This window comes from Vanessa cardui, chromosome 16 (assembly GCF_905220365.1).
Source record: "Vanessa cardui chromosome 16, ilVanCard2.1, whole genome shotgun sequence".
In the NCBI taxonomy this organism is placed as follows: domain Eukaryota; kingdom Metazoa; phylum Arthropoda; class Insecta; order Lepidoptera; family Nymphalidae; genus Vanessa; species Vanessa cardui.
The window spans coordinates 5,095,066-5,383,423 of NC_061138.1; the positions used below are offsets into that span (position 1 = coordinate 5,095,066).

At 31.5% G+C, this 288,358-nt stretch overlaps 15 protein-coding genes, 1 long non-coding RNA gene and 1 other non-coding gene across 23 annotated transcripts; 8 read left to right on the forward strand and 9 right to left on the reverse strand.

Moving 5' to 3' along the window:
* Positions 1 to 2,763: 2,763 nt before the first annotated feature.
* On the forward strand, positions 2,764 to 35,387 carry LOC124536053 (collagen alpha-1(XVIII) chain-like). 4 transcript variants are annotated; one of them, XM_047112468.1, is made up of 25 exons: positions 2,764 to 3,031; positions 3,180 to 3,230; positions 10,547 to 10,631; positions 12,433 to 12,479; positions 13,944 to 14,051; positions 19,585 to 19,599; positions 19,731 to 19,886; positions 20,034 to 20,231; positions 21,171 to 21,338; positions 21,548 to 21,665; positions 21,842 to 21,928; positions 22,103 to 22,140; positions 22,216 to 22,428; positions 22,625 to 22,768; positions 22,956 to 23,054; positions 23,242 to 23,497; positions 23,583 to 23,660; positions 24,028 to 24,128; positions 24,462 to 24,554; positions 25,093 to 25,239; positions 25,623 to 25,753; positions 26,018 to 26,197; positions 26,351 to 26,494; positions 33,862 to 33,945; positions 34,273 to 35,387. In XM_047112468.1, exons 1-25 carry the CDS (start codon positions 2,906 to 2,908, stop codon positions 34,376 to 34,378), a joined length of 2,973 nt encoding a protein of 990 aa, XP_046968424.1. In that variant the 5' UTR covers positions 2,764 to 2,905; the 3' UTR covers positions 34,379 to 35,387. The 4 variants fall into 4 exon arrangements, with proteins under 4 accessions (XP_046968424.1, XP_046968425.1, XP_046968426.1 ...); XM_047112469.1 differs by lacking the exon at positions 19,585 to 19,599 and having other exon boundaries at positions 2,766 to 3,031; XM_047112470.1 differs by lacking the exon at positions 23,583 to 23,660 and having other exon boundaries at positions 2,768 to 3,031.
* Positions 35,388 to 36,587: 1,200 nt separating this feature from the next.
* On the reverse strand, positions 36,588 to 39,414 carry LOC124536054 (cytochrome P450 6B7-like). Its single transcript, XM_047112472.1, has 2 exons — positions 37,780 to 39,414; positions 36,588 to 37,119 (listed from the first exon to the last, which is right to left on the reverse strand). Exons 1-2 carry the CDS (start codon positions 39,134 to 39,136, stop codon positions 36,941 to 36,943), a joined length of 1,536 nt encoding a protein of 511 aa, XP_046968428.1. The 5' UTR covers positions 39,137 to 39,414; the 3' UTR covers positions 36,588 to 36,940.
* Positions 39,415 to 56,380: 16,966 nt separating this feature from the next.
* Positions 56,381 to 64,257, forward strand: LOC124536422 (multiple C2 and transmembrane domain-containing protein-like). 2 transcript variants are annotated; one of them, XM_047112961.1, is made up of 14 exons: positions 56,382 to 56,887; positions 56,977 to 57,139; positions 57,244 to 57,389; positions 57,466 to 57,609; positions 57,694 to 57,883; positions 58,011 to 58,189; positions 58,311 to 58,512; positions 58,942 to 59,087; positions 59,530 to 59,663; positions 59,761 to 59,804; positions 60,198 to 60,307; positions 60,380 to 60,489; positions 60,727 to 60,824; positions 63,953 to 64,257. In XM_047112961.1, the coding sequence occupies exons 1-14, from the start codon at positions 56,451 to 56,453 to the stop codon at positions 64,001 to 64,003; spliced, it is 2,154 nt and encodes a 717-aa protein (XP_046968917.1). In that variant the 5' UTR covers positions 56,382 to 56,450; the 3' UTR covers positions 64,004 to 64,257. The 2 variants fall into 2 exon arrangements, with proteins under 2 accessions (XP_046968919.1, XP_046968917.1); XM_047112963.1 differs by lacking the exons at positions 56,977 to 57,139; positions 57,244 to 57,389 and having other exon boundaries at positions 56,381 to 56,887.
* A 2,137-nt stretch (positions 64,258 to 66,394) lies between these two features.
* LOC124536454 (cysteine sulfinic acid decarboxylase) lies at positions 66,395 to 70,682 on the reverse strand. Its single transcript, XM_047113000.1, has 4 exons — positions 70,288 to 70,682; positions 69,346 to 69,639; positions 67,441 to 67,808; positions 66,395 to 67,238 (listed from the first exon to the last, which is right to left on the reverse strand). The coding sequence occupies exons 1-4, from the start codon at positions 70,549 to 70,551 to the stop codon at positions 66,635 to 66,637; spliced, it is 1,530 nt and encodes a 509-aa protein (XP_046968956.1). The 5' UTR covers positions 70,552 to 70,682; the 3' UTR covers positions 66,395 to 66,634.
* A 9,797-nt stretch (positions 70,683 to 80,479) lies between these two features.
* LOC124536036 (serine/threonine-protein kinase RIO1) lies at positions 80,480 to 85,281 on the forward strand. The gene is made up of 4 exons (XM_047112435.1): positions 80,480 to 80,720; positions 80,963 to 82,114; positions 82,600 to 82,798; positions 83,342 to 85,281. Exons 1-4 carry the CDS (start codon positions 80,655 to 80,657, stop codon positions 83,497 to 83,499), a joined length of 1,575 nt encoding a protein of 524 aa, XP_046968391.1. The 5' UTR covers positions 80,480 to 80,654; the 3' UTR covers positions 83,500 to 85,281.
* A 1,582-nt stretch (positions 85,282 to 86,863) lies between these two features.
* On the reverse strand, positions 86,864 to 150,065 carry LOC124536035 (ATP-binding cassette sub-family G member 1). 2 transcript variants are annotated; one of them, XM_047112433.1, is made up of 10 exons: positions 149,716 to 150,065; positions 127,682 to 127,746; positions 102,948 to 103,068; positions 102,439 to 102,696; positions 100,342 to 100,528; positions 93,185 to 93,299; positions 92,486 to 92,866; positions 89,173 to 89,337; positions 88,523 to 88,779; positions 86,865 to 88,171 (listed from the first exon to the last, which is right to left on the reverse strand). In XM_047112433.1, the coding sequence occupies exons 2-10, from the start codon at positions 127,734 to 127,736 to the stop codon at positions 87,830 to 87,832; spliced, it is 1,881 nt and encodes a 626-aa protein (XP_046968389.1). In that variant the 5' UTR covers positions 127,737 to 127,746; positions 149,716 to 150,065; the 3' UTR covers positions 86,865 to 87,829. The 2 variants fall into 2 exon arrangements, with proteins under 2 accessions (XP_046968390.1, XP_046968389.1); XM_047112434.1 differs by lacking the exon at positions 149,716 to 150,065 and having other exon boundaries at positions 86,864 to 88,171; positions 127,682 to 127,743.
* A 16,558-nt stretch (positions 150,066 to 166,623) lies between these two features.
* On the reverse strand, positions 166,624 to 172,857 carry LOC124536399 (WW domain-binding protein 11). The gene is made up of 11 exons (XM_047112931.1): positions 172,669 to 172,857; positions 172,467 to 172,592; positions 172,291 to 172,388; positions 171,867 to 172,013; positions 171,175 to 171,288; positions 170,038 to 170,196; positions 168,867 to 169,093; positions 168,007 to 168,158; positions 167,469 to 167,603; positions 167,186 to 167,380; positions 166,624 to 166,886 (listed from the first exon to the last, which is right to left on the reverse strand). The coding sequence occupies exons 1-11, from the start codon at positions 172,730 to 172,732 to the stop codon at positions 166,678 to 166,680; spliced, it is 1,626 nt and encodes a 541-aa protein (XP_046968887.1). The 5' UTR covers positions 172,733 to 172,857; the 3' UTR covers positions 166,624 to 166,677.
* Positions 172,858 to 178,853: 5,996 nt separating this feature from the next.
* LOC124536131 (arf-GAP with dual PH domain-containing protein 1-like) lies at positions 178,854 to 197,144 on the forward strand. Of its 2 annotated transcripts, XM_047112588.1 has the most exons (8): positions 178,854 to 179,055; positions 187,191 to 187,416; positions 188,942 to 189,115; positions 190,870 to 190,962; positions 191,840 to 192,016; positions 192,439 to 192,674; positions 195,447 to 195,641; positions 196,904 to 197,144. In XM_047112588.1, the coding sequence occupies exons 1-8, from the start codon at positions 178,974 to 178,976 to the stop codon at positions 196,966 to 196,968; spliced, it is 1,248 nt and encodes a 415-aa protein (XP_046968544.1). In that variant the 5' UTR covers positions 178,854 to 178,973; the 3' UTR covers positions 196,969 to 197,144. The 2 variants fall into 2 exon arrangements, with proteins under 2 accessions (XP_046968544.1, XP_046968545.1); XM_047112589.1 differs by lacking the exon at positions 190,870 to 190,962 and having other exon boundaries at positions 178,856 to 179,055.
* Positions 197,145 to 202,390: 5,246 nt separating this feature from the next.
* LOC124536372 lies at positions 202,391 to 202,873 on the forward strand. The gene has a single exon (XM_047112903.1). The coding sequence runs from the start codon at positions 202,391 to 202,393 to the stop codon at positions 202,871 to 202,873; it is 483 nt and encodes a 160-aa protein (XP_046968859.1).
* Positions 202,874 to 204,622: 1,749 nt separating this feature from the next.
* On the reverse strand, positions 204,623 to 211,254 carry LOC124536314 (transcription factor 23). Its single transcript, XM_047112835.1, has 4 exons — positions 210,969 to 211,254; positions 209,841 to 209,928; positions 209,486 to 209,633; positions 204,623 to 205,240 (listed from the first exon to the last, which is right to left on the reverse strand). The coding sequence occupies exons 1-4, from the start codon at positions 211,063 to 211,065 to the stop codon at positions 204,929 to 204,931; spliced, it is 645 nt and encodes a 214-aa protein (XP_046968791.1). The 5' UTR covers positions 211,066 to 211,254; the 3' UTR covers positions 204,623 to 204,928.
* A 4,043-nt stretch (positions 211,255 to 215,297) lies between these two features.
* LOC124536209 (glucose-fructose oxidoreductase domain-containing protein 1) lies at positions 215,298 to 216,987 on the forward strand. The gene has a single exon (XM_047112697.1). The coding sequence runs from the start codon at positions 215,405 to 215,407 to the stop codon at positions 216,608 to 216,610; it is 1,206 nt and encodes a 401-aa protein (XP_046968653.1). The 5' UTR covers positions 215,298 to 215,404; the 3' UTR covers positions 216,611 to 216,987.
* A 216-nt stretch (positions 216,988 to 217,203) lies between these two features.
* LOC124536210 (10 kDa heat shock protein, mitochondrial-like) lies at positions 217,204 to 217,807 on the reverse strand. The gene has a single exon (XM_047112698.1). The coding sequence runs from the start codon at positions 217,663 to 217,665 to the stop codon at positions 217,354 to 217,356; it is 312 nt and encodes a 103-aa protein (XP_046968654.1). The 5' UTR covers positions 217,666 to 217,807; the 3' UTR covers positions 217,204 to 217,353.
* A 5,154-nt stretch (positions 217,808 to 222,961) lies between these two features.
* Positions 222,962 to 225,731, forward strand: LOC124536109 (juvenile hormone esterase-like). Its single transcript, XM_047112557.1, has 3 exons — positions 222,962 to 223,385; positions 223,595 to 224,886; positions 225,423 to 225,731. The coding sequence occupies exons 1-3, from the start codon at positions 223,251 to 223,253 to the stop codon at positions 225,586 to 225,588; spliced, it is 1,593 nt and encodes a 530-aa protein (XP_046968513.1). The 5' UTR covers positions 222,962 to 223,250; the 3' UTR covers positions 225,589 to 225,731.
* On the reverse strand, positions 225,503 to 229,214 carry LOC124536110 (esterase FE4-like). Its single transcript, XM_047112558.1, has 3 exons — positions 228,843 to 229,214; positions 227,079 to 228,379; positions 225,503 to 225,876 (listed from the first exon to the last, which is right to left on the reverse strand). Exons 1-3 carry the CDS (start codon positions 228,969 to 228,971, stop codon positions 225,714 to 225,716), a joined length of 1,593 nt encoding a protein of 530 aa, XP_046968514.1. The 5' UTR covers positions 228,972 to 229,214; the 3' UTR covers positions 225,503 to 225,713.
* An 8,452-nt stretch (positions 229,215 to 237,666) lies between these two features.
* LOC124536423 (cysteine synthase-like) lies at positions 237,667 to 239,368 on the forward strand. The gene has a single exon (XM_047112964.1). The coding sequence runs from the start codon at positions 237,812 to 237,814 to the stop codon at positions 238,784 to 238,786; it is 975 nt and encodes a 324-aa protein (XP_046968920.1). The 5' UTR covers positions 237,667 to 237,811; the 3' UTR covers positions 238,787 to 239,368.
* Positions 239,369 to 259,084: 19,716 nt separating this feature from the next.
* LOC124536246 lies at positions 259,085 to 270,374 on the reverse strand. The gene is made up of 3 exons (XR_006966867.1): positions 270,261 to 270,374; positions 260,591 to 260,680; positions 259,085 to 259,389 (listed from the first exon to the last, which is right to left on the reverse strand). It is a non-coding gene; the product is annotated as an uncharacterized LOC124536246 (long non-coding RNA).
* On the reverse strand, positions 261,968 to 262,040 carry Trnat-ugu. The gene has a single exon. It is a non-coding gene; the product is annotated as a tRNA-Thr (tRNA).
* Positions 270,375 to 288,358: the final 17,984 nt, after the last annotated feature.

Sequence of the window (288,358 nt, forward strand, 5' to 3'; positions counted from 1 at the left end):
TGTAAGAGTACACATTTTCTAAGAAGTTTTTTAATCATTTGTACGGATAAAATAATTTTCAAAACCATTCATCAATCTTCATCACATACGCGAAGCAATTCAATAATGACATACAGTTCATTATTTATAATTATAATTCAATATTGTATAATTTAAATATTACAGCCGAACATTACTTTGTTTTATATTCAATTACATTTAAAGTACTAGATCAGATCTTACTCGGAGAAATCCGAACCAAATATTGTAGAATACAGCACTTGAATTCCTAGTACAATGCTCGGAAGTCGGGCTAGATTTAGTCGTAATTAGTCTGTGCTCTCAGATTCAACTAAGCCGTGTCAAAGAGACCCAGAGGGGAGTTCGGCTGTAATGAGTTTTAACACCTCAAACATCCGCGAGTATTTATATTACATTCCTGTTTCAGATAATTTAAACCAATTTTTAAAGTACGTACGTCACTTTAGTCCTGAGTTATTAAGAATTTATTTAATAAGAATCGTTCGATCGATGTTTATTCATAACCTTTATATAAGGTGAGCGAATCCTGTATATCAATTTATTTTATGTATTATTAAAAACGGCTAGTAGAGTATTACCCAATAAATAACAGCAATTCAGTATTTTTGGGTTCGAATGGTTATGCCCCAATAGCTTTTTATAATAATAAAAATTATCAAATAGACAATAATCTTCAAAGCAAAACACAAGAATACTGAGCACTGCAGTTTCGCGGTAGAGTACCTGATGAGTGCATAGCACTTACCTAGGCTGCTTGACACAAAGCCCTACCACCAAATACAACTAGCTACTAGCTTACGGATATAATCCCTACATTGACGGCGGATTGATAATGGTTAGTATTTCTTGCGATTCCAATGTCTATGATCAGTGGTGACATCCTACCATCAAATGGTATTTGCCAGTCTAACTATCAATATGCCATTATAAAAATCTTCGAATTAAAAGTCGTACGCCCGATTTCTTGAATCTCAGTCGAAGTGCCGTCCCGTCCATTCGCGCACACACTTGTGTACTATCTAGTTGATTAATCTTTGATAATCGATACAGTAATACATCAATATTATACATCGGTGTGTGGCAGATAGATAAAGGACTATTTAGCTTCATCCAGACTGCACTGTTTATTGGGACTATAAATATAAAATCCATGCGGCGCAGAATTCTGAAAATGGAACACTTATTTAACGTTACGCCTGTTATTATGAGTTACTATTTACATTTTCTTTTTAAATTGGAGTCAAGTTTGTTCTATAAGAGGACGACAATAGACCAAGGGCATTGAACCTTTGACTTTTACACACGATTCATAATCCGTTAAACATAAAATGGATTAATCGTAATTTGCTACAGGTGTAAAGGCATTCACGAAATGATTTTAGTAGTTTTAAATAATAAAGCATATTGGGAATTGTATTTTATTTATATTGTTTTTCTCTTAAAAATCGAAAATGTTTATTGAAATCATGAATATATAAAATATTTTTAACCATTTGAGGTAATAGGTTCCAGGTATAAAATTAAATTTCAAACAATTTAAAACAAATTCATTACTAGGTGCGCAAAATGAAATTCTTCTTATTGCAATACTACTACTTTTTAGATTTTCAACTATCATTCTGTACTTAATGCATAGTATAGAACAAATTAGTTCACTGTTGTCTGTCCCTATGAATGCTTAGATTATTAAAATTACTATACGGATTTTGATGCATTTGTTTTAATAGATAGAGTGATTCTAGTGGAAGCTTTTTTATATTATACATGGACGATATGGTAAAGAAACACTAATAATTTTAGATGTTTCTAATGTGATGTAGCAAATAAATAAATTCTGTAGAACGTTTAGTATCAGCATTGCATGCGTGAGAAGCTGAGTTGGATCGTTAGTACAAAATAATTTGAGTTTACTGAATTAATTAGTTAATAAAAACAGAACACAGCGAATCGTTTAACTTGAGCGATTTCTATTCATAAGGAGACAGAGATTCAAGATATTTATGAATCATTATTGTTTATAATTAGTAATGTTATTATAGTTTGACATAATGAATAGATTAATAAGTTCGAAGCCGTCGTGGATATTTGTAACGCGTATACAAGATATTTTACTTAAACTTGAAACTGAGCAATTTTTCATTTTCTTCTTAAGTAATCTTCAAAGTTTAGCGTCGTGACCTTAACAAAGGTGAGCCATTATTATGCTTTTATGAAACAAACTCACAAAAGACACAAAGGCGGCTAACCACAAACTAAGTAATTTGTACAAATATTTCGTTAACAAAATACGAGTACATTTCAGCAATCTATATAACAGTTCGTTATTTGTATGATTTTATTTTATATACAGAAAACGATTAAAACAAAACATCGTTTATTAAAAAAAAAAAACTACAAATGAAAAAGGTTTTATTTCAACGGAATGGAATGTTATCCATCTTCTCTTATGACAGCGATACTAAGAGCATTAAAACCAGAAATACGTGAACTACCATCTTGGTTTAGTATTTAAGTGCTTGAATGTTATCCAGGTGCCGATTTGCACTGGTCTCGACCACGATCCTGCGATTTAGTTCAGTTTAAATTTAGTGCGTCGCCGCGCACGCGTTGATTGACACGCGCTCTCGTGCGCATGCGTGAAATACGTACCTATGTTTAAATGAAACAAGAAATAATAATAAAAACAAAAACGATATGTGAACAAACTTTATACAAGATGTTTAATTATTATATATGAGAAATGTTGTTTTAAAAAAAAAACGCAACTTCAAGTAAATTCTGTTTAACAAAATCATATTTGGGAGACGTGTATAAAAAAGCGTTTAAAAGATTTGTAATAAATTGTCATACTATATTCTTTTTTTTTTAATTTACGATCGATAAAATGGCTCTGAATACGAGGCATTGGACCGGAGTGTTAACAGTGCTTATTATACAGGGTGCGTTTCAAGAGCTGAAGCTTTATGGATCTCCGTCTCAAGCTGAGGTGCAATGCGTTAATACCTTTGAGGTAAGTTACATTTCATACTATTTATTCAAATATATTTTAAAATTTAGTAACTCTATTCTTTAATTTTCAGTTCATTTAAATTTATATTTTGTGAAAGTAATTATAAAGTCTAATTTACTTTAACGGCGTTTTAATAAAATTTCGACAGGAAATAGACAGAAGCAGTGAGGGCGACGAGATAGATATTGACAATTTCTTGGTGATTACTCGATTTTATTTTTGTGTTTATGTTCGCTTCATTTCACCCAACGCTAAGCTATTCTATAACACATACAGTGTAAACTCCATGTAACGTCACTCGATTTAACGGCAAACTCTCTAAAGCGTCGAAATCAATTGGTTTTAGTTGGTTTAGCTTGTATTCCATACAATGATACATTCTACATAGCATCACACCCACTCTCAATAACGACAACAATTGAGAAATAAAAAGTACCTTTTAAGTTGCTAAAATCAGAAAAAACTGCGCATCTGTGTACGTTCTTTTGTCACTTTATTATTCTAGCCCTCAATAAACTCGAATGTCGGCACCACGCATTAGAAACTTTCTATAAAATTCGTTCATTTGTTTACAAATTCGGATTGCTTGCACGTGTAGACTGTGACCAAGCCTAATGAGTAGGAGTCATAGATTACAACGTTATCATATTATTCAACCATAGATGAGGTGGAAACAGAACTTGAGTTTGATAGCGACGACGACCTTCCATTAACTGAGTGGATTCAGCAGGTCAACATGGCAGGAAATACGGTAAATTTTCAAATCTACATCGAAGTAGACAACTGCCTGCTTACAATGGCTTCACTCACAGACATAGAAATTTTGGATTCAATGAGAAAAACTGAGGTTCAAGAACAAAGAGATGAAGAAGATGAGACGGATGAGCTTGAGCCTCCACCGAGCGTTAAAGAAGTTTTGAAAGCATCTAATTTATTGGAAAATTACTTCCTATATATCAGATAGAAATAAAATAATTAAAAATATACAACAAAATTACTGGTGCAGCAAAAGGCGTCAGATAAAAATAACAGTGTATACGCAATAGCGTTCAAATAAGATACATATATATTTTTTGTGCATAACTACTAACAATAGGCTAAAATGAACTTTTTTTTCGAATTCTGATTTTTCTTCTCTTCATTTAACGACCACTCTCTATAACGCCATAAAATGCACAGTCCGTTCAGTGTCGTTATATAGAGTTTACACTGTATATGTATATAATCAATTACTCGTATTCTTACATATTACAAAACTGTAAATTGTCTGTTTGTTCGAACATCACGTACCTACACATTACTGAGCCAGTTTTGATGAAACTTCTTGTTTAATTACAAGTATAATTTCGGTTGTTCCTTAGAAAGGTGTTATTAAGTAATTTATGTATAATATGAGTACGAAATAAAGTCTCTATAAAGTAAAGTAAAGTAACAGCCTGTAAATTTCCCATTGCTGGGATAAGGCTCTTCTATTAAGGAGAGGGTTTGGAACATATTCCACCACGCTTTCCAATGCGGGCATCAGATGAATTATAAACACAAATTAAGCACATATATATAATGGTGCTTGCCTGGGTTTGAACCCGCAATCATCGGTTAATACGCACGCGTTTAACCACTGGGCCATCTCAGCTCAAAGTCTCTATAATATATCAATACACACATCAATTGGTACTTATTTAGAAAAATTTAATTTCATATAAAGAATAATTTCTTAATTGTTACATTATATTATTAACATTTTTTCATTGAATTATTTATTAATAATACAAGAAATATATCATCCCATAAATTAATTAATTAATTTAATTGACCAGCTGTTCCCCGCAACTACAAACGCGTCAAATGCTCCCATATATCTCGTTATTTATATACTTTGTTCAGTAACAAACAGACACAGGTTTACAAATTTCTATTCAAGTAAAAATATAATAATTTTAAATTTAGAACTTAAATTATTAATAGATTGTAAGTACAACATGTGTTACAGAATAGCTACTAACTAATAACGTGACGTCTACTAACACAATGCATTGTGGGTGTCTAATATTGACCACGCTTTGTTTAACAGTTGTACGGAGTTGTTTTCATTTCCGTTTCAACGTTAACATAAATTCTAAGATTTAACTAACATTACCACTAATACTATACAAGTTTAAATAATATTCCATTTCTAATTTCAAGATAATGTTAACAAAAAAGCAGCTATAAATATCCCACTGCTGGGCTAAGGCTTCCTCTCCCTTTGAGGAGAAGGTACGGTACAAATCAAATCAAATTAATTTATTCAAGTAAACTTCACAAAGAAGCGTTTTTGAATCGTCAACAATTAATACCACCGTTGTAACGTTAGTACCGACGTGAGGCCTGAGAGGCCGCGTATATAATATCAGTTTTTTATAACAAAAGTATGAGTTGAATATTTTTCCTTAAATTATGTTGAAAACTAAAAGGTTTTACGAAAAAATAAGCATAGAAATAAATTCTACTTAACGAAACATGTAATTATAACACAATAATATTATTTGGCTTAAATTTAGGGAAAAATTTAGACCATTCTATATAAAAAATCAAAACTCAAAAAATACTCCTTTCAGAATAGCAAAACATAGCATTTCACACTTGTGACTAATATAACTCTTAGATAAAAAATAGTATATTGACATAAACCTTCTGAATAAAAAAACATCCATAGTCCAAATAATCCTTAAATTTTAATCACTATCAGGTCACACTTGTTTAGCGCACTACAAACAAACGCATTGATTACACAAATAGTATGTATAGATAGGTTTTCTTTTGAATTTAGGTTGGTGTGAAAGAAAATATGAAGCTAAGGAGATACAATTCTTGACTTCCACAGCTTCAAGCACTCTCGCCAAACTCATTCTACGTTCACGTGCAACCTTAGGCTATAAAGTCTTTGCTTTATATGCTCTAATACTAACTGTTGACTTTTTTTACAAATTTATCTCTTTCACAATGTTTTCCCATATTAATATTATTTAAAAGATAAAAATTGACGCAACTAATATCTAAAATTTCGGTGAAAATTGACCACCACCGTCACCGTTCAGTTCAGTGCATGTGTATACTGTATCAAATAATTTATCTATACCGCCTTTCATTGAATTATAAAAACTTATAATTTCTGGCTTTACTGTTTATTTTGTCGTTATCAGGCATTAAGTAAGTTAAAATGACTGCTTTTCCCTTCTTCGGAAGATAAGACCAGATCGTTGAATCCTTTGTAAAAACCTAATAAAGTTTATTCTTATGTTAGTAGGCAAAAATCCTGGGGGTATTTTTCTTTTTATTTAATTTGTTGTAAATCTATTTCATTAATAGACGGCAGTCTCTGTTGTATCTTTAGTTCATAATATCTTTAAAAATAACATACTATTTAGAAAATAAATTAATAGAAAAACTTACCTACTACCTACCTAATACTTAAACTTAGTACCGACGTGAGGCCTGTGAGGCCGCGTCGGAATTTCAAAAGGTGATTACTTACAAAATATGCCCGCTACAAAAACATTCCCTGTTCCAATATCAATGAAGGCGCTAACCATGCAGCTACTGAAAAGCTGGATTCGATATTGTGCAGGGAAAGGAGTAAACTAGCAATTCGTATACCTGTCGGGGCCTGTGAGACCGCATGTCGGTACTTAAAGGTTAAATGTGCAATTTCCAGTAATTAGTGTTCCTTCCTTCCGAAGTTCCTTTCGAAAAAGTACTCTTTTAATGAATAATATGATTTATTTATTAATTTAGTCATAATAATGTTTTTAAATTTTGAGAATGGCAAATTTATTATATTTTAATCTAACACTCTGTTAATAAATAAGTCTAAAAATAAAAAATAAAAGTAATGTCAAGTTCGTCCAATCATCTAATTAAAAAAAAACAATAAAAAGTATTATAATTAAAATATAGATAGCGTTGACAAAGACTGTTGTACTAATTGTTAATGGGGGTCTATAATGACCATGGAACGCGGTGAGTTCTGAACAATCAAATAGTCATAAAGACAAATATTTATCATTTAAAGAAGGTCCTATCTTCAAAGATAACGCATGTCAACGCACGCTTTACGGTACTGGCATTGTTCGCGTCTTTAATTCAAAATGATATGACAATCAAAACGATCTAAACGACAAACATATACATAATTTTTACTTTAAAAAATATGGTTTAAGTAACTCAAATAATTTATCCAAAAAAGTTATTTTTATATATGTAAATACCTATATTGTTTCGAGACGTTTTTTCGAAGGTTTTTTTACTTTATTTTACAACAGCGCTTACGAGTTGATTTTATTCAATTAACTCTCAAAAACAAATGCCGTTTGTATCGTCTAAATAGTTGATCAAATCAATTATAGCAATTAAAATAGACTAAAATAAATTACCACTTTTTATGAATTACAAAGTAATTTTTTTTCATTTGTTTTTAATTTTGTTTGACTTAAGCGTTCTGAAGTAAAAGATCTGCAACTTAATAAACTACATCGATCTAAAATGAGTTGATTGTTATATACATATGGTGAAATTATATACGATGCGACTGGCATGCCTCACCGTTTCCGTCAAGAAAATCACCGTCGAGAAAATAATGAAAATAACATTCAGATTTAAAACTTCGATAATTATTATCTATATTTATATATTCTCTAGTTTATATATTTTATATCATATGTTTATTCCGTTATTATTTTGTGCGTTTACAACCGAAAGTATGGATTTGCTATGTAACTCAATAGAACCGTACAACTGTAAAAATGTACTTGCAAAAGTCTTCTATGTATGCTTAATATTGTTAAAGTGAAATGCAAGTAAAGCAACAGCCTGTAAATTTCCCACTGCTGGACCAAGCCTTCCTCTCCCATTGAGGAGAGGGTTCGGAACATATTCCAACACGCTGTTCCAATGCGGGTTGGAAACATTTTAACATTGTATATATATAAAATTATTAAATTACTTATATACCAAATGACCTAGAGGTCCCAGGTTCAATGTACAAAAAGCCGCAAAATAATATCGATAGCCATCGTATTTGCTCTGGTACGGTTTGTGTAAACAGACAAGGTCTCAACGCAAACAAATATCACAGGGACATGGGGCTGCAATCATAGGCTCCGTTTACACTAACGATTACAGAACATGTATCGTCATCGTCATCGTTGTTTATAAGTTCCTAATACCTCCTATTTCTCAATCAACAATTAAAATTAAAATAAGAACACGTGTATTCAGGACAAACATATATTTCAAACGGAAAAATCAAAATTAAATTAACCAATAACTAATCTTTAAGAAAAAAAACAACAAACAAATTTCGATAAATACACAAACCAATTAATGATATGGTCATTTTTTAATTTTATATTTTTTAATCATTCGGTATTACATAATGTATTGCTATACATCATTAGAATTATCTATAAAATAGTTGAGAGTTAGTCAAAATAATTAACCAAGCTCTCTACCATGTAAATAATTAATAAATAAGTACAGATACTTATCTGAGATTCTCAAAGTTAAGACTACTATTTTGACATGGTTGTTTATTAAAGTTGTGTCACAGCTCTGTCAATATAATTTTCCGTAATAGGTATTCGAAGAATTGTGATGAATTAATATACCGCTCTTTAGCTTTAAATGTCAGCAAAAATCTAACAATTCGAAAGAGTTAAATTATAACGCAAATCCCTAGAAATAAATGTAATTGTGCAAAAGTGTATTCGTAGCCTTAAATTTTATAATCTTGTGAAGTGTGTCTATATAAACATCCTGTACAAAATACAAATATCTATTTACTCCTAGAGTTTATAGCATTTATCTTATCGGTCTTAACAATCCATATTTTCCATAGGTACCGTACGTATCGATATGCTGAAAAAAATGCAAGGATACAGAGTTTATAGCACAAAAAATGGAATATCTATAGAAAACAAACTGATATCAAAATTCAACGTGGAATTCAAATTTTTCCATCGAGATGAACACAATTGCAACTCGTTTTTACTTGGAAAAGACAATAGTTCTACAGATCTTGAAATAAAATATTGACATTTATTTAAAATGATTAAACAGTTTTCGTTACAAATAAAGTCATGTAATGAATGAATATTTTCCCCGCAAACAGTTCATTATATAGGCGTGCAAAGACAGAATTGAAGGTTTACATAATTCGTATTCATACATCGTACTGAAATATTCAAGAGAGTAAAGACCGTATCTCATTTCCGTTTGCGTAATCAACATCTCCGAAATGTTATATTGAAGTACTCTTGAAAATAATTGTTTAGTTTATTTGGATAATTTGTAAGATATTTTATTTTTTCACAAAACAAATTAAATGTTTACTTCTAAGAAAAAGTAATAAAGACGCGTAATTGGAAAAAGTTTTTTTAATGGATAAATTAAAATTTTTGATTAGTCATAAATATGATTAGAAGAAACGAAAGACTTTAAAAAAAGAATACATTAATTTCCATTTGAATGGGCTTAAAATATTGAATCTTATAAAGAAGGTATAGTACGACATAACTTAGATGTCGCATCGGCAAAATTCGTAAAACCGATCACATCCGAATTGAGTACGCTATCCCAAATTATCAAAATTTATTTCTCATGCGAATATGATCTTTATACAAACGTAATAACCTGTAATATCGTATGACTTAATATATTCATCAATTTGACACGTCGATTTACATGCACTTGCTTTCTCTGACGCAAGAATCTATAGCAACGAATAGCGTCGAATGACGCGATAGAGAGCTATTTCTATTGGTTGTGTAAATCGGCAGTAATCGTTTTTATATTCATTCCATTGCATTTCCCGATGCTACATCTAATTTGTGTCGTACTATACCTATTCCATTCAATTTCATTTTTTAAGTCGGCTAAAATGAAGAACTGTAATAAATTGTAAAATAACATAATTAGAAAATAACATATACATATGCTACAAAAACATTTTTTTTTTATTAAACTTAACATTTTTTGTTGATTTATTTTTATTGCGAGTTGACATTACCAAGTAGTCGTTGTATGGTTCTCGATCACTCTCCTTGTTAGATATCAATATATATCTATATCAAAACAAATATTTTTTACTAATACCTAACAGTAAGCTCTTCCTACATGTAACAAATACTCTACGCTTTGTTTGAAGTAAACACTCAAACCATCGCTAACGACTCACTAACGACTCTTTTCGAGTTTCGATCCCCATTGTAACCACATACAGCCCTTTCTGGAATACTAAATGATTTTTCGATTTTAAAATAAATGTATTTCCGAGTTATTTTGTATGTATTATAACATACTTTAATACACACTTTTATATTATAAAAGTGTGTATTAAATTATATTATATATAAATAGAATAAAGCTCGAGACTATTAATTACGCCTAATTCATTGTTCAATTAATAACCTACTAACCAAATATAAACAAATAACGTTAATTATAAAATATATTTCTATAATATATCGTCGAACGCAGGTGGACCAAGAAGAAGGCGATGCGGAAGGCTCTGGTCGTTATGGCACCATCCCACCATTTCCGCCACCACCACCCGGCTTAGATGGTAACCATTCATTCATTGTTATATTACCTTAAGCCTCCTTAAAACGAGACATTTTACCTGAATATGTCGCTTTAAACTATTTTATTTAATTGACTACAAACTATTAAAGAAACAACACAATATTGAGTGGACTCATTTCTATGGGATTCCTTCCTGTGACCAAAACAATTTTACAATGCACATTTAACCGTCAATTATTCCAATCAACTGAGAGTGCATTTAAAATCACTACATATTATAAAACAAAGTCCCATGGCCGAGTCTGTCAGTCTGTTCGCAAAAAACTCCTAAAGTACTGAACAGATTTTTATTCGGTTTTCACCCATAGATAGAGTGATTCATAAAGTTAAGGTATATCATTTATTAATTTGTTTTTGTGTAAGTCAGTTGAAATAGAAAGACAATTTTTAAAATGGACAAAACAATATTTTTTTTTTAAATAAAGTCTAAAATATAAAAAAGTAAAACTAATGTCCACCCGTGTGTAGACTGGACGGGCCGCTAGTTATAAAATAAAATTCAATTGATTGAAATAAATCCATAAGTAATATAAAATAGTTAATTATTGATATGAGTTTTTGAGTTGACATAAATGTATAATACAGAATTGTGTATCGTATTTTATATCAAAAACCTATTAGGAGGGACTACCCTACAGAGAGGAGACCGTGCGGTTCCACTGTTTGCAAGGATTAACGGCTGTTTGTTTTAAGCGATACGTAATTACAGAGGGTGACTTATGAACCCGCGCTACTAACAACTTTCTGTATATATCTTAGGATTTCGGAGCTTCGTATGCTATAAGTATAGTTCTTGTAATGCAAATTGCTGTAAACGTCGAACATAAGTCTTATAGCAGCAGTGGCGGATTTACAAATCTGCCGCTAGTAGGCTAGTAGGCTATTCAATTTTTGCCGCCCTTATTTATTTATTTTTGCAACATTTATGATTTGTGTTCTATCGTCCCCATACCATCGGTTTTTTCCCGTTATAGTATGATTATAAACTAAGTAATATTTCTGTCAGTTACCAGATTATTTTTCCAACCCGCTATGTAGTGACGAGTATACGGATTACGGACGTAATGTGTATACATATAATTATAAGTTATTTTTTTCCTGTAAGATAATATAACAAATTGGGGCTATATTTGCCGCCCCTCTAAATCTGCCGCCCTAGGCTTCAGGCTACTTAGCCTATTGGTAAATCCACCAATGTATAGCAGTTATTTAATACGGTGTATTTACTATTTCGGATAGCTCGATATTTCGACATTATCTACGAATGTCTTGTTCACGAATGTATAAGTCTTATAGGTTATAAGTAGAATTTTATGAGCTTTCTTCAATGTTATTAATGGTTATGTAATTTTTACGAGATCAATGTAGCAAAAATTTGCATATAAATTTAGAAAAGTACATACTTTTGGATTAATAATTTATTAAACATTATATGCCACTTTATCTCTTGAAGTGAAAATAATAAATACAAATGCATTGCTTAATATAAAATGATCGTGGTAATCAAATTAATACTATACAATGTAAATAAATCTGTCAAGTATTGAATACAAAAAATACGTTAAAATACTATGATCCTAATTAAAATCAACCATGACCGGACTTGTATAGTTATTCTAAAAGTTTCACAGAAATCGATTGAGAAGAAATAGTATTGAGACTAGATGAATAAACAAAAACCCTTAATATAGTTAGCTAAGATTTTCATATGCAGTTAAGTGTTGATTAGTATTGTTAAAATTGTAAAATATTTAAAATAATTCTAAAATATTTATTTTCAGGATATCCTCTACGTCTTCGTGGAGAGAAGGGAGACAGAGGACCAAGGGCAAGATGCACCTTTAATTATATCCTTATAACCTTTTAATTGTCAATCATACTAATATACAGTGTACTTATATTACTGGAAATACAGCAAAAAACGCTTACTAATGGATGAAAAAACGTGTAGGTTCACCAGTTACCAAACATGTGGGTTCGGAACGCAAAATTCGCAGTTTTCACACAAAGGCCACCCTCCATTGTTTTGCCGCGGGATTTATTGTCTGAGCACCACCTACTGTACGTTTCTTTACATGCTACGACACGGATAAGAAAAGATTTAAAAAAATATCGTTGGAAATGGCAGATCTCTTGATTTGGAAACATATATAATGTTTACGCATGTGTAAATAAGTTAATACTATTATTAATACTATTAGTAAGTTCTTTTTTTTATGGTATAGGTTGGCGGATGAGCATATGGGCCACCTGATGGTAAGTGGTCACCATCGCCCATAGACATTGACGCTGTAAGAATTATTAAATATTCCTTACATCGTCAATGTGCCATCAACCTTGGGAACTAAGATGTTATGTCCCTTGTGCCTGTAGTTACACTGGCTCACTCACCCTTCAGACCGGAACACAACAATACTGAGTACTGTTGTTTGGCGGTAGAATAACTGATGAGTGGGTGGTACCTACCCAGACGGGCTTGCACAAAGCCCTACCACCGAGTAAAGTTCAGAGGAATCCTTAACTCCTTCTCCTTGAGTCATTTCCACTTATTTGGGGCCAATACCAAAACATTGGTTCCAATGCGGGTTGGAAATGGCAAAATATTCGTTTGATCCATGCAGTTCCTCGAAATGTTTTCATTGCACGATAATTGCTTATGATTAAAGTCTTCATCTTCATCTAAGAGGACTCCTTAACTCCTTCTTTGATTCCTTTGCACTTATCGAGAAAATTTTCGGCCAAAACCAACATGTTGGTTCTAATGTGCTTTGTACATGAAACAATTTTTTGTCTGACCCGTGCAGTTCCTAAAAATGATTGATAATGTTTTTGTTTTAAAAATGGTTCATCTTTTATAATTCGTAATCAATCTGAGCTAAATTTTCTTATATGTAATCAATTAATTTACCATTGAATTAAAAGTGCAGTTATATATTATTATTTCTCCTACTAATTTCCTTCTTCCTCATATTACTTTTAAAAAATATATACTAATATCGTAGGATTGTAAAGAAGATCTTCACGCCCGTATCATGATATAGAGTCATTATGGAACACTTACTGTGCTGATCATTAATGTTTGATGGTACTTGCGCCTGAAGCCGATTATATTGCGTGATTGAATAAAACCTCGCTAATAAAAAACGTACAGGCGTTTCTATTATTTTTGTGTAAAATATAGTGGTAGAATTTCGCTCAGTATTATCATGTAACCTACTATGTATACTAAAGCTAAAATTTAAAGAAATCTTGCTAATTTATTTCATTAATTATTTGCTATGTTTATCTCCAGGGACCCCCAGGGGAGTCAATACGTGGACCACCTGGGCCTCCAGGGCCACCAGGTCCTCCAGGACAACCGGAAACTGCAGCAACGGAAATGTCAGGCTCTGGTGATGACGTAAGTAGCTTTGATATCGTCAAGAATTTATTTACAATCATGAAGTACATTGTAAATACAACTAGAACTAACAATGAAACTAAAATAATAGACAACGTATTGTTATTATTTTTATTCCATAATATTTATTTCATTGTTGTAATGGAAGTTATTATTAAATAAAAAACAATTCAGATAGACTATAATAACAAACACACCAATACAGATGCATGCACAAATATAACACACATACACGTACACTTTCGTACACACAAACATAACGTATTACGTTATTTGCACAGATGAGTGGTTACGATGTTACTCAGCGGGAGGCTGGTCAGAATAATATGCCTTTAACACATTCCAATTGCAATAGCCATGTTACATGTACATGCATGTCTATCTGAGTCTTAAAAATACTTACAATATCGTAGTTAAATTTTCACAAGTGAAAAATCTTTTATATGTTTCTTTGTCATGATCGTTTCACTTTAAATGTATTCCAATGATTTTAAATCTTTATAGTAGATTTTATAAAAAAATATTCTTAAAACATATCTAATGTAAACATCATTAGATATTCACACGGGTAATAAGATTAATATAGAATTATTGTTACATGTTGAAATTATATTTGGTAATATAAGTAGATCTTTATTACATAAACAGATGAAAACAAATGAGTTCAATACCTTTTTCTCCTTTTTTATAACTTTAATATTATCAGAGTATCAATCATAAAAAAAATTAAATAAAAATACAAAAAAAACTCCTAAACATGAAAAAACCTTTAAATGTTTTTCTCGAGTGATTCAATAAGAATTATCGGATTTCTGGTGAGCCTCTGACTGAGCACTAACTGTAATAAAAAGCTAACATTATTATCAAAATATCTTTTATTGAAGGCTCTTATTTATTTTTGAATCGTTATGTTATAGTCGAAAAGTCAAAACCAAGAATCCAGAATAGAAGCGTTACGTTACGCTTATTCATTGTCAAAATATCTAACATTATTTTAGAATTATTAAAATAGAAATAAAAACATCGAACTTTAGAAGAACCGGCTAAAGAAACTCAACAGATTTTTTTTTAAATTATCATTTTTGACAATTATCGTTTTCATATAATAACAAAAAATATAATGTAAAGTAAAAGTAAAGTAACAGCCTGTACATTTCCCACTGCTGGGATAAGGCCTCCTCTTCCATTAAGGAGAGGGTTCGGAACATATTCCACCACGCTGTTCCAACGCGGGTTCGGAATGCACATGTGGCAGAATTTCCATGAAATTAGACACATGCATGTTTTCCTTCACCGCCGAGCGCGAGATTAATTATAAACACAAATTAAGCACATATATATAGAGTTGCTTTTCTGGGTTTGAACCCGCAATCATCAAACAACAAAAAAACCAATAAAAAATATATTTACGTTATTTGATTGGTTTCGATTGAACGTAATGAAACTCAATAGTTACTCTTTTTCTTTAAGAAAGTACGTAATGGGTTAGTAACTACAACTCATATTAAAAAGTGTTAAATACATTACTATTAAAGCTGTACGCTGGGAAAGATAACACTGTGAAAACGTTTCAAGTCCCCGTGCAGTCTAGACCACAATGTTCCATTAACCTGCGGGCATCGCTTACCCGTCTATGTAAATATTAGTGTGGCCCAAGCAATAAAAGATAGGTATATGATTATAGTATTATAATCCGAATGAATGAATTATAATACCGAATGAAGTAAACACTGAGTTTGTATCTGGTTCTTCTCGGTAGAATATACTTTCCAAAACGGCTGCTTTATAGTATTTACTTCAACACTAAAATGAATGAAATGTGCTTTTATGAACCTATTTGTTTAAATAATATTTTAATGTAAGTCGCTCGCGGCTTCGTTCGAATTTTAGGGTCTTTTTCATGTGTTAGGCAAAAAAGTAGCCTATGTGTTTTCTTGGAGCTCTAGTTTGCTTCGTACCCAATTTCATCAAATTAGGTTCAGTGGTTAGGAAATAAAAGGGCGACAGACATAATGAGTTTCTAATTTACAATATTACTATAGATAGTTGTATATTTCGTTTTAACTTGCTAGATAAAACTGCAGCAGATCATCTTATATACCGTTCGGCAGATTGCCATGACAATTGGTATTTATAGGCAGGGCAACATCCTAAAATGCTAGTAAATTAAATAGGTATACCATTAAGAAACTTATAACATACATTTTGTAATATTTAATCGCTTCTCGCTCGTTTCTATGCAACTTGGAACTATTATCAACTGCATCGGTCGCGTTGCACGTAGTCGTATCAACCGAACCTGAATAGCCCATTGAAATAACTTTCATACAAACCGTTGCTTGAGGCGAACAGTGCAATACATTTGTTTCGAGATACATTAAACATTCGTACTAAATTATGTCATTGATTATTTTAATATAAATAAAATAATGTAATGTTTATTTATATTGATAAATTTTAATTAGGTATATTTTGAACTCGCTCCCCGCCCCAGCTTCGCACGGGTGCAATGATGACATCACACAACTTATAAAATTATCAGTGTTTCTTTAAAAAAACCGCATCAAAATCGTATTAGTTTTAAAGATTTAAGCATACATAGGGATATAGGGACAGAGAAAGCGACTTTGTTTTAAACTACGTAGAGATATAATTTTGGAAGAACTTTTATTTATTGCATGTACATTTATTAAATGATAACATTGACTTGTAATCAGCTGTGAAGTTATCGAAAACCATACAATTAAAATGAGAATGTGGTAACAATCCAGCTCAATAAATATTAATAAAAGACATTTTGGTTATACAAACGACCTCAATTAAAAAAATCATTATTGTATCGTCAGTACCAAAAATGTGTGCACAAAATATTAGCTTAATTGGATTGGTGAAACAAGCAACCTCCAATTTTCAAGCTTCAGTAATGAGATTCCACACACGTACTATATGTTAACTCAAATAAGAGAATGTGAAATTAATTATTGAGGCTCGCTGTAGTATTTATTTGTATAAAGAATTTCTGACTATGAAAAGTCAGTAAAATCATCCATAAAGTTACCAATCATGCTTTCGTTGTTTATAAAGAAAGAAAGAAATGTTTATAAAAACACGACACAATTATGAAAAAAATGAAAAGTATAAAAAATTTAAAAAGAAAACATGTCAATTAATTATAACTGCTGACTAACTTAAGCTACAAAAAATATAAATATTTTATATAATTAACATACTCATATCGCTTTAATTAAAAAAAGACTAATAATGAAGAAAATGAAGGGCTTCATGTGCACCCGATTGGAACGAACTTGCTTTCAAAGATACAATGAAATAAATTAACTTCATTTGAGAATAATTAAATTCCATGAAATAATATTAATATTAAAGATAATTTAGTACTGTTGCACGAAACGTTATATTATTATACATATTTCTTTCTCAAAAGAAAGAGAAATAAATATCAACTGTTTGGAGGAAAATGCGTTGTGCCCACAACGCATTTTCCTTACTTGACGAATTATTATACTAGTTTACACTAATGTACGTCATTTTAAATTTTACATTAACAGCCTGTAAATCTTCCACTGCTGGACTAAAGCCTCCTCTCCCTTTGAAGGTTTGATCATATTCCACCAAGCTGTTCCAATGCAGAATTTCGATGAAATTAGACACATACAGGTTACCTCGCGATGTTTTCCTTCACCGCCGAGCACGAGATGAATTATAAACACAAATTCAGCACATGAATATTCAGTGGTTCAATCAATACTTGCCTGGGTTTGAACCTACATCATCGGTTAAGTTGCACGCTATATAAAAACTGGGGCACCTCGGCCATCTTTGACTGTAAGTTGCGTAAAGATATTTCGTTTCAAAAATCTGAGTAAATATATTTAACTTCACTGTATCAGAGTTTAGATAGATAAATAAGTGATAACTTGAACTGTCTTAAATACGACTTGCACTGTGGATTAGAGTGAGAAGAATAGAAGCCTAACCCTACTGGATAAACTCAAACTCAAACTCAAACTCAAATTCCTTTATTCAATATAAAAGCATTACACTTACTTATTGATTGTCAAATAAACACTACCACCGGTTCGGAAAAAGGAACACCCTGACCTGAGAAGAACCGGCGAAAGAAACTCAGCGGGTCTTTTTTTCTGTTATTTTTTTTTTGTCAAATTTATAAGGTACATAGTAGTATATGATTAGAAATAGCCAGGAGGCGACCGTTTCATTCCCAAGGTGTGCTATCAAACATAAACTCGCTAATTGTATAGTACCTTTTGCACACAAGCGTTCCTTAACAATTTTTTTAAATTTGGCAACAGAAGCATTTTGAACGCTTTCTGGGATCCTGTTGTAGAAGCGTATACATTGCCCCACAAAAGAGTTACTGACTCTATGCAGTCGAGTAACAGGAGTAACAAGATTGTGTTTGTTCCTTGTACCAATGTTATGAGAATCACATCTTCTTATAAAAACATTAATATTTTTCCGTACATACAAAACATTACAAAATATGTATTGAGAAGCAACAGTCAATATCTTAATTTCTTTAAATCTATACCTTAATGATTCCTTGGCTCCTAGGTTATAGATTGCGCGAATAGCCCTCTTCTGCAGCACAAATATAGTTTGGATAGCGGCTGCGTTACCCCAAAGCATAATACCGTAGGACATTATACTATGAAAGTAACTAAAATATACTAGTCGAGCCGTATCAACATCAGTAAGTAATCTAATTTTTTTGATCGCAAATGCCGCAGAACTCAGTCTACCCGCCAATCCGTTTATGTGGGGGAGCCACTGTAACTTGGCATCAAGAGTAAGGCCAAGAAATTCAGTTGTTTCAACTGGATCCATCGATTCCCCATTGATAAGTACATCGGGTCGAGATAAGAAAGGGATGCAAGACAAACTGGCGCCGTAACACGCTACGTAACGAAGCGTTTTAACCTCCCATAAAAAGCAATCGCTAAAAAACATGTCACTTAACTTTTTACATGTAAACACATCAGTAATAACATTCTTTCTCACAAAATAAATCTTTAATAAGGTTTTTGTCTGTATAAAAAATCCTTCATGATTTTTTTCCCAATTTGCCGTCTCTAAAAACACTTATTGAGTAACATAAATCAGCCCTTATTGAAATTCACATCGGCTACGTTCTGATGCCTCCCTTCATTGTCTTCGATTTCGTGACCAAAAATAAAGTTATATTTTCTATATTACAATTTTATTATTTTCTGAAGAAATATTTCGGTACTTTTATTACCAAATATAATGCGCTACAGGAAGGTATTTTAGACATTTAGCTCAATAATAAACTCGTGTTTGCATTTTTGGAAATTATTTACTGAATTTTATTTATAAATTCTCTTTATCAGACGTCATCATCAGCTGACTGAGTAAACTCGTAACCACGACAATCGTACTTCACAAAATGATATACTTAATGATATATTATGCATTGCTTATATGTTTAATTAATTTATGCCTATTTTTTCCTGCTCTACATGGATTTTAACAGAAGAACAAAGTCGTGGTATGTATAACCTTTTAATTGATTTCAAGTACCCTTATGATTTCTAATCCTTATAATATAATGTAATACTTCAATTTTTTTTTGTTTTTAAGAGTATTCTATAATCACTAAAGTTTTCGTTACTTTTTTAGCAAATATTTGGTGAAAACTACGCGTCGTTGGGTCAATGTGGTTGCAATTCGAGCGTTTTGTTAGCACTACTTGAAATTGCTCCAGAACTGCAGGGTCCTCCTGGACCGCCTGGCATGGTTGGAGCTGATGGGCGAACTGGTGCACCAGGAATCGCTGTAAGGATTATATCATAATTACAATAATTTTATAGAAATAATATGTATAAATATATAATATATGATTGTGACCTCAAAAATAGATATCACAGATTTTCAAAAATAGAATCTTTTATTTAAGAAACTTTAATTTTTATCCAAAAACAGGGCCAACCAGGTATGCCTGGTGAGAGAGGACCTATGGGATTACGCGGGGAAAAAGGTGATCGAGGTGACGATGGACAACGAGGTCCTGAAGGGCAACCAGGTTCAAAAGGTGAGCCTGGTGTAGATGGAAGACCAGGTATCCCTGGCCCGGCTGGTCCCCCAGGTCCACCTAGATCATCTGACTATAGTAATTTCGATGTGAGTATTAATCACAGTACCTAAAACACTAAACAGCTTTGGATATATTACTTTTCATTAATTGTATCTTCAAAATAATGTAGCAATAACAAGCTTACATGTTTTATAGTTAAAGCTTCTAATCCATTTATCATTAGACTAACATAAGTACAGAAATGCGCTTTGTGGAAAAACAGAAATTTTATTTATTTCTAATAGTACTAATGATGTATTTACTAGCATATTTATCATTGTTATTAATATTTTCATGCTACTTCTGCTTTTGTAGTCAAATTGGAAGCCTAGACAAATATATAAGGTAAGTTTACCTAAATGTGTAAATAAAACTAAGTAATAACGACTCCCCAAAAATAAATAAGACGGATCCTTTTTCTTAATGGAGTAAATATAGATTGTTTAACAGTCAATTTCGTTTACATTAAACGTCACTTCAACATTAACTGAAACGAATGTCTTTTGGAAAGGAGGATTGTCTACTTCAGTAAACAAACCACTTGAACAAACTTTGGAAAACGACTTTTCATTCTTGATAGATACACATCGAGGACGCGGAGATAAGAAAATTTATTTCAGCCGTCGTCGCTAAAAGTTTGAGTAAATTTGAAAATAATTTCTGTTTCGTCGAATAAATCGTTTCAATTTGAGATTGAAGATTCTTTGTTTAATGAACTTTGATATGATATAAATTGTTTAATTTTTACTTTATATAAAATTATTAACGCTCACATATACTATAGCTTCGAGTAAATACTAAGAAATTAAGGTTTGTTTTGGAAAATGTGTGGTATACACATATAACGTATGAGATGATTTGATTACTGTGGCGATGTGTATTTCTAACTTATCCGAATATTTATGGGACATTTACCGGATTACTACTATCACGCTTTGCTTTTTTTCTTTAAAGTAATTATATTATGTAGTTAATATATTTTTCAGGAGTCGCTGTTTGGATCTCATGATAGTGCTATTGGTAGACCTGGAGCTCCAGGGCCAAAAGGAGATTCTGGTCAGCCAGGCCCAATTGGTCTTCAGGGTGAACGAGGATTCCCTGGTCAAAAAGGTGAAAGAGGTCAAATAGGGCAAACGGGATCCAAAGGAGATCGAGTAAGTGTTTTCAGTGAATATAAAAATTAGAAATTCAAGTTTTACAAAAAATGTAAAGTACTCTTAGTAAAGATATTGGTAAAAGTAAATTTAAAAAAAAATATGATAAACATAGAAAAATATTGTATCTAAAATTATGTTTTATTTGATTTCACTTTTACTAAATTTATTACATTGAAGTTAAAAAAATGTCTAATATTATTTTTTAGGGTCATCCTGGATCGAAAGGTGATCGTGGGTTGAAAGGTGATCGAGGTGGCCCCGGATTTGACGGACGCCCTGGCCTTCCAGGTGCCAATGGTAGAGGAGGAGAAAAGGGAGAAAAAGGTAAACGAGATATTTAATAGTACCCAATATTTATCCTAAATTTGGAAACTCCTAATTCCAGCCTAAAATTAAAATATTTACTGATACACACATATATAAAATGAGAAACTGCTGTTCATTTTGCGCTAGCATTTTTAATGGTTAGTAACTTGAAACAATTTCTACTTGTTCTGCAGGAGAGCGTGGATCTCCGGGACCACCTGGCCCACCAACGTTGCCAACTGGACTAATTACCTCAGAAGAATCAGAATTTCTTACATCTGGTACGCATTACATCGCATATTATTATTATTTATCTTATTTAGTCATATCTCAAGACCATATTATATAACTTGCACTGACGTTTCATGTTTTAAGACGTGGTACTTACTGAAAATTTTAGAATACAATTTAAGTATGTGTGTGAAATACTTTTTTTAAACTCTTATATGTTTTAGGGCAACGACAAATAGCTAGGGGTGACAAGGGCGAAAAGGTAAGAGTTTAATTTAAGCCATAAAATGGTGATGAATATTTTTTTTATTCACAAAAACTCTATTTTTACTATCAGGGGGAAAAAGGAAGCCGAGGCAATGATGGAACTCCAGGATTTCCAGGCAAAGATGGAAAACCCGGTGAACGAGGTGATATTGGACCATCAGGAATGCCTGGAATTGCTGGACCACCTGGATCACCTGGGCTTAAAGGTGAAAGAGGTGAACGAGGACCACCGGGGCCAGTTAGCATTACATCTGCTACAGGTTCAGAAATCTTTACTCTCAAGGTAAATAAAAATAAAATACATCGTGAAAATAGTTGTTTATTTTACTGCCGTCTTCAAAAATTCTATTTCATGTGTTATTTATATTATATAGATTACAAATAATTAAATATACAAGGAATCCAATTTATCTAATTTGGTTCTAAATATTATCTTACATCAGGAGAGTAATAAATATTGTCGGGATATGTTACTTTAGGGTGATAAAGGAGATGCTGGCTTACGAGGTAGAAGAGGAAGACCCGGTCCAGCCGGTCCAAGAGGTCCCCAAGGATTCCAAGGCCCACCCGGGCCACCAGGCAAAACGGGAGAGAAGGGAGAAATTGGCTTACCGGGATGGATGGTTAGTTTAGATTTAATTATATTGAATGCACAATCATTTATAGTTATATTATTATAATTAATACATATTTTTCATTATCTTGCATGCTACTCAGAATATGAAGGTAAGTAAAATGATACAATCGTAAAAAAATACTTATAAATAGACGAATGTTTTCTGTTTAATGAAGATAAATTTTATATTGTAGGGGCGCCCAGGTACCTTGGGACCTCCTGGAGTGCCTGGACCTGTGGGACCTAAGGGAGAGAAGGGTGATCCAGGTGTCAATATTTTAGATGTTTCAATGGTAAGTTCAAATAAAGCTCAACTTATTTATCCCTTTTACATTGTTTTAGTAGTAGAAGTATAATATCACTTTCATCAAGAGAAAAGGTATTTTTCAACTAATATTCTGATAAACTTTGTTTATCAAATTTTGTAGTAAATAAAATACTCTTGAGATGCCGCATAAGAAAAGTTTATTTTATTCACAGTTCAAAGGAGAAAAGGGAGATCGTGGACTTGATGGTGCTCCAGGTTTAAAAGGGGCTCAGGGTCCTGCTGGACCTCCTGGCCTTCCAGCGACTAGATCTGAACCCATTCAGTACGTACCTGGGCCCCCTGGACCACCAGGTCCTCCTGGATCTCCGGGAATCCCTGGCATATCAATAGTTGGCCCGAAAGGCGAACCCGGCGTTAATTACATTGAGGAACCCGTTCATGGAAGTACAAAGTTTTATGGTAGACCAGGTAAGGACAATGCCTTAAATTGAAACTTGATATTCCTATTACAAATCTAATAATTGTTTCTAATATACACGCTGCCGGATAACAGTGCCGAAAAGTCCACTTGACGAATTAAAAGCTTTGAAAGAATTGAAAGATCTCAAAGATAGAAACAGAGATCGTACACGTAAGTATTGATAGGATGAAACACACTTGAAATTTTTTTTCAAATGACGTTTTCACATGACGTATATCTTGAATATGATGCAGTAATTTAGATATTTTTTGTTTTTATTTTATTTTTAAGAATATTAGCAAACATTCTATTTTAGGGCTCCTATTTAATTAGGGAATTAATGATACTCCTATTTACCCCTCCTTTTAAGTTCATCATTAGTGTTAGGAGTGGGGTTAACCATAACCCAAGGTGTCGGGATCGATCCTACGACTTTTTATATCGCTAGGCGGCCCGTAAACCATTACATTGATATACTGACGCTTCTATATGGTATAAAATTGAAATATTAATTTTAATCATTGCAATCAATTTTAAGCTTATCCCGGAACTGAATCAAGATCGCATTATGAGGAGCCGAGCACAAACAGGAACGTGCCTGGCGCAGCTGTGTTTTCAACAACGGAAGAGATGATGAGAGTATGTTTATTTCTTAAATCTTATAAGTATATTTAATGTGAATTAAAAAAAGAGGTTATGCGCAGTGAAGTTTCGGTCAATGACCCCGTTGACACTCATCGTGTTTAAACGATCATGACATATAACTTATTCTACAATGATGTTGTGCAGTGCTCTGCATAGGTTAAGATTTCGTCTGATTCGTGCAAGTTTTCTTGTGATGTAACCCTTCATGAATTATAAACGCAAATTGAATATGAAAAAGTCTAAAGTGTTGACATAAATTTATGATACGTTTTGGGTATATAACAAACACCGAAAAATGTTTTTTTATTTTACTGTTTTTTTCATTAGCTGGCATCATCAAGTCCCGTGGGTGCATTGGCTTATGTCATCGAAGAACAAGCCCTTTTCGTAAAAGTTAACTCTGGCTGGCAGTACGTATTGGTAAGCATGTCAAACTAATGTATATATTTAATTACTATATTTACGTAAATATTACTTTATTAACACAAATAATAATTATAATAAACAGAAAGAGAATTAAAGTAATATATAAACCCTCGAATTGATATTAATCTTCGTCATATAGACACGCGGTAGCGTGTTAAGCCAAGTTTATGTAATAAAACTGGCTAGCAGCACCGCTAAAGTGGAGACCGCGTCTCGGCAAACGTAGTGTAGGACGTCCTCAGGCACGGTGGAGTGATGATTTATGCAAGGCGGCAGGCAGGAGCTGGATGCGAGTAGCCGGAGAAAGACCTCTGTCCAGCAGTGGACAATAATGAGCTGATGATGTGATGTGATTTGAGCAGCACCGAGTGTTAAATATCACTCCTGTGAATCAGTTGAATTTTTTGTTTTAGTTGTTCAAGTTTTACTATATCGTCATTATTATATAATTTTGATACTAAAAGTAACGTCTATAAATAGATAATGTAAAGTTCTTGGTCACTTAGTATATAAAGGATTATTTGTATTAAAGTTAGGGTCGCTCGTCACTCGATCCGCGCCCGTGACCACAACCGTGGCCCCTCAAACGCCACCCATGCTTGCTGCGAGCTTAGTCCACATGCCGCAGATATCAAACTTAGTTGAAAACTCGCCACCGTTAACACCCGTGGGACCTACTGTAAGTTTTCATTAATATTATTTATCATAAGCATAATGAAATACGCAGTTCCTATTTTTAAAATGTAATTAAACTTTAACATCATTTATTTATTGAAACAAATTCGACGACCTCCGTGGTCGAGTAGTGTGTACACCAGTTTTCATTGGTACGCCACTCTGAGGTCCCGGTTTCGATTCCCGGTCGTGTCTATATTGAAAAAACTTCATTAGTTTTCTATGTTGTCTTGGATCTGGGTGTTTGTGTTACCGTTGTTACTTTTGATTTCCCATAACACAAGTGCTTCAGCTACTTACATTGGGATCAGAGTAATGTATGTGATGTTGTCCAATACTTATTTATATATTTTATAAAAGGAAAACCTGTCACTCATATATTTTCAGCTCCGCTTAGCAGCTTTAAATGAACCACTATCTGGGAATATGCATGGAGTCCGACGAGCTGATTATGCTTGCTACAGACAAGCGAGGCGAGCTGGTTTGAAAGGCACATTTAGAGCTTTCCTTACTAGCAGGTAAGGATTGTTAATTTCAAACGGTGAATAGCAAATACGACTTTTTCAATTTACATTGCGGAGATTGCAAGATCATATCAGTAGTTTCCAATCCAACTTTTAAATTATCAAAGGTAATATTTAAGTTAACGTATTCTTGAAATATATGCCTTCTTTTAGCATTTCGTGTTATCGTGTTCATATACTTTAATTTACTGTTTTCCTTTGTTTACATAGATCGTTTTTGAATTATAAGCGTAACTTATGGTTGATATTTTTTTACAGAATTCAGAACCTCGACTCAACGGTTCGATATTCGGACAGGCATTTACCCGTTGTGAATATTCAAGGAGACATACTCTTTAAATCTTTCTCGGACATCTTTGATGGTAACGGCGGTGTTATGGTTGGCCCGCCCAAGATATATAGCTTCAGTGGCAAAAATATCATGATGGACGCTCATTGGTAAGATTTAATACTAGAAAATTGGTATTTTTATTCGTAATAATCGTGGCTTTTTTTATTACTTAATTAACAGATTTATGCCAAAGCATTTCACGATATACCTTTAATCTATATCTTGGTTGAAAAATATCAAAGTCGATATTAATGTCACAGGTCACAGAAGCTGATATGGCACGGTTCACATGCGAGCGGCGAGCGCGCTCTCGATAACTTTTGCGAGGAATGGCAGAATGGCGAACCCACTAGCAGAGGAATGGCTGCCTCCCTGTATTCCCACAAACTGCTATCACAGGAGAGGTAAATGATTCTTACAATGTATTAAGAAAAGATAACCGCTGCAAAGAAATTTTCGTTTCGTATGATCAAATTTTGATCTAAGCTTTCTTCTTTTCTTGAAGTGTACAATAAAGTATTTATTTAACTATAAGAAAATAATTTATATTTATAAATCATTTAATACCTAGTAATTGTTTCAATGTTTGCTCAGATATTTTTATTAAATTTTTATCTGTATTTCTGACGCGACATTGTTGTACGTTGCCACGTCCGTTGACCATCACGTCAACGCAATCAGACGTGTCAACGCAACTGTAACTGTAACAACGCAAGTTTCATTACTTCACAAAAAGCGAGACATTTGTTTATATCATGTGGGCTTTTTCAAGCACTTTTGAACCGTCATATAACAATTAAGTGAAGCTACCACCGGTTCGGAAAGTAGATTCTACCTAGAAGAACCGGCAAGAAACTCAGTAGTTACTCTTTTTCAACATTTAAAAAAAAATACAGTCATGTTAGTTAATACAATTATTAAAATTAATATATCCTGCCTGGAAGTCAACAGGTATTAATTCCACGCTTTTTATCGTCTACAAAATCTTGTATCGAATAATACGCCTTTTTACCAATGTATTTTTTATAAACGATTTTGTTGTAAATTAAAGACATCACGTCATTGACAACTAACTTTATTCTTTTATGACAAGCCAGATATCAAAACATAACTACAACATCTTCCCCTTTTAATAAGTATTAAAATTAAACTTGAACAAACATGTTATTCACACAAAATAACAACTAATAAACAAAACACAAAATAAGTACTAAAGTAACTAACATAACCAAACACTTCCCCTTTAAAAAAAATGAAAAATGAAAAAGACAAATATCACACAACATATTTCTTAATATAAAGAAACTATTTAAATATATTCTGAGCTATACGTTGCTTTGCTACTTCTTTGGCTCTACGAAAAGGCCTCGGGGATGTAGGTTTTGCAATGCTTACATTATCTTTTGAAATATCTACATCTTTAAGTAAAGGCAAATCTTCTGATGAACTTACATCCTCGTTAGCGTAACTAAACACTTCAAAGCTGTTGTCATTATCAGAGTTTTCATTAGACTTACATTTTATCAAATGACGACGATTTCGTCTAAACTTACGGCCTGTATCATTTTGTACAATGTATAATCTAGGAGCATTGGTAGGACCGACTACCTTAGCCCTACTCCTATATTTTCCATCAATACAAATTACAGGGTCACCTTCTTTTAAAATCGGTAGAGTTTTGCAATGTCTATCATAATACATCTTAGCTTTGTTTTGTTTCTTAATCATAGTATTATATTCAGCTGGATCAATAGGCTTTGGTTTTAATACATTAGGATGTACAGGTAATTTACATCGTAATGTTCGACCCATTAGTAACTGGAGCTGGAGAACTCAGGCCATCTCTAGGAGTATTTCTGTAATTAAGAAGGGCTAACGAAAAATCTTCTTTACTCGAGATAGATTTTTTTAAGATATTTTTAATAGTTTGTACCGCGCGTTCACTTTTACCATTCGATTGTGCATAATTCGGAGAAGATGTAACGTGATCAAATCCCCATTCAACAGCAAACTTTTTAAATTCTCGACTAGCATACTGCGTGCCATTGTCAGTTATCAAAACCGTAGGAATACCGTGTCTCGAAAATATGTCCTTCATATTTTCTATAATTAAACCAGATGTGATATTATTCAATTTACAAACTTCTACAAAGTTAGAATAATAATCTGTTACAATAAGATAATATTTTTTACGAAATTCAAAAATGTCTGACCCTACTTTAGCCCAAGGCAGTGCAGGTATTTCTATTGGTAGCATTGGTTCTTTTGAAGGTGCGTTTGTATGTTCTTGACACGTACGACATCGCCTTACATACTCCTCAATATCACGGGACATACTGGGCCAAAAAATCACTTGCCTTGCTCTCTTATTACAACGATCAATGCCTAAATGTCCCTCGTGAACAATCTTTAACATATCATTCCTCAATGCTTTCGGAACAAGTACAACGTTATCCCTAAACAAAACTCCATCTACGGCATATAATTCATCTTTTATTGACCAATATGATTTTACCTCATTAGAAACATTATATTTATGACTTGGCCAACCCGAATTTATGTAATTTAATAATATTTGCGACTCGTTATCTTTTTTAGTTTCCCTTTTTACTAAGCTTAACTTGTCATTAGACATCGGTATATTTCCAATTATCATTTGTAATTGATATACAATATTACTATGCACTTCATCACTATACCGATCAGGCAGTGCTGCTCGGGACAACATGTCAGCAATATACATATACTTTCCTGGAACGTACGTAACAACTAAATCATAACTTTGAATTCTTAACAGCATACGTTGTAATCTCGCTGGGACAGACATTAAAGGTTTTTTAAAAATACTTTCTAATGGTTTATGATCAGATTCTACAACTACGTCTTTTTGACCATAAACATATTGATGAAATCGCTCACATGCGAAAACGATCGCCAACATTTCTTTTTCGATTTGTGCATACCTTATTTGTGCGTCAGTAAGGGTTCGAGACGCATACTCCACAGGGCGACCACCCTGCAGTAGTACAGCTCCTAACGCATTACATGACGCGTCTACTGACATTACAACGGGCTGACATGGGTCATAAAGCGCCAAAACACCTGCGCTCGTGACTGCCTCTTTTAATCGATCAAATGCTATACGTTCGCTTTCTTCCCAGCGCCACTGATTATCTTTTTTTAAAAGATTTGTCAGAGGAATAGCTATCTCTGAATGATTAGGAATAAATTTAGATAAATAATTAACTGCACCTAAGAATCTTTCTAAATCTTTTCTATCTTTCGGTGTTTGCATTTCTTTAATTGCTTTGATTTTATTTTATATAAATATTTAACTTCTTCCACACAAAATTTACATTTATCCTTATTAAACTTTAAATTAATTTCTCTAGCTCTCTCTAATAGTGCTTTTAAACGCTTATCGTGAATCTCTTTTGTTTCACCCCAAACAATTACATCGTCAATATAACTTTCTACACCATCTAGATCTTCTAAAAATTGTCTTAACTTACCATGAAAAACTTCTGAGGCACAGTTGATACCAAATGGAAGACGAAGAAATTGGTACCTACCAAAAGGGGTGCTAAATGTGCACAAGTCTGCACTCTCGTCATCCAACGCCACAGTCCAAAAACCAGCGGTAGCATCTAACACAGAATAAAACCGCGCACCGTGCAGCTTGGATGCTAATTCGGATACAGTCGGAAGTTGGAAATGAGAACGTTGTACTGCTTTGTTCAGCTCACGTGGATCTAAGCAAACACGAATGCCATTATTTTTCTTTGCTACAAGTACCAATGGATGAACCCATTGTGTAGGATATGCAACTTTCCTAATAACACCTAACTGTATCATTTTTTCTAACTCCTCTTTTAATCGATTCTGTAAGCCATGAGGAATTTTTCTGGATGCCGATATGACCGGTGAAACGGATTGATCAACGACTATATGATATTTCCCCGGTAAACATCCCAATCCTTCAAAAACATCATTATAATTTGATATTTCAATAGCTCGTATACGTTTAACTAAGCCTAGAACCACACATGATTTTTGACCTAGCACACTATTACATTCCATGTCAGCTATCGCAAACTTTAATTTATAAGTCACATTTTTATAAGACCAAGGCAGAAAACAAATTCCTTTTATCGGTATCGTGTTACGTGTATATGACACTAAAGGTATTTGTTTTTTAATTATAATATTATCATTAAAACCTAACTCTTTAAATCTACGATAAGACATTACGTTATAATCAGCACCTGTATCCAACTTAAAATTTTCCTTTCCGTTTACAGAGATAAGTTCCTGACTCCAGTCCTCTGAAGTATTTTTTATATTTTCAACTACAGAAATTAAAAAATTATTATCAACAGAATTACTATTACTAACATTATTGTCATCTTCAATTTCATATACTTGATTGACCTTATTCTGAGCAGATCTATTTGAAAAACGATACGACTTACACATTCGCGCAACATGTCCTTGATTACCACATGAAAAACACCGAAGATGTAGAGCCGGACAATCGCCGTTTATACCACATTGTGTAAAACCACACCTTGAACAGCGACTTTTACCAGCATTAATATTTTTACGTCCTTGAATTGAAGTGCCTGTAGCCTTACTAATCCGCGCTTGAGCTCTCCATTCTGGTACTACATCTTGGCCACGACCTCTCACTTTCACGCCATCGACGTATGCAGTACTCCCGACACCATTCTTGCTACTCATTTGAAGTTCACTTTCTTTTGATATTTCTTCTGCCTCACAAATCTTTATTGCTTTATCTAAATTTAACTCTTCGCATCTCAGTAAACGATCTCTGACCGTAATTTGATGAATACCGCATACAATTCGATCTTTAATCAAATCTTCTTCTAATGTCAAAAATTCACAATTTTTACTTAAAAGGCGCAGCGCTGTGACATAATCATGAATGGATTCACCTATTTCTTGGTTTCTTGAGAAAAATTTGTATCTCATCAATGTGACATTTGATTTAATACCAAAATGGCTATCAAACTTTTTTAACAATACATTGACATCATCACGGTCTTGTTCTTGAACAAATGTAAAAGTTTGGTATATATCAAATCCGTCTGAACCTATTAGATTAATCAATAAACTAGCTTGAACAGTCATTGACTCAGCATGTACTCCTGAAGCTTTCAAAAATAATAAAAATTGCTGCTTCCATTTTTTCCATACCTCAGCTCGGCCGACAGGTCCGCCGACTCCGACCATATTTAACTCAGATGGCGGTCGCGCGTGTTCCATATTGTATGTATATTGTAAAACAAATAATTATATAATAAATAAATATTTAGCGCATTTCTCGCGTTTTAAATATTATTTATTAATATTTTTTTAAACCGCTGTCACCATGTTGTATATTAAAGACATCACGTCATTGACAACTAACTTTATTCTTTTATGACAAGCCAGATATCAAAACATAACTACAACAGATTTGAATTTACGAGACGGCAAAGTTAAAAATGTCTGCGGAATTTTATTATAGAAATGGATAACTTGCCCCAAGAAAGATTTGACTTTGCGAAGTCGAAAACTTGGCGTTATAAGCTTATCCTTACTTCTAGTGCATATACAATGATTATCACTCATTTTATCAAAGTGATCAATGTTACTGTGAATATACATGATATTGTTGTAAATATATTGCGAAGCAACAGTGAGTATTCCTACTCTGTTAAAACATCCCGCTGAGAGTCTTTAGCTCCAATATTATAAATATACCGAATTGCTCTCTTTTGTAAAACAAAGACAGATTCAATATCTGCAGCGTTACCCCAAAGTAATATGTCATAAGACATAATACTGTGAAAATAACCAAAATAAACTAAACGAGCGGTATCAATATCAGTTAGTTGTCTAACTTTTCTAACCGCGTATGCTGCGGAGCTGATTCTTCCTGTTAGGGACGACAAATGGGGACTCCACTGAAGTCTGGAATCCAATTCTATTTCCAAGAATACCGTAGTATCGGCTACATCAAGCGGGCCACCGCTTAAAGATATATTATAATTTTGCTTTCTTACATTGGGTACGTTAAAAACAACAAATTTTGTTTTTTGAGTATTCAAAACCAAATTATTTACTTTAAACCAATATTGTATCTGTGATAAGGCGCCGTTCACATTGTCATAGTCAGTTTTTATCCTGTCAACCTTAAAAATCAGTGAAGTATCGTCAGCAAACAATACTATATCACAAATACCTTTAACAAAGAAAAAAAGGTCATTTATATATACTAGAAATAGAAAGGGACCCAAAATTGAACCTTAACTTATATGAATAACTAGTAAGACGGCAGCGTTGTTCTGTCTGTGTACATACCAATAATGGCGATCGTTTGAACGGTATAGCAGTATTGTAGTACATCAACGTCACCTGGTGGCAATTGGCTTTGTGCAAGCCCGTCTGGGTAGCTACCACCCACTTATCAGTTATTCTACTGTCAAATAACAATACTCAGTATTGTTATGTTCCGGTTTGAAGGGTGAGCCAGTGTAACTACAGGCACAAGGGACATAGCATCTTAGTTCCCAAGGTTGGTGGCACATTGACGATGTAAGGAATAGAAAAAAGAAAAAAAAAATTCACATGTATCATCACAACATAAGTATTATTCTTATTTTATTTGATATTTACTGTTCAAATCAATAAGGTAAACTTATAAAAGTACATTTATTATTACATAAGGCATATAACTTGTATGGTATTAGCACAAGAAACTAAATTACATTTAGTCAATACAATTATCAAATTCAAGGACATTGCAAAAAACGAGTTCATAAAAACTACGCGACTGACAATTAATAATTCAATATGATATTTAATATCTAAGCGTGTATTCAAAAATACTTCAAGCTATTAATTATGTTTTTTTTTTATTTCATTTAATTATTATTATTCTTGAATTTTCGGCTTTCCGAGTATGTATACAACATAGTAGTACCGGAGTAAAGTACAAATACATAGCTTAGTAGTTGTCGTCCGCAGCTTCGCTCAAGTTGTCAGATATAAAAAGTAGTATACATACTGTCTTGAAGTTCAAGCTTGTTTCATACCATATTTAATCAAATTCCGTTCAGTAGTTAGGCCTTGAAAGACAAGACATCCACTGCTTGACGAAGGCCTCCAGGCCTTTCGAGTACAAGCTTTTAATTAAAGTTTATTAAACCAGTAATAGTTACATACGTGGCAGAATAACATCCAAGACCTAAGATTCCTAACGATATTTAACGTCAATACCCAGCATGACATAAATATCCAAATTATGCATATGCTAGCCGAGATTGCGCAGTGGTTAGAACGCGTGCATCTTAATCGATGTTCGCGGGTTCAAACCCTGGCAAGCAACGCTGAATATTCATGTGCTTAATTTGTGTTTATAATTCATCTCGTGCTCGGCGGTGAGGAAAAACATCGTAAGGCAACCTGCCTGTGTCTAATTTCATAAAAATTCTGCAACATGTATATTCCACCAACCCGCATTGAAACTGCGTGGTGGAATATGTTCACATTTTTACTAGGAAGCTGTATTCAGAATGACAATTTCATTTCGTTTTATCAATATCAAATAAAAAGTAAAGCTATCAATTCTTCACTAAAGCTTCATGTATAAAAGATAAAATCTCTCCCTTTCTAACAGCTCCCTGTGTCTATCTATCTCTCTTTTTTTTAAACAGGCGATAAAGATGCCAAATATTAATTTTTTACTTGTTTTATTTTTTCATAGATACTCCTGCAATAACCACTTTGCGGTGCTCTGTATAGAAGCAACTTCACACATAAACTTGCGGAGAAGAAGAGATACTTCCAGGTAAGCGATCAATTATATACATCTGTCTTACATTGGGATATAAATAACCTCGTGAGAAACATACGTTAGTATGTATCACACAGTTTGAATGTTTAATATAAGAAACGTATTTTTTTACATACATTTATAATTGCTAATTTTATTTTTGTTTAGATAAAATTATTATCTTTAAAAATAAAAAACTAATACTAAAATATATATATTATATAATTTAATAACTTAAGTCGTATAATTGCATATGTTATTATTATTATTTGATGAGGGTATGCAAAAAACATACTTTCAGGTTTTTATAAATGTTAAAGGCGGTATTATTTCTTTTAACAGGTATAACTTGACGTCTCTCTTGGATGATGAAGATTACCTTTATAACGCTGAAGAGTATCAACAACTACTTAATGAGATATTTGCTCAACCTTTTAGAGAAAATTAGTATGATTTATTAAGCTTTATTTAATACGAAGCCAGCCAGTATCGAGAGTGTCGCCCTGACACAAATCAAATACAATATTGCATAATAATAATTATTATTTATTCATCAATCAGATTCGTCTAGGTTTTGCTTCATCGTATCATAAATACCATCACATTGTTATGTGTCTAATAATACAGTATAAATAGAGCATGTCGTCGGTTTATTGTCAAATAAATTAATAGAATGAATATTTAAAAAGTACCGTCTCACTAGCTTATAAACATATGTTATAATATATACAGAAAATGCACAAGATTATAACATTATGTCAGCAAATTATTAGTCTTCAAATATTTGAAGAAAAGTAAGCAATCCAATTGAATTATATACTTGTTTGCAATATGTAGTAACGTAGTAATATATATGACTTTTTTATTTGTCAGTATTTCTTGCTATTAAAACATCTAAAAGCAATTATATATCAAATATATTCCCAAATGTAAATACCGATCTACCAAAATTAATTATCGAAATATAGCTTAAGTATGTATGAATTTAAAAAAAAAGAAACAAATGTAAGCTTAGTGTGGGGTTGCCATTAATATTACGGTTCGTAATACTCAATTTTATATGAGATTTATAATATCAAATTAAGCTTGTGTTCATTAGAGATTCCTATTAAATGTAGCTGCTAAAGTGCTACTTAAAATCGCTTTTTGTCGTATCTATAAAATTAGAGTGAACTTGCAGTGACAAAAAAAAAGTGTAAATGTATGCATTGTTGATAGAAAAAATTAAATAACAATTCGTATAATATTTAATTATTAAAGCAAAGAAAACCTGTATATGATGTCAGTTCTGAGCGTGTTAATTTATGACAAAAAAATGTTTAGTATATCTGTGTTTTAATGACATGACAGTTTTATAAATAATATAAATTGAAATAAAAACAAAACATTTTAGATTTGTAATTTTTTTATGGTGATTTAATAATATACGGCTTTATGGTTATTAATTCTTATCAATCATCCAATATTTAAAAAAAAATCATGGATGGATTCTTTATACATATAAATGAATATTTTAAATCGCGATTTTATTAAAATAAATACTAAATTACTTTTTTCACAGGTCATTCATACAACGCGTGTGAATAATATTCATTTATAAATGTAAAATTACGAGACCACAGACAAAAAAATTAAATTTAAAGACAAAATACTGTATGATAAATTTAATAAGTATCGGATAATATTATTATAAACTTGATAATAATATAATTAATTCAGAATTATAGTTTGTAATGATTTATTTATTTTTCAATAATTAATACGTTGGCAATAAGTCTTGTATGTATGATCAATGGAAGGATGTGAAGAACAATTTTCTTTGTAAGAATCAATGAATGTATTGAATATTTGTGATAATTTTAGCTTGTCCAAGTTTAATTTGAGACTGTAAATATTACTTTTAATATTACAAAAATATTAATAATCATAGCATATTGTGTGTCCATTGAATAAAATTATTTTATAGACTGACATCAGATATATTTAAAATTGTCATCATTAGCATTCGATTTTTAAAATTAAAGTTACATATTTCAAATCATGTGTGTAAGCAAGTATCAAAACTATTTATTAAAATATTATAAATTATATAATCATTTAGATCGTGTTATACCTGCTTGGTTACAAATTAATGCATTACTTATTAGGTATATAAATATTTATTTATTTTCTGTCATTGATAAATAGCAGAAAATACATAACATGTTAACCATTAAAGGAATAAGTTAGTGCTAGTCGTTTTAACCGTAGGTAGTACTATTTTTATACAAACGAAAATAAAACAGATATCATTAGAGATACTTTTTAATCAGCAATTAGCAGATATAATTATTAATCTGTATTGTTTAAGTAATTAAAAAAATATACCAGCTATTCCTGCATGCTCGATTAGTTACTGAAAATAAATTTCAAAGTTATGTAAACACGATTTCAATAATGAAAGCGTATTAAAAACTTTTAAAAAATAAGAATAGGTATATTTTCGTTTGTATAAGAATACTATAAAGTAGGTTATAGATTATAAACGAATATTTGTTAAGACAATGACATACCAACAAGCATTTATATACGTATATAGTTTTAAGCTTTTTCAACATCGAATAAATTGTATATTATATTACAACCGACTGTATTTATAAAACTAAGAGAAATAAATGTTTTCACGACAAAATATCATACTATCATTTAATTTCCTTTATTACATAAATGTTTAATACAATTAGGAATTTTAGTCAAATGTTATCCTTAAATTTAATTAAACATATTCAGCTAAAATTTGCCACTTTTCATGTAATAACACTTTCCACCAAAAGGAAGTTTGTGTAGTACTTATCAAAACGAATAATTGTTTGAATATAGGAACAGTCATTTCTGTAATTTTAAATTACAATACCAAAGAGTTCATATATACAAATAATTATATCGATTTTAAAAGTATACGATAAATAATCACGATGTTTAGAAGAACGTGATAATTTATATATAAATAGCATAGTAGCCATATCTACCTTTAAAGGCTTCTAGTTCTTTCAGTTAGTTTCAGCGGCAGTCCGCCAATGAAACTTTCAGATACAATCGCCATAGGTTGAGGTATGGGATGTTGTCTGCTTATAGCACATGGCTCTACGGTGAACTTCTGCAAAATAGCAGCAATGCCAGCCATAGCTAAGACCTTTCCTAATCTTGAAGCTGAAATAACAGATAAAACATATTATAAACGCAATACCTCTTAAAATTCAAAAGAGAAGACAAAATGTGTATCATATAATAGATTGCTTAATGCGGTAGAAACATAAACATCCAGATCAATAAAAACAACTATAGTTAATGCAAATTGTAATGCGAATGGGTCGCGATTGGCAGACTAGACAATTGTGAAGGACGTGTTATATTTCTCAAGTGTAAACTCAAATACAAGTGCCTCTCTGTCACTCTTATACACCGATGGCATGGCACGATCAGAAAGAGCACAGGTTATGGATTAACGACTTTTCACACTTTTCCAATTCACTGTTAATGTCTCAATAACATAATCTAATAACTATTTATAAATAAATATGAAACAACATCACATACATTACTCTGATCCCAATGTAAGTAACTAAAGCACTTGTGTTATGGAAAATCAGATGTAACGACGGTACCACAAACACCCAGGCCCAAGACAACATAGAAAACTAATGGTAATCTACATCGAATCGGCCGGGAATCGAAGCCAGGACCTCCGAGTTGCATATCCATGAAAACTGGTGTACACACCACTGGATCACGGTGGTGGTCAAAATTAGTATTTATTATCCTTAACCTTGACAAAGGCGATGCTAATTTGATTTATAATTTTGTACCTACCTACACATGCTCGTGGACCATCTCCAAATGGTAAAAATATATTATTTTTGAACTCATTTGCAGTACTGAATCTATCCGGATTGAACTTTTCTGGTTCGTAAAAGTATTTCTCATCATTATGTAAAGCTTGCACAGGTATGATAACTTTGACTCCCTCATGTATAGTTAAATTGATTTCAGGGAATGTGTACGTTGGTGATGTGCACTTTCTTATAAGAAATGCAACTGGAGGAAATAATCTCAATGCTTCATAGAATGCCTTTTCTAAAGTATGCAATTCATTAATAGCATCATAAGTTAACTTATTGTTGTATTTCGGTAGTATTCTATCAATTTCTGCTTGTACTTTTTTCTGATAGTCTATATTAAATGCTAATTGGTGTAAAGTATAACTCGCGCTAATTGACGATGTTTCGAAACCAGCTCCAAAGAATACAAAACATTGCGCAGTCAGTATAATGTCATCTATTTCCAATTCAACTTGTTTGGGTAATCCATTTTCGTCTCGAAATTGCAACGATTCCGTTACAATATTACCTTTTTTCTTCAATTCCAACATCAAATCTATGAAATCATTTTTCCCTGATGGCTCATAATTTCTACTTTTAAGTATTTTCTTTACTAAAGAAATTATTACCGTTTCTACTTCACTTGATAAAAAATGTAAACTTTTAAAGAAATTTGGAAACATATATTTTAAAGCTCCAACAACAGCGTCCCTGAATGACCTGTGAAATATTCTGTTTCCCAATTTCCGAAATACTGAGTTTTCATCGTTCAACGAATCTATATTTATTCCAAAACCACATACACCAATAAAGTCAGTTGTGTACCTTGCTATTAGTTCTCGCATATCATAATATTCTAATTTTGATATTTCAGCTGCTTGTAGCTGAAGTTTCTCAGCCCTGTCAGTGATTATGGAAAACATTGCTTTAATTTTACCAGTACTGAATGATTGACTGAAGCCTTTTCGAATTAATTTCCATAAGTCACCGTCGGCAAAAAATAAATTCTTGAATAATGGTTCGATCGCTGTTTTATGTGTATTAAATCCTCTGTCGTAAAAATGTTGAAAATCAGTAATCAATATCCTTTTAACTAATTCAGGATCCCTTATCACTAATTCTGGTGCAGTACTTCGGAAAAAGCCTACCACTTTTTCGTCTGGATATTTTTTATAGGCTTCCGTAGCCAGCATTGCAATGCTAGATTTTTGAATGAACTGTTTCAAATTGTTTCCAAAATATGGTAGAGGTTCATCGTTTTTAATACCTCTTTTTCTCCAATATCCAAAATTTCGGGTTCCGTACATATACAAAACGATCACTAATGTTATTAATATCATGAGTAACATTTTAATAATATCACTAAAAACACGTCTGACTCTGACTGACTCCCGCTTATCTTACGTAGTGAATATTTTTTAAGCTAAATTTTGGGTGTTCGAGGCGTGAGTGAATTAAGTCATGTTTGGTTCTGTGTAGTTTTTTTATGAATATTTTTATGAACAAACCTTGGAAAATTTGATAGAATGTAGCATAATATTATTTTAAATCTGTAACAAACACCACTTGACGGAACTAAGACTTGTCTTTTTATTCATTATATGTGAAATAGCAAAACAAATATTGAATAAATATATCCTTAGTATTTTTCCGTATTATGTATCAGAATAATGTAAAGGTAATATTTTCATGAAATAAAAAAGTATACCAAGGTATATATTGCTAAAAATAGCATCAAATAAATATTGTTAGTGTTGGGAACAATGGATCCATTCACAAGCCTAACAATGAAATATGAGTTTTTGTTTGGTAAAAAAATACTTCAATAAGTCCATTTTATATTTGTTTGCCATGTTTAAGTCCTAATTTATTATATTATTTCTATATTTACTGATGTTTGTATGATTTTTTCATGAGAAATATATCTCAATGATCTTATAACTTATAAACGATTGCACGTCAAATTGTGATATACTACCCGATGTAGGTGGTCCTACATCGCTACGCTACCAAACTTGGGAACTTGAAAGTTACGTCCAGTATGCCGATAATTACAATGTATCACTAACTTAAAACATCGAAACCTAACAGTACCTCGAGTAACCTCGACGATATACCATAAAGCCTAACCAATATTTGAAACTCAATTTTATTTAAAAATTACTAACTCAATTTAAGACAAAGGACATGTGTATATAAATACACGTAAGGGTTCGCACATTTAGCAACGGACTTCGAAAAACAAGTCCGTATAACGAACTCCTTTTCCGTAACGAAACGCGACGAGTTCATTGTATTATATATATATATATATGTATATAAAGATTATAACACGTGTAATTCACATCAGTTCCGCCATAAAAATCAAACAAACAAACAAAACGGCCGTCAGGGCAACTTTCACTATTATAATATTAGTAAGACGTATAATCCTATAAATAATATTTTGACATTACGAATATATATCATCTATACATATAATAAAATTGAAGTGTCTCTTTGTAATATTAAAATAGCCCTTTTTTGCTCAATGCATATGTATTTATACACGGTACATATACCAAAATAACATTTTTTTTACAATTTTTGTCTGTCTGTCTGTCTGTTTGTTCCGGCTCATCTCTGGAAAGGTTGGATCGATTTTGACGGGACTTTCACTGGCAGATAACTGATAAAATAAGAAGTAACTTAGGCTACAATTTTGTTAAATATAAGCGCGTACAAGGTCGTGCGCACAGCTACTTCTAAATATAGAATCACATATCAAAACACAAGAGCGGATTTTAAAGTATGACAGAAACCTGTTTTGGTATTATCGCATCGAAAAAAATATTCTAATTTTGGGCGTATAATCATCATCAAGCAAGTATGTAATACTTTTGCTTTTGGTATATAATTTGACGTCATAAAAATATCATTAATCAAGTACAAATTATTCATATTTAAGGTGTGTATTATGTATAAAGTAAAATAGATTATTTATGAAAAAATAAATACAATTAATAATTAATATAAATATATTTACAATTTTAAAGTATTCAAATAATGAAAATTCAATATATTAAACAGATGTTCTTATAGGTCTCGTAGGTCTTTACGAAAATAAAAATATTTGGAATATTCAGGTAATCGGTCTAACCGGTTGGGCTCCCTTTGATGAAAGGGTGTCTTCCAACCGGTTGGTTCGATTACCTGGATTAGGGATGATCGATATTTATCGATGTTGAAGAAACATCGATGTTTCGCTGGAAAACATCGATGTTATGACTTCAATATCATCGACACATCGATGTTTTATGAACAAAAATATCGAAGAAAAAAATCAGCTACATCCACAGCTTCAGAAAGGCTTTTTTCTAAAGCTGGCCAACTCCTTTATCAACAGCGGAACCGACTGAAGGGAAAACACCTGTCTATGTTAATTTTCTTACAAAGTGTCGCCAAGAAATATTGGGATCGTTAATATTTTTGTGCAACTTTTGTATAAAATAAATAATTTTCATAAATATAATAGTTTTTTTTATTTTATACCGAAAACATCGATGTTTAACACATATCGATGTTTTCGAATCGATATTTATCGTACATCGATATTTTTGATTCGATGTTAACATCGATGTCAACATCGATGTTTTCCTAATATCGTACATCCCTAACCTGGATGGTGGTGGACCAGACAGGATACGGAAGGCGAAACTGGGAGAGATCTTGGAAGCGACCTATCCAGAAGTGCATTGTAGATGATGAATGATGACTGATTGACAGATGGTCACCAATTCGTATAATGATCCATATCTACCCAAAAAGTAACAACTGGACTCTATTCTACTACTTTATTTTCCTTTATATTAAGAAGAGAAAGAAAATATTTTTTTAAAGATTCAACTGATATGAATATTTTTTAACCAGACACTACACATAAACATTTGAACTAATTTCAATAATAACTCAATTAAAAATAATACTAGAGTTTCTCACTGTTCTTCCATTCCAATTCAATAAAATCACAAATAATACAATAAGTATCCATTTTATTTAAACAAATCATTTAAATGAATAAATAAATATTGGACAACATCACATAAATTGGGAATCAAACCCGGGACGTCGGACATGGTACGCCACCCATGAAAACCGGTGTACACACTACTCGACCCCGGAGGTCGTCATACTTTAACTTAATACTTTATATTAAGTTTAAATTCGTTTACAACGGATTTCACACCGACAGTTCGCGTTCATTTGTCATTCGTCAAAACTAATAAATGTTTAAACAAGATGGCTGTCATTACACACCTTGCAAGTGCTGCAGTTGATTTCCCAATGGTATCACACTCACACACTCGCTCTGTCTACTCGTGAGGCATAACAAAACGCCCCCTTTAATTAGGCTAATGTTATGCGTTTATTATTGAGCCGAGATGGCCCATTGGTTAGAACGCGTAGATCTTAACCGATGATTGCAAATTCAAATCCAGGCAAGCACCACTGAATATTTGTGTGCTTAATTTGGGTTTATATTTCATTTCGAGTTTGTCGGTGTAGGAAAACGTCGTGAGGAAACCTGCATGTGTCTAATTTAGGAAAGTTAGTTATTAGACATAGAAACGTTATGAAACTGTTTATTGATGACAATCTCATTAAAAACCGTTGCGTATTTTAAAAGATCTAAGCGAAAATACGACGGTAAACGATATTGTTTCATACTTTGTGGACTTATGACATATATAACATATGTAAGATAGAAGAGCTAGGTGCTAATAACCATAGAAGGTCATACAAGATACATAAATACAATCGTATGTGATTATTACATTCATGCAAATTGTTATTGAGTGAAAAAAACTGACAATAAAGTTTATTACAGTTCCTTCACCGATGGTAACTTAAATAAAACTAACCTTCTATAATGATCCAAGGGTACTTGGAATAGTCTGTTTGAATGAAGTATATTTTGATTTTCATATATAGTGACGAATAATCTGTGTTCTTGATCTTGACCTATCAGACCTTGACAGTAATACCGATTAAGGGGCCACGTACACAACCGAAGCTAGAGAATAAAATATACTGTACATATATTCACTAAATAATGCAAGTCCTACATTGATATTAATTATAAAATATAATGTATATTTTTTTACCGTCTACACGACTGCGTTTTTTTTTATTCGTCTCACACACACTGAGATATCTTGTAAATGAACATCACTCATACTAATGCACATGGATAATCTATCCATGGAAGGTAATTAGAACGTTGAATATGTGACAATTTATTATTTAAATAAAATAGATTATAATAGCTAAACTTGTTAATCGACATGGAATATTTAAAAGAGGTAATACTTACTTCATTTATTTCTTATAGTAACTTATTGAATAAAGTATAAAAAATATGTGTCCATGTCTTCAAATATATTAAGGATATATTTAAAATTATTTTTAATCTGTACTTTTTCAAAATATACTCTGTTGTAGAATACAGTATTAACTCTTTTTTTAAACTTGTAATTTCGAAGACTATTTTCACTTACATTTGGTAGAAGAATAGTTTCGAAGGAAATCTTGGACTTCCAATTTCGAGGGATTTAAAGTTTCAATTAAGTTGAAAACGCTGGATGTCTTAAGATAGAAGTGGCCAATTTAATTACGTTTGTTATACCGAGTTTGTTGGTTTTATTTACTCGGTTTTAGAAGGAGCTCGAGTGTTTAAGCTTTTTCCGCATATTTAAATAATAATATTCCATTACCATAAAATTTGTGCAGATATTCATAATCAAGACCGGATATAATGTATATCTGATTTTATATGTTTTACTCTTTTTTATTTATATCTATTTAGTTTTAGCAATTATCCGGTTGAAAAGAGAATGGTGATATATTAATTATAATTATATAAAGGACTATGTATGTCTACTGGAATTTGCTAGTGTTATTGGTACTTGATCGGTTTAAATAGAGGTCAAAATCGCCTGAAAACCCAGTACACAAAGTTAAATAATTGTATTTAACTAACATGACTTTGTATTTTTTAAATGTTAAAAAAGAGTAACTACTGAGTAACTCGGTAGAATCTACTTTCCCAACCGGTGGTAGCTTTACTTAATTGTAAAATGACGATTCAAAAGTGCTTGTAAAAGCCTATTTAAATAAAGTTTATTTTGATTTGATTTTATTGAGTGTTGACGTAAGCATAAAAAGTATTATTGACTTACGAAATGTAAATAAAGAAATTAAAATGTATACAAGCAAAACTGGAGGCATAATTGCTTTACTTTATAAAATAGTAGTCAGGAAAATGTTATAAACATTTGCCTTTGAACGCCCAAAAACTTAACATCATAAAAGATTTTGCAAACATTTGCTAATCTTTTAGAGCAGGAGTTTTCTTATTAAAAGCATGCATAAAACATTGTTACTGGCTCTGACCCGCAAATGGCTTAAATCTTTGAAATTGCTAAACGTTTAATTCCCACATGAATACCTCGTGTGCTCCATACCATTATTGTTCTGTTGTTAAGTCTGGCAAAAAACACATAAGTCTTCTTGCTTATGGAATAAAGATCAAATTGCTACAAGCTTTCTTTGTCCTCTCCAGAGTACTTCGAACAAGCGTGTCACGCTGTTTCTTTTATCTTTTATTTTCCACTCTCCGTTGAATTTCACAACTATTTCAAAGTATCATTTAGCTACTCGAATTGTTTTGCATACGGAAAACATTTTCTCGAAACAATAGGTAGCATGAAAACTATTTTAGGTACAAACTCCAGCCTTGTATCCAGCGGATTTGCAAAGAAATGGTTTCTCTGTGCTATTAACTAACACGCTACTTTATAAAGTATCTAGAAGAATAGCATTAGAATTTAATGTATTAATATGCAATTTGAACAAGGAAGCGTCACAATTCAACGCAACAACTTTAAAATCCTCTATGCACGAATATTCTGTGCTGTCTCCGGTTAATAGCTAATTCCTATTAAAGTTAAAAGTAAAGTAGCAGCCTGTAAATTTCCCACTGCTGGGCTAACGCCTCCTCTTCCATTAAGTAGAGGGCTTCAAACGTATTTAACCAGGCTGTTCCAATGCGGGTTGGTGGAATGCACATGTGGCAGAATTTCGATGAAATTAGACACATGCAGGTTTCCTCGCGATGTTTTCCTTCACCGCCGAGCACGAGATAAATTACAAACATAAATTATGCACATACATGTAGTGGTACTTGCCTGGGCTTGAACCCGAAATCATCGGTTAAGATGCATGCGTTCTAACCACTGGGTCATCTCAGTATGAATGCCAAACTATCTACTTGTTGATAGGACTTTGGGCTCGTCCGGTTAGGTTACACTTACTCTCCAGAACAGAAGCAGTACTCAGTATTGTTGTGTTCCGGTTTGTAAGGTGAGTGAGCCAATGTAAATACAGGCACAAGGGACATAACATCTTAGTTCCCAAGGTTGGTGGCATAGTGACGATGTAAAGAATAGTTAATATTTCTTACAGCGTCATTGTCTATGGGTGATGGTGACCACTCACCATCAGGTGGCCCATATGCTCCAGTGTAACTGCAGGCACAAGCAACATAACATCTAAGTTCCTAAGGTTGGTGGCGCATTAACGATAAAATGGGTAATATTTCATACAGCGCCATTGTCCATGGGCGATGGTAACCACCAATTGATGGTACCATCAAGGAGCCGATATGGTCGTCCGCTTAGCTACATCATAAAAAAATATACCTTTGATACGTTCCTCGAAACTGAAATCAACAACATTCCTGATACGAGGCGTTATAGCATATCATTATCTCTACCTGGTAACTAAGTTGAAGGTTTATTTTTGTAGTCTATTTTTAATTTCAATCAATATGTTAAAAACCTTCTCCTCAAAGGGAGAGGAGGCCTTTAGCCCAGCAGTGGGAATTTACAGGCTGTTTTTGTTACTAACTATCATGGGAAGTATCTCTTTTGGTTGTGGATTAGAAAAAATCTTGGTATTATTTAGCAGTAAATTATTAGTAACTACTTCATAAGTTAACTTTGGTTACTACTCATACCCCAGAATGCATGTTCAGTTGATCCACCTGGACTTTCTAAACTTTTCCAGTCTAAAGTGAAGTAAGTCTGTAAAAGATGCACTACCGGCCAAAGCATTCTCTTTAAAACGAGAATTTTATGAGATTTTCTACCACGCTGTTTCACGTGTAGGTTTCCATACAACATTTTCGTTCAGCACGAGCACGATTTTTTAACAGAAATTAAAAACATGAAGTTGAGCTATACTTTCCTGAATTTGATCCCGCAATCATCGGTTAAGGTACCACATATTCTAACCACTAAAACTGGGCTGAACTCTAAATCATCTTATCGAATCGTCATGTGGAATCAAAATTGAAGGTGAGATTATAGAGCGCAGTACACATTCAACCATGCACTTTGATATCTTCTGTGTAATTTGCTAGTCACCGTTAAGAGTAACTACAGTGACAGCTAACTTTTGGTCGACGTAATCTTTTTCTCTATCGTCTTCGCATTTAGAATTTAGACGGCATTCTTTACTGTTTGTTCTATCGATTATATCGGGATACATGAAATCAAAATTTATATTTATTTTTATCTTATCAGAATTATTTCAATAATCTTGCAAAACTTATAATTCGATTTTATCACATTTAGTATTTAGCAAAGACTTTAATAGAACTAAACTAAGTCGCAAGACGTTACTCCACTAACAAAATAATCTACTAATCGGGATAAAACTCTTAGTGAAAACCCAAAGACGGAGTTCGCCGGATCAGAATGAATACAAAACTTTGTGGAAACTTCAGACTAGTTCACAAGTTTGCTACCAGATTTTATATTAAATTTTATTAATGTATAACAATCTAGTTATCTAGATCATGCTGCTTATATGAAAAGACTTAATCAAGTCTTAGGATGGTCACGAGTTTAAACATCGATATTCTTCCAGATTCATTTATTAACACTATTTTCACATTTATTTTACCCACTAATCCGTATTTCACAATACATCCCATATTTTATGTCTAAATTTAGCCTATCATTCTCATTATTTTCAAATTATTAATAATTATCACCAAACATTGCTGCCACATTAGATTTCTGGATATCCTCTTTCTTTTCGCTCAGTATTAGACATTCGGCCAGTATTAAGAGCGCAGTCTGTAAGCGTGGGAATTTATTTTCGAACACACACATAGGTATTTTACAATAATACATTTGCATTTTTCGGTGTATCGTACGCATCCCCTGAAATACTTAGTTGCTTTTCCACCGACTTCAAAAAGGAGGAGGTTATCAATTCGTCTGTTTTTTTTTTTTTTTTTTTTTTATGTTTGTTACCTCATAACTTTTTACTGGGTGAACCGATTTTGATAATTTTTTTTTTGTTTGAAAGGTAGTGCTTCCCGTGGGGTCCCATTTTTTTTTAATTTTTTTCCAATGATGGTATCCGTATGAAAACGACATAAGTCTTAAATTTGCATTATGTATATGCGCGACAAATAGGTGAATAACTGAAAATGACGTTAACCAATTTTGATAATTCTTTTTTTATTATAAAATATATACTTCAAGGGTAATTTGGTGAAAGTTTGGTAAGGTTCTGAGCACAGGATCCATGACAAAGTAGCGGAACGGAAGGGAGCGGAACAATTCTGAGGAGCACGTTAGCGATACTCGGTCGAATCTTTTATTTATAGGTTATTTGGATATTTGAGTCACCTTCCGTAATGTGGTTATGTTTATGTAATTATCATTGTCGAATATTATAATCAACTAGCTACCCACCCCGGCTTCGCATAATTTTTTAGTGCATTTTTATTTGTTTTAAAATAGTGTTTTGTTTGAAGTCGGTTTTACTTTTTGTTAAAATTTGATAGTCGATGCAACGAATAAATTATATTTTCATTGCGCATTCACAACGTAGGATTTATAAAAATACATTTAAATACGAGCAATGTAATTAGCTATGAGGTTGTCACTCGCAAAATCAATTTTAAATTGTTTGTTAGCAAAGGGTGCGGTCCGAGTGCAATAAGATGCCTAATATACCTAATGATTTTTAGATTTTCAACTGCTTTTGTTGCTTCTAAATAAAAAATTATTATTTTGAGAATATTTTAGACACATTAAATAATCACCTACTAATATTTAATAAATAAAAATAACGGAAGCATATATTAATTATATTGTTTTTTTTTTCATTTCACTAAAATCTATTAAAAAAACACAAAAAATATTACAATTTGACAATTATTACGATAACAGCGATATGAAAAAAATATCTAAAACATTTTTTTTTATATAAATTACAATCAGAAGCAGAAAAAACTAATAATACATTTACAAAAAAATAAAACAAATTTTTTGGTGTTATGGGGGATAAAAAATCTTTGTCTTGGTTAAACAAGTCAATAACACAAGAAAATGTTTTTTATGAAATAATTCAATTAAAATTATTTTATATTAGGTATATAAAAATAAAGTTGGGCCGTTGACGGGATCTGCTCATAAAAAGTACTAAGCATCAATACACAGAGGAATGTATATCAACATTTTTGCTTAGCACTATGTACTAAGTAATATATTAATAAAGCAGTTAAATATTTAAGAACCCGCAATCATCGATTAAGATGCACGCGTTCTAATCACTGGGCCATCTCGACTCAACTAAACTTAGGTTTAGGTTTATCGTATTAACAAACGATTAGGTTTGATGAACATCTGGTGCAACTGGAAGAGGAACTGAAATATATAAGATAATACCTTTGAGGTATCTGCGAAGTCCGAAGAGAGGGAGAGGACAAAATCACTTAGATTCGGGTCCTCTTATGAACTTCAGGGAGGGAAACCAACAATCTCAAGGCGGGACCGGGTTTCTGGTGCATAAGGACCTCATTAATAACTTCAATACAAATGGGATATTTACCATATTTTTTATGTTTCTTAGATGCAGCTCCATTTTGGACATTATCTACGAATGTCTTGTGCATGAGTCTCATGATAAAAATAGCCATGTTAATTTTAAATCTCATTAATAACGTTGTCGAAATCTCCAGTGAGTTGACAGGGGTTGCGGTTACTTCTTCAAAGTTGTACAGGTTACGCACCCAACAAGACACCTTCAGATGATGAAGAGGAAAATATGTACCAAGGCATATCAGGCAAAGCCCCGATGCAATGACCAAAAATTAGATAAATTTCATCATAAAGGACAAGCGACGGATACTAGGAGATGTCTCTTTGGTCACCGGGTTTAATACCGGAAGTGATCGCCAACTCGTACGAGGCACTCTGGATATTCGTTTCAAGCTCGAACGTGCCTATTTGATGAAGTCTACGTTTAGACCTAACATGCTTCAAGCCGGAGATAGCAACCGATTCGCTGCCTTGGAAGCCACAAACGACGTTGACCAGAAACTTGCACAAGTGGTAGATTCTGCGAGATGAAGGCAAGAAATTCCTTCAACAGAGACTCTGCAGCTACTACAAAATCACGAGACTTGTGCAACATGATCTCCACAACTCGAATATCCATTCCAGCGAACGGGCGATCGAGCTACGCAATGCATCTTACAAATTTTTCGATATTTATGACCAAAAATAAAAATTAAAACAAAAATTGTTGCTGAGTTTTTGACTTTTTTGATCGACATTTTCATAACGATGACGACGATGATGACGATAACGACGAACGCGAAAATGATTAAGATATCTTTGTAGAGCACAAAAAAAGGTACAAAAAAGGTTCTCGTAAAAATTTTCGAATCTCATCGGATTGCCGAGTTATTGCCGGGAACAAATTTTACCATTTTTTCAAGATGGCGGCCTTAGCGCCCCGGAATTCATGGCCTTTCATTGTCATTTATCTGCCTTTTTTTTCGACGAAATGACTGCACTAATAAGCAATGATAAGTAAAACATTAACCGATTAGCAATCATACTTGTTCAGTTCATCTGATTCCTTGAAAAGTAAAAAAAAAACAATTGCGTCCCACGACACTCGGGCCCCACCTTTATGTTCGCTTGTCTATGTGTGCGTAGACGTTTCGCGTAATTATAATGTTCGGCTCGAAATAAAATTGACGTGCTCTCACCTTGAGCTCTGGGGAGGGACTGAAGATTTATTGACAGCGATGTCGAATAAAAAATCAAAACCGTCAAATGATTTTCTCCATACTAAAATGTATGGACGACGAATGCAAAAAAGTAAGTAATATTTAAATAAAAAATACTAAAATATTGTGTAATATAATAAAAATTTAATGTGGTACACTTATTATTTGCACTTTTGAGACCCTTTTAAAGCAAAAATACATGAATAAACTAGCAGCTAAATAGCTCAGTAAAGCTAAATAAAAAAGGTCGATTTCAGTGTTTGGAGTCATGTTGGCGATGAATATGCTAGGTTATTGATGTAAATTTTAGATATATTAAGATGTAAAACTTGAGACATATCTATTAAGATACTGCATGTAATTTTTTATCCATATTCGATGCTCCAGTTTTCAGATATTTAAAAACTAGTAAGTGCTATTTTAGCGTTCCGTAAGGACGGCCCCCTTAATTATATATATATATATATAGTATTAATCGTGACAAAATAAAATATTACATTACAACATATTCTAAAAATAGTCAATCAACATATTATTAACTAAATTATTCTAATAAATTATAGTTATACAATGTGTAAAAAAATAACTCTAACACAAATAATATATTATTTTTAAAAATAACCGACTCCGACATACCATCTTACGATAATTAAGGTACACATTGGGACCGAAGGCATAAAAACAATAGGCCATTTGACAATGCGAAAAATAAACTATGAATTATTGTAATCAGTGTATATTATGAGTTTAAAAATGGTTTTTTACTTACGAAAGTTGAAAATAATACTTAATTTATTCAAAAATCCATCAACATAAAAATGCATTTTTCAAACGTTTGTCACGTGACACAAAACGCTCCTGATTGGCCGGGCTTATTATAAAGTAACTTTCTTGTTAACCTTGCTTTTCTACTATATGTATTTACCATATATTAAAATACAAGAAAGTGACGTCACCGACCCTATTGCAGCGCCATATTGTCCAAGTAGCATTTTTGCGCGCTATTTAAATATGGATTTTTTAATATGATATTTTTTGCCAAATGTGTACTAGAAATAAAAAAAAAAACTTTTACTGGGTTCCTTAACTTCTACTAAATAGTATAAGATGGATTTTAAAAACCAGTCAAATAGCCTATTGTTCAAATTTGCTACTAAATAATGATAAAAAAATTGTATTCAATACTTTCTTCTTTTTTAATCAGTTAAAAATAAATCAAATTTGATAGAGATAAATAGTCAACACCAGTCATTTTTAAGACGGCTAGTCGATCGCCTTGCCTTATCAACGTACATATATGCAGCAGTCACCGTTTAAATATCGAATCGAAATACAGCAAAACGAAGTATGATTCGTGCAAGTATATAGTAGATATAAGCTATATCTGAATAGATGATTTTCCTTTCAAAAATATATTTTATCATTTAGGTATTTTATTTTCGTTTTCTATCTTAAAGCGAACTTATAATAACTAACGAAAGGTTGATTTTTTAAACAGATGTAGAAGGAAAACATGTTTTCTGGGATTCAGTTATGAAAAATAAAAAAGGGCCCAATTTTACATCATTATTCAGACACTCGAGTAGTAAAAAGTTTATGTTTTGTTACTTGTAACAATATTTCACTTAAAGTATCATATCTTTTAACGAAACATTTTTATATTTTTATAGTTATGTATATTTTATTTTAAAAAATTAAGTATTTAAAAGGAACAGTCAATCTTTTAATTTCTATAATTTTATGTCATAATGACGTAGCGAAATGAATGATTGAGTGAATAACACTTCAAAACACTATTACATGGTGGTAGGGCTTTGTGCAAGCCCGTCTGGGTAGGTACCACCCACTCATCAGTTATTCTACCAAGAAATAAAAGTATTCAGTATTGTTGTGTTCCGGTCTGAAGGGTGAGTGAGCCTGTGTAACTACATGCTACAAGGGACATAACATCTTAGTTCCCAAGGTTGGTGGCACATTGACGATGTAAGGAATAGTTAATATATCTTACAGCGTCATTGTCTATGGGCGATGGTGACCACTTACCGTCAGGTGGCCCTTATGCTCTAAGACATTATTATATCAAAGAGGTAAATAATCAAAGTCATTTGACAAAATCGAAGCGTATATTAACAACAACAACAGCCTGTAAATTTCCAACGCCACGTTGTTCCAATTTCAATTCTAAAATTATAACAATTAGACACTTTAATTCAAAAATGAGACACATGTAGGTTTCCTCAGGATATTTTCCTTTACAGCCCAGCATGAGATGAATTATAAACACAAATATACACATGAATATTCAGGGATACTTGCCTGGGTTTGAACTCGCAAGGTAAGTTAAGGTACACGTATTCTAACCACTGGCCAATTTTGGCTGTTATTAGAAATTCCTAAAAGATATTCAGAATTCACATTAGCAAAATCGTTTTGATATATATAACGTTAACATACTACGTTAACGAACTGAGAGCAAAAAAGCAGCAAACTATAACCGGTCGACGTGGAACAAGTCTCATAATTCGCGGGTGACGTGATAAACTATGGTGCTACTTGCATAGGACGGCCATAAATTCACCTGAACACTGATGCCTTCCTGCATTTGAGACTTTTTCCGCTACCGAAGCGTTTTCTAGATTGCATTCTTGTAAAGTAGCTCGTAAGGGCATGTATGCGCCGGCGAAATAAATTTTGTACTCGACTGCTCTCCGAAAACATCGCAAATATGACTGAAAATTATTACTAGTACATTTTTGGTTATTTTAACTAATTCAAAATTAAGGTTAATTTTTATCAAGGCCTTGCCAAATCATTTAATATGTTTTAAGGTGTACTGTTTGTGTACTTTTTAAATTGACGCTGTTTTGAAATAAAATTTAAATATATATTAACTAACCTAGAACAGAGTAAAAATATATAGTGTTATGTATTTACCTTTTTTAACGGTGATTTTTTTACAAGCGATAGAAAAATTATGAAACGGCAAAGTTAAAAATTTCCGATACTGCCACAGTAGCTGAGTAACTATACAGTAGAACACAGGAGCGTGTAGTTCATTAACACAGACAGATTATAAACATAGGCTCGATCAAATAGCTGCCAATATTCATTTCATTCAATTTATTTTAACACCAGCGAATATTACATGATAAGAAAAATAAGACAGTATGCCTAGTCATAACATAGTCTCAACTTTCACAGAAAAATTGACAAGTACACTGGTGTGTCCGTTGAAATTAAATCTCAGCGGAAAGTGAAAACTATACCATTATCTTCTCATCGACTGGAGCTATTCCTCGCTCACTATTCTCCAGATTACAGGCGCTTGGTATTCAAAAGTAAAAGATAAGGTTCAGCTAGCGTTTGCAATGACAGCGCAAATAATGTGTTTATTTTCGACATCACTTCTGAAACTTCTAAAACTATTAATTTATCTTTACTTTATTGGCTATGTATTATATACAAAAACATCTCTTGAGTGTGTCTATCTATTAAAAAACGCATCAAAATCCGTTGTGTAATTATAATGATCTAAGTATACATATGGACAGATAGCGGTATGCGACTTTGTAAAGACAATTATACTAATAGGTTGGGGAAAAAGTTTCTTCGTATTTTATATGAAAATTCAAAAAGTTTTTTTTTTATAGTTTATTTACATTTGACTAAAGTATGTAGGTGCCATTTTGTTCTATAACTTTTTGCCATCTTGTTGGTAGTGACATGATCCCATTGCTGTAAAAATTTTGGGGCTTCTGATCGAAAAACTGCGACAAGTGGTTTTGGCAGTCCTCTCGTGATGTTAACCTGACTCTGCCTAAGGAATTCTGCAGACACCGAAACAGATGAAAATCTGAAGGTGCAAGGTCAGGACTATACGGCGGATGCATTAATACCTCCCAGCCAAACTCTCGTAATTTTTGTTGAGTGGCTAAAGATGTGTGAGGTCTAGCGTTGTCATGGTGAAAAACCACACCCCTTCTGTTGATCAATTCTGGCCGCTTTCTCTCAATTTCTTGCTTCAATCTCATCAATTGTTCGCAATACAGTTCTGGATCGATGGTCCTGCCGGGCGGTAACAGCTCATAATGAATGATGCCCTTCCAATCCCACCATACACACAGCATTACCTTGTTGCGAGCTAATCCGGGTTTTGTCACAGTCTGTGAAGCTTGACCGGCCTTTGACCACGATCTTTTTCGCACGTTCTTGTCGTATGTGATCCACTTTTCATCACCAGTTATCAGCTTCTTCAAAAATGGTTCGGTTTCATTACGTCGTAATAAAGAATCACAAATGAGTACACGGTTCATTAGGTTTCTTTCAGTGAGTTCATGAGGCACCCATATATCGAGCTTTTTTGTGTACCCAGCTTTATACAAATGAGTCAAAACCGTTTTGTGGTCAATTGCCAGTTCTTCAGCTACATCGTAACTACTAATATGCCGATCTTGCTCCACTTTTTCAAAAATGGCATCAATTTTGTCCGTAACAGGGCGACCAGAGCGAGATGCATCTTTGATATCAAAATTTCCGGCTTGAAAACGCTTAAACCAAACTTGCGCTACTCTCACAGATACTGCATTAGGTCCATAAACATCACAAATTTTTTTCGCGGCTTAAGTTGCATATTTACCTTTTTTATAGTAAAATTTTAAAATGTATCGAATTTCTTCTTTAGATTCACTCATTTTAACAACAACAAAAACAAATGAAAATCACAAAAATTCCTAATTTGAATTTGGAAGTGCCTTCTTTAAAATTAAAACTTTTTTATGATACCAAAACCAGGCAGATACAAATGGTATAGCCAAAGAGATTTTATTACATGTTCATACATACTATATGCGAAAAGACTTTTTCCCCAACCTAATATGTAAAGACAAAGAAGAAGCAGTCATACTCAATACATGTAGAATAATCGGAAATTTTTGTCTAATGATTAGGTCCTAACCGTTTTCGTTTGGAAAAAATCCCGCAAAAACGGAAAATAATACTTCATAGAAAAAGTTATTTCACATATTCACATTTATTTTACAACGCATTTATCAGTATCGATTGCTAGTGCAAATGATTACTCACACTGTAAGAACTTTGTTCCAATTTGATTGTATCATACACGAGTGCCTATGCGTTATTTTTATATTGTGATATCAACATTTAGCAAGACTAAGGCTTCGCGCAAGTCCCTCTGGATTGTTACCACTCATCACAATATCTGCTGATAAACACCAAGACTTAGAAATATTGTTTTAAACCGATTTGAGAGGTCCGACCTTTCAGGTCACCAAAGGTAGAACAAGGGAAATCATATCTTAGATCCCAAGATTGGAGGCGAATTATTGATTTATGGGATGGTTATTACATCTTAACATGCTATATCTATAGGTGGTTTTTTCCTTTTAACATTTTCAATTATACCTACAAATTCTACTTAAACATTAATATTTCTTTACCGAAAAATTGTTTTACCTAGACGATAACAATAATGGTCTAGTTTTTATTTTATTTTACCGCGCTGAAATTATAAAATTGGATGAAGTTAATATTTATATTGCATTTTGAAATACAGTGAATTATGTATCGATCGATCATTCTCAGGCAAAAATATCAATTAAAGGCAGAACAAAATGATAAGGTTGCTAAAGTTGCAAATTATCATGACACTAAGTACCCAAATTAAATTTAGGTATTTTCAGAATTTAAGTACGAGGGGATTCCTCGGCTGCAAACACTTCAACGAATTCATTAACTATTATCAGTAACAAACATTGTAAATATAATACTATAATCCATCAATTGCCGCTCATTTTTGTTTATTACTACATCTGTCATTGCTTCGTCTGCAAACACATACACCTCCAAATAATAGTCCCAAATTAATATAAATTAATTAACAATTACTGTACTTATAACGTAAATATATATTAATACTTTTATAAATATTTCTGTTGAATTCATAACAGATCAAATCTCAGAAAAGTTAAAATAACAGTGACCATACAAAGATATCAATTTTCCAAATCAACGCTAAAACAAAGAAATTATATTATTGACAAATCTTATCAATTTTATCTAAAATCTCTACTATATTACACAAATTTATGACATTCGAAATCGAATACCGACATAAGTACACATAAAATATAATTGTTAGATAAAAATAAGATACAACAAAATGATTATTATATGTACATTATAATAGATTTTACGTAAAAAGTTGGTATAATCAACAAACAATCTATTTTATGTATAAACAATTTTCAAGTGCATAACATTTTATTAATCCAAATGTTTTTTTTTTAATTTATTTACCAAAAAAGGCTGGGCTTAGTGCAGTTTGCAGAAATCTAAATTAACAAAATAATATAAAGGATTACAAATTCAAAATAATCAATAGCGAAAACATGTGATAAGATACGAGTAGAGATAATAAGTAATCGATATTGTGAAGTAAGGTTAGCATTTCCTTCTCGATAACAGCTATGTTCAGTCACACGTATTGTATTAAGACATAACGTAAAATGGAAAATGAAAGAAAAACAGAAAGGCTCACGAAAAAGCACATTGCAAAGTTACATGACAAAATACAGTACAAATACGAAGAAATGCAAAGGAAGCTAGAAAAATCGAAGTCTATAGATTTTTTGACAAATCTCAATGATGATTACAAATTTCAATGTCAAAAGAAATTTGTTAGTGTTAGTGATTTAAGTAATGTTGATCAAGTGCATAAATTTGACAATAGTGTTAGTGTAAATCGTTCAATTGTTTACGTTGAAACGAATGTTTTACAAGATAAACAAAAAGATGCCACCTTTGAGGAAATATTATACAAAGAAGCAACAATTACAGAATCTGATTCAATGACAAATATATGTGATAGAATCGAATGTGAGTCTGAAAACGAAGTTGAAAATGAATTTTTCAATAAAGAACTTTTCAAAACAAGTCTTGAATCGTAAGTTGAATATTTTTTTACGTTCCAACGTTAAAAGATAAATTATTATTTAACAATAATATTAAAATGTGTAAAATCGAATTCTAAAGGTTGAATGAAGTTTCAAGAGAAAGCGATGAATCTTCAGAGCTCACGCCACCTCCTAGGTCTATCCGTGATAGAATAGAAAGTAGGCTGAAAAAGCGACATAATGATGACAAAGAAAAAAAGAGTAAAAATAAAAGAAAGGAATCTCATGAAAAAGTTGACAAAGTGAGTTCCTTCCTATGTATAATCCGCGATTACATTTAATCTTAAACAATAATTCCATACAACTTTAAAAAATAAAATAATGTAGATATTAAGTCTTTTTGCAGTACATATTATCCAACACATCTAAACATCGAATGATAAAATTGCTTAAAAAAAATAAAATAGCTACGGTCAGCATCGCTCTGATTGAAGTTACAGGCTTAGAAGAAGTAGTGGACGAAAAGGCACGCGTTTTATCATTTAAATTCAGGTATATAACACAAAAATAGTACCTGATTCGGTTATTAAACATTTTTATGTTTTTTTTACAAAATAAATTGTTTTAGGCTAGGTGCAGAAAAACGTAAATGCAAATTAGTCAAAAGCGTCGGTACGAAAGTGAAATTTCAAGAGTTATTTAATTTAAGTATGTTTGACGATGACAACATTTTAGAAATATCTTTATGGGATAAAGATACTTTTATGGGCAGGTAAAATTTAAAGTAGATAGTGAAACCATATTTAAAACGTATATCAAAACCGCATACGTTTTAAGTGTTTTTTTTTTCTTTCAGATGTATTTTAGACTTATCGCAATTAGAGAAAGAAAGAACTCACAAAATGTTTTTAAATTTAGAAGGAGATTTTAAAAATATTCAAGTATTTTTTCTTCTAACTATAAGTGGGACTACCTTCGGTAACACACTTTATGATGTAGACGAAAATGAAATAGAAAATGAAAAGAAAATAATGAGAAATAAATACGTAAGTTAAAATTACTATAAAATTAACAAGATTATTTAAAATAGATAAAATGTATTATCTTTTTATTTCTTTTTGTTCCCAATAAGTATTAAACTAAGCTTTATTTACAAATTATTTTCTTTTGCAGATCTGGTATCGTTTTTATGATCAATTTAAAAACATTGGTATCCTAACCGTAGTTGTTTATGGAGCGAAAGGCTTATCAGGGCACGATTGTTATTGTGTCGTTCATTTAAATAATGAAAGAATACAAACGCAAACTGATTATAAAACAAACGACCCAAGTTGGATGAAAATAATGAACATGTATGATCTTCCTTTAATATAAATATTTTTATAATATGAATTATGTAGTTGGGATATTTTAGAAGTCTTTATGGGATAGAGATAATGTTATGATCATAGCTTAAATTGTATATTATTTCAGTATGGTAACTGATATCACTTCAATTCTAGAAGTCTCAGTTTTCGATGAGAAAAAAACTGAAGAAATTGGTAAAATTTCAATACCGTTGCTTAGTATAACGCCAGGAAAGAAATGGTACGCACTGAAGGATAGCACGCTCAAAGAGAAAGCGAAAGGCAATAATGCGAGAATTTTACTTGAAATGAATATAATTTGGAACTTCGTAAGTATATAATTATAGTACCAACTTTCAAATTGATTAATTTAGATACGGTTTCTTAGAAGTAAAGTACTTGTACTAAGTATATGATGCAATTGAATAAATAAATCGATAACATCATACGCAAACACCTATTATTAGGCTCAATCTGATTGATCAACAACTACAAGTATGTTACATGATAAAAATAAAAAAAAATATCTACCAAACATGTTACAGTCAAACTTGTGAGTTTAAAATATTTAAAACGAGTCACTTAAAATCTCTTCAAGATCCATCCACTTGTAAAGTTGATAGCCCAGGAATGCAAAATGAAATATAATCATTCATTGAATTCACAATATTAATTGTTATCGATAACAGACACAATGTTATGTACTCCAATCATTTTCTGCAAATAGGTAATTACTGCCATTTATCATGTTTTTTAAGATAAAAGCTGCAGCTCGTGTTATAAATCCGAAAGAAACAAATTACTTATTGACAGAAGAAAAATTGGATAGGCATCTTTTCGCAAGGAATCTATCGAGAGCTAAAGTTGTTTCTGCGTGGATTGTACATGCATTTAATGTAATGAAGTAAGTTTTTTTCATCTTCACCCTTTTCTACAATAAATAACAAGTTATAAAAATTCTATTTAGATAAAACATTTAAACGCTTAGAAATTTAACAGAATTCTAGAACTTCGCGTACCCATGTGTTTTTTTGGGTTAAAAAAACATGTTTTTTTATTTTAATAACTGCTACTAGGATTTATAGTTGAAATGTTCATTGGTAAATTCTACTTAAATAATAATAATTTGATTTCGATGGACCAATGTACTATACCTAGCGGCATAAATAATACCATTATAGATGTGTATTATAATGTCTTATAAAATAGCATGTAAAACATAAATTCAGGTGTTAGTGTCTTGCAGATTTATAATTAATTAATTAATTACCATCGATCCCTTTAATATTGAACCGTTAAGTAGCAACGTTAATTCGGATCAGACTTCATACCAACATTTATTTCAGAACTTGTTTCGCATGGGAATCACGGAAAGCAAATACAATAGCATTATTAATATGGATACCATTTTGCTTATACGCCAAAATGTGGATGTTACCTCTATTGCTGTTAATTCCGTTTATTTATTATAAGCCCGATGGTAAGCAACAGTTACTTTTTAATTTAAACGTAGTATACGATTTATTATTGATTTATAAACAAGTTTGAAAATCATTCACGAAATCTTTCTTTAACAGGCCAAGAGAAGACTGGATTGCAAGTTTATTCCAAGCATGACAAGGTAATTGATTGACAATAAGTTGCGTAGTGACTATTTTTGTCTACATTTATGAAATATTTTCACTTATTGTAGTCCATTTTTCAAACATATGTCAATAAGGCGGCCCATGTTTTTAATATAGTCCTTATTATTAAAGATTTCCTATTTAAATAACGAGTTTATCGATTTGTTTGTTTATAATAAAACCTTTTTACAATGAACACATAAATCACATTGCTTTTCCACCAAATAATTTTTTTTTGTAAAAATTTTATATTGTTACTAAATTAAGTTTACAGTTTATTAAGGGTTGTGATATTATAAAAGTTTTTATAAATTTAAAAAGCTTAAATTTTTAAATTAATACAAAAAGCACGTGCCGGACACTGTATTAGTTTTATTTTTATTTTTTAGGACGATAAGAACGTATCCCTGAGACAAAAAATAAACAGCCTCCAAGAAATTCTTATTTCAATACAGAATATAATAGGAAAATTCGCGAGTACAGGAGAAAGTATTAAAAAGTAAGCCTTTATTTTCTTCAATGTAACAATATTACTAAAGTTCTTTTTTAATGAAGTTTTTTTTCTTTTCAGTTTGTTCAACTTTACCGTACCCTTTGTTAGCGTTTTGGCAATATTTTTTATCATATTGATAACATTTGTAATGTACTTGATACCGTTTAATTACATCTGCATAATCTGGGGTAAGCAATTTCATTTTAATTCATTTATTAGAAAAAAAACTCTTATAAGAAAATATTTTAACCAATTGAAATCAAAATTTAATTATATTGTCACAAACAAAATAACCACATGAGCCCTATAAGTGGTACCTTATTAGTGGTTCCTTTTCTTCCAAAACATACATACAAGTCCCCAAATACTTCCTCTGAGATTACATTTTAATCAGGCGAGACTTATAATTTCCTTATTAATTTTAGGAATTAATAAATTTACAAAAAAAATATTAATGCCAAATAGAATACCACATAATGAAATGCTTGATTTGCTGTCTAGAGTTCCCGATGATGTGACTTTGGTGAGTTCAATTTAATTTTCTCTTCAATTAATAATAGTCCCAGAAGAAAATGTCAATAACCCTATAGTCTTATCAAAATTAAATATAGCATTTCAAAAGTATATATTATTATTGGTATTTGTATATATTATACTTACGCAATCTACAGTAGAATAGTATAGTCGGGGATTACCTGCGATAATATCTTTTTATTTTGATGATTGACTAATCTGAATCGTCATCATTCTTACAAGCACGGTTTACCTTTTTCCTCTATTGAACTTTTATGAAAATGAAAATATGAAAAGTAAAGGATATTTAACTTTATTTATTTTAACTGAGCGGAGACAGGTTTTCTTCTATATTGAAAAAAAGGTGACGAAGGTCTAGGAAATTGTCTTTTTTTTTTTAATTTTATTAACTTTTTAGTGAACTTTATAAAATAAAAATAATAAGAATGTAAACTGTTGACCGTCAAAAAAGTTAATTGTTAATTATTTTATCAGTTTCCGGTTCCGACGTCATGTAAATTTTGAGAGCATATTTTCTGCATACAGTATAAACTTAGTTTTAGTTGATATGTCATCGATGGCGCTAAATGTTTATAGATCTGGCTAAAAATATATTCAGTTATAAAAATCATTACGATGGTAAACCATTGGTCTTATTTATTAATTTATTATTATATTATGTCTATCTAATCCAAAATACAACACAATATAATAAAACGAAAATATACTACTTTAATCGTTGAAGCAATCCTTACCAGGCACTTAAATTTCTTTATTTATTACGTATTGATCCTAACTATCTAAAAATTAACATATTTTCCCCGTGCTTTGGAAAGCACGCAAAGTACGATTAAATATTTAAAGTCAAATATTTTTCTAAAGAAAACATATTTAATTTTTGCATAGTCTAATTAAAGTTACTTCCGAAGAGCTTTTGATTCAAAACACTATCAAAAGTATAAGAAAAGCCAATATTCTCTCATAAATTATTTATTATTAGATTTGATTGATAAAAATTTGAATGAGACAATTATGTATGCACCGTAATACCTAAATGAATGCTGCCAGTAGAGTGCCAACCCTCAACCTTGGCAGTAACATCAAAATTCTCAGTAATTTTCCAACCACATTGGTACAAACAGCTGCTCTAATGACTAAAGGTCATTCGAGTGTAGTGGTCGACAATCACGTGTATTTCAGTTTTCGACAGGATTACAAAGGCTACCTTATATTCACTAAATACGCGGTTTATTTGATTAGAATATTGTTTAGGTATATACACACATAAACTCGTAACTGCTTTCAATTCAACCCGTATGAGACCGAGGTTTAAATATTGATATCGAAAATAACCTTTACTTTTCTCAAATAAATGTTAGATAACACATAAACAAAAAGTGATTACGTAAAATAAATAATGATAAATTAAAACATACAGAAAGTAGATTCGGTAATATTTTAATAGTAAAAATTAAAGAGATAAAGAGGATATCGTCTTATTAATATCGGAAATAAGAAGAAGCTGAAGTAACTACTTAAATTATAATAAAAAAATTACATAATGCTCAATTAAAAAACTCGACACGGATACATAATAAAATGACCTTAAAAGTAATTATTAAGAAAATTAAATAATATTTTAAATTTGTAAAATCAATTTTATCGTAACCAAAATTGGTCATAATATAATTGCAAGATATGAGTCATCTGTGTAGCGCATACTAACGTATATAAGTTCACAAGTGTGTGATTAAACAAGTGCACTCTTGATTTGCTTCTATTATAATGAGTTCAGGCGCATGAACGACGCCTTTACCTGCTTCTAAAGATACGGTTGGGTACAGACTCCAATCCAACTTTGGCACCGGGCTGTCAATGAGAATTACTCGATAAAAACCCAGTACCCAGTGTAGTAACTGTTTGTAATTTGCCCGAATTGGGTTTTGAAAAGAACCTCTAATTTTATATCAACTAGATAAGAAACAGTCAAAACGTCACTGATAGACGTTAATAATAAGCTGTGAAATATTAACAACATAGTTCTTTTTATTCAGTGTGTTAGACGGACAAATGGTAAGTGATACGTGATAGTAATATTTATCACAATAATGTGATAGATATTAACAGTCACTTTCATTGCCAATGCGCCACCAACCTTGGGAACTAAGATGTTATGCTCCTTATGTCAAATCGGAACTCCCCAACATTAATTTAGTAAATAATTACTAAAAACTTGCTAACTTATGCTTAGGAATATACCTTTTAACCTAACCCTCTCAACAAATACTAATATATTACAATGTATGAGCTGTTATAGCTGAACTTCTCTAAAGCTAGATGACCTAAGGCCTTATAAGTATAACGGAAAAGGGCTTAACAAAACGAAAAAAATAAAAAAATAAAATTTAGTTCATTCACGAACGAGTCCATTGACCCCGCTGGCGTTGACGTGTATAGTTTTTTTGGAAATGTTAAATATTTATTGGATTCCTTCGTTTTTCAAATTCGCAATAAAAAGGCAAAGATATTAAAGAAATATTACTGAATCCATCCTGCAATTCACTAACAAAACATACTGTATTTTTTGTCTGGAATAAGTCATATATTTTCTTTAATATATTTCAAGCTTTGTAATATAATCACAAAAATATATTATGATATTTTCGTTTAAGAAACTACAACCTCCACACAGCTTTCGTTCATTTACGCTAAGCATCCGTGATTGTTTGAGGAAAACTCTAACATTATTTTCTCCGTGATTTTTTTTTTACGGAGAAAATAGAACGTGATAAGCGTTCCGTCTCATCGGATGTGAGTGACTATAAGAAAGATATGATCGCTGGTAAAAACTGAATATGACACAAAAAATGTAAACCGTTATTATTTATTAACGTGAAAATTTTTTTCACTTTTATTTTTCTGTATTTCTATATTAGTATTTGAATTTAATATAAACGTCCACATAGTCATGATTATTATTTATGGAATGTGTATTCGATATATTAAAAAATAATAATGTTTCTTTAAAAACTTGAAGCATCATATCTCATTAAAAAAATTAAGACTAATTTTAAGTATTTGTTATTAACTTTATTTGTTACTTAAAATCCGTACATTTAAAAATGTCTCTGCTTTCAGATGGAATGCGAAGAATTACCTTTAGGTGATATTTCAGAAGACGACTATTAAAATGATCTGAATTATTTATAATTGAAAATATTATGACTAATATTAATTGTAACTCAATTAAGTAATCTAAATTGATCAATGTGTTTGTTATCGTTTAATATAGATTGTTGTTGTTATGACTCATAATATTATATAAAAATACTGTAAGCGTTATCTTGCTTTATTAATGGATAAATGTTTTTTTTAATGATTAAATATGTGATTTGTCTCTGTGTGCGTGTGGGAAATAAAATTCCGATTTATCTTTATTGTAATTCCTGCTTCCTTACTACATAATACTATAAAACAAGCGTGTTTATTTGATTGTCGACATATTAATTCTTAACGACATACTCTCATCTCAGAGCTCCTAAAGTGATTATTCATTTCTAAATCGAATATTAATATCCATCATTGAATTCGTTGACAAAAGGACTATTTTGTTTGTATGTGTCACTTTGAGTAAAAAAAAACAAAATAATCAAAAAATTAAATACAATATTATATATAATACTAGTGTTCGAGATTCGTCCGCGTTTTAGGATCAGTAGTAAGATGTTAGTTATAAAAAGTCATTTCCTTGAAATCCAAGCATGCCTAATTCTTAAATTTAATAATGCAAATTATGAAAGAATAAAATATCCAATCTAAATATCTGACTGCCTAATATTTTAAATTTGGAACATGAAAATTCAGTTTTGTGAAATACCTGGATTTCAACCCACAATCATTGATTAAGATCACGTGATCTAAGTTTTCATGTCAACTGTCTGTCAAATCAGCTTTAATTAGTAGTACTTAGCAATATTATATTTTTGTAACCGGTAAGCCGTTTTAGATAAAATGTATACAAATCCTTGAAGCAATCTGTTTTCGAAGTAAAAGGCAACTTGTCATAGTTTGATTACAGCGAGTTGCATGAGGAAATATGACGAGGATAACGGGAAAACCTAGATTCCTAGATTTTGTTATATCCACAAAAAGACTGAACAAAAAATTAAATTGTCTTCACTAAAACCCCAATTAGCTTTACAGTTTTTGTACATTTTAAGGAAACCGTAAAAAATAAACAATTAACTTCATATACATTTAAGTTTTGGCTAGAAAATGCATCGTATAAATAATAACTAGTCAAAATTATGCTGGCCCGCTTGAATTTAATAACCGTTGATGAAATTACATCAAAATTCATAAATCAACTGAGACTTTGATCAATTGTACGTCATCACTGATAAATGATGACGTCAATACACTCGTGGCTAATTACTGTTCATAAAGGATCTATGTGTTTGCCATTATCGATTTTACATAATAGCTTTTAGATATATTGTATGTACGAGCTTTTAAAATGAGCGTCTGGGTAAGTACTACACGCTCATGACATATTTTACTGCGAATAATATTTAATTTTTATTTTTAGCGGTTAATATAACATACCGTTCATCCGATTGAGATAAAACTTTGTTGAGTTAGGATACTGCGCTGCATAAGATCGCGCAGTATCCTAGCTAGACAAAAGATTTACGTATACCCTTATTTCATAATAATTAATTAATTATACTCCATCAGCAGAACTAAAATGTCATAATGTAATACCTTTTATTATTGAAACGAATACATTAATAAGAACAATACAAAAACATTTAGAAAAGCTAATTTAATAAATTATTAACTCATTCGTAAAAGTCTGTTGACATGCATCTAACTAAATTTAGTCCAAGTTTAAAACTATAAAAATATTCATTTAATGATCGATATTGAATTTAATTCAATAGAAATTATCATATTAGTTATAGTTACATTAATATTATGCTTCTACTTAAACAGCTCGCTTTTAGCCCACTTAGCAAAAGAAGTAAAGAAAATAACTTGTTGGTTTCGCCTCTATCGTGTTTATCGAAGCTTAAATAACGCAGCAACTACCACTGACAGCAGATTTAACTTACCTAATCATATATCAACCATATTTTCTTCTTCTTCTCTTCTCTACTACAAACAACAACAACAACAACAGCCTGTAAATTGCCACTGCTGGGCTAAAGGCTTCTTTTCCCTTTTGAGGAGGAGGTTTGGAACATATTCCACCACGCTGTTCTAATGCGGGTTTGTGGACTACACATGTGGCAGAATTTCTACGAAATTTGGCACGTGCAGTTTTCCTCACGATGTTTTCCTTCACCACTGAGCACGGGATGAATTATAAACACAAATTAAGCACATGAATCAGCGGTGCTTGAGGCCCAGGCAGGGTTTGAACCCGCAATCATCGGTTAAGATGCACGCGTTCTAATCACTGGACTATCTCGACTCCGCTGGGCCATCTCGACTCAAGAATTGTTTATTAAATAGATTTAGAATAAATCTGTCAATTAAAATGTATATAAATATTTCACACATTAAAAATCATATGAATAACGATTATAAAGTTTAATTTTTAATTCAATGTGATCCCACAAATTGTGAGCAGATTAACAGACGTTTTTCGTAATAAATATGTTTTAATATAATATTATAAGCTAATTGATATAATGTACGATATCGTAATTTTATTTTTACAAAAAAAACATTTATAAATAAAAATCACAGGCTAAATGATGAAGTAACATTACACGTTGGATAATGCAAGATTATTCAAACATTGTTTACATCTAATTAGACTACTATATCCGATCCCAGACGCTCGAACTCGTTCGCGAAGTAGACCATATCCTTGTGATCAAGCGCGGAGTTTTGAAAAACTATGCGGAAAAAGTTTACGAGATCACCTTGTGGTTGATACGTGACCATCATGGTCCCTTCTTTTATCATTCGTTCTTTTATTTTCGGTGCGACCTTATGCAACCTTTCGTTGTAAGTTGGTTCGTTTTCACAACCTCGAAGACACTTAGGTACGTACCAGAACATAATGTTAGTACACTCTGGCTTGTCAAGAACGACCCGGAAGCCTTCTCTATGTTTAATATGCTCGAGAAAGAAATTAGCATTATCAAAGAGTTTGTCGATATGCTTCTCGAAACCTTCGGTGCCTTTCGCCTTCCACATAAACCAGAATTTCAAAACGTCAGCCCTCCGACCGCACTGAATATGCTTGTCGCCAGTGTCGTACGAAGTGTCGTAAAATTTATCCTTTTGGAAGAGATACTTTGCATTCGACGAGTGTCCCTCTTCGAGAACGCGTTTGTGTTTCGTCAGGAAGGTAGAGCATTGTTGTGGTGCAGCTAACAGCTTGTGGGGATTCCATGTAACAGAATCCGCCCTTATGTAGAAAAAAATATGTATTAGAATTTTTCTTTTTACAATAAAGTTACATACGAAAAATTAGTGTCTCTAAATAGGCACCTACTGGGTGAAGACACCGAAGAGAAATTAAGGCCTATTTCATAAAAGGGATCAAATACAATTTTTTTTTTTGCAATTAAAGTATAATGAAAATCAATAAAATGATATGAAATACTTACAATTCAATACCATTTAAAAGATGTCTGTGTTTTTTCGACATGAGAGCACCCCCTCCCCAAGCTGCGTCTACGTGTAACCAAAGACTGAACTTCTTGCACAAATTAGCAACAGGCACAATTGGATCAAACGCTCCAAACACAGTCGTACCAGATGTGACGGTGACCATAAAAGGCGTAGAACCGTTTTCAATTGTTTCGTTGATTTTCCTTTCCAAGTCTTCCACGTCCATTTTACCCAATTTGTCGGATTTTATCGCGATGCAGTTGTCGGTACCAATACCCATAAAGGCAGCCATTTTTCTCGTTGAATAATGAGCAAGCTCAGACGTGAAGATCACTAGATTCGGTACTGCATAAACACCTTTGGTCTGAAAACATTTTTATTTATATTGTTAATATTAAAACCATTAATTAAAAGGAAACAATATACACATTATGAGATGTGTATATTGTTTCCTCTCCATCCCATTTGACGTATTTGCTTTATTAACATAAAAATGTTTTTATCTGTAGACGGAAGGCACTTGTTGTAATTCTTGATACAGCTGTATAGTTTTTTTTTTATAGAATAGCAACAAAGGTGTAAACTTGTTGAGGATTTTAATGCATATATTATTATGCAACTATTTCCTCAATCTGTTGAAAGGTAATAATCAATATACGATTAACAGAATGACTACTTATTGATTAACATTTAATTCAAATTAAATGAAAAAATTAAAAACTTTATGAATCTGTAATAATTTACTAAAGAGGCCTTACTCCTTGGTCATTGAGAGGTTTATAACTCATGTCATCATACTACTGATAAACAGTTTGAAGGATACAATTGTGGCAGAATTTCATATGTAAGATATATATTCCAAAATGTTCTCTTCATGTGACAAATTTTAAAAACAATTCGTACATGTTCTCATGCATTTGTTTTGTAGCATTATGGCTTGCCTGGTTTTGAACCCACAATCTACGATTCGCAATAATTACTTGTCCTAGCCACTGAGCCATCTAGACTCTAATAACAATAATTAAATTAATAAATCACAATTATGATTCGGTGTAAATAATGCAATTTATAATTTTTTTTATTAAATTTAATGACATATTCAAACCAAGGTCTGCCTGGCATGCGATAAACGAATAATAACCAGAAATCGAGGTTAAGGTGATCTCCGAATGCTTCCTTCAAAACAATCTAAGATAAAAACCTAGTTTATAGCTAAATAAGTTTATTACATGAATAAAAAACGCAACGGACCATAATCAACTGTTGCGAAGGACGATAGTAATTGCTTGTTGCACATTTTTAAGTAATGATTGTATCTCGATAGAGTAATCGTAATATTAAGGCTATACCGCACAATTCTTATAACATACTGCTTATAATAAAACATTTATTAACTAAATGTAAAGCTAGACTATTAGATGAGGAGACTCTTATCTGTAATGCTTAGACAAACAAAAAACTACTTAAACAAAATTATACCTGTTTCGACTATAATATAAAATATTATTATAAATTAAGACAAGTGGCGTGTGAATTTTGCTCTAGAAATAAAAATCTATATTAAAAATATAAAATGCTGGAATAAATCTTCGCCGCTAATGTATCTACAACACCGGATGCGGTATTATACGATTTATATTGAATATTTAATTGTTTGCATTGCAAATCAATTCCAAGCCACTTCCGGACTTCCGAGTAATTTGTGATTTTGTATACGTATTCATGATAATGCATTATTAATACATAAATTATGTTTTGTTTAGTTTAAAAAAACATTAAAATATAAAATATAAAGTTATTGTTTTTCTTATTAGTTAAAAAAAAAAACATTCCAAAAAAACGCGATTGCATTTTAGCAAGACATAAACAAATGTTACATAATACAATAAAAATGTACTAACCTTGGTTTCTGGATAAGAATAGTATCGTGCACAACTTATAGCATATCCATTAGCTATGGAACCACCAGGACAAAAGATCCCATCGCCTTCACCATTAGGCCATCCAACGATCGCCCTCATCTCTCGTAGAACCTCCTCTTCCATAAGGGTAAAAACTGGAGCAACTTCGAAAGTATACACGCTAGGGTTGAGAGCATCAGTCAACCACTGGCCGATAAGACCGTACGGATCAACGGATGAGAAAAGCTGGTTGACGAAGTAAGGGTGTGCTGTATTAACGGAATACCGGGCGACCTGGAAAATACATTAGTTTTTAACATTTATAATGCTTTATAAATGTACTTGTTTAGTTCCGAAATGGTCATTTGTCGAATGTAAAATTCTCTAAAATGTTCAATTTTGAATAGTAAGAACATGCATATAGAAATTTGTGCATGACTCTCAATGCACACTTGTATATTCATCGAGGTGACCAACGTCTTTACAAGTGGCTTTATTTTTTATTCTATCTTAACTCTTTGATACATATAGGTATGTACCAATAAAAATAATCAGAGGTATTATTTATAAATTACTTACTAACACTGAACTCTATTTTAAATATTAATAATAGCGATATGTTTTAAATAATATGTAGTCATAATTAAGGAATCGGTGGTGTCGCTCTGCATTGAAAAAGTCTAATAGCACAAACATTATCAACAGCCAATAAATTTTTCAAACAATTAACTCAACTATAATTATAAAATATTCGTCGTTTTCCTTTAAAATCCACAAAAAATGTTAACAATAAATTATATATATACATTCTAAGAAAAATCCTACGTTGTTTCTTGTAATGCAATTGTAAAAACAAGCCCGCGGTTTAATTATCGTATATAAACATTAACGATTTACCTCAAACTAGACGTCAATAGATAAAAAAATATTGTAAATACATACATCAGCCATGAATGCCAGGAGTTCGTCATGAGTCGCGGGTCCATCCCTAGGCTTTAAATCTATAGCCTTCTTGATATCTTCAGGAGCTGCCCACTCCACGACCTTCGAACTACGAGACGCTCTGCCGAAAACCACTCGTTCCACCAACAGATCAACCGCCCGTCTTAAAAAGTCTTCATGTTTCGATCTCTCTGGGAGACTTTGGAACAGAATCGTGTTTTCTCTCTCATCTCCCGTTACGATAATGTTAGAATCGGCAGGCATTTTTGTAAATTTATTTATATTACAATCGTAAACTTTACCATTGAATTATAATAAACTTTTGTGATATACTCTGTTTGGCGGTTGCGGGCGGCCGCTGCCATTAGTAGTGCAATTTTGGCCCGTCGCTCACCGCGTAGCCTTCTTAAATACATCACGTCAGCGTCAATTCACTTTGTAAGGTTATGCTTTTATTGTTAGTTCAAATTATAAGCAAATCAAATAATTTATATTGCACATTTAGAATAGGGTGAGATTGAAAGGCAGTTACATAAAATTATTTAATGAACGTTTATAAAGTCCTCACCGCGCCATCGTTATACAATATCTGGTAATATCTGTTCGAAAAACACATCGTATTGATGGACTTTCCACACGTTGTGAATCTACTACTACTAAGGTTGCAAATTTGAAAGATTATGTATTTGGACAATCAATAACTAATTCTGCAAAAACGACTGACTGGATTTGAATGACATTTGGAAGATAGATAGCTATACTCTGTCTTGAAACATACCTCCTACCTAGACCCCTTCGTAGCATGAAAGATAAAACCGAGATATTTAAGAAAAACCAGTAACATAACATCTCGTATCACTCATTATAAAACACATTTCTAGAATACTGATACATATAAATATGTCAATATAAAATATATTTTCTTTTAATTTTATTAGTATTAGACTAAGTGAATTGGTTAGTTAGTCTCGAGACGGCTTATAAATCTGATATCATAGTTCGAACCATTACAAGCTATGAGCTATAATGGTTTCTGCAAAAACATATTAGTAGTAGCCAACTAATTATACTATAATATATGGTATTACACTCAGCATTTAATATGTTAATTCTGCCTGATCTATTCTATAATCGTAATAAATTACGTCCCGTCAGAATACAGAATACAAATATTTGCAAAAAATATACATATATAGATAGAGTATGCAGTGTACCAATATTATAATAGATGGGGTATGCAACACAACAGTTACAGTCGAAATTTATTTTCATAACAACATGCACCTAAAATGACATGTCCACAAAAACATGAAATCTTTCGAACATGTGTACCCGGAAAATTAAATCTTAATAAAGGTAGATTTCTCTTATATAAATCTAAGTATAATTTTTGCCTTGAGAGCAACTTTTTTAATTGTAATTAGTTGCACTCTACAATCTACGCCAAAACTGACCTTTGTACATGATTAATCAACTGAGAACGACCATCACCCGAAATTAGATACAATTTTAAAAAAATAAGACATAATTCTAAATATATATAAAGCACTTAAAAAATGTAATTTGAATATGTAAAACAGAACCATCTCGCAAATTCTAAATAATTATTATTAATATATTCGGTATCAAAAGTTGATTGCTTATATGTAAAATATATTATTTTGATTTCGTCATTAAACTAGCTCAATATTACCAATTACCGTAACTACCAATTTAACATAAAAAGCTTATTTACATTGATAATTAAATGTTTTATAATCGGCTTGACCGAATTTCGACCAATAGCTAACTGCGCAGGAGATACAATAAAATACATATAAATGTTTACAAACACGGGTTATAATATGGCAAACAGAAAAATACATAAGCTTTATTGGGTATTCCTAGGTTTCAAACCTTATCACGTACCACCTTGAGATCGGTAGTTATAAGGTTAATGTAATTAATTTACGTTGATTAACTGAACCAATGAGACATTGTCAAAAATAATAAAGCAATTACACACATTTGCACAGGTAAATCTTCTTTTTCGTATGCTTCCTTCCTGAAGGCCGTGCTTGTCTCTCACCACTCTATCTTCGGCTATTCTCAGGGCAGTCAGAATATTGAGTCCTGCAATATTTTGAATCTAGTCGAACCAGCGAGTACTTAATGGACCAGGTGATCTTATACCTTCGATTTTCCCTACTACAACCAGTTTTTCCAGACGGTCTGGTTGTCTCGTAGCAATATGACCAAATTATCTTAGAACTCGTTGATAGCATATCGTGGATAGTCTGGTAGTAATCAACTCAACTTAATTAATTTATTCAACTCAAGTAAGTAAAGCTAGTAAATATTTAAAGGTGAGACGTAAAATAGTAGAGGTATATCAATTTTTTTTCATCTTTCATTCATATTCGTTGTGCAAGTTGCGTAGGGGAAAATACTTTTTTAAAACAATCAGCTTTAATCATCACAGCTCAGTCCACATTACAAAATGGATCAGGTTATTTCCACAAAGGTTCTTTACAAAAAACCCATTCAATATAAACTAAATGATTCATTGTCATAAATTGTATTTACAGGAAAATGTGGAATAATACGCAATGTAGTATGTAAGCCTCAATGAGTTCCTAAATAGTATAACCGCCTACAAACAGAAAACAAGAATCAACGATAAAAAATGACGACAGTCGGAATATTATTTATAGGCTTTTATTCAAATAAGCTATCATGCGAGGACAAGAAGTTGTTTTGATGCTATTTTTGAGTCATCATCATCATCATCAACAGCCTATTTTTGTCCACTGTTGGACATAGGCCTCTCCCAGTGCACGCCACTGTGGTCTTTCTCCGGCTACTCGCATCCAGCTCCTGCCTGCCGCCTTGCGTATATCGTCACTCCACCGTGCCTGAGGACGTCCTACACTACGTTTGCCGAGACGCGGTCTCCACTCTAGAACACGTTTTCCCCAACGGTTGTCGGTTCTACGATAAATATGACCAGCCCACTGCCACTTCAGCTTACTAATCCGGTGGGCTATGTCGATGACTTTGGTTCTTTGACGGATCACCTCATTTCTGATGCGATCCCTCAAAGAAACGCCGAGCATAGCCCTTTCCATAGCACGCTGAGCGACTTTAAGTTGGTGGACCAGCCTTGTCGTGAGTGTCCACGTTTCGGCTCCGTATGTCATGACGGGTAGGACGCACTGATTGAAGACTTTCGTCTTAAGGCACTGTGGGATCGACGATGTTAGGATTCGACGTAACTTCCCAAACGCTGCCCAACCCAGCTGAATTCTTCTATTCACCTCGTCCTCAAGGTTGTTTCTACCTAATCGCAGAGTCTGCCCGAGGTAGACATATTTTTGAACAACTTCGAGAACGGTACCGTGTATCGTAGTCGGTTCCGGTAGAACATGTTCATTGAACATGACCTTGGTTTTATCCAAGTTCATCCGTAGGCCGATACGCATAGAAGAATCAGCCAGCTCGTTCAGCATTTGTTGTAGGTCCTGCAGCGTTTCTGCCACGATGACGATGTCGTCTGCGAATCTCAAGTGAGAGATGTATTCGCCATTGATGTTAATGCCACGTCCTTTCCAGTTCAGCGTCTTGAACATATCCTCCATTGCATTAGTGAACAATTTGGGGGAAGTAACGTCCCCTTGTCTCACTCCTCGATGCAATGGTATGGGATTTGTTTGCTGATTTTGTACTCGGACGGACATGGTGGCAGCTTCGTAGAGACATCTCATCACTTGGATGTATCGCCAATCAACTTGGCAACGCTGCAGGGACTCCAGAACAGCCCAGATTTCAACCGAGTCAAAGGCCTTCTCATAGTCCACGAATGCAAGACACAGGGGCCGATTATACTCATGGGACTTCTGTATAATCTGCCGCACTGTATGGATGTGGTCTATGGTGCCGTATCCGGTCCGAAACCCGGCCTGCTCCGGGGGTTGGAATTCGTCGAATCTTCGCGCAAGACGGTTCGTGATCACTCTTGAAAACAGCTTATAGACATGGCTCAGTAGGGATATGGGACGATAGTTCTTCAGCAGGGTTTTGTCTCCCTTTTTGAAGAACAGGACGACCACACTCCTACTCCACGCCTCCGGAGTTCTCCCTTCGAAGAGGACAGAGTTAAAAAGCGTCTGAAGTTCCCTAAGTACCGGTTTACCTCCCGCTTTTAATAGCTCTGTGGTAACGCCGTCCTCTCCAGGGGCTTTTCCATTTTTAAGCTGTCCAAGAGCAGTCTCGATTTCGCCAATACTGACTTCAGGCAGGTCTTCGGAGAAATGGCGTGTTAATGTAGCTCTAGGATCCTCATTTTCGGGATCAGGTCGAGATGCATGCGATGCGTATAACCGGCCGTAGAAGTACTCTACTTCCGAAAGTACTGCCGGCTTAGAAGAAACGACTTCTCCACTTGCTGTGGTCAACTTCGTCAGGTGGCTCCTTCCAAGAGATTGTACGAACACCTTAGACCCCCGATTCTGCTCAATAGCTCTTTTTATTGCAAGAGTATTGGAGCACCGGAGGTCGTGTCGTACGCGCCTGCTGATCTCTTGGTTTAATTGCCGTTTCTCTGACGAAGTGACAGGTGGGTTTTCACGTCGTTTCTTCATGAGCCCCAAAGTCTCTTCCGAAAGGTTCGACTTCCTGCCCTTACGCTGCATGCCACAATATCTCGTGCCTTCTTCCCTGAGAATTCGAACTACATTTTCGAGGTTCTGGTTTACGTCCGTTGTGGTTTCCACGGCGGCGAATCGGTTCTCCAGGATTGACTGGAATGTTTCAGATCCCGCAATGGTTTGGAGCAGCTTTGGTCGGAGCGTGGACTTCATCAGACGGGCGCGCTCGGCCTTAAAATTCATATTCAGAGAGCCTCGGAGGAGTCGGTGATCACTACCGGTATTGAACCTGTTAATCACTGAGACGTCTCTGAATATATGCCTCTTGTCCGTCATTATGAAGTCGATCTCGTTTTTCGTCATAGTGTCGGGGCTTTGCCACGTCCACTTCCTTTGCGGCTGCTTCTTGAAGAAGGAGTTCATCAAGAAGAGCCCCTCCCGTTCGAGGAAGTTGACAAGCATTTGCCCCCTATGATTCCTGCTTCCAAGTCCATGGGGTCCTACTACCGATTCGCTGCAGTTCTGTACTCCCACTTTAGCGTTGAAGTCCCCCATGACAACGTTGTAGTGGGTTTTCGTGGTGAAGTGGAGGGCCCTCGATATGTCATCGAATAATTCTTTCACTTCATCGTCCGAGTGTGTCGAGGTCGGTGCGTACGCTTGCACCACCTTGAGGCTGTACCTCTCGGTGAGCTTTATAATGAGGTACGCTACCCTGTTCGACACACTGGAGATTTCCACCACGTTGTCAACTAGGGACTTATTTACCAGAAACCCAACGCCACCTTGGGATTGTTGGTCACCCTCTCGGAAGTACATTAGGTGGCCTGATTCGAGGGTTACGGTGTCCTCTCCCTCTCTACGGACTTCACATAGCCCTAATATGTGCCACCTAATTTTCCCAAGTTCTACCTCAAGTTGCGCTAGATGCGAGTCAAGCCGTAGCGTGCGTCCGTTGTACGTCGCAAGGGTCAGTCGGTTGTGGTGGCCTCCCGTAGCCCGGTGATTCTTAGCACCCCCCGTCCCGCCGTTACCATCGTCGCCACCATGACGAGGAATAGCGGGGCTGCCGGGAACTGGGGGCCGTGGCTTGCGTGTGTGCTGTATGTGGAGGTTGTGCCCATAATCGCCACGCTGGGCAGGCGGGTTGGCGATCGCAGGGCGTAGCTTCTCGCACCGGTGACGCTGCTGCCCGTCACCGGCCTGTGGTATTTAGCTACGCCTATTATGTTGATGGTTATACCGCCATCAGTCGGTCGCCAGAGCCTCGTTTGCTGGTCGGCAGGATGCACCACGGGCAGGTGAGGTTGGCTTGGGGCACTAAGGTGTAGTTTGCGCTAAGGTGTAGTTTGAGTCCGTATTTATAAATTCGATGTATAATATATGTATACAGAGACGAAATTATACTGTCAAATATCTTTCAAATTGAACTCGAAATATTTTAATTAGGTGCAACCCAAACATCAAAAATTCTGCCGCCAAACAGCATTACTTTGTTTGTTGTGTTCCAGTTGTAATGGTAAGTTGGCAAATGTAAAACACAAGCGATATGACAACATAGTTCCCAAGCTTAGCGGGAAATTCGGGATGTAAGATATTTGCTCGTTCGATAACCTATTTCTTAAAAACAAGATGTGACTCTTCGTGCCTACTCCCTAAAGAGAGGCTGCGGATTTAAAACCTAGGGATGTTTGCACAGTCTATTCAACTAATCAAACAATTACTAAGCTACAAGGATGAGATAACTGAGACAAACCTTCACCACGGCACCGTTAAAGTGCATCGCAAGGATGCAACTGGAGGAGGAACTGCAACCAAAACAACAACAACAGTAAAATGACAGATTTCCAAAATAATGTCTCACGAATCTTAGAATGATTTGCGTATCAAAATAACATATTCTATTAATTGATTAGTCACAGTCATAGCTTTTCAACCGACTTCCAAACGGAGGAGGTTATCAATTCGTCTGTATTTTTTTTTTTTTTTTTTTTTTTTATATTTGTTACCTCATAACTTTTCACTGGGTGGACCGATTTTGATAATTTTTTTTTTGTTTGAAAGGTAGTGCTTCCCGTGGGGTCCCATTTTTTTAAATTTTTTTTCCGATGATGGTATCCATGTGAAAACGACATAAGTCTTAAATTTGCATTATGTATATGCGCGACAAATAGGTGAATAACTGAAAATCACGTTAACCAATTTTGATAATTCTTTTTTTATTATAAAATATATACTTCAAGGGTAATTTGGTAAAAGTTTGGTAAGGTTCTGAGCACAGGATCCATGACAAAGTAACGGAACGGAAGGGAACGGAACAATTCTGAGGAGCACGTTAGCGATACTCGGTCGAATCTTTTATTTATAGGTTATTTGGATATTTGAGTCACCTTCCGTAATGTGGTTATGTTTATGTAATTATCATAGTCGAATATTATAATCAACTAGCTACCCACCCCGGCTTCGCACAGGTGCAATACTGATACTAAATATACTACAGAATTTGTTTATATACGACATCACATCGCAAACTTCTAAAATTATCAGTGTTTCTTTACTATATTGTTCATGTATTATATACACAAACCTTCCCCTTGAATCACACTATCTTTTAGAAAAAACCGCATCAAAATCCGTTCCGTAGATTTAAAGATATAGGGACAGAGAAAGCGACTTTGTTTTATACTATGTAGTGATGGAACTCCTATACGGCTCGCAGTTAGGGTGCGATATGGGGCAGAATTTCTTACTATCTTTAATCAAATTTTGTGTATGTGATGTGATGTCATATGATGTACGAAATATAGTTGGTCTTTTTCAAAGTTTTTTTGCTGAGTTCGATTACACCTCTTTCGAGGGATCCTTGTAGTTTACGCCGCGTGACGTATTAAATCCGCATTTTCGAAAGTCTATTTTTGCTTTATTCGCAAGTTTCCTTTGAAATTGTCCTCGAAGTAGTTTCTGACTCATATAAACGGAACGCTTAATCTATCCATATTAAAAAAAATTAGTTAGTCAACATCAGTTTCACTTAAAATCAAAAAATAAATAAAATTTTAACAAAAAGAAAAACCGACTTCAAACAAAACACTATTTTAAAACAAATGAATATGTACGAAAAAGTAATTAAAATAATTGCGTATTCAACATACTTTTTAGAGTCTTCTTGAGTTAAATGAAATGAAAAATATTAGACTACTTAAAAGTCGATTAACGATTATATAATGTAGTTATAATTATTGTTATATTTGGAGTCGGTGTCAGCCAATAAAACCCTACAGTATATCTATCAAAAAACAATACGAGAATACTTTAACAAATATGTTTTTTACAAATTACCTTTTACACAATAATATACTGGATCAATCAAGGGGCTCGTATCGCTTCTTTCTTTTGATTGTTGGGGCAAGGGCACCATGGCTGACACCGGCTCCAAATATACCAATAACTATAACTACATGATATAATCGTTAATCGACTTTTAAGTAGTCTAATATTTTTCATTTCATTTAACTCAGGAAGACTCTAAAAAGTATGTTGAATACGCAATTATTTTTATTACTTTTTCGTATATATTCATTTGTTTTAAAATAGTGTTTTGTTTGAAGTCGGTTTTTCTTTTTGTTAAAATTTTATATTATTATAGCGTCAAAACAAGCTATTTTTGTGCACACAGTACTAATACCACACACTGCACAATGGACTATCAAAAACTAGGAAAAATATAAAAGGAAAACCCTTCTTTACTCTCTTCATCTCAGTCCAATCAATTACCATTTTTTTCTACAATTTGGGTATCCTTTACAAGGGAAATAAGTCAAATTCGATGTGACTCGTCTGATTCGCTTGTATGAAATAAAAAATTCTTAAGTTATAGTTTTTTTACTACATTTTCTATGATTTAAAGGTTAAATGACGTATTGCTATGAACAATTTTTTGGTTGCACATAATTTTTATTCATAATTTTTTCGCATCTAATAATTCAAACTTTTACGCAGGTTTTAATTTACAAGGACGTGCAATATTACCGTTACCAATCTTTTTTTTCTTAAGAAACAGAATATAAAAAACATAATTTTGCAATCTGTAAAATTATCGTAAGCCTTTAATTGATATAAAACTGTTACTGCATAATAATTTTTCATATGTACCATGCATAAAATTTTGTTAAACATTTTTTTCCTTTTGTTTTTTTTTTAATTCATGATCTGTTCCACTTTTTTATAAGTATTGTTTTGTATTTCATATTAAAACAAATCATTGGTCACTTTTCCCATTGACATTGAATTGGTTGATTCCTCAATTATGCTTCCCCTTTTCATTCTGAATATTTATTTTATTAGCCAGCTCTTTCATTAAGCCAATTGAATGTCAAGGTCATTCTATAATCTATATGTTACATATATATTTATCAGATTACTGTCTGTGATACAGAATTATTTAAAAAATTATCAATACGTTTTCTTTATAAACTAGAGTCCAGACTCAGCTTCATGCACGTACAATTTATTAGCAAGGAAATATGACGTAGGTACCTAGTACATTTATATTTATTATAAAATGTATTTATTTATTATCTTAAATAAGTATACTATAAATAAAAGAAAATATATTAATATCATAGAAACTGGTTTTTACTTTAGAACTTAGTTCAAGATTTGTCCACAGTTTTATGTTAGGTAATATTTAACTGCCAAGATCAAAATCCTATTATAATCGGGATTATAATAGGCAATAGGGGATATAATAGGGAGTGGAATCGGTATTGTAATGAACGATTAATTTTGATCTTGGTTGCTACTTTTGATTATTCTAGGTCCGATTATTAAGTAAAAGTTCTATAAAACACATTTACGTAAATTTTTGATAATGTAGAAATTTTAGTTCGAGTACTTAAAACCTGTTTCGCCTGAACTCTTACCATATGCTTCAGATTGCTCATTATCATTATCATCAGCCCAATGCTGTCCACTGCTGAACATAGGCCTCCCCCAGAGCGCGCCACGTTGCTCAGTCCTCTGCGTCCCTCATCCAGCTTCTACCGGCGATCCTGCGAATGTCGTCGGACAAGCGCGCGAGTCACGCACTCTAGGACTCGTCGACGTATAACTTTGTTTATAAATAAATTGATAATTTGTATTATACATGAATAGATAGGATAATATGGGGTAATTTAATAACAAAGCAAAGTATTCATTGATTTTCGAATATGACATACAACATTAATTTTATACACGGTAATATAGTTTAACTAGGATTTTAATTGGGAATAAGCTTAATTACTAACTAACTAAATAATTGACAAACCTGTACCAATGAAAATGTTTATTATTCATTCATTTATTTTAAAGAAATTATTAATAAATGTTAAGCAAATTATGAAATTTAAAAACCGTGTTTTATCTATTTTAGAATCAATTCTATGCAAACTTTCCGATTTAATTTTGTAATATTCAACAACTAAGGTGAAGCTAATTTTTAAATCCATTTGTAATGTAAAGTGCACAATATCATGATCATTTAAATCTTAACTTATAGGAATCCGAACATTGAATTTTACTGTCATTGTCACGTGTCAATTGTCAAGTAACCTCAGCCATGTGGCCATCGAAACTTCGAAAGTTATTGTATTGTTTTGAAATAATTTCATGAACGAAAAAGTTATTTGCTTGAAGGTTTTGTATGATATTAAAATAAATAACTTATAGTTTGATGTTCTGTAATTACATTACTTTACAAAAATGTCTGACGGTCAATTCAGTGACTATGAAGAAGATATTATATCGAAGACTGTGAAAACAGTACGGGTATGTATATTGAAGTAAAATTAAGCGATTAAAATGTAATATATTTGTTTTACTTAATCTATAGTATCATAATTTTTATAAATTTTATATACCTTAAATAATTGTAAGATAATTAAAATTTAAAATAAAAAGGCTTAGACATTTTGTGGTTAAATGTTTAAAGGAAGTTTATTCTGCTCTTAGAAAATGTCTATCCGAAAATAACATGTATATGAAGTTGTTATATAATTTTTTTCTTATAGTTCGCAGAGGAACCAGAAATCAAGCAAATAAGTAGTGACGATGACAAAGATGAACTGGACTCTGATGATTATTTCTATGATTCGGACGAAGATACAAATGACACGAAAAAGAGGGATCATTTTAATCAACAGAATCCAAGTACAAAGGTTATATCATACCAGCCAAGTGAAAAACTTTTCAAAAAGTATGTCAACAAAATAAATGTTGATAAATATGAGCCAATGAATGAACGCACTCAAAAGTTCATGGAACTTAATGATCGGAAATACGACAACGACCGAGTAAGAATAAAAGACAAACATGACAGAGCAACTGCAGAACAGGTCATGGATCCTCGGACAAAAATGATTTTATTTAAACTGCTCAATAGAGATATCATAAATGAAATCAACGGATGCATTTCTACAGGCAAAGAGGCTAATGTCTATCATGCAACTTCAAAAGACGGAAGGGATTTTGCTGTTAAAATTTTTAAAACATCTATATTAGTGTTCAAAGATAGAGATAAGTATGTATCTGGAGAATACCGCTTCAGGAACGGATATTGCAGATCGAATCCTCGTAAAATGGTTAAAACATGGGCAGAAAAAGAAATGAGAAACCTTGTCAGATTGTACAATGCAAAATTAAATGTACCAGAACCAATTATTCTAAGGAGTCATGTATTAGTCATGACATTCATGGGTGAAAATGGCTGGCCATCACCTAAATTGAAAGACGTAGAAATATCACAGTCAACGGCAAGGTTCTTATACAGAGAGTGCATCACAATGATGTGGAAAATGTTTAATATTTGTAAATTGGTTCATGCCGACTTATCAGAATTTAATTTGCTTTACCATAACGGTAATGTTGTTGTTATAGATGTATCACAGTCTGTGGAACACGATCATCCCCATGCCTTTGAATTTTTGAGAATAGATTGCACAAATATTTCCGATTTCTTTAGGAAAAAGGGTGTAGCAACATTGACTGTGAAGGAATTGTTCGATTTTATAACAGATACATCTATTAATGAAAGTAATTTAGAGGAATGCTTAGAAAAACTTTCAGAGAAAGTAGCATCTAGAGATTTCGAAGAAATGACAGCTCAAGAACAAATCGAAGAAGAGGCATTTAAGAATGTCTATATTCCAAAAAGACTAACTGAGGTATGTTATGTTACAATTATCATTTTGTAATATATAAGTAATTTATACATTGTAATTATAATTGTATACTGCAGTGAGGTACCAGTATGCAGTTTAGTAAATAGTTTAACAAATAATATATATATGTATATGGCAAAAGAGTCAAGATAAACAAGAGACAAACCTTAGATGTACATTAAATTTGCTAATAGCGAAATACTATGCATAAAAAAAGTTCTTGATTAATAAAAAGATAAAATAAATACTTTTTTAATACCAAAAAGCCATCTATATCAAATTCATCATGAATACCATGGACTACCTTAGATTTTGACCAATTAAATTACATCAATTTTAGCTTTCAAGTTGTTTCTATCCTTCCTGACATTTCTTTCCTCAATTTCCACTCTGCTCATAAAGATAAACTTGCAATAAACTTACTTATAACTTAGTTAGTTATGTAAAGTTTATGAGCAAATTTTAAATAATAATTATGAATTCATTAGGTAATCAATTATGAAAGGGATATAACGAAAGCGAAGAAAGGAGAAACAGCTGACCTAATATACAAGAAAATAGCAGGTTTCAATGAAGATTTTACTGGAACTGTGAACAAACCAGATATTTTGCAAGATGACGAACTATCTGGTACTGGTTCAGAATACAGTTCAGACGACGATGACAATGATGATGATGATGATGCTAGTAAGTTATATGTTTATTATTTGAAAATTATTTCATGATAAAGTAGATCATAATCCCACATTCCCTTGATAGTTGAAATGCCTATAATATATTGTGTAACTTAATAATTATATACTTGCCATCACACACACAATCGACATTTAATGATATTTGTCAGCTAATTTTTATTTATAATTTTCATTATATGATTAAATAATCTTAGTTATTTATAATAATTATATTTGCCTTTATGTCAGTGTACAGAATTTTTGCATAAAGAAAATGATAAAATGTTGAAAGTTGATTTTAGCAATAACTATTTTAATGCATTGAGTGCTAATATTTGATGTTGCATTTCAATATCAGATTTTTATAATTATGATCTACAGAGACATGTATGTCTTTTTATCTGTTTCTTCCTCAATAATATAAATGTTTGACTGAGTCAAGCTCAATTTTTTAATTAATTATATTAATAATTTATATTATTAGTCGAATTTAGTGTTAGATTTTTGCTCATCAAGCATTTACCTACTTTAAAAATATTTTTTATTATTATTTCAGAATCTAAATTCAAAAACAGTGCTCGACCAAGGGATGAGTCACCGAACAGTAAGAAAGCAAGAAAGAAAGCTGTCAAAGAAGAGAAGGCTGAGAAAAGAAAAACTAAAACCAAGAAACACATTAAAAAGAAAAGGGACAAAGGTGCTTGTAAGAAATAACAGAAATATTTTAAAACTATTGCAATATGTATGAATAAAAATATCTACAAAACAATAATCTTCCTAACTGGTAACATATGTTGTTTCTATATGTTTAGCCGCTGTGAGAATGCATCTCTGACACTCAGTGTAATAGAATGGATTATGTAAAAAGAATATTATTAATAACTGTATAATTATGTCAGCATGCAATAAATATTTTGTGATAAATGGATTTTTAATGAAATAAGAAAACAATGCTGAGCTGAGATGGCCCAGTGGTTAGAACGTGTGCATCTTAACCGATGATTGCGGGTTCAAACCCAGGCAAGCACCGCTGATTCATGTGCTTAATTTGTCTTTATAATTCATCTCGTGCTCAGCGGTGAAGGAAAACATCGTGAGGAAACCTGCATGTGACAAATTTCATAGAAATTCTGCCACATGTGTATTCCACCAACCCGCATTGGAACAGCGTGGTGGAATATGTTCCAAACCTTCTCCTCAAAGGGAGAGGAGGCCTTTAGCCCAGCAGTGGGAATTTACAGGCTATTACTTTACTTTTAAGAAAACAATAATTTGTTACTTATGTGTTATGTGCATAATGATGCACAGTTTTGGGAAAAAAGAGCTTTATATGTTAGAGGTTTGGTCTCTGGTAACAATAATATAGTTGTTATGGTTACTTTTGATCATTTTGATAAAGGTCTAGATTCATACATTTAATTAAACAAAATTTACACAATATCAACTCTGTTGAATAACTAAACATGGTTCTGTTGGTTGTACCCCAAGAGTATTTTTTACGTGACGGATGTGTCTCACCCGCCTGCGGTAAAACTTGCTTCTTTGTTACAAAAGCTGCTTTTCTCCACTCGTTTCGAAATTGTTGATAAACCACTTAATTTTAAAGTTAGAATTATTTACTATATTTATTTTTGCTAATATCTCAGAAACAGACATTTATTTAACCATAGATAAACGTTTTATCTCACGATAGATAGATATAACGAAGAATGGACGGTATTTTAACTTTCGCAGAAGCTAAAACTGCTTAGGTTTTAGCTTCTGCAACGCTAATACATAGGTACTGAATATTTTTAAAGATCAATTGCTACATAATTATATTAGTTATTAATTTTTGTAATCACTCCTGTGAGATACGAAAAAACCCATCATTTTCCATCTCTATATCAGCAATGAACCACATTCAGCCAAATTATTAAATATTTAGTAAATTATTTATATTTGTACGGTTTAAAATAAAGTCGCTTTTCACATTAATCGGATAGTCAAAACTACATCTTGGTTTGAGGCCCCTAACCATTATAGAGTTAAATTTTCTATAATCTATTCTATGAATAGGACTCCTCAAGGAACAAATTAGTTCCATCTCTGTCAATCCTAAGAAATGTCTCGTGGAATGGACTTATGTCGGTATATAGTTACTCCAAAGAATGCCAAGGTGGGAATCAATAACTGTTCCCGTGCGATTCCTTGCCGATAAGATAGTTATCAAATTAAATGGTATTGCATTTCATTTTATTATTTATATTAATGTAAGATGAGGGGGTCAGGTGTGTGAAAAACGTGAAAGTAAAAAAAAAATCGCTTTTACAATATTAGTTAGTATAAGCTTAGTGTAATAATTTTTTTTTCTTTACTTTTAATTGGCTGAATATTGTGGGTTCATTGCTTGTATCGATATATTAATAAAAAATATTTCCTGTGATTACTTGTCAATTAAATGAAACTTACGAATAATCCCGTTTATATCTAGTACATTAAATGGATTCAAAGAAGTGTTTTGTTATATTCCTTTCATTTAGATAGTTTTATATGTTAAGATTTTTTGTCTGTAAATAGGACTAGGTTTAATGTAATAAAAATATTTTATATATTTGAATAATTTGTTTAATTTATAAAAATAGAAAATTATTTACACATTCTGTTTATAAATTACACTGCAAATTTGCAATAATAATAAAAACTTAAAATACTAAAGTAATGTTAAACACTTATTCTCCTATTAAGTAATACTTAATAATAAAATCATTTTATTAACCTTCTGGAATCGTAATAATTCCGTAATTAAAATCTTTTCTCAATGTTTTTATTGACCCCATCTTATATGAGAGTGAAAAGGTAAAGTTGGTTCTATCATCAAAATCATAATATATTCAATGTAATTATTGTAACTTATTAAAATAAATACGTCCACTTTTCATATAAATTTCAATTGCATGTCATATGAGTTGAGAGTTGCAGTTGAGACTTGAGACTCATAAGTGTCACCATAGAAGTTTAACGTTCAAACATATTTTCTAAATTGGTTCTTTAATACATATTTTGACAATCTGATGTAAGTGTTGTCAGTTATTCTTACATTTGGTATCAATATAAATATTAAATTACATCACACCATATTATAAATTAAATATTAATTAAAAACGCCGGCAGTGTGTAAGTACATAAATGTCGTTTGATATAATTGACGAATACGATCATCGTCAATCGAATAACCTTCGTTTTAAAAAAAGCAACGAATTGAGATGAATAGTAATGACCTATAAAGTACTCAGTGTTGGGCATTAATCAAGCAATTGTTAATTATTTTATTAATTAACTAAAAAAGTAATTGCAATTAAATTAATTACAATTAAATTAATCGCAATTACACTTTTAATTGCACCTTGCAATTAAATTAATTTGATTAACGTATGTCAATTGCAACTTACAATTAAAATAATTGCAATTAACTTTTTTAGTTGTTTTATAAAACAATTAAAACTAACAATTAACTTTATACATCAAAATGTAATTAGTAAATTTTTAGGAAAATTAAGCTATAAGTATTAGACTTCAGACGAATAAAAATGTGGTCAAAGACTCTAAGTTTTAAGCTTATTTTTTCTTAATGTCTCTTTCCACAGAAAAAAAGTGTTTATTTTTATATTATATAATATAAAGTTGCATTGATAAATATTTCTTCAGCGTAGGTATAAAACAAAAACATTTCAAGTCGTCGTTTTCGCTCAAGTCTTTATATTTTACAGCAGTATTTTTAATTGTTATTTTTAATTAAAATTAACAAAACAATTAAAAATTAATTAATTGTTAATTGTTACTAATACAGTTAACAATTAAATAATTGTTAGTTGTGATTTTCCACAATTACAATTGATTAATTGTTAACTGTAGTAGTAACAATTAACAATTAATTAATTGTTAATCTTTAATTTTAATTGCAATTAAAATTTGCCCAACACTGAAAGTACTCAACCGATAATGTAAAAAAAATGACATTTTTATATACGAGTAATGATGTTCTAGTAAACAGATATGTATGCCATTAACGCGCAAAAAGTGAAGAATAGAAAACGTCCTAAATGGAACGTTTGCCTTTAGTCGTTTTCATCATAATTATGCCAGTATTACGTTATAATACATCATAATTATGTAGTAATACGTTTTGCGTAATTAAAACATCTATTTATCCATTTTACTTATTGTTTTTTATCAAGCTATCCTTTTTACTTGTAACAAAATGTAAAATAAACGGTCCCCGGCGCAGCATACTTTTTTCTGTTGTTTAGTATGGGTATAACATATCTGTTTATTAGAATATCATTGTATACGAAACTTCGTCTAAATCGTCTCGTCTAACCTGCCCATGTGAATCCGATAATATGGACCATGGATAATATTAAACCTAATAACGCAATCACTTTCCATATAAATCACAGTATACCAAATATCCATTAAGTAACAATAAAAATATCATGTCATTTGATGTTTATACATATTTTTAGCAAGTTTTTATCTCTAAGTACATGTACGTAAAAAAACATCTGAATCAACAAAAAAGAAAATGTGATGATTTTCTTATAATGTATGGTAAATATACCTACATACTTTGAATTTGTACCTTTCGGACTCATGATATGGGAAAAGAAGCAGAACTACCATACTCGTACATAAACACAACACACCCATTTATATCTTCACAAACCCAAATAATATCACACTAAACCTCTTAGAGAAAACTTCCAATTGGGTTTATCATGTCATTTGTGTATTTTTTTTTTTTCTTAAAAAGTTTAAACTGGATAATCTATTCAAACAACTTAATGTTCACTCAGACCAAATCTATTATTATTTCGTTTCAACAATCATAAAAAAATCTTTGGCGAGACATATTCCCTAACAGAATTCATTGACAATTCAACACAATATTTCAAACATTAAATTAATCTATCACATTGAACAGTTTGTACTGACATCCCATCATATTATGACGTAATTAAAAAACGCATCACATTAAACCACGATAATACTAAAAATTTGTGAATCACGTCGCAAAGCGATATCTGAGCCCCATATAACAGAGGAATCTTACAGTCACCATGATGCTTACCATGATAAGAATTTCTAGCCAAACTGAACTGTTTTCTATATCAAGATATTGCTTTAAAACGTCTGGCTTAGCGAAATGGCAGTAGACGTCGGTACATTCCAGTGGTTGTCTACCGAAGCCAAAAACGGTAAGTACCATAGCGACCACGCCGCATCTGATGAAAGAAGTTTTCATGATAATGTTCATGAGGAGAGGGATCCTGTGAGCGAAGTCGAAACCGTAGATGGCAAGACCAAGGAATGGTGCGATGGCAGCTGGGCCGATTGCACAGCCATTCTGAAATTATATATAATACTTATTTTAAATCAGCTGATCGCATGCTTTTGGAAAATAATATATTATACAAATTAAAGCTGTATAAATTCAAAATATATTTTATAAAATTGAGATAATATACATGTATAGGTAAGTATTACTAATTTAACAAAGAAAATTGACTTGGCTATTTTTTTAATAAACATATTTTTCTCGAATTCAAAGGTTTCAATTGAACACGAAAATAAAATAGTTCTGTACTTTGATTATAATTATTAAAAAAATGTGTGTATTTTATCTATAATAAACTCTTAATTTTTTTAATAGATATCTTTAATTTGTGATTGAATTAAAAAATAAAAAATAACTTACCCTCACGCTAAAAACCGATCCAATTGCCATTCCAAGTCCCTCGGACACTAAAGAAACAGTGTTGCCAACGATACAGAAAACTATAAATCTGGCAGCACTGAAGGGAACTCCCACCATGAAAAATACGATCGTACAAAATATCATGTTCAAGGTTACTTGGACTGGCAATTTCGACACAGTCAACGCTGCATAGTACGGTAGGAGGCTGTACCAGCTGTTGAAATGTTCTTTCTTCACTAATTTAACTTCCTCAGGATCTACAAAGAAGTTTACATTATATTACTGACATATTTATTGGTATATGTATAAAGATTGGTATAAATATAAATATAAAACGGGAATAATAACAATATTATTCCCGTCATAGATACGAAGGTGCGAAATTGACATATTATCTGTTTTATACAACACAGCATGGATTACAAATTTGAAAATTATTTAAATGTAAATAGTTATTTTGACCTTGAACATAACTCGATACACGCAATATATTATAATGATAATTTTTTTATAAATAAAATTATTTAAAAAGAATAAGTGAACCAGAATAAATGCTTCCGGTATGTCTATGGGCGATAGTGGTCACTTAAAATAAAGACACACATTTGTACCTTCTATAATAATAAGTAAAATAGAACGTGATTACTCACATACAAGCACTGGTACCATGATTTGCGTGTACGAGAAGAATATCACAAGACCAACACACATTTTCAAGTGGTTAAACATCTGGGTGCCGTCGTTGGCCGTGCCGAAGAAACACAGGCCTATTAACACAGCGCACATCACGTGGTGTATGGTTTGGATCCATAGTGCTAGAATAAAAGTTAAAAGTTGAAACAGTACCTAAACAACAAGAACTTATAATGTCTCTTAAACTTATATACATGATGGTAGGTTTTGTTCAAGCGTGACTGGCTAGGTACCAAAACTCTTTAGATATTTTATTTCCAAACAACAATAAGTACTTAGCATTTTTGTGCTCTAATTTGACGGCTTTGGTTTTGGCATTTGGCTTGGGCGAGTGACCCAAGTGTGCTTGGGTCAGTTATTTTTTTATTGCGTCACAGGGGACATAACACCTTAGCTCTTAGTTGGAGGCGCATTGGCGATGTAATATTTCCTTACTGCACGCTAATGTCTATTGATTATGGATCCGTATCCGTATTGTCTATGGATTATATATCCATTTACCAGACCGCCTACAAGTTAGTTTATACTAGTTTGTTTGATGTTGAGACGTAGTTTTTTAGATAAATAGATAATTATTTAAGAATTAATTAATAAGATACTTTTGAGCGTATGTAAATTTTTTGGCCGATATTCTCTGAACTAATATAACCGTCAGCTATAATCCTTCATCACAACCATTTTTCTATTACATATTTTACAAAAAAAGCATTTCATTCAAATACCTATGCAATTGAATTTGTGTTAAAGTAACTACTAAATTCCCAACCGACTCTTCTCGGTAGAATCAACACAAACAGGCAGTGGCTTTACATTTAATATTTTTTTATAATATGAAAAGTCTGATTATTGTAACTCTTTAGGTAAAAGCTCTATAAAAATATAAATAAAACATAAACTAGGAATCGAACGTATGAACCTACTAGAATAAAGTAATTTTGATTTGTGTCTAAATATACAATATATAAACATACCATAATTAATCTATCCTTAAAGTTTATACCCGTAACTAATTATACCCGTGCAAGTTGTGGGTTGCCTGTCTAAAAAATTTATAGAGCGTACATAAATGTAGAGCGATTAAATACAGCACTAAATTGAGCGTGAAATAAATGTTTTGCTCAAAAACTATACTATTTAATATTTATCTTGATTTGAATATAATATCATAGATATTACAAAATAACATCGTATTTAATAAAATTGGATTCAATTTGGGTACACCAATGCCTGGGCAAGCACCATTTTCACCACAATCTACCACCGATGGAATAGGTTACCATACCATCTCTGAGGAGGCTTTAGTCCAATATTGAGTCTATTGCAGGTTACTTTACTTTATAAATCTATACATACATATAATCAAATTGGTGTGTCTGTTTGTAATATTAAAATAACCCCTTTTTAATAAATGTATATCTATGAGTACGCTGTACACATACACCAAAATAACATTTTTTTGTCAATTTTGTCTGCCTGTGTGTTCCGGCTAATCTCTGGAACGGCTAGAACGATTTTAATGAGACTTTCACTGGCAGATAGCTGATGTAAGAAGGGGTAACGTAGTTTACAGCAATAACTTGGCACAGCAGTTATATAATAAAATAATCAATCTAAGTCAATGTCTGTCAACAAACAGTCATAATGACACATCGTGACAGAAAGATCCAACTATTGCTGTAATTGAGTCACAATGAATCACGGAAATTAATTCAGTGAACACAACGAGCTGCATATGAATTGTTCTATCATTTAAATCGTTATCTTTTATTCGCTCAACTGTTTCCAAGAAATTTAAACCGCAGAATTAATCGTGCCTTATTGGAAAATAGTTGTGATTAATTCAAATCTTACGCTACTCGTTTGAATTTCGATGTTTATATTTTCCTTTTTAATCCGAGATAAAAGAAAGAGATAGCTATATTTTTGGTACCTTATAAATAAGTGATTATCTATTGATTCTGTTAGAAATAATATCAAAATCGAAATTAAAGTTTTCTCCATTGAAAGGAGGCAAGCAATTCACCGTTATTTTCTGTATAAACATATATATGTACAGTATGTTCGATATTTAAGCCAATCCAAAACTTATTTATCGTAGTCTTCACAGAAAACGTTCATTCTGAATGTTCACGCATCACGAACAAATTTGGTGTTGTGAAAGAAAAAAGTTTTGGTGCCTTATTTGTCTAATGTCTAACAAACACGATGAAATAAATTAACAAATGTGTTAAAAATCTTGTATGAATTAAAACAATAATAAATTTTAAATTTAAATATTTCTACGTATATTAGAGCGTATAAATCATAAGGAAGTTATAGAGAAATATGAAAATTTCTATTTAATCTACCGTAAGCAGCTTAAAGATCTTTATTTCAAATATTTTAATTATGAATGAATGAATGAATGAATAAATTATACTTTATTGCACACCACAAACAAAAACAAAAAAAGAAAGTAACACAAAATCAATAACAAAAACGTAAAATAGAATATAAAAAAAAATGTTAATGTTTATATATTACTAATTAATCTTTAAAAAAAGCATCTAATGTACATGTCGACGAACCTTTGATGTGGTTTTGTTTTATTGCAAAACACACAACGGCCTTTAATAAAATCATACGACCTAATTGTTAAAAGATAAAACACAAAGAGACACTCAATTCGTGTTTATCGTAATTTTACTAGTTATTGCACTTTAATCAATTAAAAATGTATAAAATATGTCGGGAAGTTAATTACGCTTAAACATACAATTCAATATATATTTACAACATTTTTTAATGGGCTATAGTTTTTATAACGAGCGAATGAACTTAATAACGCAACAACGATTTTATTATTCTACTATTTGTATCGGTAAGCTATTTGATAAACATGTTACTAAAATTAAATGAGTACCGAAGCTTTTTTTTTAATTTAATACTCGGCTCGGTCAGTCTGAAAGACCTAATTACACATCTAAAAACATCGATATGGACGTTTCTTGATGTTAAAGTTTACAACGGAAATAATTGTTTGTATTTAGTTAGTGTTTCTTATTTTTGGAGTTATACCTTACCATATCATCGTACTAAATTATAATGTATTTAAACGTACGCTACAAATGTAAGTTTACCGTTTATAGAAATTGCAAACGTTTTGACTAGTACTTTTTGAGATATTACAATATAAGAATTGAATAAATACTCTTTTACTAGAATGATCACGAAAAATTTCAGCAAAGTCTAAAAATACATTTGTTTAGGTACAGAGATAACGAAGCTTACCTTGTCTATTTCGTGATATTTGTAACATCATTCGACGTAGAAGTATCGAAAACTGTTGGAAATACGTCGTAGGGTATTGATGTGTTGATTCCTGTATTTTCATCCAAGCCAATGAGGAATCGTCTCTTGATATTTGATCCAATGACGTCGTCGAATTACTTATCTCATTCAACTGTTTCACTTTAAAAGTACATTTGTCATTCGATAAAACGATTTCCGTCTCTCCCGACTCGTCTTCGATTTGATAACAGATTTTCAGCTGCATATTATTGATTGGTTCGGCTATTGTTGTGTCCATTTTAGTTGATTTATAAATACGCCCGTTTAATATTTCGTCGCACAACATCTTCGTGTTATGAGGGTTTTCTGTTACTTCGATAACTGAAAATATAAAAAAGTAAGTAAGTTAAAACTTCTCTTAAGAATGAGAGTGGATATTTGGACAAACTTCTGTTAAAAATGATATGGAGATCGAACCAGCGCATTCCAATATAGCGAAATTTTTTAATTATTTTTAAAATATTTTCAGACACAGTCCAATTCCAACATTTGTTAATATATTTTATTTCAGTAAAGAATTTAGAAATCTACCTAGAGCTTTACTAGAGTACAGGATATACGCGCTTCATACATTCACAAAGTACAATGATGCATTTTTATGACTATTTTTTATAATATACATTGAAATGGAATACGTACTGAAATCTGCTGGGTTGTGATGTCTAGGACAGGTTAAGTCGACGCTGCTTAAATATGGTACCATGGCATCTGTGTCGCCCTGGTAAATGCAACACCCATCAGCTAATACATATACCTAAAAATATGAAATAGGTACAATTATATTATTTATTTAAAAGTTCAAAATATTGGACAACGACTTATCCACTAAAGCGATGGTACCAACAATACAACTGTACCAAACCAACGAAGAATAATTCGCGACCACATTCATACTAATATTATAGTATGAATCGAAAGAAAATCTGTCTGTATGTTTATTGCTCTTTCACAAGCAAACTACGTATGGTAACCACGTGGTATGCAGCAAGTATGAACTCCAAAGAAGGACACAGACACCTGACAGCCAACACATATAAGGCGAGCGAAGCCAATAATACACGGGAGTTATCTTTAATACTACAACAACAACAACAACGACAGCCTGTAAATTCCCACCGCTGGGCTAAAGGCCTGCTCTCCCTTTGAGGAGAAGGTTTTGGAACAGTGTGGTGGAATATCCACCACACTGTTCCAATACTGATTGGTGGAATGCACATGTGGCAGAATTTCTATAAAATTTGTCACATGCAGGTTTCCTCATGATGTTTTCCTTCACCGCTGAGCACGAGATAGCACATACATAATATATATATAGTGGTGCTTGCCTGGGTTTGATCCCGAAATCATCGTTTAAGATGCACGCGTTCTAGTGATTATTTACTGCAGTAAATTAATTAGTGTTTTGGATCAAACAAATATACGATGAAATCCAAAAATATGTATAAATATTTCTTATTTCCTATTCTCCTTAATATATCGGAGCTGCATCGAGTAGTGTTATTTATACAATAAAATATAACACATAATTCATTTGTATTTAATGAAATACAATAATTTATATCAATAATATATACGTTATCGTGACCCTTGTGTTATTACAATTATGTAAATATTATTAACAAAAGGCAACCATTCATTATCTTCGATCTAACACGAACGGCTTATTATGATTTTATTAATATATTCCTTCAGAACTGATTTAACCTATTGATTGAACATGTCCACCAAATAAAATCTAATAATCAGTAATCTTGGAAGCGAATTCCAGCAAAAGTTTTCAAGTGATTCATTTGTATATAATATCTGTGTTAAATGATAAAAGATAAGGAAGAATTGTTGTATAATATATATATATCAGATCATATAATCTATACATATAATAAAATTGGAGAGTCTATTTGTAATATTATTATTAATAGCTCTTTTTTACTCAATGCATATGTATATGTATACAGTACATTTAACAAAATAATTTTTTTTACAATTTTTGGGTGTCTGTCTGTCTGACTGTTTGTTCCGCTAATCACTGGAACGGCTGGACCGATTTTGACGGGATTTCACTGACAGATAACTGATATAATAAGGAGTAACTAAGGCCACTTTTTTTTGATAAATACATACGCGTGCAATGTCGCGGACACACCTAGTGCCATATAAATTTGTTCATCCGCGCTGGTGCAGCGTTACGAGTTAAGCCCAAAACTATCTTTCTTAAAATAAGCTGACCAAAAACGGTTCACTAATTTTATATACCTAACACGGTCCCTGAGTTATTAAAATTCAGTTTTTAGAGTAATACTTTATAAGTTTTGCTGTGGTTGAGGTAATTTCTATATCAGATTTGATAGTGAATGTTTTTGTATGAGGCAGATTTTCATTCAACACATGCATCCTTGTCAATCTTAAAATGATTTTAAAATATACTAACGGAAAATATAAATATGACACAATATAATCATTGGTTAAAAAACCAGCTATTCTTTCCACGTATCATATAATTATCGCTTGACAATTTAGTACATCTCTATGATACACTTATATGTAACAGATGTTTTTAAGGTGAAAATTTTAATTTGTAATTACCATTAATAAAGAAAACTCGATTTACAAGTTATTATTAATAATTATTACTATTTAGTTATGGAAGGACACCGACCATCGAGCTGGTCACTTCACATACACTAATAAACACTTATAATATGATTGACCATTATGAAAACATACTCTGAGTTAACCCTTCGGGTGCCTGGTGGGTAAAACTTACATGGCGTGCCTGGTGGGTCTGTGGGACCCGGTAACAAAATGCTCGTTTTTGCTTATTTTATTAGTCAGAACGCCAAATAATGTGTTTATATTTATTTTAGAGCTGTTTAGCTATATGAATGAAAAATAAAATTAAACTAAAGTTCTTCTACAAAGTTATATTAAAAAAATTAAAAAGTCTCTAATTTTACGTAATAAAAATAAACACTTATGTTTAAATCGACAATATTTTTTTTTAATTGAGGTCAACAATCAAACTTTACATTAATTTAAGGCACTAATTAATCAACTTACAAACTTTTATATTTTGATATAAAAGAAACAAAGGTATTGCTTGTAACTAATCTGTATTTATGTGACATTTTTCACAATCAAAAATTGCGTGTTCCAAGCAAATATGACTTGTGCAAGACACATAGATGTATTTAGTCTTGTGATCTTTTTGGTTAGGACATACATAACAACGCTTTTTCGTACCAGCATTATGTTTTTTGGGTGCTGGCTCTGAGGGTTCCCCTAAATGAGAGCTGATTCTCTTACGTAAAGTAAGATAAGATTTTGCATCTTACAACTATTACGTCGTTCAGTCTGATGTAGAGCAGTCAATACTATGCCCATTTTTTTATAAAGTTCCTTCTAGTATCCGAATTGTTTAACATATGAATAACGTTTGCATTAACATTGCGTTTATGCCAGTAGTTATGAGAATCCAGAAACAATAATCAAGGCCTTTATATATTGATCTGTGACCAAAATTACTTAATGGCTGGGACATATAAATCACTTTTGATGGTTGTATATATATTATTCCTGTTATTTGGTTCGTTATAGACTTTTACTTCTTCCTTGTCAACATCAGAATTATGTATCTGACTCATCTTCACTTTCATCAAAAACTACATCCTGATCTTCATTTTCTTCAAAATTTCTCTCTAAAGTTTGGCGAATTTCATCATTTATTAATCGCCCAGTTATTATAACTGCATCAATATTTTTTTCCATAAATAATTTACCACCCAATATAAATTAAAGAGACAAAACAAAAATAATAGCTTAAAGATTAAAAGTTACGCCGCATGCCTGGTCGGGTCCTTGAGACCCGAGCGCACACAAAATGCGTGTTGTTCGGATGGGTGTACGTTGTGGACAGCGGGAGAGTAGTCAAAATAGCCGTTAGTTTATATCGCGAAGCTACTCGGGAGTGCAGCGGGTTTGCTACAAAAATTTAAAAGTTATCGTTGATTTTTTGAAGTGACGGGTCTGTGAGACCCACCAGGCACCCGAAGGGTTAAGATCAATATTATGCTAACAATAAATCTCTCGTTAAATGTTAAGTAAATTGATTATTTATTTATACAGCGTTGATATTAAACTGAACATATATAACATTATTATTTTAATTAATTTCAAATCACGATTCTTAAATAATATAAATACTAACCGTTTAGCATTGATCATTATAGGAATTAAATTGGCAAAATGTTAATAATTATCGCTACTAATCACTCCTAAATTGCGAACGATTCCTAATTAATAATTAAATTAATTAAATCATTTTCCTTTCTCAGTTCATATGGGAACAATAGTTTATTTCATCGACAAATACAACAATTAAATACAACATTTTAATATATTATTATAATTCTAAAAATTGTAAATACTTTAGGGTTAATCAACTTAAAATTACAACTAAGGTATTAAAGATTTAATGAAGTTACATATAAAAACAAAAGAAATACAAATATTTCAATCCAAACGTTCAAGTGTTCACGCTAAGACTGTAGGCTTTGCGTAAGTTCCAAAGCCTTACAATTCTAATGCGAATCTGTCGAAGTAGGCATCTGATATTCTAACATTTAATAGCAATACTCGGTATTGTTGTATTCCAGATTTTTGGGTGAGTAAGCCAATTGTAACTACAGCTATATAAGACTTAACATCTTAGCTCAAAAAGTTGTTGATGCATTGCTAATAGAATGAGTAGTTAATAGTTCTTACAGTGACCGGAGGTGACTTATCATCTGATGGCTCATTTACAACTCTTTCTACCAATTAAATAAATATTTTATTTCCAACAAATTAGGTTTGTCTACAAAATAGTATTTTACTTTTATTCAAAGCTATACAAGGTTAAATAAGAAGTAAGTCATAAAGTAATGGACACTCATTTAGTTGACTTCCAAATAGTCGTACTTCGTTTGTAATGAAATGTTCTAACTTGTATAAATGAGCCATTGTCAAGATTCCAATGCCATACGCATACAATGAGCAACCTACCAGCTTGTTATTCTTTCTCTTTAATTGATATAACATGATTTCTACCCGGTAGCCAATCAAATCTAGAAACGATTAAAACATTGGACAAAATTGTACAATAAACTTTTACAACCGATCGTTAAACTTTACTAATATTTTTAATTGTTTATTACATTAAAAGTGCAGATAAAAAAAAATAAGCGTAGTAAAACTTAATTATATGCACCAGTTTATGGTGTCTTTGTAAAAAAGAAACGAACACAATTCTTCGATATTCTTTCAAATTTATTGTTTATCCAAGTAGGCTCATAAAAGCACTTTTAAATCGTCATGTTACCATGTTAATTTACTTTTATTTATGTACATTTATTTACCAATGGTTCGAAAAGTTAATTCTACCGAGAAGAGCCGGCAAGAAACACAGTAGTTACTTTGGCAAACCTCAAAGACTAAAGCATTGGCAAGCATATGTTTATCTCTTCGGTACATAGCTACTCATATAGTCTAATGAGACAAAAACCAATACGATCGAAGAGAAATCACCTAATTACAGAAACGAAGACAAAATCCAACACTGAAATTGAATTGACTTGATAGTAGAATTCTGGGGTATAAATTATAATCTATGGCATTCTTCAATTCGTGAAATATGAATTTGTGATGAATTTGTTATCGGAACTTTGGAACTCAAAGTAGTTACGTGAAATAGTATTTTATTAATGAGTATCAGAACTATTAGGAAATCGCGTGAAACATTTAAATCTAAAGGAACAACTGCACATATTTTTACTCTACGTATAACATGCGAATTGGCATTAATATGCGTTGGATTGAACAACAATAAAATCATAACATTGCATGACACATGTGTCATGTTCACACAGATGTTTTGTCTGTGTGATAAAGACGTGTAGGTGTTATGATGTGCTTTATCTAAACATATAATATAATCTGTGGGAATATTGAATCAATTTACGAACTGTTTTAAAAGTGCGCGTTCATGGTATCGCTATAAAACCTCCTTGTTGTCAAACAAAATAACTCTATGAAAAAGAAAAACATTTGGTATATGGCCAAATATACAAAAATGTATTTACAGGGTCAGATTCTATTAGAGACGGTTTTATCGGAGGAGGTATAACCTCCTCCGACGAGGACAAATAGTTTAGGCCTACAAAGATCATATCATTTTAAAAGGATTCGTTTAAACTCTCGGCCAATATAGTTTGAACCAGATTGATTTTTTTATATAAAAAACGAATAATTAGTTATTTTTTACTAAGTTAGTTAGGTACTAGTTTGGTAACGAAATACTGATTTTTTTAGCTTAAAGTATGTTATTTCATAATAATGAGGTATTTTATAGTTACCGTGAGCATACAATTACCTTAATGAATTTTACCTGCAGACAGTATCGAAACACACATCATTAATACAAAAACAAGATATTAATGTTAGTAAAATACTGATGCAATGAATATATTGCAATAATTTGCTCATGAGCAGTATATTATATACTAGTTCAAGATTGTGAAAGTTACAAAATACATTAACAACGTTAAAGAGACGTTTTTCTTCAAAATTAAAGTATTAAAAAGACGCGAATCCCTCTTTGTAAGATTATAACTAATCAAAAAGGCCTACTAGATTAATATCTATGTAGGTAATACTCAGACTAATAGTATCATTAGTATTGGAAGTATCATTTGTATTAATAGTTGAAAAGAAATGAACACAAATCCCTAAACGCTTATATTAGTAACAACGGTAGGCCAAAACCATTTTTTTGTTCTTCGAGAATATTAAACTCCAATTCGAGACGGCAAAATTCATGTTCGATATTTCAAGTTGATAATTATTATAAGGAGAAAATCAATATTGAATAACAATGGCATCAATATTGAAAGACAACACCATTAGGCGACTATTCTTTGTAAACTATGCTAATAAAACCTTCTTTAAAATCGGTCAAATATAAAATGGTCTTTGTAAATAAGTTTATGCAAACTACTGGCATTTTTTTGTACTCGTGATTACTAGATAATTTATGGTGTGGTGATGGGACGTAAGATAAAATAATAAATTTTCTCGAATGGTTACTTCCACGGTTGCCGTTCTCAAGCCAAACATGCAAACAACACTGATCATATCATATCAACTCATAATGCACAAGCGTAAGCCCAAAAACACAGGTGCAATCTCTATTCCCTCACACACATAATTCGACGGTATTCATATAATAAAATATAAAATAAACATTAACGACGAACGGTTGGTAGTGCATAATACAGACGTATTAAGCATATGTAAATCAAAGGTGCGTTTGTCTCTCCTTCTTCAATTGGAATGTTAAGGTTAACGGTTAGGTTAAGGATATGTAAGGGCCAATTAGATCGCAGATGTTTGTACGGCTTCTCTATTCAATTAAAGTGAAAAAAGTTCCATACGAAATAGTCTTTTCTTCATCAGATTTCAATCGATGTGCGTATAATACAAACATATCGTTTCAATTATTAGTAAAGCGTTGTAATAAGGATACGAGTTTATGAAATCTTTAAAAAGAGAGAGGATTTCCATTCCAGCAAACATTACTTCATTTTTATGTGCTTTAAATTTGTTATAATACATCTTATAAGCGGTGGTACCAGAAATCATCGTAATTATCGTTGGATGTGTCGAATCAAGATTGGCACATATATGACCAACAATGTATTCCAACACACAGTGAACCAACCTGTTAGACTAGACTTATCTAGGGTATATCTTTAATTTATTACCTGATCAAATATTTCAAATAGAGAAGCAGCAGGTTGATGAATGGTGCACACGACGGTTCTTCCTTGACGCGCCAACTGCTTTAACAACTTCACACACTGAACTGTTGTGACTGTGTCCAAACCACTCGTCGGCTCGTCAAGGAAAAACACTGGTGGATTGTTCACCAACTCCAATGCTATCGATAATCTGAAATTATTACCAATATTAAAATTATTAAAGCTAGCTCTATTAAATATCACATTCAAAACAGTAACAGATTTTAGTGATATATTTATTATTTCATAAGACTTTTTGGAAATTAGCACCTGTAGCTTAAAATCTTTTCCTCCTAACATTGCCAACGCGCTATCAACCATGGCAATTAAGATTAGTTTTTTGTGCCTGATATTACACGCTCACTATTCAAAGCCATTTTCATGTTTGGGTATTATTATTTTTTACGGTGGAATTATATTCTAACTCGCATGCAGGAGGAATATTGAGGACGAAAAGAGGCTTGCACAGATTAATACCAATCATAATATTATTACCAACTTAATGGTCATAAGAGTGTTGTCAAAAAGGAGAAAATCAAATGACAAGATTAAATGCAGAAATAGTTATTAATTTTATTTTAAGATAAATATAATTGTTTCTGTTTTAGAACTCAGAATTTTTATGACTCATTAATCAGTTTAGCGAAAAATATTGAGTAATATATATTTATTTTACAAATACTGAATATTTTGAAATATTCATATTAATGTATTCATATTAATGTCATTTTATTACTAACATATTAGATGTAGCATCGGAAAATGCAATGGAATGAAATTAAAACCGATTACTGCCGATTTACACAACCAATAGAAATAGCTCCCTATCGCGCCCTTCGACGCTATTCGTCGCTATAGATTCTCGCGTCAGAGAAAGCAAGTGCACGCGTAAAATTGACGAATATATTAGGTATGATATTACAAGTTATTACGTTTGTGCAAAGATCATATTCGCATGAGAAATAGATATTGATAATTTGGGATAGCGTACTCAATTCGGATGTGCTCGGTTTTACGAATTTTGCCGATGCAACATCTAAGTTGTGTCGTACTATACGTTTTTCTCATAATAACTAATACTTTTTAAAGGTTGATTTTTTCAGGAAGGTGAATAGTATTTATTATCCATGATTTATTTTTTAAGTATTATTTATTATTTACCATGAAACATGTTTCATGGACCATCATTCTTGTTTTATCGATCACTCTCTCCAACGAACCCTGACAAGATTTAAGTACCTATAAAACGTCCCGATAAACCCTACCTTCACCAAAATTGAAAATTATGCAGCACATTTAGCCAAAATCCGAAGATTTATATGACAACTCATAAATCTCAACCATATATATGACCTGCCTCTCTATACAAGAGAGGTAGGTCATATAAAACGAACCGCTACGTAAATCTTAGAAAACGTTGTAATATTAATGTTATGACATATTACGAATTGATTGCAAATGCCGCTTTTACATGTAACATTATTGAGTTTTATATCGATGATCGTAATAGATAGCAGTTGCATTTTAGAATCTATGCATATTAATATAATTTCAAAAATTGAAAGGCAATTAAATAGAATTAATTTATAAGTATTATGAAGTTATATGAAATTTTAAAAATGAACTTGTTTCATAAATATATCAGATAAATTAAATATAAAGCTACCACAGGATCGGAATGTAATTTACATATTGAACCGACAAGAAACTTAGTAGTTACTTTTTTCATTTACCCGTGTTTTATCCTTAATTAATTCCTTTTGATACGTTTTCAAGATATAGCTATTAATATTTTGAAATCAGGAAAAAGTAAAAATACCTTTGGAACCTTTGCTTTTATTTTATTAAAAACACAGTATATTAATGTTAGATTTGAAATTTAAACAGAATTCGTAATCCTAAGTACTTTCGTTTTATGTAACTACTTGTTTGAATAATTATTAACTTGTTATTGCTTCTAAAATGTTATCCGGTAGCTTTCATTTATACTTTTATTAATACACAATATACACAATAATCCTTAATGTAATTTGTATTTAAACAAACTGCTAAGATTTTTACCTTTTCTTTTGTCCTCCAGAAAGCTGGTCTGTCCTCGTATGTTGGTGTTCTAATAGACCAAGTTGTTGCAAAATATCCTCTGATGGTATCTTCACGCCCTTTGGAAGTTTGAACTTGGCTGCAACGTCCATAGCTTCGCGAACCGTGAGGAGAGGTTGATGAAGATCCTCTTGTGTTATGTAGCATGACGATCTTTTGAAGAGCTGTTCGTCACGAGGCTGTCCATTCACTAGTAATTCGCCACTTACACCTGCGGACCTAAGACGAGGCTAATTAGTGGATAAATAAGTATATTTAATCATTTTTTTGAAAATATTTTACTATAATATACCTTATACAAATTTAAGCTCATGAAATAATATTCTCAAAATAGAACATCAACATTTTCAGCATTTTCTGCTCGTATGTAGCTAATTACACAGTGGTACGTGTAACTTGGATATTATTAACCAGTTTTAACCAGTTACTCTGTTAGTGTGAATATTAGTACAGTTACTAAGCATACTTACTTGTAACCTGAAATGACATTCAATAGAGAGCTCTTGCCGGCACCGGACGGACCCATAATAGCGATGAGTTGACCGGACATAAATCTGCCACTAACGCCTTTGACAACTTCCTTCCCCACTCCTAGAAAAAAAAGAAGATAAACATATATAAAAATGTATTGATAGTAATAATAATAATAATAATTGACAGAGAATAGTTAACCATATATGAATAAATAGTTAATATAAACCTTTTCGTATTTGTTGACCAATCATACCTATTGCAACTAAATTATGTGGGACGATAAAACGTCAGTCTATTAAAACATACAGAATTATTATTATTTTATTTCATAAGGATTTTTATATCAGAATAATGATGTCACTTTAGTCACTGTAGTTGTTTAGACATTTTAATAATAATAGAACGTGCTGTAGAAATATATCGCGGCAGCTGAAATAGCTTTCTACGGCCATCCTTATCAAACGGCCAATGTATGTTGAAAAATAAACCAACGCATAGTTGGTTTATTACGGTGGTTATAATGTGACCCAGTAATTTGGTCCAACGTTGGCCGAGCACAGTGGGCAAAGTCATATTTATTACTGTACCAATAAGTGATGTGCCATTATCGACATATTCAGTTTCAAAACAACTAATTAACAATAATATAATAAGTATAATTCAATCATGTTGACTCATAATGATTTCCCTGTTGATCATGGTAATACAAGAATACTGCTAAGTTAAGATTATTTTTTAATCCCGTCTTTGTTTCCTTTTAAAGTAAATTCTACATAATTAAACATAAATATTTATTCACACAAAGGTTTCCTGCATCTGCTCATTAATACTTGCTCTCTATAGCTATAATGCTTAAGTTGGTTATTGGAATCCTATGCGACGTTTGTAATATAACAAACAAATTATAAATGCAATTAGATTGGCCATACAATACACATGTAAGTTGTGTGTGTTGAATAACGGGTCTACTCATCTACGAGATTCGAAACGGCCTGACGGACAAAAAAAGAGTACCTTAATGTTACCGGTCGCGGATTCAAGTAACAGTGTCTTTTCTTTGCAACATTTTTTTTTCTATTTTACTGAAGTATCGACACATAATTATATTCAGCCCGATTTTAAACACACCGTTTCATAAAAATGATTTATATTTACAGTAGCGACGATAGTACAGAATTTGTTTATTTATGACAACACATTAGAAACATCTAAAATTAACTGTGTTTCTTTACTATATTGTGAATGTATTATATACAAACCTTACTGGCGAATCAGTATCTATTAAAAAAAAACCGCACCAAAATCAGTTGCGAAATTTTAAAAAGCTAAACATACATAGGGTCAGAAAGTGGTAAGCGACTTTGTTTTATTCTATGTAATGATAATAATGATGATTCTGAATGTCGAGATTAGACCATAAATCGACGAGACACTTGGTTTTTTGTATGCCCTGCTCATAATTTAGACGGAAATATTTTATTAGCAAAACCCGGTGTCCACTGTCTTATGTGTGTAAAAATATGTATGTCACATTTTACATACACGGTTTAATGGCAAATATAGAAGAGGGTATCCTGTACATATTGTTATTACCTTACATATATGTTTGCTTTAATAACTAAAACATTATTAATATCCACAACGATGACATTAATGCTAAGATTATATAAACAAGTATTGAACAAAACTACCTTGTCCTTACCATACAAGAATCAGCCGCGTAGGTTAACGATCTAAGTGCATCGGTCGATGACCTAAAATATCTATACACTAGGACAGTACGATCGACCTAACTGTACTACAAATAGAACGAGCATAGAGAAACTGGATTAGCCACGCGTGTTTTGTATTTCAGAAATTGTTTTATCGAATTGATTTATGTAGTGTACCAATTCTAAATTCGAAAAATAAACACACACGCTAAGTTTGATTAACTAAACAGATAATATACTATTATCATAAACGCGAGGGTATCTCTGTCTGTTTAGCTTTCAAGGCTTAAACACTGACCCAATGTTGATAAACTGATTCATTCATTCATTCCCTGAGGTGAAGCGAATGAAAATAAATCATTCATTCATTATAATCATTTCAATATGAAGGACACCGTAGTCATTGGAAGTGCTGTATATACAACCCTCAGTTAGATACCACCACTCATCATACCTATATTCTATCTCCAATATATAATACTTAGCACTCTTACATTCTGGTTCGAAAGGCGAGTGAGCCAGTTAAACTAGGCATAAGTTTATTACACATTTATATGAAATAGTCATTTAAATTAATATTGTTTTATCATCGTTTGTAATTCAAAACAATCAACGTTCATTCCTATCTATCTTCGTAATAGAAGTATTATTTGGTAATGAAAAAGTTCGTAGTTGATTTAGCGTCCTAAATATAGTTTGAAATGCATTTTTGCTCACCAAGTTTCAAATACATTTTAGTACATGTAGGAATAATAATTCCTATCTACTATAACAGATAGTAAGGTGTAATGGTGATGTTAACAGACGCCAGTGTCACGCCTCGGGGGTAATAAAATGAAAAAAAAGAATTATGGCAGTAATGATTTACGCGTTCTACACGTTGCTTTTTCTTTTATTCGTATAAATTGCGCTTCGGCACTATGTATACGAAGCCTTAAGCTGCATAAATATAAGCAGATGCTTTCTCTCTATTTTCATCACAGGTACGCATAAATATGCAATAAGTATATTGCATTACATCTACATATAACAATATAACGCTGATATAAAAAAACCTAAATATTTTCAATACAAACTTTCATCCTAAGTTTCACTCTAAAACCTTATAATTTTTACCATGGCAGTAAAGATATTTGATTTTTTTTCTGATTTCATCAAATTCATTCATTCATCATTCATGAATTTAAACTGCGTTCTAAAGGATTTCGTATACAAATATTTCATACTATAAGATACGCCGGTTTATACTGTGCTTTCTAATTCAGTAAGTTATTTTAAAATTTTACAAGTAAATAAACATTAAGTACTAGTCCAAATGAACTCATGACGCATTATGTAGCTTCGATGTTAAACAGACCGCAGTAACAGTTCCATTTAACCAATTTCATTCAGCCAAAATTTTCCATAAAATAGTACCAGCCTATCGAAATATATAAAAAACTCACAGCTAGAAAGAATCTTAGAATTATAGCAGTTTTATAGCAACTAGGACTGTAATAATTATTATACATTTAAAAGGTACAAGCTTCGCAATAAGTACCTACAACCATATCGTTATTATATGGACAATTAAGAGTTACTGTAATATGATTAATGACCTCGCTGTCTTGAAAGGGAAAACTTGTAAACAAATGTAATTGATTGATAAAAATCTCTTACGAAATTATTGACCTGCATAATTATTATTGTTATCAAAATAATAATACATTAAGCTAAGGGACCTTATGTGATACCTTTATGAGGTTTCTTAAATGTAATAAAAACTTACTAAAACTAATTCTAATTAACATTCCCAGCTATGGTTGGTCATCGTTTTCTTTGTTTTATACAGCTTATTTGTTTTTGTTGTACACTCTGTTTCAAGAGAGTAATGTAAATATACCTCTCTTTCAGAGCAGATCTCAAAACCTCAAAACAAATCATATAATTATCTATAATACAAATAGCTATTTAGACAGTATATAGGAAATATCTGAAAAAAACGATCAAACAACAGCCTCAAATGATCCACTGTTGGACTTTTTCTCTCTTTAAAGTGAAGGTGGGAGCTTTATCCAACCCATTGCCACTCCAAATGCCGGTGGGTACAAATTTTATTTAAATTAAACACACGCAGTTCACCTCAGGGCACATCTTCATAATTAATAATATTAGTATTATAGATCAATACATATGTACAAACATTTTTTCGATAGTGTTCATTTTAGCGATAGCATGCGATAGCAATAGTCTATATTCCAACCGAAGAATCTCAGTTCTCTTATTGTGTACTACTAACATTTATTACATTATTGTTTGATAAATATTTATTCATAATACAATGCTATTTCACTTGACTACTCATATCTATTTTACTCCCAACAGATTTGCCATTTCTCAAAAATCCTTAATGAATATTATCGATTACTCAGGCTCGACCATTGGTATCTCGTCAATTCGATGTCAAATTTTGTTCATTTTACTTTTGTCCTCTTGCGGTCGGAATAGTCTATTGTAAAGTAAATCTTGATTTATTACATTCATGTTATTATATTAACACATCGCCATATTGCCTCCACCAGTGACAGGATTTCACAGTTGACAGTTTTTCGTTTTTTGTCCAGAGGATTGGAATTGCGTTTGAACGGCGAAATGCTGCTAGCACGCGATCAAGATATATTTAAGCATTTAATTCGTATGTTAATAAGATATTATTTATATTCTTAAAATCGCATTGTGATCATAGTCCTACTCTGTGGTTTTAAGGCGATAACGTTGTGCGGCAACCGCTCTATTGTTTCGTGACACTGAGGTTTAAAATACATTTAAAATGTGATTTCATTTTATTAGTCAACCGCTTTTAAGTACATATTATAATTAATATTTTGTATTTAAACGTCCATTCGCACTTATATATACCAAAGCTAAAGTAGAGTAGCACGATCGTGTAGTTTTTTTTTAATGTTTAACTAACGTTGTGCAATTAGTATAAATATCTTCGTTTCTTGTATAAGCTAGCCACGGGTAATATTTATAAAATGTTGTTAGTATCGATTCTAGTTTGTCTGGCTTTTGACTCGATTGGTTTGAATCAGCTGATTCGAGAATATCGATGTTGTGGTCCATTCGTAAGTATTTATATTTCGCGATATAAATGGTTATTATTTCTTACAGCGCCATTGTCTATGGGTGGTGATGACTACTTTCCTTCAGGCGGCTATTTGACCTATATCATAAAAAATCACCTGTTATATTGTTAAATTACAAGGAAATTCTAGTCAGTCAATAAGGCTTTCTTCTCTTGGTGGTAGGGCTTTGTGCAAGCCCGCCTGGGTAGGTAACACCCACTCATCAGATATTCTACCGCTAAACAACAGTACGCAGTATTGTTAATCGTTCCGGTTTGAAGGGTGAGTAGTAGTTCCCATGGTTGGTGGCGCATTGACGATGTAAGGAATAGTTAATATTTCTTACAGTGTCATTGTCTATAGGTGATGGTGTACACTAATAAAGTAATATGTTGTTTGGTGAGTGTAAAGTGTAGTTGTCACGCACACAAATTTAATTTTTTTTTGTTCTTTTGATATATTATTCCTAATATAGATATATATTAGTAGAATTATATACGAATTGAAACTGTAAGAGATACAAATATTAATAAAATAAAATATTATAAAAAATATTATTCTCGAATATTTTAACGAATCTTACTAAACAATAATCAATTATACATCTCAGTCAGTAAATATACCAGCGTTAAGTTACGCTACGAGTAATTCAAATATGTACCATTTTTTTTATTTGATCAGGTTACCTTCTGGTTATTAAAAAATTAAGTCACGTAGACACGTTTCATTATAGAAACGAAATCTATTTGGTTATCTACGAGATAACGATTAAATCGAATTATACACAAAACGTTAATTACTTATTAAACATACTCAATGCTAATTTATTATAAACTCGTTTATCATTAAAGAATCGTTTATGTCCCTTGACATAAAAGGCAAAACAAATACTTGTCTAATAAATAATTAAAGCGTGAATAATTAACGAAAGTATAAAATATTCATTGAATTAAATTCATATAACATGTTTTAATATGGGAAAATCGATTATTTGTATTCCATATTTATTTAGAATAATATAAAAAGGTAATTATTACCTACGGAACTAATACATTTTTTTTTAATAATTACGTCCATTTTTGTTTCTAATAACATTTTTTCCCAAATAATTACATAATAATAATAACATATTATAATGAATATAAATAGTAAACAACATCACATACATTATTCTGATCCCAATTTAAGTAGCTATAGCACTTGTGTTATGAAAAATTAGAAGTAACGACGGTACCACAAACATCCAGACCCAAAACAACATAGAAAACTAATGAATCTTTCCACATCGACTCGGCCGGGAATCGAAGTTGGGAGTGGCGTATCTATGAAAACCGGTGTTATGTGCTCGACCACGGATGTCATCGATTTGACTAAACGCAAAGTAGAATGTCGATTAAAGAAGACAACGACATGCGCTGATATTACAGGCCACGATCGATAAGATACAGGTGCATTAATCAATTTATTGGAGGCATCTGTCTAACAGTAGTCTTCTGATTTAAAAGTAAGTCGCTGATTAAAAGAACCACATACAATACAACCAACAACCAACCACAGCCCGTAAATTCCCACTGCTGGGCTAAAGGCCTCCTCTCCCTTTTTGAGGAGAAGGTTTGGAACATATTCCACCACGCTGTTCCAATGAGGGTTGGTGGAATACACGTGTGGCAGAATTTCTATGAAATTTATCACATAGGTAGGTAGGTTTACTCACGATGTTTTCCTTCACCGCTGAGCACGAGATGAATTATAAAGACAAATTAAGCACATGAATCAGCGGTGCTTGCCTGGGTTTGAACCCACAATCATCGGTTAAGATGCACGCGTTTTAACCACTGGGCCATCTCGCCTCACATACGGTACATCACTGCTTAAATAAAATAAATGTTGTTCTTATAAGATATTTTGTGTGTCACTGGTGCTATAAAAGGTTTAAATTACGTCTTATTGTCTAATTGTCGCATGTATTTTCAAAATTATGATCCTTTGTGTTTCATTTGTACAAATAGTTGGCGAGATGATATGCATGTTTATGAAACAGCTAGTCATGTCAACACAGTTTATAAATTTGTTTTTCTAGTGTCGTTGTCATCCATAAAGAGACTCTGTAAACTGTCCAAAAAGAAATTGATTTAAACAAATAAAACCGGAACGGTTACAGAGAAACAAAACCTAAGCGGATTCAGGCATGAATTGATGAGAAGACCGTTACCACCAACCGGCTGTGAAACCGTTTTCATCATATCCACGTGTTTTTCGGCCGTTTACCTAGACGAGCTCTTAGAATCTTTTCCATCTCCTCTACAAGAAAAGATACAGAGTAAAGTCAAAGCAGTCGTTCTACCAAATTTTCTTCCACAACAGTGAAAATAAATTCAGCAGCACCATGTGTTAGACTATGCTTTGTTAGCTGGTTAATCCAGTTTGGGTATTATGTATGCTTACCCTTTGTTGTCCTTCATCATAAGGGAAGAAAAGGCGTGATTTGCAGCTAAATAATCGTAATAGTCGCCCTCAATTCAATTAAAAAATAAAGAATTTTATTTGTACTCACTTTAATAATTGTATGATTTTATTATTAATTATATAATTTTAGTATAAAAAATACTTAATTTATATTATCAAAAATATTCTAATGCACGATGAGACTACCTATAAATAGTAGAACTTTTACCTTGATAACTTTGACATGTAGTTTATTTTATGTATGTCACTTTGTATCTACTGTTGGTTGTCCTAATGAAAATAAAATAAAATCACTCAAGTCCCAAGCTCAAGCTGCTTGAATGTCCAACTAGGCTTCATTTAAATGTACCCAGTAGTTTCATCAAATTTGAGTTATATAGTCTGTAGACATCTATTACAGAAATTCTTGAATGCATCGTATTTTATACTATGTTCGATAAAATAACACTAGATTATCTAACATATATCTAAGTAGGTCACGATTTATTTCCCCATCATTTATTTCAATAATAATGATTATTATTACATTCAAGGTTGGTCTAATACTAACGATAAATCTGTTAGACGCTTAGGTCAGATAATCATTTACATGGAATTATGTCATTTGAGATATATGGAGTGATACATGACAGTAATTTATTGGCTTCTGGACTTAAGGCTGATAATACTCGATTAGAGGTATATTTGGGCACGCGTTTATAGTGAGATTGAACTAAGTTGTACAATATTGGCATTATTTATTAGGATATTCAATTTAACTGTAAACCTACACAAGTAAAAGAGACTTTTTATAGTAATGTCTATCTGAAAAATTGCGAGATATGGTGAAGGTTTTGGTAAATAATGTGTCAATATGTTTTATTCTGAGTCGAGATGGCCCAGTGGTTAGAACGCGTGCATCTTAACCGATGATTGCGGGTTCAAACCCAAGGAAGCACCTCTGATTCATGTGCTTAATTTGTCTTTATGCCCTGCCCAATATATGGGCAGCATGGCTTATCTTTTCATTCTCCTCTATTAATCGTCACCTGATCTTTCACATCTACCTCTGATATCCCTTCTCATACAGGCTTCTTAGGTTGTCGAGAGGCATACGAATTTGAACAATTTTACATCTTGTATAGAAAAGGTTCATATTTACTAAAATAAGAGAATATAAGAATACACAGGGCAGACAGTTCAAGGTACCTTGAAGTTACGGTGTTCTGACCCCGTCTGGTACCGAAACCGTGATCTAATATTTATTTTGCATGTTTATCATGTTCTCATATTATATTTACCTACATGGAAATATACTTAACTAATCATAAAATATACGGAAGGAATATTCAGCAATTAGAGCCTTGTAAACAGGACAATTCAACGCATACGCCAGTGCAATTATTGATAAAAACTATTTGTAATAATTGCTCTAATTATGACAATACTAAAGCTGTCAAAATCAGAATACACTCTATTCAAGTAAGCTTTGAATCTTTATTTTAAAACACACCTCGACGATGATGATCAAGGTCAACGCTTAGGCGTCTCAGAAGGTATCTTATGCTCTCTTAAGCATAAGAGTATTTTCCCTACACTGCTAGGGCGCTTGTTGTGCTTTATACATGGTTAAAAGCTGCTATTTTATTCGGAATGTAGATTCTACAGAGAATAACCAAACTCAATTGCTTTATTCAATAGAGAAGTATTACACTTTCTTATTGATGGTCAATTGAAACACTACCACCGGTTCGGAAAAGAAAATACCCTGACCTGAGAAGAACCGGCGAAAGAAACTCAGTGGGTTTTTTTGTTTTTTTATGTCTCACTATTATAACATAAACAATTTAAATATAATGAAATAGCCAAGAGGCGATCGTTTCATTCCCAAGATGTGCAAATAAATCATAAACTCATTAATTGTATAATAACCGGTATGAAACTCACTGTTTACCAATTTTTCTTATCAAATTAAAAATTTAAATTTTAAATAATAAATATTATTTAAAATTTTAAAAATGTTTTCATTTTCGCTCATTAATTAGGTAAGTGATGTCACAGAGATATATGTAATTAAACATATTACTAGAAATAATTTATTTAGGGTCATCAGGTTATATGCTTGAACACAAATGGTGTATCAACTTATTAAAGTTCAATGTTATTTGATGGACCATCAATATCAATATGCATACAGGTATATTTTTAGCGTATAATATTCCAGACGAACTGATATAAAGGAACGATAATTTCCAACATGATCTTGTTTATATCATTAGAACAATTCCCTTTATTGACTGAGGATCGCAATGTTCTGGTTCGAAAAGTTGATGAACTTTTATCAGCGGCTAATAAATTCCCGTGATCTTTCTTTTTACTATATCAAGCGGTTGGACCAATTTCATTAATAATTTGTACAGACTGTCAAGTATAAGTTGGCGTTACTGTGGCAGCACCTGCTACACCCTTTGTGTTACCACTTTTTTTTGTTTATAATAGATTTTGGGTAAGTTTTCTTAATAAAGGTAAATAAAACAAATAAGATATAAATGAACAAAAAAAATTAGTACATGTTTTTGCCACACGCCAACTTACACTCGACGCGCTATAGCATTTGTCAGTGTCGAGAGATAGTTCTAATGAGTAGTAAAAAAACGTAAGATTAAATTTAAGAAATTTGATAACTAAATTGACATTTCTAATTATATGACATGACACTTGATGTAAATGTCAGTTGCTTGACATAACAATTCTTAAACGCATCAGAAAATAAAACTAAAAAAGTTGTGTATCATAAAAGAATTTAATAATGAACAATATGTTTAGGGATATTGTTATATTTTGTTATATATACCAATTCGTAGTTCAGAATACCATAGTTCAGACGGAACATTCCACATAATCATAATTTGTAAAGTAACGATTTATTATTTAGTTCTTATTTGTTAGTTAAGACCTTAACCCTTTCACCGCCAGAGTCGGATTTATCCGACAAAACATTTCGAGCTCATTCCGCCTGAGTCGGATTTATCCAACACTAAACCCTGCCTATTATAAATTCAATTCCTAAAGGTATTATGAAGTTTTAGCCTAAAATACATATTTTTTTCGAAAGTTTATCTTTTCAACCTTATATTTAGTCTTATAATTCACATTTACTGTATCAAGAAACAAAATAAAATACTATTTCATTACGGTAAATTTTCTAATATTATTCAGAAGAAAATGCATTGACTTCCAACGCCTGTGTCGTATTTATCCGACCGTAGTGATGAGACATAATGTTAGAATTTATAAGATATGGAATATTTTTAGACAAAAATATTGTATTAAATACCAAGTTATTTAATAAAAAAAGCACATTAAGTTATTGTTATTTAATAACGTGTGTTTTTTACTCTGTGTAAATATATGTTTTCTAAGAAATTAACGATTTAGTTATTTCTGTATGGACAACTATAAATGCAAATTCCCATCCCTAGACTGTGTCCATTTTTCTAATATAGCCAGCGCCTGTGTCGGATAAACACGACCGTTCATGACGTCACAACCGTATGTAACTTTCAATTAGTGTTGCGCGTGTTTTTGTAATAGTTTTATGTTCCTGTTTTAATTACCATGACAACTGCTGAATAATTAATGCGGATTCTAGAAGTCGATGACGATGATGAATTTGTGTCAGACGAAGATTTTATTATTGATGAACAGTAATTATAATTTTTATTTTATTTTTTTTAGTTTTTTTTTAGTCTTATTTCAACTGAGGTAGGGTTAAAGTAGGACATATCCTCCTCGAAATATGGAGTAGCCCGACGGTGAGTAAGGTAACCAGAGCTCCTGGGGGGTGTTCAGCAATGCGCTTGAGGTGCTTTTCAACCGACTTCCAAAAGGAGGAGGTTATCAATTCGTCTGTATTTTTTTTTTTTTTTTTTTTTTTTTTTTTTTTTTATGTTTGTTACCTCATAACTTTTCACTGGGTGGACCGATTTTGATAATTTTTTTTTTGTTTGAAAGGTAGTGCTTCCCGTGGGGTCCCATTTTTTTTATTTTTTTTTCCGATGATGGTATCCATGTGCAAACGACATAAGTCTTAAATTTGCATTATGTATATGCGCGACAAATAGGTGAATAACTGAAAATTACGTTAACCAATTTTGATAATTCTTTTTTTATTATAAAATATATAATTCAAGGGTAATTTGGTGAAAGTTTGGTAAGGTTCTGAGCACAGGATCCATGACAAAGTAACGGAACGGAAGGGAACGGAACAATTCTGAGGAGCACGTTAGCGATACTCGGTCGAATCTTTTATTTATAGGTTATTTGGATATTTGAGTCACCTTCCGTAATGTGGTTATGTTTATGTAATTATCATAGTCGAATATTATAATCAACTAGCTACCCACCCCGGCTTCGCACGGGTGCAATACTGATACTAAATATACTTACTACAGAATTTGTTTATATACGACATCACATCGCAAACTTCTAAAATTATCAGTGTTTCTTTACTATATTGTTCATGTTTTATATACACAAACCTTCCCCTTGAATCACACTATCTTTTAAAAAAAACCGCATCAAAATCCGTTGCGTAGATTTAAAGATATAGGGACAGAGAAAGCGACTTTGTTTTATACTATGTAGTGATGGAACTCCTATACGGCTCGCAGTTAGGGTGCGATATGGGGCAGAATTTCTTACTATCTTTAATCAAATTTTGTGTATGTGATGTGATGTCATATGATGTACGAAAAATAGTTGGTCTTTTTCAAAGTTATTTTGCTGAGTTCGATTACAGCTCTTTCGAGGGATCCTTGTAGTTTACGCCGCGTGACGTATTAAATCCGCATTTTCGAAAGTCTATTTTTGCTTTATTCGCAAGTTTCCTTTGAAATTGTCCTCGAAGTAGTTTCTGACTCATATAAACGGAACGTTTAATCTACCCATATTAAAAAAAATTAGTTAGTCAACATCAGCTTCACTTAAAATCAAAAAATAAATAAAATTTTAACAAAAAGAAAAACCGACTTCAAGCAAAACACTATTTTAAAACAAATGAATATGCACGAAAAAGTAATAAAAATAATTGCGTATTCAACATATTTTTTAGAGTCTTCCTAAGTTAAATGAAATGAAAAATATTAGACTACTTAAAAGTCGATTAACGATTATATCATGTAGTTATAATTATTGTTATATTTGGAGTCGGTGTCAGCCAATAAAACCCTACAGTATATCTATCAAAAAACAATACGAGAATACTTTGACAAATATGTTTTTTACAAATTACCTTTTACACAATAATATACTGGATCAATCAAGGGGCTCGTATCGCTTCTTTCTTTTGATTGTTGGGGCAAGGGCACCGTGGCTGACACCGGCTCCAAATATACCAACAACTATAACTACATGATATAATCGTTAATCGACTTTTAAGTAGTCTAATATTTTTCATTTCATTTAACTTAGGAAGACTCTAAAAAATATGTTGAATACGCAATTATTTTTATTACTTTTTCGTGCATATTCATTTGTTTTAAAATAGTGTTTTGCTTGAAGTCGGTTTTTCTTTTTGTTAAAATTTTATTTATAGTTTTTAGTGTTACAAGCTACGGTTGTCACTCACCATCAGGTGAGCCCTACGCTTGTTTGTCGACTTAGATGTATAAAAATTATAATAATAATTGTAATGTATCATTTTTTAAATTTTCATTCAGTAGTAGTAGTAGAGTATACTGTAGTAGGTAAGTATGTATGTAGTTGTTGGTTAACCAAGCTCGTAAATACAATATCATTATTATAGTCAAATATCGACATCAACATAAAAAAATGTACCCACAACCCTATTTGTTGTAGGTATTATTTTATTGTTAAATGTGCCGGGCGCTGGGGGCACGCCAATCGGTAAAAAGTCTGGCGGTGAAAGGGTTAATGATAATAGTTTAATGAAAATAAAGAGGTTAACATACTGAGATTTAAAAAAAAATACTGAATAACGTAAACTGGATACCTTCGTATGCCTTTATGTTATGTAATAAAAAAAACTCGTTGTTTTTTTTTAGAGTAACTCATTCCACAGTCAATAACAACTGATGTGATCCTTCATGGTATATTACAAAATTCGCTACAATGAGAACACGTTTTCCAACACTATTTCAAACATGCTTTTCCCCGATGTCGTCAAATCATACCTCAAATTTGGGCTGTAGCCAAAACAACGATTACTGTAAATCGTGTTGATCATGTAATCCAACAATTTTAGACGGAAATATTTAATTAAACCACCAATACACGAACTATTTAATTAATAATAATAATAAATAGCTAAAGAAAACATGATAATACGTATCAACGATAGACTATAATTAATGCAACAAAATCTTACATTTAATATTAATGATAAAATACCTAGTTTCTAGTTATATAATTGTTACACATAAGTATTTGTATAAGACGTAATGAAAAATTAAATCCTTACAGATGTATAATGAATCTACCTTTAAAAAATAATTGTAAAGTTTAGCTGATTTCATGCTGCAATATTAATTTAAATTATTAAATCTCGGCACCTGATCGCAGGTTAATCTACCGAGTTTAAATTAAACCATTGTTTTACCCAAATAACCACAAGACGTTACTGAAAATTGGTCTAATACTTTAGGTAATATTTAACATAGACGCGTATAGAAGATTTATACCTATAAATATATGTTTGTATATCTATCTATTTGAGATCAACATTCTTCAAAACCGCTTAAACAATCACCTTATACAAATTTGATCACCTATGTATTTAGATTTCATCAAGAAACATGTCTTTTTCATTTGTTCATTTCATATTTATTTTCGTCTGAATATATAATCGCATATATTATAATCTTCTTTAAAAATACGCAAAATGTTTTATCTATATTCCATTACGATATTTACAAACATAATTCACATCAAATCGTAAACATCATAATAAAATGAGTAACGAGTCAATAAATCACTATCGAATAAGTTCAAATCAATAAATATGACATCAAAGTCATGACTATAAGGTAATTGCGCTAAACATTGTGACAAATTTCCTAGTTGGTGGTATTTGCACATTGACGGTCTGTAGTGACCTCATAGCATGACAATTAATTTTATTGGATCAAAGTCATATTCAAAAAGAAGAAGCATATAGTTTTAGTAATAAACAAACGTTTAAGGTACTTAAAGTCACAGACTTGGATCCTCTAGCCTCTAGTTCCTGGTACCCCCAGGATATTGCATAAGAGGCTTGCATAGTTTGAGGAGTCATAATGGTAAGCAAACGAGATCCCACGACCTTTTCGCGGGATCTCGATTGCATCCCCAAGATATCGAGAAGGAACCGCTGGTTTTAGCGGTTATTCTGACACCATTGGTGGCGGTGACTTACTGCAAACACTCGCCACCCCCTTTATTTTAGGTAAAAAAGGTAGGTAGGTATGTTATGGTTACAAAAATCATTTCATGTTTTAACTATTATTTTTGTAGTACATATGTATTTGAAAAGTGAGTTTCATCAACTCTAAATTTAAGCAAGAATCCTTTTTTATTTATGAAATATAATAATAACATTAATTCCTTTTTAAATAAATAAGGTATTTAATTATGTTCACAAAAGCGCAATTATCAAAATCACTAATTCCTTTATAAACTAGACGACTTGTAGTCTAATCACCGACTGCTTAAAAGAGTTATTTTTTTATGGTATAGGTTAGCGGACAAGCATATGGGCCACCTGATGGTAAGTTGTAGTTAAGAAATATTAACTATTCCTTACATCGTCGATGTGCCACCAACCGTGGGAACTACTACTCACCCTTCAAACCGGAACACAACAATACTTACTACTGTTATTTGGCGGAAGAAAAACTGATGAGTGGGTGGTACCTACCCAGACGGGCTTGCACAAAGCCCTACCATCAAGTAATATTTATAGTACTTTAGAGTTATTAGTATTTGGGGAAAATACAAATGAAATTATTAAATTATGTGATATTATTATATGCTTAAGTATTTTTATTTTTTGCTTTATTAAGATATATCTCCTTATATTATGTACAGATAAGTATATGTATATTTTATATATGTAGTTTCTGACTTCGAAAAAAAGTTAATAGGTACATCCTACGTGTGGCACAGTTTTCGTTTCTATAATAAGAATCCACAGTTATTTTTAACTTTACTCATTAAAATATTTAAAGCTTGTGTCATAACTTTCATAAATAAAAATAAAAACGCGCGCATATAGTATTTATTGTTTTCTAGGGAGGATATATTAAAATGATATTGTACTTTACTGATATACTTTGTAATTGTAATGGTGAAAAAGAGTAGCTACTGAGTTGCCGGTTCTTCTCGGCCGAATCTACTTACGAACTGGTTGTAACTTATTTAATTCAACAATGACACACGACGATTCTTATATTAAAGTGCTTTTATGATTCTATTGGAATAAATAATATTTTCTTATATATTAAATGTATTTAATTAAAATCAAAATACACTAGTCAATTCTAACCAAATTAAATATAATTCCTTTATTCAATTTAGTGCATTGCACGTTTTTAAACGGTTTTTATCGACTTATTCGTAAATACCCTGACCGGAATGAAACCAAGCAGGTCTGTTTTTTTTATAATTGTTGTGCTTTAAGAACTATGCTAATAAAATTAAATATAAAATACAAAAGAAGTTCCTTTTTTAAAATTGAAATTTAATGTTATCATAATATTAAGTTTTACGAGCAATGACGACCTCCACGGTCAAGTTGTGTGTACACCGGTTTTCATAGGCACGCCACTCCGAAGTCCCGGGTTCGATACCCCGCCGAGTCGATGTAGATTATCATTAGTTTTCAATATTTTCTTGGGTTTGGGTGTTTGTGTACCGTCGTTACTTCTGATTTTCCATAACACAAGTTCTTTAGCTACTTACATTGGGATTTGAGTAATGTATGTGATGTTGTCTCATTTATTTATTTATTATTATATTTATTATTATAGGTATTTCTAAATTAAAACCTCCGTGGTCGAGTGGTGCTTACAACGGTTTTCATGGGTACGCTACTCCGAGGTCCTGGGTTCGATTCCCGGCTGAGTTTGATGTTGTCTCATATTTATATTTAAAAAAATGTCAAATAGGTCAGAATTCTTAATTTTTAATTCAAGGTCTGCTAGTGTTATCTTGCAGACTCTGGTCTAATTAAATTACAAATGCATTTTTCCTAAGACATTATAGATAGTAGGTATGTCGTGATGTATAGAAGAAATATTTCTACTCATTTATGATTTAAAGATTGTATTACAATGTAAGCTTAAATATAAAAAATACAATGTTAAAAGTAATTAAACGTGTACGTTATCACAACTATAAATTTATTTTTAGTGTATTCGACAAGGACGCACGTGGAACGATCCCGGTGATATACACGTGTTCGTTGTATAAAAATTAAATAACTACACACCTCTGCGATATTTATTACTCTAATCATAAATTTATTCATCTATCACAATATAAAAATCACACTGTTACAATATAAATAAAACGGAATAAATTAACATTTCGCTAACAAATCTTCTATACATATATTAAATTGGGGTGTCTGTTGGCAACATTAATATAATCGTTTTTTACTTAATGCATAAAGTATTCTTTAAATTATTGTATGTCAATCTGGAACGGCTGGACCGATTTTGAGTGGACTTTACAGGCAGATAGTTGATGTAAAAAGGAATAACTTAGAAAAGAATAACTTTTTTCTTAAATTCAAACGCGTGCGAAGTCGCAGGCACTGCTTGCTATTATTACAATAACATAAAATCATGTGATTGAATTATAATAACGAAATAAAAAATGCGAAAAATAATAAATAACTTATAGATATTTTTAAGGTAGCACGATTTTAACAAACACAATTTAAACGTACCTACCTACCTCACGGCATAATTCTTCTATCTAAAAGGTAGATTTAAACCTATAAGTACCTATACGTTTATTGCGTTACAAATAAATTTCAAATCAAGCTCTCCAAACATTATTATGTATATTTTTAAATAATGAAATAGAACACTATATCAACCGATAGGTATAATTAAAAAAAATTATCTTCACAATATATTTATAGGGATTATCTAAAAACATAGTCCATTATTTATCTACAAACTTTCTCGAAATCTCTATTCAACCATGAGACATTTGTTCGATAATCTGATAAATATCTAATAATTTGTCAAATATTTCAACTAATACTAATATTTGTGACTTGCCTCTGTTATAAGAGGCGAATATTAATAAAATCTAAAAATACGTAGCACGTCAGCACGGTGCAACGGCCCTTAGCACGTCTATCAGATGTAATGCGTCCAGCTTATTTCGACTTGGCCCAAATTTCATTCGACCTATAAATATCTCGAGTATTGGGAACGATTTTTGAATTCCTCAGTACGCGTGTGGATTATTTACTGTCAGAGTGCAATTTATGTATCAAATGCAATGTTACAGGCACTGTTCCTATAAGTTTTTCTCGGAAAATTCGTTAATTAGATATCTTTTAAAATGATAACTTACTAATTTGAATAACATATGTTTTGATTTTTTTAAGTGTTTTGTTATAAAAGTAAAACATGATAAAAAAATTAAAATGGTGTTGTTGTTCTTGTGTGTTCAGGGAATCTGTCTCGAGCCACGATGTGATGCTGGTGGTTTTGAAGAAATTTTAAAAGATTCTAAAACGGCTTACATATAATAAATTTATAGTCCCGACTTTTTGAGGCACTGTTTACTTAGGTTAGGATGTTATAAATCTATAACCCCTCTTTCAGTCGCTACAGTATCCTTAATAATGCGAAAATCCAAACTTTATTGTTTATACCCTTTTGTAAGTATGATTTTATTCAAAGAATATTTTCTTGTTGCGTGCAAAGATATATAGATATAGATTAAAGTTAAAAGTAATTTAAGTTGTTAAAAAATTTAAACAATTCAAGAATTAGAGTTGGTGCCCCCGATTTTAACTTGAACGAGGAGCAGACAGAAAGACAGACATACGGACAGACAGAGTCACTTTTGCATTTATTAAATTAGATATATCTATGAATAGGGTAGAAAATTTTATAACGAAGCGACCTTAATTTTTTTTACAAACCCATTCATAAACGCGTGAGCTAGTCGGGTCAAGGTTTAAATCGACGTTGAATAATAATTTATGGAATAAATTTAACCCTATGTACTTAAAGAACATTATTGATGGTAGCGATAGCAAAGATTAAACAGCAATAATTTTCTTAAACATAAAAAAAAATCTAAATTCTAAATTATTAGAATGTAGACAAAGTGTGGCAAATAAAGAAAAATACTTTAATTAAAATATTTGAATTTCGAATTGTTTTATAAAAGAGTATGAATATATTTTGATTTTTTTATTTATTTATTGGAAATAAATATAACAACAGTTTTTCATATATATAAAATAAATGAAAGAAAAACAAAAATAAATCAAATTTCCATTTAAAATAAATACAAACAAATATTATTAATTAAGTTTTCAATGATGCTAGAATAAAAATTACTTTTTTACGTATGTCATCAAAGAAAAAATATATGAGCCAACCTCGAAACCTACCTCAAAATAATATTTTATATCATTAAATTCGACCAGTTTGACTAGTAATCGTTAAAAATACGCGTCGAACGTAAAACCATTGCCGTTATTTGGTTTTTTTTTAAGTCCATGCGAATATTGTGAGGCTTGTTTTGTTTTAAAAAACAATTTACCGAACAATTGTATTGTTGTTGTTTTTTCACAATATGTTCGTCGTATTAAGAGCTAGCTGGCTTTAGTCATAACAAATTTTATTGTTCACCACTCATGTCATATGACTATACCTATCTCCGGGACTATAACTATCTCCATTCCAAATTTCATCTAAATCAGTTCAGCAGCTTAAGCCTGAAGGTATCAGACAGAGTTGCTATCGCATTTATAATATTAGTAAACATATAAATTCATATTTTTAATGCATAAGCATCATTGATTTGAAGAAAATTATCTCGTTAGTTTTTATATAAATGTTAATTTTGAATAATTGTATGAAATAGATACAATATGTCTAACGTAAAAACCAAACAAATTTCTATTTATACATCTGTTATATAATAATGAACAGCTTTCTCACAACGAGCCGTGGCTAAAGTAACTTTAAAATACAAGTGTTTTATTTCATTTTCCATCCTATCTCCGAAATATTACATAATTTATTTTATATTAAAGTGTCTTAAGTGTTAACATTAAAGTAAATGCCTGTAAATTTCCCACTGCTGGGCTAAGGCCTCTTCTTTCTTTGAGGAGAAGATTTGGAGCATATTCCACCGACTGCTACTCCAAATGCAAGCACGTGCAAATTTCCTCGCGATATTTTCCTTCACCGCCGAGCCCAATGTGAATTATAAACACAAATTAAGCACCTGATAATCCAGTGATTCCAAGTTTGAATCTGTACACGTTCTACCCAATCCTAATTGTTATTCCAACCACACAAAATGAAATGGTCAAGTATTACCTTTTTATTTTGAGTTGAAATTTCCAATTCTTTTTGGAAAAAAAATCACAAACACAAGTAACGAAAATTGTATGCATCTTAATAGTATTTCAGTTCACGTATCCCCTTACACATAACGACAATTGGCAGGTATTCTATCCTGGCCCTTGGAAAGAATAAAAAAATTCACGATGAACGCTTGAGTAGATAGGGTTTTAAACAACAAAATCGCTTTCACATTTATCAACCATAATCTCCACAACGCCGCTGTTATCGAATAAACTTAATGTGCATAATTAACACGCCATACATTTATAAGAGGAAATGAAAAAGAGGAAGTTACTTTAAGGTTGTTGCCATACAAGAGTAACAAGAGAAAGTGAGTTCGTTGTACGCACTGTTCCCGCAAGGCTGCAAAATTCAATTTGTCTTTCATGGCCATATTGACAAATAAATACAGATGTAAACATCACTACGCTTAAATATAATTGCATAAGCAAAGCGTTTCTTTACGCAAGGAAAATTAACTAAAACACAACCTTGGAACGTTTCTTAATAATGAAATGTAGATGGAAATTCATTTGGAAATATTATTTCCATTGGAACCTAGATATTATAAATGAAATTAAAAACGAATGTTATCTGTTTCACTTTTATGACAACTTCAAAATAAAAATAATCTTATAGTTCTACATATGTTTTTTTTTAATTAGTGATAAAAAAGCTGGCAGTTACAAAATATTGTAAACAAAAATATAGTAATTACTAAGGTAAAATCGCCGTCTACAATCAGCTTAAGATAGAAGGTCAATGATCTCTTGCGTAAGTCATTACGCTTTTTGATATATTTTAATGATTCAATAATATTAGTAATATTAATAGTAGTAGTAGTGTAAACTGTATGTTTATTGTAATAACATAAGTACCTATTACAGATTATAAAATAAGTAATTACATATCATATCGCTTAATTCATATGCATTACCATTAAAAGCGAAGTATCTAAAATTGTTGACAATCCTTTTGTTATTTATATATCTTGGTAGACTATCAAGCCTAAGAACGAGTCAAAAATTAGTGGCCAACAGTTAGTCTTTAATTACATGTACACTAGTAAAATATCATGGCGTTGCAAGTGTCACGTTTGTTTTAGTTATATTATAGTGCAACACTCTTTCTAGATAATAATCTAAGCTTTAATCATAAAAAATAATAATACGTCTATTTTTATAAACCAAAAATCACATTTCGTCATAAGTTAGAACGCGACACGTTCACTAAAGTAAATACTACAATAAAAACTAAAATATGAATTGTTTAAAAGTACCGTTATAGAAAACAAGGCACCGACTTATTTGTGTCATTGTAACAAAAGATAAAGTAAAGTTACTGTTGGAACAAATTCGACGCTACTGTAGAACACGATCGTATCGTTAGAAGGTGATTTGCAACTTACACTAATAATAATAACATTTAAATACACTTAGAGCTGAGATGGCCCAGTGGTTAGAACGCATGCTTCTTAACCGATGATTTCGGGTTCAAACCCAGGCAAGCACCACTATATATATGTGCTTAATTTGTGTTTATAATTCATCTCGTGCTAGGCGGTGATGTTAACAATAAATGTTGAATAATAACTGACTCATTCTACCAACCCGCATTGGAAAAGCATGGTGCAATATGTTCCAAACCCTCTCCTTAATGGTAGAGGAGGCCTTAGCCCAGCAGTGGGAAATTTACAGGCTGTTACTTTACTTTTTTTTAGTTATAAATAGTGTCACCGTTAATCGCCTTTCAACATTTCACGACTAAGATACGAAGTGAGCTCTTACAGAATAGCGCTGTAGGAAACAGTTATTTGAAAGAACAAATTTTTTGTTAGGTTTCTAGAAAGTAATTGCGTTCGAAAATACAGATAAAAAATTACTACGTTGAAAAAGTAGACCTGTTTTTATAGCAAAGCTTGCGTTATTTATAATTTATTGCAGATTAAAAAAACGATACCATTATGTCATTAAGTTCGATTCTATGAATTTAAAAGCAATAATGATCATTTATTTTGAAATACTGCACCAAATTTCATTTCATTTTTGACCTACTTATTTACTACGTAATTTATATTGTATTTGCTAGTATCTACGAAATGAAATGAATGATATAAATATAATTGTGTACCTATGTTCTATTATGAAATTGTTTAATACTAGCTGTGCCCGCGTTTTTAAATGAACAAAAAAGTTATTGTTAATTGCCTAAGTTACTCTTTATTACATTAGCTATTTGCCAGTGAAAGACCACATCAAAATTGGTCCTGCCGTTCCAGAGATTATTCAAAACAAACAAACAGACAGATAAACAGACAAACGTCGAAATAAATGATTTTTTGCTCCATCTACGGTATACATATACTTACATGCATTTAGTAAAAGGTGGTTATTTTATATTACAAACAGACACTCAAATTATATTATATGCATAGATAAGTTTTTGTTTGCTATCTTTACTGACAGAGTTTTTAGAGGAATATCAAGTAAGACCCAAAAGCCTAAAGCATAAATAAAAAAAAATATTTTTATTTACGAAACGTTTTAAAATCTTTACTAATAATATAAATGTAAATGTCTTAAGTCTTCACACTTAAATCGCTGAACCGATTAAAATTTAATTTAGCAAGAAGATACTTAACTCAATTCACCAGTCTCCGACCGGAGACGAGTCTAAAGTTTAATGAATTAATCAGGAAAAGCCGAAGCTACAGCTAGCATTTAACATTCGAAAAACTATTTTATATTATAAAATTATATTCCATATATGTTTCGAAACAAAAAACGTCAATTTCTTTTCCACGTAACGTTGAATTAACATTTTTATGACATGTTTATTGTACGCGCTGCCGATAATGATAACCTTCGGACAAATATCATTCAATAGGAAGTAATTTTCTTTCGGTATATTAAATCCGTAAATGTACAAGATTACTTGTAGTTCATATTCAACATACTTGTATAAAAACCCCATAAATATCGTCTTCTACTTTTGGTATTGAATGAATATTTTAATTGAGGTTTGTAGTTTTGACATTGGCTTTTTTCGCGAATACAGTATACTTAAACCCAAAGGAGATCTATCAATAAACTTCTATAGTGAATGTCAACCCATATTCACTATCATAGGAATTGATCCCCCCGACTTAAACTGTCTTATACCAAATTTCATCTCAATCCGTACAGCAGTTTAAGGGGTTAACAAAAACTTAGAAATACACTGTATGAAAATATTATAGTATGGTTTATTTCGGTGACGAAATATACGCAAAGTCTAGATATTACAGCCTATATATAATTATAAAATATCATTAAAATTCATTAAGTATTTTTGCTTGAAAAGGTAACAAACATCCATATCTCCTTAAAAACCTTCGCATTAATAATATCAGTAGGACGATAATAACGGATTCTTCATTGTACAGCGGAGAAATAAAAAATAAGGCGATTTTATTGCAATATAGTGACTGGAAACGTATTCCAGACCTAAAAGGCTTGAACCAAAGCCATGATAAATTAACAAAACAAAGGCACAAAGAATTTGTGCAATTCTGTTGCAAGCAAGTTGACCTATGAACTTCCGAGTATGATTCAAGTTTAAAAATCAATAATAATCAGTCATAAAAATAATATTAAATTTTATATTCTGATTAATACATAAATCAATCCGAACATCGTTTTTATAAACTTAATTTATGATGTGTTAATAATTCAATTAACTAATAAATTAATTAATTATTACGAAGTACTAATAGAACATTTTAAATATACATATTAGTCTTTATTTGAAGAGAACCGGTTGTCACGGTCATGTACTTAAAATGCGAAAGTGCTTTCGCTTGTGGCAGTAATCATACAATCATACATGCTAGAACGTTCAAGCCATAACCACTCTTAAATTATATATTTAAGGGCCATTGTCGCTTGTTGTTATTTGTTGCGAACAGCGCATGCGTAAAATTTATCTTACAAGAACTTTTGAGGACAATCCTTCCTACTCATAACTTTATATGTATCTTTTGCTCTATCGAAAGAATAATTACTAATTAGCAACGGAATTCAACAGGGAAGTTTTGCTAGCATTCTTGCCACCATTCCGCGCGGTCATTAGTTGCGCATATATTGTTATTTTTTATTTGTAATTAATTAAGACCTTAATATAAATAATGAGCCCATTACTCAGATCGCCTCTGTCATTTATAAAAAGTAAATTAATATGACAGGACTAAAAGCCGGCTCGCCTCTTTAGGTTTGAAGTTTATTAAATACAATTTTGGTATAAACAATAAAGAATTTTTTATTGTATACTTTTTGTAATAACTGGCCCGTACAGGTTACATTTTTTTCTCAATTTTAAAATAATGCTTTTGAAATAGATTCACATTAATTTCTTTAATATTTGGAGTGGAAAGAAAATATTAGTCATATTTAAGGTAAAAAAAGAAAGTGCGATGCTAACCTAACCTAATTTGAAAAAAGTATGACTTTAGAATATACTATATATAAGTATAATTTAGAAAAAATATATATAGAAACATGCTAATGGGTCAATAAAAGTTAAAATCATAATTATACTAAATTATATGAAAAAATAACTGATTATGTAACATGTACTAACATCCCAGTACTTGTTTTCATATAAAAAGTAACAATATACACGTAACCTGGTTTAAAGTTGGCCCAAAGTCTCCTTTCTTATCAAGCTTGGATCAAATCTATTTTGTATTCAAATCTGTACGTGTATGCGTAATTCAATGACTATAACTACAAAGTTTGTACTTGTAAAGTGAAATCTCCTGAAAAATGTTATACGGTAAAATACCATAACATAAAATAAATAAAATAAAATACATAATTACCTCTTACTATTTTATTATACACCGTGTACGACAAGTTTCGAAACTCCAGATCCATTTTGAGAAGGCTGAAACAAACAAAAATTGTATTAAAATATTTTAAAAATAATAAACTACGAATATAACATTATAATCATTACAAATAGATAAAGTCCTAGATCAATAAGAAAGTTATTGATTTTTTTTAACTAGACATTCCTAGTAGTCTAGGCTTGGCTAGAAATAGCCTCCATAATCGTTCAGGAGAACAATATCACCAACATACAATGTACTCTTTATCTTTATAGTAAAAAACAAAATACGGGCTAATGTGGACATATTTTTAAGTCTAATTTATATTTTATTATCGATCGTAAATTTATGTATGTTGAGACTTATGGACTATACAAATAAAAAACTACCGTCAAAAATTTTTAATAACAGATGCTGAGCGCGTATGTTACCGCAAAATGCCTTTTTAATTTTTTTAAAACGTCAATTCAAAATCCATTGTGTGTGTAATATAACACGTCAGAATATTAAATGGAACAAAAAAGGATTTACTAAGAATGCCAAAAAAATACCGAGTGTAAGAATATTAAATTAACATAATCATTTCATCAACAACCTAAAAAAGACTACAAATCTACTTATTTTGTGGATGTAACATACGGAACGATTGATAAAATCATTTGATTATCTGTAAAAAAATAACCTTTGTCGTGTTATTGATTGTAACGAATTAAGATAACATTTTGTTTTATCGATGATATTAGATTAGCATTAGGTTTCAAAATAATTGCCGGAGTGTGTGTATATTAATTAAGAGCTGAGATGGCTCAGTGATTAGAATGCATGCATTTTAACCGATGATTGTGGGTTCAAACCCAGGCAAGTACCACTGTACTTCATTTGTGCTTATAATTCATCTCGTGCTCAGCGGGGAAGGAAAACGTCGTGAGGAAACCCGCTTGTATCTAATTTCATATTGGAATAGCATAGTGGAATATTATGTTACAAACCTTCTCCTCGAAGGATGAGGCCCAGCAGTGGGAAATTTACAGGCTGTTATTGTTGTTTTGTTTATGTATAGTAATTATAATGTATACGTAATTTAACGTACCGTGACAATGACATACATTAGCCATTTGCCCATGATATATTAAAATATGAGCGCAAACAAGGTATACACAATATACTCTTTCAATGTAGGGATCAGAAGTTGCGTCGCTTTGCGTGATTACTGAGGCTCGGAAATTTTAATTACCACCCAACGATCAACGTATTTGTATATTCGAACTTACTCGATTCTACCACGATACTCATATTATGCAGTTTCATTTTGCAAGCTGTCTGGATAGTTCCACCCACCCATCCGGTTTGAAAGGTGAGTGAACCAGTGTGACTAGAGGCACAAAGGATAAAACATCTTAGTGTAAGGAAGGGTTAATATTTTTTAGAGCAACTATTTCTATGAACAATGGTGACTATTTGACATTCACGTGGGCCATTTATCGCTACTACCAATTTTTAAGTTCCAATTTTAAATTAAATAAGGCCTTAAAATATAGCTCATCTCCCTCATTTTCTAGGTTTGATGATGGCGTATACATATTATAAAAAAAGGTAAAATTTAATGATTTCACAATATATGACTAGTATTAAATTGTTACTGTAACGTCATATGTTAGGTCGTTTTACCAATTAGATTAAATAGATTTATTTAAACATCAACTCACTGTGAACACACCGTCTTTACCGCGCGCCCATTTTTTATATATTTTCCCGCGCTTTTGCGATGTCTGTCACTCGAGTTGACAGATGCATAATTTCATAGATAATATATATTTATACAAAATATAAATCTAATATTCATTAATATTTTATTATAGATCTGTATACACTACAGTTACCCTTATAGATAACCTGATATAACTTGATAAATATCAAGAACAACCTTGTCTACATACAGCCTACGATTCGTGAATAAATAAAATAAATTAATTCAACAAAAAAAAATCTCAAGTCGTTAAACTCTATTAAATAGATTTTTTTTTATTTTCATATAAATTACAAATTAAAAATGTTCAAGTGCTTAATATAATTAAAAATGATGTTCTTTCATTATATCGTCTATTGTTAACAAATTTAATTAATTAATTTAACGAACATGTGCCTTTTTCCGCTAAGTTACGTACCGACCATGAGTTAGTTTATTTTTTGTGAATAACGTTTCGTTGAATTTAAGATTTATACACTCGTGCCTCTATAAATAGACAATAAAGACTTTTTTGTTTATACTTTTTGTTACCGATACAATAGCTTATTTAATTTATGATTTATAGTTTTTGTTGTTTTTGTTTTTTATACCAGTCAGATATATTTACGATTTTGAATATAGAAGAGGTTGTAACGGAGTAGTATAAACGTACCTATCGTAAATGATGTGATATTTTTGAAAATAGTACACATTTTTATGACATTACTTTATCAATAAGTTCTATCTTTAGTTCTCTTCTGTTCATAGTATCAGTTTTGTCGTTCCTGTTTTATTTTTTCATTTCAACCAGATACATTTAAGATTTTGAATTTAGAAGAGGCTTCAGTGTAAAACAGAGATATTATATTATTGTTTAAAAAATAGTATACATGTATATAAAATTTTACTTATATTGCAATTGATGTAGGTAAATTATATTGCATTTACATTCATATTTTATGGTTTTTTAGAAAATATATTAATAGGTATTTTTTTACTTATATGAATATCCATTGTTTATTTGCAATTATTTGCAACATTACTGTGATTATGAATATAAATATTAAATAATTATTATATATACGAATACTTACATATTGCTAGTTATTATAAAATAGTATCTTTGGAAGTAAAGACGTAATTTAGAGCTCGGTTTCACCAGACTCGCTTAGCTGCTTTCACTGACACGAACAAATATTTTCCCTTTAGGATTCCGCAAATCTCTTATCAGATATAAACAATAACACAATTTTATACCGGACCCTATAATACCGTTATTTATTCCTTAAAATATAATTAAATGCAATTTTTAATTATTCTTTTTTTTTGTTAGATTTACAGTCATCTTTATTAATTAAATTAAAAACGAAATGTCATTAACGATATTATAATTAGATAATATTTTCAATGGTTTTTGAAAATGTATATACTTTATTAAAGCCCACAATTACAAGTGCTTTTGAATCGATACTGTATAAGAGATGTTTTAAACTACTCGTACCAATTACACTAATTTTAATAGACATATAAGTAACAATAATATTAATTTAATTAAAGATAAAAAAGAAAGCAAATATTATATGCCTCGTATGAAAATCAGCGATTATTGACTTCAAAGTTTTTTCGTCTATAGAATAAATATCTTAAGTATTCTTATTCACTCATGTACCTACATGTAATAGTACATACATAATACTTTTAATTTTCTTAATATGTAAAAAAGTACAGTTTTATGACGTCAAGATTAAATTTAAAAATAGAATCATATTTCGATGAATGATAATGAACTCAATTTAATGTGTCTTTATTTTTCGCTTGAATAACTAGATATCGGAAACATTATATTATCTGTACAACAATCTCCAAGACCGCAGTTTGCTTTCACAAACACTGGTGACTTAAATATCGAAATATCGTCACCTTTTACTTTTCATTTCACTTAGGCCTTACTATCTTTTAAGATTCACTCGTATCTAGAGTGAACGAAACAATCGTCTATTATTTCTAAACGTTTTAATGTTTTGCTCGACTTTAAATATCGAATATCGAGATGGCCCAGTGGTTGGAACGCGTGCATCTTAACCGATGATTGCGGGTTCAAACCCAGACAAGCACCGCTATTTCATGTGCTTAATTTATCTTTATAATTCATCTCGTGCTCAGTGGTGAAGGGAAACATCGTGAGGAAACCTGCATGTGACAAATTTCATAGAAATTCTGCCACATGTACATTCCACCAACCCGCATTGTAACAGCGAGGTGGAATATGTTCCAAAAACCTTCTCCTCAAAGGGAGAGGAGGCCTTTAGTCCAACAGTGGGAATTTACAGGCTGTTGTTGTTGTTGCTGAAGTAATTGTAACTACATATATAAAATTATCTATATTAATATTATAACTGTGAAAGCAACTCTGTATGTATGTCTGTCTGTCACTCGTTCACTACTAAGCCTATAAACCGAAATTGATGAAACTTGGTATGAAGCAAATTTGAACTCTAAAGAAAAAGGCTACTTATTTTGCTTAACACAAGACAACCAAACGAGTAAATCTGCGGGCGACATCTAGTTACCTATATATTACTTCTAACAGTACAAGTACGAACTATATTTCTATAAATAAATGAAAGTGATAAATATATATCTTAATGATAAAAAATAAAATATTTCAATCAGTAAAAGTATACAGGAGTTCATATATTATCATTAAAAGATAGAAGTACAGTTATATCGTTGTTTCGAAACCATTTTTTATACTAGGTGAAGGTATAAGGGCTTCGCATCTGTTATCTAACAGATTTGATAATAATTACGAAACGAAAAATTTCGTACTAAAACCGTAGAGCAAATGTGCAAACAGAATTTTTGGCCTTGGCCGACAACACGGGTTACATCGATGGTTTTCGTACAAATCATAACTTATAACTTTTATTTTTTTACATAAATTAAGCAATGTATATATAAAAGTTTAGTACTTATAAATATTTCCTTTTCTTTTGCCTCTAATATTATCCTAAATCTAGAAGGTTCTTTATTGTGAATATCTATACATATAATAAAATTGGAGTGTAATATCAAAATTGTTTTGTAATATTAAAATAACCGCTTTTTACTATTTGGATAACACGGTACGTATACCAAAATGGTATTAGTTCCGGCTAATCTCTGGAAAGGCAAGGCCGATTTTGATGGGACTTTCACTGGCAGAAAGCTGATGTATAAGGAGTAACATAGACAATACCAATTACTTTTTTTTTAATTAAAATGCGTAAACCAGAGAGGTAGTTGTAAATAAAAACGATGCGTTGTGTTACATAAGTCTAAAAACTTTCTACGGCGGGCAGCTGGTAGAAATAATAGTTTTGATTGCTTCGCCTTGAAATTTTTTTCAACATCGCTGTAACCCTGTTAAGCTACACTGCTAGGCCCCCGCATCACTTGTGTTTGTACCGAACATTGCATATCCAAACATTGCTTAAATTCCCTCAAGTTGAACTACTCGTATATGTGAGCAGATTCTGCTAGCTGTTTCATTTAGTTTAACAAATGCTTAAAGGTCAAAATAAACGAATATTACTAACTTACTCAAACATACAAAAGCGTGGACGACAAATATAATGTTGTTTAAAGCTGGTCATACGTTTAATTTGTGTTACTTATATTTGTGCTGGTAGCCCAAACATACAAACAGTTAACTTATTATTATTTAAAAATAGAACAGACATTTTAGTAACATTTTAAGAAAAAAAAATATTATGTATGATTGTATAATTATTAATTTAAAAAATTATGTAATTTCAGTATTAGGATTTGAGGAAAGTTAAATACAATCGTTTTTATGTTTTTATATCACACTTTGTGCAAAGTTATTATTTGCAATAACCTTACTTTGTTCCAACGATTAGGCTAATGGATATCACCGAAATAGTTTCTTAGTAAACCTAATGACTCCTAGTTTTGTTGAAAGAAAAAAAAGGCACACACACAGTAAAGAAAAAGCTATGAATAGTGAAAAACATTAAGTGGTAGAGCTTTGTGAAAGCCCGTCTGGGTAGGTACTATGCACTCATCAGTTATTATACCGCCAAATAACAGCACTCAGTGTTGTTGTGTTCCCGTTTGAAGGATGAGTGAGCAGTGTAACTACAGGCACGAGGGACATAATATATTAGTTCCCAAGGTTAGTGGCGCATTGACGATTTAAGGAATTGTTAATATTTCTTACAGCGTCTTTGTCTATGGGTAATGGTGACCACTTACCATCAGGTGGCCCATGCTCTTCCGCCAACCTTATCATAAAAAAAGAATGTACTCATTTATACTAAACAGTATTGTCATCATATTTAAAATTTACTAATAATTTTCCCTGTTCCTAAGGCGATATGCTCGTATTTATATAAATTTAATCAAATTATAATGATTTGAATTCATAAGGATTCAGGAAGAATATATGATTATCTGCCTCGTTACTCTAGCGGCTAGCTTATATGGCTGCAGATGTCAGAGACCTAATACCCACATCGGGTTATTAAAATATTTATAATTATTTTTCTGCCTAGAAGTTGACATTGTTTACCATACGTAAAACTTTTCTACACCTAAACTCGTTCTGCTATTCCTATCGGCTTATAAGATTGAGAGAGTGATTCGTGAGGAAGGTTTTTATACATAATATACAATATAGTTAAGAAACACTGATAATTTTCTTAAAAAAAGTTTCTAATGTGATGTCGTAAATAATCAAATTCTGTAGTATATTTAGTATCAATATTGCTCACGTGCGAAGCCGTTGTTGCTAGTCGAAAATATTTCAAAAACGACTCAAAAAAATTATAATATATGTAATACGAAGGTTAATCCCAGAATGAATGTCGTCATCAAAGGTTAACACCATAAGTGTATTATATAATTCATCAATCATCATTTCGACAAAGCTTCAGAATGATCGTACTTTTCCATAAATTATAATCAACATTTAATTTAACTGGAAATACCATGCAAGTCATAATATATTTAAAAAAAAAAAACTACTTAATCAAATGTCTGAGTCACTTATAGATTGTTCCTCAAGGAGAAGATTGTTCGTTACAAAAAATAGTTTACATCATTCAAGATATACCTCGCATTACGTAAGATAATATATCGCTTATTTTTTTTATAATAATATAATTCAAATTGATTGCCTATTAAAAAAAATAAGTTACGTACGTAAAATAATCAACAATAATTAAATAAGTATATCTGTTCGAATCATCTATTTTAATGTAATCTCACTCATTCGAGATGATTTATTTTAGAATTTTAGACACCCAGTTCATAATTATGATATAATATAAATTTACAAAACATCATAACTCAAGAAATAATGTCGTTCTAAAATAAATGGTCTTATCTATAAATTTTCTTTGTATTATTACAATGAATTCGAATATTGGCTGTTTGCTTAAGCATCTTTGACAAGTTATGATTCAACGAAAGCAAGTTTTTTAAAGCATGATTATGTGATTTCGAATTTAGAACTTGCATAAAATTATATTACTAAACCAACAAACCTTTGAAACAGACAAAATACTATTAAACTATTATAAGCCAGTAAACTTGTTACACATTGCCGCATTTTACAGAAGATTTATTATTTGTAACTATTTCGGAAGACTAAAAATAGAAATTTATACCGGCTATAGAAGCGTATCTTACAACATATTTTTATTTATCTGTGGAAACCATGTCAGATTCGCATTATGTAACTTATTATTTCGCTTACACCAATAACCGATACATTATTTGACTGTATCTACGCCCGGCTAACACTTCGAATATACTTAAAATAATTCTACAATTCTTCTAGAATTTGTATTTTATTATTTGTATTAGTTTATGGTGTTATATTTATTACTTAACATTGCTGAAGCTGATGGATTTGATTTTTTTAATATATATTTATCAATGCACTATTGTACTGTAATATTTTGGTGTTTCTCTACTAATTGGAAGTGAGCATGTTTTTTTGGTATATTACGAAAATTAATAAATAAAAATTAAAGAAAAACATTTATAAATTAAATGTAGATTGTAAAAAAGTCTACAAATTTTTCTCTTTTTTTGGGAGTTTTGTACAATCTTGCTAAAAATATTTTATTGCTGCTGACCCGTTTAATAAAGTCTAAGAAAAAAAAAAACAAACAAACCATTGACTCGTATGACATCTATGTACAATCGGGGTAAGAAATGGTTCGTCACCTTAAGATCTATTTTCGTGTGCTCAGTATGAGCGATAATCTGCTTTACCGATCGAGAATATATGACATTTTGACAAATAAGTTGAAGATATCATATTTAATTTAAATTTGTAATGCCTAATGTTGTCTTTTTGACTAATTACGCCATTAAAAAGGTTTCATGTTGATATAAAACTAGACGTAGTTCAAAGGTGTTACACTATTTTGAAACAAGTTACTGTATCTAAGTTTAATTATATGCAGTTGTCAGTTTTGTGCTTTAGTTTCAAAAGGTACTAAGGGTTTACGACTTGATTAACGAATGAATTTGAAAATTGACGAAGGTTTTCTTACTCGGACTGTACATGCACGGATTATCTAAATACAGACAGATTCGATTAACAAACTGGTGTCATTTTCATCAAGTCTTTAGGTAATTTGTTTATTTAAATTTATAATATTTATTTATTATCTTGTCCAAGACAAAAACCATTCGAATTTAAAAAACGTGCATTTTTTATTAATAATAATCGTCTTAAGCATCATTAATATGAATATTTGTTCCAAGGTACTTCCAATGTACTTTTCTTGGCGTTTAATCTTGTAATCTTGTCTTGGCGTTGTAAGTAAATTGTGACATTACTTTTATTTTCATCCAATATGTAATTATTTTAAAATTTATAGGTATTATACGTGTTTCCGGCAGCCACTTCGCCCGGGTGAGCTTGGGATTAAAGATAAAAAGTAAAAGTGGTATTTCAGACTGTAATATATCTGCCAAATTACATTCAGATCCACTCAGCTGTTCTTACGTTACTGAGTAATAAGAATCCCCTAACCAATAAAGCGAATTTCTTATAGTAAGCTGTGTATAGCATAAAGTATAACATCATTATAATTCATAATACATGTTGATGGTTCTAACAAATATAAATAAAATATAATACATTCATGAACAGATAATAATAAAAGGGTAAGCTTTATTATCAACCCTTTTCTTCAATCCTGGTTATTGGAAGGTCAACAACGCATACAGCCCTTATTTTGCAAGTCGTGTATAAATGACGGTGACCAATAAATACATTATGATGATAATGATGGTGACATATAAAACATGGAAATGGCTTCTGTTGCATAATAATTTATTAATGTTAACATTTCACAATCGTTTAATGTAAACGATAGAGTTATAACCGAATTGATTTAAAGTCGATGATTAAATTCCGAAGGCCAGTATTTCACCATAGACAATTGCGCTGAAATGTCTATGGCGCCTCGCCTTGACCGCGAGGGAGGCAATGAACTCGCAGGAAAGCGACAGCTCGGAAAGTCGATATAGCATAAATATCACAAGGTTTATTTATTACTGTATTATGTAATATGATAATGTGTATAACTGTATCCTTTTCGAAGATATTACTTCCTACAGCGTCTCCAACTTCAAAGCGAATGTGAGTTTGAAATTGAATTATTAGTTAATTTTCACGATTAAATTTGTGATGACAACATTAATTTGTAGCATAAGTTTAATTATACTTGTAGTTTGTAACACAGACGTATAGTACACTCAAGTGAGCAGTCTTAACGGCGTACTAAGTACTTTAGATGTGTGACGCTCGAATTCAATATAAGTATTAGTGAGAGAATATGTATATTCGATTATATTTTTACTAACACGATAGTAAATAAATAGGTAAATTTTATATGAATAAGTTTTACTACATGTTGTGACTATATTTTTCGTTAGCTTTTTTTTTATAAATATAGGTCATTAGGATATCGTGCATAACCTAAGAATTGACCTTTTGAGTGTTTATTAACTTAATAACTTTAAATAACCCGGTTATTATAACGCGTATCCAGACTGATAAATACACACCTCTCGAATAGCTGACGAAAATCAAAAAATATACACCTAAGTACTTAATATTAAATCTAATTTACACACAATACCAAATACAGTTAGTCTAGTAAAAATTAATAGGCGCTATATAAGTATTTAAAATTCTTAAAACAAAAATACATTTGTCATTAATTATTTATTCTGTAATTATGCTGCCTTTCTTTCTGACGTCATTGATTTAACATTTGAAAAAGCACAGCTAGTCTGTCTCTACACAATATTTCTTGGTAAAACTTTTTATGTGGTTAGGATTTAAAAACGGTAAAATTCGCTTTATGTATATAAAAAGTAAAAAGTTTTCATTTTCATATACTACGAATTAGGTCCCCCATATATAATATATTTCGTGTAATCCTCTTTCCCCGTATTTGCATAAGTAAAGGATGGTCAAATGTTACAAGAACCTAGATGATGAGCTATGAATACGTTGACGCAGATTTTTAAGGCAGAGTGAAATAGAAAAGAAAGAACAGGAAAGCAGATCCAGTCACAAACAGTCGCCCTATTCATCTCGGAAAAGCAGGAACATTTGAATTTAGACATTAAATGTAGCACAAAATTATAACATACTAAATGTAGTAAATTAACATAACGATACATTTATACACTGATACATATTTAATGATATTATTAGTAAGTAGGGCAAATAAACGATAGTAATATTTTTATCGTAAATTATTCGCCACTTCAGAGCACGTCATCCATTCGTCGGCATAACAAAAACGCATTATTTCAGCGAATGATCTTTAGGGTTTTTTCCCATTAAATAAATGAATATATTGAATTCTAATTAGTATGGGGAGAAGAGATCTAAAAATGTTTAACTACCTACATAATGCCGTCAATCTATCAATCATTAATTTAATCACATGTCATCTTACAATCCTTAAAAAGTAGTTCACATTTTTTTTTTCAAGTAAGTAAGTATGTAAAAATCTTTATTCGAGAATCATATTAAAAGTTAGTAGTCATTTTTTAAAATTTATAACTACAGCAGCGAACTCTGTGAATGATCAATTTTATTTTAAGAAATTCATGTTTTTGATTTGATAAGTACGTATACCACCTGGCGTATACCGTTATCATCTATACTTATTTTTAAAGATATAAATTTAATCACGATGACTTACTTTTTTAAAAAACATGCGCTATCACGGACTTTCCTGACCTTTTTACTTTTTGTTATCAACAATTCTAAACTCATTTTCGGACACCATTGCAAAATGGAAGCGTCAGTTCTAAAAGTCCTTGTTTATTTTAAACATCTCTTAAAAACTCTTAAATAAAAACTACAAGGAAATATAAAAACTGTGGCTCTCTTAAATCAAGAGCCCATACGACGACAACGGTTAAATTAGCATAGTTTCGTCTCTACTAAAAATATGAAATAACCAAACTAACTTGATACCTTGCCTATATCCTGAAAACTACTAGCGACCAGCCTCGGGTGTAATGTTGATACAAAATATACTACAGAATTTCTAACTGAATTTTTGTAAGATCTTTATAATGTGAAATTTGTGCTTTGTTATTTCATGTCAGATGCGTTTTTGTTATACATACCAAGTTTTATTCTGACTTTAGGGTCGAACGGATCCTATATCCGTCTCCTAATCCTATATATCCTCCTCCTCTTCCGTCTAAATCGATTCATCTGTTGAGTTATAAGTGGTGGAACTAACATCACTTTCTTTTATAGCGAAAAATAATACGTTAAATTGCAATCATATTTCACAGTTCACAATATTTCGACAGCTTAAAATCTGTCTCGTCATATTGTAATCTAACGAATTTTGTAATATTACGGTGACATATACATACATAGATAAAGGTAATTTAAAATTTGGTATAACGGGCATAAACTAGGGAAGTTGTCTATCATTTACATAAACTGCTTTTGCGTTAATCCAAAATCCAAACTGGCCAGCAAGAGGAATTTGAACCTAAGTTTAAGATTCAATCACTCGAGCTATATTTTTGTCTATAATTCATCTTGTGCTCGACAAGGAAGGAAATCATCTTGAGGAAAACTCGCTATACGAAGTGCGTTAGAAATTAAGTATAAAAATAATGTATTTTTTTTTAATTTATTTATCTTTTTAATTTAAAATTAGATGACTACTGTTATACGAGCTGAGATGGACCAGTGGTTAGAACGCGTGCAATTCAACCGATGATTGCGGGTTTAAACTCAGGCAAGCACCACACAGCCAGTGAGAAAAGGTGTCTAATTTCATCGAAATTCTGCCACATGTGCTTTTCAACAACCCGTATTGGAACAGCTTGGTGGAATATGTTCCAAACCCTCTCCTTAATGGAAGAGGAGGCCTTATCCCAGCAGTGCAAATTTTACAGGCTGTTACTTTACTTTTTTATGATTACTGTTGTAATTAAATTGATTATAGCTTAAAAGAGGCGTTACATTGGAAAATTTAACTAAATATAGAAATATTGATGATTGATTTTAGTTAGCACCGAGCAATACATTTTAAAGAGTTATTGAACTATAGAAGGTAAAATTTGAATCATTGTAACTATTAGAGTCCGGTTTCATTATCGGTATGATGTAATCACAATTACGAAGTAAGTACAGTATGGAGTGATTCAGTACAATAACAGCGGATAAATAAAACAGTATGTGCTTTGAAAATGATCTGATTAATGCTCCTTATCTCATGAATATTGTATGTCTTATTTACATATATTACACATATGTTATTATTAATCATTCGACAGTGGAAATAGTTATTCTGTATGACAAAAATGTTTCCGTAGGCTTTGAAAGGAAAAGGTTTTGCAATGAAGCGAAAATTTTCACTAAAAAGGGATTTATTATTTTCTCATGTTTAATCATCTTTCGAACTCGGGTGAACTCTTTTCTCATTTATCTCCTCTATTTTGGGGGGTCTTAATTACAAATTAAAAAGGTCTTAATTACATGTATTTAAAAGATAAATTGAAAGGGTTTTCCACAATCAATAAGTTAATGATGGTAATTCTAGTAAAAGAAAAACAAATCACTCAACTATATACTGATTTGTATACAGACATATTATCAGGTTCATTTAAATACGATTCTATACAAAAACAACAAGAGTACACAGATATTGATTGGGGAGAATGACGTAAATAAGTAAAGAAAATAAATCTCCACGATATCGATAAAAATAAAGTCAGTACCAGCAAAATGGCAAAATCTATTATGTTTTTGGTATGCCCGCATACGAGTTTTAATTTTACAAAACAAGCTATTGTTGTAGCCTAAATTACTTCTTATTACATCAGCTTTCTGCCAGTGAAAGTCACGTCAAAATAACGGCCCAGCCGTTCCAGAGATTAGCCGGAGCAAATGCCATTTTGGTATATGTACCTATATACCATGTGTTACATTTATATGCATTTATTAAAAAGCGCTTATTTTAATATTGCAAAACGTCTACTACTCAGTAAACAAAAGTCATTCTTGACGATTCCGGCAGACGAAGGACAGATTTGTAATATTTATTTATTTAGATTTAATGCAAGAGAATATGTCAACAATTACAAAATAAATAGGTCGCTGTATATACAAATGACCTGGAACTCTATTTCACAATTTCCAGGTATTAGCTCTAACTACTAATAATATAAAGTATTTATGTCTGTTGCCTTTTTTTGAACCAAACCACTGAACTGAATTTGACGAAATTATGAAGCAAGTGTGAGCTTCAAGAAAGGACATACTTCGTTCCTAATCTGACGACCACTAAAAAGCGAGCGAAGACGGTAAAAAAACATTTGACGACTATCCCCTAAATCGCGAGCAGGTAAAAAATACAGCCCATACTCATCCACTTTGTTAATACAATCAGGTTATAATTTTCATTATTGTAAACTGACATATTTATTTGTACCAAAGTCAATAAATGCGCATAATAATGCGAATTGAAAAGGTGGAAAGATCAATTGACTTGAAAAAATTGCGTTTAAACGACGTTTCGCTTACGAAATTTTATTTATCGTTACAGTTTGTCTGATGGAAAAATTTAATATTTCTAAAGGAACATATTTCAGACTTCAGATTTAATTCGGTAAATATAGATTCGTGGATTCTATACGAGATATTTTAATTTTTTTTTGACTCAATAGTAATTATTGTCTTCATCATCATCATCATGAATTGAAAAGAAAACAAAAACTGAATGACATTCATCATACTAGTCCTCATCATTACATGTCGCTTAAAACAGTCTGTCGAGATGGCCCAGTGGTTAGAACACGTGCATCTTAACCGATGATTGCGGGTTCAAACCTAGGCAAGCAACGCTGATTCATGTGCTTAATTTGTCTTTATAATTCATCTCGTGCTCATCGGTGAAGGAAAACATCGTGAGGAAGCCTGCATGTGACAAATTTCATAGAAATTCTGCCACATGTCCATTCCAGCAACCCGCATTGGAACAGCGTGGTGTAATATGTTCCAAACCTTCTCCTCAAAGGGAGAGGAGGCCTTTAGCCCAGCAGTGGGAATTTAAAGGCTGTTGTTGTTGTTGAAATCAGTCTGTCCGCATGTTTGCTTAGATCCTTAAAATTAAGCAACGGATTTTGATCCGTTTATTTTTAAAAGATGGAGTGATTCGAGAGAAAGATTTAGGGGTATAATACATGGACATTATAGTAAAGAAACACTGATAATTTTAGAAATTTCGAATGTATTTTGGTAAATAAACAAATTAAGTAGTATATTTAGTATCAGCATTGCACTCGTGCGAAGCCGGGTCGGGTCACTAGTATAAAATATGACTGACTTTGTTAACGATATATACACATATTAGACATAAGAAATTATTAAAAAATAATCACGTATACACATTATAGAAGAGAAACCTTTTTATGTCAAAACATTTTACTCGAATGCTTAAAAAGTAATTTGACAATAATTCACACTCTTCGCGCTTAAAGCACTTTCACTTTAGAATAACTGCATTATCTTGATGAAACTAAAAAAATACTTACAACCTTATAAAGCTACTAATTTGTATACTGTCTATGATTGTTAGGAAATCGGAGTAAATTTTGTGAATGATTCAATACAGTGCAATAAAATAGATAAAGACATAAAATTCGGGGCGGAAACGTGACGACGAACGCAGAGGCATTGAACTTCAAAATTAGGCTACCGGGTTACGTATGATAGGAAACCCATCGAAAAAGGGTTGAATTGTTTTCATTCTTACAAATTACCTGTAGACATATCAATCTTATTTTACCTCTAACTATTATAATAATTAAAAAAAAAAACAAATATAACAAAGATTCGAAAGCGGCATAACAACCTTGAGATAGTTATTTATTTAGAAAGACAGTTCACTTCACACAGCTTTAATGTTCACAGAATAATGCAAATATAACAGAGTATTAAAAAGTAGAGAAACATTTTTGCAAAATAAATCGTGATCTTTTTATTTATGTTTGTCATTTGGACAAATCGATATTTAATCGTCAAATCAACTCGTAGATATTAACACGAGGAGAAAATATTTATTTCCTACATTAAGCAACCTTCAATCATGTGATCTGTCCCCAGTCCCTCGTGCCTTTAACTATCGTATCTAATTCATTCATCACGCAACGACAGCTGGGGGCCTGTTGGATTAACAAATTGTTTCTTTCTCGCAATCGAATCGAAACATAACATTGCATTGTTCTCCCATTCTACGAACAAAACGATCCGGTTTTAGTCGAATATTTAATCGATACAGAATCGGGTACACATCAATCATTATATTCAATTACTTAGCGCTATGTTGTATTTTAATTGTATATAAGTAATAAAAGCTTTAGTAAATAACCAAACTCATTGGCAATAATTCTTTTCAAGAGTAAAACAATATCGGTGGTAAAATTATGTTTAAAGTAGGAATAATTATTTGAACAGTGCTGTCATATTCTTTCGAATGACAAATCAATGTCTGTGTAAGTGAGAAATCATCCTTCGACCAGATAAAAAATATCTTAAAATATCTTTTAACACCTTATTGAAATATTCAAATATTCTATACTAATGAATGACTAGACGGGTTTTTTGTAATGTCACTAGACCAATGTGTATAAAAGTTATTACAGAAAATGCAGAGTTTTTCGAAAAAGGTTTTAGTGTTTAATATTATTTTTTTAAGTGTCGGTGCTGTGACCTGTACATTTAAAATTTATAGATTTTCGCAACACTATCCACAAATTCAAAAATTATTGAACAGTAGGAAACAAGTTCTTCTACAGTGTGATACATCATTACAGGCCTTTACATTACAAATAATTAAAAAAAAAGCTAAACATTTCTACGTCAATATATATATATATTGACGTAGAAATGTTTAGCTTTATATATATATATATATATATTGTTAAAATAAAGACACAAATGTGAACAACAATATGTAGTAACATAAATTACTATTAATTAAAAAATAAAAACAAACAAATAAGTATATGCCTAAGTAGGTACTACTAATTAAGCAGAAGTTAACATTTTATTAAAACTATTGCTATATATATATATATACCGATGTCATCTGGCGATAGGCGAAAACTTTTCTAAAATTGCATGTATTTTGAATTGGGTGACTGTAACTTTGAGGCATGTATTAATTTATACAGAAACATATCATAAATAGACCTACACTTATATATCGAGGCAAGTTCAGTAGAGTATAATTGTCTGCACTATATGGACAGCTTTCATCCATATATGTCAAACTTTATAAAACCTCTTAAAACAGGTTGATCTTAGTAAATAATTAAATAAACGCCTATTGGTTCATTTACGATATCAGTAATGAGGAAGTCGTTGAATCTCACATGGCAGATCTTATCTATAGAAATAATAAAACTCTAAGAATAATTAATGCCAGCGTTTCGCGGTGGTAGCCCTACGTTATCTGTTTCATCACATTTAATAATATACGAATATCGAAACTTAGAGATGTGTTAATTCTATGTATATGAAAAGAAAAGCATGATTTTTAATCTAACAGTTCGGTGAATGTTGCTTAAGCCCTTTTATTGTGAAATAATTTATATTATATAACATCATACTGCGATACACAAATGCAAATGTACTTATCAAGCATCATCAGTACTTTTAATATTAAATGCACACATTATGATATAACCAAAAATACATATAATCTAAGGTATTTTTTTATTTGGTTTGAATTGACAAAATGTTGTTGTTATAGCCTAAGTTACTCCAATGTAATAAACATTAGCTATCTGCTAGAAAAGTCCCGTCAAAATTGGTCCAGTCGTTCCAGATATTAGCCGGACCAAAGCGAATAGACAAAAATAAAAAAAAATGTTATTTTGGTATATGTACCGTTTTATACATACATAGGCATGTAGTAAAATGCGGTTACTTTCATATTAAAAACAGTCACTCCAATTTTATTATTATGTCTAGATAAAAAAGCAATAAGGTATTATATACTCTGTCATATTTATTACGTACTTAATTATATCATGATGAATAACTTGAGATCAATAAAAACGTTTTGACATTAGGTAAAACGAACATACGAATTATATCATTCCTTGGTCGTAATTAGGCAGTTATGTAAGAAATATTTACATAACATTTCTATTACCTAATATGTTGGTTTTATATATAAAAGAAAAAAAAAAACAACATCAACATTTGTTTTGATTAAATAATTGAAGTATATTTCCAATTTTTTTGTACGCCTTTATCTCTTTATCTTATTGTCCTTCAACCTTTATTCATAACAACGTTGTAATCGTGTAATCTACGTTACTTCCTGGAATTCAACGGCAGCAGTATCACAGACGTGTAATCCTGTCGGCTTTACTTTAGTATAATCTACATAACAACGCGGTAAAGGCCGTGTGTCTAATGATATTGACGGCGTTGCGATTCTCTAAGAATTCACCTCATATCTTATAGTGAAATGCGGACAACAGCCTTAAGGTGTTACTCTACTTTGATACGTGTTTACTATAAATTTTATAATTATTACAGTCAATTTTGCATATCAAATACTGACATTTAACACTTATGTTCTAGGTTGAGTATCGAGTTTCTTCATACAGAACAGCTCTCACAGGTCACAATTATATTTAGAGATAAAACTGATGTAGAGATTGACGAATTTTAATAATAAAAATACCTATATTATTATGCGGGGAAGGCTGTTACATAACACGTTATTGAAATTCAACACTACATAGCAATGCATCAAATCAACTACTATACTATACAAGTAGTTCAAACAAATAACAAAAAGGTATACCTACATTATTATAGATTATATTAGAATCAACAGAAAGTTTACAAAGAATATAATTTGATTGAAGTTCTTTTGTTTTTTTATTTATGTTATTTTTTAAATTTTAATTACTTGATTTTTGTTTTGGTGCTTCTTCTTTAAATATTTGTGTTTTTAATGTAATAAAAATTTAATCAAACTTATTTTGGATGTATATGGGAAATTATCAACGCATTCCTGCCAGTAACTTGAAAATAATATAAGAGAATAGAGAAGATTAGTTTCTAATGTAATCATTATTCAATTACTAGCTTTAAACTTGCTACTATTTTTTTATTATTTCATTACGATAGAGAAACTGTAAACAGCCATGACGTCAAAATGATATACGTATAAATGTGTTTTCTAATCTGATTATTTTACGATTGGTATTTTTTTATAAACAATCGAAAGGGAGGTTATCAATTCGATTGTGTTATTGATATTTTTTACCTCAGAAGTCCGTCAAGATTTGACGTTTTCTTGCTAAGGAGAGTTATTCTTTCCACTTACGTCCTTTTAGTTTTGAAGAAAAAATTTAAATTTGGAATTTTTTAGATAAATTGTAATTAATTATGCAGCATTTAACTAATAGCCCCCGGATGTTTATATTATTACATTGACTACAATAAAAAGAGACGAATTTACAGAGAATGCAACTTTTTACGCACATATTTGTCTACTATGTACATCTGCCCATTAGGCTCGTATCCAGTGAGAGTAGTCGCCGTGACCGAAATCGGTAAGTTAGTCATCTTTAGATAGCTGTGTTACCTAAAAATAGAAAGTAAATTGTGTAAAACTTTGTCGCAGTGAGTACAATTAATAGAGATAATTTTGACAAATAAGATTTTTTTTTAATTCTTAAGATACCGTAAATCATGTCAAAGGCAATAAAAGATAAAAATAAATAATCAGTTATCGGTAATAAATAAAAATTAGACGATAACAACCCGATAAATACTCTAAAGAAATATACGTAAATTAAAAATACATACTAGCTGAAACCGCGGTTTTAATCGCGCACAATTTATCTTACTTTATAACACATATAATTTCAACCCCTATTTCACTCCCATTGCTTGATTACTTATAAAAACTTCCAGCCCATTATCAAACCTTTAATGGATGATTTTCGTTATAAAAATTATATTCTTTACATTCAAATTATTTTCGTACCAAATTTCATTTCGTATTTATAAAATTCTAGCAGTTGCCCGCGGCTTCGCTCGCTAGACACACAGACAGATTCTCACGGTTATAATATTAATATAGATTAGTAGGGATTACAACGACGACTTATTTATTAATTTTATTATAAGAATTATATAACTAAACTATCACCAATACCACAGAATTGGGTGAGGGGTTAAAGTGGTATTTACAATAATTTTAAACCCCATATGCATATAATGCAAAAGTGAACCTATATATAATGCAAAAGTTTTAAAGTTGTCACTAATTTTTTGAAGTAACTTAAATTCCATTTTTTCTTCTCGTATATAATTAAGAAATAATAATCGAAATTGGTTTACCCAGTCGAAAGTTCTAATTGAGAAGCTCCTCCTTTTTCGAAGTTGGTTAAAGTTACAAGGACAGGAACAATAATGTATAATATACTTTTATTAATAAATTAATTTGTTATCGTTAAGTATTTTTCCATAATTAAAATCAGCAATTTACGTAATAATGAGTAATATCAAACGATTTAATTTGATATTATATTTAATTTTAACTGTTTCCTGTGTCTCCATCCGGGTCAAAGTTATTATTCCAGTAAATAGGCAATATAGCAAATTTAATTACGATTTAAGATACTTAAGAGATTCATGTTAAGATAAAGATTTTTTAATTATAATAATCATAATAGCCATTATTACTAAAGACAAACATTCAAGCTTTGAAACTATTGCTAACATATAAACAAAAATTATAACAAAAAAATCATACAACAATACAATACTTTAATAGGAAGTAGTGAAAACGTAATAAAAATAATTGTGTTTACAAAATATTTTTAGACTTTTCCTAAGTAGAATGAAATAAAAAATATTAGTTATTTTATGATACAATGTAGTTACAATTAGTTTTATATTTGAAGCCGCTGAAAGAAGGGATACGAATCCCTTGATTGACCCAGTATATCATATAAAAGATAGTTAGTAAAAGATATTTGTGAAGTGTTCTTATATTAACTTTTAATAGATATATGGTACGGTTTTCTTGGCTGATACCAAATAGAATATTCGAATGACTATGATATTACCACACGACATTACAACTAAACCACGTTACGGACTCAAATCTCCAAATAAGTCATAAAAGATTCGGCCGAGTATCGCTAATTTGCTCTTCAGAATTGAAGGGTTCCGTAATTCCATAAACTTAATTTCTTCAAGACACAAGGAGTCTATAAAAACACTTTTGTATAGGTATTAATCGAATTTACTTAAAATTAAGCACGACACGATTACAAGGTGAAATAAAATATTTAAAAAAAAAAAACGAACATTACACGGTGTGTGTTACTGAACTCTAATTATTTTATATCAGACTGCATTTTTGTAACAATAGCTTTTTTTTTTTTTATTTCAGTTACTGATTTTTAAGTCGAACAAAATAAATGAACAGGCACACAGCAAATGCCTTCTACGCCAATCTATTTTTCACTCGTAATATTACACTTCTTTATTGAAAATTTTAATCAAATATAATTAACTGTTTACACAGATTAAATTAAATAGTTCAATCAAAACTTTTAAAACAACGTCACAGAGTATATATATCGGTACCAGTAAAGTTCCAGTTTATTACCGGAACTGCAATTATTTATTCGGAGAATATTATCGTTAAACATTGAAAGCATTTTAATTTGTTGTTCTTTATTTTACTTAGTAAGCAAGTGTTGCATTACTTTATTTAATACATCCGAATTTTAATATACTGTTAAATTTTTGTTTTACAGTTTTTAATTTTTATCTTTAGTACTTCTAGAAAAATAAGGTTTAGTATTCTTTGTTAGTATCTCAAGGCCAATCGTGAAACGATTTTAATGAAACTTTTTGTACCTATTGAAATATAAAGATGACGATGATATTTAAATAAAATTTGATTTTTAAACTAGCGACTTTTTTGTTACAAATTTTAATTAATTTTTTTCGTATATCAGTATAATTTAAAAAGATTTTTTTTATCGTGACAAAAAATTACGATTTACGAGAATTATGAATGAATATAATTTTGTAAAAAGCTTAGAAAGATGCATAAAATTATTGTTATTTCAATGTTTACAATATCTAAATGTAATTATTTACTTTAATATTCGCTGTTTATATATTAATAGATTTGCTTTGCTTTTGTTAACACTGACACTAATTATAACAGATTTGTTATTATAATGTGTAAATAACAGTAATCTCTACATATAATAAAATTGTTTTTAAATATATAATCTTTATAAAGTTAGCTAGCTTTATTAATATTAATAAAAGTATTGTATTGCAAGACCTAATAAAAGCTTAAAACAACACAAATTATAATAATAAAATAATTATCTAGGGTGATATATATAGTAGGAATATTTGTAAATGATTATATCTTTATAAAATTCTAAAATTGCATTAATGAGTTTTCTTTTATTTCTTATCTATTTTTTAATCTGTAGTGCTCTAAATATTTCAGAGCACATTTTAATAAGTAATTTGAAACTGCTATTCTTAAATTACATACGTCAGTACTTTCGACATAAACACAATTTTTCATTACTGTAGTTATTTATAACTAGATTTATTTTTTATTCAAAAATATCTTAGTCATTTCAAATCATATTCTGTAATTTTTTTATGCGAATAGTAAAAAAAATAAATAAAACAAACACTTACCTGTCGGTTATCGATAAGTCACAAAATACACGAACAATTTAATATAATAATTCAAATACAAAAAAGTGACACCAAATCTTTATAGAAAACGATGTTCACTAATGCACTTTTAATTTCCGCACGAATAAAAAACTTTCAAACCGCGCGGCAAAAAAAGCGACGTCATTCGACTATGTTCCAAAATCGAATGTTGCACATAACCAGCGCTATGGCGCGCAGTGGCAAACTGGCACTGAAGTGAAGCTTGAAAGCAAGTACCATCACTCCAGCCACCCCCCGTCACTGCTCAACCAGTAACTTCTCATGCGTGTATCCGAACTATCCGCGGCACAACACGCATGCGCTCCCGGTCGCACGGCGCGCTCTGAATAAACTAATCAAAACAATGACAATGTTAACAAATAGCTATATAGAGACGCATGAAGCGTTAAATTGAATAATGTTACCGTTTTTCGATTAGCTGTTCGAAATTTTGAAAGGTGTGATATAAATATTATGCAATAAAAGATAAGTAGTGGTGAAACTGATAAATGTTTTTGTAATAATTAATCAAAATATTATTGTAATTATAATAAATTTATCAAACGACTCATAAACTGAATAAAACAATATCGTTTTATGTCTTTTTTCTTTTATAAAATTAATTATTTTCTATTATCGGCACATAATTAATTAAAAAGGAAAAAAATTAATAAAAGTAAAATAATGACATAAAATATTTGTAAAGAAAATGTTTCGAATTCTGTGTATCGTATGAATGCTTATAAATAACAATTACAACAAAACGATTAAAACGGATATGCTGATATAATACCACTAACTGCACCGTAACAATGAGTGAATAAATTATGATACATGCTAAAAATACATTTGCATCAGATTAAGATTCACATACTATTGTGATCAATGGTTTTAAAATGAATTTAAATAAAACAACAGTTTTGTTGGGATCCTATTTTACAAGTCCAATCTTCAGTAATACAAATGAGATGCATACATTACTATAGGATGCCGAAAAGCCTGTTATATATTATTTTAATAAACTCACATCTTTTGGAATAAATATAATGAATTCAGATTCAAAATCACTACATTAAACTAAAATAGATATTTTTTGTATAATTTAAGCAAGATAAGTTTTTAGCGAAATAAAAACCATCCGTAAAAAATAAATACTTTAAAAAGTAACTTGTGAATACACACAGAATCACAAACAACAAATATATATTTCAATGGTCATAAAACGGTAGATAAAAGCATAAATGAAAATTAAGTGTTAGAAATTTATTTTACAATCGAAAATAAATATACGCATAAATGATAAGAAACATTCCTACTTATAATCCGTCGCTTCGTGTGTAGGCGAGAGATAGCCACGTGCGAAATCACTAGGGCTGTCGCTGTCGTTAAATTCGATTAACTCGATTTAAGGCAACCTGCCAAATCAACAACCTGGTAAGTCGATAACCGCCCATAATCGTTGCTGTAAGAAATGTTTATCTCTGTAACATTACTAATGAGTCAACAATTTTGAGAGAAAGAACCAATGATATTCGAATAAACAGATATGTTATACCCATACTAAACGACAGAAAAAAGTGTGCCGCGCCGTGGACCGTTTATTTTACATTTCGTTACAAGTAAAAAGGAACGCTTGATAAAAACAATAAGAAAAAGGGATAACAAGATGTTTTAATTACGCAAAACGTATTCTACATAATTATGATGTATTATAACGTATTACTGGCATAATTATGATGAAAACGACTAAAGGAAAACGTCCCAATTAGGACGTTTTCTAGTCTTCACTTTTTGCGCGTTAATGACATATCTGTTTACTAGAACATCATTGCCAAGAACGATATGTCTCTTGTGTCTGTCCTCTAACCCATTTACTGTTTAAACCGAACACAACCATTCTTAGTATAGCTGTTTTGTAAATAGAATAAAAGTCCTTCTATAACTGATGTAAGATTCGCTAAGACATTAAATCCTTTTCAGTAAACTAGTTTTTACTTTTTGGATTGTGTTTTCTATTATTAAATTTTAATAAAAAAAAAAAATGTCTATAAAACCAGTTGTAAATAATACTTTGTTGTACTCTATTTTTCCAATTAGTGTCAACCCTCACATTCGACCACGTAGTGGCGGTTTGACGAACACGTTACTCTAATACGTAGTATCAAAGTGCAATTTAGTTTGAATGCGTGCAATTTATTGACATATTATTAAATTACTTTTTAAAAGTGCAACTTCTTTATATAGTAATCTTATCTTATTTTATGACCATTTATAGACACAAATATTGTTATCATTTTATATTAAGCACTGTTTAAAATTCCCCAGTAGCAAGGCAGTTCGATCTAAAGGAAATCGTATCTTACATATTCATATTTACCTGCCATTTTTTCCCATGTGTAAATTAATTTACAATATAAACAGACTAATATTAAATATCTCTTAATACAAATCATTTAAGTAATTATTATATTTATTAATTAAGGAACATTACTAGCACATAACCCATTAGTTATATTTATAATAATTGGCTTTAGCAATTACACTTTGTTGCAATTATTAACAATCGTCTCAATAGCGACATTGAACATTTAAATGATAATTTTACAAATCAATCGAATTATTTGTAGGTAATTGTCTAAATTAAAAAAGAAGTTAAATTATTAAAATCTGTTTTTTATTCAGTCTATTAATTCATAACTGTCAGCTTCGGATTTCGATTTATTGGATTATTACAAAGAAAGCTCCTGACTAAATTTACATAGCAATGTTACTACTCTGACATCACATTATAGCATTAAAAGCTTTTAAATATTGACAAAACATATTTAATTTTGAAACGTGTTAAGTACACCACATTTTAAGAAAATTAAGCCCTTAAATATATTAATACAAACATGAGTTAAAATTAGTTACTGTATAAATTCTGACCGCGCAGAATGGTAGCAAGAAGCCAAAATTCTCCGTTGGATCACAAATCTGATTCTCTGAAAAAGACGAGTTGATATACTTTTTAATAGATATTTTTGCAAGGTTCAAGTGTTTCAACAGAAAATGGAACATAACATCAGTACTATTTGGTGGTAGTGTTTTGTGCAAGATCGTTTGGTCACCCAATCATCAGATATTCTACCATCTTGCAACAGTAATCAATATTGTTGGATTCCAATTTCAAGAGTGAGCCACTGGTACTACGGCACAAGGGAAAAATGTTACTCCATTTTGATAAGTATTTATAAATATTTTAATTATCAAATGTCGCATATCACTTTCAAATGTTTCAAGAACGCGTTCTGTGGTGAGTTTATAGTTTCTTCTTATTGAATACAAGGCTATCCTGGTAACTAAGATAATCCACGTGACAAACGCCCAGAGAACTACGTTTTCGCGGAACATTGTTGTTAAAACGTAAACAAAATAATCTCTACTTAGTCATTTGTTTATTTCATTCTTGTAACTGCGTCCATTTGATATATCATAGACTACATACTTAGAAGCAGAATATTTAATATCTATTGCTTACATAGTAGCTTGATTACAATTTTTCTCCTATCTAACATTAATTATTTTCATGTATATATATTGATGTATTTATTAACATAAAATAATAATAAATGAAATACAAAATCATAATACAAAGAAGGGATCTATTCCAAGGAATAGATGAATGTAATTATTTGGCTTATTTTGATAAAGTCCGGTTTCAGAATCAAAATCCCTCCAAGAGGAATACACGAGTTAATATCCAGATAGGTACTTAGTAGATTCTGTGACCTTTGAAAATGTAATTGATTGAAATTTAAGGTTTTTCAGGTATGCACTTAATATTAATTAAAAATATATATGTATCACAAAAGTCAGCAGGTACTGCCTTCTCGACTGAATCTTCTTCGTCATTTTTTTAAAGTAATAACATCAGGGTCGGCAGTAGACGTGATGAAAGTTACATAATACCTTCTTTAATCCTCCAAAATATAACTCCTTTACGATTACTGCGGTTAAAAAAGAATTTAAAAAAATCACTTATCAAAAAAATATTAAGTAGTTATATTAATTTTACAACGATTATCTATAAGTGAGAAATACGAGTTGTATAAAAGTTGGTTAAAATTCCTTTATTTATTTTATTATTATATATTTATTTCACGCGTTTATATAGATACAAATTTGGATCATTGTGACTGGCAAGTCAATATTGTATTGATACAGCCAATGTTCCAACCACTCGCGACTTTGTTTTTAAATACTATTTATAGATACACTATGTTTGACATTTTAAAAGGTTTTTTAAAAATAGAACATTTTATCATAAACGCGGAAGATTAAATGATAATATAGAGAGCTCTTCTTGTTTATAAAATGAATAATTGCAAATTGACGGCGTCAGATCAACGTCAAAAATATTCTTTAGCAAAATAGACTCATAAAGACGCTTTTGAATCGTGATGTTTTAGTATTGAATTGGATGTTAAGCCTAAAGGGGATCCTGCTGAGAAGAACCGTGACGAAACTCAGTAGTTAATCTTTACCAGCGTTTTAATTAAAGTCAGTAAAGAACATTTTTTTGTTTCTCCTGCCTAAAAATCAATAAATACTTTGTACGCTTCGCTTTTTTCTTTATTATATAAACTTGTATTGAGTAAAATGCCTTATTTATCAACTTTTTGCCATGCTTTAATCTTTTTAATAGGCATATTTAAAAGTAGCCTGTAATCTCATTATAAAAATAGAATACCGTGACCCAAGAAGGTTGTATTAACTCTTCGAAGTTGGAACTAGGTATTAGGTGAGCTACCTAGCTATAGATATACAAACCACCATTGACGCCACCTAACATAGGAACTCAGATGTTATGTGTTGTTCCTGTAGTTATACTCATGACTCACTCAATCACAAAGTATAGTAACAATAATACTACTTGACGATTAAATATATGATGAGAGGTTGATGTCTATCCAGATGGACTTGTTCTACCCTTAAGTAAAGTAAATAGACAATGTATATAATCATTGTGTAATTTCATGGAATCTCTCAAACGATATTAAGCCCTATTCACCTTAAATCGATATAATACAAAATGTTTAACAAAAGAGTACTTTATTCAGTTTGTTTACAGCTACCGTTGTGTGAACGATTATTCTCTTAAGGATGAGAAAACAGGATCTGGCTCTTAGCTACTAGAGCAAATTGTGACCAAATCTTGCGATCATTCTAATCTATACTTAATATTATAAATGTGAAAGTAACTCTGTCTGTCTGTCTTTCACGACCAAACCGCTGAACCGAATTTGATGAAATTTAGTATTAAGGAAACTTGAACACAAAGAAAGGACATACACTACTTTTGTGCTTGACAAATGACAACCAACACACTAAAATTCAAGCGAAGACGCGGGCGGCTACAAGTGTTGGATATTTTATTATGTTCATAAGGGAAGCTGACACTAAATAAGTACTTAAATTATAAAAAATATCATAATATTATTTTCTTCGGGTTTGTTATTTTAACAAAAAGTAGTTATTTTTTAAATATTATTAACATCGTGCCAACGCGCTATAAACAACACGATCCTATAAAATATAATCTGTATCATGGAATATTATAAAGTGGTAAAATGTGTTTGTTTGTTGGTTTTTCAGACTTAAATAAAATAATAATGTCACTTCACTTTCGAAACGAATGCAAATAATTTTATAAGTATGACAAACTTGTAGGTCCGGAAATCATAATAATAATTTACTGAGAAAAAAGCGTAGATTTATAAATATAAATATAACTACAGATTTTGTATTACTACATAAAAGAAAAACAAATGAAATATTAATAATAAAATAAAAATAAAAGTGAATACACACTCATAATACATAAACTAGATGCATTAATTGTGATAGAAAAATATAGTTAATACTCAATAATTATACATATAGAATTATGAATTAGTATAACCTGTGTTTTAGAAATTTAATTTATTTTTATGGTAACATCATCAGTTAGCAAATATCATATAGGTATCATACAGACAGACAGTACTTCTTAAAGTTCTTCATTGCATAGTATAAAACAAAGTCTGTCTGTCCCTATGTACTTATGCTTAGATCTTTCAAATTACGCAACGGATTATGATGCTTTTTTTCTAATAGATAGAGTGATTTGAATGGCAGGTTTTTCTATGTTATACATGGACAATATTGATAAACAACAAGAAACATTCTGTAGTATGTGTAGTATCAGCATTGCACCCGTACGAAGGCGGGTCGGGTCGCTAGTATAATATATGACCAAAGTCGGTTGCGCTAACTAGTTATGAATACAATAATTCGATCGTTTATACTTTAATTATATTTTTATGATCATAACCCATATCGGAATGAAAATTATGTATTTGTAAATGCTGATGACCTGCCCTCGTAGTATTTTAAGGTATTCATCCTTAATTATAAGACTATTGACTCGATAAGGCTTGTATTGTTAAAATATTTAAAGCAAAAAATATCAAAGTCGGTTCAGTCGTTTAGGAGTTCAGTGACACAAATATATACATAAAATAAAACACACATATAATTGTCAAACAAATGTATTTGTAAAGATATTATTATTATAAAAAGATATTCTGAAATAAAATTGTTTATCAGGAAACGAGGATGGTTCCTAGTGTGATAGTTCCTACATGCATTGACATGCTGGCCTCGTCTCATCTCCGAGAAACAATATTAAGAGCAGACGACAGCGCCTTTGCGGAAAAAGCGATCCAAATTTTGTTTTCTAAATTATTTTAATTATTAAGATTGTCTGGAAGATATATCTGAGTTAGCAATAAGGTGGTGTTTGTTGGTGTGCAATAAAAGGTATTTTGATTTTTGTCGCAATAACTGTTGAAACACCTAGACCTTGGAGGTTTCGTGCAAACAGCTGCATTAAAAGTATAACACCTCGCCTTATTGCCTCCACTGGTCTGAGGACTAGTTTGTTTTTTCCCAGAGGGTTGCGGAATTGCAATTATATTTAATTCATATTTTATTAATTCTTATGTAAATAAAGCTGAATTCTTTATTTACATAAAACAATATTGAGTCTATATAAATTTCTTAATGTATTCAAGGTATTGTTTAGTTTGTTGAGAACGATGAATTAATATTAATAAGTTAATTTTTGTCAACTTAAGCGTGACAAAAATAATATCCTAACCTTGACTGCTCTTCGGCCACTGTGATCATCTCAAAAGTGACAAGTCAACCACGCTGGGCATATTATAGACGTAGGACGTAACACGGACGATTGGACAGGCAATCTGACACGACAGGAAAGAGTTCAGACTCAGGACTAAAAGGCCTTACGTGATTTTCGAAACACGGACTTATACACCCTTCCAGATTCCAGCCTTCTACTGAGGTTTCGACTGAAAAATCTATATACATATCTACATTTTATCGGCCCCGCCGCTGATTCAGAAGTTTGAATCCAAAACTTTTACATCTGTGGTCTTATTCCGAGCTACTTAAACAATTAGGCAATAAATTATCACAAATACACTTGTTTTGACGATGCTATGCATCACTAACACTAAATTTGTTCAGGAAGAATATGCCTTTTAATGCTAATTTGCTGAAACTTATTTGGACAAAAGTAATATCGGTAAGCGACTTTTTTTAATACTGTGTAATAATATAAAGAGTTATTAAATATGAATAGCCTAGGTACTGATTGTAGAAATAAAAGATAGCAACTTTTTGTACGGGATGAATATAGAATTCATAAAAAATGTCTTGACCATATTGAATAACAGAGAAATACAGTTAACACATTTTAAGTTAATGTTTACTTGTTCCAATTGAAATAAATGACCATGAGTGTGTAAAGGCTTATTTTATTTTACAGTTATGATATATTGTATGATATCCATTAATTTCAGTTAAACAAGTGCGAATATGTACTTCTTTATAGGCTTTCTTGCCCTGAATGTTCGGCTTTTGTACCGTATTTCGGCCGAATGTCAAAGTTCGGTTCACGCTGCTGAAATTCGGCTATCAAGTATTACAGGATTTAAAAAAAAGTTCTGTGTATGATTCAATGAATTGTATTTTTGGTTGTGTCAGATTACACCAAGAGCTTCATGGGTGTTTAAATTTTTTATTATGCATCAATTATGAAACAGACATTGTGCCTTTTTGCCGGCTTATCTGATATATGTAGGTAATAAAGTTATAAATCGCATAAATTTACAAAAACTTATACAATAATTTATTTTTAGATCTTTGCTTTTTATTACCAATAAACCCCAAGGTCATATGTATTAATAAATTCTTAAATAATCCTGGGACATAATTATTCTAAAAATAAGACATAATTAACGTATTATATACCGCATAAATAGGTAAGTCTGGTTTTATAGTTTTTACTTTTTTACGATCTCTAATTGTCTTTTTAAGTCTGTGGCCTTTTTTCTAGAAATTAGGTATAATTGCTGTTGACATTGAAAATCATTAATTTTATTTAATACATACCTACATACAGTTGCTTTTCGTTTTACATCGTTTCTTCGCGTAGTTCTTTTAAGCCATCAACGGATTTAGAGGAATGTTTTGTACAAACTATTAACAAAAATACAAATTCATAAATAAACTTTGGCATAATATAATAAAATATATACTTTCTGCATAAGATAAAAATAATAAAATATATCTATATTATTATTCGTGAACATTTTTAAATTGTTATTTTAATACACATTTAAATTGTCTCTCGTGCGAAATGCGAAATGCGAATGAATGATTACTAATAATACAACACTAAAGCTTAGTTCCTGGCTATATACTATTGTTATAAATAAAGGTAGAAACAAATTATACAATTTACATACAGTTGAAGCATTATTGAGTGATAACTGTTTTGGAACACGTATTTTTTTTTAAATATACACAAAAATGGAAAGGGCCGCGATATGCATATGCATCGAGAAGGGCGAATTTTTTGCTTATGTTATCTTAATACCTTAAAATTGTCGACGTCAATTTCATGATACGGAGATTAATATGAAATAATTTTTTGTTGCTTCGTTTATGTTCAACAATTTAGGACCTTTAAATTTTTATCGTCGTCTAGTTACCAAACCATCAAGTTTATTGAGTTATCGTTAAGATTTTTTAACCTCCTACAAAATATCCAAATGCCTATAATAACCGGACTTATATGCATTTATGTATTTCAGTGATTATAAATAAATGATAAAATCTTAAATTCCAATAATAGAACTAAAGCTCAATACTTTTTTATTAGTTAAGAAAAAAGAAATAAGGAAATGGTATCACATACCAATCAAATAAAACATACGTATTAAGTATAAAAAAGTCGGTATTAGACGTAGCAAATTTAACGTTTATTTTGATAAAACACCTAATGTATTATCTCACCTAAAATCACCATAAGATGTTCCTAAGTTAAATTATAATTTCTCATTTTATCGACGACCTTCGTGGTCGAGTAGTGTGTACCGGTATTTAAGATTACGCCACTCAGAGAGAGAAAACTTCATTAGTTTTCCATGTTGTCTTGGGTCTGGGTATTTGCGGTACCGTCGTTACTTCTGATTTTTCATAACACAAGTTCTTTGACTACTTACATTGGGATCATAGTAAAGTATGCGGTGTTGCCCAATATCATTCAGAACAGTATCTGCATAAGAAATGAGAGTACGCAGTAGTAGTACTATATTGTATTAAAAAAGTAACGATTTATTTCTATAATATAATAGTACTAAATTCTTACCAAAATATAATAGCATTTAAATTTTCTACAAATTAAAAGAACTATTTGTCTACAATTTTCAAATTGGACCTGTTTTTTTATGAGATCTTATCACAAACACGTGCCGGACGATTTAATAGCACACTACGGGAAAGATCGCTATTTGAATAATGATTGTTTGTTGTGTGCTGAAATAGTTGAAAATCAGCTAATAAAAAATATATTATGGAACAAGCCCTACTAGTAACTACAAGCGATGCTAGATTATGTAGTAATTAAAGAGATTTAAATAATATGTAAAGAAAACCAAGAATATTTAATTAATGAATAGACTAACATTGTCTCATACGCATACTAGATAAAATAAATTTAAGTTATTTAAAATAATATTCACATTAAAAAACAAGTCTTTAAAAGTCGGTGATATAAAAAAAGTGGTTAATTATACGTAACCACTGACCACTTATTATATGATAATTAATAGGTACTAAACGTTAAATTATGCTATTAAAATATGAAACGAAAAATTTATAACTATATTTTAAAATATTACCATCACGGAACACCCAATAGAATTTTATACTTAAGGTCAATTACTGAAGCCTTTATTCCAATTGCAGTATAACATTGTTTGTTATTTATAGCCTTGTATACCTACACATGTGTATAAAAAGAGTCCAAGAGGTGATTTGGATATTTTCTTTAGCGCGGCATACCAACATAAGGTGGGATTAGTCCGTCATATATTAGTCCTATGAATGTGACGTGCGTATTTGTATCTAGAGTAATCCATTAGAATGAGTCGAGATGGCCCAGTGGTTAGAACGCGTGCATCTTAACTGATGACTGCGGGTTCAAACCTAGGCAAGCACCGCTATATATATGTGCTTAAATTGTGTTTATAATGCTTCCACGGTGAAGGAAAACATCGTGAGGAAACCTGCATGTGTCTAATTTCATCGAAATTCTGCCACATGTGTATTCCACCAACCCGCATTGGAACAGCGTGATGGAATATGTTCCAAACCTTTTCCTCAAAGGGAGAGGAAGCTTTTAGCCCAGCAGTGGGAATTTACAGGCTGTTGTTGTTGTTTGTTGTTAGTCCATTAGAATAATTAACGATTATTATATATTAATAGAGGCGAGATGGCCCAGTGGTTAAAACGCGTGCATCTTAACCGATGATTGCGGGTTCAAACCCAGGCAAGCACCGCTGATTCATGTGCTTAATTTGTCTTTATAATTCATCTCGTGCTCAGCGGTGAAGGAAAACATCGTGAGGAAACCTGCATGTGATAAATTTCATGGAAATTCTGCCACATGTGCATTCCACCAACCCGCATTGGAACAGCGTGGTGGAATATGTTGTTATGAGAGGAGGCTTTTAGCCCAGCAGTGGGAATTTACAAGCTGTTGTTGAATTGTTGTATATATTAATATGTGGGCAAATTACTAACTGAATAGTGCACATTTCAATCATTCGATATGAGTCAACTTTGAATGGAAGGGTCACAAACTTGTAAAACACGTCGTAATGACATGCTCGGTCGCGATTAACTTCTTTTTTAATTTAAATGAAAGAATGCAAGGATAACGGAAATAATATATTCGGCCGATTTCCGCAGGCCTGAGTAGTATAATATTAACTTAATTTAAAATGACGCACTGTCATACCACGCATAGCCTAAATCAGTGGAACTAACAGAATGATTTTTTGAACAGTAATTCCTCGTGGGACGAAGGTAATTTTTTTCAAAATTCATGTCCTAATTATTAAATTTATTAATGAGGGGAAGAGGAGGTTTCGAAGGAGATGCGTCGTAACTGATTTTAAAACTAACGACGACCTCCCTGGTCGAGTGGTGTGTACACCGGTTTTCATGGGTACGCCACTCCGAGGTCCCGGGTTCGATTCCCGGCCGAGTCAATGTAATCTACATTAGTTTTCTATGTTGTCTTGGGTCTGGCTGTTTGTGATACCGTCGTTACTTCTGATTGGTACCGTCGATACTTACATTGGGATCAGAGTAATGTACGTGATGTTGTCTCATATTTATTCGCAATTGTTACCAGTGGAGGCAATACACATCTCGCCATGGTGTTATACCTATATATTACCTTTAAATAAAGGTTTTCGCCCTACTACTCCAAGGTTCAGTGTTCCAACTGTAAATACGACGAGTATGTTAATTATTAAATAAATGTAAACTTAACTTTGTCCATTCGTAATTTAAATCGTTTTCTAAAAAAAAAAACATTAATAATTAAGACTTACTAATCTACACAAAATTATACACATGATAAAAAGCGTGGATCTAATATTTATAAAATTTCAAACAGGATGTATTATTATATTATGTAGCTGAACTTGCGGCTTTGCCAGCCCGAAATTTATAAAATACAAAATTCCGACTCCATTTCACCCCTAGGTTAGGAGTTTCGTCAAATCCGACTTAACGAATGTCTAACACTGTCTAAATGTCCCTTTAAGAAACGTACGTGCCAAGTTTTAAGTTTGTAGGTGTAATTGTTTCTGTGATGCGAGATTAATCTGTGAGTCGAATTTCAATTTAATTATATGAACTGTATGTTAAATACCTAACTTTGTATTTCCAATGTCATAAAACGTTAACTCCTAAGTTTCTTTCCCGGTTCTTCTTGGTAGAATCTACATTCCGAATCACAAAAGATAATCCAAGAGTACTTTTATAAGTTAACTTGAATGAAGTATATGTATTTTGATTTTTGTTCGTAACCTATGAAAATCTATACTAACCAAAATATTCTTTACCAATTTTTTTAATCTGTGAGAAAACGCACAAGTTGTAATTATGTGCAAAAAATCGTTGCGTGTTAAATATTAGAATATAGAATTATTTAAAACGAACTGAAATAAAAACGTAATCTTAGTACCTAAATGAAAAAAGCTAACATTTTTAAAAAACTTAATAGCTATAATTACACATACGATGTCTGATTTTTATGAACATGTTAAACTGGTAACCTATGTATATCTGGACCTAAAAATAGGAAAACATAAAAAAGTACTTTTTGTATCTGTTATTGAACAGATATAAAAATATACATGTTTATACTACTCTTTAAGAATTAATAACATTAAATGCTTAAATATATACAAATATAAACTAAAACTATTTACTGTATAAATTTTGACCGCGTGGAAAGGTGGCAAGAATGCTAGCAGCATTTCCCTGTTGAATCGCAATTTCGATCCTAATAATAGGCTATTTGACTGGTTTTTAAAATCCATTTTATATTATTTAGAAGAAGTTAAGGAACCCAGTAAAAGTTGTGTTTTCTATTTCTAGTACATATTTGCCGAAAAATATCATATTAAAAATTCCATATTTAAATAGCGCGCAAAAACGCTACTTGGACAATATGGCACTGCAATGGGGTCGGTGACGTCACTTTCCTGTATTTTAATGTGTGGTACATATAGTAAAAAAGCAAAGTTTACATGAAAGTGACTTCATCATCAGGCCGGCCAATCAGGACAGTTTTGTATCACGTGACAAACGTTTTTAAATTTGCATTTTTATTTATGGATTTAAAAAAAAAAAATTTAATAAATTAATCTTGAATATAAAAATATGATATATTCAATTTTGCAATCAGCAAAAGCAAGATCTGAAAGATGTCTAACTTTATCGACCTCTGGTTTTAGACGAATACACCTAAACAACCATCAATCCGACCGATGGAAAAGATCAAAAGCTAAAAAGTAAAAAAAGTAAATACCTTTATAAAGAGTACAAATATAAACTAGTACCTAGATAGAGTAAATAAAAATGTATGCCTCGTTGATCTCTTGGGTTACTTAAATATTATTATACTATATGCCTAAACATTTGTACAGTCGGGGTAAGAAAAGGTTCGTCACCTTAAGGTCTAATTTCGTGTTCTCAGTGTGAGCGATAATTTTCTTTACCGGTCGAGAAGGACATATTCGCGTCGCAATGATCCGATGTAAAGATTCAAAATGTACTAAGAGCTTAAGACTTGATAAAGGAATACATTTGAAAACTGACGATGGCTTTCTTACTCTGACTGTACAATCATATTCATAAGTCAAGTTAACTGTATCAGAATCGCTTAAAATAAAAATTTAAATTTATTCTTGAATCAATTATTAAACTCTAAACACGTGTAAATTATTAATTATAATTTCATGTTCATAATTTTTTAAGCACTTCTAGCGATTTTATTTAATCACTACCTATTTTTTATTATTCTTGTCCTTGTTTTAAATTTTAACATTCATTAATCGAATAATTTCTCAATGTGAATAAATATATAGATATGTACATACTTAACTAATGAATATTTTATTCACATAAGTACCATTAAATCCTCAAATACCTATATATACAAATATGATATAATAAATTACTTATTATTATTATTACACAAACTGAGATTAGGATCCCGAAGTTATTATTTTACATTAATCTATTATTCTACCTATTTATTAATTAATGTCGTTGCAGTAGCGAATATGTAATTGAATCGTTTTTTTAATATACATATGTACCTAAATTGTGTTTTAAATAATCCACTTCACTAGAAAATATAGAAACAGATTACCTATATCTATTATTATATAAGAAGTCATGTTATTTTTAAGCTTATTTTCATACTTCTTATTATACTAACCTAATAATCTTACTAATACATATTGTAATGAACATTAGGTACTCAATTAACCTTAATCAGTTGAACAAAATTTGGCACAGAGATAAATTACAGTATTGAATACGATGTTTTTATTCCAGAATAACAAACACCTAACAGATAAATAAGCACATATAATGAATAATAAACACATTATTAAGCCTGTGAAAGTTAATGAGTATTTACCTAATTTTGAACTCACAATCTCACCTCTCAATGAATGATCTTTAAGGAAATGGTTTACTTTTTCGCAGAAAAAATATACATATCTATAGGTACATATGTATATGTACAAAGAGTCATGAGTTAAACTCAAGGAAATTGGTACTTATTTAGTTTAACCTTAAAAGAATACCTTAGTACTTAAATATCACCGAAACTACAGAAAACTCTGAGAAATTCGTAAAACGACAAAATAATTTAACTTTAATTTGACATAGCTATTTAAAAAACTTTGTGATAATGGAAACGGCATTGCATACGAAATATTTCATCCATCTTTGATACTACAAAGGTTAAGTCCGTAAAGGTTGGCAGTTTACCATTTACACTTAAATATAAACAGCTCAATATTGCGATCGTTTTCGTTCATTGACAGTTTAATCGCAAGTTAAAAGGTTGCCTTAACTCAGCAATTTTCCTGTCCTGGAAATTCCATTTTTACGTTGAATCATGCAGTTTCGTAGTTTTTTTGTTTAAGAATAGCAAAGTATATTTAGTATACTAGTGTGTTTCCCGCGAATTTTCGATTTTATTCAAAAGATTTAAAGGAATTTCGAAACCTACAACAGGTTTTCTTTTTAATTGCATTTCATTGTAAACTGCAAGTCACACATCTTCGCGCCAAAACGGTCAAAGTTTTTTTTTTTAAAGTGAATGGAATGATAAATGGTATATAATAGTCATTCAGTTAGAATTGGAATTTATCGATAGCAATTTCCTTGAATTTTGTTTTTCTTATACATAGCGCTACTACGCTCTTTAACCGGCAAGTAACTTTTTTCCGCTCTCTCAACAATTTAGTAAATTGCAATCAAGAATCCTCTTCATCGGCAAATAAATGAAAAAGGCTTCAAAATGAGACTGTAATTGATTTTCTACATGCAGCTATCGTCTCATAATCACTGCTAATACAAGATATAATTTCATATTATTGTTTAACTTAACCCTTTATTTTAAAAACGTTTATTTAAAAGAAATATTACTCCGCGATTTTCGAAAATCGTGTTCTCATATCGATGAGAACGATCTCAACGATTTGACGCAAGGAAGTGGCGTTCTGAACTTTAATGCATGTATCCTATATTAGTTGTTTGGAATTTTGACGATATTGTGTAAATTTAAGTGAAATTATAATAAATATATACAAATCAAAGTTTACAACTTGTCTTACACAGATTTTTACCAATGTCAAAGAATACTAATCTCTATTAAAGATACAATAAAATTATCCGAATAATTGTAAATCTATTAACTAACTTTTCCATATCTTAATAGATAAAAAAAATAACAAAGAATAAAGTACCGGATTCTTCTCTTTTTATTGATGTAAACTAATTTAAAACACCTTAAATGGTTCGATGACGAGTCTACCGTCTTTTATTGGTCGTATGAGACATTACAGCATTGATGAATGCACTTCCACGATTAATAAATTATTCAAAACTGTCATATTGTCTAATGAGTAATATTCCGGATTAAATTTTCCAAGGATCTTTGAAACCATATTAAATACAATCTTAAGCAACAAAGTAACAATCTAGTAATAAATGACTGTTATACAAGATTTGAAGATTATTTCACTCAAGTTGTTATGCTGTTTGATGGATAAAAAATTGGCTGTATTTTATCTGACACATGCAAGTTTTCTCACGTTTTCCTTAACTGCTGAACAATATGAATTAAAAACCCAATTTAAACTCCAACGATAATAGGAATAAAGCCAAATGATCTGAACTGATCAATTCTTAATCTTTTTAATCGACTTAAAAAGAAAGATGCTACCAACTGTATTTTTATTTTTTGTATTTGTTACCTCAAAGCTGTTTTATTTATGAACCGATTTTTATTTTTTTTATACAGGATACGTTGACGTTGATAACATTTCAGTTTAGCAAATAATTTGGATTCGTTTTTGTTCTTTAATTTAATATTATCATATATTTTGATCTGTCAGTTTTTTTACAGATTTAGGTTGTGCCTCAATATAGTAAATTGTCTATATATTTAATATATATTGCCTATGTCTTACAACCAATCAAAAATAATCCACTTGATTTTCATTTTTGACGAACTTTCGTATTTATAATATTAATAGGATAGAATGTTCTTTTATACTAAATTTTAAGTTGGTTACTAGGTAGTGTTTACGGATTGTCTATTACTGTACGGTTAGCAAAAAAATGTGTGAACAAAACTATTAGGCGCAGATAATATTGAAATAAAACAAAACCGACGTATAACTAATTTATTGTTATTTTCAATATAAAGTGACCTATAATTAAATTCTATAACAATCCCTCCATTTCTTTCATGAACTGCATGTAAGCGTCGTCTTTGCTCGGCTGCTTGGGTTGCTCTGAGGGCCTCGGCAGGCTCGACTTGAGGTCGGGTTTCATCCTCTTGTCTTCTCGCTTCACCCGCAGTGCGGACGGGACGAAGCGCGTCACGTCCGCCGATAGATTCCTTATCTGAGGTTTCGCGCTTATCGTTGCTCCTATAAATATACATAAATCCTCTTTACTTAACTTATGTATTTTTTTTACATATGCATATATTTATATCATAGGATATCTTTTATGTTATACTAATAAATAATAATTTTTAAAGTTCCTTTGAAGCTTTACATATTTTTGTTGTTAATACATAATAGTAGAAATTCTAATGTTACCGTGTAATGACACAAAAAGCTTGTGTTAGGAAAGGAGACAGGTAAGAACCTGCGACTTTCCATAAGCCACGTATACCATTGAGCTATTGGTGTTAAATATATAAATAAAATATTATTTATTAGACCTTGAGATGAATCTTTCTTTGATATGAGTTGCGGGGCCGCAGTCAGCACGGAGACATGAGGCGGGGGAGGCGGCACGAGAGGGCGAAGCAGGCGAGGCGGGGCCCCTGGCGGAGGGCCTGGCGGGCGTAGGCCCCCGCGAGACGGGAGTCCTGGCGGAGGACCCGGTGGGGCCCCTGTTGGCATACCGGGCACTCCTAGAAGATATTATTAGAAAATAAAGTCACAATACAATCGTCAATATAACCATTTATGGCTCGGAAATAATTTCAAAAGACTCAATACCTGTAAGTCCATGTGCTCCCACAGGGTGCGGGCCAGGTGGGGGTCCTGGGGGCGCTCCGGGAGGAACTCCGGGAGGTACGCCAGGCGGAGCGCCAGGCGGGGCACCGGGCGGTCGCAACATGGGCGGCCGCATTCCTTACAAGCAAAATAGAATATACAACAACAATAGCCTGTAAATTCCCACTGCTGGGCTAAAGGCCTCCTCTCCCTTTGAGGAGAAGGTTTGGAACATATTCCAACACGCTGTTCCAATGTGGGTTGGTGGAATACAAATGTCGCAGAATTTCTATGAAATTTGTCACATGCAGGTTTCCTCATGATGTTTTCCTTCACCGCTGAGCACGAGATGAATTATAAAGACAAATTAAGCACATGAATCAGCAGTGCTTGCCTGGGTTTGAACCCGCAATCATCGGTTAAGATGCAGGCGTTCTAACCACTGGGCCATCTCGACTCTTATATACCTAAATAGAATATAATTTACACAAACCCATACAATACGTATCGCTTTACTTATTTTAACAAATTGCGTTCTTACCCGGTGGTAACAATGGCGGTGGCATCTGTCTCATCTCAGCTCCAGGCGGCTCGAGTGTGAAGTCGTGGTGGTTATGATGGTGGCCACCGTGACCTTCATTATCGCTGTCCGAGTCGCTGTCCCTTCCAGTTGAACGCTTAAGAGCAGTTAGTCTGAAAAAAAAACCAGAAATTGTTGACTTAACGCTACTTTAAGCTAAAGGTAAATTTGGATTTGATTATAAATGTATGACAAAATATAAATTACCTATGATCAATGATGATTAAACAGCTAACCATAAGCTAAACTACAAACCATAGCTCTTGGATACAGAGGCGAAATATGTGTCTCTAGATTTGTGTTTATAAATCCATAAGCTAAACTACAAACCATAGCTCTTGGATACAGAGGCGAAATATGTGTCTCTAGATTTGTGTTTATAAATCCAAAAGGCAATAGCCTTTTGAAAATAACTACGTAAATATAAAATTCTAAAATAAGATTTATCATGATAATTTCATTTAAATAAAACTTCAAGTTGTAAGACATTTTTGGCGGATTTTACATGAGTACATTATTTATAATTTCATAAAATTATTATTCCCATTTTATTTACTCATTTATAAGATGTCTGTGATTCTTGACATAATTTCTTTCTTTCTGATATTTGAGTCATATTGTGACCTAAATTTATCCAAAGTTTTGAACAAATATATATTTTAAACTCTGAATATTCTTGGAAAGAGTTGTAAGAATCATTCACTCATAAGAGTTTTTAATCTGGCTTCGAAATTTAAATTAATTTCCAGTTTTCAATTGAAACAATATAATTGTATAATAAAAATGTACTTTAAAAGTTTAAAATCATGGTTTGTACAAACCTTGCATTCAAATCAGCTGCTCTGTCTCTTTCCCTCTTCCTATGTACTTCCTCCATCTCTTTCATGAAGTCGTCTATGTTCTGCCCGGAGAGCGCCAACATTCTCTGTTGTAATGACGTTGGCTTCGGCGCTTGAGTCGATTGGGCCAATGGTGGCGATGGGGCACGATCATCCTCCATAGCTTCACCATCAAGATCTTCCAACACATGTGATTTTTGTTGTGGTAACTGTAAATATATTAACATGATTATGGATCATTACATAGTATAAAACAAAGTCGCTTACTACTGTCTGTCCCTGTGTACGCTTAGATATTTAAAATTACGCAACAGATTTTGATGAGGCTTTTTTTTATTGATAGATAGTAATTCGAGATCAAGGTTTTTGTATATAATACATGGAAAATATAGTAAAGAAACAATAATAATTTTAGATATTTCTAATGTAATGTAATAAATAAACAAATACTGTAGAATATTTAGTATCAGTATTGCACCCGTGTGACGCCGGGGCGGGTCACTAGTGTGGAATAATAATATTACTTTATCACGCTGGTGGTAAAGCTTTGTGCAACCACATTAGGGTATGTAACAAGCAGAAAAACATAGTCTTGTTGTACTCCAGTTTGAAGTGTGAGTTTGACAGTGTTACTAAATAAATAAATAAATAAACTACATGCACTGCATCGGCAAAACTCGTAAAACTATACATATTAATTCTTAATATCTGTGGCATATTGACAATGTAAGGAATGATAAACATTTCTTACAGCACCAATATCTATGATTGATAATGCATAATAAAGTATCGTATAAGATTTAAACCAATTTTCAATATAATCTTAATAAATACTTTTTTTATGGTATAGGTTGGCGGACGAGCATATGGGCCACCTGATGGTAAGTGGTCACAATCACCCATAGACAATGACGCTGTAAGAAATATTAACTATTCCTTACATCGTCAATGTGCCACCAACCTTGGGAACTAAGATGTTATGTCCCTTGTGCCTGTAATTACACTGGCTCACTCACCCTTCAAACCGGAACACAACATTACTGAATTTTGTTACCCAGATGGGATTGCACAAAGCCCTACCACCAAGTAAATTATATAATGGTTATACTAATACATATGCTTCAATACCAATTTACTTAACAAGTATACATACACATGTCCCAGGAGGTCCTTCATCGGGGAGATCAGAGAAGCGAAGACTCTTCTTCTCCTTGTGCATTTTGTCCATTTTCGCAGCTTCTAAGAGCAAACCTTCAAAGTCTGGTGGTGGACCACACGGGACACCCGGTGGTTCTATCCCTAAAGGTCTTTCCTTGAATGTAGAAAATATATATTAAATTTTTTAAAATCTTATTTAAACAAAAATTTGAAGAAGGATTGATTTTTTTTTTTGACTATGATTCTTTGTTAGTATTACAGAAATTTGTGGTTGTTAAAAATTAACAGATATTTGATTTTGATTGGATATAGTGGAATACAAGAAAATATGCAAGTCTAAATAATTGCTATTAACAAAATATGAGTCGATTATTATCAATATCGGAAGCTAACAAAATTTGTTTATGAAATCTCAAGCTTTTAGGATAGGAGTATTACAAAACTATAGTAACATATCAAACTTAGAAGCAATTCAGTTGTATACATTTTTCTCAAAATTCCAACATTTAATTAAAGTTTAAATGTTTTTTTTTTTTGTTTTGAAGGTTACAACCTAATTTCATTTAAATAGGCTATTTGACTACTTTCTAAAATCCATTTTATATTATTTGGTAGAGGTTAAGGAACCCAGTAAAAGTTGATTTATTTATTTCTAGTACATATTTGCCGAAAAATATCATATTAAAATATCCATATTTAAATAGCGCGCGAAAACGCTACTTGGACAATATGGCACTGAAATAGGGTCGGTGACATCACTTTCCTGTGGTACATAAAGTAGAAAAGCTGAGTTAACAAGATAGTAACTTATCATAAGCCCAGCCAATTAGGAGTGTTTTGTGTCACATAACAAATGTTTGAAAAAATGCATTTTTATTTATGGATTTTTGAATAAATTAAGTATTATTTTCAATTTTCGTTAATACATAACCATTTTTAAACTCACAATTTACACTGATTACAATATTTGACACTTTATTTATCGCATTTTCACATAGCCTATTGCAGAAAAAATGCAAATAGTTATTTTCTTGTTAAAGCTTGAATTACAATATTGTAATTTCAATCAAGTACAAAGGCTGCAATTCTTTAAGCAAATAGCATTAATTACAAATAAAAAAGGACATCTTACTCTATACACTGAGTCTTTCTTCAGGATTGGTCTAACTGGCAAATTAGGATGAACTGTATCCATTGGCAGAGGTATTTGTGAAGGGACATTACCATAAATGAGATTATCAGGAACCTGAAACATAAAAAAATATTAAGATATCTATCAAAAAAGTGTATACATTTAAAAATACTCCTGTTATTAGTAAACATCTTTGCTTTCATCATTATGTTTAGCTTATTAAGGTAGGGCTACCTGTAATGATTATGTTAAGAAAAAAATATGAGGTTATTTCTATCAAAAAGTACTCTATAGGAGCCTGGATGTAGAAGTCGACACAGTTACAACTCTGCCTCCAATTAAACTCTTTCTGCTAAAGCCATATGCCAATCCATTGGATTATGAGATTGTGGGACTAAATATTAATAAATGGGGGCTGTTAAAAATACTTAAGTATTATTATTTTATCTTTATGTTGTTTACACATATAATGATGTATTACCTTGAATGTTACCGATATCGATTATTAATTTTAAGTGTTTAGTGATAAGTCGATGGTGTAAGTTTTACAACAAATTAAAATAATAAATTTACATACAATAATATATATATGTATATCATAAGATTTTTTGTCATAATTTTAATAAATTATAGATTAAATAATTGAATTATAAATCCTGTTTTATATCTTTTTATAAAATTATAAGTCATACTTGTAATGTGGGTAGAGGAATATCATCTATTTGCACAGATTGAGCATGCTTCACAGATTCATAATATGATATTAAATGAGCTCTTCTTTTATCATACTCCATCTCCTGACGCTTAAGTTCTACCCACTTTTCTGGATCATCTTTATCCTGAAATGAGAAATTAACAAATTCCATTACATATTTTCTATAACCTAATATAGTAATATGCATGAATCTAATTACAAATTGAAAAAGTATTGAACCATGTTGTGCGATAACCAATTAGAACTTTGACGACAAGAATTATTGGATCATATTAAAAATATTATAATTGTATTACACTCAAAATATTCAGATTCAATGCATTCCATCTAAATCTATAAGTTAAAAACAACAATACCAAAATGTATACATTATTGACATTGCCAAAAATATAATTACTTACATACATCTTCAAGACCCTGTCAAAAGTCTCTCGTAATTTTTTTCTCTTTTCCTTCAATACTTTCTCATTGAGAGGTGATGGTTGCAATACATTATACTCTGTAAAATAAATCATGAATGGGAATCATTCTAAAAACGTCAGATGATAAGAAAAATACAATAAATGTTCAAACAAACCCATTTCATCGATTTTTTGTAATTCCTCTAAGATCTGTGTGGGGTCTTTCATTTTAAGAACCGCCGCTCTTACCATCTGTCTTTGCCTTTTATTTTTCTTTAGTTCTTTCTTTCGAGCCTCCTTTCCTATTAAAATTAAACCAAATATTTAATAAATAAAGTAGCTTTGGTTAAATAACTCAACGACATTACATATACTTACTTGCTTGATCCGTGGGGTTCATGTATTTACCACTCTTGGTGGTATTAATGGATCGCCGACCCATGATTGGATTTAGATTTATTTACTTACTACCTATGAACACAACTATTTTATTGAATATTTTTATTAAGAACCTATAATAAACAAAAACCAGCGCCGCTATCAATCCGACATTTAATCAAATGTCATGTCATTTGACATTTCAAAAGCTCATAGACAATATATAGATAATTGTAAAGTTTAGTAACAGATTAAAAATAAAAGTGAAAGGAAGATTTTCAAAGTTTAGGAACATAATGCTCTACCCTATTCGTATATGGATACTTCCAATATATTTGTATTACGAATAGGATTTCAATAATTACGTACAGAATAGAGTAATAATGAACCATGAAATAATAACATTCACAGCTACGCTATCTAAACATAGCGTAGAAAAATTTAAATACCAATTTATTATTTATATAGATATATATAGATTTAAAAAAATGTAGGTCTGACTTCAATCTAATATTTTGCTTATACTTTATAGACATCCTTAGAGGCTGTTTTCTTGTCAATCACAATCACATTTATTACGTTAATTTACGTCAAAGCTTCTTTTAGCTCGCGTGGCAATTCTAAAACAAGTCTTTCTCCAGTCCCACCAGATTTTGACGAGATACTACAGAAATAAATTAACTATTACACGCTTTGGAATACCTACATACAACACACACAGTTTAATTTTATATAGCATTATCATCTTAACTTAATAAATATTGATGTAATTGAAAAAACATTCAAAAGAGACCAGAATAACTTAAGCTACTTCACAATAGATTGGTAGATATTCATATGGCAGAATTATATCACATCACATATATGTAAGATTTTTTATTTTTGGTCAATGCACAGCATGGAACAAAAGGAAAAAGCCCGCATGTTTACTCCCTCTCATTTATTCAACATTTATTTAATAAAAACATGTACTGTGAGTGTGAGCTGCAGTCTTACCGATAAAATATACCAAATTTCTAACAACATTGTAATGATCAAGATAATAAGGCAGGTAGAGTAACTTTACAAAGTTTTATATTTCAATAGATATTTTTAAGGGGAGAGTATAATAAAACAAACAGTATCTAATATTTTTAAATGAAAACGAGGATTTACAATTAAATGAATGCATGGTTACAATAATCTCTTACAAATCTTACAGTCTTTAGCTTCAATTGTTTTTACGGTTTCTTAAACTAGTAATCCGAATAATAGGGAAATATTTTTTTTAAGTTGATCCTTTCAGGGCGGACATAAGCGATACAGTGGGTTTACATAACATAGGTAATGTTTTAAATTTTACCTCATTATTGCATTAACATAAGAATTAACAATATTAAATGCTTAAATATATATATACAAATATGAACTAAAACTAGTTACTGTATAAATCTTGACTTATAAATAATCTTCATTATTGCATTGATATTTCTTCGCCCGTTGTTTAAAAATATAAGCAAAAATAAATATAATTTATTTTTTCAAGTAGTGGAAACCCTTAGAAAGTCTTACATTATGTCAGATTTATACCAGGTTATGTGGAATTCTTAGTTCTTACCCCCTAAATCCTCTGCGATGGTCTTGGCAAGGAACAGAGATGTCAGATGTCATGGATAGCATTACGCTATAATCAGGGCTCTTCCGTGATATGCTCCCTTCGTGGCTCAATAGACCTTTCCTCGGGGGACCTAGGTACTTTTTCTCCACCCGCACTCCCTACTAGGGCTTGCTCGAAGCTATCCCACATTTCAGCCTGCTCTGAGATCCTAAGGTCCTCAGCAGTTTTTCCTTTTTGTTTTAAATTATGTATATAAAAAAATGCTGGCCATGGAATATAAATTAGTAAACAACAAACAAATACCATGTGACAGAAACGGTTCCCATAGACGAACGTCCCAGGCTATTGTATAGAGCATTTTCCTAGTCTTGATCGTGGGAACGTAAAATCGTTGAATGTCTCATTCATCAATGACCTCTGAGTAATTTGTTGTACTATGCACCTAGATATATGTTCCATTGTAATATTATTATACTAACTTTTTATAAAGTTACACAATAGGCTTATACAATTTTGAAATATTTTTTTTACCGAATACGAGTAAAATTTCGAGGCTGAGTTCAATTTATTTCTTTTAATACCTGAGTATCTATGTTGATAAAACAAAAGGGTTCTTTGTTTATTTTTATGGCTTAACAGCATTACATGAAAGATTAGAAGAATAAAGGTAAAATATTATATTGTATTATAAATTAAGTCTAATCAAATAAATTAAAGCATTATCAAGGATTATTTTAATTTCTACCTAGATGAACTTGCATATCAACTTTAAAACAGGATTTAGACTTAGGTTAAAATATCAATTAGCTTTAAAAGGTTAACAAAGCTAATCGGATCAACTTTGATCTAATTTTAGACTTTTATAAATTAATAAATATAATTCGTACATTCTATTTATATAAAACAAATTTACATTAACCTTATATTATTGTATAGTATCTAGAATGTTACCACATTTAAGTAGAATTTATTAGAGTAATATTCTATTTACAGTTTTGAATAGAATTCTCCTATCACTATAGTCATTTTTAAATAGGCTTTTTAATAAGAGGATTCTTTATTTATTAATTATTATTATTTGGATCGACCAATCAAAAAGATTTATAAAAAAATCTAAATTCAAAATATAGTTTATTAAAATAAAATTTTATAAGTGTTCGTGATTTTACAAGACTAGATAAAATTTTAAGTTACTACCGGCCCTACTACCGATCCCAATGTAGATACGACGGAGAAGATTTCGTTACGAATTCCCATTTCGAGAATTGTCATGGCCACGGATAATATCGGTAAGGAGGATTTCATAATCTATATATATACATATTATATTAAATATAACTAGACACTGTATTTATTGAAACTATATTTAAATTTAGAATATCAGTTATGAAGATGAATTGTATTCGATTTTATTGATATAAATCCAATTGTTGGTCACAACAGGCGAATTTCTCGATCAAATAAATCTCACAATACAACTGACAATATCAATTGGCATAATTGCGAGATGATTATATATTCTCAGAACATAGCGGCACATTAAGATTGGCATCGGCGGAAGTCGATATGCCTTAAATAGAACAAATGTAAATCTTCAAATTAATACAATATGTCTTATATTTCTGACGTTTAATTTTCAGTGGAATCTTTTTCATTAATGTTGAATAAATTTTAGATTGTTTGAAGTTAATTAATAACTCAATCAATAGCAAAGAATAAAGTATCACAATGACTTAATAATGTTTTAATGTTATCCACAGCTAGATTTTCTACGTTTTCCAACTTTCGCCGGCGGTTTTTCCGAACCGATACGACATGGGAACCTACAAGAAAAGAGCCCACTCCTTTCTTAAAGGCCGGCAACGCACCTGCAAGCCTCCTATTGTTGCAGATGTCCATGGGCGGTGGTAGTCACTTTCCATCAGGTGACCCTCCTGCTCGTTTGCCACCTATTCCATAAAAAAAAAATATAGTGGTATACATAATGTATATAAAGTATTATACATAAAGTGTTAATTAGTAGATGGGTGCAATGCAATTTTGATGGCTGGTTGCATCTTGGTCCTCCATATGTCCCAACTCCCGGGGCTAAAAAAACATAAAATACTGAGGTGATAGGTTCGAATCTCGAATCAAACCAAACGACGATATTTATATGTATCTGACGATAAATTCTCCCGAGTAAAACCACTGGGGATGCACCTAAACCGTCTCCGATCGTGACTGATTACCGTCTCAGCGAATCATGAAAGTGTGTTATTTGAGCTACTTTGATTGAATACAGAATTTTGTATTAAAATGTCCCTTCCGTAGAAATAATGGTCGCCGTGGGTGTACAGGAGAACACCATGATAGTTGATATCAGCTCTTCCAATACACGAACGTACCACACTCATTTGATTCCTTCTTTGTCTCCTCCTTTGTCTATTGATTAACGTTTGCTGAAACAGACAATGTTAGTTGTGTATGCAAGTGTATATACAGTATACAGTATACGTATGTATCATACACGTGTATATAAGGAACCCAAACTTACAACTTTACTTAATGACAAAAATATGTAGAGCGACATATATCTACATATTTATATACTCTACATATTTCGATCTAAATCTATTACTAATATTTTTGAAATTATATCATTTCATAATATGAGATTATAAATAAGTGTCAATTACTTTAATTTGTCACAAATCTTTGTACGCAAACGTATATGAATTTGTACATTTTTCTTCTGGAAGTTCTTCATTTATTTAAAACAACAAAATACCATACCAACGTTACTTGGTATTGCTAGGATGGAAATATAATCTAATTCCATAGATATTACTCACATTTATTTTATTTTTAAATATTTGTCGGCATACCGTAATTACAGGTCAATATGAAAATGAAAACTTTAGACTAAACTCTAGTCGCTACTATTTATCAATTTGTCTTCTTCTGTTACTTACGTACTTGTACTTTAAATAAAAGTCTGTAAGCCGATTATGTATTGTATTTAGCACACATAAGATGAATCAATGATAAATTACCACGTAGTTATTATTTATTTATTATCGTCATTTGTGAATTTGTGCTCGTTACAGTACTAGTTATCAAATTTTTATAAAAAGCTTAAGAATTTTCGAGTATTTTAAATTATTGACAAATTAAATTAACTGTATGCGACGTTTAACATATGAAGGATTTACGATTAGCAGTTTTTAATAAATTAACAATTATAAATTTAATGAAGATAAAAATCTAGAACATCCTTTGTCGCAGATCCGATCACACACCTGACACAACAAAATTGCCAAAACAATTACCTATATAGATTTGTATTTATTTAATTCAGATAAATGTGGTCAAGGTGTTAATTAATCTAGTAACTACTTAATACTTATTTTAACTTATAAATTAACAGCTGTGCTGCGTAATCGCATTAATTATATAAAATATACTTACAAATATTTATTCAGCATAGGAACGGAACGTTTAGGCATTTTCCGAGTCTCGAGACTCAAATTTATTGACCACTGCGCCGTCAGTCATTAAAATATTTACAGTTTGTTACTTAAATAATTACCAACGTCGACCAAACAATGTCTCATAAATGTTAATTAAAAGTAAATATATGCATACATGCTTATTTAAATAAATACTTACTAGAGCTATTATTAACTACGGAAGTATTTAACAACATAACATTTTGTAATAAAGAGTATAGTTTTATATTATACCAAGGTACATACAAATAATATTCAAAATATACTGAGTCAAAGCAAAATGTATTTAGCAGTAAAGCAATAATGTTAAAAGTAAAAAGCTATATAATGTAGAGCAACAATAGTATTTGAATATTCTCGAGCATAATATAACGGATGGACAGTACAATATTAATTTTGCTACGACACATTTGAATTGAACACACTTAGAATATTCATGTATGTCTTGACTCTTGAAGTTGCCTGGTAGAGAACAGTAGCCTCAATACAATTTATAAAGGATCATTTTATTGCGCTTAAATAAGAATTTAGATTTAATAGTAAATGTGTGATTTATCTTATAATACGAAATATAAACTACTAACATTAATTATTAACATTTCTTAAGCACTTAGCACTGGGACGAAATATTTGTGTGCTTCTATCATTAACAGAACACTTTAATGATACGAAATCGTTCAAATTTTATTAATAAAAGTGACGTGCATTATAATTTAAAAAGATCGATATAGCAACATCCTTTCTCAATCATTATAACGTTTACCTTTAAGTCTACTTGGTAGTAAATAGGTATGCAATTTGTATAATGATGTACATGCTTACATAGAATTTACGCGAGACGGCGACGGCGCTTGTATTACGTCGTATCACGTACTACGCCATACTCACACATTCAAAACTTTACGAGACATCCACTACATTGCCGCGCAGACACCTATATTCGTGTAATCCACTACTCACTGATTTCATTCATATACCGAAACTAGACTTCTCTTTCTATCTCATTCATGCTAATGGTAATTCAATAGGAGCGAGTGAAACAGGGTAAGCTTTACGTACGAAATGGCGTTTGTTGAACCAAATCGCCGCGTCGGTCGGTCGAAGTCTCGCTCGCTCCCTCGCGCAGTAGCGGAGAACGCGTTCGAGGCGTGCGTTCGACTTTCGGGCGGCGACGTACGCTAAGCGTGTGTCTTCATTATTGATGCAAAAGTTCCACGATGGTAGATCATAACCAAAAATTATTACAGGAGTTGTTAAAGAAACCCGGGAATAATGTGTGTGCCGATTGTGGAAGCCAGGGTATGTTACAGTGTTTTATTAGTGATTTACTTACCTTGTAAAGCGTGGTATTTCCATGGGGTGGTGAATAGGCGGGGGGGCGTAAGTGCGTCCATGCTCGGGAGTTCAGTGACCTCGACGTAAAATGCATTCAATGAAAACAAATCATCGACATTGAGAGCAATAACAATGATCGATGATCAAACAAGCGAACATGTTGTAAGTAGGTAATTTAAGCGTATAAGGTTTGATCCAGCTACAGAGCCTGTATGAGTTCGTGTTAATTGAAAATTAATTTTGTGTGACCAAACCCTAGGCCACGGCGTGCTTCTACTTTGTTTATAGTGAGAGGACAAACAATATTGCATCACCGGACTGCACTATTCCTTTTTCCGTAAACACGAAATGTTATTGTGCTGGAAAACCAGAAGGCAGATATATTAAGGAAGGATGCAACGATTTTCATATAAACAATCCAATTATCCTTAAGTTTTTATCAACATTATAACGAACATGAGGTTCTACCATTAATAGAGTCGGTTAAATATTCACCAAGTGTAAATAACTTTCAATATGTATCTCATAATTTGTATCAAAAACGTTCAATATACAAAAAAATCATAAACAGAGAACCTTTAGACTATTCAAAGCTTTTTATTGTTTGTTTGTCATCTTGCTAAGCGTACCTGCTCTCTATCTATAGTTCTCGGGTTATATCCCGTTTAGATTGCAATTAGCAAGTAAAATTATTTAAAATATGCCAAATACGAAGAATAATCATTATTAATAGTATTTAAAATTAGGATCGATTGAGTTGGTAAAAATAAAATTTAAATAAATAGAGTTTTTTTAATTTGTGTAAATGTAATCTAAGAATATTTCGATTTAATATATTATTCCATAAGTTTATACTAATAATGTTTTATATATTATATTGAATAAAATATAATATATAAAAGCGCATCGTTTCAAGATTAAAAAAAAAGATTTACGTAAATATTTTTCTAAATAGACTCTACTAATAATTGCACTCCGACTTTATACCGTTTTAAATCAAAAACCTTGACATTTATGAGTGTTTAAATTACAAGTAATAGCAATAAAATTAAATATATCTTTTAAATAAGGCAGTATACACGGCTAATGGCTATAAATAAACATCCCTAGATTGTCGAGCGTTTGGCAATACGGGGTTTTTGGCAAAACATAACAGAGTTATTAATCTTAATAGTTAATACGATAACAACCCAACATTTTGTTTAAATTATATACATATAAATTAATATTAAGGCATATATTTTATTACTCTGACTAAATATATATAAAAAAAAAAATTCAATATTAACTTCTATTATGATTTAGAACAGGTAAATGTCGAGTAAAGTGACCGTAAATTGTCTATTAGAATAAAAATACAGCAAATAACAGTAACAGAGCGGTTAGTGGTGCCAAAATATTATGGGTTTTCCTCATGCGGGTGACTCATCGCGCTGGAGGAGGGAGGGAGGTTATGCCAGACCCATGCTACTTTCATATGAGTCACGGTAGAAAAAGTTATGTTTGTATTATGGTGCTCTATAACAGTACATTAGGAGTAATGCTTTGTATGAATAAAAAAAAAACTGACAGAAAAATATAAACTTTTAAGTACGTACGTACAGTCACAGATAATATAAATAAGAAATTGGAATGAAGGAAAGTTTGATTCAATAGATATTTACTTTCTACTGAATATGTTTTTTTTTTTCATTACTCATCTAAACTTTGCTATTCATTACAATGACACAGTTTTCTGAATATTTTTTGTTGGCTGCGAAATTGTTTATTATTCAAGTAAAGAAGGACTCTCTAAGAATGCTTCAGCGTTATCATCGTTGATGGTTCTGACCTTGTATACTTTCACTTGTTTAAAATTTAACATGGCATTGTACGTGAATGAATTAGTACTATACAATAGATGTGTTATATAGGTACCTTTAGTTTGTTCTTGTTTAATAAATGTTTGTTTATGTTTTAATAAATGATTAAAACTTTAATTGATGATCTGATATTTTAATATAATTTACTTTGGAAGTTCAGTCATTGTTTATTAAAACTATTATATATAAATGTTATAATAAAAAGTTTGAAAGGATCAATCAGGTTTAATAAAATTTAGCGTAAATTAATTATAATTTTAAACCAAAGCTTAACGTTTAGCATCTTTTTAGTTAAGTATACCTAATAATAAAACCAGTAGATGAATAATATGCAAAACAGAAATACAAGAATTAAATTGCGTAACCATTCAAAATTTTTTGAAAATTTTGTTCTTAATTAGAGTGAAGAAAACAATGATTTATCTGTTATATATGCCTATTTCTAGTATCTACAGTATAATTCACATAAATGTTTAATGCTATACCAATATATGTATTATTATCCGTTTTCAAGCTATTACTTATCTCTTTTCTATATCTTTCTATTTTATTTTAGTATAAGTGCAGAACGATCCGACGTTTGTGGTTTTGTTCAATAGTACTTTGTAAGGAATTAATGTTACAATTATTCTCAATATAATAACATATGTTTTACTTCCTAGCTTGAATCAATAAAATTTAGCACAAATTAAGCACTACAATATTCAACGATACTTGCCTGGGTTTGAAGCCGCAGTCATCAGTTAAGACGCACGCGTTCAAATCATCTAATCACTCACCCCCTCGGCTCTCAATAATGTTCGATTATTATTATTACCAGTAACTTGCTAATGCACTGCAATGCCTGAATAAACTTTTTTGGGTAAATAGGTATTACTTATTAGTGTTATTAGATAATCGTTATTATTCGAAATGGATTGCATTCGTGATTCGGCAAAAACTGTGCAAATAACAATCGGATGAATTGTCTAGTTGCGTATAGTACACAAACAAACATTATTGTAAATAATATATTATAAAATCCGAAATATAATTACAATACAGATTCAATGTAATAATAATCTAATATATAATAAAATAAGATAATGATAACATAGAGCCAAAATGGTCTAGTAGCTAGAGCATCTACGTGGTTTTTGCGATAACTTTTGCCCAAACCCAGACATACCATTTTAAGTTTTCTTGTACATCTAGTAATCTTTTTAAAAAAACGTAATCCAGTGTCAGTTTTGAAATAAAACATAATGAGGCAGATCTGCATGTATCGAATTAAATTCAAAATTTCTCAAAGAAGGATACTTTTGTGTAAAAGTGTTTTTCATTCAAGATTATAAATTTAACTTCTGTGACGAAAGAATTAGGTACATTATTAGATTATTCGCAATTTTATAATAAAGATGATATATTTACGTTTAACATGACAAATTGCTTTATATTTAATTAAAGTTCATTAGCCTTACATAATCACATGTTAAAACAAAAAAAAAACGACGGTCTTTAACCTTATTTAATCATTTACATTTTCGTAATAACTTTTAAAATAATAATTAAAACTTCGTTCAGTTACGGTTCGATGGTAAAATTTAGTTTGATGATATGAATAATGTACATTTAATTCATAATCCACATTTTGTGTGATTGTTCTGGATAGAAATTTCATAAGTCACTTTATATAGTAGCGATTAGTGTATTCTACAATACTCTTTCGTATGCTGCATTACTGAAGGTTGTGCTAGTCCTGAAATGCTTTTACCAATGTGTCGACTAGCTACCTCCATACCACTGTCCGTGACTATTCTCAGGAATATTTATATATTCTACAATAAATAAGTATAATTATTGATCAATATTTATAACATGATAGATGTAGAGTTGTGAATGAAGATTAACCCTTAAAACATAATAAAACTTAATCTAAATGCATCTTTGGTCTAATGGTCTTATAAGATTGCAGACATCAATGATTTTTCTAGACGCTAGCTTTAGGAAGTTATTATAATCCTATGTCTGACTAAGAGTCATATTAAAATTCCAATAGACTATGAAATAGAAAGAGCCCACATTTGTGTACTAGATATATTATCTCTTGCTCTATCGAATTAAATAAGGTTATAAAATAAATAGGTAAAATCTTTATGATAAACTAATTAACAGGGATATTAATTGGCATAACACAAAGCATATGTTTGTCATTCTAGTTCCGAAATTAATGATCAATAATGATACTAGAAATACAGTAAAAAAAACAAAATTATACATATGAATTACTTAGTGCCGACTAAAATCTAAGTAAAAGTGATCTATATATTAATAATGTATATCAATTATTGGAAATTATTATTTGCTTAGTTATTATATATTAATACATTTTTAAATAAAATATAACTCAACTAGTAATTTATTACTAATACCTAAAACATGTCTTACTAGGATATATTTAAGAAAACCCGCAAATTTCCCAATTAGTTCACACGTCAACGGAAAAAATTTAAAGATAATAACACGATTTACGCGAAATGATTTCTCAAGGATCGTTAAAGATAGAACATTGTATGTCATCGAAACAGTTTCTGATGTATTTATAATTTAATTTATTTAACTAGATCTAGGCAATCGTAACATATTATGTTACACATTATCTTTAGATTACACAACAAACGACAGTTGCTCTGTCAATAAGTTTTACTTATTCAAAACATATTCTCTTTGATCTTACTAATGAATATTTATTACTAGTAGTCGTCCGCGGTTTCGCTCGCGTTTTACGTTGTTGGTTGTCATGCGTCAGAGGAAAAAAGTAGCCTATATCATTACTTGGAGTTAAAGTTTGCTTCATACCAAATATCATCAAATCCGGTTCAACGGTTTAGTCGTGAAAGAACGACAGACAAACATACAGATTTACTTTTACATTTATAATATTATAATATAGATTAAAGCCTAGAATCATAAAAACCTAGTAACCAGTAAGCTTTCGTAGTTGCGTCTTCCAAATGAATGACAAATATTAACTTACTATCAAAATAAACAACGAGATCCTTAATTGAGTTTACTAAACGCAACGGAATGTCGCCAATATAAGTATGCTTGATAATGTTGTGGTTTTTTTTTTACAAATTCTATGAATTCACATTAATTATGAGCCTTGTCTGCCAAAGCAATGTCAAAGTTCTTACAATAATAACCGGTTATGGTCATCACATATATTTCCACAGCCCCTTGCATTATAACGATATTTTATACATTGATGATAACATACATTTAAAAATGACGCACTAATGTACATATGTCATTAATAAAAATAATATAAAGAATTAGTCCTATAACTGTACCTTGAAGCACCCCCGATGTTCCGATACTTACAATACAGTTCCATAGGTCAATTTTAATTACCCTTCTTCACATTCTTTTTCTTGTATTCGAGATTTTTTTAGGTCAAATTGTAATTTTCCTTAACAAAATCGAGTGATGATTTTTTTCAAACGCTTTACGGAAATCAGTATTTGTGACATCTTGTTAAGAACGGTTATACAGTTTTAAAAGTATGTTACTGTACCGATCGATAAATTAAAGGTACTACCTATTCTTTTTTAAAAGCCCTTGTTGTACCCTTTTTTTTTAATAAATAGAAAAGTTATGAATTAATTAGTTATCAAGAATGTTAGAAAAACTGTACAGTATTACCAATATGTCTGGTGTCATTTTATAACAAGACTATAGGTTCCACCTTGCTAGTTTGATAAACCTGAATACTTTCCAAATATCAAAGAAACATGAAGTATAAATGAAAGTGACGTTATCAAATATTTTTGGTACTTTTCGTTAAAAGTTGATTTTTTTTAGGATCAGCTTTTTTATCGTCCCGTGACTCAAGATAACATAATTTTTAGTCATTACAACATAACCAGTTTTTGGAATGTATTATTTTTCGTAGAAAATTTACTGGACGAAATTAATTATTTTATGTTTTATTTATTTTATCATCACAAACTCTTTAAATCGACCGTATACGTTCTACAAGTATTTATCGTTAAGTTAAAAACGTTACAGAATTATCATTATGCGTTTATTTTTGTTTAATCGATTTTGTTTTGTGTTTACTCTTTTTGTATAAAACCACATGAATACCGGTTTTCATTATCTTTCGTTCACTTTTTTATTTCCACAATTTTATAAATTCATTCTCTAATTATATTTTTAAATACTTCATTTTTTACCAAAATATTATGGTTAAACTTTTATAATATTAATTTAAAAAGTAATAATTCGTCTTAAACAAAAATGTCATCCCCATAATGAAATCAAATAGCAAAACCGTTTCATATTGTTTTTTTTTCTCATCGAAACCAGTTTAAAATCACACGAGAAGATTCACCTACAACTGTATGATCAAAACATAGCGTGTTATTTACGACTGGAGAGAGGCCACTCTTGTATGTGTGCGTGCGCGTGACGTCGTGTCGGTGTGCCCTAGTAAACATATAATACTGCGGTGGTGTTGCAAAACTCTATTATGTCTAGAACTAAATCAGTCTGAAGACTAACAGGACTCCTAAACGAAACATTGCGGGAGTTGCGTTTCTATTTCGAGTCGACCCTCGCGACGAACATTTTTAATCTCAGTCACACGTCACTAATCACTTCATTCATAGGTAAGGTATGTCTTAACACACACAAACATGCCTCTAGACGGATGTGGTTTGCGTTCATTTTTTTATTGATTTGTTATTTGCGAAGCTATTGCAAGTATTATCGGGGTTTTAGCTTTTATTTCTTATATTGACGTCACGAAATGTGTTATTGTAGATATGACTATCGCGTCGAGAGATAAAGCGAGCCCTTTACTCTCACTAAAGAACATCCCAAACTATATAAAGGCAAGGTAATATACTTGACAAAAACTGTTCAATGATATGAATAATAAAAATGCGTATGTAATCGAATAAGGTATATTGTCTAATCGCACGTGCTAACCGCGTAGGTATGTTTGCTACCAGACGGAATATTTTGTTGGTGTAAATTCGAATGTAGAAATATGTGTAGTATAATGTTGTTTGGAACGATAATTACTTGGTATTTAATTGATTACGATTAGATGTCGACTGTCTGATAATGTTGCAAATCAACGTAAGTGCCGTCGTAAACAAATACACACATGTGCATTCCTTACGGTTTCTTAAGTATAAATACTGTAAATAAAATATTTCTAGTATTAGTGTTAAGTGTAATATTACTAAAAGGCATATATTTGGTACTCAATGTCCTTTTCTGCGTGCCTACACGTGTTTATGACCATCGATGGAGTCGTTAAAACAGGAAAACATAAAAAAAACTGATAAAGAAACATTTTCAGATTTATATTATTAGGATATGAGAAAATATGAGCTTATTTTACGAAGTATTTCAAATTTCGACTAGAATATTTATAGAAATAAAATATGAGTATAAGTTTACTTGAAAATTAAATCTTAAAGTAGAGCTGATTTGAGTCTCGTCAAATATTTATCACACTCATAAAATATTTTTAAACGCTCTAATATTAGGTACTTACCCTGGAGTGACTAAATAAACATGCACTGTTAGTATAAACACTTGATCTTTGTATTTATAATGAGAAAACAACAAGAAAAACTTTATAACTTAATATTCTAAACGTTTTCCTTAAAGATACGCATAAAAAAATTGCCGAAAAGAAATAAATTGTGTGACTTTTGATGAATTTGTTTAATAAGATGAACTAATCGTCGCCCGCAGCTTTACTAGCGTTTTTGGGTGTTGGTTGTCACGTGTTAGGCAAATAAAGTAGCCTGTTCTTTCTTGGAATTCAAGTTTGCCTCATACCAAATTTCATTGAATTCGGTGCAGCGGTTTGGTCGTAAAATAGCGACAGACAGATATACATTCACATTTATATTATTAGTATAGATATCATGGTATAGTGGTTTACCATAAGGTAGTCATCGAGGTCCTGGATTCAAATCTCTATAAAAATTTTCGTTATAGTATAATATAAAATTGTTTATTGGAAATGATGAAATTATTGTGTTAAATGAAAAAGAAGATATGGTTTAAAGATTGTTTACTACTCAAGAGGATATCACAACTCCAAGCGTAATTATTAAGATAGTGACAATCAGATATTATCAAAAACCTTATCTATTGTTAGAACATCCCTGCGATCTTTTGCTTCAAAACGTCGATAAACATTTGAGTAATAGAGAACACATTTATTTCCAGGGCCGGACTGGGCTTCTTATAACCTCGGTATATTTATATGCATGCGATGTGCAAGTATCCACCGCGGCATGGGAGCGCATATCAGCAAAGTGAAACACCTAGATTTAGATCGCTGGGAGGACTCACAAGTGCAGCGAATGAAAGAAGTTGGAAACATCGCAGCGAAGAACAAATACGAAGAACGCGTACCGCCATGTTATCGGCGACCGACGAAAAACGATCCACAGTTAGTATTACTCTTTTCATGACTAAGTCCTTGGCATAACGTATATACGTGTATTCCATGCTAGGATGTTTATATATGTAACATAGGAGTCTCTTGCAGTGTTTCTTTTTTTAAACTTTGTACATTACAAAATCTCGAAGGTTGATTGGAAAGTTGATTGGAATTTATAAATTATAAAGTTTTTAACGGCAACAACACATTATCAAACTTAAAAATCAAGCTTATATCACAAAATTTAAGTTTATATTATGTTGTACTTGTTTTTAGGGCTTTGTGTACATTTAAGCAGTCTCCATTTCAGCAGTCTCATTTAAGCAGTCTCCAGTCTCTACCCACTCATCATAAGTTTTACTGCCAAATACCGATGCTTAGTATTCTTGTGTTACGGTGGCAAGAGTGAGTGAGCCAATGTAATTACTTAATTATACTGTCAAGTAACAATACTTGACATTGGTATTGTTATCTTCCTGTTTGAAGGCACAAGAATTACATCTTAGTTTCCTAAGTTGGTGGCGCAATGGCGATGTTAGGAATGATTCATAATTTATAAAGCGCCAATAACTATGGGCGTTGCTGATCATTTATTATCAACTGCTTGCCCTTGCTTGCTCGACCGCCTACTTATAGTATTAAACATATAAGAAACAAATATATTTCTTCCGAAGGCAATGAAAATAAAAAACTTAAAATGAAGGCTAAAGAAATTTATGTAAATTTGTCTGTCCATACTTCTTGGCCAAACTATTCAAATCAATAGATTAGGAAAACATCATTCAATTTAGAAACAATGCTATCAATCTTACTCATGATATTGGACTAGAAAGAAATATTTACAAACATTCGTACACACTTACAAACACCCAAGCAAACACTTACTAAAACACTGAAATTAATGCTTCGGACATCGAAGAAAACTTAGAGATCTGTCAAAATTTATCATTTTAAAAATAGAATCGAATACACGTGCTTCAAAATGGGAAATACAAGACAAATGGGGCCTCAAAATAAGTATTATAACGTACGTGTAAATTTATATTGTTATATGAAATCGGCAAGGAATAAATAGTATATCAAAACTTGACCTACATGTGTTATCTTCACATTATCAACTATCCCATGCCATAGAATACGATGACTACAACGTACAAGTAACTCATAATTTTGATCTGAAATGTCATCAGACTCGTATGAAAGTTTTCATATATTTTTTTAATAAAAAAAAAAAACTCCGACCAGTTTTTACTTTCGTTAACCACTTTAATTTTTCATGTTAATTTAATTAATACTTTTATTAATTAATTTGCATAAACACTTATTTTTACTTAAATAAATTGATGCTATTGCATATTTTTGAATTACATTATCTTAATGTTACAACATATTTTTGAACTTATTTTATAAATGATTGCGGTTATCGCTTGTTAATGTGAAAACCCTATTCTTTAAATCGAGGTCAATATTCAAACATGTCCATGTCCCCAATGACCTTAAAATTTGCACTAGTTAATATGATAATTTTTTTCAGAGTTCTGATCGAACAATGGATACGCGCCAAGTACGAAAGAGAGGAATTTTGTCACCCAGAACGTCAGAGCTACCTCTCCGGCACCATGGTCGGATTCCTCATGAAGAGAGGCAAGGAGGACAGTCGCTATCAGCTGAGAAAGTTTGTTCTCAACGAAAACGAGGACACATTGAAGTAAGTCGTTCAATTTAGCGTTTGCTGTTGATTCTACAACACATAAATATTTCAGATTGTTTAAATCATTTCGGTGATACGACCAAATGTAGAATCAACGCGCTGTTCATTCTGTTCCATCGATATTAACATGCATGATCTTTATATCATCGTCATTTCGTTTTTATGTTTATTCACTAAACATGAAACAGTAATAGGTGTTCTACATCAGCTATTGCATTATTGTGAAATTTGTCTTAATCCAAACGCTTTTCATTGACATACATTTTGTCTAACACGCGATATAGGTAGTTTAGTTAACGACTTAGCGATATACGATTATTTATATAGCGTAAACCGCGTCTACAATATAATTTCGCAAAGTGATGAAATAGCCAAACAAACTGTGAGCAGTTGTTATTTAATCTGTACTCTTGCCAACAAACGAATGTTGTTTACCAAATTCTCTCAATGATAAGAAAGATTAAGGTGTAAAGTCCGTCTTACACGGTCACACGGCACAATTAAGCTTACATTGTATTTAATTACATTCTCTTAAAAATATTGTAATTTGTATAGTAATGTTAATTTGCATTTCGAATCGTAACGATGAGTAGGTTTAAATGGAAACACGTGGTAAAATGTCGTCTATGACGTATTCTTTGCCAAAACTTCCACACCTCTAGGCCGCTACGTCAAGAGCCTAGTACAAATATTGACTGCCGACGTAATTTTAAACTCTTCGGAATGTTTATGATGACTTTGCATTTCGATTTACACGCATATCTCGATTTTATCAGCTAACATACCCGGTGTACATACTACCTAATACCTACTAGTTCTCGTATTGTGTAATTTCGAAGACTTTCTCGTGAATTACGAATCGTATTAATATTTAATTGCGACAGTTACTGAGGTTAATCACCACGGTGAAAAGTATTGGTCACGTTTGGCGCCGTTATTCGGAATATCACTATTAAATTTTATTGATGTTATGCCGTTTTGTTGACGAATCGTTAAAGGCAATATAAACACAGACGTCACGATACCTACGCATACACGTGAAAACACTTAATATACGTAAATTTTATGACATATTCATAAATTTTTTTGCTATGTTAAATCCCAAATAAGGCATTTGTTATTTTTTAGCAAATCATATTTTATTTCTTTTAAAATGACCTTCATATAACTTACGTAGAAAATTTGATACTACAGTATGTTGTTTTATAACAATGAGTAATTTAAGTAGAGTTTTTTTTTGGTATATATGGATACTTATTTTAGTATTGAATTAGCATAGTAAATAATATTGTTGTTAATAATTTACGTAAGAATATATCGTTTAATGTTATTTTTAAAGCAAGGCCAAGTCGAATCTATATAAAAGATTGGTTTTTATTGTCAACGACGATGTGAAAAAAGTTTGAAACTATATTAACTAAAATTTATGAATCGACAAGAAGAGGACTACATAAAGGACATATAACGTGCCTTTAAAACGAGAAACATTCCCGAAAAGGCATTTTAATGATATTTTTAAAACAATAAACTTTGGTATAATACCAACATAAAATTATTAACAGGATATTATGCTGTCATTATTCGCGGCGTTAATTAGCAAAGTTCATAAAAAACAACGTCAAACGTTAAACAAACAACGTAAATAATGTTGCGAAATCGTCGTGAATGTGTAAGAAAAAATCGTAATAAAAGTTTGATATTGAGATCTGTGTTAAGATTAATAGATTCTCTTAACTCGGAATGGTTCTTAGGTACCAACACGCTTCCGACGGCTGTAGCCGTGCTTCGGGTTGTCTCGGTCGGATTTTCGATCATCTCCGACTCAAAAACTTGGGTCGTTTGAGGTAAGAAGCGAGTACTAAAAATAATAAGCACAATTTTAGGTAGGATATATACATAAGCTTATAGAAAATTCGATCGAAATAAAGGTCGATTATAGCCGCGTTTCTATAGAACACATAACATTCAATTAGAATTATCACTGATTCAATAATCACCTCATCAATGGTTGGTCTTCTAAATAACACGAAAAGAATGCTTCCATAAATAAAGCATGCAAAATTATGTCTTATTGATTGTATGATCATTGTCGACTTTGCCTTGTACGTGCTAATCATTTTATCATCACGCTTCCAATATTGTATGGCTTCAGTCTGTAATGAAATCTTCGTAAAATGTATGAAAGAGTTAACGACATGCTATCTTCATTATGGGATATTATTATGGATTTATAAATCATTTATAAATCAACTGATTCTTTTTTGAATCAGTTATCATACTCATTCGAGACTGACAGTTTTGTCAAATTTGACAGTTGTGTTCAACGTTGGGTTTATTTTTTTTTTTATTTATTTATTTATTTATTTAGTATAAATAAATAAATAAATAAATAAATAAATAAATTATTTTTTTTTTTAATTGTTCTTATCAAATAAAAAGCGTCACGATAAATATATTATTAAAATGTAATGATTTCCTAATAGACTTTACTTTCTATTTCAAAAAGTATAACCTCGTAAAGAAATAACTTGCTAAAGAAAATATATTTGAAATTAGACATCAAATATTATAAACAGATAATGATTTTACCAAACCTTATTGTCATCACTGATAACATATACTTTTATTAGTATCACTTCATCTATTACTAACATTTCTTCAATATAGGCACATGTGTTATATATTATATTTAATAATAACATTAATTATACATCCACATAGGTACCACGTCAAGGAGAACAAGGAACCAAAGGGAGTGTTAAAGTTATCTGAGCTAAACGTATCCTTCGCGCCCTCAAAGATCGGTCACATGAACTCCATGCAGCTGACTTTCATGAAAGATGGATCGACGAGGCATATATACGTGTACCACGAGGACCCCGAAGTTATCAACTGCTGGTAATATATACAGATACTAGTTGTGGCCCCCTGCTTCGCTCGCGTTTTAGATGTTACGCAAAAACAGTAGTATGTCCTTTCTTTGATTTCAAGTTTGTTGCATATCAAATTTCATAAAATTGGGTTTGTTAGTCTAGTAGTAAAAGAGCGACAGACAGACAAACAGAGTTAGTTTCACATTTATAATATAAATATAGATAGTTTTTTCACGCAGTCCTCTATACTAAAGATAGCAAGACTAGTTGCTTTCATTGATACAGATTTAGGTAATTCATGTTAAAATACTATCAATCGATTTGAACATTGAATTTTGATTTTATTCACACATAACATTTTTTCTTTGATGATGCGATGTTAGCGGTTGCAATATTTTTTTTTTTCGTACTTATATATATATGAACGTCTTTCTTTTTATATTTTAGGTATACGGCCATACGTTGCGCAAAATTACACCTATTGCAAGTAGCGTTTCCATCGACCCCTCAATCCGACCTCATTCTCCGCCTGCCCAAAGACTTCGCACGCGAAGGCTGGCTGTGGAAAACGGGGCCACGGCCGTCTGACGTGCACCGGCGGCGCTGGTTCACGCTCGACACCAGGAAGCTCATGTACCACGACGAGCCGCTGGACGCTTATCCTAAGGGAGAAATATTTATTGGTAAGTCTATGAACCACTTTACTTTGAGAATATAACAAGAACAACAGCCTATAAATTTCTTACGTCTGGACTAAGGCCTCCTCTCCCTTTGAGGAGAAGGTTTGGAAAATATTCAACCACGTTTGGAAACATTCCGTTCCAATGTTAGTTGGTGGAATATACATGTGGAAGAATGTTATGAAATTAGAAACATGCAGGTTTTCTCACGATGTTTTCGTTCACCGCCGAACACGAGATTGAATTATAAAGAGAAATTATGCACATGAATATACAGTGGTGCCTGCTGGGGTTTGAACCCGTAATCACCGGTTAAGATGCACGCGTTCTGCCCACTGGCTTATTAATAAAAAAAGTCAAATTACAGGCATATATTGTTGTCATAGCCTGATCGTTGAATAGTTGTGACATTTCAAATGTTGGGTTTAACCCAACTCGCGATTGCGGTTTTAGAAACGGATTTTTCTCTATTTCTGGTTATTTTTATTAGGTACGTATATATGTATCTCCCTTTTAATTGTAAAAGTATCAAGGCGATACAAACCCGTCCGTTGCAAGGACATACATATATATTTAAAAAGCAAAACCTTATCAAAATACAAAACTTGAACCAAATCATTAGTATTCTCCGAGGCCGCGAAATATAATTATAAAAGAATCATTCATTTATTATTAAAAGATATACCTTTTATTACATTGTGTGTCAATAGAACTTTTTGTATTTTTGTATATATATACATACCTTTATATAATATATCACCGTAAAATTGTAAATACCGTTAAATCATCTCGCGAGATTGTAAACTGTCGAAAGATATGAACGGTGATTCGACTTAATATAACGTATATTCCATATAACGTAATTATACGGTGACAAACACATGTATATATGTACATAAATATATGTAGTATATACTTTGAGTTAACGAAAAAACTAAAAGAGAAACAGAATATCAGAGTCTTAAAAAATAGTTCTCGTAAAATTTTATGCGATTAAAATAGGTATTAAATCTAATTTTCCGAACCAGGAAAAGAAACATTTGAAAAACACTCCGGATAAAATTCTAGGAAGTAATTATAATGGCAATCTAAAGAGCTGCACTTGAAACAATAAGCGTGTTTATATCTTATATGATATATTTTAGTTCTTAGAAGTTTCTTCCCAATTTTTATTCGATTATAGATCAGAAATTTGCACTTGAAACATTGCATGATGCCTTCAACTTAGATGGTATGGTAGTGCCATTAAACCATTTCGACAAAATTCCATAGTAAACTGGCTAATACAGCAAAAGAATTATAAAGCAAATAAAAACAATAAGTGTAAGAGTACTTGTTTCGTTTACTTTTTTATGATAGCTGTAGTCGGACGGACAAATTAGCTATCTGATGGTAAGTGGTCACCATCGCCCATAGACTTTTTGCATCTCAACCATCATTGAGACATTTACATTGGCTAACTCACATTTCAAACCTACCCAGACTAACAAAGCCAAGTCAAACCAAGAATGACGTAAAGATTCATCTCTACCCATTAGAAAAGTATCTACATACAAAATCAAAATATACTTTATTCAAGTAGGCTTTTACGAGCACTTTGGAATCGTCATTTGACAACTATATTAAGTTTAACTACCATCGGTTCAGAATGTAATAGTTACTCCTTTTCAACATTTAAAAATACATACATACAATCATATTAAATACAATTATATATGTATGTTATACATCCTGCCTGGAAGTCAACAAGTACTAATTCTACGCTTTTTATCGTCTGCATAATCTTGTTTTGATCCAAACATTAGACCAGCATTTGCAACGACTTGACCCCAAATGTGGTCGTAGCTTTATAATGCTGCGGTTGATAATTCTTGCAACGCTTCGTCGCACACGATTCCATGTCTTCAAGAGTCACGGTCATCGGACTCGGGACAAGTAAACAACAATCTGACGTACAGTGACGTGTTACCGACGTAAAGTGTTCTGTAAATGACTGTAATCTCTATGTTGTATTACGTACGGAACATTTACTAACACAGTTTAAACAATAACCTACGCAGTTTATTACCTTCATAAAGTAAATGATTAGAAACTTGAATACACATAAAAATATATTATAGATATTGGTGGAGCTGGTTTTATGATGTAATCGTATTGCAATTACATTTAATTCAAAAATAGATTTTAGTGGATTATTATACAACAATTGCCTTGGAATACTTGGAAAACTTTGGGTATCGCATAGCTTTTAAAAAAATCAGTCAAGTTATGATTCCCAGATAATTTAGTGGGTAGAACACTCGAACCTTAACTGAAGATGAAGATTCAAATCCAGAAAAAGAGACCTTTTACTTTAATGTACAATTCAAGGAAAGTTTCAATAAATATCCATTTTGAAGATTTTTCTTATGCGTTCATATCTTATTGTCAAAAAGTTATCCGATCTTTAAAGTACAAAATATTATCATGATTATAGTATGTTAATTGTGTTGACTACTTTTGTATAATCGCTATGGTTTCTTCAACCACTGACCTTTAGTAATAAATAACGGGTTTCAAATCCAGGAAAGCTGTTACTTTATTATTTCAAAATAAGAAACTTTTTCATAAAACTTAATCATCTAGTATAGGTACCACCCACTCATCACTTATTTTACCGCCAAAGAAAAAGCCAGACGGGAACTGAGAACTATTAATTATTAGGTGGCCCGTATATTTGTACATCTATTATTAAAAAAAGAAATAAAGAATAATATAAAACTATTTACATTCCAGGTCACGAATCAAACGGTTACCAAATCAAAGTTTCGAACACGGGCAACGGCTGCAAGGAGGCGCGGTTCCCGTTCCACCTCGTGACACCCGAGCGGACGTTTTGCCTCGCCGCGACCACTCACGAGGACCGAGCCGGCTGGCTGGCGGTCATACAGCAAGCGCTGAAGAGACCACTCACGCCGCAAGACTCCACGAGTAAGTATAACAAACGTACCTGCAGGTCTTGAGGTCCTAGGTACCTAGCTAATGGGAGTTATAATGTTGAAAACGCTACGCTTCCATAATCATCATCAAGAGCCTTTAAATTTCCCCCTACTGGGCTAAGGTCTGCTCTCCCTTTGAGGAGAAGGAATTGCTTGAGCTGTACAGACATTGACATGCTATTACTATACTTTAATGCAAAGAAACGTTTATATTTTACTTGGTGGTAGGGTTTTGTGCAAGCCCGTCTGGATTGGGGTTGCGGTTTAGTAAACTTCTCCAGGAGGAGGGGGCAGAAGGGGGAAGGAGTCAGTGGGGACTATTCCCCCTATCTCCAAGTACCATTCCCATCATGCGAATTTGCTCCGTTCTTGAGATATTGGCAAAATTTTGTAATTTCTAACCTTAAAATTTTATCAACAGCTTAGGAACTCAGTGGCCTTCGAGCCAGTTTCTTAAAAAACACTCTAGGGGTAAGGCCGACAAGACCACATAGAGTCGGAGTAAAAATAGTCAGTTTTGAATTAATTTTCAATAAAAAGTCAAATTTACAAGTGTAAGCTTTCTACTACTATTTTATTATCGTAAGTCAAAGAGAAACAATTGAATTAAAATTGAATTATTACAGAACGCAATCTTGACATTTGACACATTAATTAAGCGTTTTGACATATGACAAATACTGTTATGCTGCATCTTTGTCGAACTTGAATAAAATATGTCACTTAGCCTGCTCTTACACTGATATTACGATCTATATGACTTTTCCGCGTGTATAGGTTACAATAGTTTTTCCTAATTTTCTCGAAAATGGTGCAATTTCGCAGGTCACGAGGTATTGTTTTAATCAGTGAACAATCCTCTAACATATACAACCATTTGTTTCCACAAAATCGTGGAGGAGTTTTCTAAACCCAACCCTGGATGGGTACCAACAACTTATCAGATATTCCACCGTCAAACAACAGTATTCAATATTGTTATGTTCCGGTTTAAAGGGTGAGTGAGCCAGCGCAACTACAAGCACAAGTGACATAATATCTTATTTCTCAAGGTTGATGGCGCATAGGTAATGTAAAGAATGGTTAATAATTCTTATAAAGCCATTGTCTTTGGGCAGTGGTGATCACTTACCATCAGGTGGCCCATCAGTCAACCTATACCATAATAAAAACATAACATACTTCGATTACAATAAAAACAGACATATATTTTACACAACTGTATCACTAAGCTATGATTGTTTTTTTTTTCAGTCGAAGCGACCCTCGTTCGGAAACGCACAACGTCGAATTCGATTAGCATATTCTCAGGGAGGTAGTTTAATTTTATAAAATTATTTTATAGAACTATACCACATAGAAAGTATTCTCTAAGAAATTAAACCGTATTCATCTCGCTTAAATATATTTAAACGTATTTCCAGTGCAAAACTAATTAATTATTATAATAATATATTAATTTCACTCCACACCACATGTTTTTTTTTAAGAATATTTTTATTTGTAAATAATTTTAATTCGTGATTTAATTGAATTATTTAATACTGATGATTATTTTTATCGTAAGACTTTTGTTTTAGTCAAAATAGTTTTATTATTGTAAATAAATTAATTATTTTATTGTGAATAATTTATATAAAAAAATCAACAGTGAAGGGACTGAATCTGTTATTTATGTTATTATTAATTGTGATTAGTTCGTTAAGATTTGTTTTTTTTCACAAATAAAATAAAATAATGATACTTTGTAACATGTATACAGGCTACGCACAAAATATCATCTTTTGAACATATATATATATGTATGTTTAGTTTTATTCTGCGTCTTAGTTCTCAGTTGGTTGCATGTTGAGAATAATTTCGCAATTTCAAATGTAAAACAGGATGTAGGGAGTAGCGTGCTTCAATTTACCGTAATGAATTACCTTATGACTGTATAGCGTCGCCACTAAAGGAATATAGGAAATTTTACACACATCGGTAATAAAAGTGTCCGTAATTACATCAGTAAACAATAATTAATACGCTATTGATAAATGCATTATTTGCAAATTTAGTAACAGACTCTACAAATGCACCATATTCGTTTATTTTCTTATGTAAATAAATCGATAAAATAATTTCATAGTGATCTTTAATGTAATTATACATTTGAATCATACATTAGACTACTAATAATTACTAGTATTTGGTCAATAGCGTTCACCCCAAACATGAGAGTTACTAAAAATATACGTAAGCATGCTATTTATTCGTATTTCCTTAGTATATTTATAATCACGTCACGTTATCACAAAAAGTTATTTAAAATAACATATTGCTCTCTCGTTCATATGAAAAAGACATTTTACAGGGAATTCGTGTAAAAAAATTTAATCGTATATATTATAGTAGAACAAAATTACAATAAACATCGTATATAATGCTTTAGTGTCGTAAGCAATATAATTGTAGACATTAAGTTAAGAATAATTTAATAATAATAACAAGTTAAGAATAATTAGTAATCATATTCGATAGATTTTGTACCATTATAGATCCGTGGCATAGACAAATTTATTTCAGTAGAATTTATGTCTTCTCGTTCACACGTATTGAAACAGCTAACGTTTGAGCAGGACAGCAATAACAGTACTCATGCCCTAGAACTTGTATGTCATACGACTAAGTTAAGATTGTATTATGTTCATGTAACGGAAATCGATTTTGACTTGTGTGATATATCTTTGACGTAGTATCACAAAATACTAATAAAATACATGTGAAAGTCATCTCTGTCACTCGTATTAAAACTGTTAGCGTATGAGCAAGACAGCATTAAATTGCGCATGTCATAATCACAATGAGTTAAAGCTGTGTCGTTAAATTGACGTAAACTGTTTCTGGCTGATGAGACTTATCTTTAACGCAGTAACATATTGCAATGAAATAAAAAAAAAAAAACAATTTAGTAAATTCAAAAAATACAGTAATGTACCAATTCGATTCTCGATATCGATAACCGATATTAAATATCGGGTGTTTTTGGACTTAGCTTAATAATTTGCTTTGTTTATTTAAAATGATGAAGCAAATATTAGTAGACAAAATTATTATTTAACCATTAATTTGAAAGGAAGGTTTGATGTTATTGGAAACGTATTTTTCTAGCATGATATAAAATAACCAATCACAGGAGGAGTAAAGACAAACTGATATTTTTGACATTTAATTGAAGCGATATGATTGGTCGAAAAGTTGTGTAGTCTACGATATTCATTACGTATACGAAAAAGTAGATAACATTGTCGAAACTTTGAAAGGAAAATTAAAATGAATATTAGTAGTTATGATATATAAGTGGACGATATCGCTCAGCTAGTAAAAAAACGCATGTATTATCTAAATCTGAGGTTTATCTTTACTCCTTCGTTGGGAATAGGGTTATAGTAAAATAATATAAAATATAACCAACTATATCAGTAGTAGTTAAAATGTATTATTATAATGAAATAGAGTAATCGATCGTTTGATGCAAATAGTTATGTATTTAATACGTAATACACATAAGCAATTAGTAACGCAATAATTTAGCGTACAATTAGTAGGATTTAGCGATGTAGTATTTTCACAATCAATTGAAATAGTTGCAAATATACAACTAGGTCACACCTTTGCACCTACTTTGATATGTATATTGTTTGAATAACCTTTTTTCAGCTAAAAATTAATAATCACGACCCATACATCCAAATGCATTTAAAACTATACTAGTTATGATAGAATAAAGAAACAAGCAAATCCACCCAAAAACAGTACACTTATCTTTTTGGCAGTTATTTTAATATGTTTGTAATTAATGTTGTATTCTGTATGTTCAATGAAATGTTTCATTTTACTTCAAACATTTATAAAAAAAAAGTAATATTTTTTCTTCACACCGTACCAGTATCGATATGACGTCATCTACGCTGGGTGCACAGATTATGACCGGGTTGTATATAACAATAATTAATTTAATATCACGAAATTTTTATATTCTGATTTATTTATTATTTATTGCTAGAGTAAGATATTCAACATAAATTAAGTTTTATACATTGATTTTGTAGCTAATATTGGGTTAATCGTTATTTCAGAGATTAATATCTACTCATTTTAAAACTATACGTAAAATCAATATGTTTCTTAAAATAGATGATTTCTTGATGATGATGTATGATCTTAAAGTTTTATTTGGTAAATGTCGTTTAACGAGTTCTTCTAAAATCAATCTTTTAATATTTCAATCTAAAATTATTTACGAAATCTATGTGTCTTGCTATCATTACTAATTTGATATCCGAATGAAAAAATAATACTGTTAACAAATCGCCCCGTTTACAACATATACATAATTTTATCAATAACTTGTTGATAAAAATCGGTATGTTTTTAAAATGATTCATTTTATAACTATTAAATTTGTAGTTAAATTGCAAACCTTTCCTACTTAATAATTACAAATCAATTGATATTTTAGTTTTTGATCGTTAAACTATTTCTGTTTTCTTTTACAACGATATTTACCGTTAAATCAATTATGCTAATATTTTACAAATCTGACATCTTTTTTTTTTTAATTATAATTTGACCGAAATCTATTAGTGATATTTACGACTAGAACGAATGATTTTATTTACTTGAATAGATTGTATTAAAAGCTAGGAGACTACCAAAAAGGTAGAATAATATTTTAATATTAATGTATTCTTTGATGAGGGATGGTAATGTGTGTGAAAATGATGAATAAAATTCGTCGATGCGAGGAATATTGTGTGAATTGCTGATACAATCTGAACAAAATCTTTTTTTTTAATGTCTACAATGTCTCTCTGTGTTGCCACCGCAATAACAGAGACTATATTTTTTATCATAAGCGTGTGGTTTTCAATTATATTTTTATTAATGCATTCACGACATTTTTTATACGAAATTAAATGTAATTAATTCAATTAACTAAATTAAAATTAATGTAATGAAAACTGCATGATTTTTGTAATAAAAATAAGTTAAATAAAATTTTGTGTTCGCCATTTTCATTTTACGCTTTAGCACAGATTACATATACAAATACAAAAAAATATGTCTGTGGAATATTTATTTTCATTTCATAAATAATATTTTCACAGTTTAAAATTTTAACCTTTTCATTTGTGAGAATAAAAAATATTTTGTTCATGGACAACAGTTGTAATTTAAGTATATAATAAATACAATTCTAATAATAAAATCAAAGGGTTTTGTGTGAAATTAGTTACTTGTACGATATTTTTTTTCTGTGAATTTTTCATAATTGAACGCCTGAGAAGCAATGCTTATAACTTGCATATAATCCAATGTAAAAGATACACCATGTAGTTTCTCATATATATCTAATTTTAAACCTTACATTGTATTGTACTGCCACTACAATTACCCATTTATAAATAAGTATATAAGATAAAAATATCACCTTCGCTTTACTTAGTCTTGTAGTATAATTATTTAAACAAATTTTACCAAAACGTTGCCTCGCTTAAGTTACATTATAATTTTTTTGTAAATAATTTAAAACATTTTAGTGTGCTCTGGCATAATACATACATGTAATTGAATATTTATAAGATTAATAAACATTTTCACCGGCTAATTTTCTGTTTTATTTTAACATTACCGACATTTATTATGTTATACTATGTGTAATGTTTATGTTTTACTGATTTTATGATTTTTTTAGGTTTGCGTAAACTATTTTTACTTATTTTTTTATATAGAAAAATAATGGCTGTTCGTTTAAACAAGAGTTTGCATTTGCAAAATAAATCAAAAGTAGTGTAGTAGTAAACCAAATTAATTTTATTTGATATTAATTAAAAGCACGAGAAGTGTTTATATGTATTTTATTCATGACTACACGGCCTACACAGCCAAGCTTTGATGCCTGTTTGTGCTAATGGGTCATTAATTTTGTGTTTCTAGAAGTTACTAGATAAGTATTTCTGGAAGAAGACCTTCTTTCCAATGGTAAATGTAAGCTGACTAACAAATGGGCGACCTGGTGGATGGTTATTAAGAAATAATTACCATTCCTAACGCCAATGCATTACCACCATCCGAACCCAATATGTTATGTCCTTTGTATGTGTAACCTCATCCTTCGAACCGAAACACAACAATACTATATAATATTACTAGAATGTCAGATGACTGTGTGAGTTCGCACAAAGCCCACCACCACTTACATTTCTTACATTCCTATAACTTTCATTAATTAACACAACATAATATCCAAATAGCTTAATCTCAATTATTGATGCTTGTTGTTAAAAATTGATAAATTAAGTTTGTTAATATCCTTAAAGAACTTGGAGATGCACCCCCCTCCCCTCTTCAATCTCGAACGGGCAAAATACTAGTCTGTATCCGTCCTTGGAGTTCCAGCTTTCTTCATGACGAATATCATCGATATTTACTCAGTGGTGTAGTGTTTATTTATGTTAAAGAGTGAAGGATGTACCTATGTGGTTGACTTTATTCTTCATTAAGTTGTTGCATGAAGAAATCATCCCACAAGAATGGTGCAGTAGTTCACTAGTGCCCAACTTCAAAAATAAAAGATGTACAGGATTGCAACAACTATAGAGGGATTAAGCTCATATCACATACTATGAAAGTATAGGAGAAGGTATAGAGAGAAGATTGCGCGAAGAGAGTGAAATTACCGAAAATCAGTTTGGATTTATGCCAGTTCGAGGGATAGACGACGCTATCTTTGCACTCCGCCAATTGTGCGAGAAGTACAGACGTGCTCACAAGAACCTGCACATGGTGTTCATTGATGTCGAGAAAGCCTATGATAGGGTGCCTCGAGAAGTGTTATGGTGGGCATTGAAAGAGAAAGGTCTGCCTGGAAAGTATGTGGAGTTAGCCCGTGCTATGTACAGGGGATCCTGTACCTACGTCCGATCGTTAGCCGGTAACACCGACCGGTTCAATGTAGCAGTAGATTTGCACCAAGGGTCGGCTTTAAGTCCTTACCTCTTCCTGCTGATTATGGACGCTCTAACGGCGGACATACAGGAGGAGGCAGCATGGTGCAAGCTTTTTGCCGACTACGTTGTACTGATAGGTGAAGATGGATCTGAGATCCAGAGCAGATTGGGGGATTGGCAACGAAAACTGGAGAATGTTGGCCTGTTGGTCTCTCCAGTCCTGAAGCCATAGCGCTTGATGGCGCAGCTCTTCCAATCTGCCCCGACTTCCGGTATCTCGGTTCACTCATTTAAGGCGATGGCGTAATAGATCGCATGGTGAAGCACAAGATTAACACAGGAAGAATGAAATTGCGGCAGTTACGGGAACAATTTGTGACCCTTAAGGGGAAGATCTATAAAACCATGATCAGACCTGCTTTTCTATATGGATCAGCGTGTTGGGCTACAAAAAGGATGACTGAAAGGCAATTGCATGTTGCGGAGATGAGAATTCTGAGAGGAATGTGTGGTGTTACGCGAATGGATAGAATAAGGAATGAGTACATAAGAGGAAGATTGAAAGTAACACCGATACCCGAGAAGTTATGTGGAAGGCGGCTATCATGGTATGGGCATGTAATGCGGAGGAATTAGGAACGTGTTGTGAGAATGGCCTTGAGCATGGATGTGGATGGATATAGAGGTAGAGGACGACCAAGGAAACGATGCATGGATTGTGTGAAAGACGATATGGTTAGAAAGAATGTTACTTGTGAAATGACATCTCACAGAGAAGTATGGAAGGAGAAGACATGCTGCGCCGACCCCAAAAAAATTGGGATAAGGGCAGGAGGATAAATTATAGGTTAGTGTTTATTTATTATTTTGTAAAGATAAGCTCCTAAATATATATTCTGACGCTGGGCAAATTTAGATCTTGTTCTAGTAATTTTAATGTCTGGTCGTTGACGTTGTGTGTTCTTAGGTGGGATGGGAAAACATTTATGAAAGCGTATGACGGTATTTTGTATTAATAGTTGACGGACTGTAAGTACCTTTGCTATTTTATAAATCTCATTTCTCGGAAATACAAGTGCGATCCCACAAATCCGATGAAAAAATGTAAGGGTTATATAAGACAACAATTAATTACATGTTTTACTTTATGTTTTTTTTTATAATAAAATCATTCATCAACATATTGTCATAAATAAAACCAATTGTTAAAAACATTGAATGTCTGTCAGATTATTTTTTTTTCATTTAAATTAGTAATTAATAATTAATTAATATTTCGAACCTATAATTATATATTTCTACGAGAATAAAATAACTAACTAAGAAACTATTTAGGATTTTATTATCTGTTGTAATAATGCAAATATTGATAAGTTTGACATTTGAAAAAATAATTTACAAATTGATAAATAAGCGTCTGAGAAATATTATATATAAATTGTGGAAATGAATTTTATTACAAATGAATGTGCTTAAACATCTTAATGGATATAGGTATTTTTTTGCGGAAGACGTTGTTTGTTTTGTCAGGTTCCGTAGTGTCGAGGGAGCGTTAAGATATTCGGTTACCACTTACAACGTCACTTTCATCTTAGATCAAACGTCGGCTGACGGTTTAGACAGAATTCGTAAACTCATATCGAATGACAAGAAGTTACGGCTTGTTATAATTTGCTTGCAATTTTATTTAATGGCGTCGTAGCTTTCACTGAAAAAAAGTATGCATGTTTTATGGAATCGCCTATTTATTAATTATTTATTATCAAGGAAGTTTATCCTAGACAAAAAATTATTGCCACCTTTGGTCGGACGGAAATTTCCTAGGATTAATTAGAAGTTTAACAAAAAAAACAGATTTATATTATAGATAATAAAATACTTTATGAAAGTTTTTATAAAATATGTGCTAATGATATTATAATACATATTTTTATAATTCGAAATCTTACTTATTGATAATTCATTTAATTATGATCGAATCTCCGTTTAAATAATCTAAAAATAATATTAAAAAAATATGTTTTTGAAAAACAGATCTGATATAAGAGAAGATAGTCGTAAGTGGATTCTATTGGTACATTTACTAACATCAATTTGACCTGATTTTGATTTGATTTGATTTTGACATGAATTTGACATTTGATAAAAAAAATTAAGTACATATTAAGAAGGCAATACAATAATACAATCTTTATACACAAGAAGTGATAGTAATTTATTAGGTAAATACTATACGTAAAATACAAAATAATTGGCACATAAATATAATTCATCAAAATTCATAATATCACACATTGTTCATTAAGCCGTCGGATGAGTACGAATTTCTCGTTTCGTAAAAATTTTCTTTGTAACCATAATTGCAATACTGCATCGAATTACAAGGCACTTCGTTGTGATCGTCATAATTTCTTTCTTCGTAATCGTTTTCGGAATAATCTTGTCCATAACTGTCATTGCAATTGACGCCATTTTGGATTTCTCTCGATGTCTGATTTCGATTCATAGCTGAAGACTCGGTATTCTGTGAGTTAATATTCCATCTTTGCGTAATCGTGCAGCTCAATGTGCCGCCATGTTGAAAAGCAAATGGCCAAGCCTGAGAATCAAAAAAGGTTTTATATGAATAGATAAAATATTAAATTTTGACTTCAATGTAACAAAAAAAATATGTAGTCTTAATTTAGACACTTTAAGTTATAGCCTTCAAGACCAGATTTTTAATAAAGAACGCACCAGAATTTCCAGACGAAAAGTAAAGGTATTACTTCAAAATATACCTATCATTATCATCCTAACCTCATTTCCCAAAAGAAAGATTTTGTCGCCTTTGCGTTTCGTTCATTTCACGGATTATCTACATTATCTATATTAATATTATAAATGTTAAAGCCAGTCTGTCTGTCTGTCGCTCTTTCACAACAAACCGCTTAACCGAATTTGATGATATTTGTTATGAAGCAAACTTGAACTCCAATAAAGGACATAGGCTACTTTTTTGTCTGACACATGACCACCAACACCTACAGGCGCCTACTAAAATGACATATTTTAATATTAAATTGATTAGGTCTATAATGCCAGTATACATTCGTTGTTACCCCATGCACAAATTGCTTTATTTTTCGTACAGTGCTACGAGTTTCATGAGTGCTACTAGAATATAATGCACCATACAGAACGTATGGTCTAAAAGACCTCCCAACGCGACATTCGATATTCAAAGTGCGAAAAGCTATTGTATGGTTGACCCTCATTTAGATGTCCAAATAAACACTCGTAAACATGTGCCTATAGCACCATAAAATATTCAAATATAGAGTTGGCTCATAAAAAAATAATGATATTCAGATTATACATAATCTGTGTATCTTCTGTTATAGTAATCTATTTATTCATTCAATGTGAAATGCTCTTAAAATTAATTATATATAAAAGAACGAATGAGATTACAATAAAAACCTATGAATGAGTAATTAGCGGAACGAATGATTCTACAAATAAAAAGGTGCACTTTATAAAATAAGAGTATAATTTGTAGTTGATTAGTCTTTTCTCTTTACAATTACACTTCACTAATACAAAGGCGTGTCCAGGGGAACAATAAAACTGGATCATCTCTTTAACGTCCGGAGATAAATTTTATTTATACCCGAAACAGCTGCAAACTTTTGGTCAGCGCGCGTTAAACCCGTGTTTATTGTTATAATCTTTTTGTTTCTATCTCTGCATCCAGATTCCGATGTATTGTTTATTTACTTTTAAAAAGGCTTAACCTCTTGCCGTAAGTGTGTTTAACGATGAAAAAATGGGCATGTTTTTTAAGGGCATAAACCGGAACGTATAAAGTCATTTAAAGTGATAACTGAATATGCACGAAAATGTATTTTACTTACAGCAAAACGACGTGGCACTGCTCTATTATCGTTATAAAATAAAAATCACTTTTCAGCTTTACCATAAATTTGAAGTGTAGCTAGTCCGTTCGTGGATGGCTAATTGGATGCTCTTAAATTTTTTTTATACAAATATATTTTTATTTATATATTATCTTCATACAAATGTATATTATAAAATTTATTATACACTAGATAATTGGGTATTGTGATGCATGTAATCTGACATGCGTTGCAATGCGATATTATTTTTGTAAGTAATTTTACTGTGTGATCACGTGTCAACATATATTGATAGTACTACACCAGAAATATACCAGACACTATCTCAAAAATGCTGTCAAAAGTATGACTTTAACTCCGTCGAATGAATAACGTGAAAATTAGTATACAAGCATACACAAACTATCAGTTTTATATCAGACTGGCTATAGCCTAATGTGCCGTCAGGATATAAGCTATCCCTATTAAAGTTTCATTCGAATATGTTCAGTTTTACATGAAAGAGTTGACAGTGATTCATCCATCGTCACGAATATTGACATTTATAATATTATGGTCCCTCAAACCAATGGCTTCAATATTTCGCTTAACATAGATCACACATCCTTCTCAGAATTTTTATAATCCATTGAAGACGGCACTCACGCGTCGGGGTAACGATTAGCATACATCTTGATTATAAATCAACTCAAACACATTCTAACAAATATTGATATTCGGTACTAAATAGACGATTAAAATCATATCATATTAAAAAATATAATTTTATATAAGCACAAAAAAGTCATACCCTCATCTTGAATATGCCAGATATAAGTACGAGTATAAATACATATGTTTATTAATTGTAAACTTAATACACGAAATATTGTTGTAAGTTTTATACCTTATTTGTATAAAATTTTATTATTATTATTAATATTAAAAATACACAAGCAAAAGTGATTTGATCATTAACGAGTTTCTTCAATGAATTAGAAAATCATTTTTGTTCTAAAACAACCTAAAACATAAAGTAATACCTAATAAAAACTCAAGCTGTTTTTCCTATATATGTGTTTATATAAATTGAATAACTTAATAACTGTAACCCAAAATGTCACTAAAATCGTAAACAGAAAAAGGAGACATATTTGTCAAATCGATCTTCTTGGAACGCGTCGCCTAATCCGTCGACGACAGCTATACTTCACGGTGGCGTTTAGCAAATGCCTTTGATTAATTGCGGTTAAACGTCGGAGTTTGAAGCCACGATCTATGGTTCGAATTTTAAATGAAATGGTTGCTGTTACTAATATCACTTATTTTAAATTCAACTAGCAACAACAACAACAACAGCCTGTAAATTCCCCCTGCTGGGCTAAAGGCCTCCTCTCCCTTTGAGGAGAAGGTTTGCAACATATTCCACCATGCTGTTCATGTGCCTTCACCGCTGAACACGAGATGAATTATAAAAACAAATTCAGCACATGAAACAGCGGTGCTTGCCTGTGTTTGAACCCGCAATCATCAGTTAAGATGCACGCGTTCTAACTACTGGGCCACCTCGACTCAAATTCAACTAGCTTATACATCAAAAGAATCATTGAATATTCCCATTTTAAAATGGAGCCGGGAGATTGTGCATGACCCACGGCTTTCTGAGCTATTCAGAGCACGAGAGTGCAAAGTACCGCCAGTTTCAAGACACTTTTTTTATGAAAAGCCAAAAATTGCCTTTTTTATTCGTTGTAATTTCGTTTGTTTATTTATATACGTACAAAGTCCATGAATAGGTTTATATCTGTTTGAATATTTCCATAGTTCAATTTATGATGCTTTAAATATTCTAGCTTTAAGAAATGAGTGTCCACAGTACCTTATAAGTTCGTGTCACGGACGAATTAAAGAGATGACAAGAAAGTCGAGGGATAAATCGTTAACAGTTTTCATATTGAGTTACAATAAAGCTCTGGATTTAGACATGGTAATATTAACGACAATAATGTACTTTAAGCAGGAAATATTTAAAATATATATATGATATATTAAGGGATATTTAATAAAACCAAGTTATAAACAAAAAGCTTTATTACCAACGCTAAATATTTCTAACTTAAAGTAAATTCAGTGGAATTTATTTTAATTTTAAATGAATTATGAAATATTTCCAACGTTAGAATGTTTGAAAATTGAAAATGATGTATATTACTAATATGTAATATTAATTTATTATAAATTGTTTTAACAATGTACATAGACATGTACCTTAAAATTCGAAAAATATCTCATTAGGACTATAAAAGCACATCTAAAAATGTATCGTTTTGGAAAAAAAAACAATGAAACGTGTGTTCCAACACTACTAAGACGCGAAATCGTTGGTATTTTATATAATCTATTATATGAACAAGTGATTTACGACCAATTTACGTTTTAAAACAATACAGTAAGTAGTTAAGTGGAATAGTGTTGTATTAGTAATAGACATATTGATGAAGAATACTAATATATTATAGCTCTCTATTACAAATCGCACGGAATACGTCAATTAGAGGTTTGTCCTATAAAACTCCTTCCACGATTGTTTTAGGATATAAGTAAGCTTACAAAAATGTTTATAATCATATTATTTAAGTGTACAACAATAACAACAACAGCCTGTAAATTCCCACTGCTGGGCTAAAGGCCTCCTCTCCCTTTGAGGAGAAGGTTTGGAACATATTCCACCACGCTGTTCCAATGCGGGTCGGTGGAATACACATGTGGCAGAATTTCTATGAAATTTGTCACATACAGGTTTCCTCACGATGTTTTCCTTCACCGCTGAACACGAGATGAATTATAAAGACAAATTAAGAACATGAAACAGCGGTGCTTGCCTGGATTTGAACCCGCAATCATCGGTTAAGATGCACGCGTTAAGTGTATTATGTATTAATTAGAATGATGATTGAGATATTTACCAGGTTTAGAGGGTGCGGTGGTGTGTGCGCGGATCTCGGTTCGTGCAACAACGCCCGTAGGTGTGCTATATACGAAGCGGCCAGCCGTAATGTATCTAGTTTTGACAACTTCGTGTCAGCCGGTACCCACGGTAAAGTGGTTTTCAATCTAAAATAGAAAAGAGGAAATTTATTTATCTAATGTTTTAAATCGAGAGAGGAGATCTATTATAATCTTTGAACGCGGTAATTTTAGGTTTTTAACAAGGTTATATGATATATTGATCGTCCGCTTCTATTCTGCGATATCATGGTGTGGAACCATAATTATAAACGTGTTCCTATGTATAAAGTTTATTTGTTTGGTGGTTCGAACCTGCAAAAAGCTTTGGAAAGTACTCTCATACGAGCTCGCTCCCGGGCGTTCGCTGCGTTCCTGTGTTGCGGCTCATGTCCACTTCTGCCTGTTATAGAAAAATAACAATAAGTATATCTATTTATAATTTATTTTTAAATTAGTAGTGATTTATTAGCAGAAATAATAATACCATTATCAATATTGAAATGATGGGGTACAAAGCGAACGATACATTTAATTTAGTACTCTACATTGACGATTCAAATTGCTTATAAGAACCTATTCGAATAATATTAATATTTTGATTATATTTTACCAATAAAATTGAGTCATTGCAAATTCGTACGCATATTATTTTCACATGTTGCAATATGAACTCTACAAAAAATGAAACTTATGATTCTGTAGTAAATTTATAATCAAATTTATAACAACGTTAAATTTTCCCTTCTATTTGTCAGAAAATAATTGATAAAATAAAAACAACACAGAAACAAGCTATGTACCAGTGTATATTCTATCACATAACAAGCGTTTTGTTTAGCGCGTAGGAAGTTATATTGAATATCGTGGCAAATTTTTAGTATATCAGATTTTTAAGACATCATCTGTTCTTATTAAGAACTTTACAGTCCTCTAGAAGCCTGAATATGAATTTAGAACTTATTTTTCTACTCTTATCCACGATGAATCGGCGCGACTCGCGACAATCCTGACTTCTAGCATAAGTCGGTACGTATTAAACAATAAAAAAATCAATAACAGTTTCGTAGAAAATATTCTATGGTCTTCGAGTCAAAATTTAATTAGGTTTTCTTGTGAATATTTAATCTTATACATAGTAACAATTAATACATGTAAATTACTTTTATTTCAACCTATTAAAAAAAATTGTTAACTTTTAGTTTCAGTAAAACAACTACAATCTACAATCTGATTAGATAGATTCGGAGGTTAGAATTAATGATATCTTGAAAAACGATAATACTTAAAAATGTTCTCGTAAACTTGTCCCATTCAATAAAGTTTATTTTTTTTTTACTACGTAGTTAAATTAAGTAAATTACTTAAAACCTCTTTACAACAAATAATGTTTCTATATATGCTCATCTTCTTTAGAAAGGCTAACTGTACAGCATAACTCACCAGAACTGGACTGAGAATCATCGAAAAGAAAATCATCATCGTCCGCTTCATCCCTTTTTTCAATAGGCGGCGATCGATTGATACGTTTTCTGGGCATTTTGAAATTGCACTCTTACACATATAACACTAACTTTGACACATTTTACTAAGATTTTCAGACTTCAAACCTCAAACTCTGGTTTGGGGGTGCGTGACTTGACTAGTTGCGTGAAGTTTATCATTTGACTTTTCGAGATGCGCCCGCGCAAGGCGGGCGTGTTGGGCGGCGCCTACGCACGCCCCTCCCGTTTCGATTTCAGGATTATCCCGCGACAAATGAGAAATGCTTTTTGAAAACATAATTAATGGGGCATGAAACGATTTCATTAAGCTATGTTAATTTGTAAAGTGCATATAATGCAGGAATACATTAATAAATATTTCTTTATATTGAAAGTATTACAATTTTGCATAATATTGCAATAATAGTTTCATTCAGAATAAAATTGTATTAAGTAAACTCAATTTTGTAATATAAGAACTTTTATTTATATATATATATATGGTGCATTCTTTACGGTTCAGTATTTCAGCTACGTTTGGCTTCTCACATCTTTCACTAACAAGGTTATAACTCTATGTGTAAGGAATAAGGATAAATAGATTGACGGATGGGTTCAGAATGGGTCGCACTTCCGCGACATATTATACTTTGGAAACGCCAACACGTGCTATGCAACCCCACATAATTTAACCGAATAATATTAAGGATTAAGTCTCATTCGTTTTACAATATTGCATAATTTACAAAATTTCGAGATTTCTAGATTTGTAAAATGTCATTATTTATTTTTTGCTTGATCACAGCAATTTAGTACTCAAAGCTGAAAAGTTTCATTAGATAGAAAATCAAAAACTCACAGTTTTTTGCTTTTCTCAAAATCTGGGTGATTTCTTTACCAATAACGTCCAAATTAATTTCCTTTTCAAAATTCAAAGGTATGATTCAATATACATAACTCACACTACATAATCATGTGTAATTCTTGATCACGGAAGTATAATTATGAATCTTCATTTTCTTAGAAATTACAAAGCTTTATTATTTTATTATTAGGTAATTATAAACTCTTAAACTATTCATCCGATTGAGATGACAATCACCAACGAAACGCTCCTAAAAACTATAAATAATTAATACATTTTCTATAGTCTTATTCTACTTGTGCAAAACTGGGACGGGCTGCTAATTTATTTATACAACAAACAACAACAACAATAGCCTGTAAATTCCCACTGCTGGGCTAAAGGCCTCCTCTCCTTTTGAGGAGAAGGTTTGGAACATATTCCACCACGCTGTTCCAATGCGGGTTGGTGGAATACACATGTGGCAGAATTTCAAAATTTATAAATAAATTTATTTATAAATTTTATAATATTCAATAAATATTATATTACGTCGAAGTCACGTCATACGTCAAAAATATGGTAACTGTATCGTAAAAAACCACTAAGAAGAAATTAAAAAGTATGGTCATCAATAATACGGGAATAAACCTCTTTTATGACATGGTATAAAATATTTGCAACTTGCTCTTTATTTCTGAAAAGCACAACTCCGGCGCCTGAGTTTTTCATAACCTTTTCCATCAGCAGTATCGATTAACGAATCATACCTATCTGAGTAAAAAAAATCGAAAATAAATTACTGTATACAGCTATGCAAAGCTTTTGTTTGAGATGGTCCTAATTGTGGAAATGATAAAGTACACTGGCTTTAAACTGAGAGAGTAAGTCTGCTTCAAATAGGATATAGTTAGGGTTGCCATCTTACAGGTACAAATAATTTTTGGAATATTTATTTAACTTTAATTATGTGGTTATCATTAAATATATTGTTATCGACTCTTTTATTATAAATGCGAAAGTAGCTCTGTCTGTCTGTCTATTTGTTCATTTTACACTGAACCGATGTTAATGGAACGAGCTTAAATACCAAAGAAAATAAGTGGTAATAAAAATATAATTATTTTAATTTCTTTTACATTTAAATCTCTAACGGTATAATGAACAAGTCAAATAACTGAATCTGAATAACTGAATCTAGGTATCAGGCACATTTAATAATTGTATCGACAACCCTAGCTTGTCCAGGTGGCGAGTATCAAAGCACTGAGTTGAAGCTCTGAAGTGATTCGTTTTAAGCGCCAGTGTGACTTACGACGGTGCCTAATGTTTACTCTACAAATATTATTCTTTGTTCCACTTACACGTTCTATAACTAATACGAATTAAACATACCTTGGAAATTCTAAAACGATTGCGTAGTTCAGTTCATAATTAATAATATAAAAATTAACAAGTGTGGTATCTGATACCAATTTTAAACCATTATAGGGTATATTTTTAATTTAAAATAGGTACTTATCAATACATACAATAAAATTATCAGTCCGAAAACAGATGAACCAATTTGAATGCATTGTTTGGGGTAATATGGCGTTTGGTTTATTAAAATTGGGTTGTTATGGAACCAAGGCTGATGAGGTTAAAACCTTTTTAAAGAGTTTCAGTGGTATTACATCATATATAAATATTGATGTAAATTATTTTTAACAATATAATTTCTATAAGTATGTACTAGGTGTATGTATGTATGTAGTAGGTTGTACATAGTACGCTGCAGATGCTTTCATGCTTTAACTTTAAGGGACCATCCTCAAAACTTTTCTTTTACTTTTAAGTAAGTCCAGTTTTCAGTGCATACTGATACAGATTAGCTTTATGTAACTCTGTCGCGTGTTCGCAACTGCAAAAAAAAGGTTTCATTAATATATAGATAATAATTTTTTAATACTACAATTTTAAAATAGAAATTTAAAACGTTTACTTGTTTGTGGTTTGTGTGAACGTGAATCTAACTCATAAATAATGTTTTGTATTTGCCTAGGCAATATTTATAATGTATTTAGAACATTTTAACTTTCGAGGAAAGGACTGATATTTTTAATACAGGTTATTGAATTAGCCTAGCTAGGATAACCAGTACCTGATCGACATTTCGTTGGATGATTAAATTTTATTTTACTTAAATTGAGACTTATATTGTCCTTTTTTGTTTTCCCAGGAGGAAATGCATTTACGCATGTAGCCGGTCGGAGGACCAGGGCGTATATGTGGGACTCACCAGAACCTACGCCCCCGCACTGGGGCCTTGTGTTCCGTCCTACCCACTAAAATCTCCTCGAGTTTCCACCACGCCTAATGGTTGGACAACGGGAACCCTATTTTTCTCTGTAAAAACGCGTTTGGGCGTATGTGGGAATCACTGGTACTATGCATCGAAATAAAATCATGCACTATAAGACCAGCTGTACCCACTATGCATTTTGAGGGACGTCACAGTATCGGTTCCGCATGTCATCCTGAGGACAAGACCCTATGTCATTTATAAATAAATCTCTTCTGTAATTTCGTTCACGCAAATCATCTAATAGGGATACAAATTTTTCTTTCTCTTTTGGGAAAATAATAGTTCTAGTCTTGAGATCAAAATCTCTACTCAGATCGTTATGTTAATGTATTTAACACTTACATTTCTTGTCATAAAAGTCATTCCATAATAAAATTTAAGGGTGGGTTTTATACATTTGTATTAAAGTTGTTTTAGAGTATAATTTTTTTCTCATAACCCGATTCCCCCTGGTTCCGTTCCTGGTTGTATTGTATAATTAACCATAAGACTTATTGCTCGCTTAATTTGATTTTTAATTATCTTTGAGCTCAGTGGCGAAATGATTTATCAAATAAAATCTAACAACATTTATACCCATAAAACCTTTACCTTAAATACATCTTCTTTTTTACGTAATACTATTTTTATCTTTAAAAATGTAGTAAATATAACGTATGGCAGAAAATAATTAAGTTTATATCATATCAAAACAAAACAACTACCCGCGAATACAACAAAGTAACAAAATATATTAAAAGTGTAAAGTCTTATTATTAAAAACCAATCTTCTATGCAGCCTCTCGGGGAAAAGAAGACTATTCAATTTAAGGGATCCTTAACAAAATTATCATGAATTATAAGTGGTGAACTCAAAATAACAGAAACGGTATGTATTAAAATAATAGCCATTATTATAATATCCTTACAAATGTATTAATGGTTCAAAATCACGTTACAGAGTACAGAGTAACAAAAGTAATCTTTGACTACAAAAAATGTAAATGGAATTGGCTTTACACTTAAAAACATGAACTTATTTCCAAACACAAAGCGCAGTTGTCAACTTGACAAAGTCAAGCTGATTTTCATTTGATTTTGAGTTTTGACAACTTGTTTGACAGGATCATCGATATTTTGTGTGCAGATTGTATATACAAAGCTTTATACAAAGTTGTTGTTAAACTATGTGCGATTATTATTAATTTAATTGAAGAATATCATAATGTTGCCTGGTATTGGTGTTTTTGGAACAGGGTCAGTTGCGAAAGTTTTAGTACCGTTTCTACGAGAAAAGGGATTCTCAGTTGAAGCAATATGGGGTGTAACTTTACAAGAAGCCGAAAGTACAGCAAAAGAACTCAAAATCCCTTTTTTTACCAATAAAATCGACGATGTTTTGCTTAAGAAGAATGTGAGTCTAGTGTTTATCGTTTGTGCGCCTAACTTACACGCGCAAATATCAGTAAAAGCCCTCGGTATTGGGAAACATGTAGTATGCGACAAACCTGCAGGACTTTGCCAAGCTGAGGCGTTGAAAATGGTCAGAGCAGCTCAGTATTACCCTACACTAATATCAATAATCAATCACTCTCTTAGATTTCTACCAGCATTTATCCATATGAGAAAATGTATTCATGATGGTTATTTAGGAAATCCAAGTGAGCTAACTCTTATCGACGTTAGAGTACAAATGGGTTCATTGCTAGGCGAAACATATAATTGGTTGTGTGACGATACTATGGGCGGTGGAACTCTCACATTAGTTGGTAGTCATGTGATAGATTTAGTTTCATACCTTAGTGGTCAGAAAGTTATGAAAGCCCATGGAGTACTAAGAACTTTTGTAGAAGAGACTGAAAAAGTAAACGGAATCAGAAAAATTACTGCCCCAGACTTTTGCACATTCCAATTACAAATGGACAAAGGATTGCTAGTTACAGCAACCTTGAACAATCACTTACCTGGACCGTGTTTCAACCAAGAAATATATGTGTGCAGTAAGAAGGGTTACTTAGTAGTTAGAGGAGGAGACTTGCATGGAAGATTACACAAGCCAAACTCCAAAAGTATAATTGAAGAAGAGGGCAAAAGACCTCACGATAAGGAAGAAGTGATTTATGTAGACGTTGAGGATTTAAGTTGTGCTTCTAGTGTTATACCCAAGCCATATATAAAAGGACTGTGTAAAATGATAAGTGCACTTAAAGAAGCCTTTCTACCAGTTAAGGAACAAATGGACTGGATAAAGGAGCCAGTTAAGGCAGCTGCTACATTTGAAGACGGGCAAAGAGTCCAAGCAACAATGGAAGCATTACGCCAGTCTAGTGAAGATGGTTGTTGGAAAACTGTACAGCTTCTCACTGAACCACCAGATCCAAACCCTGCGCTATCAGCAGCAGTGAGACGCACGGCCATATCCCTGCAGTAGATTTATATAAAAATGTTTCTGTATGCCATTATGATGTACCTTTATATAATAGCTTTTAAAATGATTTGTAAATGTTGCATATTTTATGTGTGAATGTCAATCTTATTTGAATTAATAATAACTCTAAAAATTGAGAAATGTATCTTTTAAGACAGTTTTAGTAGCAATTTTTTTTGTGTTAGAAATAAAAAAAAATTATCACAGTATTATTACACTTTAGCAAGATATTATTAAAAAAAACTCTTACAATTTCATGTCTTTACTTGCCATCAAATGTTATATTTTAAAATTTTTATATCAATATATTAATTGTCATTAATCAAACAGAAATGGTAATACCACTATGTTTCAACATATTTCATGATATGTACAAAACTACTGACTAAAATAAATGTTTTAATATATAATGGTGTATATTTCTTCACTCTATATCTCCTAGACATGTATTGAAGTATATTAATTATGTAAATATGAAGAGTTGATGATCTAACCTATAAGTTAGGTCATGGTTGTGAAATTGTATGATAAATAATATCAGCAGTTAATATTTATTATGCATTAATGAGGAAATATTGGGCAAGTAATACAACCAGTTTTATAACAATGTTATAATAAATGCAAAGAAGATAACATCATGCTCCACAGAATTGAACATATTACACAATCACATCATGTTCATACACTACAATGTACTAACTAACCAATTAATTCGAAACCGCGTAAAATAAAGACTAGCACTAAATTTAATTTTCAATCTTCGCCAAAATGTCAGATTCTCTGAAGAGATGGTATTCCTTTTCGTCGTTTTCTAGACTAACTTTGGTGCCGCCGTATTCTGGTAGAAGAACCTTGTCACCTACTTTCACAAGCACGGGGATGAACTCTCCATTATCTTTTCTTGATCCGTTGCCTACTGCGACCACTTCTCCATGAAGTACCTTGGACTGTGCCTTTTCGGGAATTACGATACCGCCCGCCGTTTTTGTAACTGCTTCTGCTCTCTTAATAAGAACTCTGTCGAGCAGCGGAATTAATTTCTTCACAGCGTTGGCCATTTTTTGGATTGTGTCTGTCAGATCGTGAGACAAATGAAATAAGAATGTAGATTTTCAAATTGCTTGTTATCTAGAAATCTAGAATATTCGTGACTCTACCGGCGATATGAACGAATTTTACCGAAGATCAGAATTCCATGTGTTTGTGGGGCTGCCATAAGCAATAATATTTGAAATTAAAATCATCCATAGATATTACTGTAAAATTGAAATATATATGTAGTTTATTATAGGTAAATAAAAAGTTATTAGTCGTTTTAATTCATTATTTATTATTAGTAGTACGAATAATTATTAAATTATTGGAATATTAAAAAAAATGTTGAATCAATCAACATGACATCTAGTGTCGAATAGCTAAAACTCTAACATCATAAATTATAACAGATGGCGCTATACTTTGAGGGAACTATTGCATTTTATATAATTGACATAGATGTCTCTAGTAGTTGTAAAATTAATATTTTTTCTATCAAAGCTTCGTAATTATGAAAAAATAATAATTATTATTATAACCTTTAAAGTGAATTTTATATGACGATACATGAAATAAATAAGGTATATAAGAAATAAAAAAATATGTATGCCTTTTTAATACTCAGACAAAAGTAAGGGTTTTAAGGGTGAGTAACAAAATCATGTCCGCAATCATCAAGTACGCACTCAGCGCCGTGACCGTTGATGGAATGTGCGCCGGCGCCGGCCAGTCTCGGACACACCTGCGCGAGCAGAACACACACTAACAAAATACTTGAGACTAACGTTCCGAACATAGTGTCTAGGTACTATCTATTATTCACAAAAATAATTTTTTAGACTCTTTTTGCAAAAAACCTTACAATGTTAGGTAATAATATTAGGTATGTGAACTTTTAATAGACTAAAGCAAACTGTCTAATATTTGGATATCAATCATATTAAATACTTGCTGTGCCAATGTCCTTGTACGCGTTTGAATTTTACAAAATATAAAAATATATATATATATTATTGTAGCCTAATTTACTCCCTATTATACCAGTGAAACTCCCTTCAAAATCGGTCCAGCCTTTCCAGATATTAGCCGGAACAAACAGACAGACAGACTGACAAAAATTGTAAAAAATGTTATTTTCGTATACTTAATATTAAAACCAATAATATAATCCTTATACATACGTATCGAAGTTAAAATTATTCTTATATATATTTTACATAAGCACTATAGTTTACAATCATATCTCAATTAAATATGAATAGCAAACTTCAACTGATACTACGAAAAGAAGACCGCGAATCGCAATTTATAATCACCGCCTCCGCGTTCGCGCGGTAACATAAAAGCACAGTCGCTATTGTTCCCGTGTTCAGTTTGACAGCTCTTGAATACGTAATTGACGCTTACTTCATTGTACTGCACTGTACTGACCTCAAACATTACAGAAACCTTAAATATAACTCGGTATAATACTATAAGTTTTGTTGTTTTTTTATTTATTTAAAATATAATTTAAGTAAAGAGTTTACCGATGATGTTATAGTAAATCATTGGAGCTAACTACAAAATTGTGTGTACGAGAGAAATTGAAGTCTTATTCTGTATCTAAAGTAAATACTTGTTAGATAACAGCGTCTTTATTATTGTCTCAGCAATTGATGAATGAATGAATTCCACAAAAAAAATCTACCATCCAAACCTACACCTACTATACCTAATACTATACCTACTTATTATTCTTGTGTTCAGTTTTAGGAGTGAGTTTTTTTCTATGGTACAGTTTCGTGGTCGAGCATATGGGCCACCTGATAGTAAGCTAGCTATCACTATCACCCATAGATTTTGACGCTCTAAATATTAACTATTCCCAACATCGCCAATGCGCCACAAACCTTGGGAAATAAGATGTTATGTCCTTTGTGCATGTAGTTACGCTAGCCTACTCAACGTGGCCAATGTGGCGTGGTTCCTCAGACGGGATTGATAATTGAGTAAGTTTAAGCGATTTTTATGTTATCATAAATTATTATGATTTTTATCTCACAGTATTAAAAAAATACGTTTAATCAATATTCCTTAGTACTGACAATGATCATTGTTTCAATTTTTTTTAATCTACGTCTTATGAATGATGAGAACGAGACCCATGATACATGAGGTATTTTAAAATTACGAAGCGAATTGAATAAGCTTTAAAAAGACTTTTTATAGTTCGAAAAAGATAAAAAGATCATTCTGTGATCGGGTTCACACGGCTGCGTACGGAGCCAAATTTTGCAAACATCTCACGTGTACAGATGTAGGGTTACCATGCTACACAATGAAAATTATATTGTCTAAACTCGAATTTAATCATTTATTAATTTAAAACACATATAATTTCATAAGTTTTTTAAACATAAAATCTCTTTCTTTAATTGATACCACTCTTTTGATTTGTATTAGCTATAAAAATATTTTATTATAATTTTTATTATATTTACACTACTCAATTTTATTATATTTTATTAGTTAAGAGTTTTCAGTTACTCAGCCTAGGTTGTGATTATTGTTATTTGTTAGTTAAACATGGCATTGAACAGTATTTTTTAAAAGAGGTTTCCATTTAATAAAACATGGTTACTGTTTAGAATAAAAAGTTGCGATAATAGACTTACGCGGATGTTCAAAGCGTACAAAATAACACAACAAACACCGCAAAACACCTGATACAGCTTTATATGTACGTACAACTGCTATAGAATTAACATTCATTACCGAAAACTAGCACTAATTTAACAAGTTTTAAGGTTCAAATTTAAATATTTTTTATTTATTGGCCGCATAGATAAAATTGTTTTTTGTCTGGAAGAGATCGTGGTTCGTTCTCACGACATAACCACGCACAGGTGCGCATCCGGCTATCTCAGTCCCACACCGGGATTTGAATCATTTTAGTGCGGCTCTAATTATATTCGTAAAACAACAGATAGGAATTTAAGAAAGAAAAATATTCAGACGTGAGTTGTCGAAAGGTATACAATCGCTAAAACTTTTGGTTTGTTTCTTGTCCTTAGTACAAAATTAAAACAACAATCATTTAAATATTACATTATAAAACTTCGCAGTAGAAGCTACTGCATCCGAGGTTTATCTATGCTTGAAAGTTGTTCATGTATATAAATCTTTTACTAAATTTTTCTTTATAAATTCTTTATATTAGACGTTTAGTTGAGATCATTTTTTAGTTAAGAACTTGTTCAATTCATTTTCTTTTCTGATGGTCGTATTAAATGTTCTCTATTTTTTACGTTTTCCTAGAAACTTTTACAATTTATGAGATAATGACGATAAAAAAGATTTTTGTTGTTGTTTGTGTTGTGAGATATTTATTATTTTGTGTACGTGTATTTTGTTAACCACTGATTGATAAAGGTCACTTTAAGCGTACTACGAGATAATTATTATTATATTACTTATAAAACTTTTCTTTTCATTTATTTTATTAATTATTATAATTCATTAGGAAACGACTTCATTTTGTTACCATTATTACCTTTTATGTATATTATGTCATCCAAATATTAGAACTGTTATGACATTCCCTTAAATTGTAACAAGTGTTATATTTTAGTGCTATTGACTTATATTTTTATATTTATTGTCTAAAAATAATATATGCCGATTAAATAGTTCACCGAAGCGATCGAATGGAATTACTATGACTTGTCCAAGTTAAGTAAAAGACCTATTAACTTCATAGGATTAAAGTCCTCCATTTTGTTTTTATAATGAGGACTGGGATCATAGACTCTGCTTCACCTTGGTTCTTATAAAATATTGTTCTTATATAATAGAATATGCTTCATCAGTCTGAAGTGAGGTACAAATATTTAAGGTGCATAAAAGTAAGTAAAAAGTATTTTTTACACTTAAAGTATAACTTGACAAAAAATATAAATACAGATGATATTTTTAAACTGAGTTTTATTCACTTTTTAGAGGTAGCTATTATTGTTTTAAAATTTAAGCAATTTTACGAGATAAATATCATCAAGAAATAAGAATAAAGCAAACGCTCATTACGTTAACAGACAGACAAACAAAAATAAATATTTTTATGTTGATTTTCCATAACACAATTTACGCATAGCACAAGCTGTTTATAGTGGTATCAGAGTAATGTATGTGATGTTGTCAAATATTTATTCATTCATTATTATATCATTAAATATATGATTAAAATGCAAAATTACATAAATACCTATACGAAATTACAAATTTAGAGAAAAAAAACTTGTTTAAACGATACTTGAAAATTCTCTGCCGTTTACCGGCTTACTTCTGGAAAAACGTTAGACCCACCAAACTCCTCGTACTCCCCGAAGTTAAACAGGGTCGCTAATGTAGAACACTGTACTAAACAGAGAATGCAAAGAGGTGATCTGCATGGCCCAAACGACACGGCAGTAGGTTGTCATGGCACTTTGAGAAACTACTAATCATGCCCAGGCCCTCAGCGTGAACAACGACGATGTCTCAGATTTGCTCCTTATACTAACCTTGTAAACCATGAGCATGGATGTGGACGGATACAGATTTAGAGGACGACCAAGGAAACGATGGATGGACTGTGTGAAAGAGGATATGGTTAGAAATAATATTACTTGTGAGATGACGTCTGACAGAGAAGTATGGAAGGAGAAGACATGCTGCGCCGACCCCAAATAATATTGGGATAAGGGTAGGAGGGTGATGATTAACCATGTAAACCTACGGAAAGTTGCTATTGGTAATAATTTTCAACCCAAAAACATATATAGATTATAATTATAGTTTGTTATTTTTTCATAGGTAGGTGACATTTCATCTCATATCTTTATAGATAGGCTTAAAGAATAAAAAAGTAAAAACAGTACTTATTATTATTGTGTTCCGGTTTGCAGGGTAACTCATCCAGTGTCCCTTTGGGCATAATATGGAATATGTCATCCTTTCTGTTTCAAATTGTTGTTATATTATGCATACTTTCGCCTGTCGCGATAATGTACTCAAAAATATAAAGTTTAAATTGGCAATAAGTACTTCTACAAACAATGTTGCCAACTTAAATATTATCTAGGGAAATTCAAATACTTGTAACTACAACATAATATTCTTTCCTTATCATTCAGTATTTCATATTTATTTTATATTGCGTTGTTTTTATTTGATTAACTAAAACAAATTTGTTTTGTAAATCATGAATTATTTAGGCTATTTTAAGGGCAATTCAGTCTTAAATATTGACATATGTCAATTGTCAATAAGATAGTGCAATTCTCTTTTTTGCAACTTTGCAGTTTGCAGTTTAATTTTTACAGAATAACTATTAAAAGTCTAAAATCTATAATATCCATGCGTTATCTATTTGAGAGATTAAAAAGATAATGCACTAATTAGTAATCAATAGGTACTTAAGATTATTGCACATTTGTGAGCAAGAATGTGTACATTCTAAATATAAATATATTACAGTATCTGTAGTTAAATTCTCGACTAGATAGGATAACCAATACAAGAGGTTATAGTTCTTGCTGCAATAACTTGACTTCTACTTTGTATTTTCATATTTTTTTACTAGAGAAATATGTCGAGCCCAGTTGTGAAAGTAGCGGAAGGTCAATTATCAGGAAAAGTTTGTCAAACATCCGACAAAAGACAGTTTTTTACCTTTAAAAGTATACCATATGCTAAGCCACCAATTGGAGAGTTAAGATTTGCTGTGAGTATAACTGAAAAGTATTTTAGCTACAAATTGTTTCAATATGTGACAAAAATAGTTAAGCAACAACTTATAGTATTTAAAACAAAATATGAAAGAAGTTACATATTATGTTGACAAATTATGCCATAGTTATTATGGCTTGCAACATATATAAAAAGAGACAGTAATATTTTATTATACATTTTAATCATCATATTCTTTTGCAGCCTCCACAAGAACCTGAATCTTGGGAAGGAATCAGAGATGCTACAACAAATTGTAATATATGTGCCCAGTTTGATAGGGAAACATTACAAGTTGTTGGTGATGAGGACTGCTTATATTTAAATGTTTACACACCAAGCCTACCTAATTCCGATTCGCAGCCTTTACCTGTAATGGTATTCATTCATGGAGGAGGATTTGTGTTCGGTAACGGTACGGATGATGCTGTTCATGGACCAGATTATCTTATAGAAAAAGATGTTGTAATTGTGAGTCTTAACTATAGACTTGGTGTCCTCGGCTTTTTATCACTAGATTGCAAGGAAGCTCCTGGTAATATGGGGTTGAAAGACCAAGTTCAGGCATTAAAATGGGTTCAAAAGAACATTAAAAATTTTAATGGTGATCCTGATAATGTAACTATATTTGGAATAAGTGCTGGTGGTGCATCAGTGGAATACCTTTTGTTGTCACCAATGGCAAAAGGCTTGTTTCACAAGGCTATTGCGCAGTCTGGTTCATCATTACTACACTGGGCTCAAAATAATCATGTAAAAGAATTAGCGGCAAAGATTCCTATTACAAAGAAGAAAATAATAACAGATGATAAAGATTTAGTGAAATATCTTAAAGACATGCCTCTTAAAGATCTTATTACAAGTTCAATGCTAGTGTTGGCTACTGATAAATGGCGAGGTGGAATACATTTTGGTTTTGTACCTTCACTAGAAAAAGATGGTGACTGGGAACCGTTTGTAACAAAATCAACTTATGACTTACTGTCTCATGGAGAGTTTGAAAAAGTACCATACATGGCTGGCTTCTGTAATCGAGAAGGACTTTTGATGCTATCTTCAAACTATGCTGCTATCATGGAAAGATTATTGGAAGACAAAGATTTTTTGTTCCACTTACCATTCCAACTTGATGATACACAGAAACTTGATGTGGAAACTAAATTAAAAACTGTTTATTTAGAAGGAGATAAAAAGTATGATGACATTGACTCTTATGCCGTTGATTTCTTTAGTGATGTTGATTTCATAGGGGGCATTTACGTTTCCACCGTATTAGTTGCAAAGAATAACTCACCTGTATACTTTTATGAATTTGCATATGATGGTGGCTTGAATTATTTAAAAAAGAAATTGAGTATCGATCGGAAAGGAGCATGTCACGGGGATGATGGAGGCTATCTCATTAAGAGTGCCATATTGCAAGGCAATCTGTCTGATACTGATAAGTTGGTCCGTGATAGAATGTGTATCATGTGGACTAATTTTGCTAAATATGGGTAAGTTTAATGCTTTTTTCATGAACATATCATTTGAATATGCTCAAACTATTTATGTTAACTGAAGTGACCATATTACATATATTATAAAAAATACATAATTAATAATATCTGGTAAGTTAAATGATCTATAAAATATTCCTCAAAGGAAAATATATTGTTAATAGTATGTAAAAAATATGAATTTTCAATTGTTGTTGACTGAATCAATATTAATTGAAATGTATTAAAAAAATGTAGATTATATCCTAAGTTCATTTTTAATAAGACTATTTTGAAATTTCATGCTAATATATTATGAACATAACTGATGAACATAATTGATAAAATATTATTTCATGCATCTTACATTCCACATAATTACAATTTACATACTTTATATTACATACATATAATATTATTATGCATATAAATATATTCTTTGTTATATAGTTTTTGCACACTTGCATTAGCATATTAATATAATAATCTCCAATTTAGTTATTCAATACCATCTCAAATGTGTAACATACATATAATGTATTAATTTGTTGCAGAGATCCAACTCCGAAAATCGACAATGTTATTACAACTACATGGGAACCAATAGCGGAAACTGGCTTGGCTTATTTATTGATTGATGATAAAATGACAATGAAAGATGAAAATACAGAACGAATGAAGTTGTTTAAGGATCTCTATGAAAAATATTATAAGCCTTAGCAAGCTTCGGATTACCTCCGAAATAAAACAAACATCAGGAATATTGGTACTTTAAATGTGATAATTATATTAAAAATGTAATTCAGTGTATAAATACGAAGTTTTGTTATATTTTCAAATAATAATTATACATTATTCTCATATGTCTCATATATTTCTTTGAAAATAGCCATCTTTTTGGGTTTGTAGTCAGTTTTTATTGTAATTTTTTCGTCAATACAGAGATAGGCTGGTAGGTCTTCTTTATACTCAGGCCATTCAACAGATATACCCTCTGATGTAGGATTGCTGTGAAAGAATTACAACTTCATTAAATATTTATTGTAAATTTTTGCTCAATAATGGGAGGGTCATCTACAATTTACACTTGTAAAATATTTATTAATATAAATATTACTGGTTTACATGATAATACCAAATTAATTAAAGAGTAACAGTGCCTTAAACACTGAATTTCATATTTTTAAAAAAAATGATATTTTTAATTCAATTGAAATTTGCAAAATTAACTTGCTATTTGTAAAAAAAAAACATTTTAAGGTAGCGATTTTAACTGTTTAAAGTAATGCATTCCAGTATAAGTGAAATATTAACTATTACGACATTTCTAAAGAGTGAGAATTACGATTGACTTAAAATTTTGCACGAAAACTTATTCCTTTCATGACGTTTTTCCTATGACGAACTTTTAATAAGAAAAACATTTTTTTTTACAAATTTCAGCTTATTGTTCCCATTCCCTTCCAATAGGTACTTAAATATGCATAATACTAAGTTTAGACGTACAGCTGATTCATATCACAATATTTACATCATCTTACTTTTTCAATTCAATATATTATATAAATAGGCACTACCTCTTGCCTGGGTTTGCTCGCATGGATCTTGAATATATTTACAGTTTACCTTAAAATACTACGATTGTGTAAGACCATTTTGTAAATGTGGTTTAGTAATGTGGTGTGTATTTTCATCATAATTATCAGAATATCCAGAAACTTAAATACTTCGATACGAACTTTCAAACCCTATTTCACCCTCTTAAGAGTAGAATTTCCAAAATTCCTTCTAAAGTGGTTGTCTATTCAATAAGCCGATTCTACTTACTAATCTTCATGACCCTTTAATTGTTTACGCTCGGCGGTGATGAGTCAGGGCTTGTTATTTTATAAGTATATATAGATATATTGAAAGCGGCATGGCATGCCATCATGGATAATAAGAGTGACACCTAGAATAGTATGTGCTTATCAAATATGTTGAAAAGATGAGTAAACTACGAAGAAGTTACTTTATTTGTCTTTTAAGACATTAGATATCACATTATTATTTTATTTTGTTTTGTATGAAAACGCATATTTTTCGTCGTCAAGTCATGCCTTCTTTCACTAATCGTAATGTTATCGGTCACGTTTCGATAATTATTTTACACTTACTTATTACGTGATTTATTTATTATCGTAGTAAGCGTATAAAAAAAAGTAAATTACCTTGTTTTAGCAAAATTGGTCCAGATTTTGCAAACATTCGCCCTCACTTCTTTGTCTTTTGCGTCACCAAAATGAGAGACATCGGCGTGTTTGAAAATGTAACACCAATCATCACCATGAGCCGCCCCCTTCCGCTGCATTCCGAAATAATGCTGCAAAAAGTTCATTTTCCCTTTGTAACAGAATTCGTAAAGGTATACGGGAACACCTTTTCTTGCCATAATTTGTCCACTTAACCAAACACCTGACGTAAAATCAAAATCAGTAAAGAAGTCTACTCCTATTTTGTCTCCTTCATCATCGGGCTGTTGATTTTCTGAATAAGCTTCTAGGAATTCTGAGTTTAGTTTATTTTTGTTACTACCTTTTAATTCGTACGCCCAGTGATCGACGAAATTTTTGTTCTCGATCACGTCAAGAACAACGTTTGGCTTTAAGGCACTACTTAAATAACCTTCTTTATTACAAACTCCTTTGATGACCGGCACATAATTAAATCTGCCTTCTTTAAGTAATTTGTAAGGTTTATCAGTTATAAGTGCCTCGTTATCGCCGAAATCTTTTTCAATAGTTGGTACAAACCCGAAAGAAATTCTGTTGTTTGTAAAATTAGCAATGACTTTGAAACTTGCTTCTAATAATTTGGAAATAGGACTTTCCATAAGGTATTCGTATATGGCGCGCTCATCCCGTGTAGATCCGCTGTATTCCATTTTTTCTAGAAGTTGGTCTACAATTTTTTTGGGTTCATAATTAATCGCCCAATGGTTAAGGCTGGAACCCGACTGAAGAATTGCTCTATGGAAAAGACCTTTTGCTAAAGGCGATAAAAGAAGATAGTCAACTGAAGCTGATCCAGCACTTAAACCGAATAGCGTAACGTTTTCCGGATCTCCACCAAACTTATTTATGTTATTTTGGACCCATTTAAGAGCTTGTACTTGGTCTTTTAAGCCCATATTCCCACTGGCTTCAGGAATATCCAATGATAGAAAACCAAGTACACCCAATCTATAATTAAAAGTAACTACTACTACGTCATTCTCAATCAAGTAATCTGGACCCAAATCTTTTTTGATAATACCATTGCCATGAATGAAACCTCCTCCGTGGATGAAAACCATTACTGGTAAAGGCTTCGTATTCGTTTCAGGTAATTTGGGAGTGTAGACATTAAGGTAGAGGCAGTCTTCGCTGCCCAATGGGATCCCTTTCATCAGATCTATTTGACTGCAGATGTTCTCTTCGTTTATAGCCGTCGCGTCTCTTTCGCCATCCCATGGCTCTGGAGGCTGAGGATTCTGTTATAGAACAGAAAATTATTTATTATGATATTATTGTTGTTGGTAGTTAACATAAGCTTTTTTTAAAGTTTATATTTATTTTAACTAATATTAGTTATAACAAAAACATTTGATATAATTCTTATAGTTTGTAGCGGAAATTTGCAATTGAATTGCAATTCTATGTAGCTTCTTTTCATCATGTTCAGAACATGATATTTGAGTTTTCAATAATGTCGTTCTGTCTTTCTTTTTTTACTACCTACCTACTTAAATTAGACGACCAATACAATGATTTCATCACAATTGAAGTGACGTATGTGAGGCGAGTATTTTCTCCTCGAGGCTGTTAAATATTGAGATTTTTAGTTTTATAGTTAGTATAGTTAGATGAATAGTATAATTAATTGATATATCAATATTGGCAATTTATATGCAATTCTTTTAGGAAATTTTTGAACACGGTTATATTTTTACTTACCTTAAACCTCAAGTTTCCAATAGGGGGTTTTGCATATGGGATCCCCAAGAACTCGTAGTATGGTACACCATTATCACTTATTGCCTCACCGCCTCTCAGCTTTCCTTGATTTATTGATACAACACCCATTGCGCCGAGCTATCTTACAACACTGAGTTTTATCTTAAAAATATTATTTTTATAGAAGAAAATATTAAGATATCAAAATCGATGTGACCGTGATAATAAATTATATTCGTATCACGGTGACCGTACTCAATCAACACAGTTTCGTCTTTGCTTTAGTCGAATACGTAATTACGAATCTTGAAGTGGGGACTTTAAGTGGTCACGTGCGGAAATGTCCAGTGTAGTTCGTCACAAGGAAGAATATTCTCGAATATTTCGTGGTATACAAAAATAAGGAGACTGCTACACAGTGCCGTATATAGCCTTTTCTGCGCCCTGTGCGAGCTTCTATAACTGCACCCTATTTAAGCAGACTCTTTGCCTATTTTACTGTCTCACTCACTTAATCGCAGATTCACTACTGCAAATGCGTTGCCCATTAACGATAAACACTAAACACTAATACGCTCGTGCGCTGCCAAAAAAATGAGCGCGATGTATGTTTTTAATGATACTAGCATGTAGTAAGTACGTTTGTATTGGGTTTGAATACTAGGGGATCAGCGGAATCTTAACAAGAGCAAAACGAAAAAACAATAGTCCTGCCTAGTATGCCTATTCTTGCGCCCCCGAGAGTCTACGCCCTGCGCCTGGGCACCGGTGGCACCGCCCTATTTACGCCACTGCTGCTACATAATCATCAATAGTATACTTTTCTTATAAAATAATGTTTTTTTTCGAGGTGTGATGACTCACTCATGTACATTTATTATAATTGCCGGAAACAAGCGGTCGAGCGCTGGATATAATGACATTGGCACGTGGAGATGGCAACTTTAAGAACCAATTAGACATGGCTAACAGAATAACCCCTGCGTGTCAGTTGACCTGAGGCCTCTGAATCGGTAAAACTGGTTTGCTTCCAAGTGCTGATATGGGAAAAATTTAAGCAAAAAATATTTTTTAAGAATTTAGCATTAAGTAATATTTTTTCGCAGGTCAAGATTAGGTATATTTGAAATGATGTTAATAGTTATTGAGACATTTGAATCTTAATCAAAGATTATGGCTTAAACTATACCCGTGTTTGAACCGCTGAAATTATACTTACATTTGTGTTTACAATTTATTTCCTGCTCGGTGGCAAAGAAAAACATACTGAGGAATCTTACATATGTCGGATGAAAATCCGTATACGAGCAGATTGGAGAAATATGTTCCAAATGCTCTTAAATTGAGAGGAGCCCAGCAGTATAAAATGTCAAGATGATGAAAAATAGATCATCATCATCATGACATTTTATAGCGAATAATTAAAAAAGTGATTATTATGATGCCAGTGAAGTTGCCCGCAAAAACACCAATTAGTATCAAGTCGTTCGAAATAGATAACTTCACGCCTTATCATGTTTTACGATGATTCTTTTATTACAAATTTACTTTAATTATATTTATAATAACAATAACTAATATTTCATTATTAATAAGTAGGTAATTAATACTAAAAGGGATATTGTTATAAAACTATTTATAACTATGCCAAATTTGCCAGCTTTTTTCGAACATGTTATAGTAATGACTCTTATAAAAATAATTTGGCACAATTTATTTTGAAGTTTGCAAGACACCTGTGCTCATTAAAATGAATGAACGAAATCTCAGTAAACTGAAGTGATCTATATGGTTAAAGCAGTTTGTTTAGGCGGCGGTAGGTACTAATGATGTGGGCATTGTCGGTGTAACGCGTCGGTAAGCGGTGACGGTCAGTTCGGCGCCAGTGAGTCGCCGCGTAAAATACTCAGGTGCATCCGTACCTGTCTACGGATTTTATACAGGCTGCTTATATATTCTTTAACGTTAAGTTTTGTGATTGATTCGATTGAATTGATTTGATTGACTTATTATAGAAACAATATCCTATTTAATATAGGTATACATAAAAAAATTCCTTAGCTCTTTTCTAGTAAATAGTAGAAGCCAAAATAATTATTTACGAATTATAAAATCACCAAAAATTATTATAAACGCACATTACAAGCGAATGATTCTTGTGAATGTTGTTACTAAAATACACATAAAGCTAGATAATAACATTTGCGTAATTGTCGTAATTTAGTTAACATTTACGTAAATCGATAAATTAAAATAATATTGTTGTTTTAATAAATTGGGAATTTAAAACAGGCTGTATACGAAAATGTACTAAGATCCTTTAACGATGCTGCGCGTGAGTCGTGATTTGATTCCCACAGAGCGAGTCGAATGTTCTCTCGTTTACTCGTTCGTTCGTTCGTTTCGTTCTACTCTTTTTTTAATTGTATTATTGTTTGACGCGAAGATGAATAGTTATGTTTTGGACGCGTTAGATATCTCCAATTTTTAATGTTATATTATCATTTTTAATGAATTCTGTCTTTGAAGGTGTTAATCACCCGCCATGATTGTAAGCGATTCTTACAAAGACTGGCCTAGACTTTAAACTCTTCTATAAATATTAAAAGTAAATAGTACAGTTTTTTTATTTATCGATAAATATCTACGAAATAAATGTATGCAAGGGTATGATGTTTATACATGTCTAAACGTAAAACATAATGTGCTCGTTATTATTGTACCTAATTTCTATTTGTTTATTATAGCGGGGTACCGGATCTGTTAACATTACGATAACTACTTACTAAGGATTTAGACAAAGTGTCCTTATATTTTTTAAGTTTTGCATCACGTACTATATTTTTTTATTATAAAATAGTCAGACGGACAAACAAGTCGGCCACCTAATAGACATAATCGATAGTGCACATTGGCGCTGTAAAGCACACATCAATCATCATTATATTACCTACCTTCGCAACCAATGTGTTGACCAGTCTTTTGGTGAGAAAAGGTTGCTAAACACACGTTCGACACATCAAAATTAGACCTTTGGACATCTTAAATTGACAACCCCATAACACTGCGTTCACTCTTTGGGCGCTTTGATAAGATGTTGATGTTGTATCTGTAGTTACACTGTCTTACTCATCCTTCAACTCAGAACTTAGTAATACTGAGTGTCTTTTTGACGGTAGAATATATAAGACGAGGGTGGTATTTACTCAGACGGCTTTCATTAAACCCAACCTAGTAAAAACATAAAAAATACTAATGTAGGTATGAAACCGGATATGTCTATTACTTAGTAAGTATACCAGGATGTATGTCACTCTGATGGGCCTTCACTCCTTTTTGAGGAGAAGGTTTTGACCTTACTCTGACCTATCGCTTAAATAATACTTAACAGCATATATATTATCACTCTAAGGTCTTGAGTAATTCAAATACTTTTTGAGAAGTATGAGTTTTGTAATAAATGATCATTTAATTTCTTTCTGAAAAATTTGAATATATTTTTGGACTCTCGCTACTCAGGTGTCGATAGGCGCGGCGGAGGAATGCGGGCGTTTCGGTATTGTGCTTTGTACTGTGCAGGTGCAGTCCGTGGGAATACAGCAAGTGACTAAAACAGATTCCGAAACTTTAATAAAGATCTAATAATCCTAATAATTGAATACTTTTCTGTATTAATTGTCCTAAAGATTCGCTATTGTTAGAGAACATACCTAACAGATGTTGAACGTTAATAAATTTGTAGTCTATAATATGATATTACAATACGGAATACGAATATTCATCTAATTTTACTACTAAGGTCTAAGATAGTGTAAAGAATTTTCGAATACAATTTACAACAATACAACTATTTTTCTCTAACCTAGCATACTAGCTGACTAGAATACTTGGCTGTATTTGTAGATATCTCGAAAACTTTCGAGTAAGTCTTGCATGTTGCACTAAAACCACCGCCATATACATTTTTTGACACAGATCACAGAGGATGTAGTATCTTAATGTTGTCTTAAATTTTCGCGATTACACATTGAAATAAAACTAGCTATAACGGATTTGAATCGCGTATATTAATTATTTTTAACATCCCGACGTTTCGAGCATTCAAATCCGTTATAGCTAGTTTTATTTCAATCCGTAGTATCTTATTGATATAGTTTTCACGGCCCTTCGGAGTTAGTGGGAACCGTATTATGGTGCTTCGAAGACTTTGTTCATTGTTACTGTTATCTTAAGATTTCTTTAAGTTATCACAAAATGTGACATAAGTGTTGTTATTGTGTTTTAATAAGTGTTATCTTATTAAAAGTATATTCATAATCACTATTATTTGTTTTTTTTTTTTATCTGATATTATCTATATACATATTCATGATGTGATTGTAAATCAATGCGAAATACAACAGAGTAAACAGTTAGATAAACAATTATTTACTTTTTTAGAAGCACTTAACAGCGTTTGCACAATAAAAACAAGTAGTATCTACTAACATATTTGCTATTTAATATTACTGCGTAGATTGCCATGTAAAAAAATTAAATATTTATTCGTTTATCTTTCTTACACTAGGCAATGTAGCGACCGAAGAGATGATTTTTCGGTGCACGGTTTTCATTATTTAAGTAGAAATAAGTGCTTAAAAATATGCTTAATTATATTAGTACTACTTTTGAAAAATATCAATATCAAATTGCGAAATATTGAATACTATAAGAATTTAAATATTAAATATGTAAGAAATATATTTCATAAAACTTCCCGCTTGTAAGGAACCGCTAGATAAATGATAATAAGTTGAAGTAATATTCTGTACATATAAAAATACATTTAGAAAAACACTACCTCCAACTCATTATAGTGCATTAAATGCACGTAAGTAGTTCCTAGCTGTCATCCGCACGCTTCGCTAAGCATCAATTAAATTTACAGTTTTTATTAGATGTAAATAAAAAGCTAGTGTATGTAGTCATGACATCACTGACTTCTATTTTAAATAGCTTTACAATCCATACCCTGCCCCAAGTGTGATCGAGAATGCAATGAGTGTTCTATTTGCAAAAACCCCAAATCATGTCCCTTGATACGAATAGAAGAGCCCTTATAAGAATTTCCATTACGCAAGCTTTAAAAATCATGGTTTTCCCTTAGGATTTTTTACAGCTAATCTTATTCCAGGTGCAATTAGCAAAACTTTTTAAGTTACGTATATTTTACATATGGCGGCAATAAATAGCTTTTTACATCAACTGAATTGGTTTGGGCATTGATGAATTAGTCAGGGCTTTTTATTGTATAATCATATATGCCCATGATGGTCCACTAGCTAAGTCACGTATATCTCAATAGAAAAATACATACTTAAAACTAAATAAGGAATTTGCAAATAATGTTTTGCATCGAAGGAAAACATTGCTAATACCTATTCCAGACCTGAAATTCTGTCAAATGTTTCTACACGAACAGGCATTGGAGCAGTGTAGTGGAATGCATTCCAAGCGTTCTCTTCGCAAGATGTGAAGGCCTTAGCCCAGAAATGTGACATTTATAGGATCTTACATTGCCATTATACATATATTACCATCATATTTACCAATCACAGTTAAATATATAATCATAGATCAATGTATTTCAGTTCAGAACTACTAAAATCTGTATTCGAATGTGACACATTGTTAATGTAAACGATTAGACTCCTATGAAATGGATAATTGAACAATTGCTATATTGAAGTGACATTTCGATTCTACACGCCATACTTGGCTCTTCATCGGATACCCCAATTATCCAATAGCTGACATTTGGTTCGTTCAGAGTCCTTGCCTTCACTAAATACAATAATGTAAAGCATTGTGTTAAATTGTACCCATATTTGTTAACAATAGGCCGGCTGCGTATTGACATCTGGTAAGTATTCAAAATATGCCACACACTAAAGTACAGTTCAACTAAATATGAATCGTATATCCTGGTGTTATGGTTTCATTTCGTTTTTATTTACAGATGAAAATAAAATAGTCGGCATAATTTTTGATTGTAAGTATAAAACATGTGATCACGGTCGTTTAGCGTATTCCTTTTATATATAACTAGCCACCCATTCCGGCTTCGTACGACTAGAATAAGGGTCTCATAAAGTCTTTATATTGAAAGAAAAAGCATAAGTGCTAGTTATATGGTCAAGAATGTTTCTGGTCTTACACCACAGTTTATAAATTTACATCACAGTCGAATTTCATCAATAATTCAGTTACAGCCAAAGGACAACATTATTTTTTAAATATACAGATATATAAATGTATTCGGCAAAACCTAACAATAACGTCATAAGGTAATAGAGATTTGAATGTATATTTAACTTGTTAGCATAATTAGAACAACATGAATTATTTGATATTTTCATGAACACTGTCTGCCATCGTATAAGGTAAAGATATATCGATAATATATCGATTTTAAACATTATGTATTGTATGGATATTATTTCATCTGTTCAGGCCCTGGGCCCACAAATAAGGGGAGGCCTTCGGCAACAAAGGAATGGAAGCCCCTAATTATTAGTTGACAAATTATTTTAAACAATTTAATCTAATGCAATCGATGTTAAGAGATCTGATATTACATTAAATACACTATATAATCGTAATTTTATAAAAAGCGATATTTAACTGGAATAAAATAAGATATCAAAACAGATTGTTATCTTTCCAAACCAAACTGTTGAATTTTTTTAATGTTATTTGTAGGTGGAAATCGGCCAGCTGGGGGGTACTGTTAGAAATATTAAGCATACCTTACCTTTGCCAAAGGTATACTAACCTAGGGAACTAAGATATTATGTCCCTTATGACTTTAGTTACACTGGCTCATTAAGCCTTGAAACCGAAACACAACAAATTAATATATTAAAAAATATTTTAAAATATCAATAATCGTATATTAACGCTTAAATTCGACTTAAAATATAACAGCATAAAACTGTAAGCAATTAATTAAATTATTGTTCATTTAATTCATTGTGAACAGTTTTATTAACAACAATCATTCTTGTATACTAAATATAAATTATAAAGTGATGTAAGTTTCGTGAACATTATACGGTTATTATAGATAATCATGAAATGGCTATAATTTAAAAATTGATCGATATGTTTTAGAATTTTATTACTTAGTACCAACTAACGAACCGCTCTGCCCCGGCTTCGCACGGGTGCAATGCTGATACTAAATATAATACAGAATTTGTTTATTGACATCAAATTAGAAACTTCTATAATTATCAGTGTTTCATTACTATATTGTCCATATATTATATACAAAAAACTTCCTCGAATCACTGTATCTATTAACAAAAAACGGAACAAAATCTGTTGCGTAATTTTAAATATCTCAGCATATGTATATAGGGACAGAGATCAATAAGCGACTTTGTTTTATACTATGTAATGAACTACGGTTTTAACCGTCTTAAACGTTTCATGAAATTCCCGTCTAAAACATATATTAATTTTAATCAAACATTTTTTTAGTTTTATCAACAATTTACTGTCTTACTATTACGGAATATTATCTTTTTTTTGTTTGTATATGATAAAGCCACGGACAATATTTACACAGCCATATGTTGAGAAGAATAGTATGAATTTAAATGAGTCACGAGTCAAAGATTTAATTCATTACACAATGTTAGTGTAACGAATGATTTGAATAAGTATATCAATTACTAGGAGGTATAATGAATTATTTAAATGTCATCCTTATTTTAATACGGACTTCACACTTCATTGTCGTACGTTTTTAAAATACAAAATTAAATACTTCAGTTTACGATGATGTAATTTAATATTCATTATCATAAAAATATGTTGCACTGACCTTCGATTTAACTATTATATTCATGTTAGGTAATTATATGTAAGGAAGTTTTAAATAATAACTAGTAAACTAAAGAGTGTTGTTAATCTTATCAATGATTAAGTGGTTTAGTTGCTTATAAATTAATATATGTTTGTATTGACAAAATTATATAGTTCGATTAAAAAATTAAAATAACACTTTAAGCATACAACAAACATGCAAAAAAAAACATCATTACAATTTCATAGAACATTTACCGAAATTTTGTATGTGAACAAAATTTCGGTAAAAACTGAGTTTCGTGTAAACGATATAAGAGATGGAACCTAGAATGACGCAAAAGTTATTGTTTATACACACGGCTCAGATTTTATTGTCATCACAATTGGCCATTCATAAAATAAAATGTGTTTAAATTAATCTTGTAAATTAATTAATTTCTATAAAATAGGTTTTAAGTGTCTCCGATGGAATTCATATATTTCTATTATCGATATGTCTACATAACTCTTTTAAGATCAGATCTGTGCAACAATTAAACATAAAATTATTTGTTGCACATATTTAATCCATTGTAATGTAAGTATCATATTAATTTTAAGCGATTTCAGTTCGTTAATTTTCCCATTTACTCGTTGTTAAATTGGACCAGTCGATATTACAAGATAATTGAATTTATTCACTGCTATATTATCATAAATACTAAAATACCATTTTTTTCGAGTCGGTTTATATCCGATAAGAGTAGTATATATTATATAATACAGACAACCTAATATTTATCGAGATGATATTAATCTGTTTTTTTTGTCAAACAAATGTGTAAGGCATTTTGAAATGTTTCGGAATTTTTCATAAACTTTTTTCGCACAGTTAAACTTTCAGTTTTTTTTTAGTTAGCAGTTAGTTTGTAGGACTTCGAATACATTTAATTCATTCATATGCAATTATTAGTATATGATACTTGCGCTCACACAGTCGTACGATCATCTTGTCTGCCTTCAATGATTTTTAACGATGGCTTAAATAGACTTACGAGCACTACTTCGCATCAGTATTATTTGTGACACTAATGTAATAACACATTGTTCATTTTTTTTATTAATTAACTGATAATATGGCACAGAATGGAATCGAAAATGAAATCAAGGCATCTGCTTTGGAACTCATCGGGAACACACCTATAGTCGCCCTCGACAGGCTCTGGCCGGGACCAGGTCGTATCCTTGCGAAATGTGAATTCATGAATCCTGGAGCATCTATCAAGTGCCGTTCATCACTTCATATGATAGAAAAGGCTCGTGAAGATGGTGATTTAAAGCCCGGCGCACCAGTCCTTGAGGTAACTTCTGGAAATCAGGGATGCGGCCTGGCTGTTGTATGTGCTGTACTTGGGCATCCATTGACCCTAACCATGTCTAAGGGTAACAGTGTACAGCGAGCGATACATATGGAAGCTCTCGGTGCGAAGTGTATTAGAGTACCTCAAGTAGAAGGTACTTACGGCAACGTGACCTTGGCCGATGTAAAAGCAGCGGAAGCGGAGGGCTTGAGATTAGTCGAAGAAACGGGTGCTTATTATGTCAATCAATTCAATAATAAGATGAACGCTGATTCACATTACTGCAACACTGGACCTGAAATCTGGCGACAAACTGGACAGCATGTTGATGCGTTTGTAGCAACAGTCGGTACTGCAGGTACGTTTACTGGAACTTCTAAATACCTCAAGGAAAAAAATAGGAATATTAAGTGTTTTGTCGTCGAGCCAAAAGGTTCTGAGCCAATTAAGGGATGCCCCATTACGAAACCATTACACGTTCTTCAAGGATCAGGATATGGATGTGTCCCTAATTTATTTGACTTTGAGAATATGGACGAAACTATTAGCATTACTGATGATGAAGCAAAGCATTTTATGAAACTTATCGGTGAGAAGGAAGGTTTATATGTGGGATACACGAGCGGGGCCAATGTGGCCGCGGCAGTCAAGCTGTTGGAATCAGGAAAGTTGCCGAAGGATGCTTGGGTCGTTACCCTCTTGAATGATAGCGGATTAAAGTACACCCCAGTGCCTGATGAGCTGACATAATATAAAATATTTATAATTGACGTATAAATTTTACTTGTAATTAATAGAAATATTTATTCGCTTTTACTATCTAAATTTATATCGTCTAAACTGTAACATCGTATAAGATAACAGTTTGTTTATTTAATTATTAAGATAAAACATTTATATATTTATCTACATAGATATTCATAGTGTTAATACTGTCTACGTTTTAAATTAGCATATATTACATATTTTGTTTATAAAATAAAATAACCCATTTGTGTAATGGAACTACATATATCAATAAGGAGATGACCTTTATATGTGTTAAATATTGATTATACATAAAATGCTTTATTATAAGATCAATGACAGTTGATATTTGAGTTTTAAAGTTTTATGAATTCAATTAATATTTGGGATACAATATGAAACGGCTATTATGAAACTGAGATGTTTACATTATTTTTTAAGTGTAATTGATAAATTATTCTAGGTGTAATTTTTTCGTGCAATATATTTATTGCTTTTTATTTAATTTATATGTTAGATAATTGTACCATCTATGTAATTATTCTGTACAATATATTGTTAAACAATAAAATTGTTATTACAATACTTTTTGTCTATTAATATTTTAGCTTCATGTTATAAATGCCTGTTATTTACAGTAAGTATTCAAAGTGACTTTAAATGTTTACTGACTTCATAAATTAAGTAATTATACATGTTTTAGTAAAACAGCGTTACGCGGAAGACGTGCTTAGGTCAATAAGGAAGGTATACTTTTTTTTGACATAGACTAAAACGCTTTGTTAAACAAAATTAAACTAAATCTGTTTGTATCTATTTAGGCAAAATGTGTCATCTATATCGACTTTAGTGAAATGGAAGTTGGTTTATAGGGTACTATTTTGTGACTTGGAACTGCTCTTACTCCTTATCTTGGAAGTATTGTCACTGATCAAGATTAATAAAAATATATCGGAATGATTTCTCTGACTACCAGTCATCATCATCATTAACACCCTTTACATTCTCCACTGCTGGGTTGAGACCTCCTCTCCCTTTGAGGAGAAGGTTTGAAGCATATTCCAACACGCTGCTCCAATGCGAGTTGACACTGAAAATTTGTCACATGCAGGTTTCCTCACGATGTTCTCCTTCACCGCCGAGCACAAGTTGAATTATAAACACAAATGAAGTACATGAAAATTCAGTGGTGCTTGTCTGGGTTTGAACCCACAATCATCGGTTAAGATGCACGCGTTCTAACCACTGGGCCATCTCGACTAAAAATATACCACCAGTGCTAGTACAAGTAAGTAGTCAAACAAAGAAGCTTAGTAAACGTATATAATCGCACACGTATATTAGTCTTAATATAATAATTATGCATAAAGAAACTTGCAAAAGCGGGAGGATGTTTTTAATTTTATTACATTTTATTGCAAATGTCGAGTCGGCGAACTTAGAGAGCGCCGGCGACTAACGACTTTCGAAACTGTAATTTAACGTCATTGATTTCACAACAGCCCATTAAGGATATGTCCATATAGAATTGGCAAAAAACATCTGATCTATCCTGCGTTTGCAGCTGTTGCCAATTACTAAAAAATCTCCGCTTGTTATGTGGGCGTTTTACACGATTTTATGCGATCGAATGCCGTTTAAAATTTTTGGTGAACGATTCGAATTCGTCCTATTTGGTTTTTTATTACGCTCTAGGCGAGGAGTCGTGCAAAAAAATCGAATAATCGCTTAGTTTGTTCCGCTAATTACTGTGGACGATTCGATTTGGACGAACCGTTCTTGGAAACGAGCTGTTGAACTCAATTACTATCAATTTGACTGACACCATAGAGCGGGCATTAAGGAGAATAAACAACACACTAATTGTGTTTTATCTCGATTGTAATTATTCGATAACGACCTCATAAGCACTCTTCAATTCAAGAGTATTAATAATAAAGACGTTTTTGTTGATGCTAATATTAAATGTCTTTATTCATTATATTATTTACTTTTATACCTTCTAATAATGTGTTGCCTTTTGTTTATCCTTCCGTTCGGGATATGTAAAAAACTCGTTTATAGATTTAGGTTATGTCAGTGATACTTACAGCTCGAAATGTCCTCAGTCGAATGAATAACTTATAGATATCGCTGGATTCGATGGTCAACTACTCTACGCAAGAATGCCATAGTTTTATAACGCAAGTTGTTATTGAATTAAGATTCTTACAGAGAGGTTTACATTATTATATGGAAGAAAAGTTTAACGGTATAAAACAATATTTACCATAAAGCCAATCATCCTATGATACTCGGAGCAATGTGCAAACAGCTCAGTTAATGGGTATTTCCTTTTATTTATTTGCCAACCTTTATTTGTTCGTTTATTTGCGATCGTGCCTCAATCGCCTTCGAGGAATTTAGCGAGTGTAACCCCAAATAAAGATGAGCACACATATCATTTATACAGCTAGAGAATTGATATCTTGATAATTTTATATTGCAATCATGCTATGATAGGAGGGTATCTCAATCAGTTGTATATATACTAATAAACTCAATTTCTTCGATTTATGTTCGTTGTATTTTGCGAGTTTTTAATAAGTACATTTTTAAAGAAAAAACTAATATGACCTGTGTCCATATACTTATATGTTTTTTTTTGTGCGCGTACCTACTACGATAGTTATGAACGTGTTTATAAATTAGTTAAAGCTTATAGTTAAGATAAGAAATAAATACATACATTTTTAAGAACCGGAAGTTTTGAGTTATCAATGATAGATCGTTTGGCGACACCTTTATTAACAATGTTTTTAAGAAATACTGTTTTTATTTTTAAATAATCAATATCCAATCATTTGTTTTAATTTACTTCGTACATTTAATTTTTTTTTTTATTTTGAGAAGTATAACCCTATACTACAATGTCGAATATAAACAAATATTGCACTTCATATATTCATAGAACTTGTATTTTGGAAATAACACAATTCTTCTAAATTGCAAAGTATAAACCGCAGTTTTTGTTATTACCAAACGTCTTAAATTATGTTGGGTTACAAGTAAACCGTACAAATGATATTACGTTACTTTCATTTTTTTTAAACATGTGCAGTTTTTTTTTCTAACTTAATGGAGACACGTTAGAGATCTACCTGTAATAAGACAAACAAAAAATGTTTTGTAGTGTCTAAAGCAAACACCGTTCGCTTCCAAAGCCGGGATCGATTATTTATTTTCTCTATAAATAATGTATATGCTAATGACGGATGTATTCTATGTTCTTCCTGATATTACATAACATAAATTATCATAATATGAAAGTGTCGTGTTAATCGAATCATTAACATTCGCGATAATTATCAAAGACAAACATACAAAACATACTAACTAACTTTGATGACTACATTATACACCCCTTTCCTTCGTTCTATCGTCACATTTTTTTCAAATTAGGTGCGTAACCACACAGTTATTTTACAACCAATCTTAAAAAAGCTATTAACTCTTAAGTTCAATAAAACTGCTTAATTGTGTCTATTTGAGACTAAGTGAATCCAAGGTTTAATAATAATAATTTGTACTGTTCACTTCCTAGGACTTAAGAGTTATTTTCTCACTTAAACTCACTTAAAATGCGAGTATTTATGTAAAGTTCATTAGTTTCTCTTTTAAGAAAATCAAATGCCTGTAAATGCATATTCAATGTTTCATAAGTTATTACTTATTATTAATGCCGTCTAAAAGGGTCACAACTAACTAGCGAACTTGTCAAAAATATGTATATATTAAATAAAAAGGAATAATTCAATCGTCACTGTTACAATAAAGTAATTATTGACACTCGATAGATACTTGAGTGCAAATTAAGAAACGTGGACAGAAAACCTGTTATTGAAATTACTGTCTAATATAAGAATTTTAATAGTGGCGCCAAAGCAATTTAATAACCGACCCAGTGGCAATCGTGTCGATGTTTTTTTCGCGGCAAATTGATATGATGATTTACTTATTATGCTGTGATAAAATTTTGTTTGTTTATTCCTATACATTTAATATGCATTATAGTATGCATATTAAATTAACATGAAATAATATTGTCTTTATCAAAAACCTGCAGTTTTATATTCTCTTCTTTCTTTAATATGGGTTGTGTTATTATTATACAATTTCATGAAAGATAAAATTGTATTATGATAGTCTATAGACCCTAAACAAATACGTTTAAAATTAATCACAATATCCCTAATATTAAACATAATCACGTATATACATTTGTATAATAATAGTTTAATAAAATACGCCAAATCCTATTTGGAATTAAACAAATTCCACCGGACACCGGCCAAATGTACTGAGAAAAACGATTGTAACACAGGCATTTTTCCTATTTCGAAATGCAACAAATTTCAAGAGTAAAGCGACTTAGGAAATTTAACTTATTTCGTTTCTTTGTTCCAAATGTTCTAAAAAGTTTACCTTCATAGAGTTGCCGCTGTGCGTTGATAGTAAATGAGGAGAAATATGATTATATAATATTATGAGTAGGTAATCCATTAATTGTTCTCCAGATACCTGTCATAGTTGTAAAACTATTCGATCAAGTAGTGAATGATTGACGCATTCTCATCTACATTTTATCTAAAAAATTGTCTTAAACAACGTATTTCCTGCTCTCCCGATGCGTGTAAGCTAATTTCGATATAGCTTAGCGATTATGTCTAATCTATTAAATGGCTCCATGACATTCCGTTGTAACGAACTAACGAGTGTAGGTGGAACTTCCTCCGCAACAGGTCTTCGTGCGATAGCGCATTCGAATTGATTTAATCAGTGTCAATATTGACGAAGAGGCGTGGTGGGAATCGAGCAGTGTGCACAGGTGGCTCGGCTTACTGTTATTGAGGATGTTTGAGATATTTCTAACGAAAGAGTTATGAAAATTCCTCTTAATAAGGGTGTGACTTTGTTTTTTTTTAATTGTTTTGGAATGATATTCGCGTAGACTCTGGATATGGTTTTATTTTTTAACGATTTTATTTTAGGCCAGTATTAAATCAGCGATGCGCAGTTGCAATTACTTAGTACAAGCATCTTATTTAACTTAAATCTTATATTAACAGACATTTCAATCCTTTTTTTTATATTAAACTTATAAAGGAAATAAAGTTTTTGCAGGCCCACCCGAATTTTTTGATTCAAAATTATTGTATATTTTTTTTATTCAAAGGGACAGTGTAATAAGAATTACAAAGACAGAATCTTCGATGCAGTGTTCTTATCAACGAAGGCGATTATTTGCTCATTTGCCTTTCAATAAAAAATAGTTGAAAAAAGTCGTGCTTAAATAAATTGAATTCACAATAATAAATATATTTCATCAGCTCATCTAAGGTTATCTTCATTAATTTGAACAAGTCAGAAAGTGAAAATAATTGTGATAAAATCATTAACCTTTGCCATTACCATAAAACTTAAGTGTAAATATATTATCTTTATTGTTTATTCTTAAAAAAATGAATTTCGTCATTTGAAGACATAACGAGTCGAGTAAATATTATTAAGGTAAAAACATCACATTTTTATTACATTTTGAAATCAAATTTTATCTTACGTATATTATAAGTAAATATACTAGTTTGTTGTTAGTGTTATTAGTCCGCGTAATATATCCCCTATCTCCCGCTTTTCTATCGCTAACTTTGTTACTATTATTTTATAACTAGCTGTGCCCGCGCATTCGTGTACATTTTAATATAACAAAAAAAAATATTTTTGTGGTCGAAGTTACTCCTTATTACGTCAGCTATCTATCAGTGAAGGTCCCATTAAAATCGGTAGAGCCGTTGCAGAAATTAGCACAGACATAGTATATTTACCGTGTTCATATATGTACATATACATATTTAATAAAAAGTGATTATTTTATTATCACAAACGGACATTCGAATTTTATTATACGCATACATGATCGGCTGAGTGGTTAAGACGTCAAAGCATACGAAATTAGTTTCACGCTTATAATATTAGTTAAGATCAATGAAGGTTAGAGTTTACTACATGTCCGTTTGTGTAATACAGCACCTATTACACTATTTACAAGACATTCTATCGCAAATAACAATTATATTCCGATGTGAAGGATAAGTGAGCGTGTTTAAAGGTTGGCGGGATGTTGGCGAGGTAATGAATAAATAAAAATTTTAACAAAAAGAAAAACCGACTTCAAACAAAACACTATTTTAAAAAAAATGAATATGCACGAAAAAGTAATAAAAATAATTGCGTATTCAACATATTTTTTAGAGTCTTCCTAAGTTAAATGAAATGAAAAATATTAGACTACTTAAAAGTCGATTAACGATTATATCATGTAGTTATACCAATAAAACCCTACAGTATATCTATCAAAAAACAATACGAGAATACTTTAACAAATAAAGCAAAAATAGACTTTCGAAAATGCGGATTTAATACATCACGCGGCGTAAACTACAAGGATCGCTCGAAAGAGCTGTAATCGAACTCAGCAAAAAAACTTTGAAAAAGACCAACTATATTTCGTACATCATATAACATCACATCACATACACAAAATTTGATTAAAGATAGTAAGAAATTCTGCCCCATATCGCACCCTAACTGCGAGCCGTATAGGAGTTCCATCACTACATAGTATAAAACAAAGTCGCTTTCTCTGTCCCTATATCTTTAAATCTACGCAACGGATTTTGATGCGGTTTTTTTTAAAAGATGGTGTGATTCAAGGGGAAGGTTTGTGTATGTAAAACATGAACAATATAGTAAAGAAACACTGATAATTTTAGAAGTTTGCGATGTGATGTCGTATATAAACAAATTCTGTAGTATATTTAGTATCAGTATTGCACCCGTGCGAAGCCGGGGTGGGTAGCTAGTTGATTATAATATTCGACTATGATAATTACATAAACATAACCACATTACGGAAGGTGACTCAAATATCCAAATATCCTATAAATAAAAGATTCGACCGAGTATCGCTAACGTGCTCCTCAGAATTGTTCCGTTCCCTTCCGTTCCGTTACTTTGTCATGGATCCTGTGCTCAGAACCTTACCAAACTTTCACCAAATTACTCTTGAAGTATATATTTTATAATAAAAAAAGAATTATCAAAATTGGTTAACGTGATTTTCAGTTATTCACCTATTTGTCGCGCATATACATAATGCAAATTTAAGACTTATGTCGTTTTCACATGGATACCATCATCGGAAAAAAAATAAAAAAAAATGGGACCCCACGGGAAGCACTACCTTTCAAACAAAAAAAAATTATCAAAATCGGTCCACCCAGTGAAAAGTTATGAGGTAACAAACATAAAAAAAAAGAATACAGACGAATTGATAACCTCCTCCTTTTGGAAGTCGGTTGAAAAAGAAAAAATATTTTTAATTTTATATTACAATGTAATTGGTAATAGATATCATATTTGAGCGTCTGCCTTTTAAAGTTAACTAAAAGAACACATTAAAAAATGTATCGAAATGTAAACCATAATTTTAATTTTTAATTATTAACAAATATAACTGATTAGTATTTTATTGTGTTTCAAGCTATCTATTTACCGTATTAATATCAATTATATATATTTCAACGAGTATTTTTTTCATATAGTTTTATTTTGATTTATTCAATATCCAATGCAACCTTGTCTTGAGTATTTGTTTTCAAATCAGATTAATTTGTAAGGCTTTAAGCTGAGGCTCACGCGTCAGTTCATTGTTTCTTTGTCATTATATAAACGAGTATTTATTCGTCATATATACATTTAAAAATGTTCCAATATTCTAAATATCAATTTAGGAAACTCCTCTTATTTTGAAGACGGTTAAAATGGAAAGTTTTCTATTTGGTTTTAATTTCAGCTTTCTAGAACTGATTATTATGATTCTGTGATTTTCACTCTTGTTTAAAATAATCAGGAAGTAATTGTTATGTTCAGATCTAAAATATAACATTTACGCTAAACATAAAAGATACGTTTATTTATTAGCAAGACATTTTCTTGTACCTCAAATCTACAAATAAATACTCATTAAATATGAATATATAATTAATATGAAACATTAAACATTTTTAAATTCTAAATTACTTACGAAAACAATATTAATCTGGATAATTTTATAACAGGTGGCAACACTAAGTAATAGGTACTATAATTCATTTAATCTGTTACTAGCACACAGCTGCTAAGCTACTAGCTCGCAAGGCATAGCGGATCAGCGAAGAAAATCGTCATTTTCCTGCACCAGGTGTTCATAATATATTTTCTACGTCTAATGATTCAGATCAAGATATATAACTCAAAATAATATTTATTATTGTTGATTTTTATTAATAAGATGTGATGATAAAATTGGCAAAAGCTTATTAAAATTCATGTGATTTAAAACATTTGAAATAAAATATGGAGGCCATTTGCAAACCTGATTCTATTCATGTTGTCAACAGGATTGCAATTATTAGAAAGCCAGGCGCTCTACATAGTCTCAGAGAATTATGAATTAATTATTCATATATATATGGACTAAATTAATTTTTTTTTAATATCAAGTACAATATTTTTGTTGACAAATTGGTTATTTATTTCTTAAAAGTTGAAGAAGTTTTTATGGATTCTGCACATTCCTTTTTATCATATTTAATACTAAAGCTACAATAATTAAATTTTGCACTTTTATAAATTATAATGTATTTGTATTTAAAAAAAGATCTGTTTAATAATGGTGGCAACAGTATGTATAAGTATATAAACATAAAATTAATATTTACACATTTGATGAAATTATATTTTGATAAATCTACCAATACAAGTGAAAATTTTTCACTCGTTTCACAAAAAGGCGTTGTCTGCACAACGTAATTAGAAAGACCTGTCCTTATCATATTTTATATACATAAACAATATCTCATATCACTTAAATGAATAATAAAACGGTGTAGCAAATTTTGAATTTAATAAATCTCGATAGGAAGAAAATGTACGCATAATATAAATTTATAGCTTTTAATGAAGTTGTCATTTCAGCTGCGTGTAGTCCGCTATAAAATAATAGTGAGGATTATTTCTATGCTTTATCTTAGCTATTGTGATTGGAGTACGGCGGCAGGTGGTGGCGGCCATTACGCGTTTCCTATTAGAATCGTGTTAGAGAGACTATTCTGTAATTATTGTACATGTAGGGTTACCAGCTGATAAAAGGTAAGTAACAATAGAAATCGAATATAAAATAATGAAATTGTACGAATAGGTTATTCTTATAATTCTAAATAAAAATAGACACAAATTTCAGTGTTAAGTGGTTCTTCATTATTTTGTTAATATTTTTCAAATTAGAATCTGCTTGACCACTTTTTTTGTAACTGAAAGTTACCAATGATAAAAAGTAAAAGATTTGACATGGTTAAACACATGAAGAAGTAAGGATATTGATTAAAAGACAAAAGGTAAATAGGTACTCTGTGTTTTTTGCTGGTTCTTCTTGGAAGAATGTATGATTACATACATTCCGAACAGTTGCTATCTTTACGTAAGAAAGTATATATTCATCAGAACATGATAGTATCTACTTGAATAAATAATATTTTGGTTTAAATTTGTTATAAAATATAAATGATATTTTATTAATAATTTTTTCGTCAGCGTTAAGTTTACTAAGCTTAATATTATTTAAACAGAAAATTTTATAATAGAATTAAATATAATGATAATAAATAAAATTCTCATTAAAAAAGCTATGGATAAGTATATGCGCTAAGAATTTGAATATACAAGTAAGTCAGCTCATATTACCTAGACAAAATGCATTACTTCTTCAGCGCCATATTTTTGCCTTATTCTAAATTTTGCGTATTTGTCTTTGTTTATTGACCCTTTGATCGGACGATGGGGTTAATTTAAATATGGTATTATAATTAAAAAAACACAAATCATTTTTGAGAAAGCTTCTGCAATATGATAATCGCTAAATTTGTATGGCTATCATTTACGACATTATATCATGCACGTGCGAAATAAAAAGTAAAAATAAATAAATAACAGTAGATTTATATAGTAAGCGTATCGCTAGTAAATTTTGCCAGAATTTTGGTACAACAGGTTACTTAATATTTAATTTTTAATCGACTTTAAATTTGACATATGTCATTAAGGATTTTCCTTTTAATTCCCATAAAAATTGGTATTTTCTTCTAGTGAACTAAACAATCGGCTCATAACTCTGTCTACTTCTAGGTCCGCAGCCCTGCGTGAGAATAGCAGGTGCACGGCGCCCACATACTACAAAGCACATTAATCTATTGACATTAACCGACGGAAATCACAGGCATGCATCTTAAATCTATTGTTGCTCTTCATAAAATCGTTAATTTAACATTTCAAAAACATTTAACATCAGAGAACGATAGCTAAGTAAACATTGATATTTTAACTAAATAGCGACAAAACTGAATTTATGCTTCCTTATGTGACCGTTGCTTTATATTGTTTTATTTTCCTTAGAGACAGATACAATAAAACTTTGAATTATTTTTGCTTCACACCTTATTCCACTTTAAAAAAAAATTTAAATGATTTTTTTATTTGTAATATTAGATTGGGGAAAAAGTCTTTTCGCATATAGTATGTATGAACTTGTAATAAAATCTCTTTGGCTATACCATTTGTATCTGGCTGGTTTTGGTATCATTAAAAAGTTTTAATTTTAAAAAAGGTACTTCCAAATTCAAATTAGGAATTTGTGTGATTTTCATTTGTTTTTGTTGTTGTTAAAATGAGTGAATCTAAAGAAGAAATTCGATACATTTTAAAATTTTACTATAAAAAAGGTAAAAATGCAACTCAAGTCGCGAAAAAAAATTGTGATGTTTATGGACCTAATGCAGTATCTGTGAGAGTAGCGCAAGTTTGGTTTAAGCATTTTTAAGCCGGAAATTTTGATATCAAAGATGTATCTCGCTCTGGTCGACCTGTTACGGACAAAATTGATGCCATTTTTGAAAAAGTGGAGCAAGATCGGCATATTAGTAGTTACGATGTAGCTGAAGAACTGGCAATTGACCACAAAACGGTTTTGACTCATTTGAATAAAGCTGGGTACACAAAAAAGCTCGATATATAGGTGCCTCATGAACTCACTGAAAGAAACCTAATGAACCGTGTACTCATTTGTGATTCTTTATTACGACGTAATGAAACCGGACCATTTTTGAAGAAGCTGATAGCTGGTGATGAAAAGTGGATCACATACGACAAGAACGTGCGAAAAAGATCGTGGTCAAAGGCCGGTCAAGCTTCACAGACTGTGGCAAAACCCGGATTAACTCGCAACAAGGTAATGCTGTGTGTATGGTGGGATTGGAAGGGCATCATTCATTATGAGCTGTTACCGCCCGGCAGGACCATCGATTCAGAACTGTATTGCGAACAATTGATGAGATTGAAGCAAGAAATTGAGAGAAAGTGGCCAGAATTGATCAACAGTAGGGGTGTGGTTTTTCACCATGACAACGCTAGACCTCACACATCTTTAGCCACTCAACAAAAATTACGAGAGTTTGGCTGGGAGGTATTAATGCATCCGCCGTATAGTCCTGACCTTGCACTTACAGATTTTCATCTGTTTCGGTCTCTGCAGAATTCCTTAGGCAGTGTCAGGTTAACATCACGAGAGGACTGCCAAAACCACTTGTCGCAGTTTTTCGATCAGAAACCCCAAATTTTTTACAGCAATGGGATCATGTCACTACCAACAAGATGGCAAAAAGTTATGGAACAAAATGGCACCTACATACTTTAGTCAAATGTAAATAAACTATAAAAAAAACTTTTTGAATTTTCATATAAAATACGAAGAAACTTTTTCCCCAACCTATTATAAAGTTCTGTAAATAAATGGTGAACAGTTTATTTTTCGTACATAAAATATTATACCCAAGACATTAGTAACATTTTAAACAAAATAAAATTTAAAAAAAAAACATAGCCTTTCATTACCTCGAGAAGTTTCGCGTAAAGCGTATTAGCATTAACTACTATCGATACTTTCTTTAAATATCAGTTCTACCATGATTCAAAACGATTAGATCGATAACCTAAGAGTTCAAAATCAAATATGGATGATATTTGATTTTGACTATCATTTATATGTCAGCCATATACTCATATGATAATAAAGTATATAGAATAAAATTTATATAAATAGTATGTACGTAAAGTCGTTCGTTCTACGTCAGAGTTCTTTCCAGCCGTATCAGATTTGCCGTCTCATCGGATTATGAGAGCGAAGATGTAAAGAATGCTTTTGCGTTTGCGGACACATTTGCACAGTATTATATGTCCTGTCGAGATAGTTAGCCTTCCTGAAATCAGTCAAGAGGATATCATAAAATAAAGACTCAATAATTACATTAATGTATTATGAATTAGGGTATTCCGAAAGCATTTTTCATAATTTAATGTAATGATAAATGGAAACAAATTAATTTACACTTCACAGAAATTAATTATTCAATTAAAAGTACCCATGTGTAATATTATCAGAGAATATACAATAAGACAATAACATATTTTATTTACTTTACTATGAGTCATTTTTAATATTAAGATCATCGGGTAATATAGGTCCTCTTGTTTGGATTACATCGACGGCGACCAAATAAATTTCTTTGCGCACGAAACATTAAAATTATATATGTTCCAAACCTTCTCCTCAAAGGGAGAGGAGGCGTTTAGCCCAGCAGTGGGAATTTAAAGGCTGCTGTTGTTGTAAATTTCTATATTTATAGGACAAACGACATTCGTAAGCCTTTAACACTTTATTGAAGGGAAATAGTATCAAGATGAACATCTTTCAAACAGGTATTACACCGTAACTAGTTTAGTTATATATTCCTACAAACATATCTAATTTACCGGTTACATTCGATGATATAAAATTTTACGGCGTCAGATAACCTTTGACACTAGAAGTTAAGACGCTCATATATTTAGATACCTACGTCTTCCTTTTAATTTATGAAAGTCGATGAGCTTAATTGATTTTATTTGATGCGAAAGGGAGTGGTCATTGATTACAATTCTAAAACGTATACACCGCATCAAATCACGTATCACAGTAACGGCCTGTAAATTTCCCACAGCTGGAAGTCCAGCAGTGGAAGTCTCTCTTCCTTTGAGAAGGTAAAGAGCATATTGCGCCACGCTGCTCCAATGCGTGTTGCTGGATTCATATGTGAGAGAATATCGTTGCAATTAGACACAGGTTTCCTCACGATGTTATCCTCAACCGCAGAGCATTAGATACATTTTAAATAAAAATTAAGCACATGAAAATTCCGTGGTGCTTCTTCCAGTGTCCTTAGCCTTATACCAGTGGGCCATCTCCGCTCTTATCATCGTAAGTCAGTTTTTAAGACGGGATTCGAAGTAATTTCTTACTTTTCATTATCACTGTTAATGATCTATGGTTAGAGATTTATTTTCACATCAAGAATAATGAAACAGAAGGTGCGCCATGATAGCGAAAAAAGTGTTGTGTTACAAACAATATTTATTAAACAGGCAGAGTCTGAAGAACTCTGGTCAAGTTTAACGATACTTATGATCTTCCACTGTCTATTGTCGATTTATACAAAAATAAAATCATATTAATGTTGGTGGTTTTAAAAATCATACCTCGAAATGTATTTACATTATTTATAATCATTTTTATGATTAGATTTTCAAAATGATAAACGGTCGTAAGGTTTAATAATAAAAAAAATTATCTTTAGGAAAATGTACAGTCCTAAGTTATTATGTGTCACAGTTTAAGGTAAATGCAAATTATCTTATTTAGTACTTGGCGTTCCAAGCATAGCACAGGATACATTTTGAGCGTGAGCATACAAAGAACAATTATGTATTCTGGAAAATGGAAACTAATGCTTTATTTCTTGATAAAATTTCTTATTCAAAATGAAGGTAAAAAAGAAAATACATCCTGATAAAAGCAGATTGTTAAATAAAAGGGTAACAATTTTATGCCCTGGAAAATGGAAACTAATGCTTTATTTCTTGATAAAATTTCTTATTCAAAATGAAAGTAAAAAAGAAATACAACCTGATAAAAGCAGATCGTTAAATAAAAAGGTAATTTAAAATCACAGCTTTATAAAATAAGAATTATATATCACATGTCTTACAGTCATAGATTGACAAGACGTAGGAAGCCAGCGAGTTTTATCCTAACGATTTTCTAACACCGGTCGCCTGCCACCTGTCGCGGCACTTTTTAATCCTGTTAGTTACTTACCATACCATATACATGTAGTCGTTTAGAATTACGCCATTACATTTGCCATAGAGTTATAAACGTCTTACAAGCAATTAATTTTAATATAAAATTTATTTTAAAATTGATCGAGTTTGGTTTAATAAAGAAAATTGAACAATTTTAACGATAAGAATTTGTTGTGCACTTTTTATGATTACAACGATTTTCCATACAAATATTTCATCTTGCAGCTTGTACTTGAAAGTATTAATTCTTTTTTTTTAATATTGTTTTACAATTGACACAACATTTACAATCCTACTGCGACAAGATACTACTAGATATTTTATTAAAGGAAAAAAGAGAAAAATTGTCAAAAATCTTATTAATAATTTTCATATATTATAACATTTATCATTAAGATAAAGTAAGTAAAATTAATAAAGCAAATATTATGTATAGTTAATACGAAGCTGAACTGTACCGAGCGTTTCTAGGTCTATAGGCGGTCATAGTCCTGCGGTTAATAGAAGTGATTTGAGCTCTAACGCCGAGAACACGCTCGTCCTGTCACCTGCCCCGGCATTCCTCGCCGAGATTACCTCAAACACCTGCACAACTTACTGAGAGGAAATCTAAATTCCATTTGAGATAAATTATGTCCACTATACGTTGATATTCACGATTTAAAATATATATTTTCAAACTAAGAATGCATACGATCGTAACGAACTGTATAGTCATACAAGAACGCAACATTTCAAGTATTTTCTATGCCATCAACCTCCTAATTTTCACTTATAGCTTTTTATAATTATAATAGTTTTGATATCTGGAACTGTATAATTATGTAGGATTTTAAATGTTTTTAATTCATTATTTATTTATTAAGTCTAAATACAGTGTAAGTCTGTCTGGACACTTTTTTTAATGCCTACTTAAGTAAGTACTTTACGTGCTTGTAGAGGTCCAGTGGATATTTTCCTAAATCCTCATTGCTTCGTAAAATATCTTATCAGAAGATTTAACAGCCGTTAAATAAAAGACAGACCCGAGATTTACAATAAAAATTGTTGAGTAGTAAAATCTCGGGGATTTACAATAAAAAATGTCCATCTGATATTAATTTACAAGTCCTGCCAAACATACTGTTCCCTTGTAGTTATACTATCTTAACACGGTATCGACTGCCTTATTTCTACTAGTTTTACACCATAACATAAAAATGTATAAAAATTGTTAATGTTTGTGACGTCATCAGAAAATGTTTCTAAAATGAAACAACTGGAGTGATACTGGCTTAAAATACATTCGTAGAATCGAAATCCACACATTCTTAAAAATATGTGAAATATGTTTTGTTTAAAAAAAGTATAATTAAGAGCCTAATATATGACCTCATTTAAGTTAGTTTTTTTTTAGATAATTTTCCCATTAAAATATACGGACATTTGACAGATCGCGATAAAAAAATTCTAAGAAAATGTAAATTAATTTGAAACTTAATTTTTGCATATTTTATAAAAAAACAATCGTTATTAAAAATTGTTATATTTATTATTAATATTTTAGTCTTATTTTTATAAACTTAGTTCCTAGATCGTTGTCTAGGTACTAAGATTTAAGAACAATTTCACAGACTCCAATGTCTATATTTGCCTTACGCAATAAGAAGGTCAATGACCATCAACTTCTTCACTCCTTCTCAACATCTACAGAGAATTTCTTAACAGAAACCCCCAACATTTATCGGTTCAATCTCTCACCAACTGGAATTTACGAGTCTATTAAATTAGAGTCGTATCTACAACAAGAAAATTACATAAGGACTAGCATAAGTGCTAATTCATGACGAGTGTAAATTTTTTGACAATCATTGAATATTCTATATTATATTGAATAAGGATTTGTGAATTTGTATATTTTATAGCCTTTAAGTAATAAGGCAATCAGCTAAAATTATAAGAAAGATGGCCTAATTGCTTTACTAGTAAAACATCTTGAAGAATCCGGACAGGTCAGATCTAAGAGAATTGTATACATGTATATCACAACAATTAGTGAGTTTTATTGGTATATGTTGTCTAAGGACAGATAATCAAAATATCATTGTTTTCAAACTTCTTTATCTGTTACTACAAGTATTTAAAACGATATATTTACCAATTTTTTTTTATTTGGTGGAACCAGATATTTCCACATTATCTACGAATGTCTTGTTCACGATGAAAAAATTCTTAGAAAATGTATATTAATTTGAAAATTCTGAACAATTAATATCTGTTGCTCGTACCTTTTGCTCCTCAGCTACTTATTTATTTTAGTCATTGAGTAAATCTACTATCTATTAATCGAACCTGACCGATCAAAAGTGAATAATATAACTACATAAATAAAATAAATAATTCCTAAATACACGGTATAAGATGAAAAAGCTCTTAATAGCTAAGCGTTAATCAAACGTAAATCTTAACAGATAATTAACATTTTGAAATCTTAGATATTTTAAAATGTGTCCAAATAATAAATTACATTATAAAGACGCGTACACGTGTTCTTGATGGAATCGAGGATATAATTTTGGTTTTTAATTAAGTATCTTTATATTTTTTATGTAATTAAATAACCGACACCCAATAAATATTCAAAATAGACAACCATTAGACGCCACGGATTTTGTTGATAATAACAATTTAATGACAAGACACTTTTATGTGATATGCATGTTGTACCTTATATCATGGAATGTTATAGAAATGGTATGTGAGTGAATTTATATTTCTATAGTCTATTTCAAACACAATAACGAAAGACAAATAAACAACATATAACATCAAATTGTATAATAGAGATGGAACATTTGAAATAAACTTTAAGTGGATTATTCTAAATAAAGATATATTAATCAATAACTTCTATTAGCTATTATCATATTACATTTGCAAATCTAAGGATTGTTTATATTTCTTTGTAACAGATTATATGTGCAATTATGTGTAATTTTAAAACAACACCGCGTGATTTTTGGGCATCATTTACGAGGCTTAAGTATATTTTATGATTATTGGTTACTTTAATATATAATTCTGGACAAGACAACAGTATTTCAAATAGTTTTAACACAAGCCCTAATAGCATAAATAAATAAATTTACAATTTTCTTATACAAAATAGTTTCTATACACTCGCTATTCTATGGCTTCTAGCATGTCTCAGAGAGCGAGTGTCAAAGGTGAAAATTAGCTTAATTAGCTCTACATCGGACTGAAGGCGATACTTATCAAGAACTTCGTTTGTAATTGTGTGTTTGGAATAAATCACACTTAAAGTACTTTCGAATTTCTCATATAAAGTACACAACTTTGGTTTTAATTGCTATCATAAACAAACTCTTTCAAATCATTCAAAACTGTATTGTAAAGTTAAAGGATAAAAATATAACTATATGATATTATTTTTTTCCGGTAGTAAAATGAACTTAACCATACATGTACTTAACTTGATGGTAAATAACTGTTTGTTTGGTGGCTAAGTAAACCAGTGTAATTCTATCGCATAAAACCACAAGACACCGTTGAGAAAAATAAAATTATTTATTAATAATTAAATAGAAATGTATTACTTTGGTTATATTATAAAAATATTATTCAAATTAATATGAAATAAAAATCATAAATAATAATGATCATTGATTTGTATAAGGATATTCATTTGTTTAAATAAATAGAATATTTTTTTCATGTAACAAATGGTAGAGCTTTTACATATGTCACGTCAAAATTATGTTATATTAGTTCCTGATTTCATTCGAAATGCGAATGTATTTATATAAAATATATTTATTAATAAAAAACCTATTGATATAAAATCTGTGCATACCTAATTTCTGACGTGAAAAAAATTATACAGAGCAAAAGAAGGAGTAATTAATAATAAACCAATTATTGTTTTGTGCCCAGTGATTCGATTTTTAATATTTAGTTATATTTCCACATACATAAAAATCCTATATGCTTGTATAAAATTATAAGTGGTAAGTTCTCTTTTTGTACAAAGTATATTGTATGTTATTACAAAGACCTATTTGTAATCAATTTTAATAATTTCAAAAATCGAACGTAACGTAACTTCCTTATCGAACCTTCGAACCGATAAGTTACATTTCATGTTCGAAATCGACTTTGAAATTTTTCCCTCTTAATATTCAAAGTCCCAAATAGCCAAATGTGATCAACATATTATGTAAATATTACACAATAAATAGACATTTGAAACGGATGTGAGTTAAAAAAAAATAGTTTTATTTCTCAGGTCACTTGAAGGCCGTATTTCATGGCCGTCGGGTCAACTTGCTGTCCAGTGGAATCTATATTATATTAAAATACACGTGAGATATTTACTTACGATAGTTATGGTCCTTTTGACATATTTAGGTAACATTCATACATTTTGTTGTTTAGTCTTTTTAATAACGTATTTTTTTAACAATTGTTAATTTAAAAAAGACATGTCGGACTTCCTATGAATCGCAATATTTGACTGAAAAAAAAATTCATTATAACGTTAAAACAAAATTTTCGTGACTATACATTTCACCTTTGACACAGAAATTCCCAGTAGCCTAAAAAACTTAAATTTGACATCAAAATTGGCACCAATAGGTGGCAGATTTGCTTATCATGATAATCTAAATATACTATTTTATAAAATTATGCCCTCTAAGCCACTTCTCTTTAAGTTTTGTTAGAAAAAAAGTAATCAATTTCAAGAGATCATTTTATTTTAAGAGTCAAACTTCAAACTTCAATATAAGACAGACGAATAAATTCATTTCAAAATTTTTAATGTCAGGGTAGATAAGAACCACTTAATTATAATTTATTAAAAGCAGTAACATAATGAAATGGAAAAGCATGAAATTTGATACTTCGTTAAAGACCCTTACATAAAACTTAAGAGAAAGTTTAATATTTTTCTACACTTATCACAATTTTATTTGACACTTTTATAATTAAACTAAAGTCGGAACGACTACCGAGTATTACACGCGATAGAAGTTAAGCCATTGAATAAGATAATTATGTTATTTAAATGTTCTGACATGTAATATAGTGTTAAAAAGAAATATTTTAATGGACATGACGCCTTAAAACATCCAACGAGTGAGTTTAAACACACCTGTGACACTATAATTACGATACTGTGTACACTGATCAACATATTTCCAAAACGTAATTATGTGTACAGAAAAATATTTTTTAACGAACGTAACATAGTGACTTAATTCCTATAGCAAATAAAAATTACAAACAGTTCTGTTCTAAAAGTGTTACATTTTATATAACAGTACCTACAATTTATTTTCAAATTTCACAGCTTAATACAAAATATAACATTGTTATAAAACTCTGTGAAAATTTTTGTATGGGTTTAGATAGTAATCAAAAGAAACAGATATCTCATTTGTTTTAATATAACATTACTATATATTATTAAAATAAGTAGTCATTTTAGCATATATAACTAAACTATAAATTCATATGAGTGGAGTACGAAACGGTACAATAATCTTTATATGTATATGACTAAGTACATATCAGGGTCATAACACTTTGTATAAATAAGATAAATATTTACTTTGGTACTACTTATTTTTTGTGGTTTAACCACTTCACGAGACAAATGGCAATCGATTCGTTTTGATTCCCTCATAGTGATTTGAATAATAACAAAATCAAAAAGATAAATAAATACGGAATATAAAATAAACAAAGCAATAAAAAGAGATAATCACTTACTTATTCAAAATAACAAAATTAGTTTAATTACCTGTTATATGTTATATACATTTTATTATGCGAATCAGTGTTACTTTCCACTTTGATTAATCTACATAGTGATATAATACTTTAAAAATTCAACATTTCAAAATCAATTTGAATTTCAGTAATCATTGGTACACACGACAAACCATAAAATTGACAATATCTCTCTTCTAATATTTTGCTATGTATTACTACGATTATAGGTCACGAGGTTACTAAGCTGTCAACGTGAGCAGAAAATATGAAAATATATGAACCCAACTTACGACATAAATTTTACATGAATTGTATGAAACAATGATAAAACTGTTATAAATAAGATAATATAAATACATATATTAACATATTATAAATCTCAGTGCAAAATCAACTTTAATAATCGCGAACTAAGATTGGTGCAAAGTCTTGGGTTTTTCCAGAAACTGGTTTGTGCAAAAACATTCGGAATTCGGCGTTAGAGGTTCCGCGTTTGGCGACGACCGGCCGAGGAATGCTGTCTGGAATTAACGATTTATTAAGAACAGCCTTCAGGTGTTTGTGCAGGCTAAACAGACGGAGCAGACATGACATACTTGTTTAGTTATTGTAGCATAAAGTTGCTATGATTGTTTTGCTTCAGAGGTAACTTCACTTATGATTACATGTGGTTATCTGTTAGCATAACCAAGATATATTTCTCGGTAGGGCTTTAAATGTCCTCTCGCTTGGACATTTGACATAAAAATACCAATATGAATTAAGTTTTATCCAGTTTCTTTAGTTTTTAATTAGACATGAGTAAAGTAGTATTTTTCATTATTAATCACATATATTTGGATGATATCTCGAAATATACGGCAACTATTGACACTAACGTACAAAGCCCTCATAAAACGAGGAAAAAACCCCGGGCCAATTGCATTGTAAATGGATTAAGATTAAACTACATCACAGTCATATTTATGGTCGAAAGGAAATATTTACATGAGTAAAAATAATTTTCTTGCCTCTCTGTTATCTAAATTGGTAATGATTAGATTTCGTGTTAAGCTTGGCCTAATCTTCTTTATTTTCCTTTTAGTTTTTTTTTAACTAATACTATGTCATATTAGTCCATGAACTTATTATATCAACCACTTTCAATTTTATTTCTATGGTTCCTGGTAATCTATATGACAAATCAATTATAAATGCGATGCTTTTATTATATATTATACTATAGTTATTAAATATAGATCAATTATTAAATAAATACTCAGTACTTAAAGCGCCTATTTTGTACATTAAAGCAATTGTTTGTAAATGCAGTTTGAACATGCTTTGAATTGAATGAAGGATAATATTGATTAGATTGCTTTAATATAATAATTTTCTTTTTATTGATATCGTAATAGTATAACAATATAAAAGTATATTTGTACAAAGTAAACAAATCTGAAGTCAAATATAACCTAATTATTTTTATTTATTAGCTCATTTCCCATCCGAAACTGTACCATTTTATCAAAAATAAAAAAGAAATACTTCGATATCAACAATAATTAAATTATGTATCTTAGAATATAATAACCCATTCTAATTAAGTATTTGCTTTAAATAATATATTTTAAGAAAAAAAAGTAATCCCATTACGATACAGTTTTAATCGCTAGGAATTTATTTCATTTCATTTAAGTATTCGCATGTTGGTCAGCACAAGCAAATTAATAAATGAAATACCATATTATCCGAGAGTTGTAGCCGCGGCGACGACCAGGCGGCCGCACACCTGCGCCTGCGCATCGCCACTCCGTCGACCTAAATTAATACCTAATGTGAAGAATTAAAGTTCATTATTGCTCACAACACTTCAATACTCTCATTACGAATCACGGACGTAACAAATATGTAATATATTCAAAACTCTGTACTTTTAACAGCAAACTTGGATTTTACGGCCAATTGATGGTCCATCTGATTATTACGGAGAATTATTAACGCTTTGGTGACATTTTTAAGGAGATAAAGACATCATTAGTTTCAATTTAAATTTACTCTTTATTTACTTTTCCAAAATATTTTGGTTAGGTATTTAATAGTTATGAATGTATTTTTGTTTGTATAAAGTTTGTTACTTAGTTATTCTTGTAGTCGACGCTAGATGGCTCTGATACAATAAAGAAACAATAAATTTCTTTACATCGATAAAAATATTGTGATTTTGTTTAAAAAAAAGTGTAATGTATTGTTTACCGTTGCTGCGAGTAAGATTAATAATAATAAGGGAATAAAAAGCAAATTGATGACATAAGAAAAAAAATAAAGAGAATTATCCTGAATCACGCTCTTAACATTTTTTAAGCCGTTGGTATATATACTAAATGCGGACTATTGTTAATGGGAGTTCCGACCAGTTCAACTATCGGGGTTACATACAGAATCTCTATGATTAAATCACCCTGTGGAAAGTCCCCGGAGACAGGGCGGAAAGCGTCGCATCATAACGATGAAGGCCGAGCCGGCTTCGTAGGGAAGGAAAGGATAAAACCTGTGCGTTGCCGTGCTCATAGCGTTGCTCAGAGCACAGTAAATGTTGCAAATGGACAACTCGTTCATAACTAAATGGGGCTCACTCGGACTGGAACTCTTCTTTTTATGTACAATTGTTTACACTAACATCATTTTTAATTAATTTACAAAATACTAGCGACTACGGACCGGCTTTGCACGGGTGTAATGTTTACATTAAATATACTACTGAAAGTGTTTTTTACGACATCGCTTTAGACACCTCTAAAATAAACCAGTATGTTTCTAATATATTACACAAGTACACACATAAACCTTCCTCTTGAATCAATGAAAAAAAAATTATGTCAATATCAATGAAAAAAAATCCCATCAAAATCCCTTTGCATAATTTAAAGGACTAAGCATATATATAGGGACAGAGAGCAGTAAGCGACTTTGTTTTATACTATTTAATAAAGATTACAAAAAATATTTTTAAGTATAATAGTAACTTAATTTGAAATTTATATGGTCGTAATAAATTTTATTTAAAAAAAAATAATATCCTTTAAAAGCAAAAACAAATTTGTTTCATACAAATATACCTGCCTCCAGAGAGATTTGAACTCTCGACCCCTGGTTTACAAGACCAGTGCTCTAACCCCTGAGCTATGGAGGCTACGCGTGGCGTGTCGTAAAAGCAAAACGGTTTGTTTAGTTACATATTACAGTATGAGTCACTTTTTTATTTAATTATTTTTATTATATCATTTCAATATGAAGAACGTATAAGATTGAAATGCTTTGCACTTGATAGAATATTGATTTCAAATCTATAATTTAAGTATTTCATTTATAAGTTTAAAAAATTGCTAAAATAATTAATTTCAACAATGTATATAATAATTGTTACTTTTCACGAATGATTATGGTTTTATTACTTTTTACGCATGATTATTATATAACGGCGAATGAAGTTAATTAATAAAATAATAAAAATTTGAACATTCTCCGTCGTACTGAAGGTTCAATTAATTGTTAGGTGAAATAAAATAATAGGTACGTTATATACATATTTTGTGAATTACATGAAAAAACTTAAGAAATGAAATCGGTAAAATGAAATTATTATATAAATAATAATAATATATAATAATAAACCACGTTTGGGAAGACATGGCTGAGATATGAAGACCGATCTTCTGAAATAGTGCTTACGCAAGTCCACAGATGTCCTGTGCATTATACAAAACACGCCCGTCATGTTGACTAACGAGATGCGAGGCAGCATATATATGGGAGCTAAGTGCATCATGACGTCACGCTCACCAATAGCATTAACGACGGACTATCTATGAGATAATCTTGGAAATAGATAAGCTTATCTTTTATAGTTGAGATAGCAGTACTTATCTAAAAGGGTTAATAACATTTTTATTTCATATACAATTAAACGCGTTTAAGACAATGACTTAATATTTCTTCAACGCTAAGTGAACATTTACTCAGGCGCTCCTAACCTAAGGTAGGCATAATACCTGAGCGCTGCACAGGACGCCTTGGACAAAAAGAGTCTTGGATAATAGGTTAGGTGCCTAAGGAGTTCCTAAAAATCTTTATTACAGAGGAGCCGAGTTCGCTGGAAGACTGCTTGTACACAGGCGTGTGTAATGCTTGAGACAGGGCTGAGCTGAAACAAGGCTGAGAGCGTTAGTAGTATACACTAAACTGTTTATAGTCCATTCTAACATAACGATGAGCATTGTTAACTTACGAGTACAGTCATATTATGTACTATGAATGTCTAAAGTATTCCACCTTTCACTTAGAATATAATACAGTTCCAATTAACGACAAATATACAATTTATCTTTATGTAAGATACGTTCATTTGGATTTTTTTTATAGATTAATATTAAGTACATTGATAATTAAATACTAGATTTATTTAGAAAAAATAACTGTTAATATACTGTTCCATGCTTACAGTATACATATAGTTATTCTTTTTTACATGGCCGTAGGCAGGCGGGGGTTTTGGGGGTTCAAACCCCCCCCGAAATTTTTTCGGTAACCGCTATGGTATTATCAAAAAAATATTTTGCGCGAATTAAACAAACAAAACGTAAGTATTTTATATTAAAACTAGAAGATAAACATTTTACAGAGTGCCATTACATTTCGAAATATGTAAGACAGATTGTAAAATTTCTGATACATTTTATGTACAGGGTTATTGGTAATTCGACGTATATCCGTTGGGAGGTGATAGGGGTGACTATTTGAAATAATTTTAACCCCCATATGCATAATCCAAAAGTGAACCATTTTTGAGTTATCACGTTTTTAAGCTTTTTTCAATTTATTTAAAAAAAGTATTAATTAGAATCTATTTTTTCTTTTGTTTTATAAAAACGATTAAACACTGGATATTTGTCAATATTTAAACAAAAAATATTGGTCCAAATTTAAAAATGCGAGGCGGAAAACGAAATTATTTCAATATCTTTTTTTAATTTTTTCTTTTTCTCAAAAATGCCTTAAAAACTAAAAAAAAAAACATTACAATAAATCTTGGCCTGCAGATTATTTTAAAAACATAACCGTTTTTTAGCTTTCCAAAAATTTATGAAAAGAAGGAAATTATTTCAAATCAATCGAAATAAAGTCACCAGAAAGGACGTTGGTGGACATTCGTAGTCGAACATGAACGAATTTGTACTAAAGGTCGCTCTTTAAAATTCCCTCAAAATTTGTTTCGAACAACAAAACTAAAAATAAGAACCAATGAAAAAAAACTTACTTACTGAATACAAATTTAAAACAAAATTTAGGAACAGAAACAGTTCAATAGCTAAATTATAAATAAGACATTTTGTTATATAGCTTAAATAAAGTAGGTATTAATAATCGAATCCGAGAAACTCTCAATAAAAGAGCACAGCACACACAGCATGTTCTACAGTGTATAATGCATAATTCTATCCTTACTATTCTCACGAAGAAGTCCCTGAAAGGAAATTTATTTTTTATAAATTTGAGCTTAACGCGTATTCAGGAGTCGCGTCTTATTTGGAAAATAACTCTGAACCATTAGATTATTAATGACATGTTCATTAAAAGCAGCCGAACTCCTGGAAGACTAATTTGGTGCATCCTATCCCTAAAAAGAGCAACCGCCCAGACCCGTCCAATTATAGGCCAATAGCCATCACCTCCTTGTTTCGTTTCCATCGGGGTCGTTCAGCCAGTGATCTTCTAGATTACCTAAGTCATAGATGGGCGGAATCAGTTGAGAGAAAGTGGGAGGCATTGGCGGCCAGTCTAGACATAGCGAAGGCCTTCGATAGCGTATGGCACAAAGCGCTTCTTTCGAAGCTCCCTTTACCGGGAAATTATGCAATTGGATCACCAGCTTTTTGGCAGATCGGAACATTAAAGTCGTTATATGGTGCATGTTCTGATTTAAAATTCGTTAATGCCTGTGTTGCACAATGCTGCGTTCTATCATCCACTCTGTTTCTTCTGCATATCAGTGACTTGTTGCAAATCTGTAACATTCACTGCTATGCAGATAACGTACTGTAGACACCTCATACACCGGCTGGGCTAATATTTCTTGGGAAAACGTCGGAGAAAACCGGAACAAACTAAACTTAGGAGATATATGATTGCTATTTTGCTATTAAAATATCTGATGGCGGGGAAGTACTCTCCCTTAGTAGTCCCTTAGGCTCATTAGCAGTTAAGGACCCCCTGGCTAAAATTAGTCCACTTCAACCCCAAAAAGAGGCAAGTTTGCGCGTTAGCTGCTAAAAAATTACCATTTCTCGTATCTCCAGGATTTCAGAAGATTCCAATAGCCGCCACAGCTAGTATTGGAATACTTGACGTGGATATTTCGAGCCTCATACAGTTCTGTGGTCAATTGGAACACAAAGCCAAATTGGCATCAAAAAAGCTCAGTGTGCTCAGCAAGCCATGACAGTATTTCACGCCGGCCCATCGCCTAAAACTATACAAGGCGCAAATTGAACCCCACATGGAATATTACTCACAACTCTGGGCGGGTGCATTTGTCCGTATCCAACGCAGAGCGGCTCGAATTATCGACGATCAAGCCCTTTTCGACCTGCTTGATTTTTTGCTTTGCGTAGAGATGTTAGATCACTCTGCATCTTCTACTTTCGAATATTTCACGGAAAATGTTCGGACGCATTGTTTGGATTAATCCCGGCTGCGGAATTTCACCTTCGGACAACTCGTCAAAATTCAAAGTTTTGCACCACCTTAATGTTCAAAAAACCACAACAGCACGATTTTTAAGACATTTTCTACGTTGCACAAACACTCTGTTGCACCAGCATTAGCCGACGCTTTTTCCGAACCGATACGACTTCGGAACCTCAAAAAAAAAGTACTCCTTCCTTAAAGGCCGGTAACGCACCTGCAAGCCCCACAGATGTCCATGGGCGATGGTAATCACTTTCCATCAGGTGAGCCTCATGCTAGTTTGCCCCCTATAACATAAAATTAGCCATCGGTTGTCTTTTAAATAAATGTGTATAAATTATGACTAATTTTAATACACCTACTTATGCTTATTTTAAAAAAAACCTGTTGCTTTTTTTTGAAGCACGAACCCCCCCCGAAATGAAATCCTGGCTACGGCCCTGCTTTTTTATTAATATTTAGAGAAGAAATCTAAAGAGGAAAGTCTACGTTTTATTATAATAATGTCAGCCACCGTCCACCAGTATTACTGAAATATTTTTTATTAAGATTTTTTAATCATTACCATTGTCAAACATTGTCTATTATCAAACAATTAGGCTATTCAAATTTTCAAATTATGCATAAAACGCCTTCCCTACACTATACCTAAGTATTTAATATTATATATCGGCATTTAAGAAACGACGTTAAACCAACAGTATTAATTTCTACCAAAACAATTTGTAACAATTCGTTTAAACATAAAATGCTTTGTAATTTACTCTTTAGTAATTAGTAGTCGGCTTTTAAACGGTAAACACTTTACGACTTTTTAATTTTCTTAACATTTTAAGGACGATTTAAATAATACAACATGAAGCGAAATAATTTTAGTTTAACGGTGACATTTACGACCAGGAAACATCAATTTAAATAATTACTAAATACGAGAAAAACTTTGTAAAATAATGTTAAATCAACGTCTTTGTTCAAAGAGGAAGATAAATGGCATTGAAAGAACCAAGATTAGTGCTAATGAGTTTATATTTACATGCAAAACATGTAATCTTGGTATTTTGTATAAGAGGCGAATATGAACACAATTATTCCACCAAGCCCTTCCAATAGTCACAAATAAACATAATCGATAAAGAATATAGATTTTACTAATAAAGCAGTCAAGGTAAAGATAAATAAAGATACCCTCTTATTTCTTTCTCATTTTATCTTATTTGGTTGTCCGCAATATTCCAACGAATGTTTTTTTTTTTTTGTATTTGAAGATTATGGATTTAAACCCAATTTAGCACTTAGTTATCATGTGTTTAATTTGTTCTTTTAAACAAATAATATAAGGAAATTCGCATGGGTTGTAGAATATTTGGCCTGTGTAGTCACAAACATTGGGGCACTGTACCCCAGCAGTGGGATACCATTATTTATTGTATAATACATAAATTTATACTATAAAATAAAAAATTGCTACTGTTTAGTTTATGTCAAATGGTATAAGCATATCGTTTAATTGCAATTTTGGTGTTTATGAGAAATAATTAATATATTATAATTATTACTTTCATGGTATACAAAACAAAACGAAGGCATCTACAAATCTACTTTTGAAACATTATCTTTGAATTTATCGAATTTCTTCGGTAACTGACAATCTTGATCTAAGTAATATTTTTAAATTAGAGTCAGGCCTCTTAAACGTGCGAGTAAAATAAATCATAAAATAACAAGCAAAACAAAACAAGAAAATATAGATAGGAAATCACATTGTGAAGTCGCATACTTGAGGGTTTTTATTTTTGTGTTTATAAAATGTAACAGTTTCTATAAAAATCGTCAATATAGTTATGGTTTTATAAAGTTGTAAATGTATTTTAGTACCTACCAACGAGGTACGAGTACCTACGAGACTCTACCGGAAGCATATCTGCTTACAGTAGCGTCTGATACAAAATAAATTCGTGTTTACATTGAATGTTGTGTCGTACTACGTAGTTGTGCTCTCCATTTTCTTAATGTTAATTTAATCCAAAAAAAAATAATGAGTTCGTGCTTACCTTCCCAAATCAATTTACCACTTTCATATTATTTAATGACACTTGATTTTTAACTTTTCGAAATTTTACATTCACTTCCATTGCATAATTGTTTTGTACAGAAATGTTCAAACACTAAAAAAAGGTTTAAGATTTAAAAAAGGAAACTATTTTTATAGTTACACTAGCTGTGCCCGCGACCTTGTATCCGTTTGAATTTAAGAAAAAATAAATAAATATTGTAGACTAAGTTACTCCTTATTATATCAGTTATGTACCAGTGAAAGTCCCGTCAAAATCGGTTCAGCCGTTCCAGAGATTAGTCGGAACAAACAGACATACAGACAAAAATTATAAAAAATGTTATTTTGGTATATGTACCGTGTATAAATACATATGCATTAAGTAAAAAAGGGCTATTTTAGTATTACAAAAAGACACTCCATTTTTATTATTTTAAAATAGTATGCTTAACATTATGAAAAAGGCAAACAAACATCTAAACTACTTTTTTAATTAATTATCACATATAACGTAAGAAGAAGAAGGTGTTGATTTAGTTTTATCTTCAATGAGACAGTTAAGGTAGTAATGTAATAAAATAAATAATATAATTTAAGATACTTATTTTCAATTAATTACAAGTAAAATTACGAGTAGCAACTAGTATGTTCGGCGTAACAGATTTTGGTCCAATCGATTCTGATCTGGTTCGAGAAATGGGAATTACAGTACATAACAGTCACCGCTTATGGGTACTGGCTGGTGACCGCAAGCCGGTAATTTACCGATAATGCTCTCGTTACTCTTTTTATATTTTTTATCTTCATTTTAAGTCCGATAATGAGAGTCTACCGATTGGGTATATTGAGAGCCTTTCACGTAACCGTACCAGTGAATATTTTTCGTAAACACAGTTCTTTTATATTTCTTAAATTTCGTTTAAAAAATAATAAAATTTTATTAAAATATCGCTTGTAATTGATGCCTGTATTTATTAATATATGAATTACCTCTAAAATAAAAGTTCTACATGATTTATGTACTTGTGGACAGACGCTAAGTCGAGTAACGGCTAATAAGATCAGTTTTACAACAGGAAGAAGGGCCGCTTTTAATAAGGAAGCAATTCGTTACGACTATTTCAGCTAATTGTAGACTATTTTTAAACACTCTATTGGTAAGCGAATAATCCAACGCATTTCAATCGATGTTAAGGATAAAGTAAAATGTATGGAACACGTGCTATCTTAAATCTTGTTCACTCTGAGCATCGAGACAGTACGTTCGCTATCTGACAGCTACGATAGTTCGAATTGACCGGTCGTTAATTTCACTTTCTTCAGCCGTAACTCATTGTATTATTGCAGATTTATAATTTTATAACTGGAACATACAAATAATAACAACGCAAAAAATAAAAACTATTTGAAAACTACGAAAATTTGAGTGATTCATTAATAGAGTATCATAAATAAAAGATAAGCAAAACTTCTTTAATTATAATTTTTCTTTATTTTCTTTGTACTATACGTCTCAAAGGTAAAATTTACGATACCAATATTAATACAATTTTGTGTAGGTAATAATACAGTAAAATAAATAAAGTTCTCTCAATATATATTAACTACTTGAGCTTATTCACAATTCTTATTACTGTGATGTGTATCACCGACGTCTGACATTTATGTGATCAAATTTAACCACAATTAATGGAAGTCGTTACGGCCTAAGTTACGAGCGTGAAAAGTTCACTTCTGCGTGAATTGCTCATAATGTTAATCGCAGAACCGGTCGACGTAGCTGTTTGCATGATATAAGTTGTCATCCATATGCCAAAGGTTTGGCGGTCCGTCTTTCTGTCCAGCAGAGCGGCTCGAACGCCGCGACGTGTGCGCTGCGCCGTGACCAAGATTCGGTTACCGCCTGACGCCATATCGTCTTACCACCTTCTCCTTTACCATATGCACAAGCGGCGTACTGTCTTTAAAGGAGATACGGTATACGGATTTCTAAAAACCGGCCCCTTAATCAGATTGGCATAAGTATGATCGATCGGACGATAGCTTATATTTGTAGCGCGTAATTACTATGAGTACCTTGACATTTTGATTTTTTTTTATAAAAGAAGTAGCATCGATTGTATGAAAAGAATATAGTTAAATTATTAAATTGTGTGAAATTAACAAAGTGCATAATGTTTCATGTGGTCTAATTACAACTGTAAACTGTCCCAATTGCGTGCGCGTACGCAACAGATTAATACAACGCGTCGAAATTGGAATAGATTACACGCACCAATGCTACTTCCTGTCGGCGCTGACCATTCACACGGACACCCTCGCGCGAACAATTGACGTCGTGCGACTGATTTTATGGTAATTTCCGAACAAATCACCCCCGATTTTAATTCATTATTGATTCGATTCCGTGTGAAAGTTATAATAATTAAAAAGTGTCCACGAATCGATTCAAATATTCAATGCATACGGACATATATTTGTCACCGCGAACACAAGTCGCTGTCTCGTGATTAAAGAGATCTAGTAACTTTCTGTTGATAGTTGAACTGATACCGGTCTAGACGTCTTTTTTCAATCATAAGGTATCTTAGGCAGTATTGACGGCACTTACACGGTTTTAATGCAGGAACTGGTTTGCAAAGAGCGGAGGCGTGAGAGTGTCCAGTCCCGGGATATTCTCAGGGCCAGCGTCATTGCACCTGCACTGACAAAAGGACAGTGTCGTTAACTTATCGAATTGCTTTTCAAGTTCAGACAAGTTGCCGTTCAAGGTACAACTTCGGCAACTGATTTTAATTGAAAATCGATAGTGTTCTTTCGATTTATCTGATGCTGTTTTCGCTGAATTAATAAATGATTCAATTGATAGCTCAAATCGATTAAAGTACATCTTTATAAAAATTCAATTAATGTTTTTATCAATCACTTTAACTTTTATCGCATACGATCCATAAATAACGAAGTGACTATCGTTCTTGTAATATTTAAGTGTCACTCGATCGTTACAGTTATACCGCAAATTGTACCAGTAAAAAATATGTGTAATTTTTTTTACATGATCACACCGGATCATACGCAAACTTGTTGAATATGTACGCAAAACCTGTCGTTGTTTACCGTAAAGTATAACGGTGAATAGCTGACTGAAATGAATTTTGTGCAAAATATACGCAAGATACGGCTTGAAATAATTATATATTCACAAATTCAATTAAATAAATTACTCGAATTTAAATTTGGAATAAATCTCTGTCTAAATAAATTTTTATCTCACTGTATCAATCAAACAAAATTGTTTATGTTATAATTACACAAAAAAAGTCTTTTTATGCATCCCATATAATAATAGTGTTTTAATATTAAATTAAATAATAAAGGCTTTATTGTATGTATGTATGTCTAACTCAAATATCTACTAAACCAATACATGTAAAACCTTTACCAGATGATGTAGTACTACTATTATAATACTAATAAAGATGAAGATGCACTTCGCTGTTCCACTTGCTTAAAATAAAATTATTGACATGATAATAATAGATTTCATATTAATTTTTCTAATAAAATAGAACCTAAGAATTATTATATATACCTGGAGAAAGACGAGTGTTTTATTTGAAAGGTGTATTTTGATCTTTATCGTTGTAACTATTGTTGAGTTGATATGATATGATAGGACAATGTATGTACTAGTATGTGTGTGTTTCGAGTTAATTTAAAGTTAATTTTAAGACTCTATACAACATTATTGCATAACATAATTTAAAACATTATTTATGTGATACTTATTTTGTCAAATCGTATATTTGATGTTTTCATTCAGCTTAAGCAATCAATGAGACACCAAGGAAAACGTTGGAACATATCTAATGTGCACGTTGAACATTAATTTACATAGATTAAGAGATTGATTGATCGATAGTCATTACGCGTGAGGTCGTGTTTGAGTTCTGCGAGTGTCGCGTGGGAACAGCGGGCAGGTGCGTTCTGCTGAATCTCTGTAATGAGCCCAGAATATTATGCGTATTTAATAAAAAATACTGTGATAAGATTCGATGACATCGATTCCGCTTACCTTAGATGTGGACACTTTTTAAAGACTGTTAAAACTAAAATTTTATATTTCATTTTATTTGTTATCATATAAGCAAGGTCTGCAGTATTAATTTTAACTTTACCGTTTCGTAAATTAAAATCGTTTATAAAAAACACAAAGGTAAAAAAGGCAAATTATTCGATACAAGATTTTGTAGATGATAAAAAAGCTTGGAATTAATACCTGTTGACTTCAAAAATGTATCCTGCATACATTACATACATATATAATTGTATTTAACTAATATGATTGTATTTTTTAAATGTTGAAACAGAGTAACTACTGAGTTTCTTGCCGGTTCTTCTCGGTAGAATCTACACTCCGAACCGGTGGTAGCTTCACTTAATTGTTAAATGACGATTCAAAATTGCTTGTAAAAGCCCACTTACATAAAGTTTATTTTGATTTTGATAATATCATTTTAATGTACTTAAGTAAATCTTTAGCAATATACATTTTCATTGTTACATTGCCAATTTGCCTCTAACAATTATCTTTCAAATTTTATGGCCAGTGTGCCTTTCATTAAAAAAGTCTATACGCAACAAAAGTGTTAGATGACTAAAATAAATTTATATTTTACGTTCTCACAATGACAATGTTTTTAATTCTTAATTAGTTTTTCAGTCTTGTTATCAATTTAATTTTTACAACAAATGATAACAAAAAATCTTAAGAAATATATTATATAAAAAAGCTATCAATTACCAGAAACTGGATTAGCTACACATACAATACTGAGAATCGAACGAGTGTAGACCTCGTTCTTATTACGCCGGATTATTAAAAATACACGAGTTACTTGTTACAAATGAGGTTGTTATAAAAAAAATCACATCCTGAACTGGACGTTCTAAAATGATTGCGAAAGAATAAAAAATAATAATATTGTGTAACTTACGTGGGAACGCGGACAGGTGCGAGCGCCCGAGGAAATCTCGATCGGCTTCTGTGCGCTAATCCCGTAGACATTTATAATAAACTATATTAATCATTAACCAATAAATGTTGCTACTGTATACTTTGCTATATAATTTACAAGTTGCATAAAATGGTTTGCGGCGTGCTGGGATCGACTTTCCATTAAGACGTTAGAAAGAAAATACATTTGCATTTAATGGTGTTATGACTGCCTTCAACTAGTTAACTTTTATGGCAATCTCCTATGGTGTTTGGTCCCATTGACCCTGGACTGCAACAAACAATCCGTTTTATTTTATCTTAAGGAAATCATACTAATATTCCGAAATTATGGCTTAATATCTCTGTCCTGCCTTTGATAGCGTAAACTTTACGCACAGCTTTGTTGGGGAGTGCTGTGAATGTCTAAAATGAGAGATCTACTTGTTCGCAAATACTTGGTGGTAGGGCTTTGTGCAAGCCCGTCTGGGTAGGTACCACCCACTCATCAGTTATTCTACCGCCAAACAACAGTACTCAGTTGTGTTCCGGTTTGAAGGGTGAGTGAGCCAGTGTAACTTCAGGCACAAGGGACATAACATAACATCTTAGTTCCCAAGGTTGGTGGCGCATTGACGATGTAAGGAATAGTTAATATTTCTTACAGCGTCATTGTACATTGACGGACGAGCAAATGCTCGTCCGTCAACCTATACCATAAAAAAATACTTTTAGACTATGATATCCTTGAGATTAACTATCGTGGCCGAAACTCGATCAGTAGGACATGTTTTTTTATGTATTTTTAATTAATTATGAAAAAGTACGAACTCAACGAAAACTAATTAAATGACATATTAATGTATGACGTTTATTAATTCAAAATTGATTCATTAGGATTAACATAAAATATATAAGTCAATGTTAAATAAACTTTAATATTCATCAGTAATTAAAGTAAAATTAGAGGGTGTACATCAAACTAACATTTAAAAAAAAAAAACAAATTGGAGTATGTATGTAGGTATATGCTAGAAATATATATGTACTGATTCGTATGTACCAAAGACATACAGTAATTCTAACTCTCTCGTGAAATTTAACTAATATTAATAATACGTCTCTATCATCATCTATTCGTACCTATATAATTTCTATCGAATTACATCTTGTCAATAAATGACAAATGCAATATACATTATCTTAGGAAATTACATCAAGATAAAACAATAACGAGTTATACGTTTATTTTATAACATTCACAGGAATTTCTTATATTCACGCATAGAAATAAAATATTTCCCATAATTATCTATTAGAACAGAGAAAATCGTGGGAGACTTCAACAGGTGCGCGTATACAATTATACGTTCTTTTTGTTCATACAATCTCATCTTGATTATAGAGGCTTAGGAGTGTTGTACAATATATAAATACATTTTTTTAAATAGCAGTTCTGACATATATTATTCACTTTTAACATTTTGTCTACTTTCCGAACCGGTGGTAGCTTCATTTTATTGTAAAATGACGATTCAAAAGTGCTTGTAAAAGCCTACTTGAATAAAGTTTATTTTGATTTTGATTTTTGCTTTTTGTTCTTGATCTTTAAATATACAAAGTGAAAAAAAGTTAAAATATTGCTAAAGAAAAGCTTTACTCTACTAACTGCGTCTTAAGGCTTAACGAACCTTAACTCTTATTAAATAGACACAGATTATAAATACAGAAATTTCTTCGAATAACATTTTTACCTACTTTCAATGAATATGTATAACCGTAAAAATATATTAACTTCCATTAGATTGTTCGTCTTTGTTCAATAAATGTATTTGATGTGAAAAACATGACTTTTCCAACTTGTTATGCACTGACGCAACTGTGCCACAAGGCTGTCATTAAACGCAAGACGCTAAAGAGAAATCTAAAGAAAGCCAGCGTATCTAGACTGCTAAACCTGTAAAGTAGGTAATAAAGACAATGTAGGCTAAAGTGAGTCACCGTGGGAAGCCAGGTGACGGCGCCAGCGCACGTCACGTGCATTGCTTTGAGATAATTAATTTAAAACTTCCTTATACAACTAGAATGCTACTTTATATTTATAAAATGCACCTAATCAACACTGATGTACGTTTTATAACTTCAAGTTTATAATTGTTTTATATAAAGGATAAAGGTTAATCAAAATAACTCGTTTTTTTTAAATCCCACACTTGTTGGTCGATCTATATCAATTTTGTAAGCACTTCATCCGACGGTCTATAATTTGCTCTGGATTTCAATTTAAAGAACAACCTTATATGTTTATCATACATTTAACTAGTTGTTATTGAACAAGATGTAAAATGTAAGTCAATGAAAGTGGGTTGCAATTGATATTTTATTCAAATTTTATTTCAAAGTCAAAACATTACGTACAAGATTATAAAATTCACGCTTTTCACATCAATATATTTAAAACGATAGAAGCTGTGAAGCGTAGCAACTAATATAATATTATTATATATTAAAACCTCCTTCGACATATATCTGTATAGTTTTTTCGAAATCCTTTATAAGTAGATATGCTTCGACCGTAAAAAGGAAAACATTACTTTTTACTTTCTGTGTAATACAACTATCTTAAGATGTAAATTGATTAGTCAAGACATAACCTGTTATATTTTATGAAGATATTAAAGCATTTCTTGTAACACAATTGATGTTCAGTTCATTAAAATTTCATTACTAATACTTAAATACGTATATAAAAACTTATTTTAATCACACTATCGGAAAGCTGTACGATATTTCTTACATAAGTTCTATAAGCCATTTGGCTCGGTATTATATTCAATAAATAAAATATTAAAAAAGTTAACATGTTCAATTCTTAATATAACTTTTTGTTTATACTTTATTGCACATGTAAATTGTAGATAAAATACGTAATTAGTGTACACAACTCGCAGTTACATTAACAGTTTTGTAAAATAACGTAAACGTGACGTCAAACGTTTATGGCTACATTCGCTGTTAATGCAAACGGCAAAGATAATATAATAGTAGGTTTATGTAAACTGAATGCCAATAAATGATACCGATACGTTTAGATTTAGACTAGAATTGTTGTTCTAAAGTCTAAACCGTTTTGTAATAGCTCTAAGGCTAGTTCTATACATTGGGAGTAGACGGATCGAAAAACACTTCGTCCATTAATAAAGTTTTTTTTATATTTGCTCACATATATTATATACTCACAATACTTTTATACATAATTATTAACCGTTTGAAATTCCATTAGAAACACTATACAGGAACACGTTTTTTTTTAATTTTCAGTCAGTCTCACTCAGTGTGATAATTTTCAAAAAAAGGTTTATCCACTGGTTTAACTTGATAATAAGTAATAACAGATATGAAGAATTCCCATACGAAGTTCATCTTCTATTCATTCACCTGACCCGCCGACTTAGTTTGAGCACTCTATGTCAGTTAAAAACTTTAAAATTCTATTAAAAATAACCAAAGTCGCTTGAAAGTGAAGCTATTCCATTCCTTTCCTCCTGAAAATTATTTACTATTAACTATATTTTATTCCGATGAAACTACTCTGATCTACTAAAACAATATTATTGTAATTGAATCACACATCACGCTTCTTACAACCTGTTTAAAAGTCGTCGATCAAAGGGACAGGTATCAGAGTTTATAAATACGTTAAAATAATACAGCGGCCACACGCAATGCGTCTCTTGAACTAATAATACTATTGGAACAAACAATTTTCACGGTTTACCAAATAGCCTGCGGTTGCACCTAATTTCTACATTTACAACTAGAACAGAGACTACAATAGAAGATGCAAATCATCGCTTACGATTTCCAACAAAATTGGAGGTTCAAAATTTAGACTCTCAATATTATTGACTTAAAAATAATAGCTCTTTATTAATTTACGAAAAGAAAATTCAACAAATTATTTGCCTAAATATTACATATCTAACACGACAAAGTAAGAAGCAAAGTAAGCTCTGACGACATCTATTTCAACTAATCTGTTCAATTTAACAGACAGGCAGATTATATTGTCAAAATCTATGTTTAAAGACTATAAGAACTGATGTCGCGCGGTGACTTTTTATCGTAAAACATTACAAGAATTACTTTTAAGATTTTATCAATGACAAGGTATACTGTTCCTTCTGTTCCCATAAAATAATACTTGCAAATGATTAAATTGATTGAAAGATTGCGAGATAGATGACAATCACTCCATGTAAAAACTAGTACCCTGTCAGATCGTCTCTCCTGTAATTAGCTTTTCCTGCATTATGGCGAGAACATGTTTGAACGAAGAACAATTATGCACTGTTTTTCCGTTACGTCGTGTTTTTTTTTAATGGTATAAATATCAGTAGTTTTTATTTAATAATATGTACTAGTAGCTAAATTTTAAGGACATATACTAATTTAAAATATGTTAATGATTCTACGTACATCGTTACAATATGTAAAAACACAAAAATATATTCTATCACTACCACCAACATTAGGGACTATTGGTGCATTTTAAGCATGCTTTTTGGAAGTTAAAATGTTGCAATTCACCTCGAAGTCTTCAAATATTGACCTTTTATAATATTGTCATTTAACTGCTGAAATGACAATTTTATAATTATTTTATTACATAAAAATATCAAATGAGTATAATTTTTTACTGCCCAACGGCTTGTGCTATTGAAAGTTGGCAGAAAAAGTTACACTTAATCGAGTACAGTAACATCTTTTTCTCATTTTACACAGCTTTGATGTCAAGTCTAATACTCTCTCCGTTCTGATCGCTCGCACATAAAATACTCTGTTTGCACTGAAAATACATTTACGCTGTCAGATATTTGATCGAGCCGTTTTAACGGAGACGTAAAAACAACAAGCTTTACGTTGTTTCGAATCAGTATTATTTTTTATTACATTTCGATTTCTTATTAAAATTTAATTATTTTGTTCAAATAAAGTCGATGTTGCTATATCTAAAAATGCAAGGTTAGGGCCCGTCAGCAAAATATTGCACAAAATCATATTTAAATAAGATAAGATAATAAAAGTCTAATCTATTCCAAAATGAAACACATAAATATTTTTTTACATGATCACACTTAATTATGAATAAACAGGTAACTTTTAACGAGACACCTTGAAGAACGCTGATTGCAATAAAGTGCTTTTAGGGAGATATAGTGATAATAATCGTGCAGAACCGGCTACTGGAATACCGTTGGTGGCATCCTTACCGATAATCACTCCCGAGGTCCGTTAGGAGTTAAGTCATTATCAGAATTTACTCACGCATCGTCAGGTGACACTTAAAATAATGATAAGATATACGTATTTTTGGAATGACTTGAGAATAAATGCTTAATTATTTACAGAAGAAAACGTAAACATTTTGAAAAACTGATGGATACTGATGGTAAATAAATGATGTACGGAATGTTAAACTCTTTTTTTTTATTGAATAGGTTTGCGGGCGGACATAAGGGCCACCAAATGGTAAGTGGTCACCGTCACCCATAGACAATGACGCTGTAAAAAATATTAACTATTCCTTACATCATCAATGCACCACCAACCTTGGGAACTAAGATGCTATGTCCCTTGTGCCTGTAGTTTTACTGGCTCACTCACCCTTCAAACCGGAACACAACAATACTGCATACTGTTATTTAGCGGTTGAATATCTAACATAAACACATTTTTTTATTCTATGTTTAAATAATACAAGGGCGTAAAAGGCGCAAAGGCGCCATTCGTTGTGGTGCCGCTGGTTTTTTGGTGGGCATACAAGCACAGTCAGTACCGATGAGTCCCATATACCCCCAGGGAATACGTTAATGCCAAACATTCACTTGTTTAATAAGCGTAAAAAGGTACATTCTTCCTAGGTAATGCTGGTAAATGTTATTTTTGTCGTATAATTTATTATTGTGTTTATTATTGAGTAATTCGATGTTTAAAACCACAATTCAGGACTGATAAAACTATTTTTTTGTATTAAATTATATACAATAATTTATATCGATTTGGTTACTTTTAAAAGTTATTGAGTCAAAGGATGACATATGTAGGAAAATTGCGGACTTTATTTGTCACAGGCGAGCAACACTGAATTTTCATGTGCCTTATTTATATTTACAATTCATCTCGTGCTCGGTGAAGGATAACATCGCCAGAAAACTTGCATGTGTCTAATGTAACTAAAAAATCTGCTACTTGTGTCGTCAACAGTCCGCACGAGGTGACCAGGTGGAATAAGCTCCAACAGTTGTCCTCAAAAGGAGAGCAGGCTGTTACTTTAAACAATTTTGGAAACTTCAAAGTTGAAGCTGCCGATTCTTGTTTGACTTGTTTCGTTTTACTGAGATATATTCTCAAGTCATTAAATATTAAACTACGTTTTGAAATACCGTATTTTATTTAATTGTACATTTTCGCTCCGCAAGTTAAAATAACAGTCCCGATTTAGTGACTATTTGATTTAAAACGAGTAAATTTCACGGTACACTTATTTCAGTAGCGATGCGTATCGGCAGGAGTCAACGAGGTCCAAAACCGCGGACATCCTTTCCAAGACCAATCGCCCAAAACCATCGTGGGAGACAATACTTTTTTGTGACTTATTTGTAATGGTTCGTTGCTCTATACCGTCGATTTGGGAATACCATAATGTCATCTTTAATATTTGTAATAAAACGTAACTTTAACGTGAAATTTATCATCGATCAAACACGCTTTAAAATAACGTAAGTTTTTACGAAATCTTTATCAAACAGATCACATGTCTTTATATATTGTATATGTTTTTGCATCATCGTCACAATATATTGAATAAATTAACAATCGATATTTACTTACCTACATACAATACAGAGAATGTAATTAAAGATCCATGAAATAGGTATATCATGGTTTATTATATCAAAACAGATTTAAATTTTAACATGTAAAAGGCACTGATAATTTTAACAAATTATATATTTATTAAACATCATAATAATCAATATAATATTCAGTAATTCCACTCTTAAATTGATCACGTAACAAGATGGTATCAAAATAATTGATATCCTTAAGCTTGTTAATAACTTCAATAAACAAATAGTCTTTTATATAATGAACTTTTGAACTTTCTCTTATTAGCCGGGCAGTGTTAATGTAATAATATAAAATAACCCATAGACTAACAATTGTTAAATACACAAACAGATGCACAAACGCCGCAGCTGCGATATTATAGTTAGTGATGGGTGAACAGCTTTAGCAATGCGTGATTATTTTAAATAGACAAAATGTAATTATTATCATTTTATTTAAAAACAGAAACGAAAACAGATTATTTTAATGTTTATCTTTAATTTTTTTGGTAATTGTGAAATTTTGTTTTTACAGTTACTTTAATTAATAAATACTACGTATGTTTCTTTACTTCACTCGGTGCATTCTTCATTACTTCAAGTCAAGAAAATATGGTTTCAATGATGACAAAACTTTTTAAATTTCTAATTCAAGATGGTCGTCTAATGAAACCATAAATCGGTACAGTTGTCACTATAAAATCGATGTCAGCACCAACGTATTTTAGCATCTGTCAGTAGCAGCCGCCAGTGACATGTGCGAGTAAAACAAAACCTACCCCTCATGGGTGAGGGGTGAGATTTCCTCTACCAGGTGAGAGTAACTACACATATGTTGCCACGTGTAGGGAACCCCACTACAGGTGCCGCTTACATGAATGAAGTCTTTGTTGGCCACTCCATTGACAACTGTGCGCCATTTGGCGCGTAATTTTGGCGGGATTTTGCGTACTGATTGTAAGGGTTGTTTACGATCGATTATGCGAATTGAAATCATATTTGTGCTCTTCTAATACTTGTATTAAATAAATAAAATTAAAACATTGCATAAATTTACAGTTCTTAAACACTTATATGAGAGCTAAGGGAGAATTTTTCAGAATGCCACACTCTATCTATTGCTAATTTCAACTGTAAGATACAACTTCAAGATTAGTACAATAAGTACTCCCAAATTCCCATGCTCTTTTCACCTGGATAGTACCCAATTATTGGTATAAACTACGCATAATATATATTTAAATAATATTGCAACGGAAAATTTCCTTTTAAAGCGCCTTACTCCCCGACAATAAAACTTATTCCCATGATTAAGATTCCATGAGGAATAATTCCGTTGTTCCCCCAAACAGGTGTTCCACGATTAAGGTCAAGGAGTTCTCATTGCAATGGGTCAGTGATTGTCTTCGCCCTTGTCACATCCGACAGACCATGAATAGCCGTTGAGATAAAAAATCGCATGTTTCCCTATTCCTAGTTACTTGTGAGTTGATCTAGAATGTATGGCCCTGTCATAATGTCATAAAATAGCGCTACGCTAGAACGATTAAGTTGTTTGTACACAATTTTTATTTACGGATCACAAGACAGCTACCCGCAATTTTATAATGTAATCTGTTAATTATGTTTGCCTTTTTAGTAATTTTATAATAACTAATGACTACCTCAACTTTGCATAACGAATATTTTCTTCTATATGTCGTACATTTCTTGTTTAAATAATTAAATAATGAACGTGACCCTATCCTAATTATAAAAGGATATACATAGTTCTAAAAAATCCTTTTTTGGATATGTAATAATTTGTCATGTAAAATTCGAACTTTAACTTAATAATAAAATTCATTTTCCATCTACTTCATTTATATTAATATTCTTAAATAATAGCTCTCAACATTCACTTTCAGTTTCGTATAAAGTAAAAAATGCATTATAAACGTACCCAGAGTACCGCAGGACAAAGTCATCTCTTACTTCCTCATTAGCGAACGCTAATCGGCTCTTCCGCTAAGCCCCAGTAACGAAACATACAACTGAAGGCCAAACAGATATATAACCTTTGTCTATGGATTTAAAGGCCAATTTCATTTATCAAAACTATTGTAAAATTACAGCACAATTTGCATATGCTTGCAATGTCCTTGCATTGCTACCATACCCAAATTGTTGAAGTTTTTCATTTTTAAACATTTATGTCATATTTTAAGAGTATACAATTATAATTATACTATTTTGAACGATTCTCAAATAACAAACGTAATTTTGACATGTTTACTCTAGATAGTAGAGTTAGTAAAATAAGTAGGGAGGCCGAGGCTGAAAGTTCCGATTTTCAAATAACATGAAATTTTGTGATGAAAATAATAATATTTCAATTTTTATATTTGATTTTATTAAAAAGTCTTAATCGGTCTATGTAACAGTAAAGACATTTCTGCTAGTTTCTCAATATGTTTTTTTTGTACAGGCATATTTTTTCCAAATTTCGGAAGGGAACATTCAACCCCACTTTTGGGGTAAGTTGTTCCATGCGTGGGGCAAATTGTGCCACTTGGATAACACAAATAAAGTATAAGGAAATTGTATGATTTCTTTTAATAAAAACAACAAAAAAACAATGACTAGCTACATCTAATTAACATTTTGTATTGGATAACAAAAATTGAGATCTATTAGCTTAAAAATCTTACTGGAAAGTATATTCGAGATAAATATATTTTTATATCTAAAAAATATTGGCACTTCCGTAACAGAGCTTACAAAATCTCAACAAAATATAACTGGGAATCTATTAAACGTTTCAATTTTAATTAAATAACAAAAAGAAACTGCTATGTAATTTATCTATCTTCTTCTGCATGTGTATTATTTATCTTCTTGAATTTTTTCTTATTAAGTGAAAACAAATTACAATGAAGACAAATCATCAGTCTTGGTTTAATCAGTCGTAATCAACTTTGGCAACTTTTCTTCTTATTGATCGTTAAATTCTTCATCTGACTCACAATTGCGGCACACATAAGTAATATTATCAGTTTCATTTATGAATTTAACACGTGCCCAATTTATACACATGCTACATTCTATCCATTGTCATCTTGGCTGAGAATTTGAATATGAATCACAAGAAATTATGCAATACCATTCCAGATCCTCATCTTCTCTATCACTCTAGCTTTCTTGTAACACTCTTTGTTTAGCTTTTTATGAGCTTTTTCCTTTCATGTAGCAAATTTCCTGTTCTCTGGCTACCGTTTTTACTTTTCTTCCATCTTGTATCACAGATTTGCAGCATTGCGTAATAAAGTTTCAGATGTTTTCCCTCTTTCAGTTTTCCGTTTGTAGTTACTTACCATCCTAAAAAAATTAAAAATATACCGTAAGAAAATTTAAGGATCGATTGGGGTAAGTTGTTCCGTGGAACAACTAGCCCCTTCGGAAGGGAACTTTTAGCCCCAAATTGTATTTTTGTATTAAAACTATCATGCTACCAGATTATCAAATTCAATTGAAAAAACATTCAAGCTATAAAATACCTGATTAGTGCCACTTTCAAATAGGAAAGATGCACATAAGTCAGTCTATAATAAAGAAAAATAGACCAAAAAGTTTAAATACCAAAAAATTTACTAACGTGGTGTTCTAAGAGCGCGGTACAGCCAGCCACTTGTCCATCGCCGGCGGAGCAACTAAGATGGCCGCCAAAGCGGTGCGTCACCTGACGCTTAAACAACGCACTTCAGGTGTATTGCTATCTATTTTCTTTACAAAGTTATTACTGTCGGAACAACGTGCCCCGGGAACTTCCAGCCCCGGCCTCCCCTATACAAAAAATATCTCGATTACGTGTTATTATTGCTATGTCCCTATGCGCGGATACTACCCACGCACCAATTATTCTTCTGGCAAACAGCAAAACTTTGTATGATTATTTTACGTCTTAAAAGGTGAGTAAGATATTGTAACACATACATAAATAGTTAGTGAGGTCATCATATCCCATTGGTATAACAATTTGTATTTCAAAACATTTTAATCAAATATCGTTTAGGAATTAACAGAAAGAAATAGTTAGTTTCGTATTCATAATATATGCATATGTATATTGTTGAGAGCTGAGATGGCCCAGTGGTGTGATCGCGTGCATATTAATCGACGATTTCGGGTAAAAACCGAGGCCACCAAGCACCACTGTATATATGTGCTTAATTTGTGTTTATAATTCATCTCGTGCTCGGCGGTGAAGGAAAACATCGTGAGGAAACCTGCATGTGTCTAATTTCATCGAATTTCTGCCACGTGTGCACTCCACCATCCCGCATTGTGGAATATGTTCCAAACCCTCCTCTCCTTAATGGAAGAGGAGGCCTTAGCCCGGTAGTGGGTAATTTACAGGCTGTTACTTTTTTATGTATATTGTTAAAATGTGGCACATTTTTTCTGTAAGTTTTCTTTAAAAAAGTGCTGCCTGCAGTGACTACTATACGTTTTGTAGTTGATCCGACTTGGAACTGAGCTCCATATAAGATATCTTACGTACACGATGTTTTAAATGGTATATATAAGATTTTTTATAAAATCGTACATACGAAGTCTTATACTTAACACGTTGACTGCCCAGGCCAAATCCAACAACCTTCACGTGGCGTCCTGCGGTTTTTTTATTAAAGGTAGTTGGAAATACTTTACATTTAATAAATTTATACTTGAAATCTCCGTCACTGTAATATTTCAGTTATTTTCAGCATGTATCACATGTGATACAAGGATGTCTCGTCCTTAATTTTAGTGTATCACATATGATGCAGGGAACGTCGAAGCAAAAAATGTGGGTATTCATATAACTAATTGTTTTTGTTTTCTTGCGGTAGTTGCATAAAAATAATTATAAACGTTAATCATAATTAATCGAGCATCGCAGATCTATTGTTGCACCAAATAGTTATCAAAAATGAGTTCCCAACCGTCTTAGCAATTTATTCATTCAGTAAAAAAAAATGTGTTGGTTCATTGGTTTTTTACTTTTCTTAATATCTATTGTAGACGTCCTAATAATATTTATTTCCCTAACTCAGACGTCCTCGCCAATAAATGGTGTAGAGTCTGTATGCCTACTTGCATCAGATGTGACGCAAGGACGTATGGTGAAAGATAAATTTGTATCATATGTGATGCAGGGACTGTCAACGTGTTAAGTCGGCCTAACTCTCATTCACCACGCGCACCTTACAATAATGAATTTATATACCAAATATCTCCAATTTATAAATACTTATTAATTTGCGAAAGTAAGTTAACCAGTAGCTAACGATTTATCTAAATTTTACATATTACTTAAATAAATACTGTCATTGATTCCATTCAATACCTAAACCACAAATAAAAATCAATAAATATATAGTATATTGCAAAAAAGATGCAGATGAACTATTAAATACAGGACCATAAAACTGAGCATGATAATAGCTTTATATCAGGAAAGGATTTACGATCACGGTCCGCGCGTGACCGCGGATCGTGAGCCAGGTGCGCAACGACACCTAATTGGCGCATTCCCAGACGCCCGCGCGTAATTGGACAACGTTTACAGAAATTGCGCGCTGATTGGCCGATATAAATGTCAAACTTGAAACGGTTATTGGGAATTGTTTCAGAACCTTAACGTTATCATTAGCGATTGGGAACGGTGAATAATAAAAAAAATGGAAACCCAATTTCGATATGTTTAATTGGAGATTGTTTGCGAATGTGTAAAAAAAATATAACTGTTGTATTTAAAAAAAATGGAATTTAGTACTTAATTGGCTTTCACAAAATGTTACCAGAAAAAACATGACTGTTAATTAAGGGGCGACGGTTAAGAAAATCAGTTGTCCGTTGATAGCGTGTTCAGATACCATGTTTCCTGTGATTCACTTTTTACTCTTACCGGTCATTCACCAAAAATCACTAGAGCGAAAATTAAAGTATGAATAAAAAGGTGTGGCGAGGAATCACGCTGTGTAGACACCCTACAGGCTAAAGAAATAAGTGAACATAATGATCGGTAAGAAATGATACGTAAGATCAAGGAACTGTGGTGTGTGGTCACCCTTTACGGGAAGTGTGATTGCGGTAATCATATGTGATTTAAAATATTTAAGTCGTATTATATGAAAAAGGGAATAAAATAATTTCCTTGCAACATAAGATTATATTGTAAATTATAATAATAATTAATAATTCAAGAATGGCCTTTATGTCATTTTATTTTACTAACAAGATCAAATATATTGTAAATTTGATTTATTTAAAATAAATAGTGTAGTTATAGTTATTTAAAATTATGTGGAAATATAATTGCGGCTTAAAATAAAGACAGTAATAGCATTCTATGTAATATATGCAATTGCTGTGTTTAATCGATCATAAGGATTTGACATTGTTACTGACTATAATGAAACATTGATTTTAAAACATTTATCAATAATAATCAAGACGGATGTATGGTCAATAAACGCATTTCCTCCACACTTAAATGGAATATAGACAGATAACAGGTTACGGCTTAAAATTATTGGTTAAGTGTCAATCGTTACCTCATAACTACCATCGACGAATTTCCTTCAGAATAATATTTAATAAGGTATATCACTAAAACTTGATTTTTTTCGTTGTGAATTGTTTCTTATATCCTGACTTCTTGGACTCATGTGAAGAGACATGTAAAAGGCATAAGAAATCACAAATAACACTTATTATTTAATTTTTATAATTCGTTTTTCTAGAGTCGTCATAGAGTTCAAATCTCGGATCGGCTAAAATACGGCTAATATACAATGTTTCTATCAAGAGTCACTGGAAGTCCGGGGTTATGAAATTGATAGTGATAAAATCCTCTGCCATCCTATGACAAACATAATATGTCTGCGCAAATACTTGTGCGTTCTTATTTCTCTCGTACATGTTGCTTGTTTTACCAAAAACTAAAGTAAAGAGTCATGTTACAAATGAAAACAAAGCATTAAAAATAACCTATTATACTCCATAGGATTATAAGAACCATGATCTCGGAGTTACTATACGTTGATAGTCACGCAGGATACATAAATATAAGTATTACATCTATGCGATGATAACATGTATATTTTTAAAAATTTATGAAATAGAGTAACTAATGAGTTTCCGGCTCTTCTTGGTACAATCGACTTTCTGAACAGGTGGTAACTTTACTTTAAATATAACCCTGTAAAATGACATGACAAAAGTTTCTTGGAGCCTTATTGATAAAGAACGTTTTAAAATTGAACAGCTATATATAACAACATGATTTATATAAAAATTAGACACATGCAGGTTTCCTCACGATGTTTTCCTTCACCGCCGAGCCCGAGATGAATTATAAACACAAATTAAGCACATATAAATAGTGGTGCTTGCCTGGGTTTGAACCCGCAATCATCAGTTAAGATGCATGCGTTCTAACCACTGGGCCATCTCAGCTCTAAGCAGTGTCTAATTTCATCGAAATTCTGCCAAACCACCCGCAATTCTTCACCAACCCGCATTGGAACAGCGTGGTGGAATATGTTCCAAACCCTCTCCTTAACGGAAGAGGAGGCCTTATCTCAGCAGTGGGAAATGTACAGGCTGTTACTTTACTTTTTTACTTTATATAAAAAAAATCTTTAAGGCCGAAAATTGATTTTTAAATTGAGAACAAAACAACCAGCATTAGATACGTAATAACAATGGAATGTATTGATAGATTAAAAGTAATTACTATTATATTTAAATATCGATTTAACTTTACCAAAGATGTGACTTTTTGTTTTATTTATCCGTTGAAGCTAATGTCTTCAGGAAATTACTTACTTGTATGATTACGTATTAGTTCTGCTACCATGATAGTGGTCATTAAAATCACATTTTGTTAGTAAAAGGGATTGCCAGGAAAAGGTAGAGACTGCCTCGATATCATTGCAATAAGTAAAAGGAAGCCTGCGCAATTGTTGTTATTACATATTATATCTGCAATTATTTATTAAATATGTTCCCATCCTATACAGTAGAGACAAAAAAATTAGAATTGATGATAAGGTTTTGCGATTTTTTAACACCATTTATTATAATATTATGTTATAAAAATTTCAAAAAAAAATTTAGGAAAAAAAATATTTTCATTGCGTTACAAATCCTGTTTAAGACAATCTATGTCATTTACCGTAATATAGTAAATTTTGTAAATTAAAATTTTACATAAATTTTAATGTTTATTAATAAAATACAATTATAATTTTAATAATATTTTATTATAACACATCTTATGTGACAAATAAAATAATCGATGTTAGTTGTCACTCGCTGTAGGTCGAACGGTAGTCGCAGAAACACGTATTTCATTTTTAATTTCATTTCGTATGTATTTTAAAAACTGTCGTTGAAGCAGCTTAAAGAGATAATAGGCTATAGCGAACAGCACAACACATATCACGGCCAATAATAACATATCCGATGTCGATAGCCGCTCCATAACTTCGTCGTGCGCATGTCCGTTATATGGTTCGTACATATTCGAAATGACGTATGTATACATTATGCTGTTTACTTTGCCTATGCAATTTAAATAAGTAAAACGATACAATATTTCATAATTCCAATAAAGTTATGATGACATCGTTGTTTTCGCTGATTCAGTAACATAGCTTGAAATGCTTTTCTAGCTTATTTTTACTTTTTTTTTATTTAATAATATTTTAGGAGCATATTTACTTTTTCTTGTGCATATGACTATAAATAGAGCTATCGTCTCCTTAGAATTGTTAATATTTCTCTACCGTTTA

What these genes read in the sequence shown, in the direction of transcription:
- LOC124536209 (XM_047112697.1), top strand. Translation starts at nt 215,405, where the DNA reads ATGTTGCCTGGTATTGGTGTTTTTGGAACAGGGTCAGTTGCGAAAGTT.
- LOC124536210 (XM_047112698.1), bottom strand. Translation starts at nt 217,665, where the DNA reads ATGGCCAACGCTGTGAAGAAATTAATTCCGCTGCTCGACAGAGTTCTT.
- LOC124536422 (XM_047112961.1), top strand. Translation starts at nt 56,451, where the DNA reads ATGGAAAATGAAAGAAAAACAGAAAGGCTCACGAAAAAGCACATTGCA. An exon ending in CATGCATTTAATGTAATGAA is followed by an intron (nt 59,088 to 59,529) that starts GTAAGTTTTTTT and finishes CATTTATTTCAG; the next exon opens with AACTTGTTTCGCATGGGAAT. An exon ending in TATTTATTATAAGCCCGATG is followed by an intron (nt 59,664 to 59,760) that starts GTAAGCAACAGT and finishes TTTCTTTAACAG; the next exon opens with GCCAAGAGAAGACTGGATTG.
- LOC124536110 (XM_047112558.1), bottom strand. Translation starts at nt 228,971, where the DNA reads ATGGGTGTTGTATCAATAAATCAAGGAAAGCTGAGAGGCGGTGAGGCA. An exon ending in TTGGAAACTTGAGGTTTAAG is followed by an intron (nt 228,380 to 228,842) that starts GTAAGTAAAAAT and finishes GTTCTATAACAG; the next exon opens with AATCCTCAGCCTCCAGAGCC. An exon ending in ACCAATTTTGCTAAAACAAG is followed by an intron (nt 225,877 to 227,078) that starts GTAATTTACTTT and finishes ATTCTTTCACAG; the next exon opens with CAATCCTACATCAGAGGGTA.
- LOC124536399 (XM_047112931.1), bottom strand. Translation starts at nt 172,732, where the DNA reads ATGGGTCGGCGATCCATTAATACCACCAAGAGTGGTAAATACATGAAC. An exon ending in GAACCCCACGGATCAAGCAA is followed by an intron (nt 172,593 to 172,668) that starts GTAAGTATATGT and finishes TAATTTTAATAG; the next exon opens with GAAAGGAGGCTCGAAAGAAA. An exon ending in AGAAAGACTCAGTGTATAGA is followed by an intron (nt 170,197 to 171,174) that starts GTAAGATGTCCT and finishes TCTACATTCAAG; the next exon opens with GAAAGACCTTTAGGGATAGA.
- LOC124536035 (XM_047112434.1), bottom strand. Translation starts at nt 127,736, where the DNA reads ATGGATCTGGAGTTTCGAAACTTGTCGTACACGGTGTATAATAAAATA. An exon ending in TCACAACCCAGCAGATTTCA is followed by an intron (nt 92,867 to 93,184) that starts GTACGTATTCCA and finishes TTATATTTTCAG; the next exon opens with TTATCGAAGTAACAGAAAAC. An exon ending in AATATCACGAAATAGACAAG is followed by an intron (nt 89,338 to 92,485) that starts GTAAGCTTCGTT and finishes CTTTTATTCTAG; the next exon opens with CACTATGGATCCAAACCATA.
- LOC124536036 (XM_047112435.1), top strand. Translation starts at nt 80,655, where the DNA reads ATGTCTGACGGTCAATTCAGTGACTATGAAGAAGATATTATATCGAAG. An exon ending in TTCCAAAAAGACTAACTGAG is followed by an intron (nt 82,115 to 82,599) that starts GTATGTTATGTT and finishes TGAATTCATTAG; the next exon opens with GTAATCAATTATGAAAGGGA. An exon ending in TGATGATGATGATGATGCTA is followed by an intron (nt 82,799 to 83,341) that starts GTAAGTTATATG and finishes TTATTATTTCAG; the next exon opens with AATCTAAATTCAAAAACAGT.
- LOC124536372 (XM_047112903.1), top strand. Translation starts at nt 202,391, where the DNA reads ATGCCAGTTCGAGGGATAGACGACGCTATCTTTGCACTCCGCCAATTG.
- LOC124536314 (XM_047112835.1), bottom strand. Translation starts at nt 211,065, where the DNA reads ATGCCCAGAAAACGTATCAATCGATCGCCGCCTATTGAAAAAAGGGAT. An exon ending in CTTTCCAAAGCTTTTTGCAG is followed by an intron (nt 209,634 to 209,840) that starts GTTCGAACCACC and finishes TTTCTATTTTAG; the next exon opens with ATTGAAAACCACTTTACCGT. An exon ending in CACCGCACCCTCTAAACCTG is followed by an intron (nt 205,241 to 209,485) that starts GTAAATATCTCA and finishes TTTGATTCTCAG; the next exon opens with GCTTGGCCATTTGCTTTTCA.
- LOC124536454 (XM_047113000.1), bottom strand. Translation starts at nt 70,551, where the DNA reads ATGCCTGCCGATTCTAACATTATCGTAACGGGAGATGAGAGAGAAAAC. An exon ending in TCCTGGCATTCATGGCTGAT is followed by an intron (nt 69,640 to 70,287) that starts GTATGTATTTAC and finishes TGTATTTTCCAG; the next exon opens with GTCGCCCGGTATTCCGTTAA. An exon ending in CTTTTAAATGGTATTGAATT is followed by an intron (nt 67,239 to 67,440) that starts GTAAGTATTTCA and finishes TTTCTACATAAG; the next exon opens with GGCGGATTCTGTTACATGGA.
- LOC124536054 (XM_047112472.1), bottom strand. Translation starts at nt 39,136, where the DNA reads ATGTTACTCATGATATTAATAACATTAGTGATCGTTTTGTATATGTAC. An exon ending in TGGTCCACGAGCATGTGTAG is followed by an intron (nt 37,120 to 37,779) that starts GTAGGTACAAAA and finishes CTGTTATTTCAG; the next exon opens with CTTCAAGATTAGGAAAGGTC.
- LOC124536131 (XM_047112588.1), top strand. Translation starts at nt 178,974, where the DNA reads ATGGTAGATCATAACCAAAAATTATTACAGGAGTTGTTAAAGAAACCC. An exon ending in CCCGAAGTTATCAACTGCTG is followed by an intron (nt 192,017 to 192,438) that starts GTAATATATACA and finishes TTTATATTTTAG; the next exon opens with GTATACGGCCATACGTTGCG. An exon ending in TAAGGGAGAAATATTTATTG is followed by an intron (nt 192,675 to 195,446) that starts GTAAGTCTATGA and finishes TTTACATTCCAG; the next exon opens with GTCACGAATCAAACGGTTAC.
- LOC124536423 (XM_047112964.1), top strand. Translation starts at nt 237,812, where the DNA reads ATGGCACAGAATGGAATCGAAAATGAAATCAAGGCATCTGCTTTGGAA.
- LOC124536053 (XM_047112468.1), top strand. Translation starts at nt 2,906, where the DNA reads ATGGCTCTGAATACGAGGCATTGGACCGGAGTGTTAACAGTGCTTATT. An exon ending in ATCAGAATTTCTTACATCTG is followed by an intron (nt 21,929 to 22,102) that starts GTACGCATTACA and finishes TATATGTTTTAG; the next exon opens with GGCAACGACAAATAGCTAGG. An exon ending in CAGAAATCTTTACTCTCAAG is followed by an intron (nt 22,429 to 22,624) that starts GTAAATAAAAAT and finishes ATGTTACTTTAG; the next exon opens with GGTGATAAAGGAGATGCTGG.
- LOC124536109 (XM_047112557.1), top strand. Translation starts at nt 223,251, where the DNA reads ATGTCGAGCCCAGTTGTGAAAGTAGCGGAAGGTCAATTATCAGGAAAA. An exon ending in TTGGAGAGTTAAGATTTGCT is followed by an intron (nt 223,386 to 223,594) that starts GTGAGTATAACT and finishes ATTCTTTTGCAG; the next exon opens with CCTCCACAAGAACCTGAATC. An exon ending in ACTAATTTTGCTAAATATGG is followed by an intron (nt 224,887 to 225,422) that starts GTAAGTTTAATG and finishes AATTTGTTGCAG; the next exon opens with AGATCCAACTCCGAAAATCG.